The sequence below is a fragment of the Phocoena sinus genome, chromosome 7 (genome assembly GCF_008692025.1).
Source record: "Phocoena sinus isolate mPhoSin1 chromosome 7, mPhoSin1.pri, whole genome shotgun sequence".
Lineage (NCBI taxonomy): Eukaryota > Metazoa > Chordata > Mammalia > Artiodactyla > Phocoenidae > Phocoena > Phocoena sinus.
Genome location: NC_045769.1, coordinates 72,081,401 through 72,369,758, shown reverse-complemented (window position 1 = coordinate 72,369,758; position 288,358 = coordinate 72,081,401). Strand labels below are relative to the sequence as shown.

At 40.9% G+C, this 288,358-nt stretch overlaps 2 protein-coding genes across 11 annotated transcripts; one reads left to right on the top strand and one right to left on the bottom strand.

The window, feature by feature from the left end:
• The first annotated feature begins 41,524 nt into the window (after positions 1 to 41,524).
• On the top strand, positions 41,525 to 43,719 carry LOC116756371 (zinc finger protein 786-like). Its single transcript, XM_032636628.1, has 2 exons — positions 41,525 to 42,455; positions 42,497 to 43,719. The coding sequence occupies exons 1-2, from the start codon at positions 41,624 to 41,626 to the stop codon at positions 43,717 to 43,719; spliced, it is 2,055 nt and encodes a 684-aa protein (XP_032492519.1). The 5' UTR covers positions 41,525 to 41,623.
• A 9,288-nt stretch (positions 43,720 to 53,007) lies between these two features.
• Positions 53,008 to 267,420, bottom strand: RBMS1 (RNA binding motif single stranded interacting protein 1). 10 transcript variants are annotated; one of them, XM_032636679.1, is made up of 15 exons: positions 266,806 to 267,014; positions 148,144 to 148,319; positions 96,203 to 96,261; positions 90,680 to 90,771; positions 81,268 to 81,425; positions 79,022 to 79,101; positions 67,509 to 67,624; positions 66,608 to 66,657; positions 66,388 to 66,481; positions 63,871 to 63,918; positions 62,918 to 62,968; positions 59,106 to 59,216; positions 58,087 to 58,167; positions 56,656 to 56,740; positions 53,008 to 55,627 (listed from the first exon to the last, which is right to left on the bottom strand). In XM_032636679.1, exons 1-14 carry the CDS (start codon positions 266,878 to 266,880, stop codon positions 56,663 to 56,665), a joined length of 1,269 nt encoding a protein of 422 aa, XP_032492570.1. In that variant the 5' UTR covers positions 266,881 to 267,014; the 3' UTR covers positions 53,008 to 55,627; positions 56,656 to 56,662. The 10 variants fall into 10 exon arrangements, with proteins under 10 accessions (XP_032492570.1, XP_032492574.1, XP_032492571.1 ...); XM_032636683.1 differs by having other exon boundaries at positions 67,518 to 67,624; XM_032636680.1 differs by having other exon boundaries at positions 148,144 to 148,316.
• Positions 267,421 to 288,358: the final 20,938 nt, after the last annotated feature.

The following is a 288,358-nucleotide window of genomic DNA, read 5'->3' as shown; positions in this document are numbered from 1 at the left end:
AGATGTTCAGCACCTACTATGTGCAAGATCCCCGTGAGGCTTCGGAAGATGTAAAAATGCATAATGCTATTAAGTGAAGTAAGTCAGACAGAGAAAGACATATCATATCATATCATATTGCTTATATGCAGACTCTTAAAAGAAAATGATACAAATGAACTTATTCACAGAACAGAAACACACTCACAGACTTAGAGAACGAATTTATGGTTACCGGGGGGGGGAAGGGTGGGGAGAGGGATAGATTGGGAGTTTGGGTTGACATGTATACACTGCTATATTTAAGATAGATAACCACTTCATCCCAGCTTCCTCCTTCCCCCTCGTGTCCTCAAGTCCATTCTCTATGTCTAGAGTAGCATCGACATATGTACACTACCAAACGTAAGGTAGATAGCTAGTGGGAAGCAGCCGCCTAGCACAGGGAGATCAGCTCGGTGCTTCGCGACGACCTAGAGGGGTGGGATAGGGAGGGTGGGAGGGAGGCCCAAGAGGGAGGAGATATGGGGACATGTGTATGCATATGGCTGATTCGCTTTGTTATACAGCAGAAACTAACAAAACATTGTAAAGCAATTATACTCCAGTAAAGATCTATTAAAAAAAAAGATAATGAACAAGGACCTACTGTATAGCACAGGGAAACTCTCCTCAATATTCTGTAATAACCTAAATGGAAAAAGAATTTGGAAAAGAACAAGATACATGTATATGTAAACTAAATCACTTTGCTGTACACCTGAAACCAACACAGCATTGTTAATCGACTATGCTCCAATATAAAATAAAAGTTAAAATAAATAAATAAAAACTAAAAATGCATAAGTTCCGGTCTCTGCCCCCTAAGGAAGAAAGCTGAGTTTCTTTGTTAGCAATGTGGAAGGCAATTACATATGTTTATAGTTAACCCCTTAGTAAGTGACTTCACAGACCCAATCTGAATGGAAACCTTTTGGACAATCCGGGGCACTTTCTGTGGGAGTTACCAGTGCCATGGCAGGGCAGGAAACTCTTTTCCATAGTTTGTAAACTTAGTTTGTAAACTTTGTGGCCCTTGGGCAGAAATGATTACAATTAGCTCTTGTTATTAATAATGTCTATTTAAGTGCAGAAGTAGAGCAGCTGGCGGGCTTGGAGCGCCATCCCGGCAGCCCACAGAGGGCTGGGTGCCACAACAGGGCCGTTGTTCTGCCCATCATTGCCTCTGGCTCCCCCTTGGCCTTGGTACTTAATTGCCTGCCAATTGAGTAGGTCTGGACCTGTTTACTAAGCTCCTTGGCAGGGATGTAACCAAATGTCCCCAGGACTCACCAGCCTGTGAGGCCAATTAAATCACATTTTCACTCAAATTTTGCTAGCTGAATGCCAGCCCATAACGCCAGCCCTCCATGCCTCCCCTTTCTCAAAATCTCTTTACTTATTTGGGGAGGGTCCACAGGATGTATTGAGTGTGCTCAAAAAACAGTTTACAGTTCATGCTTGGTCATGGCTTTTTGGTCACTGGAAACTGCCACTCTGCTGGTACCCTGTGTGCCAACCCCTCTACTGGGGATCCAAGTCTTGGCTTTGGCCCTACCTGTCCCAGGGGACAGCTGCTGGCTGGGGCCTCTGTGAGCTTTCAGTGCCAAGGCCATGCAGACCTCTTCAGTGTCCTTGGGATGCTTTTAGTGGACCTGGGACTCTGTTGCTGCTCAGAGCAGAGTGCCGTGATATTCCCCACGGAAACGCCCTCACCCGGCCTGATTTCCAGTGCCACAAAGCTGCGCCTTGGCCCCTGCACCTCCTGCAAGCGCCCCGGCTCTGTGTCTCCTGTGATCCCTCCTCATGCTGCGACCAGGCCACATTCCTTGCAGAGGTAAGGAAGACGCCCTCACCTGCCCCGTGTCGTTCTCTATATTCTGCATCCCAAAGCCCCTCTGCTTCTGCCTGAGCAACGAAAACTCCCTCTCGTGCCAACAGCTCCTCAGCTTCTGGCTCTGGCCTTGTCCTCCCTCAGGGCTCAAGCCCGGCTAGGCCTCCCTCCCTGTCTTGCGTACCCTTCCTCTTTCCCCCACTTCTCCCTTAGCATCCATCCCTCATTCATTAAACTCTTCCTTGTTCCCTCAGCTGAAAAACAAGATGATGCAGCTCAGCTGTGCAAATAAATACTTGGAAACTATGCGTGGGTCCTGGTCTCATGCGCCTGATCTGCACTTAGGCCCAGTGGGTCCTGCTGAGCCTCTAACAAGCAAAGCACTACACGTCTAACATGCATATTCCTTTCTCTGACATTAGAAAGCAGCTTATAGCTTCTTGGCAGCAAGGTCCTGTGATTCCTTTTCATTAATTTCCCCACAGTTTCCCACGAGGATCAAATGAGACAACGTGGAGAAAGTTATACCTAAATTGCAACTGGCCACGTCATCGTAATATGAGGTTACGCCCCTGCCTACTGTAGATGCTCAATAGATACCATTACAGAATGGCCACTGGCCATGACACTTACTATTTATGTAGTCATTCATTCAGAAAATACATATTAAGCACCTACTGTGTGACAGGCTCTGTTCTAGACACTGGAGATATAAGGGTGAGTAAGAAGAAATATCCTAATGGAGAAAGATGAATGCTAAATACATTTAAGGTGATAAATAAGAAAATATCAGATTATGATAAGTGCTCTCCAGAGAACTGATTTAGGGTGACGTGGAGCTTCTGGTATAGTGGGACACCAGGGAAGGCTTCCATGAGGAGATGGCAGTAAATCGAGATTAGAAAGAAGGATGAACCATCAATGCAGAGATCAGAGGAAAGAGGACTTCAGGCAGAGCAGCAGCAAAGGAAAGTGGGCAGAGGCGAGCTCTGTGGGATCTGGTGATGGAAAGAATCTAGGGTGTCTAGGGAGGGGACAGTGGTGCCAGAAGAGGTCGGTCCTGTCTGCACGAGAGGACCAGATGGCAGATGGCTCTGTAAGGCAGGAGAGACATTCATATTTTGCTTTAGGCATAATGGAAAGAGTTGGAGTTGGAAACAGGGGAGCCACATCATCTGATTATGCTCTAAAAGGATAACTTAGGCTGCTGGGGAAAGAATGGATTTCAGTGGAGCAGGGAGAAGGGGCAGGGTTTGATGTGGGAGGACAGATGGGATCGGACGGTGATTGGGTGACTGAATCAGATCTGGAAAGCCGACAGATTTGGGATCTTTGGAAGTAGAGCTGACATGAGTTGCTGATTATTTAGATCAGCAGCTCATGGAGAGCGAGGAACTGAGGAACATCAGAAGAATTCCTAGACTGGCAAGGGAAGCCCCTCACAGCGTGGAATATGGGTGGACTGGACCTGGGTGATTGTCAGCGTATCTAGAGGGCGGCTGATTCTGTAAGAGGAAAAAGGGACACCAGCACACTCTCTCCCTCTCTCATTCTCTCTCTCTCTCTCTGTCTTCTCAGAAGAGAACCTGCTAGAAGAAATCATTTGGTTTCTGAATTTTTTTTTTTTTCTGAAAGCAAACCAAAGCCCCAGTTCCAGAGGCTAGAGAGTCAAATTACTTTAACATAGCCCAAGGCAGGTAGAGTGCGTTAAAGTAGCCAGTGGTTCTGTTTACCTGTTGAAATATCCATGACGGCTGGAGGGAGAGTTCAGGGTTTGGGCTGGGCTTAGGGACTGCTGATAACAGTCTTCGCCTAGGAATTTAATTGTATTACTCAAAGGTAAACCCGTGTGTCTGTTCTCATGAAGGCTGCCAGCCCGGTCTATTCTCCAAGGAACTGAAAACCCAGACCCCAAAGGAACATTTGGCTTTACCTGTGTCCTGGTGTTTGCTGACTTCACAACACAACTCAATGAAAATATGAAAAGCCCCACAAAAGGGTAAATGAAATAAGGGCCCCCTGGACCTCAAGGAATTTACAGATCTCTGAATTTTATCCCTGTACTTATTTTTTAATTAGAGACAATAACTTTTCCTTACAGGTTCTTATTGACAAACAAGAACACTGATGTCCCTAAAGCCTCTGATATGATCATCTTTCCCAGAACTGAAAGTACCCAGTTATCTAGCTAGTCAGGGGAACTTTTTTCTTTCCCAAGGTCCGAGACTTTCTCCTAATCCTGTCTTAGTCACACACAGTTACTCATTACCTGGAAGGGCACTGATAGTTTATTCACGGCCACTGTACATTCTGTGCTGTTTTGTTAAACCAGGAAAAATGCAGGTGGCTGAGTCATAGTTTTCAATTCGTTTTTCCATTTCACCTGGAGCAAAGTTTTTCTATATCCATACCAATTTTATTGCTTTCCATGTTACTCTGATCATATATTTCACAAGATAATTCAGTCTTTTGCTGGAGGATATTAATAACACACATTGTAAGTGGGGAGTAGCATTATCAAAGTACTCTTAAATAGAGGTAAAAAATGGAAATACCACAAGATTTAGTATCTCACCTTCAAGAGATGGGCAGAGAGGGAGGAGGATGAGACAATTAAGAACCTTGACAGGGCTTCCCTGGTGGCACAGTGGTTGAGAGTCCTCCTGCCGATGCAGGGGACACGGGTTCGTGCCCCGGTCCGGGAGGATCCCACATGCCGCGGAGCGGCTGGGCCCGTGAGCCATGGCCGTTGAGGCTGCGCGTCCGGAGCCTGTGCTCCGCAACGGGAGAGGCCCCAACAGTGAGAGGCCCGCGTATCACACACACACACACAAAAAGAACCTTGACATCATGGCAGAGCTTTGTAACCACTGGAAGAACTCACTATTCTATATGGTTTCCTAATGTAATGTTTATTTAATTCAGCAGATCTTACACACCTCTTATAACCCAGCACCATTATACAGAATAAGTATATTCAGGGGGTCAGTAAATAAAATACTTTGGGTGCTGCTGAAGTGTAAAACACTGTAGATACGAGGGGCCTGTCTTCAAGGAATCTTCATCTCATTGGGTAAAAACGTACACACGAACTACTTCAGTGACAAAACACAGTGGAGCATGAGATGGGCTAAAATGAGAGGTACAGGCAATATGTGCTTGGAAGTAATGACATAGAAACAATGCAACTGGAAATCATCAGATCCCTGACCTCAGCTGCGTGCTCCTTGAAGGACAGACTTATTGGATGAGACAGACTGAGGGACATGGCACTCCAGGCAGTGGGAACAGCGCCTACAAGGGGACCTCACTGGGAAGGATTAGTGTTTGTGCAGGAGAGGGGCCCACCTGGTGAGAAGGTTTGGTGGGGAGGCATTGAAAACAATGTAGACTAACACCAGTCACATCATTTGCTGTGATAAAAACAATATCATTTTAGAGTCAATAATGCCTCAGCTCACACTGAGTCTGCATGCAGTTGTGGAGGAAGTTCAGCACCAGTGATCTTTCTTATCTATATTTGCATAAGTCAGGCTGGAGCTGGAAATGTTGATGATAAATCATCTCATTATAGAAGTGGTAACTCACCTCCTGGGAAGTAGGAAGAATTGGGATGGACTGGTATGATTGAAGTCACTTGAGCAAAGAAGAGGCAGAATCAACAAGGGATAATGAATTTACCTGCCCGGGCTACGCATTCATTTCCTCCACTGAAGAGGTTCGACCTCAAAGGGGTTAACTCTTCATTTTTGGAATTAAAAATAATCTCAAAGATCAGGAGATTCCTTTGGCTCAGAAGGTTCAGTGGACTTAAAACCAGAACGACAACCCTAGATATTGTTCAATTCTAAATTACCAGGGCCATTAATTTGCTGCGTGTGTGATTTGAATATAATTATAAAGCCCAGTTTCTTCACCTTGAAAACACTTAAGAAAGTGAAAGGTAGGATTCATTCTTTCTCTCTCTCACTGCTCTCTCTCTAACTAGAGTAATACCGTGAGTATAATCCAGCCTATTTTTAAAGCCATGGTTGGCTCTGCCACTCACTACCTGTGTGACTTTGCACAGATACTTAATTTCTACAAACTTCAGTTTCTTCTTTTTAAAGTCTGCATAATAATATCATTTGATAAGGGTATTATAAAGATTACAATGACGTGCAAAGTGTTAGCACAGAGGCTAACACTCAGTAAAATATAGCTATTTTTCTTTTTATTAAACCTGTATAGCTATTTACTGTTTGTAAAGCACTCTCATGAATTTTTCAATAATCTTTTAAGGTAAATACATCTCATCTTTAGAGATGAGAAAACTGAAGGTAAAAAATACTAAGTCCAGGGACATGCAATGGTAGGAGACAGAGTTGGGTACCAGTTGCAATACCGTTTCACTGGTGTTTCCCTAGCTCTAGCTATCTTTTTTAGTGAGACACACAAACTAAAAGAAAGCAAGTCATATCTGTCATATTTGTAGTTTGTATAGTGCACAGTGAACCCTCATACATGAGGTTCCCTTTTGAATCCCATTCGGTAGCTAGCAAGAGCTCTGGGCAACAATTGGAAGGGGGTTCCTTGCCTCAGTGCTGTCCCCTATGGTGGCCACTCCACCATAGGGGAGTGGGATTCAAAAGGGAACCTCATGTATGAGGGTTCACTATGCACTATACGGTTGCTATTTTGGAATCTGGGCCCAATGGACCAGATCTTTTGATTTTTCAAGAGCAACCAGAAATCTAGGTTCTTATAGGAGGTCTCCTGATTTTCAAAGATTTGCAAAAAAATAAAACTTTTAATAAGCATTATAAACGGCCTATAAAATCTGCCTTAGGTCTATTTGGCCCATTCGGCCTCAGTTTCCTACCTCTTGATTTACCCGTATATGTAAAGCCCAGCTGGTGAGATGTGTGGTAAACTGGACAGGTAGTGCTTATAATACTGACTTTGCCTCTTGACATTTGTAGAGCTGGAAGAGTCCTCTCCCTTTATAGATGAGATACTGAAGCACAGAGAGGACAAGGGCCTCATCCACAGTCACACTGTCACTTGCTCAGGACAAGGATGTTGGGCTCCTGATTCTCTGCCCACTGATCCTTTAAGACATCACACAGTATCTTCTGTCTGCACCAAGGTTTGCCTCCGACAAAGGGTCTTGATGAGCTGAAACACTCTGCCAGGTGTGTAAGTGAGTCATAGAGCAAAAGATGCCGTACCCATACTGGTCTCTGGCTGGCTAGGAAATGGTACAAATGGCTTGTGTCCTAATGAAGTGCTCTCATACATCATAGCATTTATTCGACAAGGACACACACTCATCATTTACCCAGAGTGAACTGAAATCCCCAAACAACCCAGTGGAGAAAAATAATCACAAAGCTGAATATTCCTGTTATGTATGAGCAAGTATACATTCTAGACACCTGAGTCAGGCCCCAGGGGAAGAAAGGCTCCTGAGATTCAACTGTAGATTCAGTTGACACAGAAAGATTTTCACCTAGGGCATATTCTAAACGCTTGTGCCTGCTTCCCAATTCTGAAGTGGGAATGGCCCAACCCAGTTAGTAGAAAAAAATGCAGGTATGAAATTAAGCATTCACTCAATATAGCATTTATTCTTCCTGGCCCCTCCTTTTGCAAATACATTTCATGGCACTTAAGGCTTAAACTGCCTGCTTGTGTTATTGATAATGGTTCCAAAACAAATACCAGATCCTGAGTAATTTCTTGCGTAAAACCTGGGACTTCCCTGGGTGAGGTAAGAAGGCTGAGACTTTCCAAGTTATCCAGGTTATCATAACGTTGCAGGGATAGCCAGAGTTAACTTTTTGATAATTTATAATACCATGGCTTCTAGGGTTTTCAAGTCTTAAAGAGCAATTTCATTTCTACTGGGCTATCTGTTCCTCTCAACAGTCTAATGAAATCGGAAGTACAGATTTACTATCCACATTTTAAAGATAAGGAAATGGAGTCCTAGGAAACTGACCCTATGACTCATCTTGATAATGACAGGACCAGGTGTCTCCTGGTCCCCGTAAAAGTTTCTTTCTATGAGAGCGGAAGCAGTGAGGACCTAAGACATCTTTAGCTTTTCTTCCTGAGAAGAGCTGAACCCCATTACAACATAGTACATTATTACATTGCCTTGAACATTATGCAGGCGAAAAGTAGGTATAAACCATCATACTCTTTTGATTCTATCCCCTGACCTAAGTCATGACAATTATTTATAACATGAATTTAAGAAATCAGAAAAGCAAAAAACACCCAAAGTATTGAATTTGCCACAGTTTTTTTTTGTTTTGTTTTGTTTTTTTGCGGTACACGGGCCTCTCACTGTTGTGGCCTCTCCCGCTGCGGAGCACAGGCTCCGGACGCGCAGGCTCAGCGGCCATGGCTTGTGGGCCCAGCCGCTCCGCGGCATGTGGGATCCTCCCAGACCGGGGCACGAACCCGTGTCCCCTGCATCGGGGAAGCCCTGACACAGTTTTTGAAGGACCTGGGGAACGTTTCTCTCTCTCTCTCCCTCTCTCCTTCTCTCTCTCTCTCTCTCTCTCTCTCTCTCTCTCTCTCTCTGAATCCATATGAAAGACCACATCCTTCCAAACGGGTGACCTTGATAGGTTTTCTTCCCGTGGCCCTTTTTCTATTGTAAGGGGAAAAAAAGGGAGGAGATTTTACTAAGGCTGTATGCTCAGTAAAGAGATGGGAGAGGCATCAACCTTCAGAGAGAGAAGACAAAGATAAATAAACATGTACACAGCCAGCCAAAGGGGAAGGGAAAGAAAAGACCGAGGAAAAGCCAAGAGAGGGGAGGAATGGGGGAAAAGGGCACTGACTGAGGATGAGACATCCAGTGTGAGGTCACCAAATTAAAATCCAGAATTCAGCTTCCCTTGAGGAAGCCAAAGATTTTCTTCAACATCTTCGAGTGCTTTTCTCAAGGGTGGCCACCCAACATACATAACAACAGAGTTTCGAACTCAAGTTATAGTTTGTTTAGTAATCCAACAATATTCTTTTATACAGCTTTTCATCTTGAATTTATGATATGTCAATTGCATTATTCTTAAATGCGATTTTGTAGCCCAGCCTGTGAAACTCTCTTCCATTGATCATGCAGGTTCTATAAGACAATCTGTCCCAAGTTCTATCAGTTGAATTAAAAGTGAGTCTTAAGAACGCAACCTGTTTGTCAGTTGGAGGCTGTCTGTGAGTACACTGACCCTGCGGGAGTGAGTTGCAGACGTAGGTTATGCATCTTAGAACTTCCTCAAGAAATTGAATGTTTAACCAAACACCCAGTGCCTAGCACAATACTGGCCACTGGGTATTTCTGCGGAAATGTTTGTCAAAAGAAGTCTCACATCCTCAAGTGGACTAACATACCCCTTGTTTAGCATATGTTTTGTATTTTTAACAAATCAGGGAATAAAATAATGATTTTCTGATCACCACATGGCCCACAATAAATGTGTTTTGCCGCCTTAAAAAATATATAAGTAACAAGTCCTTTGTATTAAATTATTTAACTGGTTCCAGACCCTGTGACAGTTACTCATGCAAGGAAAAATCCTTCCTTCACTCCATAAGTCTCTATGAAACTTCCATTATGCGAAACACTACTGCTGGCCTTGGGGACGTTAAATAGGCAGAGGTCCCTGCTCTCAGAGAGCTTAGATCCTAAATAAGAGGAGAGAGACAATAAATGATATTGAAAAATGAACTATAGAGTTCATTAGACACTAAAAAGTGCTAAGGGAATAAAGGAAACAAAGCAGGGAAAGGAGCTAGGAATTGTCAAGGAGGTAGAGTGGACATGAAAGCCCTCATTGAGATGTGACATTTGAGTGAAACCTGAAGGCAGTGAAGGCTCAGCCAATCGGATTTCTGAAGTGGAGCCTCCAAGGCAGAAAGGACAATAGATGCAAAGGGCCTGAGGCAGGAGCATGTCTGATGTAGTCAGGAAGGATGGAGGAGGTCAACCAAGCTGGCAAAAATGACGGGGAAATGGAAGATAATAAAACCCAAGAGGCAATTTTTTTTTTAATATTTGAATTTTATTTTATTTTATTTTTTTATACAGCAGGTTCTTATTAGTTATCAATTTTATACATATTGGTGTCTATTTGTCAGTCCCAATCTCCCAGTTCATCCCACCACCACCTCCACTGTTCATACGTTTGTTCTCTACATTTGTGTCTCTATTTCTGCCCTGCAAACCAGTTCATCTGTACCATTTTTCTAGATTCCACATACATGCGTTAATATACGATATTTGTTTTTCTCTTTCTGACTTACTTCACTTTGTGTGACAGTCTCTAGGTCCTCCACGTCTCTACAAATGACCCAATTTCTTTCCTTTTTATGGCTGAGTAATATTCCATTGTATATATGTACCACATCTTCTTTATCCATTCATCTGTCGATGGACACTTAGGTTGCTTCCATGACCTGGCTATTGTAAATAGTGCTGCAATGAACATTGGGGTGCATGTGTCTTTTGAATTATGGTTTTCTCTGGGTATATGCCCAGTAGTGGGATTGCTGGGTCATATGGTAATTCTATTTTTAGTTTTTTAAGGAACTTCCATACTGTTCTCCATAGTGGCTGTATCAGTTTACAGTCCCACCAACAGTGCAAGAGGGTTCCCTTTTCTCCACACCCTCTCCAGCATTTGTTGTTTGTAGATTTTCTGATGATGCCCATTCTAACTGGTGTGAGGTGATACCTCATTGTAGTTTTGATTTGCATTCCTCTAATAATTAGTGATGTTGAGCAGATTTTTATGTGCCCCTTGGTCATCTGTATTTCTTCTTTGGAGAAATGTCTATTTAGGTCTTCTGCCCATTTTTTTAAAAATTAATTAATTAATTTTATTTTTGGCTGTGTTGGGTCTTCATTGCTGTGTGAGGGCTTTCTCTAGTTGCGGTGAGCAGGGGCTACTCTTCGTTGCAGTGCGCGGGCTTCTCATTGTCGTGGCTTCTCTTGTTGCTGAGCACGGGCTCTAGGCGCACAGGCTTCAGTAGTTGTGGTGCATGGGCTCAGTAGTTGTGGCTTGTGGGCTCTAGAGCTCAGGTTCAGTAGTTGTGGCACATGGGCTTAGTTGCTCCTCAGCATGTGGATCTTCCCAGACCAGGGATCGAACCCATGTCCCCTGCATTGGCAGGTGGATTCTTAACCACTGTGCCAACCGGGAAGCCCTTCTGCCCATTTTTTGATTGGGTTGTTTGTTTTTTAAATATTGAGCTACATGAGCTGTTTATATATTTTGGAGATTAATTCTTTGTCTGTTGATTCGTTTGCAAATATTTTCTCCCATTCTGAGGGTTGTCTTTTCACCTTGTTCACAGTTTCCTCTGCTGTGCAAAAGCTTTTAAGTTTCATTAGGTCCCATTTGTTAATTTTTGTTTTTATTTCCATTACTCTAGGAGGCGGGTCAGAAAAGATCTTGCTGTGATTTATGTCAAAGAGTGTTCTTCCTATGTTTTCCTCTAAGAGTTTTATGGTCCCTGGTCTTCTTTAATTCATTTTGAGTTTATTTTTGTGTATGGTGTTAGGGAGTGTTCTAATTTCATTCATTTACATGTAGCTGTCCAGTTTTCCAGCACCACTTATTGAAGAGGCTGTCTTTTCTCCATTGTATATCCTTGCCTCATTTGTCATAGATTAGTTGACCATAGGTGCTTGGGCTTATCTCTGGGCTTTCTATCTTGTTCTGTTGATCTATATTTCTGTTTTTGTGCCAGTACCATATTGTCTTGATTACTGTGGCTTTGCAATGTAGTCTGAAGACAAGGTGTCTGATTCCTCCAGCTCTGTTTTTTTCCCTCAAGACTGGTTTGGCTATTCGGGGTCTTTTGTGTCTCCATACAAATTTTTAAGATTTTTTGTTCTAGTTCTGTAAAAAATGCCAGTGGTAGTTTGATAAGGATTGCATTGAATCTCTGCATTGCTTTGGGTAGTTAGAGTCATTTTCACAATGTTGATTCTTCCAATCCAAGAACATGGTATATCTCTCCATCTGTTTGTGTCATCTTTGACTTCTCCAAGAGGCAATATTTAATATTTGCCTTATATGGGGAGAGGGGAGAGGAGACCATTCCAACCGTCTGATAGTATCCTCCCAACGAGTAGAAATTACTCTGCAGCTTCCCTCATCTCTGTGCAGACCACTCATCCAGTAAAAAACCATCCCTGCCAAATCCTAGAGATGGTCACTCTTTGGCGTGGATATGCTTATTTCTTACCTGTGCACAGCATGCGCAGCACATTAGCTGAGAGGGGTAAGCAGAATAGACCAGATTCACTCCATCAACTCTGCTCCATTTCTACTCCCTTTACCCCAGCCTAAGACACCAGCATCTCTCCTCTGGGTTATTGCAGAAGCCTCAATCTCTTGTCCTGCCTCCAGTGTCTGTAGCTCATAGGCATTCCACACACCTAGCCCAGCCACCCCACTGACACCAAGTTCTGAGGGTCCCAAGGGGTCCCTGGGGAAGGTAAGAGAAGTAGGCAGTAGCTGGGGCTCTGGACTCCCATCCCCACTTCAGCCGGAGTGTCCCTTGATTTCAGACTGAAGTATGACGTCTCTGTGTGAGATTTCTTCTTGCCCTTCAAACTGGAAAACCACTTACCTAAAACAGCTCACATCATATCACTCTGTCACCCTTTTGCTCCAAGACCTTCAACACCCCGATTACCAAAAAATAAAGTCCAAGATCCCGTTACACCTTGAATAAAATGCAGGGTTCTTGCAGTGACCCATCTGGCCTCAGTGATGTCCTTCCCTCCTGTCCCCTCACACAGCCCACTCCAGCCACCCATGGGACTTGCTCCAGGACCCTCCATGTACCCGCTGCCTCAGACCTCTGTGTTGACTGTCTCCTCTGCTGGGAACATAATTCCTCTGTTTTGCTTGGCTGACCCCCTCTTTTCATTCAGGAATTCAGTCAGGTTTCTGTTCAAGTATCATCTCCTTTTAGCCACCCCTGGCCACCCCGTCGAAAATAGCACCTCATTCACTCTCTATTTTCCAGTCTTGCTTTATTTTGCTTTATAGCACCTATTGCTACCTGATGTTGTGTTATATGTTTATTTGTTTACTATTTTTCTCCACACCAGGATTATAAGTTCTAGGAGAACAGGAGCTTTGTTGTGTCACTGTTCTATCCCTAAGCACTTAGGATGGTGCCTGGCCCATAGTAGGTGCTCAATAAATATTTGCTGAACGAATGAATGAATGAGGCATGTAAGCGTGGCCTTCATGGCACTCCACAATCTTGTCTGGACAATATTTTTCAGCCTGAACTTGTGGCTGTCCCTGCCCTGTCCCCACACACCCTAACCAAGTTCACGGTGCATCTGTCGCCGAATCCCACCAGTATTGTTTCATTTTTGCTCAAGGGACCTCTTATACCTGAAACACCCCTCTTATCATTTCTGCCTGACATAATAAGCATTTTTCTAGACTCAGCTCAAAGAACATCCTTTTGGAGGCCTTTCTCCACCCCCCCACCTGGAGCACGTTCCCCTCCCAAGCTCCCAGAGCTCTTTATCCTTTGCTCTTTCCATAGAGCCTGTCTCCCTCCCTGCTGGCTCCATTCATGAGTGTGCCGTCCTCCTAGGCACGCAGGGCATTCTGCTTCAAGGACAGTGTGTGGGGTACAGTATATGCTCGATAAAAAGTTGATTTCGGAATTAGGAGAAAGAATGAAGTGGTAGCTCACACAACCTTCTTGTCCCCCTTACTTTTAGTTTTTACTTGTTCTGAGATACAGCCTGCTTTATCTTTGGGTGTTGCTAACTCCCAGCATCCTTCCCAGGCTAGTTCTGCCAAGTTCTTCCCAGCCTGGCTTTTCCTGACGCTTCGACTCTCTGCTGTTTCCAACAGCACCTTTCGTATGTCCCTACCTGCTATACTTACAGCCAGAGAAGCTTATTGACTTTTTTTTTTTTTTTTTTTTTGCGGTACTCGGGCCTCTCACTGCTGTGGCCTCTCCCGTTGTGGAGCACAGACTCCGGACGCGCAGGCTCAGTGGCCACGGCTCACGGGCCCAGCCGCTCCGCGGCATGTGGGATCTTCCCGGACCAGGGCACAAACCCGTGTCCCCTGCATCGGCAGGCGGACTCTCAACCACTGCGCCACCAGGGAAGCCCCTTATTGACTTATTTTTAACCTGATCCTAGGCCAGCACTTCTCAAAGTGTGTTCTGGTGACACCAGACCTGGGAGGGACTGTGGGAGAAAAGGTTTCTGCTTGGAGTGTGTTCAGCATGTTAAGTGTTCTGTGAATCCTGCAGTAAAAATACCTGTTTAGCATCATTAAGCCAAAGGATCACATATTTATTTGCCGAACTACTTTTTTTCCCACAAAGCACCTATTAATATCCTGAAAACTTCAATCCTGAAGCACATAATTTTACAATGTTATCTTGGATGCATGCAAGAATATTTGTGAAATAAGGAATGAACTGCGATGACCTGGCAACTCATGCACACACAGAAATGGAATAATCATCAGTAGCGTAATAACACAGTAAAATAGCCACCAACGTATGTATATGCTTCCTTCCGTACCTGGCACTGCTCTAGGATTCACTTAATCCTCACAAAAATTCTTGTGAGGAAAGCACTATCACCATCGGTCCCATTTCACAGATGGAGAAATAAAATGCAGAGAGATTGGGCTTCCCTGGTGGCGCAGTGGTTGAGAGTCCGCCTGCCGATGCACAGGGGACACGGGTTCGTACCCCAGTCTGGGAAGATCCTACATGCCGCGGAGCGGCTGGGCCCGTGAGCCATGGCCGCTGAGCCTGCGCGTCCGGAGCCTGTGCTTCGCAACGGGAGAGGCCACAACAGTGAGAGGCCCGCGTACCGAAAAAAATATATATATATGCAGAGAGGTTAAGAGATCTACACAGTCCACACCACTATGAAGTGGCAGACGAGGGCTTTGAGCTCAGGGTCCTGTCCCCAGGAACCCTGCTTTTAGCCCACCCCCCCACTCTAGTGACGCATGCCACACGGGCCTCTCTGTCGCTTGGCTTTATACGAAACTTGGCTAAGAGTGAAATCAGTGCTCATTTTGTACCCACTGTGCACCAAGCACTTCAAGTACCTCATCTCATTTAAAGTTCTCAAGAAACTTTATGAAGCAGGAATTCTGATTGACATCTCAAATCACCCAGTTAGTGAGCAATTCACCTCGCTGTTGCCTTTCCATTCCTGATGGTGCTCAAAAATCGTACCGCGACCCATTAGTGCTCTCCCAGCCACTTGGTAAAGCTTTCATGTGGCTACTCCTTTGCAGCAATTCCTTCCGGAAGCCTGGGGGAAAGGCCCCTCCTGGGAATGAGTTTAAAGCACAGAAAACAGCTTTGCGTATTTGGAGAGAGAAGGCGGCAGCATTTTGCCAAGGGCACACACGCATCCAGGTAGCTTTTCTTTTCCTGTTACTGAGAAGCCTGTCAGGCCAGGAATAGAAGACAATACAGGGGAGAACTGTGGATAATCAAAGACTCAGCCGGAAAGAGAGGAAGTTTGGTGGTGACCTGCCTGCAGAACTCGCAGAAAGGGGCCCCCTTAACACTGAGTGGGGTCTTTCTGGAGCTATGATAGGCATCCTCCCCCACCTCACATCACATAAATGGGCATCGGTAACAGAGTGTGGGCTGAAGACCAGGTGAGCTCCCTTTTTCTCTCTCAGAAGGAGAACGGTGACAGGGTCCAGGCTGATCAAGTCAAAACTGAGAGGAAGGTATCTCTGGGTCTGTGTCCTCCGCACTGAGGCCGCTGGAGGCCAGTGGAGTCCACAGCCACAGCCTTTGTCCGGAGCGTGACTCACCCACCATTTGCATCCCCAGGATGAGCCCCTGAAGAGGGAGCGGAACGGGGACACCCGGTCTGCCTGTCACCATTCTGGGCTTCACCTTGGGCTGACATGACTCCATCAAAATTAGCAGCATCTTTTTCAGCCGAGGAAGTATTACGTCTTTTGAGATTCTTAGGTAAATAACTATGCTGGGAAGATAGAAGAAGCACTTTCAAGCAAGAGTGAGATGATTGTGGGAACCTGGAAAATTCTACCACGGGTTGCCAGGTGGGTAGCACCGACGTCCTCAGCCTCAGGGAAAGCCGTGGAGGATTGAGTCCCCTTTAGGGAGAGATCTGGGCTTGTGGATGTCTCTTAGTTAAATCAGGCAAGTCCCCAAATACAGCAGCTCCCTGAGGTAAAGGAAACCACAATGGCTCGAGGCTAGAGCTCCCAAGAAGAAGCCTAGATGGTCCCAGGGTCAGGTGAATGGTTGTGCCTTGCAGAACTCCAGAGATGATCTTTCAGTCCTCTGCATCGGAGATTTGTATATTGATGGAGACCATTTTATGGCCGACAACAGTCATGTGTCTTGAGGAAGGTGTCATTTTTTTCTCATTCATAAACAATGCTATGCGGGCTCACTCAGTACTGCCTGAACCCTGAACTGCTCACAGGAGCAGTGATACCTAATCTGAGCCTTGCTTTCGCTTCTTGCTACTAGCCCCTAGGAGGAGGAGGAAAAATGTGCCATGTTCTCCCTGTGGAGAGAGACCTGGGGCTTGCAGGGCATACACCTGGTCAGAGCAAGACCTGGCTCATCGAAAGGCTAACACACCTCTGAACATCTTTTCTCTGAACTTTCTGGCTGGTCTTGTGCTCACTCTGCTTTCTCCTACATCTTCTAACTGAGACTCATAAACATCAGGCTTGCATATTCTTTCCAAGGTTCATTTAAAAGGTGCCACTTTTGGAGAAGCTGCAAAGAGCTGAGGCTCTTTCTGCTCCCCCCGCCAGCCGTTCCTCTGGGCCAAAGGTGTAATGACAGAGCCCAAAGCCAGCCCTTCCCGGAAGCTTCTGGGCTGATGAGAAATCCCTGGGGCTCCTGGAAAGGAAGTGAGGTCATCGCATCACGGCAGGAAGGGAAATTCTTGGGAATTGGTGCTTGTAGGGAGGAAAGTTTTTTCAGCCTCAAGGTTGCCTGTTGAAAGAAAAGCCACCCAGAACATCTCTCCCTCCCCCTGGCTTGGTGTCTTTTCTTTTTCCCTTTTTGGCACCACAAAACCAGGTGTCGGGGCTTCCCTGGTGGTGCAGTGGTTGGGAGTCCGCCTGCCGATGCAGGGGACACGGGTTCGTGCCCCGGTCCGGGAAGATCCCACATGCCACGGAGCAGTTGGGCCCGTGAGCCATGGCCGCTGAGCCTGCGCGTCCGGAGCCTGTGCTCCACAACGGGAGAGGCCACAACAGTGAGAGGCCCGCATACCGCAAAAAAAAAAAAAAAAACCAGGTGCCCTGGATGCCTGGGCAAATGTGTTTTGTTCGCTCTTGGCTCTGTGCCAGTCCAGGCTGGCCCTGCCCCAGGCCAAGGCAGCTGCAGGTGACTCACTGAGTCCAGTTCCTGCAGATTCTAGACTGGGTTTGTTTCTTTAGGAAACCTCCAGCACAGCCCTGGACTTGCCTTAAATCAAACCATTTTTTGAGTTCAGGGACGGTCTCTTCCTACCATTATTCTTAGGGCTGAGTACAATACCTGAAGCATGGCAAGTACTCAAAAAATATTTGTCGAGTGGCCCAAATAAATAGATAGATAGATAGATAAATGCTGTGTTTTACATGAACTTGTGTATATTATATGTATCAGTCAGGGTTCTCCGGAGAAACAGAACCAATAGGAGATTTTATTTATTTATATAAAGATACTTATATTAAGGAATTGGCTCACACAATTGTGGAGGCTGGCTAGTCCAAATCCACAGCGCAGGCTGGTGGCTTGGAAACGCAAGCAGGACTGGATACTGCTGTCCTAAGTCAGAATTTCTTTTCCAGGAAACCTCAGTTTTTACCCTTAAGGCTGGTTGGCTAGGTCTACCCACATTATTGAGAGCAATTCTTTTATTTAAAGTCAACTGGCTGTAGATGATAATTCCGTCTACAAAATATCTTCATAGAAACTCCTACATTAGTGTCTGATTAAATCACTGGGTACTATAGTCTAGCAAGTTGACACACGAAACTAACCATTACATCCTGTGTCAAATTATGTTCATTGAAACCAACAGCCACCACCACTACCACCAAAAAACCTGCCACCAAACAAACAAATACTGTATAATAAAAGCCCATTAAAACAGAGTTATCCTGAAACCTGTACCCCATGTCCAGCTAAGAGCTGGCAGCACCAAGTTGCTTAAAACACATTCATTGCCCTCAGGAGGTAACTCTCTAGTTGGGGAGAGAGTCGGGTAGACAGATAGTTTACAAAGGAGTGTAATAAATGCTGTAATCAAGATGTGGACAAAACTTGCTACTGCTATTTAAAGTTGGATAACCTCTAAGTGTTCAGAATATCCTTGGTAACCCGAGAGAGGGTCTGATGTCAGCCAGGCTAATATTATAACCTTAGCTGCTCTGCAGAGAGAGTTCCAAATACCTTAAATAAATGGACTGTGAAATGGCCAAAGGGTCTTAATGCCAGTAAATATCAAACCACTCAAAGCAAACTGGGTATTTGGGGAAAGGCCTGCCAGGAAGCCACTTTCATCCCGCAGCCCATGGCTCTTCCTGAATGCCAATCAGATACCCAAGGCCCTCCACAGCTTGAGATCTGAAATCATCTGGATAAAACCCCCCAAGAAATTGATGCCTGAAAGGGCAGGTTAGAGACGAGGCTCTGCCTGCTGCCTTACCTAGGGTACCGGAGGCCCCGGGCTAACTTCACTGCATTTCTATTTCTGGAAGACCAGCACTGCGTCCTGTTTCCCCTCCCCCAGTGGATGTGAGCAGGCCGCTGGCGTCTGTTCCCATCAACAGGGCTGACAGTTTTTATAATGCATATGCTCTTCTACTTTCTTTCCAACAGTATCTGTGGTCAAATTAAAGACTGGGCTCAACAGACTGAGTTGGGATGCCTTGCTAACACCGCAGTGGGGTTGTCTCCTGCGTGGAAACACTAAGATCATACAAATAAGAACCAAAGTCTCTGCATTCTTAGACGGTCCATGCAGTCAAATCCAATGGCAAGACTCCCAAACCGGGATTCCCTTATGTTAAATCTGCCACTGAGTCTTGTGGAAGCAGAGAAACTGAGGACAAAAAGGAGTCTTGGGGGTACAGGAGAAGCAGCGGAGGTGCTAAGATGTCATATCCAGTCGTTGGGATCTGGCTCATCAGAAGAGGATTCAAAGGCTGCAACCTGAAGCCTAGGAAAAGTCTGGAAGAAAATGTCTCAAACCTCATCGGGGTTCTCTCGGAGGGTGGGGTGGGAAGGGGGCAGAGAGGAGCCCTCCGTTTTTTGTTTTTGGTTTTTTTTTGCTGTACGCGGGCCTCTCACTGCTGTGGCCTCTCCCGTTGCGAAGCACAGGCTCCGGACGCGCAGGCTCAGCGGCCATGGCTCACGGGCCCAGCCGCTCCGCGGCACGTGGGATCCTCCCGGACCGGGGCACGAACCCGTGTCCCCTGCATCGGCAGGCGGACCCTCAACCACTGCGCCACCAGAGAAGCACGAGCCCTCTGTTTTTACGTGTACACTTCTACAATGCTTGAGTTTGATATGAAGGATGTATACTTTTAATTACTTTTGTAATTAAGAACAATTCAAGTTGGTTGTGTTTTTGTTGTTGTTGTTGTTGTTGTTTTTGTGGTACGCGGGCCTCTCACTGTTGCGGCCTCTCCCGTTGCGGAGCACAGGCTCCGGACGCGCAGACTCAGCGGCCATGGCTCATGGGCCCAGCCGCTCTGCGGCATGTGGGATCTTCCCGGACCGGGGCACGAACCCGTGTCCCCTGCATCGGCAGGCGGACTCTCAATCACTGCACCACCAGGGAAGCCCTGAAGTTCCTTTTTAAAACAATTGATTACTCAACCCTGTAACAACAATGGTAACAGCAGCAACAACCCAAGTGCACCAGCTGACTTTGACCTGAACTTTCCTGGACGCCCCCCCACCGCCCTGCCAAACATATACTTTGTAAGAGCAGATTGTAGGTAACTTTGATCTTACGTTTCCTCTCTTTTTTTTGGAATTTTTTTTTTAATATCTTTATTGGAGTATAATTGCTTTACAATGGTGTGTTAGTTTCTGCTTTATAACAAAGTGAATCAGATATACAGGTACCTATATCACCATGTCTCCTCCCTCTTGCATCTCCCTCCCTCCCACCCTCCCTATTCCACCCCTCTAGGTGGTCACAAAGCACCGAGTTGATCTCCCTGTGCTATGCAGCTGCTTCCCACTAGCTATCTATTTTACGTTTGGTAGTGTATATATGTCCATGCCACTCTCTCACTTTGTCCCAGCTTGCCCTTCCCCCTGCCTGTGTCTTCAAGTCCATTCTCTACGTCTGCGTCTTTATTCCTGTCCTGCCCCTAGGTTCTTCATGACCTTTTTTTTTTTTTTAGATTCCGTATATATGTGTTAGCATACGGTATTTGCTTTTCTCTTTCTGACTTACTTCACTCTGTATGACAGACTCTAAGTCCATCCACCTCACTACAAATAACTCAATTTCATTTCTTTTCATGGCTGAGTAATATTCCATTGTATACATGTGCCACATCTTCTTTATCCATTCATCTGTGGATGGACACTTAGGTTGCTTCCATGACCTGGGTATTGTAAATAGAGCTGCAATGAATATTTTGGTACATGACTCTTTTTCAATTATGGTTTTCTCAGGGTATATGCCTGAGTAGTGAGATTGCTGTGTCATGTGGTAGTTCCATTTGTAGTTTTTTAAGGAACCTCCATACTGTTCTCCATAGTGGCTGTACCAATTCACATTCCCACCAGCAGTGCAAGAGGGTTCCCTTTCACCACACCCTCTCCAGCATTTATTGTTTGTAGATTTTTTTGATGATGGCCATTCTGACCGGTGTGAGGTGATACCTCATTGCAGTTTCGATTTGTATTTCTCTAATGATTAATGATGTTGAGCATTCTTTCATGTGTTTGTTGGCAGTCTGTATATCTTCTTTGGAGAAATGTCTATTTAGGTCTTCTGTCCATTTTTCGATTGGGTTGTTTGTTTTTTTGATATTGAGTTGCATGAGCTGCTTGTAAATTTTGGAGATTAATCCTTTGTCAGTTGTTTCATTTGCAAATATTTTCTCCCATTCTGAGGGTTGTCTTTTCGCCTTGTTTATGGTTTCCTTTGCTGATCTTATGTTTCTTGATGTGGATTTAAAAGCACTACTTATCCAGGGCAATCCATTCAGAACAGTGTCAGCCTCCTGGGGCCCCTGTGCCAGGAAGTCCCATGACTCCCACTAAACCTGAGGGGTGGGGGATGGCAGTGGCTATCCCAGGGTTTATTTGCCAGCCCAGATAGAGCTTAGGACTGACACGCGGTTTAATTATGCAGAGCTGCAGCTGGAAGTGGCTGAAGTGAGTTGGCATCTGCTTTTGCAGAGCACAAGTTCTGCAAATAACCACCAGTACTCTTGATTCTCTCTAATTAATGAAGAGGAAGCCTGGAATCTTCAAAGTCCACGAATGTCATGCTGCCACTGTGTCAGGATTGATCTCCTTTGTTCCAAACCGAAGAGCATGCCTCTCCTGCCTCTCCTAATTCTTTATAAATCGAATTTTTCTATTACTGGTTGTGACAGCTAAGTAACATGGCTTCAGAAATTCACCCGCAGTTCATGCCAATATTGGAAGCCTGAATAATAATAATTTTTTTAAAAAGAACTATAATGGAACAAGCTTTCTGTCTCTGACCCAGAATTGATCATCATGAAGGGACACCTCCTGAAAGGAGGGTCGTTAATTAGCTCTAATGGATCTTGCTAGGTGGAGCTGGAATTATTGAGAAGTCGGCAAACAGAGGGGAAGGGAAGATTCTTCCCTTTCTTTGTCCATCTCCATGTGATGCTGGGATGTAATACGCTGGGACTGTGCTTCCAGGGGGCAGGGAGTCATGGTGGAGGCCACAGAAAAGCTCAGTTCACGGGGGATGCTGATGTGTCAGCGTGGAAATCCACCAACTTGGAACATCTTTGAGAAAAAGAGGTAAAAGTGGGCAAAGGCCCTACCCCTGGCCTTAACTGAGCATTTAATGAAGACACCACACAGGAGCCAGAGTGGGATCCTATTAAAACCCGAAGCAGGCAGTGTTACGCCTCTTCTCCAAAGGCCCCAGTGGCTCCATCTCTCTAAAGGAAAGCAAAGTTTATATATGAGCCTACGGGGTTCCACTTATCTGGCCACTATTTCCTCTGTGACTTCATTTCCTCTATTCTATTCCTCACCCACTTCATTCCAGACAAACCAGCTTCTTTGATGTTCTGCCAACACTTCAGCTTCTACCTCAGGACCTTTGCCCTGGCTACTCTTATCTGTCTATAGCACTGCTTTCCAGATATCCACTTGGCTGCCTTCTTCTTTTCCTTTAGGTCTTTGTTAAAATTTCACCCTCTTATTAAGGCCAACATTGACCACCCCATGTAAAATAGGACCCTTCACCCCCAACACTCCTTATTCCTCTTATCCTACGATATTTTTCTCTTGCCTCCTAACATACTATATAATTTCCTTATTTGTTGTGTTGTTATATGTTTGCCCTCTCTCCAGCATATGTTATTTGTAGACTTTTTGATAATGGCCATTCTGACTGGTGTGAGGTGATACCTCGTTGTAGTTTTGATTTGCATTTCTCTAATAATTAGCGATGTCAAGCATCTTTTCATGTGCCTATTGGCCATATGTATGTCTACAAATAATACATTTTGGACCTGGTGTAGAGAAAAGGGAACCCTCCTACACTGTTGGTGCAAATGTAAATTGGTGCAGCCACTAAGGGAAACAATATGGAGGTTCTTTAAAAAACTAAAAATAGAGCTACCATTTGATCCAGCGATCCCACTCCTGGGCATATATCCAGAAAAGACAAAAACTCTAATTTGAAAAGATACATGCGCCCCAATGTTCATAGCAGCACTATTTACAATAGCCAAGACAAGGAAGCAACCTAAATGTCCATCGACAGATGAATGGATAAAGAAGATGTGGTACGTACACACAATGGAATACTACTCAACCATAAAAAAGAATGAAATAATGCCATTTGCAGCAACATGGATGGACCTAGAGGTTATCATACTAAGTGAAGTAAGTCAGACACAGAAAGACAAATATTATATGATATCACTTACATGTGGAATCTAAAAAGTAATACAAATGAATCTATATACAAAACAGAAATAGCCTCACAGACATAGAAAACAAAACTATGGTTACCGAAGGGGAAAGGGGGATAGGGATAAATTAGGGGTATGGGATTAACAGATACACACAATCATATATAAAATAGATAAGCAACAGGAATTTACTGTAGAGCATATGGAACTATATTCAATATCTTGTAATAACCTATAATGGAAAAGAATCTGAAAAAGAATAGATATATATTACTCACTTTGCTTTACATCTGAAATTAACACAATATTGTAAATCAACTATACTTCCAGAAAAAAATGAGCCTCCTCTACCTCTCACTAGAATATAAGCTCCACAAGAACAGGGATTCTTGTCTGTTTTGTTCTCTGATATATTCCCGGCACCTAGAACAGTGCCAGTTCAATAATTATTTGCAGAGTGAATGAATCAGTCTTCCCACTTTGGAGCATTTGCTGATATGTATGAAGACTGCACGTGCCCATTCAAAGCGATTGCTCAAACATAAAGACCAGGATATGAGCTGTTCCTTTTTCTTTCTTAAGTGTCTGGATGAAGTGCTGTTGTTTGTCTCCTTTGGCTGCCAAATGTTAATAATTAAAACAAACAGTGTGATCAGAGTTAAATATTACTTGAGGTCTTTCTTTCTTTCCCAGTGGCTTCTGTAAGAAGCAGCGAGGGTAGAGCTAGCCAAGAATGATGCTTTTATGGAAGGGGGGTTGTTTTTTGTCTCCAGGGATCTCAGTTTTTCCTCTTTAACTCCACAGAGAGTGAGAAATATTGTGCGATAGCAGTGGTGGTGGGGGAGAGATGTCTCTTGTGTAATTCAGTAGTGACCCTGCTGAGGGGAAGCATTCATAGCATACAGGGCCGGGGCCAGAGCAGGAGCTTCAGGCAGGGAGTTGCAGTGGAGTCCACATCTATGGATTGTATCTATTTGTGTGGATTGTCTCCAAATCCCCCAGTCCCCTCCTCGCTCATGCTTCCCAACCACGGGGCCATAATAAATTCCTGCATTAGATTCTTTCCATCAAGGAATGCCTACGAAATCATGCATTGGTCTGTGACTTGCCAGGGGTTAGATAAATCTGGCAGTAGTTGCAGTCTACACATGAGGGCCCTCGGAAGTGAGTTGACCCATCCTTCTATGCTCTACTTAATTTGTGCCTCTTACCAATCCCTCCTTAGCTTAGAGGGACTGACCTCAGAGGGAGACATGTTTGCATTTAGTTAACAAACCAGCTGCTGCTAGGTGAGTGCTGGGTCATGAAACATAGATTCCAGCCTTTATTCTGCAGCTGCCAGTTGAGTGGCTTGAGCCATTTATCTCCCCGCACCATAGTTTCTAACTCCACTTTCTTAACACTTAAAAAAAAATCTTTCTCATTTATTCCTCTGAATAGCTCTGTCTCTTAATTTTAGAGATAAAGAAGGAAAGGCCCAGAGAGGTCAAGGTACTTGCCTAAGACCACACTGTTATTAAGAGATAGGATCAAAAAAATAAAAAATAGAATTACCTTATAATCCAGAAATCCCACTTCTGCATATTTACCCAAAGGAAATGAAAACAGGACATCGAAAAGATATCTGCACCCCCCCCCCTTCACTTCAGCATTATTCACAATAGCCAAGATGGGAAACAACCCGAGTATCTATCAATAGATAGATGGACAAAGAAGATGTGATCTATATAAACAATGGAATATTATTCAGCTATGAGAAGGAAGGAACCCTGCCATAGGCCACACCATGGATGGACCTTGAGGCTATTATGCTAAGTGAAATAAGCCAGACAGAAAAAGACAAACACTGCAAGGCATCTGTTATACATGGACTCTTAAAAAAAAAAAAAAGTCAAACTCATAAAGACAGAGGTAGAAATGTGGCTGCCAGGGGCTTGCGGGGTAGGGAAAAAGGGAAATAAGAAGAGACTGGTTAAAAAAAAGTAGGGCCAAGACCTGAACTCTCCCAGCAAATTCAGTTTCTGTTCATAATGCCTTTCAGATCAGAAAGACACCCACTCTGTCTTCCTCTTGGAGCTACAAATAAAACTGCTCTTACACCTAAAAAGGGATTTTACCAATCCAAAAGGGATTATTATTAGAGTGGCCTCCCAAATTCAGAGGATGCTCAGAGGTCAGAACCGAGAACCTGAACTAAGCCGCATGGGGGCGAAAGTATGAATTGTGTTTTTAGATATTCTAAATTCAAATTTCAAGGCTGACATTTAGAGCCTCCCTTCGAAGCCAAGTTTGGCAGAGTGCTCCGATTCTAAATAGCAAAATTGACCTTCCCTTTTAGACTCAGATTCTAAATTATTCTGAAGATTCTTCCCCTTAGACCGCTCCCGACAGCCAACCTGAAGCAGCCTCCAGGACACTCTTGCTGATTTACAACTGCAATCTTGCTAAAAGGAATGGGAAAAAGCCAAGATGAGTTTCTGTTAGACAGAATTACTGGTATGAAATACTAACATCGCTACAACGTGGCATATAACTGACTGGCTGACTGCACGGCTGCCCTCCCTTTCTTATTTCACTGAAATAGGTTATTTGTTACAAAACGGAGGGAGGCTTGTTCCTCAGCCCTCGGCCCCCAAAGGAGGGAAGGAGAAGGATGCTGATAGCGCTCCTTGGTGTGTGCCTGCATGTGGCTCCCCAAAGCCAATCCTGGGCCAGCAAGGCTGTTCTTATTAAGAGCGCATGTCAGTGGTTTGTCTCTGATGAGGGTCTGTGACTGCTGTGTGCAGAGCCCTGCTGTTTCCTGCCTTTATTGAAGTAATAAAGGCTGGGCAGGATGCAGGCAGTAAGCTCCAGCTGTCCCTGCTTAAAATACACTGATGAGATAGGAACTGGCCATTTGGGTTTGACAAAATATTCTCCAAATGAGGAAGGGGGTACCTTGCCCTCAAATTTATTCTCTCCCAGAAACATGACCCACCCTATCAGTTAATCGATCAAATATTTGCTGGCAGCGCTCACCACCTCCCATCTTTTACAAAGGGCAGGGTGGAGCCAGAAGTGAAATCCTACAAGTTATTAAAGACTTTGCTTGGAAGAGTGGAAAATTCAAATGAGAACAGGGCCGGGGGGCAACATGAATGAATGAGTGAATGAATGAAGATGTTTCATAATAGCATCTTAAGATAATTTTTTTATACACATCGGTTTTCCTTGTATATTTAATACACAAGAATATTCTTTCCCTCACAAAGTCAGAGCCCTGTTGGTCTATCTTCGGTTTTCACATTCTTAAAAGAGACGGGGATATTTTCCTCAACCCTTCTATAAGATGACAATAGGGTAAATGCCGATTGAAATGGCAACCGACAGCAGATTCAGTGTTGAGACAATTGGAGATGCTACAAGGCAGTGTGAGGACTGAGTCCAGTTAGAGATTATGGGTTATCACAAGGGAGCAGCTGCTTACTAAGGGCCCTGTTGCCTTATTGCTAAGTGAAAATGGGAGCCCAGAGTATATTTTCAAATTCTTCTGTACTTCCCTGGTGGTGCAGTGGTTAAGAATCCGCCTGCCAACTCAGGGGACACAGGTTCAAGCTCTGGTCCGGGAAGATCCTACATGCCGCGGAGCAACTGAGCCCATGCGCCACAACTATTGAGCCTGCACTCTAGAACCCGTGAGTCACAACTACTGAGCCCGTGTGCTGCAACTACTGAAGCCCGCGCACCTGGAGCCCGTGCTCTGCAACAAGAGAAGCCCGCACACCACAATGAAGAGTAGCCCCTGCTCGCCGCAACTAGAGAAAGACCGCGCGTAGCAACGAATACCCAGTGCAGCCAAAAATAAAATTAATTAATTTTAAAAAAAACTTCTAAAGCGCTGTTCTTCCCCCTACATGACATGGAGGATGTTGCCATTTCTCTCCTTGGATTTCTTCAGGCTCATCTTGTCCTTCCATTTCCCGCAAGTGGATGGGAGGCTCCCCAATGAAGGCTGAGGGGTTTCCCTCTTTGCTCACAGGGATAGTCTAAGTTCTCTGCACTAGAGAAACTGTGAGATAATAAATGTTTGTTGTTTTAAGCCCCTCGGTTATGGTATGATTTGCTGCATGGCAAGAGATGACTAATACATCTTGAGTCTGTGGTTGGATATCATTCTTCCCATCCAACTTCATGTTGTTCACACAAAGAGTAAGCATGTACTTTCTATGTATATCAAAACCTCCAACAGATACAAATTATAGGTATGAAGGAGCCCTTGGAGGTACTTCTAGAAGCCTCCTTAGGATCCGCATTGGTTCTGCACACAGCATCCTTAGATATGGTCCTTTAATCAGTTCATGATACCCACTTCACTGTAAGAGAGAGGCTACACAGGACATTGGTGGGAAGACTTGAATGGAGCCTTGATGAATTACAAGGATTCACACAGGCCCAGAGGGATGGCAGGTAGGAGCACATTCAATGCAAACAGAAGAGTCCTGTATAAAGGTAGGATTCAAGGGACAGTGGAGAGATGGCTGGATTGCAAGATTTGCGGGAGAAGGATTGTGTTTGTGTTGTTCACTGTCTCCATCCCTGGCCTGGCAAATAAATGCTCAGTGATTATTTTTTAATGATATAATGAAAAAATAGGGAGTTTGTATAGATGAAGAGTTAGAGAGGTTTGGATGTGAAGGCTAGCCGGATTTGTGAAGAACTATATGGTTGACATATTTTTCTGGGAGTCAATCTTTCTCAGCTGGTGAGGGATCAACGTCTGTCTGAGCTTTGAGCAGAACTCAAGCAGAGTCAATACTTGGTGTGATAAGGAGATGCCAAGAAGACCGTGGGCCATGAACTGTGGTTGCCAAATGTTACCACGATAGGCATGATTAACTAAACCTCGGAAACCTCTTAAAGAAGTATTTATCTTGGGGAAAACTGCATGGGGGGAAATGACTAACCTAGAATGGCAAAGGTAGAAACTGTGCTGGTAATTGATCTTGAAATCAAGGTTACCAGGTTCAACCTGAGACCCAAGCTGGGAACTTGCATAGATGAGCAGAGAGTGCAGAGATGTTAAGTAAAGAAGAGACAGCCTAGAGGCACGCCATGGATAAGACACATGCATGATGTCTGTCTCAATTTTAACAGCCTCTTAGGTTCCTAAGTCTTCCAGGATTGGACAGTCCACATCAGGTGACAAGCCCCAGCCCCACACATCTTGCTCCTACCTCTTTTTCTCTGACCTAATTCCCTAGCCCACAAGACTTTTCTAGGTCATCTCTTGGTAGAAGCATCCATTTTTCTGTAATGCAGATATGGGTCCTTAGACTACGACCCAACTTCAAACCTGGTAAGTTAAGTTCTGTTTAGTGAAGGGCATAGGATTCAGATATACTTTCTTGAAGGCAACTGGCTGATTTGTTCATGAGATTTATATTTTTATTAATTAATACAACAAAATGTATTTATGATTCAATTGAGGTATGGCTCTAAATGATGGGAACACAAAAATCAATAATAAAAGGTGCCTACCTTAAAAGCTTCATAGTCTAACTGGAGAGTCCAAAATGTTTGTGTGAGCTGTGTGTGTGTGTAGCTTTATCAATAATAAAAGGTGCCTACCTTAAAAGCCTCATAGTCTAGCTGGAGAGTCCAAAATGTTTGTGTGAGCTGTGTGTGTGTGTGTGTGTGTGTGTAGCTTTATCTCATAGGTGATGAGGAACCATGGAAGGATTTTAAACAGAAGAGTGATGCATTCTGATTTGTGATTTTGAAAGATAACGAAGGGTAGAATATTGGTGAATTGGAGGTGGGGAGATTGGCTAGGAGGCTATTACAGAAGTCTAGGCAAACGTGGGTGGAATGTAATGACAGTAAACATGGAAGGGGAGCGGATCAACAACAGATCCTTAGGAATCTGAATGGACCAGGCCTGGCAGTGATGGGAGGTGGCGGATGGCTGTAGGCTATCCTACAGGAAGGAGGCTAAATAAGGCTGAGGTCTCCTGCTCAGGCACTCGGTTGAAGTAATTTGATATAGTAGAGCTATCTGTGTGGGTGAGCTTTGTACTGTTTAAGCAAAAGGTCAGTGTTAATATTAAAATTTGACGTATCTATCAACCTGCTCTGGGGGTCTCAGAAAGGTAGGATGTTGTGAAGGAGAGAAGAGATCAGATTATGGTTCAGAATAGTTAAGTATAAAACTAGATGCCGGTGGCATGAAGGACAGTCCAGGGCCTTCTTGTGGGAAGCCCAGCTGAAAATAGCTCTCCGGGCTGGACTGGCTGAACTGGCCGGCAAGGTGTGGGTGACATTCCTGTGAGCAGTGTGGATCCCCAGATGACCTTGGCCTATAGTTAGGTCTCACAGTCAGCTGCGGCTGGTTTCCAAAGTAGCAGCAACAGCAGCTGACAGGTTTTCTTCTCTGTCAAGAAAAAGTGCTTATAAGCAATACATTTCCCAAGTAGCTATTCTTTCTGGTTTGACTAAGGGCTTCTATGGCGGAAAATATGCCCATGGTTTCCGTAAAACCATTTTTAAAAATTCATCACTTTTTTCTTGAGTCAAAATACCTTGAACCTCTTGGGTAACTTAGGAGCATTCAGTGTAAGTTCTACCCCTGGAAAATAGGTCGAAGAAATGCCTGCTTGTATGTTTTAGTTCAGTACCGAATCTCCCCCCAACTCTCCCTACCGCCTCCCCACATGTTTCAATAAAAGTAAATTAGAATATAAGGATTCAAAGGCAGGGAAGGAATCCAACCTTAACAGAGTAGAAATCAATGTCCCCTTTTGGGATCTGAAGTTGGAATACAAGAATCTAACTTTGAGACGCTCAGATGAAAAATTCTGGCAGTCACTTAAAGTTCACGTCAAAACATCTGGTGGGAAGTTTGTTTTAGTGTATGGTAACTGGGGATAATATTGTGAGACTGCAATAATGTTTTTTGTTTGCAAATTGAGCTTTAGCTCTGTACTTCATCTAGGAAACGCTAGAGGGTGTACGTCAGATAGAGGAAAAAGGCTACCATGAGAATGAAAGGAATTGAAGAGGAGAGATGGCTGGGGAGGAAGACGTTTCTCCATTTCACCGAGGCTCAGAATTTTACTTAGGTAGACGCTAATCTTTATACTATCACCAAGTGACTTGAAACCCTGTACCCCAAAACTTTAACTGTGATCTACTGAGCCTGTTCCGAATCCAAAACAGTAAATAACAGCCATTGCTCTCTGACCAGAATCTATATTCTGTCCATTTTAGGAATCTTGAAAGCCAATATGACATAGCTCTATCTGAGGCTTTAACTTTAGAGGACATGTTATTTGGATGAATAACCTTTCACAGATGTTGGATTTTTTTTTACAGCACTGATACTTCCAAGTGCTCAAAGTGAATAGTAATGACATCAGGCATTTTCAGACACTTGTAGGAATAAAACGTGCTCTTTGTAGACATCCTATTGAAGGATTTCCCCTTCATTTTCTCCGTAGTTCTCATGAATTAGCTCTACATTTAAACACCATTTTACAATCCAGAAACATTGAAGTTAACTGGCCCAACGTAAAGCGGGTGTCAATGAGAACTGTTATTTTTGTTTAAATTTCCAGTTCCTTAGTTCCTTTGTGCCTCTTGCAAATGCTAAAAGAGCTAGTGAGGGCTAGAGTCAAATCACCTATTTTTAAAAAAATGTTAACAATTAATCACTCTAATCAGAAACAAATATCTTAAAAAGCTTCTTAAGAGACGAATCAACTGAATGTTAAAGTATTTTAATAAGTGATGAACTAATAATTCTGTGAAATATTATCCTTAAACCATAGCAGATTCTTGAAGCACAACTGTTAAAAACATGTGTGAATTCCAATATAAGAAACATCACAATAAAGCATGCTAAGTTAATAAGGATCTGCCCTTTTACAAACCATGGGGTCAGCCTCACCTGGACTTTAAGATGAAGAGAAGAGAAATAATATTATGAACTTTCTAAGGCAGCGTCTGCTCAAAACGATCAGTTACACTGACAAGGAAAACTTAGGTCCGAAATTTGGGTTTGCTTTTGTTAGTCATGCATTATCCTACTTACCTCTCAGGGCAGACCTTTAATCTCAGAAAGTGCTGAGATGCATTACTGCACCCGTTATCAAAAGTCTTTGGCAGAAATACCACTTATCCTTGTTGTGGTAATTAACAGATTTATAACATTCTGGTGTCACTATTCCTGAAAAAGCACATTCATTTGAATGTTTCTTCCACAAACATAGTGAACTAGTTCGTGAAGGCACATGGGTGTAGAACAGTATGGAGAGATACTGCTGGTGAATGACAGAACGTCTGGTTGATTTACACGAAACCCCAAGTGCTTGTATGAGAATAGGTTAGGTTTAGATTGACGAGCAAATGTGTAACCAGACTTCTGGCTGACAAATGGCAGAGCTATGCCAGTGTGTTAGCTTCTCTGGAGAGAGACCAAAAGTAAGACGGGAGGATCAAGTTCATTCTATAAAGGACATTCAAACCTCATGGACGGCAGGGTGGTGGGGTATTAAGCACATATAGATTTTAATACCCCAAAATAGTATTGGGCAAATTTAGAGTTGAGTTGGCATTTAAGCCGATGACCAAACTCCTATCAAATTTCCCTGTATTGACTCAGAGACATGGAGAACAGACTTGCGGTTGCCAAGGGGGAGGGGGATTGGGGAGGGTTGGATTTGGGGTTAGCAGATGCAAACTATTACATATAGAATGGGTAAACAAGGTCCTACTGTATAGCACAGGGAACTACATTCAACATTCTGTAATAAACCATAATAGAAAAGGATATGAAAAAGAATATATGTATATACATATATATCTATAAGGCTGAATCACTTTGCTGTACACCAGAAGATAGCACAACATTGTAAATCAACTATACTTCAATAAAAAATGAATTAAAAAAATTTTTTTCCCTGTATTGTGTGTGTTTATATTTATATTCCCTCAGAAGGATCCTGGTGTTTTGAAGATGAGTCTAATTTATTGGTAACCTTGGTTTAAAGTCGCTAGCCTCTAAAAATGGCTGGTTTGGGTAAACTAGAAAATGAAAATAAAAACTGATGAGGTTAGTATCAAAAATGGTGACAAGCACTAAATGGTCTAGACTGGATTTGATTTATTCCTGCTGGGCACAGAGGAGGACAAGAGACAGCCGTACAGCTTTTGTGAAGAAGGATGAAGTGTTTAGACCACATTCTTCCTCTGTGGCTGAGCTGACTGTTCAGGGCTTTGGGTCTGCCTTCAAGGACAGGGGTAGGATAGTAATGACAGATACTGTTCATTGAGTCCCCGTGGTGGTTCAAACCCCCTGTTCAGTGCTTGAGGTACATTATCTCACTTAATTCTTCCCACCACACTGTGGGGCTGGGTTTATGATCTTGCTTTATAAATCAGCCTGACGTTCAGAGAGATGACTTGCCCGAGGTCACACACTAGTCAGTGACAGAGTTAAGATTTAAACTCCAGTCTGACTCCAAAGCACTTGCCATGGTGCTACACTGCTTCTTAAACGTCTGATGAACAGTACTGGTGGTCGTTTGGCAGATTGCAAGCCCTGTGGTATTTGAGTAGTGTAGAAGCCAGAGCAGCAGAGAGCCAGGAGACTTGGATTTGAATCCTGACTCTACCATTTACTGGCTGTGTGTGTGGGGCCTTTAGGGACTTTCCACCCCCTCACTTGTTCCCGTAAACCAATTCTTCTCCCTATCGTGCGCCACTCCTTCTCCCTATCGAAACCAATTCTTCTCCCTATCGTGCGCCACTCCTTCTCCCTATCGAAACCAATTCTTCTCCCTATCGTGCGCCACTCCTTCTCCCTATCGAAACCAATTCTTGGAGTTTTTCAGTTGACGGGGACTTTCCAGACAGCGGGTAATTTTCCAGTTGCCCGTAACAGGTATACGCCCTAACCGCCACAATGAACAAACAACTATAACGGCCAGAAGGTGGGACAAAATTTCCTAAGCCAATGAATTCAAAAGTCACCACATTTACCCAATCATTGTGAGAATATACCCGCCCTATGAGTAAATAAACCTATAAAAAGTATGTGATTCCGCTTTTAGGGGTTCCCCATCGGCCTCCTGCGTGAGTTCCAGGGAACCCCGGTGCATCGGCTCCTAATAAACCTCTTGCGTGTTGCAACGGCTCTCGACTCTTGGCGGTTCTTGGGCGAGTTGGAATCCCTCGTAGACCGTTTGGGTCTAACATGTGATCTCTGAAAAATTTCTAACCTCTTCCAACTGTCTCCTCATCTATGTGTGTCTTGTGTGTGGTGGACTATTAGTACTGTTCATTTCTAACCTCTGTGATCCCATGAGCCTTCAAGGGGCTTTTCCTTTCCTGTAATTGAGGTGCAAGTTTGTTCTTTTGCTCTTTAGGTGAACTCAGCAGCGAGGAAACACTTCTATTTGAAATTCAAGGACTGAGTTAATTTCTGCCCTAGAGATATTATTCCTTCTCTGCAAAATTCATTTCCTCTGTGGACTGCCCCAACACAGGCTAGCTTCCATTTCCCGGGTGGGCAACTCCATTGTATGCTGAACCTGGCTCTCTGTTCCCAAAGGAGCCATAGGGAGGCCCATAGGACGTGCTAGAAATACAAAATGGTATTTTATAATGTTATTTCAAAAGAAAGCCACTAAAGGTGGCTCTCATCTGAAGGCAATAAATGTTACTTCCAGTGGCTCCGAGAACCGAATATTCATGTAGTTGCCTGTTTTGGGTGCTTTGGTTCTATTTCTGTAAATGAATGAGGTTTTATTTATTGCATTCCCTCCTTGTACATAACTCACTATGATAATGCCGATGAACTTTCTCTGAAAACTGATGTCTACACTTAAAGTGTCCCCCATTCCACTCCCCCCCCCCACCCCCACACCCGGCTTTTTAGGCTTGCACCCATTTTCCTCCTGAGGGAAACACATACATTGGCTCCCCTGCCATGAGCGGTCACCACCCGCTGCACACTGCTTGGCATTCTTTAGGATCAAGTGACATGGGCCCAGCTGTATGTGGGGAGCAGTGTTGGAAAATTCCTTTGATGTTGCGCCTTGTGACACTCAATGACTGAATCCAAGCTTTTGCTGTTTGACCAAATGCCAATGTGCTAGTTCCTGAATATCTATGATCTTACAGATAGCTGGATGGAAAAATAAGAACAAACCACCAGAAAAAAATATTTCAAAACTATTTTGCAGGGCTAATTAAGGGAAAGCTTTGATTAATTGTAAAGCTAGTTGAGCCGAGTGTTCTAGTTAATTAGGAGCTAAGGTATAATACTTAAAAAAAATTCATTTACTATGTACAGAGTGTCATCTATGTATAAGGTATTACGAATGCAAAGAGGGGTAAAAGTTCATACCGTGCTTTTATCCAAAGCATCTTCTGGTTTTCTTCTACCCATTATTGTTGGAAATTTGGTCCTATTTCTTTCCAGTCCTTTTTAATGCTTATGTTTTCTTGGTGCAAATGATTCTGTATGTGATCATTTAAGTATCATCTAAGCATGTAATGATGTACTTAAACATTTCCTTATTTACTTAAAATCTAGGTTGCTTCCACTTATTTCCCATGATAAAAAGAAAATGCCATGAAGAAAAGCTTTACACACAAAGATTTCCCCTTATTTATTTATTTTTTTTTGCATTTCCAATGACAAATTCTCATATGTAGAATTATTGGATCAAAGAAGACAATTTTATCTGCTTAGTGTCATCCGTATGCATTGCAACTACTTTCCAAAGGAGTTACACCAATCTACGCTTGCTCTACCATTGTTTGACCATAAGTCAGTCTCTCCTTGCTATCTCCATAAGTTAACACCCATTATTTATTTAATTCATACAATAACCTTGTAAATTCAACAGTCTACAGATGAATAGATGCTGGGAAAGATTAAGTGACTTGCCCAAGTCGGTACAATATTAACAGAGCTGGAATTTGATCTTGCCTATTTTGAGTCCAGACCTGTGGTGTGCTTCATTCTACCACAGCTGCCCCTTAAATAACCAGATGGGTCTGGGCTAATGAGGCCTCCAAGAGTAGCTTGGAGGGGCTCCGTGGTTGGTATGTACCATGATGGAATTGATTAGCGGGATTGTCCAAATGGCTTTGTTCCCTTAAAAAAACAAACATTACCTAGAACGGAGTGAATTTTTGATTAATTTCCACGTGCTGTTTCACCCTCCCACATGCACATTAAAGCAATTAAACAAGAATGTTTTTCAATAGTGCCCAAGTGTTGGAGTATTTTAACTAAACTCAGAGATACATGAGTAACACCAGTGGAAGCTGTTCATGCATATCTGAGGCAGAATGCGGCTTTTTGACGTGAGCCTATTAAACACAAGGAAATTCATAGTTAAAATTCCACTCTTAGCTCTCCAGCCAAGACAGGAAGGGCCCTGGCCACAAAACATGAAGGACAAGGTGGCCACAAGGCCCAGTAATCTGTTGGCATTATAGAGCAGGGCAGGCAAACCACAGCAGATCAGGGTCTCAGCTTCATTCTTCAAAAAGCCGATTGGATGAAAACATGTGCTTCATTCTTCAAGGTGAGAAGTCTGGTTTTGCTGGAGCATGGTGTGTGGAGAAAATGAAAGGCACCTCCCAGTAGGAGGGCGTTTGGAGGCCCCAGGTATCCATTTTGGAAGGTCATCTTGGAAGATAATTTGGGACCACGTGGCCTTCTTATTCTCTGTAGGAGTGAAGAGAAGGGAAATCCAGTTTGGAGGGTACAGTCGTGTAACATGGCAGCATCTGCCAACTTTGGCGCCACCAAGTGTGGCTCGGGGCAGTGTTTGTGCTTCCACTCAGCGGGAGGCGCTTGGGGTTTAGAAGGTCCTCCGTGAGCTGAGCAAGAGGCTGAAGAGTAGAGTTTAGCAAAACTCAGGAATGAGCTCACCTCACTTAGATGACAGAATCCCATTAATCTCTACTCAGACCACCACTGAATGGACTTAAAAACAAGACTACAACAAATCACCAGCATCTAAGACACAAAGCTACAACTCTGAATGTGGGGAGCAGAAAGAATGTCTTGTTAACATCACCTGACTTCTTTGGGATAACTGTAAAGAAGAATGGCTTCTTCAAGCCTTCAGATAATCTCCTCTAGAGGCTTCTACAGGGAGATGAAACTGCTTGGTGCATCCTTCAGTGCCGAGAAGCCGATTTAAATTCACCCTGACTTTAAGGAGAAAAGCTGGAAACAGCAGGATGCATTTGTAGGAATGCAGAGAAATGAACAGCTCTCTGGGTCCCTTGTTCTGTAACCACATTTTAGTTTTAATCACTGAGGCATCCTGTAAAAACAGTAACAAAAAACAGCTGGGAAGTGGCATTGATTTCAAAATCACATGACATCTCCACTCCATCAATGTATCTTCATAGCCTTTTCCCTGAAAGGCCAGGCAATAAATGTACATATGGTCCAGAGCTCTGCCTGGAGCTGGGCTCTTGTTTTGCTGGTGGCATTTGAGAGAAGGCATGCTGAGTTGAGTGCCAGGGGCATTTTCCCCGCAGTCTAGTCTAAACAGCTATTTTCTCTGACGCGACTAGGATGTTTTCTGTCACCTCCAAACATTGCAACTGTGATAGCATTATTTCCAAGGCTCGTAGCCTCTGTGACCGTCAGGAATGCAGGAAGATGGACTGCTCCCGCCCGGGCCTGGCCAGGAGGTAGAAGTGGGGAGGAGCTACCCTCATTCTACCCCCTGTTGTTTTTGGAAGGCTTTCCTCCGGGTTTTTACTACTGGGTGGTCCCTTGGGCCTCCCACTACCTTCCAAATATTTCCAAACTCTCTGAGAGGTGGCAGTTCTACCCCAGGAGCGGACTCCCTTGCCTCGGGCGGGAGGCTGGGTGGCGCTGGCTGTACCTCGGGCACAGCATTTCTTTGTGCTTTCCCCCTTCGCTGGCTTTGAAGTCAGTTTGAACAAGATAGAACTGTGAACCTGAAGTTCTAAGATTCCAGATACAGAGGATTTTTATTTTGCAGCCCCTTATGCTTGAATGCTCAGTGGTCTCCAACATTTTGGATGACTCACCAGAATCAGTAAAAGATGTTAAGCAGATACTCCCAATACTCTTATTTGTTTATAGGTACACATGTACTATTGAACTAATACATTATTAATTAAAAACAAACAAAGAGAATGCTTTTTAAGGTGAGACAATATTAAGTGCATTGTTTTCTGGATGGCAAAAAAAGCCCTTTTGGCTTTCATTAGCTATTCACATTGTATGCTCATTTTATATTTATATGCTTCACTCGAAAAGCGGCCATTACCACTTTGTGATTTGATTCAAAAGTCTGATTCTAAGCACAGTTTATTTTGGTACCTGATTAGTGACTACTGTGTCTAAAAGCAAGGCTACAAAGATATGCAAGAAGTATATTGTTGTCTGTAATGACTCCATCTTGACATGTTTTTGGCCACATCCACTATCTAGGCAAAGATTCTGATGAAAGTTAATTAATAAATTTCCATCTATTTTGGCGTCAATCAATTGCTCTTATAATCTATTGAAAAAGTGCTTCCAATTGGCCAAACCCAGAGAAAGAAGACAAGGAAGACTCATTGAAGCACCATTTTTGCAGATAGCAGATACCTAGAGATCTGCTCAAAGCTCTCTGAAATCATACATTTGAAAGGTTTTTAAATAATTTCTTTAACTCCTACTTCCAAGTTTTTAAAATGTGTATTTACTGGAATTTTTAACAGAGAAAACATTGTTTTCAGAAACAATTTACACAATGGTGGAAACAATTCTAAATATCCATTTCCAGAGTGTTCTCTCCATAGCATGAATTTCTTTTTCAGAACAGTCACTTTCTCACTCCCTGCTTACATCGATGTCGGCATTTCCTGGGCTAGACCGATTTCTCATCTTTATTTACGAAGAGCTCACCACTAAGCTGCATATTCTAATAGCTTCTTGTCACCGTTGGAAATTTCAGAAAATGTTTTTCACATGGTAAGATGGCAGAGGGTTCATCTCACCTGATGAACCGTTCTGGTCTGGGTCTGCTGGGTAGGATTACATTTTAGGAACAACCCAGACAAATTGCTGGAAACAGGTGGATGAGTCTAAGCTCCGGCAAGTAACGGCTGATGCACACAAATGGGGTAATTGAAGAGGGTTTAATAAAGATGGTATATTATATTATATTATATTATATCATATCATAATAAAAGCAAAGGGAAACCAGCCACGATAGAGCAGCAACAGCAGGGAGCCCTTTCTTCCTTCCCCTAAGCCTGGGGTCCGGGGAGGGAGCAGTAACACAAGCCAGGGAGAGAACTGTGGCTCTACGACAGGGAGCATGGTCTGCACCTGTGATTTTGGTAGAAGGCCCTAACAAAGTACCATGATTGGGTAGCTTAAACAACGGAAATTTATTTTCTCACAATCCTAGAGGCTAGAAGTCCAAGATCAAGGTGTTGGCAGTGTTGGCTTCTTCTGAGGTGTCTCTTCTTGGTTTATAGATGGCTGTCTTCTCCCTGTGTCTTCACATGGTCTTCCCTTTGTGCATGTATCTGTGTCCAAATCTCTTCTTATAGAGACATCAGTCATGTTTGATTAGGGCCCATCCTAATGACCTCATTTTAACTTAATTACCTCTCTAAAGGCCCTATTTCTAAATACAGTTACATGCTGAGGTCCTGGGGATCAGGCCTTCACATATGGATTTAGGGGAGACACGATTCAACCCGTGATGAGGACGCTGCCAATCTGCGGGCCACAGGGAGGAAGCCTGGGCAATACACCTTGATTAATCATCCCTCCAGCCCACTGGTTGCAGGTACCTCACACTGGCCAACTCCAGATGGAAGCCAGAGGCAAGGGAGCCAGCTTGATGCCATCCTGAAGGTCAGTCTCCTGAGACACAGGAGTTAAAAAGAGTAATCTGGAGGAGCAAACAGAGGACACCCAGCTCGCAGTGCTGAACTTAGAAAACAGAGATTTCGTTGACCTATAGTGTTATAAATAATCTAACATAGAAAGAAGGAAAGAAGCCAGATAAACCAGAGTGTTTGGCCTTGTGGATTGCAAAAGAGACGCTAGTTTCACAGAAATGCTGTTACGAGGCTTGGGTTTGTGGAAACAGTTTGAAAATCTTACACAGCACTAGTCCTTGCAAAAATTAGAAGAAGACATCCCTGTGGGCAAATTGGAGAAAGGAGGCTTCAGCTGGACTGAGCGGTCCTTTTATGAGCTCACCATTCGCCGTCCTCAGCGAAGCACCCCCTGCAGGACCCTGGGGAGCCACCCTTATCACGGACTCAGGTTCAGAGTCGACAAGCCAACAGCCCTTCGTTCCAGCCCCTCATCATGAAGAAATGGAAGGATAGATTTTGATGTCGTCTCTGCTATACCCTGCGAACTGGTTTCCCTCTAGTTCACATGGGAAGAATCATTAAGCTACAGAAGAATTTATCACTGCCTCCTTTATTAAATCAATCAACCCCCCTTTGCTGGCATTTTCTGGCTGACTTGAACTTAAAATAACAATTTGGTGGATCTTCCACCTAAAGGGAGCCATTAATGTCATTTAGATAATCGTTCCTTGTTAGCACTCTGGTAACCCCATTTTAAGAGTTTGGGATTACTGACAAACACGAGATTTGCACATAAGCATCGGATTTTATTTATCCATCAGCCAGAATGTGGCTTACGGCGAGAAAGCTGTGCTCTACGCAACTCCGGGGGCGCCATTCGCATAGTCATTGTAGATTTGTATGGTCATTTTGATCATTTTATGGCAGGTGCAGTACGGAGTTCTAGGAACAGTGTACCTCCTGTGTCCCCAGTTGTTACAAAGCTGCTGGTTGGGTAAGTGACCAACTTAGGTTAGGTAGCTGTGTGTGAGGAACTCTGCTGGCCACTGGAGTGGTCTGGGGAAAGGGAAGGACCCAGTAAGACTAAGACATGGTCTCAACTTCTCCATACAGCGAAGAGGAGAACACCTGGGTACCCCCTCAGCCTCAGCTTCAGAATAATGCCCGGAGGAACAACCTCCGCCTGCCCTACCCTCTCAGTGATCGCTGAGTGCTATCGGTGATTGAGAAGTGAAAGGTCTGGAAGGAGAACATTCCACACCCCACTCAGGTGGTGGCAACATGAGGCTGTTGTTGGGCTGGAAGGGCTGAGACTGGGAGAGACCCATGAGAGCCACTGCTGGGCCAGGAGTGGAGAAGCATTCCTGAGGCTGAGGGGTGGGAGCCAGTGGGAAGTAGGGTGGAGGGTGAGGGGGGCTGGCCCAGGAGCAACCCGGTCTGATCCACAGCTGCTTTGGGTGTCCATGGACACCGCGGAAACAACATCCACAGCACGAGAGCACCGTGACAAGGAATGGCATCCTTGCTTAGTCAAGCCCCATTCCTTCTTTTCAAGAGAAAGGAGGGGAGCTCTTTTTCAGCGTTTACACGGGAGGCCAACACAAGTCTACATGGGACTGTACACCGGTTACACCTTGACCCTGCACCTTCCCCTTCCCGTGAGGGCTAGACCCCTCCGCTGTGTCTCCTCATCCTCCCTGCTATCTTTGTCAATACTCACCTCTCACCCACTGGACCCTTACTACTATTGTTTTTGTTTTGTTTTGTTTTAAATCTCAAGTAGGGGTATTCTTTGCACGAAAGACAGGTATTTCATTTAATCTTAGGGTCTGTGATGACCACTTTGAAAACATTTTGGCATTATCCTGTAAAGCTGAAGCTAGGCATATCCCATGATCCAGCAACTCCACTCCTGGGCATATTCCCTGCAGAAATACAGGCACAGATGCACCGAGCATTTTCATCATAGCGTGTTCAGAATAGTCAAGAGCTCCCACGTCTATCAAAAATAAAATAGACACACTTTGGTATATTTATACAATGAAATACTATGCAATGATAAAAATAAATTACAGCTAAGCAAAAATGCACGATTAAATCTTCAAGATATAATATTGAGCAAAAGATGCCAGACACAACGAAATATTGAAAGCACGATTCCACTTACAGAAAGTTCAAATATGGACAAAACTAAACTCTAGGTTTTAGGGAAGCATATTTAGGTGATACAATCATAAAGAATAGCAAGGAGGTGAATAACATAAAGTCTGTGGAGTGTTACCTACTGAGCTGAAGGAGGGGTTGATGACTGTCAAGAGGCACAGCTGTCGGGGCATCTAGGGAGGGGGCCATGTTCTATTTCTCAACTCGGGTGGAGGTACAGGTACTCATTTTGCTACAAGAGTTTGAGCTGTACATCTATGGTTTATGCACTTTTCTAAGCTTACTTCACAACTGCAAAAAAAGTTCAAAAGAAAGCAGTTATTTATTGCCTAATTATTCTCAAGGAGTTTAAGTACTGAGTTGACTCTTAAAGGATAAATAGGAGTTATCCAGGTGGAGGAGACCATCCTAGGAGCGACACAAGAAGGGGCAAAGGTGCAGAGTACAGAGGTCGGTGAGGAGCGGCTGGGTGGGAGGCCGCAGCCGCCGCTGCCGCAGGGAAGGAGCCGCGGGCAGCCGGGACGCCTGGCTTGGCTGTAACCCAGTCCGGGGCCAGGTGGGACCACGAGGGCCCATGGCCGAGCCGGCTCCGTTAACTCTGACTTTTGAGGATGTGGCCGTTTACTTCTCCGAGCAAGAATGGCGGGATCTAGAGCCATGGCAGAAGGAGCTTTACAAGCAAGTAATGAGAACCAATTATGAGATTCTTGTTTCTCTACATGATGGACTTCCCAAACCAAAACTAATATCCTGGCTTGAACAGGGGAGAGAACTCTTCAGGATCTGGGGAGAATCACAGAAATCAGGAAACATAATTTGCACCTCTGCTGATTTGCATTTGGATCCAGTTATTGAGGGACAACTGTTTGTGGGAAGCCAGCAAGCTGTGAAACCAGGAGAAGCCCACTGCCATTTCCAAGTAGATCCTCTTCAGAGCCAGCGTTCCTCTGAACCCTTATTAAAAGTGAAGGGAAAAAGTGAAGATGTTTCCTTCAGGCCTGACCAAGTCGTCGCCCTCCTGAATCCACAAAGACATGATACTCGGGCTCTAGTTCCAGTAGTCCACAGCTCCAGGGAACCCACCCAAAGAGACACAATCGTAAGTCCCAGGACCCTCGGTCCCCCAGGCTTCCAGGAAACCTCTGGGGAGGGCCTCCAGCACCCTTGCCCCGTCTGTGGGGAAGGCTTTTGGAAGAACCTCTCAGAGCAGCACCAGGGGAGCCAGAAGGACCCACCACACAGGACCTGGAATCAGCTCCGCAAACAAACCAACGCACAACAGCTGCTGAGCATCCCTCGGGGCCCGAGGCACTTCCGCTGTCCAGAATGTGGGCGGGGCTTCCGCCGGAAGTCGTGTTTGCTTAGGCCCCTGGCAATCCACCCCGAGGAGAGCCAGCTGCCGGGCAGCGAGTGTGAAGTGTATACCCACCACCTGCGCTCGGGGCAGAGGCCTTCCCAGTGCCCCGGCTGCGACGGGAGAGGCCCGGCTCCAGGAGAGAGGGTGCCAGGGCCGCCTCCGAGCAGGCTGAGCTCCCGCGCTTGGGAGAGAAGCCGGGCCTGAGCCCGGCTGGCAAGGAACGCCCGGAGGCTCTCGAGCCCGGCCCCGGCGCGGAGAGGCCGGCCTCCTGCGGCCTGTGCGTCCGGCACTCCTCCCCGCAGTGCGGGCTTCCAGACCACACCCACGTGCACAGCGCAGAGTGGCCCTTCTGGTGCGCCGAGTGCAGCCAGGCCTCCCGCCAGCACGGGCGGCTGCGGCTCCACCGGCGGCTGCACTCAGACGAGCAGCCTTTCGCGTTCCCGGAGTGCGGCCTGGGCTTCCGGCTGAGGAGGCACGGCGGCGAGAGGCCGCTCTCCTGCGGCGAGTGCGGCCGCGGCTTCGCCCACCCGTGCAAGCTGCGTGAGCACCTGCGGGTGCACAGCGGAGAGCGGCCCTTCGGCTGCCCTGAGTGCGGCAAGAGCTTCCGCTTGAAGGGCATCCTGAAGGCGCACGAGCGCACGCACAGCCGCGAGCGGCCCTTCCAGTGCACGGAGTGCGGCAAGGGCTTCACACGGCCGTCCAAACTGGCCGAGCACTTCCGCGTGCACAGCGGCGAGCGGCCCTTCGGCTGCCCCGACTGCGGCCGCTGGTCCCGTCTCAAGGGGCAGCTGCGGAGCCACCAGTGCCTGCACACGGGCGAGAGCCCGTTCCCGTGCCCCGACTACAGCAAAAGCTACCGCGTGAAGGCCGACATGGCGCACCGGCTGCTGCACGGCGGCCGGATGCCCTTCTCCTGCGAGTGTGGCAAAGGCTTCGCCAAGCAGTCCAAACTCGTGGAGCACATCAGGACGCACACAGGCGAGAAGCCCTTTCAGTGTCCCCAGTGCGACAAGAGCTTCCGCTTGAAGGCGCAGCTGCTCAGCCACCAGGGCCTGCACACCGGTGAGAGGCCTTTCCGCTGCCCCGAGTGCGATAAAAACTTCTGGGAAAGGGGCCACATGCTTCGGCACCAGCGCATCCACAGGCCCGACGGGCCGTTCACCTGTGCAGACTGCGGCAAGGGCTTCATTTATAAGTCGAAACTCGCCGAACACATCAGAGTGAACACGAAGTCCTGTCGTGCCCCCAGTGAGCCTGACATTAAGCAAAGGCTCAGCCAACTGTTTGCCATGATTGAGGCCGACTGGAGTTGAGGCGGAGTTGGGCGCCCAAAGCGGTCAGCAGAGTCGGAATTGCCAGGGACTCCACAGCCAGCGCAGCCAAACCCAAAATCTGGTAAGACAGATGGAAGGAACAGGGGCCCTTGTTTGAGCAAGAATGTGATACAGGTTAGGCATGTGAGAAACCACAGAGATTCTCATTTAAAACATCACCAGCTGTGTGTTCTATCCATTGATAGAAAACAGTGGATAGAAACAATAGATAGGTTTGTTCTTCCCACCATCTTAACGGGTGATTTTCCCCAATGTGCTAAGAAGCTAACTCTGAAATCCCAGCTTGAATTTAGACAGCAGGAAATCCCTCCAGTACTGTTCTTAAAGCTAAAAGGATGGGGTGACTGTTAAATGTCAACTCTTCTTTTTTTCATAGTATGATGATAAGCAGGGGATTTAACCCAGCGACTTTCGTTGCAGGCCTGATATGATAGGATTTGGTTTTGACTTATTTGAAGCTAATAGCAACAAAATGAGTTCTCCGACTCATGGTTTGTCAATGTGAATGCCGAAGTTTCACAGCAGGTTTCATAGTGATTATGCATGGTTATTCTTAAGGAAAAGCTGATAATTCAAGCAAAATTTGATTAATCTGGGTTGAAAATAAAACCAAAGGTGCTAAGTTGAAAGAAAAAGAAAGGTGCAGAGTACAGAACGCTTCTGAGATTTTTTTTGTTTTTGTTTTTTCTTTTTTGTGGTACGCGGGCCTCTCACTGTTGTGGCCTTTCCTGTTGCGGAGCACAGGCTCCGGACGCGCAGGCCCAGCAGCCATGGCTCACGGGCCCAGCCGCTCCGCGGCACGTGGGATCTTCCCGGACCGGGGCAGGAACCCGTGTCCCCTGCATCAGCAGGCGGACTCTCAACCACTGCGACACCAGGGAAGCCCCGCTTCTGAGATTTTAAAGTTCAAGATGGGGTGTGGCTGGAGGTGAGGTTCCAAAGCCAGTGGAAATGAGGTCCTGGGGGAGCCAGGCATTTTAGACTTGGGCTGTGGAAAAACTTCAAGCTGGGGAATGAAATTTCAAGAAGGGGAGGCCTGTCAACAGTGACAAATGCAGCCAAGAGTTGATTCAGATCAGGACTGAGAGTTCTCTGACTTGGGAATCGGAGGTCCCTGTCCAGCCGGGATGGGAATGGTGCAGTGGAGAGCTGGCAGCAGAGCCCAGATTGCGGTAGGATGAGGTGGGACTGGAGACAGGGAAGTGGAGACATCACCCTGGCCGCTGCTGCAGGGAGGCCCAGTTGGAGGAAAAGAGACATGAGACGGTTTAGATCGGTGAATTCACTCTTCCTCCGTGACCACAAAAGGCTGTAGCTCTTTCTCTTCTCAAAAACTCAAAGGCATTTATTGCAGAGACTTCAGAATTAACTCATGGGTAACGAGATGGTTCAACTTGGTAAGAAAGTAACCCCGCGTTTTGTGATGCTGGACTAAAATTCGCTTGTGAGGCGCTGGAAAAACATCTGGGGAAATCAGGGGGCTGCTGCATTGGAGTTTCTGCAAAATGTTGGATTTGGGGCCTCAGAGATGGCAAGTCAGTGCAGGCACCTTAGAAACATCTCTGTTTCTTTAATTTAATACACACCAAATTTGGTGGCTGAGAGCTTGTGAGAGACCAGCGTGTTTACCAGGCTCTTGGGGGACAGCTTTGCGAGGGTGATGTCAATCAACGGAGTTCCTTTTATCTTCTTTTTCTCTTCCACTCAAACTGTCTAATATTCGTTTTCCTACCTAGGTCCCTTTCTAAGTTGCTCTTTTCTTCTTCCTTTTTTTCTCTTCCTGCCATCCTTCCATGTCTCTTTTTATGTCTCCTTTTTGGGTTTTCCACTTCCACACCATTCCTGTTCTTCAACTTTCTGTTTCAAAACTTTGACCGCATTCCATCCGACAGTGGGAGGAAAGCAGACTTCTTGGGGCAAATTTACGGCATCACAAAAGGCCCCCTTCCTCTGGAGAGCACTAACCCTCTTATGGCAGAATGACCCCTGTCCCCTGACATAAGGTTTCATCTCTCTCTGGGCAGGGTAAGGAGGAGAATTAACCTCCTCGCCATCCCAGACTCCCACGCAGACTGAGGTGTGAGAGCCTAAGCAGGAGAGTAAGTCTGAGGCATCTGTCCTGCTGAGGGGGTGTCAGAGATGGGAGGCTGGTCACAGACAGGGGATCTGATCGAATGAGTACAAGGATCAAGGATGTCGGGAGCCAGGTTCCTTGGTGTCAGCTAAGAGAATTACGAATAAGGGAAAATGAATGCTGTCGTGTTGGAAAGGACTTGGAGGTATGGATGCAGATGTATGTTTTTCAATATGTATAGATCATGGAGAAAATACAGATGTAAGTGTGTGTGTTGCACGCCTATACCCACACACACACTCCTTATCCCTATTTACTGACGGGGCTGGAGAACAGTGACATGTCAGTAGCAATGAGTATATCTAGTGCCCAAACCTTACCTTCTAAACACCGTTCTCTGCTAAAAGGAACCAGGACTCTTTGGAGAAATGGCTGAATCTAGGACTGGAACAGGGAAGGTACAAGGCAAGCTTGGCACATCTGGCGGGGCCAGCAAGCAAGGAGGTTCTTGAAGAATAATGGGGATACACCTTTAAAAACACAGAAGGTGGCTTGCAGGAGTTCCCACAGGCCAAGTTAGGGACAATTTGAGCATCAAAACAAATACCGATTACGGATTCGCATCCATTGAACAGAAAGGACACCCTGAGTCCATACTCATAGAAATAAGTAAATGAATAAATTCGAGTTTGAGGAAGTTCAGCACGTTTTCATGGTTCCAAAACATCTCCCCACAAACTACTTAATAACTGCAAAGTGGGAAAGAGTAACTTTACAGGGGAGACGCCTGGCAGACACCACCTTGATTAAGTGAGCAAAGGGAATATCATTGATAATGAGACAAATTGAAATCACGCACCTCCCGACGGGACGCAGCGAGGAGAACACAGCTCTACTTTGGTGATATTCCTGCAAAAGGTGCAGAACCACACAGAAGCATCAAACAAACCAGTCTGAGGACACTCTGCAAAATAACTGGCCTGGAATCTTTAATTGTGTCCAAATCACAAAAGTCAACTAAAGATCGAGGAGGTATTTTAGACTGAAGGAGACCAAAGGAACACGACGACTAAAGGCAATGCATGATTTTTGAACTGGATCTTTTTACTCCAAAGGTGTTACTGGAATAATTAGTGATGTTTCAGCGTGCCTTTCCTTATTTTGATGGTTGTATTGTGGTCATATGGGAGAATGTCCTTGTTTGTAGAGGGTCATGGAGCTTTGGGTTGATAATTTGCTCTCAAATATATCAGGATAAAAGTTTTTTTTCTTTAATTTTTTGTACTGTGCTTGCAATTTTTGTGTTTCAAAACTTTTTTAAAAATTAAATAAATTCAAAGGCACAACCACTTCGGGGGAAAAGAGAAAGATGTTATAAAGTAAACACAAGCTTTCCATTGAGAAAACATGAGAAATTTTGTGTTCATGGTGGGCCACACAGAGCTGTGCTTCGACATCCCTGGAGTTCCCTACGCTTTCTCCTCACCTCTCAAGGGTCCTTTGATAAAAAATAGAGAAGCATTATTAATTTTGAGAGTCTTTGGAAAGCTGCAGTATTAGGTAATGGGAAGTACCATGATCCTGCTTCCCAACTCACAGGTCTTGCCACAAAGGAGCAAGTATCTGACCAAACGAGCCAGCCCAGACACTTGCCCCTGAGCTGCTGCTTCCAGTGGAATGGAAGAAATAGGACAGGGCCTTAGGCATCACTGGGAGTGCTCCGTAAGCCGCAGGATTACTTGGGCCTGGCACCTCTTTTTCCTTTGAGGATCTGAATGTGGAAGTGAAAGGAGCACCTAGAATGTTTGTGCTGTTGCAAAACAGACTTTTGTCCTTCAGAAGTAGAGCAATAGGCTTGGTGAGAGGGATGAAGTATACCGCCTAAGAATATTTGAGAAGAGGCGTAACTGAAAACGTCTGTTACGAGTCTACAGCATTCCAGAGTAACTTTCATGGAGTGGTGATTTGGGATGCTGTCCTTGACTTTCATTCAGAGGCCCTACCTGAAACCACCTCGGGAAAGTGTGATTGTATTGGCAGAGAAAGGTGGCGGAAGACACTGTCCAGTGCTGCCTGCAGGAGTTCCTATCGAAATCTAGTAAATACTATCTTTTCCCAGAGGATCTGGTAGTCTTTGCTCCCTTTGAAAATAAAAGCTATAGATGTATGTACCTTTATCCCTTTTCACCTTGGCTGCCAGGAGACTCAAAATCATTGAGGTTCAAGTATAGGGTTGATGGAGGCCTTCTGGCTTGCAGAGCTACATTCTGTGCTCTCTTTATCTCTTTTCACTGTTAACTTCTCAAGCCCTGACTTTTACATTTATCTTACTGTGTTTCTGGTAAGTTGCTTCAAACCTTTGTAAAAATAAAGGTTTGTAAAACAAACAGAGACAGACAGATGAATCGCTAGGAGAGTGAAAGCTGAGGGAAATAATATACGTATTATTCCTGCACATGTCAAAGCAATGTGTAACAAAGTGGATATGATGAGATTGCTGGCTAGACTTCTGTGAAGAAAGTAGTAATAAACATGAGTTCTCAAGACTATAGTGGAGGTTGCGGGGGAGGCAGTCAGAAAACTACACAGGTGTTTGCAAATCCACAATATGGTGTGTGCAGATCATCTGACCAAGGTAGGTTAAAGAAGATGACATTATTAAGAAAACGTATCCTACACCCTGATTATTTACAACAGAACAAAACAAAACAAGATGACACTTTCTTGTTACACATCCCAATATTTTCAGAGCAGGAGTGACGAAAGAAGTCAACTCTTTGGACATCTGCTCCGAGTCTCTGGCAAGGGCAGAGCTACCAGACTTCATTTGTCTGCCCGACAATTTCATCTGTCAGGAGGCAGAGGAACTAGTGAGGAAATGGCTGCTTTGGAGTAAATTCTGACCAGTAAGAAAGGAGCTAATTGGTTGGTAATGTGAAAATGACAAGAACCTCAGGAGAGTGGTTATGCCTTCTGGGCCCCTCACAGCGCTCCCAAAGCTCTTTATTTAGATCACACTTTTGTTACTTCTCCTTGAACTGTTGTCATTTATACACCGTCTCCTCACAAGAATGTTCCTTGAGGACTGGGACCACATCATGTCCTCTTTGTGTCTTCTGATGTCTGGTGCAGTATCTTTTAAATGGAAAAAAAAATTAATTGAATGTGCTGAACTGGAATATAATGAACATAGCAACTCGCATAATTTTAGGATGATCTGACAACATTCTTTTAAAACTTTTTTTTTCCTGATTATAAAATGTCTTCATTGTAGACAACTAGAAAAATTTGGAAAAGTATAACTGAGAAAATACAAATGTTCCATAACCCTTTCACCCACAGCTAAGCACTTTGAAGTACCTCCTCATCTTTTTTTTTTTTTAAGATGTTGGGGGTAGAGTTTATTAATTAATTAATTTATTTATTTTTGCTGTGTTGCGTCTTCGTTTCTGTGCGAGGGCTTTCTCTAGTTGTGGCAAGCAGGGGCCACTCTTCATCGCGGCCTTTGTTGTTGCGGAGCACAGGCTCCAGACGCGCAGGCTCAGTAGTTGTGGCTCACGGGCCTAGCTGCTCTGGGGCACGTGGGATCCTCCCAGACCAGGGCTCGAACCCGTATCCCCTGCGTTAGCAGGCAGATTCTCAACCACTGTGCCACCAGGGAAGTCCCATCTTTTATACTTAAATACTGCTTCATAATTATAAGCATACTATATCTACAGTTCTATGCCTGAGAGTTTTGTTCACCTTATATCTTGAGTATTTTTCATGCTGTGAAAATGTCTTCATTTAAAAATGGCTACGTAATATTCCATTGCATGTCTATTATAATTCATCATTGTGACAAGAAAAAGAAAAAAGAAAGAAAGAAAGGAATAGGGATTTTAATTGGCTACAAGCTTTTAAGAACTGGGAAGTCAATAAGGAGACCATTTCACCTGCAGCAGACAGATGTGGCTGAGCCGGGGAGACAGGTGAAGGCCCAGGCTATTCCTGGGGTTCTGGGTTTTATGTTGAGTCACCTGTGGTGCATCTGGAGGGTGACCTGATGGTGAGCCAGAGCTGATGAGTAACAGTTAAAGCTACAAGGAGTGTTCAACCCAGAGAAGGTTTGTGGAGTCAGGAGTTTTCCACATTTGAGAAATGACTGACTTGTCTCATTTTAAAAAAAGTTTTTTGAATAAATGGCTGTACATTAAAATAGAATTTTGGGGTATACAGCTCTATGAATTTTAGCTCATATATAGATTTGTGTAACTACCACCATCAGGATATAGAACAGTTTCATCATTCTCCCCAAACTCCCCTGTGCTATCCCCTTTATGGTCACATCCTCCTGTTCCCTTTAACTCCTGGCAATCACTGATGTGTCGTCTGTCACTATGCTTTTGTCTTTTCAGGAATGGGAATGACGGACTTATTCTGTGGCATCTCAGTTGGCAGAACTAAGGCTGACAAGTAGAAATTACAAAGATGCAAATTTGACTCCATAAGCAAGTTTGAGAGCAGTTCCAAAAAAGATACAGGATGCCAAGAGAGGTGGGAAGTGCCCAGTCACTGGAGGTATTCAAGGAGAGGAAGTGGTTTCAGGGATACTAGAGGGTAGGAGATACCTGTAGTCTCGTTTATGATCCATATTTTGTGTCAACGAGCAGTGGAATATTCTAGATCAAATCTCAGTCTCTCTCACACACACAAAAGGAATAATAGCATTAAAGTTTGTATTTAATCCAAAGCCACCTGTTTTCAATTCTGAGCAGCCCAGAGACCTGCCAGCACTTTCTTGTGCCTGCAGTCATGAAGTCTGGCAAGGCTTTTGACTTCCTTCCCTGTCCCCAAGCCCTTCCTTGAGCCTTAAAAGTCATATATAAGTTACTCCCCGTCTGAGCAACAGTGCTCTCAGGAGGGAGCTGACAGCATCGGGCAACGTTCTTACTACTAACCCGCAGTTTGAGTACCCTGTTATCCCCAGAGGTGTGTGCCTGGGGATCCTCGATTTCCACCAGGAGCACCCCCTGCGAGGCCCGGGTCGCCTGCCTTCAAGCTCACAGCTGCAGGTGAAGAGCCACAAAATCCTCCCTCTAGTGGCTCAAGTGAGAACATTCCCGGGCCCTGAAAAGACCCAGAGCGTCAAGACAGGACGTCCAAAGACTGGAGACACTCCTCCGGAGCCATTCCACAGGGCTGAAATTCCATCGCCTGGCCAAGGTCATCCACAGGAAGGATGGGCGCACGGTACCGCCTCCCCAGCCGTACCAAGGACGCTGCGCTGGGCCCCGGGAGCGTTGCCCCGCAGCCCTGCTCTCCAGCGCCACCTGCCGGGGCTGCCTGCGGCCACCCCTCCCCCGCTCCCCGCCACTACCGAGGGGTGCTTATTTCATCACATTGCTATTGCAGGGGAAGAAGCTGCCCGGTTTTTCTTTAACCCTGGGCTGAATTTTCCTAACTACTTGCCATCTTATGAAGATTTTCAGGCAAGGGCGGGGGGGGGGGGGCTGGGGGTGGTGGAGGAAGGTGGTGGTGACAGGTCTGTGACCTTTCTCCCAAGGCAGCTGCATCTTTTCCTCCGGCTACTCTGGTGGAATGAGACGATCGTTGTCAGATCTGAACATTTTTGAGCCCTTCCTCAGGCTGGGAGGCACTACCTTTCTCTTAGTGAATTTTTAACCTGCATCTGTGAAATTTGAGAGGAGGCGGAATTCATGCTCCAGCGGATGTACCTCCCGCCACTGCTCTTGAAGGGCATGGGTGGTGGGGAGAACACGGGGCTCCTGTCCACCCACTGCTCTCCCTCATCCCAGCCCATACAGAGAGAGAAATATGCACGCCCGGTTGTCGCTGCCAGCTTCCTCCCTCTTTTCCAGGCAAGAATTCCTCCCTGATCCTTGGACCCAGGCCATCTCAGACAAAGAGGGAGTCCTGGCCCCTGACGATGACCCGAGGAACCACAACATTTTAGCAAGGTGGGGTCGATCCCCAAAGGTGCCACAGGTCCTCTTTCTATGTGTGAGCGACAGCTCTTTTTTATCCATCAGCATTCTGGCTTGCTTAGCCCTGTTGCACAGACAGAAAAGGTGCTCTGAAAAAGTGTTTATCAGTTTCTGTGTGAACGACAGCCCCCGGATGTCCCAGGACTCCAATGACATAAGCCGTCTTAAAATAAGAGAAAAATAAGGTTAACAAAACCTAAGGTGCCCAGCAGTATTTCTTTCCTGCCTCTGGTCAGTGGTCCTATGAAGGAGCATGGGGACAGTGTGAGGCTGGGACAGAACATGAGTTCACATAGCTTACATTCTTGGCAGCCTGTGTGTGTCTCAGTGAGGCTACACTCTGCTCCTGCCCCGACATCTTTCTCTCTGAAGCACTGGTTATCATTAGAGGACCGGGTTCCCTTTTCTCATAGAGCCAGTGAGTACTGGGGCTTTCTCATTTCTGGCAAGGTAAATGCTCTAAACCCCATGTATCTAATTCACAGATCCCATCGTCCACACTGCGGCGGAGGCATACAGAAATGGAGGCTATGGATGTCCTTCTCGCCCACTCCTTTCATCAGGACAGAGCCACTGGGCAGCAGAAAAAGAAACCTTTACAACTACACTGAAACATTTCATTTACCTTGGGTAAGAGTCAATTTCTTGTACTAAGAGCCTCCCATAAAGCATGTCAGTGTGGGAAAGAGAGCTGTTGTCTCTGCCCCATGAATGCTGCACCAGAGCCTCCTACTGGGAACAGCCAAACAAGGTCACTAAAGGAGGCCCGAGGCATCAAGGCAGGGATAAGATCACCTTGAAATCCTTACCCGTGAGCTTGTTTACCAGAGATGGGGACACTGTTTTTATTCTGTCCTCCTTGCTGGGCAATGACAGTGCCACAGTCCAAAGGTAGCAGTGAGGAAGGAGGAAGGAGAGGGGCCTGGCTCTTTGGTGTTTAAGAACAGACCAAAGGTGGACTTTGCTGAGAGGAAACACGGTGAGCTAATGCTTGTCCCTGTACATGAACTGAAATAACCAAAAACAACAGGGTGGGAAGGTTTTTTCCAGTTCTTTTAAAGGAAATATATTTCGAGTACATATTGAATCTGAAAATAATTTTCAACTCAGTTTCAAACCAATCCACTGAGCTGAAAGAAGAGATCAGAAATGAAATGAAATTCCGATATACGTTGAATCTAATCTAAAAAAAATTGACAGGAAAAATAAAATTTCAGATGTTTTTTATTCAAAGGTTCTCAAAAGAAATAAAACAGAAAAAGCTAACAATCTGATCAAATGTACAGTTCAAAAATGTCTTTTTGGCGTTTAACAACAAGTCCTAGGAAAGAAAACTACAGAGTTATCTTGAACCGGACAAATAAGTTACCACTGGCAAGTTTGTGGCACTAGTAAAACAAAAATAAAAAATTAACTCTCTTGATCATATAGATATCTCTATGAAAATCTTTTTTTTTTCAATCTGTACAAAAGGTCTTTCTTCATAAATTAATTTTTTTTATAATTTAATGGCTGTCTACTATGTGATGTTTAACTGATTTTTTTTCTTTTTTTATGTACAGAGGTTATGTTTCCCAAATCTTACCCAGACGAGTATGGCACTTAGTTCAGACATTTCTAGCAGCAGATTTCCCCTCCCCTCTAACTGAGTTATCAAATTTCTGTCTTAACTAATGCAAAAATATCAAGTAGTGAGAGACCCAGGTTTACAATGTACTAGGTACAAAGAGGGTGCTGCGTTCAGTCTGGACTTTCACAAAGCAGTAATATTCCAGGGAGCATAGAACCAATAATACCACAACTTTAAAAAAGGAAACAAAAACAAAAACAAAAACACACTTCTCTTATGACTATGTAATTTTCACTAGAATCTACACTTCTCAGAGCAGCAAGGACTTTTGAAACTATGAAATATCACTGACATCTATAATCAAACACAAGCATAAATTTTAAGAACTAAAAAATACTCGAAAGAAATAACTGCTTAGGCCTAGCTCCTGAGCTAGGAAGGATTTGGTCTGTGGAAACAGGGAGGGCCAGCAACCTGTCCCAGCACAAAAGAAAATAGACTCTGAGGTAGATAACTGATCACACACAGTTGACCAGACAAGTACACAGTTTTGGAAGACAACTTAATTTACCATTGCTTTTCAAACGTATGCAATTGTCTTAATAAAAGAGCTTTAATAACAGTGAATTATCTTATATGTACTAAAGTAGAAATAACTGTGTATTTATGAATCAGGAATTTCATAGTTTCAAAATTGGTTTTTCTTTACACTTAACACTTGTAGTGATTATGTAAAGTGTGGCACTGCTTGGATCCAAATCTTCCTTCATGCTTTTTTGTTTGTGTGTGTCCATACATCAATTAAAATTATAAAACCTAAATCCAAAGGTACAAAAAAGGCACATTCTCCTAACCGCAAACTGGTCCGGCAAAAATAAAGAGCACAGAAGATGTGATGCTGAGACAAGCTGGAGCTACTGGTTACTGGCTCTTCGGTCTTTGGTGAAGTTACCTTTAAAAGTGCCAAGTAATTTTTGTTTCTCAAATTTACGTGATAGAGAGAGCTAGTAGCCAATCGTTTCGCTTCTATTCATATCTCAGCTTATGTTTGAAGATAAATCCTTACTTTTAGCTTTTGCCATTTCGTTGCAATAGCAACATTTGTGTTTTTTTTCGGTTTGCCAGATCTCAGGCGTCATTCTCATTCTAAAGCACTATCGTTAGTATAAAGGAAGGACAAAACATTCGGTGACTCCCACCCCTCCCCCCACCCCCTGCCCCTACGCTACCTACACTAAATCTAGAACATCAAGTTAGTTGTTTTTTTTTTTCCTGAAAAAAGGCAAAAAAGACTTTACATTGCATCATACAGCAGATATCCTAAATCAGTCAAACTATCAGAGGAAACTCTTGGCATACAGCCTTACAAACAATTTACCCTATTAAAAGTTCCCCAGTCAGAAAATGTGTTTCACACAAAACAGTTTTCCCTTCTTGCATTTCACTACCTTACACATTATGTGAAAAATCATTAAAAACACCTACTACATATTTAAAAAAGCCAAAATTTCAGCAACTTTTATTGACTACCTTTTAAAAGCCCTATGCTGCTGTTTAACAAGGCATAATAGACCAGCCCATTTGGTCAAAGCATTCTACATCATTAGTTTGAACTAACTTTTACTGAAACAGCTACAGCATCAAAAGAGTTAAGGCAAATTGGAATTCATAGAAAAGGATAAGACACTTCACACTACGTGGAAAGGAAAACGGAAAGCTAAGAAAAGAGACACTGGCTGCAACACTCACACTGCAAGCACAGAACACCAGGGGTGAAGTTGGACTATTTAAACATCAGAAAGCCCATTTCATACAGCTGAAAAAAAACACAAACGAAAACACAAAATGAACAAAACCACAAGAATCCGGTCATGCACGTGGGTAAGTCTTCATGGTCTTTGTGCATACCCAGAGAATTGAAGTTTTCTTTTTTCTTTTTTTTTCTTTTTTTTGCATCATAACATTTGATAAAAATCTTTTTGTATTTTGTTGGTTTTTTTTTCTTTTTTCTTTTTTCTTTTTTTTTTTTTTACTAAAATAAACCTGTTCAGGGGAACAGCTACTAGATGAATTTAAGGGTTTTATGCACCTTATAGAACTTATAGCAAAAATAGTTTTAGTTGATTTCATTATAAATAACGTTTTCAAGAACCTGTGCAAAACTGTCAATAATTTCCTAAAGCACAATTGATCAGAAAAATCCATGATTGTTCAGCCTTCACAACCTTCTTCATTTAAGCACACCCTTCTGTACATCTGGAAGAGAAAAAAAAAAAAATGCTTTTGTACATTTGGTGTAATATACCAGAGATTTGTCATCTCTTTCTTGTTTCAAAGATATGTGTTTGAGAAAGGCTCTGCTCATCGCTGGTGGTAGGCCAGTAAATGCAAACTCTGGAACTGAGGTCACTTTTTATGCCCCGAGTCCACCTTTCAAATCTGGGACCTGCAACATACTTCACCCGAGCAATCCAGAAACCCAGGTGTTGTAAGTTCCACAGAGCTGTTTTACTGCAATCTGCATGGCAGAGTGACTAGTTTTGAGATCCGTGGTCCAAGTGGGAGCTGGGAGAGCAATCTCTCAATCTAAGGATAGTCATATTAGATTCATAGTCAAGATACTGCTAATCTTGTAATGCTAGATTAAGCAAAATCTTACGCTATATTTCCTTTAGTTTGTGAGCATTAAAACAATATATATATATTACATATTATATATATATATATAATATAAAAAAATATATAAATGTATTGTAGGACAAATTTGGTACCTGGCATTGTCTGATTATGTTACCAGTCTTTTGGCAGGGGGTGGGTAGGGAGGAAGAGAGTATAAATATACATTTGACTTCAATATAATGCACTGTTCTTTTTGGACAGAATACTCATCTACAAATCCACAAAATCACTGATTTTTTTTTTTTTTTTTTTGGCAGTACGCGGGCCTCTCACTGTTTGGCCTCTCCCGTTGCGGAGCACAGGCTCCGGACGCGCAGGCCCAGCGGCCATGGCTCACGGGCCCAGCCGCTCCGCGGCATGTGGGATCTTCCCGGACCGGGGCACGAACCCGGGTCCCCTGCGTCGGCAGGCGGACTCTCAACCACTGCGCCACCAGGGAAGCCTAAAATCACTGATTTTAACACTCCAGTAACATTGGATTGGTTCCCTGGCCATGACTGAAGCAGCGTGACCAGACCTGAGTTGTTTAAAGTACCATTTTGATACAAGAATCACAGACTTTTCTTGCCTTGAGCCCTACAGTGATGGAGACCTTTCTCTCATACCTCACAGTTACTTGTTGGGTTGAAAGGTGTATGGAGAATGGTCATTAGACGTCTCTACAGCCACCTGCTGCTGACCGCTCGCCTCCTACAACAAAGCAGAACAGATGAGACATGTGAGCAAAGACATCCAAACTCTGTTACCCAGGTTGGACTGAGTCCCACATCTTAAAAAAGTGATTTCCTTAATGTCATATAGAGCCTTCAAAGTTCATTATTTCCCTAAGAAGTTAAAATGTCTGATAGACCCAAAGAACCTCCTTTAACTTTTATGAGTTGCCTCTTCATATCAAGCTGCAATTTACCAAACAAATCTCTTACCCCTTGGGGGCCAGATGTGACTTAGAATTCAGTATTTTCAGATTTTAGAATCTGAAACATGGTATGCATATGCCGTATATCAGAGACTATACCCAGTGGGGTCTAGGGCTGTACCTCATAATCAAACACATGAATAGGTCTGTGCTGAAAGGTATGAATATGCAGCGTAAATGGGGTAAAGATCTTGTCTTACATCAGTTCAGCTTGGGTTCTGTCACAGGTCAGGTGTTTTGCTAAAGTAGTTACAAGGAAAATTGTTCGTTTCAGATTTGTTTGTTCCAGCATTGCAGATAAGGGGTTCTGGTAACTGTGGCTATCAATAACTGCACAAATTTCAATCATTTAGAAGCAAACAAAACACATCCCACCTCCCCTGTAATCCAGGCACAGTCCTAAGGTTGTTTCTGGAATTGGAACCTATGGGATCTGCCTAGCAGGGGGGGATCGACTGGGTTGATGAATTTCCTTGGAATTTCAAGGGTACTTTGCAGGAAAACACTATGCTTTCTGGCCAACTTGGATTCAAATGTCAGACTTCCATATCAATATCATAACAGTATCTTCCGTACAAGAACTAAGAGTTATTTAGCTCTACTAAGTCTCTATAAAAACAGGTATGGTGTGTTCCTCATCCCTGTTACAGTTCTGAAACATTTTTTTTCAAGTATCTTAGTGATAACAAGTTAATTTTTTGTAATTATTATTACTGATATAATCTTTGGTACTAGTATTGCAAATTCCAGCTTTATCAAGAACCTGTGTTTTAATTTGCCTGTAAGCGTCATTTTACAGGAGACAAGAACCCGTGTTTTAATTTGCCTGTAAGCGTCATTTTACAGGAGACAAGACAGAGCCTTGACGGGGTATGAAATGTGCTACCAGCCTAGAAAATATCAGTATTTCTGGGAGTCTTGGGGGTGTGGCTTGGATGCTGTTTACTAACTTGTATGCAGAGAATATTTCATAGTTGAAAACAACTCTAGGCATAGACTCCCTCTCAACTCGATTCTTTATGCAAATGTTTGACTTTCGATTGATTCTTCTTTGAGTTCTATTTAACCCATTTCTGAAATTACTCACTGCCAGAACGGCCACTGGACAGTCTATACCAACCTCCACAGGAACTGCCGGCGTCTGCACGTGGGTATACTGTGGCAGGTAGGCCCCCTGCACAGCTGACGTGGCAGGCATGTACTGGAAAGAAGAATACAGTCAGCATGGCCAACGACGAGCCATGGGTGATGGTCACTACAAGTTTCTCGTCCTCGGTAATTCAGCATCACTAACGTGCTATTTTATTCTAGAAGGTCTCTCCCTCAAAGAACCTCATGAGTTTCCAGCAGCCCCTTGAACCAGTATCTAGGATTGTTTCCACAGGTGGAGCCCCAAGAAGTAAATGACTTATTACATCTTTAGCAGGTCACTGAAAAATGGGAAATGGACCCTTGCCTTCCTGATGCCGACAGCCATCCTTCTCTGAAGGCAGGAGAGGTTTCTCACTGGGTGTGTGTGGCCCTGGCTTAGCCTTTACAAGCTGCTTCTGCTGGCTGGGAATGTAAGCCAGGAAAATACTACCCTTTGTTCTTTTAAGCTACCATAGATGTGGTCTCAGTTAAAAGCCTTTGGCCATCTGACCATCTAAACACTACACACATCAACCCTGGAAGTGAATCTGGGATTAGTTCAACCCCAATTCCTGAGTCCCTGGATTTGGAGGGAATAAGTCAATACTAAGATTGTGATTCAGTGCCCCCAAAATCCATACAAGAAGAAATAAGTGAGTAAAAATTCCCTGCCTTGACTACCATGAATCACCTTCATCTTTTGCTTCATGAGACCAGGTCTGCCAGTGTGAATGAATGATACTAGTCATTAGGGCTAGAAGTGGTCTTGTATGGATACTATATTCTGATAAAGGAGAGATAGATAGATACCCAGAGGACAGACTTTTAGTTCATCAATTAATCAAGAAATATCTGAGTACTTACTACGTGAAAGGCAATGTGGGAGGAGAGAGGGGATCAGACATAATCTCTGACATTACAGAGTCTATAATTGATAAGGAAGACACAGGCTGCATTCATTTACCCTCCTCTGTTTGCTGAGACACATGATATTAATTTGCCACCTACTGTTCCGGTGCTGCCTAGTGACAGATGACTCATCTGCTGGGCCAGAGGGCTGATCATAGATGCGGGCTGTAGTGACATGGTGTGCTCCATTGAGGGAGTTAACACGGCACCCTGGGGAGTCGGAGACAGAGGAAGTGAGACAAACTTAGGGAGGGAGTGCAGATTCTGGAACAACCTTTTGCAAAGGAAATGCCTTAGTTTACTGAGGAACATGAAGCTAAAATAACCTCCCCTCAAACTTGCAAATGGTGTCATGATTTCTTATAAATGGTCTAGATTGTGTTTCCTGAGACTTTTTAAAAGAGCACCCACTTCACAGAAATCCTTCTATTAAATACCTCTCCCTTTACTTTCACTTAACTGTAAAGCAAGCTAGTCCGCAGGAGAACTATGGGGTGGGACAGGAAATGCAAACTACTTTTGGCTGGCCAAGGTTACAAAATGCTTACTTTTTTTTCTAAAGTAAATGACAGTTGATGTTTCATGCAGCCACAAAACAATATACTATATTGAATATTATAAATACAGTGTTTTGTTCAAAAATGTTAAAAAAATAGTCATTTGATTCAAGGTTCAGGCTGCTCGTATCAAGATCACATTCTTCATTCACTCAGTGTTTCTCAGAACTTTCAACTGCAATTTGGTGCCAGGGGAAGGAAGCAGATTCAGATATGGTTAATAATCCAATTTTAGAATCTTTGATTTCATTTGAAGAAATTCTGGTCATCAAAAATAAAATTAAATATAGTTAAAAACAGAGAGGAGGGGTGAAAAAAATCACCCGTATAACCCAGCCTGTCTCTAATACACAGCTGTTAGCATGGTCAGGGTAGCACTGTCCAGATTCTGGCCTCTGCATGTTTTTACAGAGTTGCAACCAGGGCACATGAACTATTTCATATCCTGGGTTTTGCTTCTATTTATTTATTTATTTATTTAATTTATTTCTGGTTGCATTGGGTCTTTGTTGCATCTTCGTTGCTGCACATGGGCTTTCTCTACTTGTGGTGAGCGGGGGCTACTCTACTGTTGTGGTGCGCAGGTTTCTCATTGCAGTGGCTTCCCTTGTTGTACAGCACGGGCTCTAGGCACGCGGGCTCAGTAGTTGTGGCACATGGGCTTAGCTGCTCGGCGGCATGTGGGATCTTCCCGGACCAGGGCCTGAACCCGTGCACTGGCAGGCGGATTCTTTTTTTTTTCCTTTTTAAACTAATTATTTATTTTTGGCTGTGTTGGGTCTTTGTTGCTGCACTCGGACTTCCTCTAGTTGCAGCTAGCGGGGGGCTACTCTTTGTTGCAGTGCGTGGGCTTCTCACTGTGGTGGCTTCTCTTGCTGCGGAGCACAGGCTCTAGGCGCATGGGCTTCAGTAGTTGTGGCATATGGGCTCAGCAGTTGTGGCTCACGGGCTTAGTTGTTCGGTGGTATGTGGGATCTTCCCGGACCAGGGCTCGAACCCGTGTCCCCTGCATTGGCAGGCAGATTCTTAACCACTGCGCCACCAGGGAAGCCCCTGGGTTTTGCTTTTTAACTTAACATTCCATTACAAATATTTACCTTACTGCCTTACTGGCATTATCATCTTTTTTCTTTTTCTTTTTTTTTTTTTTGCGGTACGCGGGCCTCTCACTGTTGTAGCCTCTCCCGTTGCGGAGCACAGGCTCCGGACACGCAGGCTCAGTGGCCATGGCCCATGGGCCCAGCCGCTCCACGGCATGTGGGATCTTCCCGGACCGGGGCACGAACCCGTGTCCCCTGCATCGGCAGGCGGACTCTCAACCACTGCGCCACTAGGGAAGCCCATCATTTTTAATGATTACTTAATGGTACATTAATTGTGTATGAAACTCAATTAGTTCTATTTCTGGATTTTTGCATCTTCTCTAATTTATCCAATTGTAATATTCTTATGGATTATAGCATTCCTCTCACTTTTGCTATCACCCGATTACCTGAGGATGCAATTATTCTGATACACCCTACAAATATTAATGTTAGGTTTTTGGTATCACTGTACCTGACTCATCCCTGAAATACACTGTTATTTACTGATATATTGATACACAATTGAGGGCAAAGATTGGTGTGCAGGTGCGTTAATGCTGGTTGCAGGCAGTCTAAATCTGGGTGGGGAGAAGGAATGAATCCTCAGGTAGGAGCCTTCTGCACACACCACTACTGTCTCAAAGTCGTTCAACTCAGAGATGTGCCTGCCTCTGTCTCTAATAGTTGACCCCTCCCTCCCCGCACAAAGGATATGGATTCATGTCAGAAGTAGTTTGTTATTAATATATTTCCTAAGAAGTTTTTTCCTTTAAAATTTTTAATGTGCATCATTAAAAAGTGTGTGGTGGGCTTCCCTGGTGGCGCAGTGGTTGAGGGTCCGCCTGCCGATGCAGGGGACACGGGTTCATGCCCCGGTCCGGGAAGATCCCACATGCCGCGGAGCGGCTGGGCCCGTGAGCCATGGCCGCTGGGCCTGCGCGTCCGGAGCCTGTGCTCCGCAACGGGAGAGGCCACAACAGTGAGAGTCCCGCGTACCACACACACACACAAAAAAGTGTGTGGTATCATGGAAATGACTCAAAAGCCCAGAATATGCAGAAGGAGCTTCCTGCTCCTCTCCCTCATTCATCTGTAGGAGCTACTGCACTAGGAAGCCCCCAAATGAAAAGTGAGCTGATTTCCAGCATTCTCCAATAGGACAGCACAGAGTACCCGGGATGCAGACTGCCATAGGCGTTTGTGTGGCTTTGTGGGTGTACATGTGCAGATGTGTGTGTGTAGAAACACAGGTGTGTATGTTTATACAGACACACAACACACACACCTATATCATCAGAGAGCTCTTCTCCTGTGTCATCAACTAAACATGTTTTGTCTGCTTCTTCAAAGTCATCTCAGCAACTTCCTGTTCAGAACGTGTCCCTGTTCTGCTGTTTCACATGCCTGGTCTAACACTGCATAGTGTCCTCTTTAGGAAGTTGTCCTGAGAGAAATTCCTATCTCATTTTAAGGCCAAGAACAGTGTGCTTTTCCTAAGCCACTGGTCCATTTTATAAGTACTGTGAACTGTATTGCTTATTAAGGTTCCCATTTTGCACTGGTTACTAGAAAGGTTAGGCCAAATTTGTGGCCGCCTCATGGCAAGCATCTAGATTATTACATTAGGCATTCTTAGTCTCTTTTGTGATTTTGTTCTCCACCTTTATTTTTCAACTTTTAAACCCATGTTTTAATTCCACAAACTGGATTTTATGTATCTCTGAAAAATACATTAACTATACTACCTAATAAGGTGAAGTGTAACTCAATTAAAAAAAATGTAATATGTACGTAAGTACAACACATGCTCGTGTCACTAAAGAAATCACCTTTGTTATTCACCAAGGTCGGTGTTACTACTTTAGTTTTTTTAATAATTTCTATGGAGAGGCTAACGCTAATGAAAAACTCTAGGTCAATTTTGAACACTTTATATTTGCATTAAACAGAATGTAAAAAATGAGAGCTATTTCATCCTAAGTATGGTTAAAAATTTAGCAATTTTAAAACTTTAAAATTTAAAAATTCAATGGAACAATCTCCTATGTTTAAAGTCTCATGGATCACGAATTTGACTTAAGGTCAACCACCGATTTATTTTAAGACAAGGTGAGTGAAAGTTTTATAATGAACTCATTTTCATATTTGATATTTAAAATTTCCCAAATCCTACACCATCTTTGGGCAAATGGTTTAAACCCAGAGAATGGTTTTTAACATATACACAGCTTACTTATAAACTACAAAGCCATTAAGATGAAAAACTTACGGGGTGCTGTAGGATATACGGTTGCGGTTGCATCCAAGAAGGGCTTTGCACCTGGAAAAGGAAGGATTTTGGAAGAAACATTGATTTCCATTAGAGTGCTACCTATTTCTCTAGAGCTCTTTTAATCATGTTAAGATCTACAGAAGGAAAATAAGGAAACAATACTATCAATGATTAAAAAGATTAAGATTAAGGCAGTTAGAGTTCTTGACAAACTGGTCACTCTGAATAGGATGAAATGATTATTTAAAACCAAGTTCCATTTGCCCACTCAAAAAGTATTTACTGAGTATCAAGCACCAAAGAGAAAAAGGAAGACATAGGTCCCACCCTCAAGAAATTTACTGTCTAAGCAAGGGAGATAAACAAGTAAACAACTCAAAGAAATAGTGAAAAGTATTACAATCAAGATATGAACGGTAGGTGCTTTAGGAATACAGAGGAATGAGAATTAATTCCAGCACATCTTATTAGAAACTAATCCTTAAAGTATGTGCTTATTTAAAAAGAATAATCAAATTCAACCCCCTTTTTATACCCAGGACATTAAATTTCAGAAATCTTGTCTGGCAGTCAACAATTTCTAGTTAGTGTGAAACATAAAAATCTGAAATCCAGATTTAGGAAATTAAACTTCAGTAACTAGATCCTGACATCTACAGTCAAAAGGGCATCTATACAGTAGACCCTCTGGATCGAGAAGTCTAAGACGTGAGAGTCAGGTTCTGTGGCAGGAAAGAAAGCATGTGTAGTCTCTGCCACCCCAGAGAAAGACTATCAGCCCGTTTCTTTGATGCCCAGAGCTTTCCTGAGACTATGTGATTTCAAAATAAGTTTGCCTCTAATTCTTGAGAACAAACCCCTCCTGTATCTCATCCACTACTGTTAACTTCAGAGGTTCTACAGAGAGGATATGGGGAAGAGTCATGGGGGAAGAATGTATTATGATTTACCTTGATAGCAGAGCCCCGATACTTGTTTTCTCTGGTTTCCTTTGCCACCTAAGGCAGACCAAAGTTAAGTGCTTCTGCCTTGTTAACATTTCAGTTATCTGGACTGCAGCCTTTCCCCAGCGGGATATTGGTGGTTTCTTGCAGATGCCAATTTCTCAAATCCAATTGTATGAGCATATAGTGGTTTAGCAGAGAAAGGCTTGCTCCAACAGGAGTGCAAGGCCTTCACTGAATAAATCACGGGGAGGCGAGCAGCTCCCGTTATAGACCCCAATTGGGGTCAGATGCACCCATTTTGGGTATAATTCCAGTGGTCCTAATAGCTTATATCATTACGGGGTTAGGAAGCCATGATATCTAATACAATTTTCTTTCTTAAGCAACAAATATGCTGCTGTTAGTTTCTATTCCTCAATTTTCCCTAACTATAAAATGGGAATAATAATCTATGTTCTGTGAATTCTTTATCATTGGTTCTTTGTCCTCTTTTTGGATCATGAATCCTTTTGAAAACCTGATGAAGGAAATAGACCTTTTCCCCCCAACTGACTGCACACATACAAGCAACATTCTGCAAACAATTTAAGAGAATCACAGACCACTTAAAAGCCTATTTGCTGACCCCATTGGGTTCCTGAACTTATAGGGTTAAGAATCAGTCTAAAAGGTAATGGCACTGAGTGCCAGGCAATTGGAATGAATTTCCACATGTATTTTAGGGAAACACAGATTGCCTAGGAGAAGAAATCAGGCCTTTGTAATGAAAAGTTGTTTCCAGTTAAGTCTATCCAATCTATTAACAACCCTGGTCTCCTAATTTTTTTCTATTCTATGAAATAATTCTGTGGCCAAAATGCTCACTGCTTTTATACTAAAGAGAGAAAAAGAGGTGGTGAGGAGAAGCATTCATAGCTGTAAATATCTATAGCTGCGTACATTCAAATTAATATGCACAATCTTTCATTTGTCTGAGGAAAAGCTTACTTGTCTCTATTTTTAGTGGTATACATAAAGAGGTTTCCAAGTTCAGATAGTTAAGAAAGAAGACTACTTCTCAACATCAGATATAGGAATTGTTAATTAGGGAAAATGCACTAGAGCAGATCTCATTGAATCTCATACAGGAAAGGAAAACATAGAAATCTTAAGTTCAAAATCATTAAAAAGGCATTAAATGAGTGAGTGCTATGCCTAGCAAACTGAAGCACCAGCGTTAAGTAACTTAACAACCCAGAGAGATAAAAGGAAATGAGTTGACGACTCAAAGAAAGGAAGTGAAAAGAACCTAGAAGCTGAGGGAGGCTGTGAATGCTACTTTACAACTTCAGTTTTAGTGCATTTAATCTCTTCTCTTTGTTATCCAGAGCTACTTTTATGCTTTTCGACAGAACCACCTTTATGATATTGCTTACATTGACCAATCCATTATTTTAAAAAAGCAGAATGGATATACTCTTACCAGCCAGTTAATCTTGGATGTAAAGGATGATGATAATAATCATAGCTAACATTTACTGAGTGCTAACGATATGCCAGGTACTGTGGTGAGCCCTTTACATAGATAATCTCATTTCGTTCTTATCATAAGCCTATGAGACAGAAACTATTATTATCCCCATTTTAAAGATGAGGAAACTGAGGCTTACAGAAGTGAAATAACACAGTTATTATTGTCGTCCCCTACCCCCAGAAACCAGGGCTCCAATAACTAACTCAATTATTTTAAAAACAAGAATACACAGAAGTTTAGTTTAGTCACACAGGATCTCAACAGTCAACAAAAGTGTATTCCCATGTCTGTAACTGACTCCGTTAGAGTGCCCCTGTCTGGGCCAAGGCGGCAACCCTGTGAGAGGCACTCTGATACGGGAGGACAAGTACATGTGCACCACCATGGGGTTCATGGAGAACAGGAGCTACCCCTGCAATAAAACCAAATCAACATGACAATAAGGTGCTTAATGAGATCTTGGTTCTAAGTTGGGAGTTCAGGGTAAAGCCTCTTCACAAAATAACATAAACAGGGAGTCACCTCTCTTTTTTGGCCTCAAATCTCACTGCATTGCTCATTTCATGTTACCTAACAGAGACACGTCTTTATTTATTAACATGTTTACTTGCTCTTTTGTTGGTTCCTGCTGACAAATTAACGTGCACACCTAGTCTGTATTTTACCTAACGGCAATTCTCTTTCCGTTTCAATTTCTGGGACACATGGTGTCCAGCAGCAGGGCCTGTTGTGGAGGAAGTATTTGGGTTCATCCCAATTCTAAAATGCTATCGTTTCAAGGAGTGACAACTGACAACCATTTCCCCTCGTTGCACATTCTCCTAAACATAAAAGTAAATCACTCTGTCAAATAAAAAGCAGCTGATTCTAAATTGGGTATCCAAGCTGCATAACATTTGACTTAAAATTTCATTATACATGTTCAAAATTTTAAGACACATAAAAATGTAGCAGTGCTTCAAGGTCGGCAAGTTGTCGTACTCTTGATGAATCCTAAAGGTACAAACCTGGTAGGCAGATACAGGAGATGCAATATAGGGTGTAATAGAAGTCTGAGTGATCATTCGGTTGGTAGCAATACTGTATGGTGAAGGATAAAATCTAGAACAAACACAAAAGCCTTTATTAAGTAATCCTTTAAATAGAATCGTTCACGGAACAAACATCTGATATTTTCCACTTTCACATTTTCCCTCTAGCCATTATGTATTTATCTTAATGACATACCCGTTCTGTATAGCAGCCGTGGTTGGGTCATAAGTAAGTGTCATTCCAGCCTATGGGAAAGAAAAAGAAACATTCATCTGCAAAGGCACAAATTAAAAATTCCATTTCTCAGAGTCATGGCAACATAAAACAGTGATAGTTTAGTAGTATTTGATAAAATTGAGAGCTTCCGTTAGACAAATGTAATTATAAACTCAACACGAGAATTAAGCTGTAGATCGGCACTGTCCCATATGGTAGCTGTTATATTTAAAATTAAATGAAAAGTTGAGTCCCTTTACCATACAAGCTACATTCCAAGTGCTCAAGTAAATAGCCTTAAGTGGCTAGTGATCATCACTGGACAGTACAGATTCTAGAACATTTCTACTGGACGGCACTTCCCTAGACATTCTTGAACCAGTATGTTACTTAAAAAAACAAAAAGAACAATCCATTTACGATAAATATGGGGGAATGATGGGCCAACATTTTTATTAAGAAATTGAGCTTTGTTTCCTAAAGACCATTATTATTAGGCAAAAAATCCTCAATGACAAATGTACTGTTTATTTTAATAATATTTCAAGTAATTTCTGAATAATTTAAAACGTAAACCTAAGAAACCGTGACATTAGAGGAAAAAAACACTCGTGCATTTCTTACAGCAATTTAAAATGCTCTTTTACTTTTTATGTAGCTAACTGGTAAACACAGCTGCTTCCATCATCTATGTGTCCATCGGGAGAATCACCACTCTTAGCACGGTAGCCACTGGGAAGAGTTTTATGTGACATTACAAAGTTTTAATCCTGGCACCTATTCTAGAAGTGTGGCGGCCAAGTCAAGGTGCTGCTTGTGTAACCATTCACGTAGCTTTCATGATCATACACCCCCACGGAAGTTTCAAGAGAGGACTTACAAGTCTCACCTCTCCTTCTCTATGCCACGGTCGTCCATTAGGGATGTATTTGTTTGGGTTCTGTCTCTTCTTCTGTCCTCCATCCGCAAACTTACACAATAAAGGTTCTGTAGGAGCTGAGTAAACAGGGAAAAATAACAGGAAACCAAAATTTTACGTGTATACGAGTGACAAAACGTAACTGAATTTTTTTTTTTTTTTCTTAAATATACGTGTGTGTGTGTGTGTGTGTTTATTTTTGGCTGCGCTGGGTCTTCGTTGCTGTGTGCAGGCTTTCTCTAGTTGTGGCGAGTGGGGCTACTGTTCGCCGCGGTGCACAGGCTTCTCATTGCGGTGGCTTCTCTCATTGCAGAACACAGGCTCTGGGGCACGCGGGCTCAGTAGCTGTGGCTTGCGGGCTCTAGACCGTAGGCTCAGTAGTTGTGGCGCACGGGCTTAGTTGCCCCGCGGCATGTGGGGTCTTCCAGGACCAGGGCTCGAACCTATGTCCCCTGCACTGGCGGGCGGATTCTTAACCACTGCGCCACCAGGAAGTCCCTGAATTTCTTTTTTAATAGGAGCAGTGTTGGTGCTGTAAGGGAATGGATAGATTACTTCAAGGCAAAAGTTTACCCAGACCCTTAGGAGATGATCCACTGGTGAAAAATACTGTACAGAAAATATATTAGTTATGGTGTTCAAACCAGAATGTAATGAAACATTTCAAGAGCTATTTCGAGGAAGCAAAGGCATTTTTGGATTCACTTCTGTACTTCTTTAGGTGCAGATACTCTTCTTTTCACTCTGGCCCTCTCCAATTCCATTTCAGTAAATCTTCAAATGTGAACAGGATTGTGTCACCCTCCCCTCCGCCACTTAAAAATGCTCCCATAGCTTTCCATTACGATTCCTCAGAGCAGTCTTCACTTCCTCCAGTAGAAAACAAGCCCCCCTTTATACTGCTCACACTGTTTTTTTATTCAGAGCATTTATCACACTTTGTGAGTGTGGCTATTTGTTTGGTGTCTGTTTCCCCTCTAGAGTGGAAGTTCCGTGGGAGCAGTGGCTTCTGTTCATCCCTGTTATTCCCAGTGCCCAAGTAAGTGTCTGGCATGTTGCAAGCGCTCTCTACATCTTGGCTGAATCAATGAATGAATACAAATAGGTCTTATTTATTTTGGGGATACAACATGGAAGACAGCTGTTGTGAGAAAGCTGAAAACACCTGCCCACCCTATCTAAAGGTTTTTCTGGGCCTTTAATCATCCCACTTGGTGTTGCTTTACTATGCATCTGCTTCAAAACAATGATCCCAAGAAACTAACAAAGAAAAGCAAAAGATGTATAAGATGCACAGACTCTCTTACCAGGGATACAGATTCATTAGTTAAAAAAAGAAAAGAAAAGGCGATGACATAGTAGGCCACCCATGACTTTTCCTTTTTTTAAAAAAAATTTTCTTGAATGAAAATAGCAGTGTATTCCTCAAAGCTGTGCTTGTTTCTGTATGTTTCTAGTTAATGTAATAAAGACAATCACACCTTCCTGTCTGACTCTCACATTCTGTCCTTTGTCTACCGTGGAACCATGATTACTCCTTTCAAGTTCTGTTTCAAAGTTCAATAACCACGAAAAGAAAAATATTACTTGTGGAAAATTTATTCCTTTCTCCTTTGCCTCTTATTATCCTAATTCACCTCTTATTTTATATCACTATTACCCACCCGCTAATGACAGGGTGGGAGTAACAGTGCCTCTCAATACTCCTCTGACGAAACACAAAATGCACCCAAAACCCAACTGCAATTCCTCCTCGAGGCTGTCGGTGCCATGGTTTGGCACTCCTTTTTCCTCTCCCTGGTGTGAACCGCTCCAGAGGGATGGGCTGGCACGTGAGCTCTCTGAATGGCAGCTGTGGTACTACGGGTGCCAGGAGGTGAGAGCAAAACTGTCATGTGTCTGGTGAGATGCCCCGGGCTTCCCTTCTGACTCCTACACCTCCCCCACCCACCGATTTCCAGAACAAGGAACTTCCATTCTTCCATTTAAGGCAAACCGGGTATGATGGAAGATGGACAGGGGCCAAATCCTACATTCCTAAACTACATTCTCTGTCTTTTCAAAAAAAGATACTGACTTTTGGAAATTTCCACCTTCACTAACAATCACAGAAGGTAAAGTAAATGGATGCAGTGAAACAAGAGAGCCTTCTAACCCCTGAAGATGCTTTTAACTCCACAAGTGGGCCGTTCAGGGCCAGATGGAAATGAAGGCCGAGAGAAGACAGCATTCAAGTGGAAGGAAGGAGAATGCCTGTCTGCCGTGGCCGGGGATGCCTCATCCTTGACTTCTAAGGACAAACTGAGAACTTGGAAACAAGATCTCACTCTCCACCGACCTAGAAAGGTCCTTATGGCATCAAATGTTTTCTCCAATGATGTCTGAGGTTTTAGGAATCTGCCTCCCCATAACCTTGTGGAACAAGAGAGAGAGATTAAACTCTGTGGTGCTGACACTTTGTGGGGCTTCACTTTGGGGAACTGCTTCTATCTAGAGGCAATATAAAGATGAGCTCCTAGACTGAAATTCAAATAAAAAAAAAGTTTACTTGGCACAGCAAGTGATGCCAATGCACCATTTTCCTCTATTAGCAGAGAAAGAAGGCGACCAGGTTGGACTCATTATGGAAGTTCACCGGGGCTGCCCAGGCAGGCGTGAATGGAAGCAGCTGGGTAGCCATCCCTGGCGAGTGCCAGGGCTGCACATTTGCTGAGAGGCCAAACAGGCCTTCCCTATCCGTGGGAAGGTGCTTCCAACACATTTTCATTCATCTACACTAAGCTCCGTCAAAGAAAAAGCAATTTCAGGCAACAATCAAGCCTGCTAAAAACGGTGTAATGAGGAGGTAAACATAAAGTGAGCGATGACATGTTTGCAAATATATCATTTAAAATGAAACAAATGGAACAGAATGTAGTTGAATCTTTCAAAAATGAATTACATCTGCTACATGATTTTGTGCTGTCATTAAGACATTTTCCTTCCTCTAAAACCAAAAAGGTAAGTAGTTACAACAGTTTGTCTACTAGCAGGTGTCCCGTATCTTAGGAAAATTAATTTCTTATTTTAAAGAATTATAACCAGTAGCAATGACACAGTTTTTAGATAGTTGTTGGTTCCTTGCTTCTGGGGAACAGGAACACCCCAGTATTCTGTGTGTGTGACGAAGTATAAAATTCTAACAGCTTCTTCCCTCTATTACAATTTTCTCTGGTCTGTTTAGCAGTTGAAAGCTTTACTGAGTGCCTACTATGTGCCAGATATAGTGTGAAGAGCTAGGGATACAGTGGTGAATAAAACAGGGTCTTACTTCATAGTTCTTGCAGTCTAATGGGGACGAGAGCATCCCCAATCTTATGAGGCCATTTAGCCATTTATGGGACAGAGCACTGTTTACTGAAATGTTTGTTTTTAATAAGAATGACAGCAGAAGTGAAACACTTCTGATACAGGAACGGCTATATTTCTTTTACACTGCTGCTCCTTGAACTTGGATGACATGAGACACAGCTTATTCCTAAGCATTCTTGATAACCTATTTATTACAAAGATTGTATCATGTGTGCGATGAAAGCAACTATGTGAAGATTTCTTTAAGACATTTATGTTACCATTAGATTGAGAAAGAGTCAGAGGACTTCAGTTAGATTTTTGAATCGAAAACCAAACTTACATACCCAGATCTGTGTCATGGCCCACTTATTTTTAAGTGAGCGCAAGATTGTTACAAAATGAGAGTTCCTTATTCGACTGGCATATGCTGCGGCTTACTCGACCAGGGAATAGTCTCTAGTTTGCATTTGAAGCCTAATATCCAGGGTTCCAGGCTAAAGACTGGGAGATGCTATGTGATGTCAGCTTTTTCTACAGAACAGATCCTTCAGGTGGCCTCCTTGATTGTTCTTTGTAGAAGGGAGGTATTGAGGACGCCTGACACGCAGAGAAGGACGTGCCCTGAATACTAGTAATATGAGTGTGATCGACAGGTAAGTTTGGGTATATTAACCTTAAAAAAAAAAATTAGTTTCTAACCGTCAACCTATATCCTCTATATGAGAATTTTCTAGATTAGTAACTCTTCACCTTATTGAGCAAAACAATAATTGCAAAGAGTTCTAACAAAAACGTTTATGATATAATGTTTCATAAAATTACCCCTTATTGATTGATTCTGCCAAATATGCGAAGTATTCTAGGCTGAATTTCCCTTAACGAATCAGGATCTTTGGGGTTTGTAAAGGGTGTGCCTCAGATGTCTTGTGAAATCTCTCAGGTCAGATTCTCGTCCTTACTAGCCAAGACAGAGAAGTTATTTTCTTGTTCATCAGAACCAACAAGAACATGTACCTCCAGAAACTTAACTACTGTGGTAGAGCCTTCAGTAGGCAGTGCCACATGCAAGCACTGATCTGATATTTTGGGGCGGCATCTCTTAAGAGCCATCTAAGGTAACTGCATTACTGGATTCTCCAATGTGCCCTCGACAGGGACGATCTTTTACCAATGCCTGATTGGTGGCACTAACAGTCCCTCCTAAGGGACTGTGAGCCACAGGGGTGATGCCCACGATGCCTCACTGCACATCTCTACCGTAAAGTCGTGTCCCTACCCATCTTCTGAAGCTCAAACTCTACAGTAATTTGCGCTCAACTGTCTTCCCTGGACACCCACGTGAAGCATCACTTCTAGAATGCCTGCTTTGACTAAGCACTGTAGTTCATGACTAGACCTCCCAGACATCCTCCCCACTTATCTAATCCAACCACTCAGAGGGCTATGAGTTCTTTGTATTTGTAACAAAGTAGAACTTTTCCTCACCAAGTTCTAACAGCTGGAGAAACTGCTACTCCCCAAGCTCCCATCTAGCTATGCAGTATTTTATCCCAATCAACAGTCTCTAACACATAAACTGCCCTTGAGAGAAGCTTTTCTATCAGTTGTAGAAAAGTAGTCCACTCAGCAACCATAATTAGCTTCCTTTCTGAAACTGTTGGCTACTTTCAAGACCCCTCAACTAAGGACATGCAAGAAACTATCCAGGGCTCTTTTAAAAATTTCAACCCAAGGATCTAATAAATACTATCCCTTCTTTGTGTGCATGACATCATTTCCTGTTTCAGCCTCCTATTTGTTTCTAACCAAACCCTGCGGTCCTCTTACCACAGGGCAGAGCTCCGGCTTCTCTCTGCAGATGCCTACCCTCCCACGCCTGCTCTGTTAGGTTCTATCTCTCCTCCTTTCCTGACCCTGATAGAGTAGTTCCATCTCCCACTCAGCTTTACTTATCAGTAAAATAATGGTTAAACAACATTCAAGCCAGGTTAAATAGAAAACAAAAACGCAATACTTCCCCATCACTCCAACATAAATATTTTAATATTCTCTATTTACTACTCTTCTAAGTCTATATTCTTCATTTTTGCAATGATAGGGCCTTTTCTTCTACCATTTACATTGTGGACCTTTCTCTACCTTGTTATAGAATTTTTTCTTTTCTATGGTTACATAATGTTCTATTTGAAGAGGGATCATGTATAGTTTCTTTGTTCTTGTAACACCGTATGAACATCTGTGTGTGTTATCTTTTTTATCTCTTTGATTCCAGTGCCCACGCGATACTGGCAGTCAGATTCTATGGTGGTTAGAATACTGGCTCTAGATTAGTCTCCCTGGGTTTGAAATTTGGTTTTGCCATTTACTAGCTAGTGACTCCAGGCACGTCTCTGGTTTCATAATCTGGGAAATGGGGATAATAAGAGTACTTAAGATTGTACAAAAGATTGTTACAATTAACATACATAAACATATATAAAGTGCCTAGAACAGTTCAATGAATATTAGTTACTATTATTTTATCACTATGACAACAGGAGGAGCTCAAATTTTGAGCTATGGCCCCTCCTCTTACCTTTGACTTATCAAGATAAATTCTCAGGAGAGGAACTTCTAGTTCAGAAGTTATAAACATTTTTAGGGACCGGCCTGTTTTCCCTGGAATTTGATTCTGTGAGATTTAAGAGCTGGCTATAGTTGCTGCCTTGGCTTCACATAGGATAAAGAAATGTTCAAGCTGTAGTTAAGGATGAAGTTGCTGGCAAATGCCTTTTAGAAAACTGTTTTCATAGTAACACCTACATCTTCCACCCAAGATCCTTATGCTTTTATAAAATCTTACTCCACTATTTAGTGTTCCTCTCTGGCAGAACCTGAGAGTGGAAAGGTGTAAAACTGATTGGAAGGGGCCTGCTGTAGGCTGGGTGTGATCCATGGTGGTAACGGCTGTCTGAAGGTAGCCTCCTTCTAAGCCTGGCAGGGCACTCAACGGATCTTCAGCCAAAACAAACACTGGCACACTTCTAGTTGAGGCCCCTTGTCACTTCTAGTTGAGGTCCCTTGTCACTTTTTAAAAACCAGACTTCCCCCTCCTTGGTAGAGAATGAGTTGGAGTTTGGGATCTGCAGGACAGCCCTCACCCCACTGGCCTCCCAGGATGGTTCCAGCACTTTTGCTTTCATGGCAATGATTTACTCATAAGATTCCAGCCCTTGGCTGGAACATCTCAACAATACATGCATTCAGACTCTGCTCTACTGTACATACTGGGTGAGACAGACATGAACACATCACGATCCCAAAGGTATGATCACATTGTCTTAAAGGTCAGGAACATTCCACATGTATTTCTTTTGTCCTAGAGTTGCCAAACGTTTCTGTTTTTAACAGAGTTAATAATGCTTAAGCCAAACATTCGGGAAATGAAACGGGCAATAAAAACCCTTGAAAGATTTCCAGGTTTTTTACTAGGTTTGTAACTTTTCCCCTAAACATTACCTTTTCTGCCTCCTGGCATAGGACAAGGCCCTAATAATTTTACCTATACACAGAACGTTCCAGAATGTAAGAGCGGTTTTCAAGCCCTGCTGGGCATGTACCCAATCTGAAAAGTCAAAGTAACACAGAAAGTAGATGTAAAACAAGCTGAGGTCTTTGGATGGAGTAGGCCAGCAGTCACATACGCACTTCACAACACGACAGAGCTCCTCCACGACACGGGCAAAGCTTTGGGCGATGTGGCAGAATGATGTCCGCACCATACTGGGCATCTCAAAGGCGCTCACATATCCAGTGAAAAGACACTTCTTTCTTTTCTTTAAAAACTCTCTGCCCTTAGCACACAAGGGCAGACTCCATTCACATCATGGAGAGGTCCAGAAAGAGAGATGTGACCATACTGCTTCCTGTAGCACTGAACATACACGTGGCCTTTATCCATGAGGTGTGTGTGTCGTGTGCATCTCCCACAGAGGCAGAAACAACGGGTGCAGGGCAAGCAGCCCTAGGAGAGTTCCAGCTAACATGCCATGTGCATGAGTCTTCTTGGAGACTGTACTCTCTTCCAGGAAGGTACTGGAAGAATATTTTTCAGACAAATCCCTGAATCATGGCCATGAGTGACAGTGTTTTTGCCTTGGGCATGTCTCCTAATTTGGACATCAGTTCTACCCATCTCTTGTTTCTAATGTTCACTGTGCGGGAAACCACCACCATTCTATTTCTCCATAATGGAATTTTTATCAAGCAAATGGGACGTACTTATTTTAAACCTCTGTGGAATTCACCTAGATTGTCTCACAAAGAAGTCATTGCTTCTTTTACCCTTGTTGGGGTCCTTCCAAGCAAATCTGACTTTCTGCAAACCAGCTAGCACTCGAAATCAAGATAAATCCAAGCAAAGGACAATATTTCAACATTTTCAGGGAAAAATGAGAGGCTGAGTGGGAGGAAGGACAGAAGGAACGGCCTTCTGAGCAACTTTTTTTTTTTTTTTAACACAACTATAATGTACACTTGAAGAATCTGCCATAAGATAAAGCCTCTTTGAAAATGTGGTAACATCAGACACAAAAGCACAAGATTTTAAAAAAATGATTTCAGAAAGCAGATTGTATAAAAAATCGTGATGTGGTATAGTGGATCCTTACGGAACTCTAAACGTATACTACATTATGCACCAGGCCCCAGGCCAGGGTGGGGTATGCCAGGCATGGGGGAAGCCAGCCACATCACCCTGGTATGAAAAGAGTGTGTTGGCAGATGGATGGGTGGCATCTGAGAAGTGACAACTCACGTGCACAGCTGACCTCTCTGCTCTGCCATCTAGAGACTTTCTTAAGAGTGTCATGCGATGAGTTTACGTTCAGTTTACTGTTCATCGCACTGTTCGCGCGATGCGTTTTCTCTTCAGTCCTCAAAAGAAAGTGTCTTTGGGGGACTGTGTCTAATGTAGGTTTCTTTCCTATACTTGGCTCCAGTGTCACAGGCAAATCGCCAGTCGTGCAAGAATCGGAGTACTCTGACACAAACCATCCTGGATAATTCTGCTTATGCCCGCTAAACAACTTGCATCATTAAATAAACCATCCTCTGACTGTATTTATGAAATGTTATGTCTGCCTAGCAATGAGCCTACATTATTTAAACAGTTAAAGTGGAGGCCCATTCAATTTACCCTTGCCTGACAATATTTTTGTTTTTCATCTGGTTCTACTGACAATAATCATATGCACTCCACGGGGAAACCCATGTCACAGCAGCCATTCAGGTAATTGGAAGGGAGACAGCAGCATCTAATAAACAGACAGGTAGTCAAAGATAATTCTTGTATCGTGTGTACAAAAAACAATCCAGAGAAGTTGAAGATGGTTTCAGATTCTGTTGTGGGTTCCCAAGTCCACTGGAGACTTGTTTTGGGGAAAGGTTGGGTTCACTGGAACAGCATGCTTCCCAATCCCACATCGTACGTTTCAAACTCTTGCCAAAAAGTAGCTCGACCTCACTTAAAGGCAAAAGCTATACAAAAAGGCCATCAAAATAGCCACGATTCTTGTGATGAGCTCTATGTGAAAAATGCTCTTGGAAACCGCTTGGTGACTTCTGCTGGTATAGGGTGATGCACAGGTTTTTGGTGCTTACCACAAAATTAAAATATAAAACACAGCCCTTGCCGCTAAGTACATGCAGTCTAGTTGGGAACCAAGACTAAAACATGTGAGACATCATCAAACATCAGAAAATGGCATAAAGTTAAGTCCTGGTTGTCTTCCCTGCCCGGATGCTCTCCATGGAGAAGGAACCCATCTGGTTCTTACGCTCGCTTTGACCCTTAGCACTACTTGGAAGAAACTATTCATTGCAAAGGTACAGAGAATCCTACAATTATTTGTGTGTGGTTTGGAAAACAAAGTCTTTTTCTTCCTAGAATGGGTGTGACCAAGAGTCTTCAAACCTACTTCAAAGAAAACAGTTAAATGACACAACCATGAAGTCCTTTGGAGAAAAAAGGAAACTGTCCAACCTCAATTCGTGACACCCTGAGACCTATTTCATTCAGGGAGCCGGTAGATCTTATCTTTGATACAACATCAAAACACATGTGTGCTGGGGTGTTTTTCCTTCTCGAAATCTCCTTGTTGCATGCAGGAATGAGCTGAGAAAGTAACGAGGTCACAGGTGGGTTGGGTGAGCAGCCCTTCGAAGGGACTAATATAATACGCCGGGGTTCTGCCCATGCTGAGGATGGCATGGAAAGCGAGGAGAACACGGGGGGCAACTGTGTGCAGGGGCCTCGGAAGGCCCCGCGGGGCAAGGCTGGCAGAAGCCTCCCACGTATGAAATTTCTCCCTTGTCTTTACTCGGCTGGAAGGTAAAAATATTCCCCTCTCGTTTCTTTTTTTTTTTCTTTCAACTCAAGTGTTGTGGATGGAACAACAAAACTGACTTAAAAAACAGAAAAGGAAGCTCTTTCCCAAGGCTGAGTTCCTTGGAAGAGCGTACTTCTAGGCCTTGTATTTTATGCTTTAGCTCAAGCTCACATACAGCCATGCAAACTGTATGCTGTCAGATTTTGGTATTAAAGGATGCAGTTAGTCCGTGGTATCGCACACACTTATAAATAGATTCTCTATGAAGTGAGACTCACCTGGACACAGAAAAATAAAGTGGATCCCTAATCATAATCATCAGCCATCCAGTTAAAGATGGAACCTTGGAGCTACAGAAGAATAAATACTGAACACTAGTTACACATGCACAAATGGAAACGTCTTCTAGTTTGTGGTCAGCCGCTTGCACGCTAGCTTGCAAATAGGTAGTGTTGTCTTGGTGAATAGTGAAGTGAAATTTATGCAAAACCAACAAACAGTTACTGGTGCTTGAACAGTATGGTTCAAGTACTGAGCTAGGCATGAAAACAGAAAGATAAGAAAATAGCCCCTGCCTTCGAGGAGCTTAGTTTAGTGCACTGACACGTGTAAACATGTTAAATGCTGCCGCACAGGTGGGTGTCCTCAGGGCGCTATGCAGACAGTAACCCAACGGCAGCAGAGGAAGCTGCTGAAAGGGCAAGACGGGACAGCCTGATTAAAGGGAAGTGAAGTCATCTCCTTAGGATTGGGGTGTGGGGGCAGTTTAGGGAGAGGGCTGAGCAGGCTGGTGAAAACTGAGAATTGCTATCTAGGTAAGGGTGAGAGGCTGAGTGAGGACCAGTGATGCTGAGGGTCTGATCACGCTGGAGCCCACTGTATTTCAGACCAGGTTTAGTGGGAGTTAGAGGGGCTGTAATGTTGGAATGAAAAGCTCCTGAGGTGCGGTGTTTTCTTGGTCAAGACAACACGGGGCAGAGCAATGGGAGGAAGTGGCCACAGAGGAGTGGATGGAGGGGCCACAGAAGTTGAGTCCAGGCACTGTAAGGGGGAGGGGTAACACATGCTGACATCTTCCAGGAAGAAGGCGCGAGCTGGGGTGGAAAGTACCACAGTCCTCAACGGATAGGACTGACAGGATATTTATTGAGGATGGTGATGAGGTGAGTTAGAGGACGGCTTCCTCATCCAAGGAGGAGTGACTTCTGAATGCTCTGCAAGTCACACACCTCCTTACCACTGGGTCTACTTCCATTCATATGTGTGTGTGTATATATATATATATATATTTTTTTTTTTTCCCCTAAGCTTACGTTTCATTTTTTTTTGAATTTTAAAAGAATTTTTTATTAGAGTATAGTTGCTTTACAATGCTGTGTTAGTGTCTGCTGTACAGAAAATTGTATTAGTTATAGATATACATATATCCACTATTTTTTAGATTCTCTTCCCATATAGGTCATTACAGGGTATTGAGAAGAGTTCCCTGTGCTATAGAGTACGTCCTTACTAGTTATCTATTTTATATATAGTAGTGTGTATATGTCAGTCCCAGTCTCCCAATTTATGCCCCCTCCCACCCCGTAACCATGTTTGTTTCTCTATGCTTCCATTCATATTTAAACAGTTGGGAGAAGTGAATTTTGAAGTCTTATTTGTAGATCCAAAGAAATAAATTTTAAAGAGCTAAATGAGGAGAGTTTTGTTCTTGATATAAGAGGCACCACATCCTAAACAAAAGACTACTGATACAATTTTAGACAAACAACATACCAGAAACTCCGGGTGGTGTCTTAATGAATTTTCCATTAAAATGACCAATAACGGCTTCGCACTTTTCTGTTGATTCCATCCTATTTATACGTAAAAATAAAACAGGTAAATAGTCAGAGATATCTTAGTTTTCATTTTGTCCTGTACACATGAATACAATCCTATAGGTTTATTGGATACAAATGAAAACTAACAAAAATGTGAATGATAGGAAAAAGTGGGTTTATTCTATCTTTTATTTAACTGTTGTTTGTGTGCTTCCATAGTAAAATAAAAACTTGATAACCACACAGTACATTCACAGAATCATAAAAGAAATAAATCATACAAAGAGTATTTAATATCAAGCATAGGAAATGTATAATTTTTTCCCACTTGTAGAAAAACTGATAATCAATACACAATAGCTTTGTTAGTCATGATAGTGAATTAAAAATAAAAAATGCCAGTTTAAAATACTAGTGTATTTAGTGCTGCTGGGATATTGGTCATTTTAAAGATGGTCTTTCCTTTTACATATTCAAAAAAATGACAGACTCAAAAGTCATGATAAGAACCGGTGTTAATCAGAGGATGTGCCTTACCGGTTTTTCTCATTAGCTTGAAGTTTAAAATTAAATTAGTGAAGTCAATTATGTACCTTCTTTGTCATCTTGGCTTTAGAGGAGGAATTAAAGGATGGAGCCTAACAACTTATTCCACATCTGCAGGTGGCTAAGAACGCCTGAGAAACCTTTCAGGGGAATTAAATCATTTTGATTTATTTTTCTTTAATGGAAAAAACACTGAATAATCTGCTCAAAATGCACTACACTCCTGGACTGCCCAGAAGAGTTGCACCTTGGTTTTAATGGGTGGTTTTTAATAGTTTTTAAAAGCAATAGAATTTAATTGGGTTCTATCTTTGGATACAGAAATGAAAGTCCTTGATCTGCTTTCAGAGGAACACCCACAGAGGGACGATTTTCAGATGGCGCTGGGCCTTACACTGTTTCACCTGGGTCCTCTTAACCCATGAAGTGCACACTGGGGATGCTGGCCTTGGTGACTTTCCACCTGTAGAATACCTTCGTTTTATTATAAAATCGTCTGGCCTAACAGAAAGAGTAATGGACTGAAAGCCAGAAGAACCAGGTACTAGACCTTGCTTCATTGCTTGGCAGCCCTGGGACAATGGTAAAGTCCTTTCTTTAACTCAATTTTCCTATATGTGAAAGAGTGAAAAGTGCTTGCTTTGTTGGTCTCACAGGCCTGAGGTAGGTGCGATTGTCATCAAATAGGATAATGTATAGGAAAGTAAAACGTCAGCAATTTCCCCTCCAAAACCAAAGTCAATACCTTAAGACGTGTAGACGTTATCGGTTACTGCACAGTATTAATAGGTTGCTAAATGATGTAAAATCAGTTTTTGTATGCAGGCTTTCAGATTGCAACTACGTCAAAAACCAAAGCTTCTTCTTTTTTTTTTTTTTTTTTTTAAGACATCTTTATTGGGGTATAATTGCTTTACAATGGTGTGTTAGTTTCTGCTTTATAACAAAGTGAATCAGCTATACATATACATATGTTCCCATATGTCTTCCCTCTTGCCAAAGCTTCTTTTGTTTAAGGTTTTTAAAGGAAGCAAACTAACCATTACACGGAAGTATCCTTTCTGGGGAGGAAGGGATAAAAATAAGATGGAAGGAATGAGGGTAGTTTAGATATCTGCAACATTTTACTTCTTAAAAAAAAAAATCTAGGCAAAAACTGTAAAATGTTACAATTTGTGTAACACTTGGGGGGGGGTTAGACAGGTGTCTGTTGTACTTTTCTGAGCGTTTGAAATATTTCACTTAAACATCTAATTCACTGGCCTTATTGATGATGAACCAAAGTTCCATCTAGTGAGACAAAAATACCAATTTATTTACAAAATTTAGGAGCCTGAGATTGTTGTTTTTAAGAAGTTTAGGCATCTTGATCTAATTAGTCAAATTATTAAGGAAACATACTTGCAGAACTACTGCTCATGTGGTATTTCCTTCCCCTAGGTCACCAAATATTTAGTGTCTTCAGGTTCAAGAATCCTAATGAGCTTCCAAAAGATTTGGAAAAACGCAAACGATTTTTTATGCATAATTTAAGTTCATGGTACAACTGGCTCCTGGAACCCTGGCTTAAATTCTCTCTCCTCGCTCAATTTTTATTTTCCAGGAGATAGAGCAGAGCTACTGTTGTTGACAGAAGACAGGCAGCGTGCTTACCTAGCAAAGCCAACACCACGACTTGTCCCACTGGAATCGCGTAGTATCCTTGTAGAAATAACTTGTCCAAATGGTTTCAGCATATTTTCAAGTTCTTGCTCATCCATGGACAGTGGCAAATTAGAAATATACAAGTTGGTAGGATCTTGTTCCTGTTGCTAAAACAGAACAGAGAACTGTCTATTAATTTCCAGCAGAAGGTGAGATATGTGAACACACTTTTCCTTGGCCACTCTCTTAGCTCAGTTCCTTTGAAAGTACTAGCAAGTGAGATCATGGGAACTACAGAACACCCGAGTCACCAAGAACACTTGAAAACAGTGTCTGAAGCTTGGACAATCTGTGCAGGTCAGACACGGTCCCACCAAACCATTCTTGGCAGGTTTGGAAGCAGAAGCGCTGGCAGGAGTCGCTGGGTTGGAGAGGATGCCCTCATGGAAGCAAAACTCTCAGCTGTTTGCAGTGTTCTACAAAAATAACTAACCTCTCCTCCACTACTGTTTTTAGGAGCCCATTTTGGGCACACTATTGCACAAATGGCTGTCACTGCTAATAATTCAATCCAGAAACACACGACGGATTCTGGACTAAGTCAACTAAAGTCCAGTGGGATTTTGCCCAAATTCCCTTCTTTTGCGCTACAGCAGAGTCATTACTACCTCTGAGTTGTGATCACCAATGGGAAATAGAGAACTTCCTAAATTAACAAAAACAAAACCCCACAAAGTCATACAAAATGACAGACTCAAGGCAGTACAAGTTTTAGAATCTGGATAAAGCTGAACTCAAATGTAGATGGGGGAAGGGAGTTTTGCTAAATCTTTGCTACTCTAAGAGTGATCCAGGGGCCAGCAGGGATGGAATTACCTGCAAGCTTACTAGAAATGTAGAATGCCAGGCCCCATCCCAGACCTACAGAATCAGAAACTGCATTTTAATAAGATCTCCAGGCAATACAAATGCATATGAAAGTTCGAAAAGCAGCAGTTAGATCATTTCCCACCCACCTTTGCACTGCTGAGGTAAAATCAGCTGAAACCAAAGATAGCAACTGAGTTTTCTGAGAACCAGTAACAGCTATGTATATTTACTGAGTCTGGTGTTAAATCATCAGGAAATAAGCTTATATGCTATCTGGAATATTTTCTGACCAAGTAAAAACTCATCTCGGCAACTGTGAGATCAGGATGATCTTAACTTGAAAACGAGCTTTCCTTTGATCTTACTACCACTTGTATCTTTACATATTGAACTATGCAAGTTTATGATTTTTCTTTCTATTAGCAAAGTCATTAACTGATGTCTTAGCCTTAGGCAATAGAACAGAACACTCATTATATTTAAATTTCCAAAATGCACAGTACTTTAAAAATATATGTGAAACATACGCATACTTGTATGAAGTCTCTACTTTCAAATGTATCCTGGCATTAATTAAACCTGAAATAAAACCTTTCCTTTCAGATGATCTGCAAGTAAAAGTAACTGACCTTTAAGATTTAAAACAACAATCTGGTATCCTAGGGAATGGCAAATACCCTGGTAGTCCCAAGAATTAAAGTTACCGAAGACTGAGAAACTATGGGCAGAAAGTACTGTCCCTATGACTTCCCGGTTCTGACAGAAGGCAGCCTGTTACCAGGCCAGTCCCAAAGGTATGGAGCAGAAGCTCCCAACCTGGGTGGCCCAGACTCTCAGGGGTGTCAGTGCGGTTGTGTCCAGGAAAAACATTTAAAAATTTCAAGTGCTCAGTAGCAAGCCAGAAACTTAACTTCACTAACCCTTGACAGACTAAACAAAAATGGCAGCTACCTTTGCTTCTGTCTGAAAGTAGATAAAGTCAGTGTGGTACCACTGATTACCTTGTGCCGGGCAAAACCTCCCACTGAAAATTACATAAAGCATATCTTTAATGTACAAAAACTGTAAAGCGATTTAATAAATGCATGACAGTAACAGATAAAATGCTTCAGAATAAAGGGAAAAACAAAATGGTCTTTGGTATTAAATTTTTCAATTTCTTCTCAGGTGGATTACAAGCTAAGATTTTAATTCCTTATTTCCACTTTATTCACTATCTTCCCTGACTTCACCCAATTAATCCACAGCTCCTCAATGAACTATCTCATGTTGGCTCTAACCTCCCAAGTCCCTGAAGCTTTCCTGGAGTGCACAAGACTGTATTTGTTCCTGTGGAAGTCTGGTCCTTAGTTGGTGAACACAGATAGGGTTATATCTCTCTGAAGGTGGGTACACTGAGGGGTCCTGTAGCCTAATACAGTCCAATGACATTTATAGTGCATCCTGTACATCCCAGACCCTCTTATACAATAATTGTGACTCCAGGTCTGTCTTCTAGCCGTTTATACTTGAGTTGGGGAGATAAAAACACATGTAATGAATGCTGTAACAGAGATGTATACAAATCACAATGGGAGGACAGATAGGGGAGCTTGTCTTTATTAGGGAACACTTTACAGAGGGCATGACATTGAGTTGAGACTTGAGAAACAAGCATAAGGCATGAGGCTGAAAACCAGATTGTGAAAAGCTATCCAAGGAGTATGACTTTTTTTGTCAGTTATCACCGCTTAAACTTTTCCACTTAAGCAATGCTAGCACGAAAGAGAATGACTATGTATCCTGAAGAGTGTGTGGGCAAAGGATAAAGTAGCCTTGCCAGAGCTGCAACATTTCCTTGAAGGCTTTTATCTAAAAAAAAAAAAATGTATCACGTAAATGTTGCAATCTACTCCCTAACTATTTGAGTTTGTTTCATATGGAAACAGTATTTCTGAATTAATACTTTCGAGTCATACTGACACTGCAGTCTTAAGATAAGCCATGTTTATCCTGTGATTTCAGGCGTTATACTTTGTTGGGTGAGGGGAGGAGGAGGAAGGGGGAGCCTTGTCCCTGTGCTGCAGCTAGAAAGCCACGCCCTAAAAAATCTGCAGCCTCTGGAGGCACAGAAGCAAGGGAGTGATGTGATCAAGTCTATCTTATTAGAAAGATTTCTGAATCATGCTTAGTCAGATTCAGAATAAAGCTGGGAACTCCCTAATTAAAGAGCATTAAAACACACCTTGGACAAAGATGTGGCATAAAAAATGTTACGTAAGGAACATGTATCATAAATATTGTGAGCTTTCTTTTTTTTAAAATAAATTTATTTATTTTATTTTTGGCTGCATTGAGTCTTCGTTGCTGCACATGGGCTTTCTCTAGTTGCAGGGAGCGGGGGCTACTCTTTGTTGTGGTGCGCAGGCTTCTCATTACGGTGGCTTCTCCTGTTGCGGAGCACGGGCTCTAGGCTCATGGGCTTCAGTAGTTGTGGCGCCCGGGCTTAGCTGCTCCGCAGCATGTGGGATCTTCCCAGACCAGGGCTCGAACCCGTGTCCCCTGCATTGGCAGGCGGATTCTCAACCACTGCGCCACCAGGGAAGCCCGTGAGCTTTCCTTTTGAGTTACAATTATTAAAATCTAAATGACTAACATTTAAGAATATTTAAGAATGTTCACAGACTTTGTCATCTGTGAAGTATTTTCGAAAAGGCTGACAATGTAGGTAACTAAGTACTTTCTAAATCTGTGGTTTAGTTGCTATTAAACTATTAATAAAAATGTTATTCTTGGGTCTTCCCTGGTGGCACAGTGGTTAATAATCTGCCTGCCAATGCAGAGGACACGGGTTCGAGCCCTGGTCCGGGAAGATCCCACATGCTGAGGAGCAACTAAGCCCGTGCGCCACAACTACTGAGCCTGCGCTCTAGAGCCCGCGTGCCACAACTACTGAAGCCCCTGTGGCTAGACGATGTGCTCCACAAGAGAAGCCACTGCAATGAGGAGCCCGCGCACCGCAATGAAGAGTAGCCCCCGCTCGCCACAACTAGAGAAAGCCTGCATGAAGACCCAATGCAGCAAAAAAAAAAAAAAAAAAAGTTATTCTTTAAAATGTTAATTCAACTTGAATGTTTACCAATGAAGAAAAAAAATAATAAAAAGTGCTAAATCAGAATCAGGAAATTGAGCTAACCCACTCTATGATGAATAGTGAGATAAGATAGACTAAATACAGGTAGATATTTCCTGTGATTTTAACGCATTTTTTTTCAATAGCAAACAGTCAACTAGCTCTCTTCATTTGGAATGACCTCTAGGGCTAACATTATTTATCCTTCTTTTCAAATGGTCAACTGATCCTGCACACATTGCATACAAAGTTGCAAGTAAAAAAAAAAACAAACAAACAAAAAAGAGAAGCAACTCCAAGCTGGCAGCAATGGCCACAAGAATATCTGATCACCAAAGGGTCCATGCATTCTAATCACCATACATTCCTAGTAAACAGAACATACGGTACTTGTACTACGTGAGAGTGGTTCTTGAATAAGGGTAATTTCGCCCCTTTAAAATCAGGGACAACCGTAACTCTGTTTTATTACATACAATGCTATGTCAAAAAACAATTTTTCTGTAAATCATGGGTGGTCAGAGATAAAAATGGAGCTAACAGGCCTCTTTATATCCCTAGGGATGGAAAGTGTTCAATGGCTTCTTTAACAGGTAGAACACTTGGATCCCACATTGGCCATGAGAGGGATAAATGGCCACTAATGTTCACTTGAGTAGAAAAGTGGGGCTTGGAGGTCCCTCATGGTGTAAAGCACTCAGTCATCATCTGAAAGAAATTAACAAAAACCTCCCTATGCGTGTGGAATGGTTCCTAAAATTCAACAAAGGGACCTGGCAGGAAGACCAGACATCTGTTTTCTCTTGTACTGAGTAGGTTCACCAACCAGCAGATAGCTGCTTATGGGCATGTGAATGCAAACTGCTTGAAGCATGGTAGACCTCTGTATGGAAGGGCGATTAAATTCCTGCTCCTTTGACTGCCTATTTACTGAGAAAAGTGCGAGCATACCGCTAGGCAAATAACACAGGGCGATCCGACGACCCCCAGCAGGTCTGAAGAGGTATTGCGGAAAGGCCTACAGAAGTTACTCTATTAACAGATATCACCAATGTTGGCTTGAGTTTTATATCTTTTCAGCTCGTTATCTGAGGTTTTTTTCTTCTTTTCATAGATTGAGTCTTTTATTCTGAAAAATGCACACATCTGAAACAAATGCCAAGTTTAACATACGTGGCTCAAGTTTAACCTTGAGCCTTTTGGAAAACCTTTGGTAAATTTCATCAGGGTACTCGATAGACTCAATAAATATAATTTTTAAATGTCCCATTGCTATCTCTCCATATCTGCCCAAAGTGGGAAGTTTTTCTCTTGCTTAATTGGCTTCTTTGATCATCAATAAAACAAACATTTGATATCTAACATAGGCCAAGTACCAAGCAAGGCACTGAAATTAAAACACGAACAAGAAACAACCATTGTTGTCCAACGCTCTCCAATTGTAGCTTTATAGTTCAGTTTTAAATATTTGTGGAGTTCTTTTTCAACTCAGATGGTCAAAGTGTCAAACAATATTATATTCTCCCCCACTCCCCAGACTCGCCTAGTGGAATGTCTCTTAATTGTTTCTGATTATGTAAGAAAGCAAGCCTTTAATATGTGGCAATGTGAATTTTCAAAACTTTATAGTGTCCAGATTAATTCACTAGAGGAAAGTGGACAGTGACAGGTCCCTTATCACCCAAACATGGGAGCCAGACCTAAACTTTTATAAACTGTCTCCACAAAAGGTACATGCCAGATGCTCCTTTATCCAGTCAGCATAAAGGGGATAATAAGTCAACTCCTGATACTCAAACCCATGGTTCCGTGGCACAGAACAATGGACCCTCTAGCATTTAAAATACCTTTTGTAACTTTAATGATGTAATAAAAAAGAAATCAGGTCCAGGAAACTCAGTCATCCTACAGAGACCCGAAGAAATTCACATCGTGCAGAATGTTGGCACACTGCCAGCATCTCTGAACCCGTGCATTGTTCCCTCCCTACAGATGATGTAGGAAGGGATCACTTTTCCTAGCCAATTTACAGTCCAAGCCACCTAAGGAGGTCTTTGAACAGTGCTCATTATCAGTCCACGGGAAAGCTGGCATTCAAAGTGCACTGTTGACACAACGTACAGTGCCAATCTATGCCCAGTCCGGTTCTGACTAAATGCATTGTAAAGACTTCTTCAGACAGGATATATTTAATATATTATGCTACTCAATATCACTGGCACTGAAAAGATGCCTAGGTAAGTGCTCACGGGGCCGCTCTAAAAAAGACCTCCGTATTACCTGGAGCACGTTGTTAAAATAGCCCTCTTCCTAACTTTGTTTCAGCAGAAGTCACCAAAAAATGGGTTTCAGGCATGCCCACGTTCCAGAGTAAGAAACCAGACCACCTATACAAAGTCTGCATAGGAGTGGCTGAGATCTGGCTTGAGAGGCTCAGCTGACCACCCACCTCTCGTCTGCCTGGGGGAGGGACTGGAGAGGGTGGAATGAACACACGTGTGGAGAGAACCGCTGATGTGTTCTGAGTCCCACCACAGGGGCTGCTTCCCTCATCACTGCCAGTCCAGCAAGAGGGGCTTCAACAGACCCCTCAGGAGGCATGGTCTGTGACCTTTGGAGCTCGGTGGATACAATGAATCAATGTCTGACTTACGCCTGAGGAATCTAAAAGGCAAAGGCTGGTTGAAGGGGCCTATAAGTGCAATTGGGAGGTAACTAGTCTCCCACAGACAGCTGGCAAACACATCAATGTGGGCCACACAGGTAGAGTTGGCCCAGGGTTGTGTTAGAGCCTTCCAGGAAGGCTGTCTTGAAGGATAAGAAGGTCCTAGAAGAAAGGGGCTGAAGGCTGACCCTTAAGATTCTCAGGAGCTGAGGCTAACAGCCTGAGGACACGTCTTCTCTAGCTTGTAGGAACTACAGGGGAGAGAGCAAAGCATACTACTAAGGAAAGCATCAGTTCTCTGTCTGCCCAGAGAAATCAACACCATATCGCGTAATTGTCAGGTCAAGAAACTTTCCCATCCTTTGCCACTGCTCCAACCTTGGAGGGGTTAGAAACCACAGCTAGCTATGGAAGAGTGGGAAAGACACACATTTGGGAAATAGGAAAGAAACTAACCATGCTCCCATCCCAGGACAAGCTTACTACTTAGAGCAGACCAGAGCTGGGGGAAGGGAGAAGTTTTAATATTATACGGCACTCAAAATTTTGTCAAATAAACAGGATTGGACATTTTAATTATAGGTATCACCCACTTAGCATTGGAAATGTGTTCTTAAAAAAAAAAAAAATCAAAAAAAAAAAAAAAATCAGACATTCAGCATCAAAATGTTAACCAGGAGCCTATTTCATATTATTTCAAGTAAGAAGTATATAATGTATTACCATTAATCACAACCCCCAATTTCCTAAAATGCAACTAAATACATTTGTTACACATCTGTACGTGTATCTGTATACACGTAATACATGGTTATATTGGGATATAAACTTTTAAAATATCACTTTGTTTTTGTTTTTTTGCGGTACGCGGGCCTCTCACTACTGTGGCCTCTCCTGTCGCGGAGCCCAGGCTCCAGACGCGCAGGCCCAGAGGCCATGGCACGTGGGATCCTCCCGGACCGGGGCACGAACCCATGTCCCCTGCATCGGCAGGCGGACTCTCAACGACTGCGCCACCAGGGAAGCCCTAAAATATCACTTCTTGATCACCAAATTATCCATATGGTTGTTAGCAGACAACTGCTTTGTAAGTCGTCATTTCTCTTAGCACCAGCGGCATCCAAGACACACATCCCTTTTTGCTGACTCTCAGCAGAGTTTTCGAAACCTCTACACAATTCTGACATTTACAAACTGTATTTGGAATATAACCTGAGATTTCCCCCTTAAACATCTTGCTTAAAATATTGTACTGAGATTGGTGTAAATACATATAGAAAGGCTGAAAATGTACTGAAAGACAATTATGTTCCCTGAAATTTGGATATGAAAACAATTAAGGGGCATTCTACTGAAAAAAATTAACCAGAAAGATCTGAAATGAAAGAAGCAACTGAAGGAACTTTTCAAAATTACGAGAGTAGCCAGAAAAGTCATGGGACCTGCCCTAGATTTTATCCATGAGAAGAAGAAACAGGAGCTTCACAGAGTAGAGGAAATGGACAGAACAGAGGGAAAAATAGAGCCCTTTTCCAATTGTGCCTTAAAAGTCCTGCTTAGAAAATGTATGGTTACCCATTGTTTACATAGGCGTATTAAACATTCTGTAAATCATATACAACTTAGGTATTGCATACTCACAATTAAATATATTTCAAGCCCCTGCGTCGGCAGGTGGACTCTCAACCACTGCGCCACCAGGGAAGCCCCATGCTGATCTTTTAATCAAGGTAAATCTCTATCCTGGTAGCTGCATATATGTCCTTCAACAGCTTTAAGGTCTTAGCAGGTAACTTATCTCAACCAGGGTTCTTTAACTTCCATAAATCTTCTTTCCTTATGGAAATGGGAATACCCTTCAGGGAATGACCACATGCTACTCTTCAGAAGCAGCAGAGGACAGCACAAAATTACTTTCCTCCGTACTTCAAGACACTAGATAATATAAAATTACCGATCTTTTGAAAAGAATATACAAGATATCAAACTGTCAAGTTTCAAACTTGAAAATATGTTCTGTAGCAATTCAAAAACCACAAATAAAAAAATATGTACATAATTGTATGAGTATCTTAATAAATGCACTTTAGGCACTAGGTATGATATAACCCAAGTTTACATTTAGGCAATAAGACTGGAGCATAAATATCACTTCAGTGATTAAGAGTTCATCAAAACAAGTCCTGAATAAAGCTACTGCAGAACTACTAAAGAGAAGATTTATAATCCATAAATAACCAATGTCTAAAAATCACTGACTTTTACACAGGGGAAATAGTATCTGTAGCTTACATTGCATTAAAACTACTAGTATATTTGTACAACGCATACATATGTGATTGTATTTTGTTATTCTTTCATAATATGACATTCTATACACAATTACCTTCGGAAGTGTTTCTAAAATGTATTAATTCCTTAAGCATTGACATTTAAAAATTATTTTAAAAAATACAGTACAGAGCTTCAGCCCACAAGTACCCACTTACCTGAGAAAATCTGGTGCTATTTCTCCATTTACTTAGGGGGTTACATAATCTGCTATGTAAAATTTTATACAGTTCTAAAACCCTTCTTCACATATAAATTTATGAGGAACAGTCTTTGGCAAAATAGCTACCATTGAGGATGCGAAGGCATGGGACAAGTGTCCACAGGTAACTGTGGCTCACTGGGATGGAAGGAAGAACTTGGATGGTGACAGGAAAAGCCACGTATCTAGCTTCAGAACCAAAGCCAGAGACCACAGAAGTGAGTACTGGCTCTCAACTCACCTTTGCCATTTGAGCTTGAACCCCACTTGCCTTCAGGGCAGACACAGCCTTCTGAGCTGCTGCAGGACTGTCAAAGTCGACAAAACCATAACCTGAAATGCAAAACACACTTAGTGTTTAAGCCATTATTTTATGATTACATAGAGGAAAAGGATGACTCCATTTGGTCTCTGATGCAGGCAGCAGAAATGAAAGCCCTGACGTTCTGACATGTCTCAAGCTTTACAGCCGCAATGCAACATCCTCCTTGAGCTGTCCTTCCCCATCTATCACGGGCTAGGCAACTTTCCCTTCAAAGTTTAAAAAAAAAAGGAAGAAACAAAAACAGCTTTTTTCCTTTTCCAGACCTTTTTCTCAGGTGTCCTGTACTTACTGGCAGAAAAAAAAAGACATCTGAGTTATACCAAGATTTAAAAAAAAAAAAAGGAAAAAAAAAATCAACTTCAGAGAAGTAGCATTTTTAATAATTTGGTAAGAAAGATGGTGCTATCCTACAGAGTTTACAAGTGTATGTTTATTCTGTAGACTACATTTTATTTTTCAAATAAGTTAAGTACAACCACTGGATACCCCAAATATAAAATAATCTAAATGTTCAAACTTGGTTAAAAATATCATTATTTATCTAAAATAGAGCTCATGATCTCTTCAAAATAAATAAAGGGGGGGGGGGATGGCTCCAGAAACCCGAAATAGTTGTTTCAGCAGTTCATGTCCTAAAGTCTAAAAACAAAACATAATAAAACAAATAAATAAATAACCTCCTAAGAGAGGTCCTGGTTCAAAGCTTATTTATCCACAGCTTTTCAAACATTTAAAATAAAGTGGTCAGCTATTCTGCCTGGCCACGACAAATCAAAAGCAAGAAATAATGGGGAAAAAGGGTCGGGTTGAGGGTAGGGCTGCTACAAAATAATCACATGGATGGTATCCATATGCTAATTATTAGTGAAAATGAATAGCAATCAAGAAAAGAGGAAAACTATACAAAGAACAGGCCTTAAAGCAGCATATGAGCAAACAGCTCCATGAACTTCACTGACCCATAAGCATCACTGTGTTAAACCAGGCAGCCACTGATCTGTCACTATAACTCTTAAGTTACTGAGAAACGGTCCAATTCCATTTAGCGCGCTGTTTAAAAGATCAGGGTACCAGGCAAAAAGACCAACAGAGATTTCCTTGGAATTCAAACCTATTATCAAATTAATTTTATTTTCTTAATTTATTTGTTTTTTTTTGCGGTACGCGGGCCTCTCACTGTTGTGGCCTCTCCCGTCGCGGAGCACAGGCTCCGGACGCGCAGTCTCAGCGGCCACGGCTCACGGGCCCAGCCGCTCCGTGGCATGTGCGATCCTCCCGGACCGGGGCACGAACCCGTGGTCCCCTGCATCGGCAGGCGGACTCTCAACCACTGCGCCACCAGGGAAGCCCATCAAATTAATTTTAAATGAGGAAGAATATTTTGAAAAAGAAAAGCCCTGTTTGGAGGTTGCAGAGAAGAGGGGCCAGCCCTATCATTTAGTTGCAGATATTATAAAGCTACAGTCATTTAGACAGGAAGAAACTAAGTGTCAAAATAGGCAAATATATGCATCAACAAGACCAAACAGAAACTTCAGAAGTAGTCCAAAGGTGAGTGTGCAGTATTAATACCGAAAATATTGCCTGGTAACAAAACTAGTGAACTAGACCATGGATTACAGAAATAGATGTTTTAGGAGACAGAAGTGTCAAAGCTGAAACAAGCAGCAGCTTCCTTCGAGTACTTGGAGTTGGGTTGGAATAAGGCCTAATTTGATTTTGACAGTGAATGGAGAAATAGCCAGGTTGGAAAGAAAAAGAAGAGGCTGACCCAAGTAAAAGCAGAGAACGCTACTCAACAGCCAGGTTAGAAGTCAGGTTCAACGTATTTTGGAATTTTTTTAGAAATCTGTTGTTAATGCCAACATGCAACCCGTTATGAAGGTACACACAGGCACACACATACTCACTCTCTCACTCTCATACATATTTTACTACCAAATACAATTTAAGCAGGTCATAAATGAACACCCAACTACACTGAAATGATGCAACTTCTACTGATGGATATTTAAGACACCCTCCTTAATTTTGCTGTTGTCAATAAATTACAATAAATAGAAGATCTCAGGTTTGATATTCATGTAGTTGAAATTGCTATTCATTCAGGTAATATTAGTATTATTTTATCTGTTATTTCCTTATTAGGAAAAATCCATAATGGTTGCATTTTTAGTTAACTGTTTATAACCTTTTCTGGCCTTGCCCGATGTCTACTACATAGCTGTTTCATAAATATTTGCTGAAAAACAAATATAACAGGTAAGCATGCAACCCTGGGCTCTTTCATTTCCTTTATTATATTACTTTCAAGTAAGTTTAAGAGTATATAAATGAGTTTCACAGGTTCCATGGGTTTCATTATATAAATATGTACACAGATATTTCTGAAGGTGGGATAAACTAAGTAACACAGCATCGTCTCACTGGACCCCCAAGAGGATTCTTCTCAGGTCTCAGGACCAGGAACAGTTATGGTATTCCTGCTTCTTGGATTTTATTCTACATTGTGATTACTGAATCACGGGAATAGGTATGTTTATTTTTGCTTTGGCAACTAAGAAATACAGGGCTATTTCTATAGTAACATGAAGTTTCCCGCTCTTACCCCTATTTTCCCTTTGGTCTGACTTATCCTCACCCATTTTACGTCTGTGTGTGTTTTCTGGTCTTATATGCAACTCTGTAAACATTGATAATTAACCAGTCGGGTGTCACAATCAATCCGTTGTAAGCTTTTTCTTTTTTTTTTTTTGGTCCTGAACTACCATATATTCCAGTGCTGAAAAGCATTTAAATACCTTTTCTTGGCCAAAAACTGACAAAAATTGAAAGGTAGAAGAGCAACTGAATAGTGAATTTTTAAATTTAATAACTACGATAACATGTTATTCAGAGCAATATTTCCTTCAGCTTAATTCTGTCTTCTGGAGAGAGGCTTCAAAATATGTTTTGTGGGGCTTCCCTGGTGGCGCAGTGGTTGAGAGTCCGCCTGCCGATGCAGGGGACAAGGGTTCGTGCCCTGGTCTGGGAAGATCCCACATACTGCGGTGTGGCTAGGCCCGTGAGCCATGGCCGCTGAGCCTGCGTGTCCGGAGCCTCTGCTCTGCAGTGGGAGAGGCCACAACGGTGAGAGGCCCACGTACCGCAAAAAAAAAAAAAAAAAAAAAGTTTTGTGCCAAAAAATGTTCTATGACCTATAAGGTCTCTAATTTCCAGGTATAAAATTCTTTGATCTGTTCAACTCTCAAAAAACTGTAGACAACACAGGCACTTTCCATTTATACTAATAACCTCTTAAGCATTACCTATCTTCATCCATCCATCCACCTACCCACCTTCTCAAGTTATCTGTAACATGGCTTACATGTTATCTGTCTTTGTTATGAGCTATGCTGTGTTATTTTTTCTCATTTGCCCTAAAATTATTATTTTTCAGGAGCTCTATCATTCTCCCTCCCAGAATTTTATAAACCCATTCTTGCTTACTCTCTCCCCCTCACTCACTCACCCACACCCCAGATATCTGTTGCTATTTCTTCCTGAGAGGCCTGTGTGACACAAAGAGACTCAGAAGGTTTCTCTCATTGCCCTCCCCCCCCCCCCCCCGACATAAGGCAGTCTCGCCTGAGACTCAATTTAGGAGAACATCTACAGGAGACATGTATTGAAAACAGTGCTGAATTATTCTTATCCTTATTTAGAAGCCCCCAAAATCTCTCCACTTATCTTTGGACCCTTCCCAAATATCATGGGTTTGTATTATGATGTTCAGTTTAGCTTTAGTATTTTTTTACTCGTACCTTTTCCAGATCACGCTAAGCATTTTGTGGAGTTTTGGCTTCCAGGCAATAGGGTCTTGCTGGAAAAAGAGTGTGTAACAGTAGCGTGTCCAGTGTAGAGGTGTGGCAGAGAATTCACCCAGGGAGGCCTCTGGGTCCTCTCTCTCACGTAACTAGGGCAGCTGTGCTTTTTTTAAACACACTGATCTGCTGCGAAGACTTCTTTTTTGGGGGTAAGGGGGTTGGGGAGGTGAGGAGGAAGAAAGGAAGGGTAAGGTTATAAAACGACTTGTCTACTGTGATTTCTCTCTTGGTTTGAAACAAATGCTGAGATCAGCTTCCTGTTTTATACCTGCAAGAGTCCGGTTTTTTTTTTTGTCATAAAACCGAAAGGTTTTTTTCTGTGTCCCTGCTCACCCAAATCATTTAAAAATATGGTAAACAAGACTAATCTGGTAACTGGGTAGACATTTCAGTCTACAATTTGACTCTCTCCAGTTTAATTCACTGAAAATATTAATTGAGTACCACTCTACGGAAAGCATGGCTCTGTTCACCGTCGTAGGGCAAAACTGCCTGAATGTGCCATGTTGACTAAACATGGGCTTAGATATTTGCCACAATAGCTCCTTTAAATTCAGCAGCTTTGAAGAAGAGACAGAAATACAATGAATCACTTCAAGTCTAGTTTAAAGGAAACGGCTGGCTTCTATGGCGAGGCCCTACCATACCATCCAGAGGCTTCATTTATGTTCTCTGCCTTTTTCAGATTGTGCTAAGCCACAGCCATCACCACTACTTGAAAAACTGGGCTCTAATTAATGAGGAGATTTGCCTTCTCTGCCTATTCCTGTCAACCTTATTTCAATTCACGGGGTCAGTCGTTAGACTCAAAGTCAGCTGACTCCATTCTTCCCCTTTCCTAGAAATCACATGCCTATTATTAAGATGCTGGATCATTAAAAGTCAGAACCACGGAGCATCAGTGCTGCCTACTCCAGACGCCTCCTCTTCCAGCTCATGGAGCCGCATGAGCTCATCCTAATTACACAGAAAACTGAAGGTCAGTGCATCAAATTAATGCAGCAGCATATTTCAAAGGGGCGTATGACCTCCCCTCCCTATTACAATTCGGTCAGTGAAAATGGTTCTCTCCTCCCCGCTGCCAATATTGTCAACAGGCATTCAGCAGAGAACAATTGGGAGTATTGAAACATGTAATTAAGTACTGCTTAAAACTACTCTAATTAATAGAGCCAATTTGCACAATATGTAATCTTTTCAGTTCTTTAGTGCAGTCCAATGGTCTTCAGTAAGCAGCTCTAATCTCCTCAGGCTCAGCAAAGAAAAGCTATTTTCTAACTCTACTCCCCTTTTAAGAGCAGGGGATAAATGCCAGCCGGTATTTTGCATGTTAACTCTACTGGCATCAAATCTGGGATTCTGGCAAAGGGCTAGCTGCTGTTGGGTTTCCAGCCAAAACTCAACCAGGGACAAACGCAAGCAATATGCTGACATTGTGCAAGACAGAAACTGGGTGACATGTAAGATTTGGATTTTAATAAATGGAGGTAGTTTTGAAACCAAAGATCAAGTTTAAAATTCCATTATTTTTCTAAAGCCCTGATTTAGCAAATCAACAGCCAAGGAAACATACCTTTGCATTTGTTCGTTGTCTTATCCAAAATTGCCTTCGTGGAAACAATTTTCCCATATCTAAGAAAAAAAAAAAGAGAAAGAAGTTATAATTGAGGAACCTTTATTAATGTCTAAGTCCAGAGAACACACACACTTATCAAACAACTGCAAACTTTCAAGTACAAAATGTTCTTTACTAGGGGACGGGAAATGAGAATTCTAAACACAAACTAAACTAAAAACGGGGAACAGCTAGGCCTCTCATTTGAATCTCTGGATTACAGTTTGATGTTTAGCTTTGAGGAATCAGGTACTTACCTGATGATCTTGGGACCAAAAAAATGGAATGTGAGCTCTATAAAAATAGTTTCGTCTAGTAACACCATGTCTGTGGTCAAATACAAACCCAAAGGCAAGGCTACAGAAGTGTTAATGGAAAGTACTAAGATCAACATAGCCTTTATGAACTAATCACGGTGGGAAAGCTGCCTGGATCATATCTATTCATTTTGCTTTTGCAGGCAGCTCTGCATGGCTGTAGATCACCACAGAAAGGTGCGTATGTGTATACATCTTTAACACACTTGATGTGTTATTTAAAACAGGTCTTTTTTACCTAAGATTTTGACAACTGTTTATAAATACCTTTATTAAGACCTCTTTGAATGCTGTAATAATAGTTATACGGTGTACTCACTAATGTGTGTGTGGGCACGTGTGTGCAAGAAATAGGCAATGCAAAAATATAAACCAATGAATCAGGAATTAAGCATTACTTTTATGAAGGTTTGTATGAAAAATGTGTTCAAATTCCTTAATGTACAACAGAAGTTGGGAGAAGAAGGAAAAAAATTCAGAATATTAAAATTGAGGGCACTGCTCTCAGAAACAAAGGGGCAGCAGAGTTTAAATATATGTACTACCTACATCCTTTCACAGTGACCAGACCACAACGCAAAGCACCGCTATGTTTGTCTTCTAAAAACGGAGAAGAAAAACCTTTGAAAAATAACTCTTAAAAATTACTAGGTTTTGGGGGAATGCACATAACATACTTGAGGTATCTGAGACATTTCCCCATTTAGATGTGGCAAATTCCAAAATTTTACTTTCCTATGTATTTACTTTAAAAATTTCACATTTTCTCTAATACTACTTTCTCGTGATTTCTGCTGAGGACTAAAAAGACTCTTAAAAGTTTTAGAAAATGGAAGTATCTGTGCAGCACTTTAAAACATTTTAAATGTTGCAGGTTTCTATTTTATGTATTGAACAAGCTGAAAGATACTTATCTAGAGGAAACAAATGGCTTGGGCCACCTCTCTCCCTCAGTTAACCTTCACTCTGTGTAATCATGTAATCAAATGATTACTAACTGGGCACATGAAAGTAAAGATAATTTAAGGTTCAAATGACAATTACATCCAAGAGGCATAAGGCTACACAAACACCTTCAATTCCCTGTAGAGATTCTGAGTATTTATAACAACCTTAACACAGGTCACTAAGCTTACAAAAAAAATTTTTTTTAAACCCTGCAAAACAGAAACAATAAGTGATTTAAAGACCACCTTATAGCAACCATTTATCTACCTAGGTTACGGACAGCTTGATATGTACCAGCACTCTCTCCTTTGCACAAGTTTTAGCTGAAAATGCTTTTAGACTGCATCCCTATCACAGCCCTTTGCAAAAGTAGGGAAGAAAACTGGTATGACTCCAATGTAGGATAAGGGGATTGGGAGTTACAGAGATTAAGAGACTTTGCTTGCGGTCACAGAGTTCAGGGTCTTTTGTAAACCAAACAGAAGAAAGCAAATTTAGAGAAGGTCAGGGGCTGGCCTTCTACCCTTCTGGTTCTGCTCTCCACATTAATAATGGGGAAGAAGACATGGAGAGAGGAAGATGTGGGAAGCAGGAAAAGTGAAGAGGCTCCTGAGAGCACTAGACTCAATCCATGCCACACTCCACTCTGGTTTGGGTTCTCTTTGATCTTTGCTACATCTGACATTTCTCCTTATTTCCACACCTATGCTTCTAGGACCTTCACTCTCAGGACCTCATCCTACCTTTCCGGGCACTCTTTCAGTGGTGTTTTTTGGCCCATTCAGCTTCCTCCTCTCTCTCCTTAACCAAGTACTTTCATCACATTTGATAATCAGCCCCTTAACCCTTCCTTTTCCTAGGAAATGTATCCAGTGCCACAGATTTCATTTATACGTCTTCTTTGATGAAGCCCATTTCTCCTTCCTGTTTTTTTTTTTAATCTAACCAAAGCTTTAGTTTTTGTCTTCTTCTTTTTACTTAACTATCTTAGTATCTTACTAAGATACTTAAATATCTAGTTAGATGTTACCTGATGTCCACTATTTTCTAAATCCCATCCCCAAAGAACCTCAAACGCATTTTCCTTGTCTCCTCTTCATATCTCATCTCATTCAACAGCATCATCCCATTCCCAAGCTTGTGGTCCTTGAGACATCTTCAACTCAGCCATCCCTGAATCCAGTCAGTCAATCACTCTTCTGAGATGTGTGTAATATTCACTCCTTCCCTTCACTGTGCCTACACCTATACAAAAGGCATATCATAGCTCTGGCCTCTAGCCTCTGGTCCTTCCAACCCAGTCTGCTGCATTACTCTGCCTTAAACACCACTTTGAATTCTTATATCACTTCTCTTATCTCTCCATTGCCCCCTTCTATCCATGCTTGAACTTAAAGAACCTGTTGTAACACTAACTTTTCCACGAAACTCTCCCTAATCTCCTCAACCATTTAGTGGGCGATTTTATAAGAAACCAGAAAGGGAATAACATTTACTCAGTTCCTAAATTTCTAGGCACTGTGTATGTATGGTCTTATTTAACTTCACAACCGTCTTATGAGGTAGCTGTTATTATTCCCATTTTTGCTAATGGGAAAACAAAAGCTCATAGAAATTTTGAGACTAAGATCTCGCCTAAAACCTCAAAGCTCAAAAATGGTTAAATTTAAGTTTTCACTGCAATTTATCTATGACATAATTTTGAGAAACAATGTTTCCTTTACATACTCAGAGTATGAAAGGTGAGGAAAAAAGTGGAAGATCTATTAAGGGACTGGAATAGATTTATTTTTCAAACCAAAGCAAGTTTTTTGTTTGTTTGTTTTAGACACAAGAAATAAGTATGTGGTTCATGGTTGAAGGAGGGATGCGGGGTGTGTGTAGGAGAAGAAATATGTCTGAAATTTATCGGTTTTACTTTCTATTGTGGTTTTCATCATGATTTGTGGGTTAACACTGAAAGCCCATGACTTCCCAGAAAGTCGAAACAGTTTTCACTCTGTGGTACTACTGCACTCTAGCCTCCCTGCAATCAGAGGGTCAGTGAGACGCTTCTCTGGAGTTACCCGGGGTGGCGGTGGGGCAGGGTTTTGAAGCCTTTTCCTCTCCTACAATACCTTTTTCTGTGAGCTGTTCACTCAGTTAGCTTCTCAGGGGCTGAGGCAGTCACCACGTTGTGGGAATGGAGTACAGAACAAGTTCTTCTGATGACATGAGAAAGGATCTACAATATGGGGATGAGCCGTCTGGCAAATGGCACCTCAAGGAACAGGAAAGGGGGCAGCAGGGTTCAGAGCAATTCCCCTCTGCTAGTCTTATCTGTAGTAAGATTTAATAATGTGAGGCAAGGGATGGGATGGGGGTGGGGGGGAGAAGTCATTACAGATGATTAACATTTAGTCTAATTCTATTGTTGATCAGCAGTGCCTGCAAGAGTAACAGATATCTGGATAGAAATTCATAAAGCAACTAGATTTTCACCTCCCCTTGTTCCTATCTGCAACTTAATTTGTAAAAAAAAAAAAAAAAAAAAAAAAAAAAAAAAGTCAAGTAACAGGGACATAGGATTTATTAGGAGAAAACAGGCCTCCTCACTGGCAGGATTCACACTCCAAGGACACCAAGGAGATGCATGCCCAAGAAAGCAAGCTGCAGAATTTAATGGGGAAAATGTGAATACGAAGATTCTGTGGGTTTTACCCAGCTTCAAAGAAACAAGGCTCAGACGCACAGTCCTGGCTACCCAGCATATAATATTCTTTGCTGAGAGTAGATTAATCCACTCCAGAGGAAGCTCTGACAGTAAAAGGATAAAGAGTAATTAAGAGACATGACTACAGAATAATGAGAATTTCAAAGGGAGAGGATAACAAGTAAAAATCTCACATTTAAACCTATTGGCTAATAAAACCTTTCGCTTAGAAGCTACCCAAGTTTCTTTTGTTTGTACCACAGCTTTTGTCATTTCTTCCCCATTTCCATTTCTTCTTTCATCTGCTATAATATAAAATCTAAGCATATTTTAGTTTGTACTTACTAAAATAAAGCTTCATTTTCTCCTCTGCCCCCCACCACTGAGTCCTTCATTAATTCTACCTTTTTGAAAATTTACCATAATTACAAAAGAAATGCGTATTTGTTATTAGAAGACACAGAAAAGCAGACTGAAATATTAGAACCACCTAAAGTCCTGAATACGAAATGTTAAATGGATCGATGCATATCCTTATAGATTTTTTTAAAATTTAAATTTATTTATTTATTTACTTATGGCTGTGTTGGGTCTTCATTTCTGTGTGAGGGCTTTCTCCAGTTGTGGCGAGCGGGGGCCACTCCTCATCGCGGTGTACGGGCCTCTCACTATCGCGGCCTCTCTTGTTGCGGAGCACAGGCTCCAGACGCGCAGGCTCAGTAGTTGTGGCTCACGGGCCTAGTTGCTCCGCGGCATGCGGGATCTTCCCAGACCAGGGCTTGAACCCATGTCCCCTGAATTGGCAGGCAGATTCTCAACCACTGCGCCACCAGGGAAGCCCATCCTTACAGATTTTGTAACTTGTAACTTGTAACGTACAAGTGCCTGCACATGGCACTCAGGCGCGCACACATAGTCTCTTTCTCCTCTCTCTCATCTACTAGGGAACTTGGAGCTTTTGAACATGGCCAGTTACAAGCCAAGGCTCTGGAGAATAGAGTCCATTCCACCCACCACCAACAGATGGCGGTAAGGGTTGACGAGTTATTTTAGTATTGGTCATCCCAGTTGGAAACTCAATTAAGGCACCATAGGGTCATTGGCAAGGTTTATGTTAGTTTATTTTACAAACGTTATTAAACTGAAAAAAGCAATGGGCGTGTGGAAAAAAAACAGAAAGAAAAAGTGTACACCTATAATGTAAACAAAAAACGATGTGAAAAAGGGTGGGATATTGCTCGTGCATATAGGATGATTGCTTTTGTTTGCTTTAATAGCTGAACTGCCTTTGAAGGACAAAGAAACTTACCACCGTGAGAGAGGCTGTGCCCGTGCAAATGACAATAATTAGCAAGAAGGAGGGAGAGGGGATTGAAATGAGAAAAAAAAAAAACCTCTATGGGCTATCAAATCAGTATCCACAAGGGAAAGCCTATGACCTAGTGAGTTAACTCAGGGGAATAACAGAAGTTAACAGATTACATTTATACAGCTTTTATGTTATGTCAGGCACTGTTCTATGCGATTTAGGTCAATTATTTTAATCTTCACAGTGACCTTTTGAGTAGGTGAAGTTTTATTCCCACTTTGCAGTTGTGAAACGAAGGAGCGGAGTGAGTAAGGGACCCACTAAACGTTACACAGCAGCAAAGAAGGGAGACAGAAGTTTGCTTGGCCAAATCATGCTGACAAGTGTGGAAACTTTGGTCGCCAACCACAGACTGTTCCAGAGGTTCAAAGCTGTTCCCACTGTGGATCTGCACAGTTCCAAACAAGTGGCATGAGGATGAGGGCAGACCCCGGAACTGCTGAAGCCTCTAACACAGATGCTGACAACATTCAGAAACTTGTTCCCTGACTTCCTGGGTAGACAACATTGTTCTATTTGGAATAAGACGCCCAAGAGAACAAATGTATCAGTGAAGAGGAGGTATGGCTGGCTTTAAAGCTTAGAAGGAGTAACACAGGGATCTATTTGGTGGGAATGGATTTGGGAACTAGGAGCCCTTTGTTATTGTGGACTTGTGGGGGGAAAAGGGAAAATAATTCACAGACATACACCCACACCCGGATGATACTGTACATGCATTTTCTAACTTGCTTTTTTTTGCTGCTTTATCTTTCCAGTGGCCTCCCAGGAAAAGGGGATTTCCTACAATTTGCTTTAGGTCTTCTAACAGTGGTTGAATAGGGGAAGGAAAAGAAAGTATAAATTACATTCATTTTGCTAATAGAAAAGTTTGCTGCACAATGAGGCCTAAAAGAGCTCTCTAGTTCTGCTTTCTAGCAGAAGGAGTCATTTACCCATGTTATCCTGAATCCTCAGTACCTTGAATAATTCAGCTCATTCTATTTTCTTTATCTACTTGGTACAGGAAGTGGTAAGCATTTGAGGATGAGGTATAGGTATGTGAAATTTTAAAATTAGGCAATCAATATCAGACAGATTTTCTAAGACTTCACCTTTTTGGCCTTGAAGAGTTTCACTGTTTCTATAAGACTTCTAAGATGTACAAAAATTAAAGGTACAGAAAGATATTCCATTTTTAATTCCAGTCATTTTGGCTTAACACTTTTTTTTTTTACATCTTTATTGGAGTATAATTGCTTTACAATGGTGTGTTAGTTTCTGCTTTATAACAAAGTGAATCAGTTATACATATACATATGTTCCCATATCTCTTCCCTCTTGCGTCTCCCTCCCTCCCACCCTCCCTATCCCACCCCTCCAGGCGATCACAAAGCACAGAGCTGATCTCCCTGTGCTATGCGGCTGCTTCCCACTAGCTAGCTATTTTACGTTTGGTAGTGTATATATGTCCATGCCACTCTCTCACTTTGTCCCAGCTTACCCTTCCCCCTCCCCATATCCTCAAGTCCATGCTCTAGTAGGTCTGTGTCTTTATTCCTGTCTTACCCCTAGGTTCTTCATGACATTTTTTTTTCTTAAATTCCATATATACGTGTTAGCATACGGTATTTGTCCTAACATTCGTTAACTGCCCCTTCCACTTGTGCGGTACGGCCGGATGTGCTTTGTGCATACAGGACTCCTGGTATATGGAACAGAACAGGAAGCTGCACCTGATGCGGCTGGAATGGAAGTCAGGGTTGGAAGAAGGAAAATGCTTGGCAGGAAAAGCTGCTACAGCCCTAAAGGTCAAAACCCAACCTGGTGCTGAAGGTGAATGGAATGCAGGAAAGACAAGTACAGTGAAGAAAGAGGCCAGACCAAGAAATCAAATCTAGCCTCACATATTTACAGCACATCTCCAGCATGCCCTTCACCATCCAAGGCCTATGAAAAGTATGTAAGATGTCATTCCTGCCACTGAGGGGGATAATTGTGGCGGGCGGGGGTGGGGGGAATGTAAGAAATTATTAATATTAAAAAATAATTAAGAATATTGAGATCCTGTATGATGAATGCTGAATAAAAGAAGCATAAACGTAGGATGAAGGTCAAGTTCAGCAAGAAAGACTTTGGGGAAAACAGGAATTCAGGTAGGCCACGGAAGACAATAAACAGAAGAATGTGTCTAATGCGAGCTGTGTGGGGAAGATCGGAAATCAAGTCTGAAAAGGTCCTAGAGGGCCTCGGGTTCTAGGAAGAGGAGTCAGGGAACAGAACGTGGCTGGAGGTTTCACAACTGTGGAATGATATGATGAAAGCAGGATTTTAGTAAGATTAATGAAAATCTTGTGGCTAGAATTAGCAAAGAGAGATGTCACATTTTTGGTTTATTATTACTATTTAATTTTTTTGGCTCTCCGTACTCAAGCAGTAACACTCAAGTTCAAGAAGTTACCATGGAGGGCTGAGGAGAGCTAGGAGAAGAATGGAAAGGTTCTAGAAGACAGGAAAGTTTTTAAGACAGAGGACTTCTTCTAACTAGCCTCAAATGCTCTAACTTAACAGCTGAGAAAAATAACCTATGTTATTTGTATCTGTGTTATAGAAAGCTAGTGGCTTGCCTCTGTGAAGGCAGAGGAGACGGAGAAGAGGAATCACCAGGGTTCACTTTTCTGAACTACCCTGGAAAGGACAGTGAATTTCAGCCCCAGTCCCAGACCTGGAGCCTGCAGATTAATTTAGCAGAAGTGCACACCATCCCTCAGGTGGTCCAGCCCTCGGCCAGACGGGCTGCTTTACGACATGTGAGCTGCTGGAGAACAAATGACAGAAGCTTTGGGACAAAGTATCATGTTTTTCAAGAGAAAACATATACATCTACGTATCTAGTTTTTCAAAACACTGAAATTTTAAGATAAACACATTCTTTCAGAACACAAATAAAATTGGTAATTTACACCCAGATTTGGGGATGAATATAACCTCTTCTGGCTAAATGCAGAACCACTCCTGCTACCCTGCCTTTTCAACATTCCTGCTGGCACAGCTAATCTATTATAAATGCTATACAAAGTAACAATTGATGCTGTGTACTGCATGTATGGCTTGAACTAAATAATTCATATAGAATGAATATTAAAACTACCTCATTAGAAATGGCTAAGATGCACTTTTTGCCATATTCTATGAAAAACTTATACCTCTCTTCTAAACGAAAAGAACACTGTAAAGCATTTGATTTATTATATAGATCTGCTATTATAGCTTAAGTGTCCAGTCTGTTATGATCTGCAATCAAGGTAAAGTAGCTTTACAGTATTTTCTGGTTTTTTAAGAGCACACAGCACACAAAGGGTCACTGACAGGATCTTCTGACAGCATCTTTGCCACAAGTCACTATACTGCAGCACTTACAGATGCAGTCACAGATGGTCAGGACCAAATTAGTGCTCCCAAGTACTAATATGTCAGAGGAAAATAATACTTGCTGAAAATGGAACCCAGAATTTTGCAAGTAAAACGTAGATTATCTAACATAAAAATGAGTCCTGAAAAGTCTCAAAACACTGATAAATGTCTAACTTTTAAAACAAAGGTAATTTAACTATACAAAGTGGTCTTTTCTTTCTGAGTTGAATTTATGAACCGACAATGATAGAGCATTTAAAAAATTTTCTTCCTCTCCCAACAAAACCTGTAATGTATTTTCTTTGCTTTAACAATCTCACCTTCAGGATGATCTAGTACTTTACGAGAAGGAAGACAATATTATATTGGGAAGCAGATGGAGTTGTCGGGAGAGGGAGAGAGGGAGAGGGAGAGGGAGAGGGAGAGGGAGAGGGAGAGAGAGAGAGAGAGAGAGAGAGAGAAAGAGAGAGAGAGAGAGAGAGAGCGCTCTTTTCAAGTGTTCATTCGGCCAATAACCACCTCTGTGCTTCTGGTGTCTGGCCTCACCATCCCCATCTGTACCATACCTATCACCTAGGGTGTGATAACATCTAACTCACGGCACCATTATTAGGGGGCCAGCACAGTGCTGGCACATAACAGATGTCTGGTAACAAATAAATGTTAACCTTTTCTCCCCATGCCCCCCCACCCCGGCCCCAGAATTCTCTGGAATAACAGCACTTCCAATTCTAACCACTGGAGAGCACTAGACTACTCTCCTCACCTTCATAATGACATGGTCCTAAGCCACAAAATGTTGAGAAACTGTAGGCCTACCTTTTTTTATTTATTTTTTATTTTATTTTTTTTATTTTGCGGTACGCGGGCCTCACTGCCGTGGTCTCTCCCGTTGCGGAGCACAGGCTCCGGACGCGCAGGCTCAGCGGCCATGGCTCACGGGCCCAGCTGCTCCGCGGCATGTGGGGTCTTCCCGGACCGGGGCACGAATCCGTGTCCCCTGCATCGGCAGGCGGACTCTCAACCACTGCGCCACCAGGGAAGCCCAGGCCTACCATTTTTATGGTTACTTTTCAGTACAGATCTTTGCATAATGAAACCCCTCAATATATATTGGTTCAGTGAATGAAACATAAACATGGAGTACACATTTTTTCCCCTTAAAGTGTTTGGTGTGGGGAATTCAGGGAGGTTGGCAGTTGCAGGGAGCAGGGAAATACTACCTTTTGCCTTGGAAAATGAACATGGCGCCTTGTATTTTATCCCAATTTAGCTTATAAAAACAAATGAGGGAAGCAAGGTAATTTAGGTGTTTAACATGGAATTAAAAATTGCTACCAAAAAGGAAACTGTAAAAGGTTGCTGGGGGGAAAAAAACCAAAACACCGAGAAGACTTTTGGTTCCCAGACCTGTTGCAACTATCTCTAAATTTCTGCTCTTTTTAAAAGAAATCAAAACTAGAAAGCTTTTACACACACACACACACACACACACACACACACACACACACACACACACAGTACCAGAGAACTGTTTCAGAGTCTGTAGAAACTGAATGCACTAAACTTCAACACCAAAAACTATAAATGATTGCTTCATTCAAAACAAGAACAGCATGACAGAGAGTAAAAGTAAACATGCTCTCTGAAGCAAAACAGAGTTATCTGAAACTATTAAAACAGAGTGCGCAAATTACCTAGAACTTTCTCTTGATTCTGACACAAGCTAAAAAAGGACAGCGTCAAATTGGACATTTCCTAGACTGAACACTAATGTTGGCTTTGATCCAGAACACGGCACCAGCATATCAATTTCCAAATGCTGTCAGGCCATCCTTTTTTTAAGTAACAAATCCTGACTGCCCCATGACCTTGAAAAGCCCGCCTGAAGAACAGAATGAAAAGGAAAATGATATCTATTTTACTCACTTCAGCTCTTAAAGAAATCTGGGGATATAATATAAATGTATCGTTAGTAAAAAAATACACTTGAGCTGATAGGCAAGGGAATGTTAATGTAGCCTGCCAGCACAGTTGATGTTTCTAAACTTAGATATTTCGTTCAAGGGTCACTTGTGACAGTGGTCACGTCTCTGAAGAGCGGATCTGATGGAAAAGGATAAACAGGGCTCCCACACTGGCTTCCTACTGGTTTGCTTCTGAATAAGACTGTCCTTAGACACTGCAGATAACCAGTCATTCCAAAGACAGAGTAGTATGGCTCTAAAAATTTACAATCTTAAAATTTAAGAAAATCAGAGAGGAATTATCTTTATGAGAAAGAAGGGAACCAGAGAGTCACGTGCTGTAAGTTACTTTAGTGTCAGTTTTACAATATTACCGTATTTCAAATGAAGGTAATATGCCTCACTCTCAAGATAGCTTGAATTTACTGCATTTTCCAGAAGATGCAAGTAAGGGGGCTGTGAATGAAGACTGGGGCTAAAAGTGCTTCTTATTTACATGACCTAATCAGTAAGGATTTTCCAATCTTGGTTGTTTTGAGAAAACCTGCATAATGGGAGAGGTGCTAATGGAAAGGAAAAATACCATTCTGATTCTTTAAAAGAACAGAAAACTAGATTCTAGAAATGAAAGGCAGTGAGGCTAATGCTGATCTGAAGTGAAATTTCCAGAATGGATTGGTGAAATAGAAGGTTAGCAAGACTGGTGAAAAGAATAGGCACCAGTGAAGTCCTTCAGGGCGTCATGCACATTAATGTTTGCCCTTTTTCCTTCGGGGGTTGGTGAGGAAGTCAGGTTGCTCGGAAATGCTACGTAGTATACTTTGGTTTGAGCTAAATAAAAATCATTATTTGCTCACGGATTAGACGAGGATATCTGGGAAGAGGAAATGTGGTTTGGATGAGTGGGTAACTAGCTAAACAAGTGACTGAGTTAGTCAGATGGTCAGGGTCACAGCACGAAGGAAGCATCTAGTGATGTGCCACAAGGCCCAGCACTTGGCCAGCACTTTTTCAACACTTAAAAATGCCATAAATCAGGTCACTGATAGCTCACTTATTAAATACATAAATGTCCCAAAGCTAGGGGGATGGTGAATGTAAGATTCAGAATTAATACTTGAAATTATTTCAATAGGCCAGCATGAATTCTTGGCCAAAGCCAACACTATAATATTTAATAGGGAAAAGTCTTACATGTAAGTTACAAGGGCGGAAAAACCGATTGTATAAATTTAGGGAAAGCCATGAAAATACCTGGATTTTTTGATTAGGAACAAATTCAAGTTCCCTGAATGATTTAGGTTTGTACTGAGGAAAATATATGATCCTGACTATAGAAAGAAATTATGCTTTTCGGCCCCCTGGCTCACCATTCCCTGATACCCACTGCTATGGCTTGAACTGTGCCCCCCTGCCACAGCAAAGACATGTCCAAGTCCTAAGCTCCAGTACCCGTGCATGGGATCTGATTTGGAAATAGGGTCTTTGCAGATATAATCAAATTAAGGTAAGGTCATTAGGGTAGGCCTACATCCAATGTGACAGTTGTCCTTATAGGAGGAAAATCTGGACACAGATAGAGATACAGGGCAAACGCCATGTGAACACTGAGACAGAGTGCGGGGAGGGGTGGGGGAGAGAGATGCAGCTGTAAGTCAGAACACTCAGAACTGCTGGCAAACCACCACAAGCTGGAAGAGGTTGGGAAGGATCCTCCCTACAACTTTCACAGGGAACATGGCTGTGTTGACACCTTAATTTGGATTTCTAGCCCTGAGAACTGTGAAATTTTGTCATCTTAAGCTACCCAGTTTGTGGTACTCTGTAACAGCAGCCCTAGGCAACTCATAGGGCTCCAGCTTGCCTGTAGATCCTATATAAGTCCCTGCATCTGCCCTGATCCATCTTTATTTTCTGACCTGTAAGATGTTACTTCACCTGGGAAACTCAGTGTCTTTCTGCAAGCCTCAGTTTAATGCTCCTCTCCAGCAGGAGCAAGGCTTCTCTGACCTTCCCTGACCAAGCTAAGGGCTCCCTCTGCACTTGCCCATGGCGGTGTGTCAACACCGCCTCTCTGTGCAGCCCTGAGCGCGCTGCTGCATCGCCTCCATATCTGCGGCCCCATTAGATGTGCGTCCTTGGACTGCTTCCTCTTTGTCAGGCCCCAGCATAGTGCCTGACAAATGATAAACAGCCAAAATTCAGGAGAAAGGAGTGGAGGAATAGATGAATAACAGCAGCCTGCTTTCACTGAGTGCTTTCTACATTAAACGCATTTGTTCTAAACATCTCCTTTTACCTAGTCTGAGCTCTTCTGAAGAAGAGTGAGAATGGTAGACAAAGGTCTAGAAATCATATCCTCCAAGGAAGGAATGGCTGACAGCCTTGCAGATGCTCATCTGGAAAAGAAAAAACTATAAAGAAATCCTGTCTAAAAACTATCGTAGAGAGCTTGCCACCACTAGCAGGGCTGGGAGGCGACCTGGGTCAGGGATACGGCTGCATAGGAGGTGTTCACAAAAACCAACTCAGGAAGAGATGATCGCCAAGCGGTAAACAGAAAAACAAGTGCGGTGAATTTTTCAAAGAGTTAGCTTTAATCTAAAATTATGTACTTCTCACACTTTTGGTATTGTGTAAGTAGTGGTATTAGATAAATACTGGTATTAAAATAAATAAATAAGACACTTTGGGTATTTAAAAAAATTAATTAATTTTTGGCTGTGTTGGGTCTTCGTTGCTGCGCACGGGCTTCCTCTAGTTGTGGCGAGGGGGGGCTACTCTTTGTTGAGGTGTGCAGGCTTCTCATTGTGGTGGCTTCTCTTGTTATGGAGCATGGGCTCTAGGCGTGTGGGCTTCAGCAGTTGTGGCACGCGGGCTCAGTAGTTGTCGCTCACAGGCTCTAAAGAGCAGACTCAGTAGTTGTGGCACACGGGCTTAGTTGCTCTGTGGCATGTGGGATCTTCCCGGACCTGGGCTCCAACCCATGTCCCCCTGCACTGGCAGGTGGATTCCTAACCACTGATCCACCAGGGAAGCCCCTGGGTATTTTTATGAAATAGTGATGAAAGGTGGTCGTTGTTTTAGTTTGTGTCCTTTCTGACAAAATAAAAATTTAAGAAGATACTAGATCCCTAATCCTAATTACTTTTGTTTAGTGTATTGGTCCTTAAAATCCAAAATTCTGGGGAACCACTAAAACACAGGGAGTTGGTGAGTGGGAGGTTGGTACCCCTGCTTTGAAAAGAAGACTGGCCTGGGTGATCAGTTAGGATCAATAAGGATAATGGTTACATGCACAGAATCATTAGAGAAAAGAATAAAGGCAAAAACATCTTTCAAAAAACTGGGCTTCCCTGGTGGCGCAGTGGTTGAGAGTCCGCCTGCCGACGCAGGGGACGTGGGTTCATGCCCCGGTCCAGGAAGATCCCACATGCCGCGGAGCAGCTGGGCCCGTGAGCCACGGCCACTGAGTCTGCGCGCCCGGAGCCTGTGCTCCGCAACAGGAGAGGCCACAACAGCAAGAGGCCCGCGAAACACAAAAACAAAAAAAAACAACAAAGAAACCAATACCACACAGCATTCCATTTACTTTAATGTCAAGTTACAGACTGGGTCAAAACAGCCCAATAAAATTCTATAAAACTGTGTATGAACTGACCATGCCCCCAATAAAAATACACATAAGAAAAAAGTGAGAACAGGGAGAAGCCTTCTGATTAGCTTACCTCCCTCTAGTTCTCTCTAGGATGCAGCTGACATGGGCGTCGTCACCAGGAATGGTGTCTCTTTACACTTCTGCTAACTCTCCTGATTAATGAGCCCTCAGCTCCCCTGACTTCCTGCTTCATTCAGGGCGTACTTAAATTAAACTTGTATGCTTAAACAGTCAAGATAAAATGGGTCCTGAACACAAAGGCAGCACTTTATAGATCCTTAGAAAGGCCTCATACAATCTGCAAGGGATCCTCAAAAGTTGACTTCTCACACTTTTGGTATTAAATAAATAGTGGTATTAAAATAAATCCCGGGCTTCCCTGGTGGCGCAGTGGTTGAGAGTCCGCCTGCTGATGCAGGGGACACGGGTTCGTGCCCCGGTCCGGGAAGATCCCACATGCCGCGGAACGGCTGAGCCCATGAGCCATGGCCGCTGAGTCTGCGCGTCCGGAGCCTGTGCTCCGCAACGGGAGAGTCCACGACAGTGAGAGGCCCGCGTACCGCAAAATAAATAAATAAATCAATAAATCGCGGTACTAGCTGAGATCCTAGCGATATTAGAGAATCACTGAAGACATGGTGTTAAAGAAAGTAACCAGAAAGTTTATCACGTAACACAGTTTTACATATGTAAACACATACATTATGTGTGAACGTGCGCCCGCATCCCCCCCCCCCCCCCGCCCCACACACACAGAGCTCTTTCTAGGTAAGTGTAAAGCTCTTTATATTTTAAAGTGCAACATCTCTGGCATTAACATGAGATGCAAATAAAAGGCAACCAGATGGAGATGAAATCCCTCTTCCCAGACCCCATCCCAGGCACCACTGGGTGTGGGTGGGATGGGAAGGACAGGTGGGCTTTTTCTGAGCTGAGAGTGAAAATAGGGAATACGAGAGAATTACGGGAGAGGTGAGGGATATGACATGATTATCTCTCCTGTGCTTATTTGCCAAATACATATTACATATAATCTATATTATGATCCTAATAATCCACACTCCCACTCTCTTGTAAGGAACATGGTATCTGTTTTAGCACATAGGTAAAATAAAGACAAAGTCCTTAGTAAATATTAAGTACCCTTTCCCACTACTTAACTGTTCAAAGCTCAGCTTATCAAAATATTTGTTTTTCTTTTACCTGGGTGGCCCCCACCAGGCCAGAGCCAGTTCCAAACTGTATCCAGAGGAAGGTGATAATTGCCCCCTTGACACCCAGGCCTACACTGGGCTCACTAATTGCTCCAAGCCCCTGCTTGTTTCCTCTTACAAACAGCCGAAATCAGAAAGAAGCAGGGAATGGCTTGAAGCTGCAGCTCACTTTCTAGAACTGACTCCAGGCCCTTCCCAAACCATGTACCTCATTTACAAAGGCAATGGGGACGGAAGGCAGGGCAAGTGAAGCAGGGGATGACTGGTGGACAGGAATAAGCACTTTCAGGTCCAGTAAATGAAAAATTAAATTTCCTTCTAGTGTCTGGACGTGAAACACAAGAAATAATCAGAAGAATTAGAAGCTGCAATGGAAATTCAGGAGACAGTAACAAACCAGTATTTTTAAAACCGACAACAAAACCATGCAACTCGAGCATGAACCCTGAATGGTGAACCTTAAAGAAAACAGAGATAGAAAGTACATTCATTTTAAACAGAGGAAAACTTGAAGAGTAAAGCACCTATTCCAGTACCATGTGTAATGAGATGCCCACATTTGTAAATCCATTTTGGCAATGATGATTACTGTGTGGGCTCACTTCTAAAAATATTTTCATCCTGTTCAATGAGGAATCCTCCATTACTACTCACAGAGCACTTATCTACAGTACCTAAAGATTTCCATTTCTCTGACACAACACTACGCAAGGAGATTTTGTAGAAAAGGAGAAGAAGATGTAGTAATGTACTTCAGGTCCACAACAAAATATTTCTGAGTAAACAATTAGCTAATGAATGGAGAATTTGTATTTCTAACGAGTGTACAATGAACATGTAGACAGTTAAGATAAGAACCAGGAGAGAAGCTATGACAAGTGCTTGATTTCCAGGATAAACATTTAAAGAATTGTCACATTTGACATTTTCTAAGGGCTTTCACACATATATCTCATCCAAGCCTCATGACAACCCGGCAAAGGAGACCAGTCTTGTACTACAGAGGTAGGAAACTGAGACTGAGGGGGAAAGCGACTCATCTTTCCAGGACAAGCCAATACAAAGGAATCAGAAAAGGAAACCAGGCTCTTTGGTAGATGCTTAGTTAAAATGAATCGGAGTCAGGCTCCTCCTGCAGCTAAGCAGCCACTTCAGCGAAAATGTGTGTTAAGGAAATTTGTTGGCTAAAGCAGGAAGAGATCATTACTAAAGAAAGCCAGGATTGGACCTGAGCCATGAAGAGTATGTTGGGCCAAGGAAATAACGCAGCACAATCTTCTTTTAGGGAAATGAAACACAAACATTTAAATCCAAAATTCATCTTTTTAGTCACCCTTTCAGGCTAAGTTTAAATCCAAAATTCATCTTTTTAGTCACCCTTCCAGGCTAAGTTTAAAGCACAAATTAAAAATTTATACTAATAGAAGTAGAGATTTGAGACGATTGGGGGCGGGTGTGTGGTGGGAAACAACCCCAAATTATAGCCTTTCAGCCAAATGAAAAAGCTATAATGTATATTGAAGACTTTATCCTGAAATGGGGAAAACAAAAAGATATTTATCTCAGAAAGAAAGGGCCAGATCCCTTCAGCTAATCAGATAACAAAAAGCAAAGTAATGAGGACTAAATTCTATCCCAATCCCCTGTGCAGAAGAAGGAGGAAGAAATGTCTAGAATGTAAAGCATATGATTTACACACATAAGCTCAGCAAATGGCATGTGACCTATCATCACCTGCAAAGGGGATAAGAGAATGTGTGGAACGTTAAAAAATATTTTTTAATGTAGGTATTTTATTATCAAACTAATCAACCAAGGGAAAAAAACAAAGGCATATAAGGATTTGCAGTACTGTCAAGCTTTTCTCAGAATATAAAGTAGCAGGGAGAAAAAAAGCAGCACAAATGTCTAGGAGCATCCATTCATCAAGTGGCTGAGCCTCTCTTATTGTTACAACCACGTAGCAAACCTGAGACATGACAATTACAGGACAGCAGCCTCCTAGGGAACTATTCCATCCACTTGTTGTGTGTGAAAAATGGTAATGTGCCAGAGACAACAGTGACGATCAATTTCTTGACATAAACCAGTTCTACACTTAGCAAATGAAAAGAAGGAAAGCAAAAGAGTGTGTGTGTTCAGGGCTCTTTTTCATTTGTTCTCCTCAAGTGCAGAAGGCACAGGATGGATTTTTGTAAACTCTTGGCTAATTGGACTTGCAGTCCTGATGTAACTGTATCCCAGGTAGCCAGGCCAATTAAAAACCTCCCAGTCAAGAAGGATGCTTTCCCCCAGGATCTTCATTATGTACTCGGACAGCTATGTGTGATGTTAACTGCTCTTGGTGTTCTTTCATTTCGAGGGCACACGTATGGGCTGACTCATCCTGCCAGGTATTCCATGCCAGGTTAAATGATTTATTTCTTAAGGTCTTCATGCTGGCAAAGAGGACCGGATAGTCATGAAAAATACAATTTGGAATGGTCACCCAGTCTGATACACTTCTGCAGAGACTACAAATTAACTCAAACCTCTATCTAAAGCAGGTAAGGATACACTGTCCTTTCTCATACTCTCCTGTTACTTTACACTGAGCAGCTCATGTCAGAGTGTAAAATTTAGTTGTTTTTCCTTTTCTAATAGAGATGACACACACTCTCTGTCATACTGGCAAAGATAACAACAACAAAAAAGAAAATCCCCAGGTTGGAGAGAAAAATGGCAAAAGAGGCATGTACCTCTGCTAAGAGCAAACTGGTCACGTTAGGTTGGCCAAAAGTTCGTTCGGGTTTTCCTGTAGGATGTTACGGAAAAACCCAAATGAACCTTTTGGCCAAACCCAATACTTGGAGGGTAATGTGGAGCAAAAGCTGAAAACCATTTCTCCTAAGGAAACTACTAAGATTGTGTACAAAGATTCTGCGGCAGAGGTTACACAGAATGATTGTAAATAATCTACGTACTAAGTTAACTGCAGAACAGCCATGGGATGAAAAAGACATGTAACCAATGATACTGTATGTCCTTGTTACAGAGACAGCCCATGCCTGTGGGACAGAGCGAACAAGAGATCCAGTATTTTGTGAGATACAGACTATGAAGAAATCATAGACACATCCCCCCATCTTTTTTCTTGAAATACCTTGACCAGCACTGTCCAATAGAAATATGTGGAATGCAAACCACAAATGTGACCCATATAGGTAACCTTAAATTTGCAGTAACCACATTAAAAAGTAAAAAGAAAGAGGAAAATTAATTTTCATATTTTCTTTAACCCTACATATCCAAAATATCATCAATTCAGCATAGAATCAATATAAAAATGGTGAGATGTTTAATATATTTTTCTCCTAAGTATCTGAAATCCCATTTGTATTTTACACTCCAGCCACCTCAATTTGGACTAGGCATGTTACAAGCACTCAAGATTCACATGTGGCTGCTTGCTGGTCTTCGTGTTGTTTGTGCAGACCTAGATGTTCATGGGCTGCTGTGTCTTCTGCGGTTTAAGATTTCCCTTGCTATGGGAAATGGTAGCCTGGCACCATTTAAATCGTGGCTACAGCAGTTGGCAACTACTATTTTAGATTGCTTATGGTAGCTGCTTGATTCATTAATTTTTTTTAGAGTATTGAATTTGTTACAATATTGTTTCCATTTTATGTTTTGGTTTTTTTTTGGCTGTGAGGCATGGGGATTTTAGCTCCCCTACCAGGGACTGAACCCACACCCCCTGCATTGGAAGGCAAAGACTTAACCACTGGACCACAGGGAAGTCCCGGTAGTTGCTTTAGAGTGTGCACAAATTAGGGCAATCACACAACTTTTGCACTTCTAATGTTATTTTTCTAACCTTGGCTGTAAGGGAGATAAGATGCATTCACCTTTTGGGGCTCATCTTTGAGCATATATGAACAGCAAGGTATACTTGAAAAGTCCTGACAGCACTGTCTTTTTGACTTACTTGGTAAGATTTTATAGTTACTCTCACCATATAAATTAAGTCCTGTGGCACATACACAGCAGAACATTCTACAATTCTTCCCTCATCATGCCCAACTCCTGGGGCTTTGAATGACCTCTAGTCATGTCCTTTGGGTGGAATGAATAACATACGACAGGATCGCATGTCAGAATGGTACATTTGTTTGATGAGCCTCATTTTAAGAAAAAAGCGGGGGGGAACCACATATTTACTCACAGTCTAGAAACAAGGAACCGACTAAATCTGACATCAGTCGGTCTTACTTATCTCAGGTATCACATTTTAACCATTTACTACCACGAGGTTAGGGGAGCAACCAGGGCAACCACCAGCCTTGAAGACACCTTTCTCGCAAATTGAAAAAAGGTACCCTCTGTGGGAGGAGGAAATCCCTCAGGTACAGAACTTGGTGACTGACTTTGAGATGGATTTCAGTCCCATACCCACACTAACTAGGCATTTCTTATGTAGATGCCAATATCCCCAATTGTATGGGAGTCCTGGGAACAATTTCCCAGCTTGCTACACAATAGCAGACATGAATAGCAAGCTCTGGAGAGAGCAAGGAGCTCAATGCATCAGTACCCAAAACTCCATCCTTTTTAAATACTGCAAAATGGTGACAGCCCTCCTTACAGACAGGTGAGGCAGAAAATATGGAGAAATCCAAATTTTCAAAAACTGAAATTGTTATATACATATAACTTAGAAATTAAAGTTTCCAAGGTTAAGGCAGTTCTTAATATGAAGAAATACATGGTAAATTTAATAAAATGTTTTCTATAAATCTTTATAAGATACATAATAAATAATGCTGAGAGAATCCACCTAATGATATAACTGGAACTTATTAATCACACACTTTTTCCTTTCTCCTTTGCTACAATAACATGACTGTAACAATATCGAATACTCAATTTAATTTTATAAATGTGCTACAAAAAAACGTTCCAGTACATTCTATTTTCCATCTAAACAGGATCTAAATGAAAATGTGTAATAACTTCAAACTAAACTCATTCATTGCCCCAACCAAACCGGATATTCCTTCTACTTTGGGAAAGCAGTTAACACATCTTATATATCCATCCATCCATCCACCCACCTATCCATCCATCCACCCATCCATCTTTTTTCTCTCATATATATTATAATCTTGCTTAGGATAGGAACCATGCCTTATTATTATTATTATTTTTGGAACCATGCCTTACTCATTCATATGTCCTATACTATCTACCCCGAGTGCCTTTCATATAGTAGGTGCTCAATAAGCAGTGCTTGAACTGCTTATTGAGTACCTACTGAAAAGAACTGAAAAGAAAAGAAAAAAGAGAAGAAGAGGTAGTGGCCATAAGGCACAGACAATAGGGCGAGCACCAGAGAATAGCCAATAACCACTCCATACTTAGGAAAGGGAAGGCAAGGGAAAGAACCAAAGAAACCATATTTGTTCCACACCCTATTTGTGCCAAGTCCTGGGGGAGGAACTTTCATATGTTATCTCACTTAATTCCCTGACTTTATGACTGAGAACACTGAGGCCAGAAAGGAGAGTAACTTGCCCAGGATCACCCAGCTATAACATAGGAAGCCAGGAGTGAACTAGGCCTGCCTGTGCCCTCAGCACAAGGGGAGGACCTGTTAAAGAAAAGGCTAAGATGCCAGCTGTGCAGACTCTGGAGGAAAATTCTGTGCTACGTTATCCAAGTGGGTAGTTATCTTTCTCCTTTTTCCTCTACTGATTACACATCTCACTGTAGTCTACTGAAATAAGTTCACTTTCGTTATGAATAACATTACAATCTGAGCATAAATTCTAAATTGATGACCAAGTTACTTTAATCATATTCAACATAAAATTCCAGGAAAACAAATTATTTTAAGCCTTTGAAGTTTATGGTAACAATGATTTTGTTACCCATTGTTTTTCCTGCGTTTCTGGTGTAGTTGGAAACAAACAGATGTCAAAGCTATGTTGATGCTCTAAAATTATCTGTGGTGATTTAGAAGTTCTGGGAACAGTATCTGTAAATTAATTTTCTCCACAGTGCCAGGAACTGAAACACAAGGGTGTTTTATTACATACCGTGGACTGTCCTAAAATAAGGTTCTTAGTAAAGTGCCCAAAACAGCAAAATGAATATATATATATATAATGCCCAGTGTATGCACACATCTTTTTTTTTTTTTAACATCTTTATTGGAGTATAATTGTTTTACAATGTACTGTTAGTTTCTGCTGTATAACAAAGTGAATCAGCTATATGTTTACATATATCCCCATATCCCCTCCCTCTTGCATCTCCCTCCCACCCTCCCTATCCCACCCCTCTGGGTGGTCACAAATATGCACATGTCTTTATACATATGTGTGTGTCTGTGTGTGATGCAATTTACAAAATGTGTGTGTGTGTGTGTGTGTGTGTGTGTGAGAAATAGCCTTTGTAACTAAAGTAAACTGTAATAAGGTATAGTTTGTAAATGTTAGATTAGTTCTTAGTTTGTAGGTATTTTCTTATGACACATGAATATATTTAAAGGTATTTATCTTATCCTTGGATTGGTGATGTTTGGACCATCATTAGTGCTCATCTCATGTTCACAACACTATTCAGGGTGCCCCATAACCCCACATCCCGTCCTTCGGAAGAGTCATGTTTCAATCAATCATTCTCTCCCTCGTTCTCTCGCCCACGTCAATTTGGTACTCTGTCGTGCAGACGTTAATGAACCAGTTTAGGTTAACTACATAGACGTATTTTAAGCATCAACCAATAAACTGTGGAGAGGGGTTCTTTAGCAGAGGGATTAACTTTTGATTCTTAGTTTCTTCTCTAAACTTTTGTATACTTTTTCATTTCTTTATGATCAAATACTTTTTTTAAGAAAATACTAAAAAAAGGCCATTTCCTTTGCTGTGATTTATTAATGGACCAACACTATTTAAAGCATGTCAGCCAAAATAGTAAAATAGCCACATGAAGTAATCATCTGAAACGAGCTCCAATTCTGCTGAATCCCACTGACAGCTTTAAACACGGACATCTTTGGGCTGTGTTGCTATAGTGGATATGAGACTCTGGAAGGAAGAATTTCTCAAAACATAGTCCGCTGAGGCCCAACACTGACTTCTGGTTTCCCAAGGAGTAATCTATTTAAGAGCAAAAACACACCAACTGACCTCAGGGTACAAAAGGGAAAAGGAAGAAAGAAAGCTCTCTACGGAAACAAGGATAGAAATTATAGGAGGCTTGAGAGTGTGAGGAGTGAACAGCTCTTGGAAAAGATCTGAAGCAGGTGAAAAATCAACAGTGAAAAATAGAGACAGCCAGAATTTTCTGATCCAAGTTACAAAAGTAGGCTGTTACCACCATTCAGAAAACAAAGCAAAACACTTCTAACTCAGAGCTAAAGAAATTAGTAAGTACATGTCCATCCCTTAATGAAACCGTGAAATTTCCAATTTAATGTTTTAGAAAACTAGGATATTCATAGGTATGTCAGAAAACACATAAATTTTTTAAAACTTGCTATTTTACAACATACGAGTGTTAGAGGAGTGATTAAATACCCAACTACCCAACTATTATCACAGAGAGTGTCACACCCTGAATGATGATCCTTAATCCAATGATCAGGAACATTTTCATAGTCTACTCTCATTTTTGTCATTTTTTATCCTTCTGTGAAGTCTTCAGCCTTTTTTTGGTTATAAAACTGGCAGATGCTCTTATAAAATTGGAAACATTGTTAATTGTCTTAGAAGAGTTTTAAAAGATGAATGTATGTGAGTGGCTGGATAGAAAATTAAAATTTTTTAACAATATTGAGATCATATTGAATATATAACTATTAAATCTTTTTCACTTAATATATTCTGTGAGTTTTGTGCATGTCGTTAAATATTCTTCAAAAACAAGATCTGGAGGGAGACGCAAGAGGGAGGAGAAATGGGGATATATGTATATGTATAGCTGATTCACTTTGTTATACAGCAGAAACTAACACACCATTGTAAAGCAATTATACTCCAATAAAGATGTTTAAAAAACAAACAAACAAACAAAAACAAGGTCTACAGTGATTATAACATGTTTTAATGGATACACTATAAATTCATTAATTACTTTGGAACATTCAAGTTGTTTCCAATTTTTTAATATTACAAATGGCACCGTGATAAATACTCTCTTACTGATATCTTCAGTGCCGTAAATTACCTGCTCTCTGCCCAGCAGGGAGCCCTGAGGCCCAGTGCTCTGACACTGAAGCTGATAACTTGTTACCACTGTCAAGAAGAGAAAGTCTCCCTCTTGACACCCCCAAAGTGTCAGGCGAACCCCATGTTTACTATGAGGTGGGGAGTGTTAAGGGTGGAGAAAGAAACCAGGAAAAAAAACCCACAAAAACCCCACAAACCATAAATCTAGTGACACTGCCACAAGAAGAGACGTATTAGTTAGATGTAGGTGGGAACATTTTCCCTGTTCTAAGGGATGCCTAGAAAAGGGTATCGCTAAATGCAGAGGGGATAGGAAAGTTGAGCTATACCGCCATCTGTTTTCTGTTTTAAATTAAACCAGCAAGATACATTAAAATGTCCAAATAATTTTATCTCCCATCTTAATTTCCCTTCCATTCCAAATCTCACAATAAGTATTTCAGAGGATAGATGAATTTGAGCAAGACCTGAAGCTGAACTTTTACCTCCAAAATAGTTATACGTTTTCAAACATTTGCAACTAAATTAAAACACTTAATATGGTCTACTAATAATATTGAGAAAACTCAATAAAAAACTTATTCTCCAAAAGAAAAGCTCAGTAAACCTGGTGAGACTGCTCTTAAATCATTTGTTTTATCTAGCAATAATAAATAAGTTTCACTTCACAATCCTAATGTTTGATCTTGAACCTGATAAAACTGCCTCTGAAATCAAGTGACAGTAACAAATTATTCAAAGGGCTAATTAAGACATCCTGAGTTCTGAGCAGCTGTTTTATTACTGTCATTTACAGAAATTTGTCTTAAACATCTGACCACTTCTCCTCGAAGAAAATGACTTCTATTAATGCTTGGCCATAGTATCATGAAACACTGGGAGGCAAAATCTTCTTCTGAAAGTGGTTAAAAGGTACAAACTTCCAGTTATGAGACAAATAAGTCCTGGGGATATAACGTGCAGACAGCATGGTGACTATAGTTAATAATATTGTATATCTGAAAGCTACTAAGAGAGGAGATCATCAAAGTTCTGTCCTAAGAAAAAAATTATAACTGTGTGGTGATTAACGTTTTTACTGTGGTAATCATTTTGCAATGTACACATATATAAAATCGTTATATTGTACACTTAAAAGTAATACAATGTTATATGCAATTTGTATCTCAATTTTTAAAAGTAACCTGAGAGCTGTGCTCCTATATATGTTTTAAACATCTAAATAGACATCCCTCATAGTTACTGAAAGTTACAAAATGTGTAATGTAAAGTAAGAAAACCCAACCAAAAAGGTTTCTTTTAAACCCATAACATTCATTTTCTAATAGCTCCAGCTGCCTATTTACTTCAATGCTCACACAATAAAGTTTCCTCTTAAGATTGTTAAATCAGCATTAGAGCAGGAATAGAGCATATTCTTAGGGGTCAGACACTCCTTCCACCCTGAAGCATCCATATCATCTGCTCGTATCAGAGTCCTTCAGGGGCACATATCAAGTTATTGGTGCAGAAGAAAAAATTTTTTAAGGAAAAATTTTATATTGTTATCATCCTATTACAATCCAAACTGGGGATCTTCAAGTGATATATGAAAAAATGATTATTTCCTAAGAACTGAAATAAGGGACCTAAGAAGCCATCATGGCACAAAACACACCTCATGGAAACTTACTGACCAAACCAAACTATGATCTCCGGTGACTTTCCCATTATACACCACGTCAGGAAGAAGGCTATTACTGCCTGGGTTAAAAATGCTCACTTCAGTCAAGTGCTATATCCAAGGAGGGACATAGCACAGTTCTTACAGGGTTAGGAATTTCTCTCTTTTTTTTTTTTGCGATACGCGGGCCTCTCACTGTTGTGGCCTCTCCCGTTGTGGAGCACAGGCTCCGGAGGCGCAGGCCCAGCGGCCATGGCTCACGGGCCCAGCCGCTCCGCGGCATGTGGGATCTTCCTGGACCGGGGCACGAACCTGTGTCCCCCCGCATCGGCAGGCATACTCTCAAACACTGCGCCACCAGGGAAGCCCAGGAATTTCTCTTTTTGTGGAATTTTAGGCAAGACAGATCCTTATTTCTAGTGAATATTCTTAAAAGTAAAATCATGAGTTTTCATTACTTGTACCTTCAAAAAATAGCTGTTCAGCACTTCAGAAATGCTCTTTGAATGTCATACATTAAAAAAAAAAGTAAAATCCACATTAAAATAACAATCTGACTTTAGTTAGCATTAGGCCACATTTTACTGGCTTATTATAGCCAAATCCTAGCAGTGGCTCTGTCCTAGGTCTGAGTATGGAAATAGAACAAGTTCAGTGGGGCCTCCTGTTTCATTAGGAAGCCTATCGGATTACTGGTTCTAATTAAGGGTTGTGTTACTGGCTACCACACAGTTATTAATGTGCATTATTGTCATTATAGGAAGTTCTGACCTCTGCTGTGTGTCACCTGGAGTAAAATTCAATTACCAACCAGAGAATATATGAGTAAGGATGATATAAAATGGCTTCTTGTGAGGCATCTGTGATTGCAAAATACTATCTTATAGTTTTTGCTTTGACATTAGAAAAATAATAACAACCCCTTTCTAAAGCCTAAAAATAATTCATCTGGAAGGTGAGGCCACGGTGTATCTACACTAATTTTCCCGTGTGCTATTAATTCAGCGAATTCTTTTTTTCTCTTTTTTTTCAGCAAATTCTTTATATATTTTTCAACGTACAAGAACATGAGCTAAAGAAACTGGATTTACTGACTGAAATTAGATGGACATTTAAAACAATATTATAGGACTTGCTGATGTATGTTTTAAAACTACATATCTATTTCCTGTCCTATGCTTTGTTGGCCAAATGCTTTGAACAACTTGGAATTAAGGAACCAGTTATTACCATTTAAATGCACATTGTCTTTTTTTTTTAACCTGAAAATTATATTTTCAAAAAGTCAATGAAATCAGTGAAATTGAACTATTTCTGATATTTTCATTACTAATGATCTCACAGTCCTCACAACAGGCAATAAGGTAGGTAAAATGGGGAACTTGTAAGCAGCGATACTGGGTGGAGCAGCGGGTATTACTAAAAAGATAACAGTTTGTTCCTCTAGAGATTGTAACTTAAGATCACACACTTACCTTTCTGAGATAAGTTCAATGAATCCTTACTCAAAGGCAGAACAGGGGCAGATAGGCTTTCGTATTCCTTTCCATATCTATGATGCTTTGCCGGACTTTGCCTAGCACTTTAATTTATGACTCTTAACAATATATGGAAACACTGATGGGTACTGGGAAGATGCAACATAATCTATTCAAAAGGAAGAGATCAGATTGCAATGGCAAAACGTTTCACAGCTATGACATTTCACAACTATTTACTGAGTGCCTACTATGTGTTAGCATTCAGCCCAGCTGCTAGACTAGAGAGGTAGAATAATAATACAGGTGGGTATGTGTTAGGTGCAGTGGGCTACAGGGGTCTCTGCTTGCTCGGCTTAGCATCATCTTTGTATCCTATCATTCAACACTGTGTCTGACACACAGCAGATGCTCAAATAAAACTTCATTAAACTGAACCTAGTACGCAGAGATTCCCTTGACTGGGTTAGTGATACATCGTTGATCCTTACCTTACAATATGATGACAATGATCATATGAACCAATTGTGAGTGTCCATGGGTTAGATGGTCTATATAACAGCTTTCGTAATATCTCTCTCTCTCTCCTAAAAATAAGCTTCGAGTGTTAGTATTCTACCCCTATTTTACAAAAAGGGAGACTAAGTTTCAGGCAAAGTCGTCTAAGTTTACACGGTAGTTTCAGAAGAACTGAACTTTCCCTTCAGTTTGTAAGACCCACAATGCTAAACTGAGTAACCTGTAGGACAGTCAGGTCTTACAGGCTGGTAAACAGAAACATAAGATAGCAAGCAGCTCAGAAAAGAGGGCTACACCAGAAATGATCAGTTTACAGAGAGCAGGTAAAAATATGGAAGAGGGAGGGAAGAGGGAGTTATAAGCATTTAAAGGCAGGAAGAGTAGCCCATATGGAGAAGCTAGTCCTGTTTTAGGGGACACTGTGGAGATTTCTTAAGGGAGAACTGAAGTTGCTCATTCCTGTGGAAAGTTAGGAAATTTGGAGTAGGGGTTAGAAATTCACATTCCATATGACATCATTTCCATTTTAAAGGTGAAGAAACTGAAACTCAAATATTTAGTGCATTCCTAAGGGCTGACTTATAACCAACCCTTGTTAGGAACGGGTAGGACTAGGGCCTGAAATCAGGTCTTCCGTCTTTTACTTATACTTTGAGAACACAGCCCAGGTAGATCGTGTCCTTAAAATCCCCTTAGAAAATTAGAGAAGTTCCCCATGGGTGGGCAGAACATAAATAAATCAGTTTGCCAGTGCTTATTGTGATTGGTTAGAGTCTGCTTCAATTGTTAAATATTTTGACTCTCACTCCAGAAGAAGGTGGTGGGTGGTAGGAATAATCTTCCCTCATAATGCCATGTGTAAAACTTTAAGGATGGACATCACTTTAACAGTCCAGGCTATGTCAAATATGGTGCCATAATTAGTATCCAGAGCAGATAGTGACTGTTCAGAGTAAAGGACTGTGTTATTAACTTTACCTTGGATCTCCCAGAACCTAGCATGGCAAGCACTCTCAATAGATATTTGCTGAATTACTTGATAAACAAATTTCCCCAAATCTGGGAAGCCTTCTCCAGTCTTCAGAGTCTTCTCAATCATGGAATATCTCCCATGCCTGCCCATTCTGAAAAAACATTTAATTAGAGCTGCAGCTTTTGACCTCTTTCGGTGTGGGTCTTTACACTTCTTGTCAGAGATGAGCTACAACATCATTCACCATCAAAATGTAGTCTTTAGGGCTTCCCTGGTGGCGCAGTGGTTGAGAGTCCACCTGCCGATGCAGGGGACGCGGGTTCGTGCCCCGGTCTGGGAAGATCCCACATGCCGTGGAGCGGCTGGGCCCGTGAGCCATGGCCGCTGAGCCTGCGCGTCCGGAGCCTGTGCTCCGCAACGGGAGAAGCCACAACAGTGAGAGGCCCGCGTACCGCACACACACACAAAAGAGAATGTAGTCCTTAACTCAGATATGCCAGCACGGATATGATGCTAAAAATATTTAACTGCTGGTATGACACAGGCACTGACCAATCAGAATGGGCAGCAGCCAGGGGGCCCTCCAGGTGCTGAACGCAGCCCTCAGCCACCCTGATCATTCATTCTTTCAGAATAGTGACCCTGCTTTCCTGTCTTCCTAAGATGAAAACTTTGTTGGTCAAAGTTATATAAAATGAGAATCAGATCATATCCTTAAAATACAGACAAATCAGAGAAAATACCCAAAACTCCTTTATGTCTATTTCTCAATTTAACCTAAGTTGACCTGTTGTAAAACTGGCTTGAGCTAGCTTCCGTTCTCTGTCCCTTCCTCCTAAAGTTGTATTAACCAACACAGGAATGGGGTTAGGGTGAAAGCAGCCAGCAAGCAAGAGATGTTACACATTAACTCTCTCCATGATAAATGGTGTGACTGAAACTTCCTTTGTTTTAAGCCATTCTTAAAAGTGAAGACTTCAAGAATAGAGAGTGACAGTCAGTGTATGTGTTTGCACAAGCACGCTGTTTAGGACAGATAAATGGCAATGAATAAAGCTAAGTTTTGGAAACAGAACCATGTTCTAATTCTTACCAACTAACTGACTCAAGGAAAATCCCTTAACAGCAAACTGGGGGAAAAGAGGAGAATAAATTTGAGACCATATATATGAAAATGTTTTGTAAAATGTAGGTGCTAATCAAATGTGTGTCATTGTTAGAGAGGGGCTAGCCTGTGGAAATGAAACCACAGGGATAAGATATCAAACTAAGCAAACTTACATGTTTAACAGAGTATTAAATGTTTCATTAAAATGAAAAAAAAAAAAAAGTGAAGACTTCAAAGGCAATACAATGCGATGGAAGAACCAAGGAACAGAAATTAATGGTCTTCTAAACACTACAGAGTTCTGAATAAAATTTCTTAAAGCTACCTTCAAAAAACACCGGAGAACTCTTATTTTTTATTTAGGTCCCTTAATCAATTCAAACTAAATGTAATTATTATGCAGAACTACTTTTTTTTTTTTAAAAGCAAACTTTGCAAAATAATGGTTACAAAAGGAAATTCATTGCTTCTTTTTCTGTAAGTACTATGAGAAAGAGATCTTTTCTTATCATCGGTGAAAAAATAAGAGCAAAACCGCTCTCAGAGAATGTCTGTGCTTTAACTTAAATGTAAGAAGTGAACATCAGAGACACAAATGACTTTGAACTAGAGGAATAAAATCACTTTTACTATTAATGCAGAGGTGGGACCATGGATACCTTTTATCTGTCTAAGGCCCAGCAATTAATTGTTTAGAATACTCAAGCAATATTCTATTGCCTCTGTAGCTGTAATAATTCAAATGGTTTAAAAATTCAATGAACAACCCGGCATGGTGCTCACAAGATATTTCAAACACATGACCACCACAGTGAACACAACCCTGCAAAAATGTAAGATTCTTGAACAATAATTTTCACATAATAGTTATAATGCCATGCTGTGCGCTTCTTTATTTAAACACCATTTTTAAACCTTATTTTTATCCCCATTTTTCATGTGCTATCCAGTGATAAAAGAGGATAGTCACAATAATGGACTTCGTGATGCAGGAGACCAATTTAAACTATAGAACTGGAAAATTATTTGGAATAGAATGGTGGTGAACCCAAGACAGCAGAAGGACTAATCTGTTTCCTCACTGGAGGTCATCAAGTTAACAGTATAAATAACCAACCCTGAATACACCTCAGAGGCCTGTCCACTAATTTTGTACATAGAATACACAATTTTGAGAATAACATTTTTCTTGCTCTTTAACGCCATATGAAAGCACTGTCACCTACATTATCACATGAATCATAACATTTCTAAACTAAGGAATTTTGCTGCATTTCATGGCAATGTCTCAAATTAGCCCAACAGGACACCAGCAGAGGTCCTGATATCCCTGATCTTATGTTTGAGCAGACTGTTTTATCCTTGACAAAGTGCTTTCATATTCATTACCTTAATCATAATTTAGAGTTCATCATTGAGAAAGGAGGCTAAAATAAATGGTAACAAATTAGACACCGTCCATTGCGTGGAGAATGGTCAGGGGCAGTATTCCTGAGCTTTGACCATTCTAGAACAGAACAATGGCCTGCACAGTCCTTTTCTCTAATTTTATTACCTTTAGCACGTTTTCCTAATTGTGATCCAATTAAAGAATACCATCTATCGCATTGAAAATGTAAGATGAAAGGAAATCATTATATAAATCTACCCAAAATCAATACTAGGTACGTTTTTTCTTTAAAATAGGGTGTATATGCATTTGACACTCAAATGTTTCCTACAAGACATTTCAAAAGGTGACTCACTCAAAATATCCTCTTCACCAGAGGAATAAAAAGATTTCTAGTTGATGTTTTTCATTATTTTACTCACAAGAGTAAAAATGACATTTATCCATCTATTTATGCATCCAAACATATAAGATACTTGTGTTTATATATATGCATATACATCTATACATATATGTATAATATGTGTACTGGCTGTCCTGTTCTAGAAAGGCCTTCAGGAAGTTAATAAAAAGGCATACCTTACAAGATAAAATAAAGGTCAAAATCAACAGTAAGGAACACAGGACAAAGGGAAAATGAGGCAGGAGCAAAATGGCTAACTGAGAGAGGTCAATTGTTTCAAGCGCCCGACTTCTCATCAGTGGTTAAGCCTGAAGAGCTTGTCTAATGACTATCAACCAGCACTGATCAAACACAGCAAATTACCTGGAGATCAAGCACCTGATTGACAAGAAATCTATCATAAGCAGCTCTTCGGCACAAGCATACTTCAATGATAATTGGCCCTAATGATAACTCTGAAATGCAACTGTTAAGTGTAGCCTGCATCATGATAAGAAAATGTACTTCTTTCCTTGTATCCTGTTGCGTTGAAAATTCAGATAAAATATATAAAACTCTATAATCAGAAAATTTAATTAATATAATCTATTTCCTGACTAAACTGAAAGAGAGCCCAGTTATTGACTACTTGGAGATACAAGCTCCCGCCTTATTAATGTGTTTTATGCAGGGATATTAAATACCCCAAAAAATGGAAACAAGCAAGGTTCCAGGTCCCTAGAAAGACAAAGAATAACCCTTTATTTCTCCCTTTTCTTAGATCACAGAGCTGGAAGGAGTCTGTCAAGGGCTTCAAATAGCTTTCATCTCACATGCCAACCCTGAAGAGTTGCTAGTGGTTGTGTCGTGTAGGGAAGGATTCTGAGGACCAGCCAGGCCCGTCAGGAATGAGTGTTCTCATCTATTTATTAGAAATTCTGCCAGGGAAGAGGAAATGAGGCAGTACATTGCTGCTTACTTGCTTTATTCCTCATCTCAGTTCAATTTGTTGATGTTACCAGTGAGCAACTGGAGACTTAAAGTGCTGGGCTACTTATTTGCCATTTCTCTTTAGATTTATTTTAGCCTTATTATAAAAACTATTTGACATGCTACAGAAATACACATAATAACAATAAAGAGATGTGAAAAACAGGATGAGACATAAATATATATATATATATCACGGGGAGGATAAAGTTTGTCCCTGTGGCAAATTCTAAAGCCTTCATTTTCACCATGGCCTTTCCCAGCACTGGGTAATCCAGATTAATTGATATTTTAGTTGCTCATCCCAGCGAATGTGAGTATGAATGTGAGTGTGTGTGTGAGAAATATGCACCCCAGGAATAGGTCCTGAGTTTGACTATCAAGAAAACAAGGCCTCTAAGAACCAATGCCCATTTATTTTGCTACTGTACTTTGAATTACTGGCAATAATATGCTTCAAAAGGAGATTTTTAATGAATTCATGTATAGTAAAAGTTATTAGTTCTGTCATAGCTATCTGGAAGAAATAAATATTTTTCTCTGATAATTAAAAAACAGAAGTAAAATTTAAAAAAAGAAAAGAAAACAAGGCCTCTGAGATTTGGACTCATACCTCAGCTTTCCTTTGTGCCATATAAAGGAGCATTTTATCCATTCATTCAGAAATATTCACTGATACTTGCTTGTAAGAAATAAACAAAAATAAGCAAATTACACAGTATGTTAGAGGGTGGTATTATAACAATTAGATAGCACAAGGCAAGGGGGATTGAGATATCAAATGCCAAGGTAAAGTGGAGGCAGATGACAATTTTGAAAAAGGTGGCCAGGGTAGGCTTGTTGAGAAGGTGACATCTGAGCAAAGTCCTGAAGGAGGTGAGCCAGGAGGATCTGGGGAGGAACAAGGCAGTTATGTGAGGAGGAAAAACCAATGAAGGGCTGGAAGGCAGAAGCAGGCCTGGTACGTTTTAGAAATACCAAGGAGTCCACCATGGCTGGAGGAAAGCAGCAGAGGAGAATAAGGGGAGATATGGTCAGAAAAATAATGGGGGAGGGAGGCAGGTAATACAGGATCCTGCAGCCATCATAAGACTTGTAAATGATGAGTAAAGTGAAAAAGCCACTTGGGGTCAGCAAGTCAGGATGACTGAGTTCCGTGTCTTTGGAGACAGGGCCGACCTGTACATTTTGTGCACATGTGGACAGCAGCAGGGTACACAGATTTTAGGAACATGCCCAAAGATATTTATCTTTATGGCTCACATCGGTCCATAACGTGAAAAGACATGCTCGGACTGTGACACATCCTGGCAACTGTGCCCGTGTGGCAGCAGTGCTCCTGAGATCGTACTGCTGGGAAGGTTTAGAAAGCGAGAGCAAGACAAGTGGAGAGTGAGGGGTTGCCTGATTTGCTGCAGTCTGAGGTCATTTATGAAGTGTCATCTCGTCATTTCTCTTCAACGTGGTATTAAAATTCTTCCTGGACAATTGTAAGTGGTGGACCCACAGAGGAAACCTTGGTCTGGCAAGTATCAGAGGTCAGAAAACCACTGAATCTATATATAGACAGTCCTCGACTTAACAGTGGTTCGACTTACACTTTTTTTTTTTTTTTTTTGGCGGTTCGCGGGCCTCTCGCTGTCGTGGCCTCTCCCGTTGCGGAGCACAGGCTCAGCGGCCAATGGCTCACGGGCCCAGCTGCTCCACGGCATGTGGGATCTTCCCGGCCTGGGGCACGAACCCAGCAGGTGGACCCTCAACCGCTGCGCCACCAGGGAAGCCCTCGACTTACACTTTTTTGACTGGTGCAAAAGGGGTATATGCATTCAGCAGAAACTGTACTTTGGATTATGGGTTTTGATCTTTTCCCAGGCTAGCGACATGTGGTATGATACCATCTCATGATGCAGGGCAGCAGCTGAAGCTCCAGGTCAGCCACGCGATCACAAGGGTAAACACCCAATACACTTATAACCATTCTGGTTTCCACTTTCAGCGCAGTATTCAATAAATTACATGAGATATTCAGCGCTTTATTATAAAACAGGCTTTGTGTCAAATGATTTTGCCCAACTGTAGGCTAATATAAGTGTTCTGAGCACATTTAAGGTAAGCTGGGCTCACCTAAGATGCTCAGTAGGTTAGGTGTATCAAATGCTTTTGACTCAGGCTATTTTCAATTTACAATGGGTTTATCAGGACATAATCCCACACTGCATGTTGAGGAACATCTGTGGTAAGACTGGGGTATAAATGAACCCTATGAAGAAATAAAACCAATCCTGAAAAACTCATAACCGACATATCATTACTGTCTATGCAAGCCCAGTAAAGGCTGGTGCTGTCAGAAGAGACATCCAAAAAGAGAGGAAAGCAGAGGGGAGGGAGACAGGAAACTAACTGTGGCATGATGACCTACTTCTGAAAGAAGAATGTTCCTTCAAGCTCAAGCCTAGGAATTTATCAGGAACTTGTAGTAGATAGAGAATAAAGCAGTTGCATAGCCCACAGGAGGTTTAGAAGCCAGAATCAAGTATTTTAAACTGTGATTTATTGAGCCACCAAAACACAGGTGAAATAAACTTCTACAGCTCAAATCCATATCCAGTAAAGTTTCTGAATGTTTCCTGTTTGCAAACATTAAAAAGAGGGACAATTAATTCAAGGTCAAAGTGAATTCTAAGTGAGAATGGGTATAAGAAAAGCACAGTTTAAAAAAGCCTTCCTGGGACTTCCCTGGTGGCGCAGTGGTTAAGAATCGCCTGCCAGAAGACCTAAATAGACATTTCTCCAAAGAAGACATACATATGGCCAAGAAGCACATGAAAAGCTGCTCAACATCTCTAATTATTAGAGAAATGCAAATCAAAACTACAGTGAGGTATCACCTCACACCAGTTAGAATGGGCATCATCAGACAATCTACGAACAACAAATGCTGGAGAAGGTGTGGAGAAAAGGGAGCCCTCTTGCACTGTTGGTGGGAATGTAAATTGATACAGCCACTATGGAGTTTCCTTAAAAAACTAAAAATAGAATTACCGTATGACCCAGCAATCCCATTACTCGGCATATACCCAGAGAAAACCATAATTCAAAAAGACACATGCACCCCAATGTTCACTGCAGCACTATTTACAATAGCCAGGTCGTGGAAGCAACCTAAGTACCCATCGGCAGATAAATGGATAAAGAAGATGTGGTACATATATACAATGGAATATTACTCAGCCACAAAAAGGAACTAAACTGGGTCATTTCTAGAGACATGGATGGACCTAGAGACTGTCATACAGAGTGAAGTAAGTCAGAAAGAGAAAAACAAATATCGTATATTAACACATGTATGTGGAATCTAGAAAAATGGTACAGATGAACTGGTTTGCAGGGCAGAAATAGAGACACAGATGTAGAGAACAAATGTATGGATGCCAAAGGGGGAAAGCGGCGGGGGGTGGTAGGGGGGTTGTGGTGGTGGGATGAATTGGGAGATTGGGATTGACATGTATACACTGATGTGCATAAAATGGATAACTAATAAGGACCTGCTGTATAGAAAAATAAATAAAATTCTAAAATTAAAAAAAAAAAAAAAAAAAAAGAAACCACCTGCCAGTGCAGGGGACACGGATTCAAGCCCTGCCCCAGGAAGATCCCACATGCTGTGGAGCAACTAAGCCCCTGCGCCACAACTACTGAGCCTGCATGCTAGAGCCCACGAGCCACAACTACTGAAGTCCGTATGCCTGGAGCCCGTGCTCCGCAACAAGAGAAGCCACCGCAGTGAGAAGCCTGTGCACCACAACAAAGACCCAATGCAGCCAAAAAAAAAGAGCCTTCCTTTTCCTTAAAGATGTCAACCAAGCTAAGAGTTGCTGGGAATCAGGATTTTGAGTATTTGCTGATTTTAATGTTTACTGACAATCAGGGAACAGCTGTGCATCCACTTATGTCTTTATGTCTTTATAGGGCCATGAAGAGGTTTTCCTTTCCAATGGAAATGCCATTGGATAGTCAAAAATACCAGCGTTCTAGAGAGAGCCACTTTGATAAGAATGATTGCGGTACAAACTGATAAAAGAAGATGACCCAGCAAAGTCTCACCTACTGTGATTTTAAAAGGGGTAGTCAAATAGAGAGCACGAGAAACATTTATTTATATTTCTTTCCATAAAAGCTTGAGACTGCTGGCAGAAATATAAGTAACACCACAAGATAGAAATAGATATGGAATTCAAGGTGAAGGGAAAATAAACCCAGGAGGAGAGTTACTACACAGACATGCGAACCAGAAAGTGAAGTCCCACAGAACTGCCAACAGGGGATGCAAATTTGGCCTAGAACTTCCCAGCAGTCAAAATGAGAAGAAATACAACAGTTACAAAACCAGTGTTTGTCAGTAAAAGCAAGTCCAGGGCTCAGGAGAAGTCCTGTGCGTTCCAGCTCTGAGGCCAAAAGAAGCCTCCTCCTGTAGGTCTTCCTGAGGCCACAAGTTAGGTGCAAAGCCAGGTCAGATGACAGCACGGCGCCCGAGGACCCCGGTGGCGTGTGCAATTCTACCAGGGCAAACGGCCCTGTGGTTACCGTACTACACTCTCTGCTGACTCTGCAGCATCCAGGGATAAAATCCACACTCCCTGGAACAGTGGTTATCAAGTTGGGCTCTAAAGAGGTGCTTTCGGAGTTCTACCAATTTTCTCTTGGAATTCCATTTCTTAGCCTTTAAATACAAAAAAACAAAACACCAGACAACCCCCACAAAAACCCCACCAAGAAAACCAAACAGGAAACACAAGCAAATATACAGCACAACACATTTTATCACACCGATAACCACCCTCACACATTAAGTCTCCTCAAGGGCAGACTCTGGGTCAATGTGTCTCCTGCCATCTCTTCTTGTACATTTGAACTTCTTAAAAATGAGTCACTGATTAGGAAAGTTCTAATTCTGCGTTGGTATTCTGGAAATTCAAGCCTGCACACGTCCATTCATATAAAATTGTACAAATAACCTACACATACATCACATTCAAACAAATGACAGGCCAGGAGCAGGTACAACTAGTTGGCATACACCCTCACCATGACCATGGCTATTAAGCCACCTGTACAATAATAAGCACTGAATCACAACAAGGTAACATCATTAAGACTGGTCCCAACCGTACTTTGAGGTGCCCCTGGTCTGACCTTTATACCTATCACGAGGCATGCGAATAGCTGTATTACAATTCAATGTCAAGACAAAAAAACTTCTGGTTCTTTCTAGCTTTTGGATCAGACTAATTCAAGACGATACTAGGAAGATAAAATGAGCTATTAGAAGATTGATACCTCTGCAACTGCTTATGGATGTTAAGTATTTTCCCCTAATACTATGGATGTTAAATATTTTTCCTTAATACTTATGGATGTTAAGTATTTTTCCCTAATACTATACCACCAAAATGGAAAACAGAAATTTTCTAGCTGTGAAGCTGCTGATACTGTTCTGCAACCGTCAGAAGTCCCAATCTCAAATTTTTGAGTTCATCAAAACTGCCTCATCATTCTCCCTGATGAATTTTATAAATGTTACAAATCTGCATTTATAAAATACATACCAAAAAAAATACTGGTTGGAAGTATTTGTATAGGTAGTTCTGTTTAAAATTTCATTTGACCGAAGGCCTTTTCTACTAAAAAATTTCAAAACCTCCTCTGGCTAGGGTAGTCCTATTATAGATAGGGGGATACTGATCCCGTCAACCTTTGGAGATTGGGTGGGGCTCATCATTTCCAGCATTGAGCAGCCTTGCCAGGTGATGATATACCAGTCTAATCTAATCTGATACCAATATAATCGAATACAAACACTATCCTCTCCTGTGTGTGCCATGACAAGGTTGGGAAGCTCTGTGATGAACAGAGGAACTACAAATCCTTCTGGCAAGTTTTCACAAATCTGATTTCTTCCAACAGCTTTTGACAAGAGCTGCAGTGGTGAGGACAAAGTTGAGTTCTTTGGCAAGAAACTGAAGTACAGATATTTCATACTCATGACTAAGGGCAGAGATGAGTGTAGAGTTTCATTCACTCCTGAAAAGTAAAGAGAGAAATCAAGATATGGGTGGTGGGGGAGACGATGGGATGTTTTCCCAGGCCTGCCACTTCCTAATTTTGACTCCAAGAAGGTCACTGAACCTTCTCTGAACCGCAGCTTTCTCAATTATAACATGAAGGGACTAAATCAGTAGCTCGTAACAGGGATTGAACATCAGAACCTCCTGAGAGCTTTAAAAAATACATAATGACAGCAGTAACATTCATACGTGCCAGGAAATGTTCTGAGCACTCCACATGTATTAACCCGTTTATTCCCCAAAAGAACTCTGTGTTGTAGGCGCTATAACAGGTGAGGAAACTGCGGCACAGAAAGGTTGAGAAATTTGCCCAATTAAGTGGCAGAGCCGGGTGGAAGGACCCAGAGCCTGTGCTCTTTAGTACAACTGCAGGTTACACTGGCTCTCTCCATATGTATGTATCTCTGAATCTTCTGACTCAGAATCTACTGAAGGGCCTGGACATGCAAATTTTGATTCTGGTGAGCACTCCTTATTCACAGCCATTTGAACTAGGAGAAATGTAAAGTTCTGTGATTCAGCCTGGAGATGAAAAAAGTGCCACAGACTTTTTAGTTAAATAAATGCTCAGATTCTTTGGCCTCAAAGATCTCAGTCAAAATTAAATGGGTTTGGCTTTTAACAGCTAAATCGCATGGTATCAAACAACAACAAAAAAGATAATGAATAAAGAGAGAGTAGGAAAAATTTAGGAAACAAAATGTTATCTAGCTAGTTAAGTAGACAGACTACACAGCATTACTTAAGTAGATTACGTAATGGAGTAAAACCTAAGCCTATAAATGGGCAGTAACAATAATATTTTCATAATTTTTGGCTTAGATTTGGGGGTGAAGATGAAACATTTTGGAAAAACCCTTGGAAAGTATCAGTGCTCCCATCCAAATGGGCCAGAGGTCTCTTTGTTCCTAGGATCACAGATAACTGCCTCTTTGTTTCATCTTTAAAGAAACAATCCTTACACTACCAGAGTGGCCTTTGGAAAGATGGAACTCTGCACGTACGTGCTGATACAGTAAGTCCCCGACATACGAATGAGTTCCGTTCTGAGAGGAACTTTGTTTGTAAGTCCAACAAAGTTAGCCTAGGTACCCAACTAACACAATCAGCTATATAGTACTGTACTGTACTAGGTTTATAACACTTTTCACACAAATAATACATAAAAAACAAACACAAAAAGTAAAACATGTTTAATCTTACAGTACAATACCTTGAAAAGTACGGTACAACAGCTGGCGTACCGGGGCACATTCGCATCTTTGAAAGTTTGCAACTTGAAGGTTCGTATGTAGGGGACTTACTGTCATTCAGAAAATGTTAGTTTTTCATACAGATTCCCTCACAGACGTCTGAGTAATAGAGTCAGAAAGATGTTATGGCATTAACAGAAAACGAGGAAGACAAGTGATCCTGGTCCCATAGGCAAGTTTAACCAATTTAGACAAGTTTAAGCCTGGTGTGGCCAGGTCAGTGAGGACACAGACGGCCAGGACGGCCAGGAGGAGCAAGAGTCCACGTCCCCTGGCACAGCCATGAACTTGGCCAGGTTTGTTTGTGTTATGAGTGCACTTCCTCTCTAATTCTAGATACCCCATTTAGGGAAACTTGTCCTCCTCTCCTCCCACTCAGTCCCATGGCTCTCTTACAAAATCTCTTCTCAAAAGTCTCCAGTCTGAAGCCAAATGGTCCTATCAAGGGAGTTGCAGAGCATGTTATTAAACAAAAAGCAATGTTTTAAAAAGTGTAAGCCCCTAAAACTGAACTATAAAAATTTATGAAAATAATGACATGTTGGAGGAATATATAGATCGAATGGTTGACCGTAAGGGCTACATTGGCAGAAAGTTTCCAATATACAGTATTCCAGCTGACAAATAATCAGGTTTAATTACTAGTCTCTCTTCTGCACTGAAGAGGCATCAGTCTGGAATTGATGTGTTGTTTCTTTCCACTTAATAGCCATATCAAAAGCACACAAATTCATAAAGCAGACAGGTACTCAATTTGGGCAGACAGGTACTCAATTTGAATTCGCAGAGAGTAGATGAGAATTTGCCGGCAAGAATAAAAACCAAGCTCTTCCTCCTGATCCTTATATCTGTTAATGGTACCAAACTCCCAGTTTCCTACACTCAAAATCTTACTCACCAAATCATCTTCCTCTTTGGACCTACTCTCCTCCCAGTGAAGTACAAGCCTCCTTCTGGGATTAAAGAACCCCATGATATGGTCCTAGGGAAGACCAGACAAGGCAGGCAGCCAGGCTAGTACTGGCTTTAAACCTGGGCTTGAGCTGCTCACCCATTCCTGAAGACTCATTCAGATGCCAAGCTTTTCTTGATGCCCACCCAATCATATGCAATCACGCCCTATCTTCTAATCTCCATAGCACTTTCTGTCTCTCACATGGCAACACCACATTCTGGTCTACATGATGTGTGAAGTTTATTTTCCATATAAGACAAGAACCTCCCTGAGGGCAGGAAATGTGCCGTACCCAGTGCAGTATCTAGCAAAATCAAAGGCACGATGCTTAACAACTCACTTACTTCTACTTTAATTTCTCCTCAGAAGAGGTTTGGTCTTATGTTTTAATCAGATTTATACTTCTAGTAAAATTAGAATGCTATGTTAGGCCGTTCTGTAAAGCACTGTTGTTTGGATTTGTTAGATGGGGATCCCTAAAAGAATGTTTCTCTTTGTAATGCACTAAGCCCCTCAGGCATCAAGCAAATGACATACCTTCTCTGTACTGTGTAATCTCGGGGGAGCGGCACACTAGACAGCTAACCAGGAGCTGAGTTGTGTATAACCAGCTACATTAGAAGGGATTACTTTGTTAGATGTCAGGAAAGATGAGTTCCTCCTCTATCCTCCCGCCTTTACCTTGAACTTTTGATTCTGCTGGCTACTCAAGGGGACTTAAAGAAAGCTGATTTTTCTAACAAAATCTTCTTAAATCTATCATGGCTGAATATCTCTTTTAGGATCCCGGAGAAATGAGTCTTTTTATAGCTTGTGGTAAACAGAGGAACGTGGGCACTGATGAAGGGAGGATGAAGATAATGAACTGGCATTCAGAGTATGTTTGGGGAAGTAGAAAGCACAGTGGTTCGGAGTATGGGCTCTAGAGTCAGACTGTCCAAGCTCAAGTCCCAGCTCTACCATCATCAGCTGAATTATCCTGAGCAATATGAGAAGGAAACCTCTCTCAACTCCATCTTTAAAATAAGGATAACAGTCAGACAGAGAAGACAAACATCATATGATAACACTTACAGGTGGAATCTAAACAAACGATACAAATGAACTTATTTACAAAACAAAAATAGACTCACAGACATAGAAAGCAAGCTTATGGTTACCAAAGGGGAAACTGAGGGGGAGGAATAAATTGGGAATTTGGAATTAACAGATACACACTACCATATATAAAATAGATAAACAACAAGGTCCTACTGCATAGCACAGGGAACTATAGTCAATATCTTGTAATAACCTATAATGGAAAAGAATCTGAAAAAAAGAATATATATTTTCTAAAATTTTAAATAATTTAAATTAAAAATTTTTTAATTTAAAAAATTAATTAAAATTAACTTTAATCAATTAATTTTTTTAAAGAAGTTAAATAAAATGGGGATAACAATACTGCTCATAAAGTTGTTCTTAGGATTAAATAATAAAACATCTGGCACAGTCCCTGGCACACAGGAAATATCTGTCAAAGGTTAGCTGCTGGCATTATTCAGGTGTTTACACATTATGCAGAAATGTTTTCCATAATTTATTGTAAAATGAAGATGGGGAAAGATGAAGGGAGAGGTTGTAAATTTCTAATATTCATGCTATCCCATTAAGGAAATTCTAAGTCAAACCAAGCACAATTGCCAAATACAGACTTAAGGCTTTTATTCCTGATGATACCTTCAACTTCATTTAATGGTTAAACACCCCCAAGCTGCTGCCACAGAAACCTAAGGTTCAGAAAGAGGAACAGGGGATGAACATAAAGTAAACTCCATCTGCTCTCACAGAGAAGGAGAGGATGCTCTTGAAAAACTTCTTCTGATTCTGGCCATTATCTTCAGTGTTGGGTTCCCAATTAACTTCTGCTAAGGCTAACATTGAAATTGGTTTGCCAACAGTGTGTGCAGTATTTGGGCAATACAGGGAAGAAGGCTCTTAATCATGTCTAGGAATAACAAAACGAAACCCTTAAGAAAAAGGTCAACTGACAGTAAGGAGGCTTGGCTAAAGCTCTAAATATCCGTGCTTACCAGCAGATTTTACACAGAGAATAAATTAGAAAATAGACATAATTGAGGTTTTCTGCCAAAATATCAAATGCATACATGCAGTAGGTACTTGGCAATAACTAATGTTTGAGGTTTCAACTACTTGTGATGACACTGAAAGTCTCTGACCTGGAGTAATTTAAAATTTTGCTGCGGTATGTATTTGAATCATGGGCACTCAGACAGAGGGAAGTGAGTCATGCAGCCAGTGAAGAAGCGTAGCCCATCACCCAGGGTCCATATTTCAAGAAGGTTTTGCTCTAATTGTGTAGCAGTAACTCTCAAGAAGGGATTAAATGTTGTGTTAATTTTTGAAAATTGCCCACCCCCTAAAAAAAGCCAACTGATAGTTCTAATGATAAAAATAAAGAGCAAAGAGAGGTCTAAGAAAGAGCTGGTTCTCTACTGGAAAGCAGGTATTTGTGGAGAATTTTTCTGATGCTGAAATTATTTTTGAGAAATTCTGGGATTTCCAAAAGTCTTCAGACTATATCTTGGTACATCAAAGATCTATTGCACACAAAGTATTTCTTAAAGTGCTAGAATTCTTTCATACCAAGAAGGAAAAGGAAGCAATTAACGTGAACAAGAAAATAAACGATTTTATATAGCTTATCCAAGAGATGACTAGGGAGATACACACTGTTAAATACACACTGTTGCTCCTCAACTCTGAAATCTGCTTTGACTTCCATTTTTAGAGGAAAAAAAAGATCACAAAGATGATATATAATCTTGCTCAGTGCCTAATGCATCCCGTTTTACTCTTTGACTATATAGACCCTGACTGGAATACTGACCATGAAGAAAGTGTTAAATTACAATTAATGACTGAATATTTTGATGCAATAGATTGGCACACCTTTTTAAAAGAGTGAGATAAAGTCTGAAAACTTCACATCTTAGATCACACTTTTCAGAAAATGCCCAATTTTCTTGGTCTAAGCCCGCTTTGAATTATTATGTGTCACCCTCTTATGCTAGTAATAATAAGAGAAGCCAAGTCCGAGAAACTATTGCTAATAGTATTTTATATTCTGAGAATCTTCTAGATCGATGAAGAAAGAATTATTGAGAGGATAAAAATTAGCTGCTTTACAGAACAAACACATTTGGAACTTAAAAGAAATCCTATTATTTACCATATAAATAAAATGTATATATGCGCAAGGAGCTATATAATAGCAACAGAAAGAAAAATGGCATGCATTTGCTATGATTATCTATGGCAAACATCATCTCAACTCAATTTCACTTTTGGGGAGAGCTTTTTTTAAGTACTCCAGTCAATAAAACATTTTTGTTAAGGCACACATTTAATGAGTGAACTATTTTTTTTTTATCACTCTATGTTTCTGTTAACTTTTCTTTTTCTGACTGTCTTGCAAAGGAACCTAATAAAATTTTGCTAGATACAGTTTTCAGTACCCTTGTAAAATGCAATTTTAAAAAACCTAAAAGCTCAAATGGCTTTGGAATACAATACAACTCAGTATGTCCAAATTTCAATTATCCTAGAGGTGGTGGATACCAAAGAAAAAACAATCTGTGGGTCTTTCATTGTTGATGTGTGTGAGTTAAATACACCATGACCACCACCGCCGCTACCACTAAGACACTACTTCAACTTGCCTAGAAACGTCACTTGAAGGGTAAAGTATGCCTCAAAGAGATATGTCAGCTTCTAATTTAACACTATATCAAGAGCTATGGGTCTGTAAGATTCACAAGTCTGACTTTAGAATAATACTGAGTGTAGGCAATAAAATCTTTTGGTCCATGTCTTTCACGTTTGTACAGCTGTCTGAATACTCCAGCATACATCCATGTGGGCTGTGTTTCTTTCCTAAAGTAAATGTATTAATAACTTAGGGTATGTTCAGGCTTCTTGGACTGAGTCATTTGGGGATACCTGAATGGCCTTGGGTTACCTGGCTTTAAAGTCTCTCTTCAATTTGAAAGTGAGAATCAGATCACTTTTGGGTGGAGTGATTTTTCCTACTTCATCACAGGATCATTGTTTTGTTTTCAATTTAAGGTACTCTCATTTCTTGAACTTTATATAAATTCCAAAGGATTTCATATATACCTGGGATTTCCTAATAGTGGGTCTGTCAGGCCCTTGTTACTTTCAGGGTAAACACTTAAGGTTTAACTTCCTATTAGGGTTAAAGGTTGATTAATTAAGCATAAAAAACTGTATTTATCTTACTAGAATGCCTTCACTTTCAAATTTACCTTAAAAGTAGCCTAATGATTTTGAAATAAAAGGGATGATCATTTTATTCCAGAGTAGAGAAAAAAGAACTTTCAGCAGATAAACTGCTTAAGAAATTTTAGAGTTACAGAGATAAATGGAAATGTATAAAGAATTATTCCTTATCATTTCAAGTTGTCCATTTTCCTAACAGTTGCCCTGACTTTTTACTATAGTCAGAACTTAAATTATTCTTTTAAAGTCAGTGTTCAACAAAACAACTAGTGGTTTCAGAAAAATATTTAGTTCAGTGGGCCCTGTTTGTGGCTTATATGAATGAATAAAAGGACGGCCACATCTGGGGAACACAGGGAGAGGCTGGAGTTTAGGGTTTGAGAATCAGTGAGAGTCTGTGCCCTTCCTGTGCACTCTCTCTCAGTTAGTGAAAACTCACATTTTCACTTTATTCAAAGCTAAAACCTTACAGTCATTTTTAATCATGCTTCAGTCCCCGCATTCCTATCTCTAAGGCGCCCTGCCGCCCCAGTGCCTCTCTCCTCCATCGCCTATCACCACCCTGGTTCAGGGTCGCGTCGGCTCAGCCTATGACAGCCCTCTTCTCCAAGCCAACCTTCTGACTTCTGTTGTAATTACCATTCTGAGAAAAAAAGAAAACACTGAATTATGCTTCTCTTCCACTCCACAGGCCAACTTTTCTGTAACTAAAGAACAGACTCCAAACTTTTCAGCTTATTATTCAAAGTGCTAACAATATACTCCCAAACTGCATCTCAGCCTCTCTTTGCTCTACATCCACACTCCCCACTCCGGGCACCAGGAGCCCTGGCTAACGAACAACTGCTGAATGGCAGCTTCGCACCAAGAAGTGTTCTTTGTGCTTTCTTAAACATCCAAGCACGCTCACATCTCTTGGGCCCTTTTGGAGGCCTGGAGGACACTATCATTTCCACCCCGCATGAAATCTACCTTGTCCTTTAAGGTTGAGAATCATCTCCTCCCCGAAAGCTATCCCCTGGTATCGAGGTTAACGAAGACTTTCTCCGACCCCTCCCAGAACACTGCACTGATTATAACATTTACTTTATTCTGTCTTAAATTAGGGTTGGCTGTTTATGCCTGCCTCTGTTGATCTGTGTTGCTTTTCCGCTTCACCTTTTTAAGAGTTGCATTATATTCAAAAGAATAAGGAAAACTTGCAGAAAACAGAAAACAAAGCACTAGGAAATGAAAATATACTGGATATTACAACCAAGGAAACATTCTATATCAAAAATATTTCCTTTTAATTAGTAATAGGCTATAATATTATAGGCTAGATTTAATTTCACATTTATATAAAAATCATGTTTTACTGTACTTTGAAATGAATTAGATATCTATTGAATGAAAGGGGAAAAAAAACCCCCAAAAAACTGGTTGACCAAGGATTGGTCTGGGAATGAGAAAAAGGTTGTAGAAGGTGGGAGGAGTAGAAATACCTCATCTCGTTTTAATATCAATAGACTTTTTCCTTTAAAATAAGCTGTTGATACACTGAGTTATGCAGACCTTTTCATGTGATGTCAGTATCACAGAAATGTCCATCCTTGGCCAACAGAGACCCACATATTTGCTCCTACTGCAAACCAGGAAGAACTATGGACCAAACCTTGCGCCCAGATACTGTTTTTGTTTGTTTGTTTTTATTGGACCAAATATTGTTTTTACATTTTCAGAAAAATTAGTTGGGACACAACAAAAGATTTTACAGTATTATGACAAGGAATAAATCAGGGGTGAGTGGCATGAGGATAAAACTAGTCTTTTGTGAGTGAAGTGCTTCTCCTCCCACCCCCCGGCCCTCCCCCCTTGTCCCCCCCCAAAAAACGCCTCAGGGAGAGAAGGCTGGTGGTTCATGTTAATATAACCTATTCTCTGGCTTTCCCAGCTTTCAGGATCAGAATCTGGTATTTTCTCCTTAATTTAAAATGGAGGATTACATATAACTTAAATTTATTCTAGTAGTTAGGATTTTGAGGAGGATTTTGAGGAGTAAAGGCTCAGGCATGGGGAGACTAATATCTGCTCAATGACCTGGACTGTGCACCAGCTCCTCTCCTTATATTACTTGATTTAATTCGAATCACAACCTCATGATATAAGCATTATTTGACCCCTTTTACAGGCTACTGACTGAGAATAAGGCACTTGCCTAGCACTGTGGTAGGTAACCAAAATACTGGGGCACCAAAATCTTGCCACCCTGACCACCATGAGTTTATACTGTAGGTAAGAAATCTGTGAAGATGATATGCTGTCAGCATTACACACAGTCACAGACATGCTGCTACATAACAAGCCCTTGGAGAACAGAAATGTATGGAAGTAAGATACTGACTGGGAGGTGGGGATGCATAAAAATAAATAAGGAGAGGTTAGTGTGGTCCACGCATGAAGGAGGCAGGGGGAGCTTAGACTCGACCTTGGAAAATCAAGAAAGGGCAACGGGGCTTCCCTGGTGGTGCAGTGGTTGAGAGTCCGCCTGCTGATGCAGGGGACCCGGGTTCGTGCCCCGGTCCGGGAGGATCCCACATGCCGCGGAGCAGCTGGGCCCGTGAGCCTGCACATCCGGAGCCTGTGCTCCGCAACGGGAGAGGCCACAGCAGTGAGAGGCTCACGTACCGCAGGAAGAAAAAAAAAAAAAAAAAAAAAAAAAAGAAAGGGCAATGGAGAGGCCCGAGGGGAGGCAGCAGCAGGAACAAACGGTTCTCGCTTGTCACCCCTCAGGGAGGGAGGGAGGGAGGGAGGAACCACCCAACTCTTCCGGCTCTGAGAACGAAGACAGGCCAAAGAAGAAGCCGCAGGGCTTGGTGACTAAGAGGATAATGGGAAATAGCCAACACTGCTCCAAAGCTTCAACCTGGGGAGAGTAAATATGGAAGAATGACGGTTTGGAGAGGAAGGAGATAGTGTTGAATCTGAGGTGCTAGTAAGATATTCAAGTGGAAAAATCTGCAGAAAATTGTAAAGAGTGGAGACTAACCCTCTGAGAGGATGGGGCTGCAGAGGAACAAGCCAAGAAAACTTAAATCAAAAGAACAAGGAGTTGGGCTTCCCTGGTGGCGCAGTGGCTGGGAGTCCGCCTGTGGATGTGGGGGACGCGGGTTCGTGCCCCGGTCCGGGAAGATCCCACATGCCGCGGAGCGGCTGGGCCCGTGAGCCGTGGCCACTGAGCCTGCGCGTCCGGAGCCTGTGCTCCGCAACGGGAGAGGCCACAACAGTGAGAGGCCTGCGTACTGCAAAAAAAAAAAAAAAAAAAAAAAAAAAGAGCAAGGAGTTGAGGAGATGTGGACAACAGTGAAAACAAGCCAGACGAAATAAGGGAGATGGAAGATGCCATGCAGTTTCAGCTGAAACTTGAAAGGAAAATGCGAAGGGTTAAGGTAGTGAGAAAATGGCAGCACCAACAGCCGTCGGCTCATCTGCCTAGAAAATCTGCCAGAGAAGTTGGAAGGGCAACACAGTCAGGCAAAATTTTTTGTTTGGCTTGCTTTTAGAGAAGGCGGAGAATGAAGATTATCTAAAGGTCAGGGGGTAAAAGATGAGTCCTTTCTGTCACCCAGCTCATTCCATTTCCTAAATGTGCTGGTTAACTGGACTGATGCCTTCTTTTTGAGCAGATAACACTTTAGAAATAGGGTGCAGAGCTGCAGCAGCCAGAGTGGTCACGAGGTCCCAACAAGACTTCCTATATATACACACATCACAGTGCGGAAGTTCGCTAGAGCTGGTCAGCTTCTTTCATCAAATCCTCTTAGAAAATTGATCTCCTTTCACTCCCTATCACCTGACCACCATCACCACTGTCACATCCCTGCCCAGTCCTTCAGACCAGTGTCCTTCAAGTCACCGAAACTGACCACCCTCCAGTGTGAGCCCCCTTTCCCTCAGCCATGTTGACCTACACTTTCCAGTGTCCCAAGTCCCTCTTTGACTTGGGCTGAGGCTGCTTTTTCACTGCCATCTCTTGTGTTGACATCTGCTTTTTCACTGTCATTTCTTCTAACATTATAGCATCTGTATGTTCTACTCCAAACATAGCTTTTTAAAAATACTTTCTGTCTCCCTCTCCGGTTTTCACAATCCTCATGTCATTCTTGCCTTCAGGTTTCACGCATTGTTTGTATGTTATCAAGTCCCTGTTGCAAACATTCTTAGGTATCTTTTTCCATTTTTCTGTTACATAACCCTCTAAAATATCCAAGTCCCCTAGAGACCCAAATTACTTGTTTCAATTGTTGCCCCTCCTACAATTCACATTAATTTGTAAATTACAGTGCTAAATTTTTATTTCTAAAATATATATATTTTTAGAGCTATGAATTTACACCTATCTTTGCTGAGAAGCTTCTGAAACTTTTCTAAAAAATCTCTAATTATGTCCAGTTTTTTAAGCTCTAGGATGAGTCACTTTTCCATAAGGTTCTTGTCACTTCCATGTGGCCAACTAGCTATTCTTTACTGGAAACAATTAAGTCCGGAACAGGAATGCTCCTTTTTGCTCTCTCCACATTTTAAGACACAAAATTGTCAACCAGACAAATCTGGTGCTTATTAGATGCTCTGTGTTAAATGGAACAAAGCTTTCAGCAGATACTCACATAGAGTTCTCTATTACTGTATGTCTTGCCTCTGTATAATACATAAAGAAAACTATCATCAGAGCTAAATATCAAACCTGGGGTTCTGCAAATGATGGGAGAGAGTGAGTAGCAAACCATTATTGCTGCTATTGATAACAGCAAAGAGACTGATGTCTACACATGCTGAGAAAATCCACGTATGTCAAAGACACCACCAACAACAAAGGAATGAATTTTTCAGGAAAGGTGATCAAATGCTCTTCTGCTGCATTTGGAATATGATTTGACTCAGTAAAAAAAACTGCTGGTTTAATTTTTCAAATACGTATTTACTGCATATAAAACATGGTATTACTCTATTATTTTATGGTTGTTTAACTCTATCCCCTTAATGTTACAACTCACCTTACAGGGTTCAAAACTAGCTGAGGAACAATTTGTCTTCTGAAATCCTTTCCCCTTCTCTTACACCGCAAGGATGTGAGGGTTCATTTCATTCTTTTGTGTCCTACAAAGTTATATTTTTAGCTCCTTAGACTTCAGGTGCTCTATCTACCTGTAATTATGTTGCAAAAGCAGAGGGAGATGCCTGTAGAGGTCAACAGCAGACAAGATAGCAAAAAGGCCTATTTGTGGTCTTGAACAGCTGCAACAGGGCAGGGCGTGCCTGGCAAAATTCCATCCGACTCTGGTCAGGCATGACAAACCCCAAGAGCTGGACTTGCTTTCAAAGTCATCCCTAGCACAGGACATTATTTCACTGCCCTGGGAGCAAAGGCTGCAGACAAAGTCCAAAGGGGCTGATCAGAAGGGTAACACGGGAAAGGCGGAGGGAGAGTCCTGAGGGTGGCGGCCTTCCGAAGGCTCTCCAGATGCTGACGAACCACCTCCCAGTGTCCCACCCTCCTAAAAACACAACAGAGCAAAACCACCAGCGCTCCTGATGGAAGGCCAGATGTTACTTTTAGTTCCAGTTTGCAAACGCTGCCCAAGTAAGTTTTGAAGAAAATTTTTTTCTTAAAGCAAGAAGTAATAAATGTATACTTTACCCAGTAAAACAAAAATAAGATGCTATTAATCATATGTTTAGAAATGGAAATGCTTTTCAGGGAACAGGAAACATTCTTTAGTGGGCGTCCTTTTCCACAGTTATATAAAGTTCTGTTTGTGAGGGACCATGATTGTCTTTGGAAAAATAAAAGAGGCTGTTGTACGTGTAGGCTTTTATAGCTTAAAGTAATTGGAGGCTTTTAGTCTTTACACTGTGATCTTTGCAATGTGCAGTGCTTCTGGCTCCTTGGTTTAAACTGGTGCTTTCTTCCTTAGTTAATGTGATTGCAGCAAAGTAGCATACTTATATTCTATTTATCGACAAGCATATAATGCAAATTTCCTTTGGAACAAAGTTATACATGTATGCACATTTCATCTCAGGACACAGCACGGGGGGCAGTGAGAAGAGGAATAGGAACTTTGGGCATAAGAATGCCCAGAACTGAGGACTTCCCTGGTGGTGCAGTGGTTGAGAATCCACCTGCCAATGCAGGGGACACAGGTTCGAGCCCTGGTCCGGGAAGATCCCACATGCCGCAGTGCATGTGTGCCGCAACTACTGATCCTGCACTCTAGAGCCCGCATGCCACAACTACTGAGCCCGCGTGCCACAACTACTGAAGCCCGCGCGCCTAGAGCCCGTGCTGCACAACAAGAGAAGTCATTGCAACGAGAAGCCCGCGCACCGCAACGAAGAGTAGCCCCCGCTCGCCGCAACTAGAGAAAGTCTGCAACAAAGACCCAACACAGCTAAAAATAAATAAATTAATTAATTAATTAAAAAAAAAAAAGAATGCCCAGAGCTGAGCGTGAACAACCCGGACCACAAAACTACAGGTGTGAGTGAAGACAGACTACCTTTGCCCCCCTGGCATTAGCGTTTATACCCATTTAGGATTAAGTTAGACGGTAACTACCTTTCTGACGAACGGTGACAACGAAAGTTTCTCTTATGATGAGACAGAATGGCCCCGAGAGGTGCTTCCACAAAATAGGAGCACTCCTCAAAAAGGAACCAGCCGTGTTTTTAAACAATTCATAGCCTGCTTCTCATGCGCCAATAAAGTCAAATTCTACTGAGCAAATGCTCCAAAATTTATCTTATTATACAGGCATTCTGTTGATCGTCATGCTGACTGAAAAAGCATCCAAGGACTCAAAACTTAGAAACCCTGTCAACTGTGACCAGAATGAGCATTAACAGATTTGTCTTGTACTAAACCTCTCTCATAACACAATTTATCTCACTCTGTAATATGATCAAGGAGATATTTAGGAGCTAAACACAAGAACGACTTCTACTTACGGCTGACACAGCTTCACCAGGTCCTGGTCTGTGGTGTTGGGAGGCAGCCCCCGGATATAGAGGTTCGTTTTGCTTAGCTGATCCCATCCTGAGCTGCTACTGCTACTACTGTTGTTATTACTGCTGGTGGTGCTGGGGCTGGGAGGGGCCATGGGGTGGGCTGGGACCAGAGACTGCTGGAAAACAAAGACGGCAGCGTTAGAACGCCAGACAGAACCGATTCGGCACCATTCAGAGGCTGTATGACCTCCCAACCAAGACGAAGTTACCGAGATATGCATACAGATTTATCTTCAGCTACTTTACCGCAGATTTTCATTTACACCTTAAAAAAGATCTGTTCATTCTACAAAAATACCCTCTCCCTCAACATGAATAATAGGATTTTACTCAGCAGAATATTCTCTACCTACACCTGAAACAGGACTAAGTTTTTGTAAGATTTTATTCAAATACTTTAAGGAACACATCTGATACTCAAAACGAACTTGCATAAAGCTATTGATAATATCATTTTAATCTACAGTCATTTAGAAATCACTGGACTTTTGAAAAGGTTTTCAAATTCTGATGGACACTTGATTGAAACTTGCTGACAATTTTATTGAGATGATTCTTAGGGATTAAAAAAAAAAAAAGATTACTCTTCAAGTGTAAGAAGGTTAGAGTTCAGTCAAGAGGCTCAAATAAGGAAGACTTCACCTAGTTCTAAGACAGGCCCATGGCTTCCTTGAGACATCTGGATAAGATTCACAGGTCGGCTACCTTTCGCTCTGGCTAACCTTGTGAAATTTAACCCCTGTGAGAATGGTGTAGAAGCTGGAAACCTTCCCAGGCCTGGCAGCAACCAAGGTAACTTTTACAAAGCCTGCAAGCCAGGCTCAGTGTGGTTTCAGTCGGCAGCCACCTAGGAAGAATGTCTGAAAATGTACTCACATCAGATAATTGTTAACCAATCGAAAGAAACCACAGTTCTCTGTCCCTATGCCACACACATGACCTTTGAGGAAGTTAAATGGTTCAGTTTGACATGGAAGTCAGCACACCCCAAAGTGTCCTCACAGCAAATGCTCTGCAGTTTCACACCAGGACAGGAATTTTTTTTTACTTCACATCTTCTAAATAATAAATAGACTAACCAAGGGCATCACTGACACTGAGTAACAGTTGGAAGATGTAAAATTAGTCACTAGACATTCAACAAAATTTTCAAATCTTACAGCTTGATTTTTACTACCATAAACAAGAAAATGAGGCATCTCTAGGACACAATTAAATTCCACTTTAGAAAGTTCAAAACGTAGACCCCCTGCAATAAATATAACCTTGCTGACCTTGTCAGCAAACTCAACTTTCCAGGACAGATTATCTGGCTCTGCACCCAGTTTCTGCCACGGCCACCCTAACTCCACAGTAACCTGAGGCGCTGGGCACCTCATGAATCTAGACATGTAACCATTTCTTCATGGCCTATACTATGAAGATTGCTCTTCTCACTGCCCAGCGCCCTTGCTAAATTAAAATCAGAGTCCAAACACCACTTTATCTCAAGGGATTCTTTTTCAGAAAGGAGAGGTGCAAGAAGGGTTAACAACAGTCAATGTATAAATGAAGGCTGAACTTGAACCAGGAACATCAGCACAGCTTAATCCAAACAAAACCTGTCTGAGATCATATCCTATCAAGTCTATCTGATTTATGCCCTTAATAAGCAGTTGAACTCAAATCCTTTCCTCTCATCCCTGTTTGTCTCTAAGGGATAAAAACAGCTTTCCAGGTATAAACTAAGCCCTTCTCCTGCTCTGCCACTGTTGGCACCTCAGACCCCTCAGCTGTGCCACACAGAGGTCTATGTCCCTTCTCCAAAGTCACTCAATATAACTGCTAGCTGCAACCTCCAATCAGCCAGGCACCCTCTATTTCTCACTTCAGTGAAGGACAGAGGGGCTGGGAAGTTAACACATACATCGCCACCCTGTCCCTAGCCTTCGATTTACACAAAGAACGGACAGTTGTAGACATCTAGGCAAGACTGTAGTTTTTCTTAAATCGCCTCTGATTCACATTCGAGAGCCTATGCTTGCCTCAAACACAGCTTTTCACCATAGGACCTGGTGTGTTCAGCGCTGCAGTCGGGGGATGAAACGTGGTCACCTGTGTAAGCCTTGCAGGGGTCTGACAGAAGCTGTGGATTGGGTCCATGCCCACCTTGCAGTGGGATGACACCACCCAAAGAAAGTGAACCAGCAGGCATCTGAAAGACTGCATCCCAAGTCTGCCTCAGCTCTCACCTCTGCTCTTCTCTGGGGTGGAAAGTGGAGTGTCGGGCATAGACTTACACAATGAAAAGAAACATGTGAAAAAAAAAAAAAAAAGAAACATGTGGATGTGTGAGTTATCTGGAGATCTCCTGGACATGAAGGAGCAGGCTTTTATTTATGTATCTATATGTGGCAGAAGCAGAGCCATGATCTACATAGCTGATGGAATACATCTTTGACCGGCCTCCATATTTATGACAGCAATATTCTCCCATGCTGGAAGTAGGTGGGGAGCATATACAGTCTGTGCCTCCCCACTTTCTCTCTAACCTACTCTTTTGGGGAAAGAAATCTCCTAGTATTCCGATCCCACCTGGGAGAAGGGAGGTCCCGAATGTATCCTGAGGAGGGTGACTGGTCTCTGGTGAGTCCTGGTGACCAAGGTTAAATTCAAATGAATCCTATTATCAACTCTCAGAAATAGCTGATGACTAAAGACAAGAAGCATTAAATTAGTCCAAGTTGTCCATATTCCATTTTCTGGTACAGAAAATTTTAGATCAAAGATTGAGTTTTTAGAACTCATTGAAATTAAAAATTTAAATCCTGATAAAGACTTCCTCATGTTCAAAGAAGAAAATGCAAACACAATAAAGGAGTTTATTCCAAAATATTCAGAATGGGTTAATGATAATTGTTAAGAGCAGGGTAATAATTATTGTCATATCCTGCATGTTTCATATGTGCCAGGCACTGTGCCATGCATCACAGTGCCATGCATCATCTTACTTAATCCAAACGAGACAGATGCATAATTGTTCTCCCATTTTGCAGATCAGGAAACTGAGTCTCCGGAGACGTTAAGTAATGTGCCATGGTCACACTTTTAGTAGGCGGCAGGGCTGCAATTTGAACTCAGATCTGCTGGACAACAAAGCCAGAGCCCTTAATCTGTACTCTAAATGGCACCCCAGACACTGTCTATATCCTAAATGAACTATTAATATTATTTCATTTTTCTGTGCCCATTCTTCCTGCAACTTAAATTATGAAACTGAAGTTTTTCTGAAATATGACACTTAATACCATTGGTGGCTAAGTTTTTTTAAGAAAAAAAATTCCAAGGTGCCTTTAAGTTAATTTAATGAGCAACAGTCAACTTGTGCTTTTTTTTTTAACAAAACCCTTAAAAAGTTCAGTTTTTAAAATTCGACCTTATAAATCTTTTCATTAAAAGAATTCTGCAAACAATTTTGGAAAGCTACAGCACGTTACAGCCGAACATCAGAGTCACCATTTTAGGAAGGCTCCACTTAACCAGTGAAGAATGAAACCCTCACTCCCAGATTGAAACACAAACACTGACAAGTCTTTATCTACAACTTCAGAACCCTGATCAATTTAAAGCAATTACACTTTGTAGTCAAGTGCCTCAACAGCATGAACCGCAAACTTAAAAAAAAAAACAAGAAAGAAAAAAAAAGCTCACAAGTGGACGATATTTTAACAAACTCCATTTTCATCACTGGTTGTCCTTTTACATTTTGCCTCTCAAAAACCCCTAAGCTGCCCTAGAATTTGAAAAGACACTCCCCACCTTCCACCCCTTGGATGAAGCATGTGGACAATTTTCACAAATTCAACCTATTTATTTAAGGAACTGGGTGGCTGAATGACCACAGCTAAGTGCTGACCCATCCCACAAGAGCCTAGGAGTCTGTAGCTCAGCCTTCTTTGGCCTAATCTCACTGCTTCAGGTCAGGTAAACAAGATACCTATCAAGTTATCTATCCAAGGGCAGGGAAAACAAGCTAATTCAGTTTTCACAATAACATTTAACTAGGCTGAATTCGCATGCCTAAAGTGATAGAAAAATAAAGTTGGTGGTGAACAAATGGGTGGCTCTGTTAGCAGAGCCTCTCGGCACTCCCTGCAGGAGTGGGTGTGGGCACCAGCAGGAAGAGGGCTTGTCAACACTCAGGGAGGACTTCCTGTGTGGACCACAATCAGGGAGGACTTCCTGTGTGGACAGCACTCAGGGAAGACTTCCTGTGTGGACAGCTCTGATGCCTCCATCCCACCAGGAAAGCCCACTCACCTCCTACACCAAAAGACAGACACGCAGCAACTACACGTACGGTAAATCTATTTCCCTCCCCATCACATCACCCCTCACCCCAATGCACATTAAGAAGTCTCTTCTATATAAATGCAAATCTAAGTCTCTTTTAAAAACGGGATTAACCACGTGTGAACTAAAAATATATTAGTAATCATGTACATTGTTGTAGATTTCTATTCAGCAAAGAACAATTAAAAAACAAAGACCTGTCACTATAAATTCTATTGTCCTATTTCCTTCCTATTTCTAATAGGCTCAAGAATAGTGCTCTGACCAATCTTATAGCTGAAGCTGTTCTTCCCTCACCCCCTCACTTAGTAACTTTCCTAAGAATATACTTTGAAGGGAAGGGAAACCTAGTATCTGCCTTTTAATTACCCTCAAATCTTCTTTAAGGCTGTCATCCTCATAGTTTAAGGTTATAATCCATAATCCCTGTCCCCACCCTGCCACCCCCTACACACACACACACACACGCGCACACACACACACACACACACACACACACCCCACCACCAAACAGCAGGGAGGTTTACCACATCAACTATTTCCTTTATCCAGAAGCAAAATAATCATTACAGTTGCTCCTGAGAGCAGACAGAAGTCATGGACATCATCATTTCTCCAGGAAATAGTATAGTATCAAGCCTGGCGTGAACTGAGTACTACACAAAGGCACTGTCTACCAAACTAATGCCATATACTGGTTCTTCTCCCAAAGCTTTCAAGATACAAAGGAAATTTAATAATTTAGGGGAATTATGGAACGGGGGTGGGGGGGCAGATCATCTGAATAGGCCAATTTTGTCACAGTCAGAACATTTTTGTTGGTTTGTTTCCATTTAGACATCTGAGTGGCTCCAAAAGGGCTAGGAATAATAACTGAGAAAGATAAAGTTCCTGGCACAGGGAGCTGGGAAAGTACACAGCTGAGAAGTGGGAGGTGAGTTAGTGAGAGATGAGAAGCTGGCCAGGAAGCAGATGTTCTTCCGGGTAGGCCAGGAGGCGAAAGGACAGCACCGACATTAGCCCAGAACAATGGTGCCCCTTCACACATGCAGAGTCTTACTCACCCATCACTGGGAAGGAGGACAAATGGGCAGATATCAGGTAATCCCATTGGATGCCAGGATATCAAAGCTTAAAATCACATAGCTAATTAGTTAATGAACTGGGTCTCATATTGTCACTGTTCCTTGTTTGGAAACAAACTTTGTAGCCTCAAACTATGAAACTGAGCAATAGGTTATTCAGCATTCTTTTGCTGGATTCTGTCTGTCGAAGCAGAGAGGTCCATGTTGTTATGTTTGCTATTTAAAAAATCTAAAACTAAAAATTCCCAAGGCTTCGTAATTAATATTCACTAAGATAGTTATCAAATCTCATCCTTAAATGTAAAGTTGCAATCTCTACATAGAAATCTCTTTACCTAGGTCCATCAGATAAAAAAAAATAAATTTCAGACGTGCACTGAAATTTTAAAATGTACCATTCCGGTGAGCGATGCGGATAACGGAGGAAGCGAATAAGTGTGTGGGACCCGGGGTTGGTGAGAAATCTGCATCTCCCTCGCGGTTTTGTTGTAAACCTAAAACTCCTCTTTAAAAAAAGCCTTTAAAAAACAAAACAACAGGGACCTCCCTGGCAGTCCAGTGGTTAGGACTTCGCCTTCCAATGCAGGGGGTGCGGGCTCGATCCCTGGTGGGAGAGCTAAGATCCCATGTCTCGTGGCCAAAAAAACCAAAACATAAAACAGAAGCAATACTGTAACAAATTCAATAAGGACTTTAAAATTGGCCCACGTCAAAAAAAAAAAAAAATCTTTAAAAGCAAAACAAAAAACAACATAAAGATTCCGCACTGAAGGCATTAAGTATGTTATTCACCGGAAAACTGGAAGGCCAAGAAAGTAAGTGAGGGGCTTAAGGCAACGGGTTCAAAACTTCCTTACCAGAAAGCACATTCATTAGGAAGGAAAAGCTATTAACAGTGGGCTCCTGGCCTTATCTACCCTTAATTGCATCACGTAAAATGGTGTGGTATGGTTTCTAAAAGTAGTAAGAGTTCAACCAAGTGCTCATCCCTGAGATGAGATGAGAGGGATGAGAGGGCCTGGGACAGAAAGGTTGAAGGCGGCTTCACTGAGGGAGTAGATGGCTGAGGGAGCTGGATATTAATGGCAAGTCATTAAAAACAGAGGAAAGGCAGTCCTGAAAGGGGTGGGTGTGTGGGCAGAGGAGAAGAGCCGACCAAGATACAGACAGGAAGCATCATTCTTCATAAAGCCAGGGAAAAGACCAACCTCTTTTCCTTTGTCTTTTCCCTTGGTTGGCTCAAGGGTATGCTAGGACAAGCTGATGTTTGGGGAGGAGAAGGTGTGTGTGGGGGGATGACACTAGAAAGGTAGGAGGAGTACCTAGAAATCGATATAGAGTATGGATATAATGTCACACATGACTGTTCAGAGTCTCACAGGGAGAAGAGAAAATTTTAAGATGATAAATGAAGAGCATAGCTTGTGGAGGACATAAACCTAAGGAAATTCTCCCCCCTCCTCTCTACATACACAAGAAAAATGACTGAATGGAAAAATCTGCATATCTGGAGTCCAGTCTTGCCTTGGCCAGTACCTGGAGCATCATTTCTGGGCAGCACAAGGTCCTCGCCTGGGCAATGAGCAGGTTAGACTGGGTGATTTCTAAGCTCCCTTCCATTTCCGAATTCTAAGGCTGGATAATGCTTCTGGCTGTCTCCAGCTAAGGCATATCACGACAGAACCCAGCCAGGCCCCTGGGTACTCTTATCTACCTGCACCAACAGCCAGAGAAATGGAGTAAGAGGTTGAATCAGCAGACCCGAGAAAGAAGACTCACCCAACTACATGCGCAGCTAGAAGACAGACAGGAGTCGCACTGTGGTCTCACCTCCCTACACCACTTAAGCCAAGCACAGAGTCCCTATTTAGCCACAGATGTTTATGAGGAAATACAGTAAATACAGAAGCTATACTAAAACTACAACTAAAGTTTAAAGAAACAAATTAAAAAAAAATTTTTTTAAAGATATAATATTCAGAGTTCTTATAGCCAGAGTGGTCTTCAGATGAAAATATTATAGCTGAATAACTTGGACCTATTGAGACTTTTGGTTGGTTAACAGCCTCACATCTTTCTGTTTCAACATGTAATCAGTAAAAAGTTGCATTTCACATTCTATTTAATCTCTTATACATCAAAAGACCATGTAATAGCTCCAAAACCACCTTAAAAGAAAGTTCATAACAACCAGCTATTGGAACACGGTAAACAGAAAATCCTGCCAAACTCCTGGTACAAAATTGATTACTCTCCTGGATTCTGAATGCAGGTGCATAGAGAGTGTTTTTATTCTCTTTTTGGGTCTCAAATGAAGAATTTTCAAATCCACACCTGTTTTGTTCCTTGACACAGAGCCCTGCAAAGGGACAAGAACAAACTCTTCCTTTTTACTCAAAATAAATTGAAAAAAGGAAATTTCCTAAGGGAAGTGCAGCATTACCTTTATCATGACAGCTCAGAGCACCTCTGCAAAGCCTGAATTTCCTGCCTCACCCCAATGGAGTTAGGATACCAGCATGGTCAACTTCCTTCCAGCTGTTTTTGTTTTTTTAACATTTTTATTGGAGTATAATTGCTTTACAATGGTATGTTAGTTTCTGCTTTATAACAAAGTGAATCAGTTATACATATACATATGTTCCCATATCTCTTCCCTCTTGCATCTCCCTCCCTCCCACCTGCCCTATCCCACCCCTCCAGACGATCACAAAGCACAGAGGTGATCTCCCTGTGCTATGTGGCTGCTTCCCACTAGATATCGATTTTATGTTTGGTAGTATATATATGTCCATGCCACTCTCTCACTTTGTCCCAGCTTACCCTTCCCCCTCCCCATATCCTCAAGTCCATTCTCTAGTAGGTCTGTGTCTTTATTCCCATCTTGCCCCTATGTTCTTCATGACTTTTTTTTTTCTTAGATTCCATTATGTGTTAGCATACGGTATTTGTTTTCCTCTTTCTGAGTTACTTCACTCTGTATGACAGACTCTAGGTCCATCCACCTCACTCCAAATAACTCAACTTCGTTTCTTTTATGGCCGAGTAATATTCCATTGTATATATGTGCCACATCTTCTTTATCCATTCAGCCGATGACGGACACTTGGGTTGCTTCCATCTCCTGGCTACTGTAAATAGAGCTGCAATGAACATTGTGGTACATGACTCTTTTTGAATTATGGTTTTCTCAGGGTATAGGCCCAGTAGTGGGATTGCTGGGTCATATCGTAGTTCTATTTGTAGTTTCTTAAGGAACCTCCATACAACAGTGGTTGTATCAATTTACATTCCCACCAGCAGTGCGAGAGGGTTCCCTTTTCTCCACACCCTCTCCGGCATTTATTGTTTCTAGATGTTTTGATGATGGCCATTCTGACCGGTGTGAGATGATATCTCATTGTAGTTTTGATTTGCATTTCTCTAATGAGCTGTTTTTAAAACTCTATGTATAGTACAGTTTGTATCTTCTAGCATTTTTTGTTAAGTAAAGAATTATTGCTGAGATCGCAAAGTCCTCAGGGTGGAAATTACCTATTTAAAAATATACTTTCTTTACACTACACAACACTTATTGAAAGTACTGTAAAGTGATTAACTAAACATAAAGTTAGAAAAACATGAGCCAGCTTACCCCCAAAAAACCCCAAATGAATTTATTCAATTTTTTTTTTCCCAAGATGCAAAGGGACATGTGAATAAGCTTGCAGCATTATGGGTTTCACAAATCAGTCCCTGGAGAAAAAAGCATTATCTGTACTTTCGGGAAACTGAACAAGTATTTGAAATCTTCCCATAATAATAATACAAAAAATGAAATCGTATCTGACCGTGTTGTGATTTGTATATAGCCAAAGTAAAACATCAACAGGAAAAATTTTTGAGTTACTACAACTCAAAAAAATTAATAACCACATTTATTGCTTTTTCATGGTACAATTTAGCAGTTTACATCTGACACAATATGGATAATTAGTGTAGGACGGCTTTTTATTATGTATCTCTGTGTATGTATTTCTACGTAAATGTCTGTGAGCAAGTAGAAGGGATTAAGCAGATGGTTGTCTCTGAGACACACTGTCTCTGAGACACAAAGCACAGTGGCTTTTTTTTTTTGCCTGAGATCCACCTAAAAAATTAATTTTTTGCCTGAGATTTTAACACTGTATACACATACAGGCAAAGACATAGAAGTTATTTTCCTTTACCCTATGCAATGTACCCTAACAGTACCTTTTCTTGCCTATTTCCTTAAATAAGAAATGCTGGTAGCGACTTAGTAGCGGCCTACTAAATTGATTCCACACCCCACTAATACTGCCACTTGCAGGTTACAAAACAGTGCTCTGCTGCATTTCTCAAACTTTGATGCGTACAGGAATCACTTGCATTGTTAAAATGCAGATTTTGACTCAGCCACTTGGGTAGAGCCAAGATTCTGCAGTTCTAGCAAGCTTCTGGGTGTTGCCCATGCATAAGGCAGGAAGGACTCAAGGCAATGAATACTCTTGGTGAGTGACAATGAATTCTGGAAAGGGACCTTTCCAACTTTAAGAAGGAGCAAGGTGCGTCTACCCATAAAATGAAATGAAAACCTCTGTTCATCTGCTTTCTAGAGCTGAGAGAGACATCAGAGATCATGCAGTCTAGTAATTCTCAACTGGAAGTATAAAAGAATATTAAGAGATGGGTGGGGAGTGGAGATAGGGGCAGTATTTTTATTTTTACTCAAGAAGGCTTGACTTTTAAAATGTTGATAAACACTGATCTAATTCAATACCTTGCTTTTCAGGAAACCCCTGTGAGGCCCAAAGAAGTCAAAGCATGTATATGTCCAATGTTGTACAGCTAATTCAAGGCAGGACTAGGTCTCCCTTCCCACCAGTGCTGTCAAAAGGCACCAGCCCTTATTTGCTACAAGGATTGTAGCACTTATAATGGTACATGCCAAGTTTTCTCAATGAGTCTTAAAAAGGAAAACTGATGTGCTAGTCTTGTTAAGGTATCATAGAAAAAGTATGTATTTTGTACTGCCTCTTTTACACCTCATATTTTAGATTGCTTACTTGGATGTCCAAGTGTATGCTAGACATCCAATTTCCTGCTTACTGAAAAAAAAAAAAAAGGAAACTCACACCATCTATTAAATTTACAATTCAAACTTCCTAAAAACTCCTTGTGAATGCCACCACTCTATTTTTGTGTTTATATTAAAAATTTGTGAATAATACAATCCTTATCTGTACCATCTACAAGAAGATACATAAATCAAACAGATTAATCATAGCAGTTTGTTGCCTTTCTGTCAGAGAAGTACATTCAGGGTCAAATGGCAATTTAATAAGCTTAGGTTAGAAACCTTTGAAAAGTCTCTAGAATTGTCCGCCCACTCTCTAGTCTCCCTATGTATGTCAGAAATTCACTCACTTAAACCAAGAAACTTCAACCCTCAGTTTCCTTACAAAGAAACTTAGAGACTTGGAAGATTTTCCTTTCATGTATTCCAGTGTCTGGTTTTATCCTAAAGCTTCACAGTGGCTATACTCATATTCATTCTCTAAGACGAGCTGGTTTTCCTTCAGAAATCCCCAAAATTATGAGAACGCTGCTCCCAAGTAGCTCACCAGTATACTTAAAGAACTGTTCCTCTTTTGACCTGAGTAAGCATTTCTTCATTTTTTTTTTTTTTTTTTGCAGGAACAAGTTTTCTTCCCTGTGGGATTCCTCTTGTATATATAGACTGAATATCCACTGCTTACAGCAGCCCAGAGACTCTCCTCTCTCTTGTGGAGCCAGCCCATGCACTACTGCTGTCTAATCACTTCAGGACTGATGGTATCAGCCTTGGAGTACCTGGGTGCCTTGGAAGGTAACCAACCCAAGTGCTGGCAAGGTTCACTCCTCTCTTCATCTTTTCTGAAGTAGATAAACTAACGTGCAACTTCATTCTGCAGTAAGTGGAATCTGGGAAACAGTTTCAGTATTTATGTAAGCCAGACAGGACTTCTTTTTCAAAAGAAAACTTATTTCACAATACTCTTTGTTTAAAGTAGGGATTGTTGCTCAAGAAGAAAAAAAGTGAAGCTATTCATCTTCCTGAAGACCTTTTATTTTCTGTTGCTCAAGTTAATCACAAAGCATCAGTTTCATTTGAAACTGATTGAAAGTTGAAAATTTCAGAGGGACCTTCTTTTCCAAGAAACCTGGGACAGTATGATTCAAGTTCTAGCTCTCGGTAGAAAGGAGACCCGGAACCTCTGTGAATTTGGGGGGCCGGGTATGGGGGTCACACACCCCACAGCAGCACAGCTCCATTGAGGCTTTCCATCCCCGTTTCCTCTCCTTATATTTAGTTTCACTATGTAGCATATAAAATATCCTTTACCTTTGCTTCATGAAATCAAACATGCAATCTTTCATTCTCAATCATGATCCCAGATTAACCTAATTTATTAGTGACAGGTACCCAAACTGGATTTCATAAATCTCTGTCCTTCTAAATGCACAAGAAAATGACATCATCTCTTCCCACCCATCGACAAAGAAACACAGTGGTGAAGACAACTGTACCTAAATGGAAACTGGCTTCAGGAGACTCTACACTCGATGACCAGTGATGAGGGGCCAGCTCTCTGCACCCACCCCACCTAAACCAAAGCAGCCAATGAGCACTGCCGGCACAGGAAAGGGAAAAACACTGCTGTGAACCCCTGTCCTGACAGAGCAGACGGGAATGGTCCAGGTGTGGCCTGCAAGCCACCTAGGATCTCCTACGCTCTCTGGATTGTGTGAATGTGAAGCAGCAGCTCTCCGGATTGTGTGAATGTAAAGTAGCAGCAAGGATACTTCAGGGAACCTGTGCATTACCAAATCATTTTGCTGAAACAGAAAAAATGCAGGAGGCGGACAAAAACAGTTTTAAAATTTCTATTTCTCCATACAGACATCAAAAATCCTAAAATTCAAAAAAAAATCCTAAAATTCAAGTCTTTGGATATTTCCTTTACATTTTGGACTAGATTTAATCTCAAAACAGTACTCTCTGCCCAATTTAAAAATCGGGACATAGAACAAAAGAATGAACTAAAAAGAATGGTAGATTTTTTTTTTTTAAAGACCAGAACCAGGCACTGTAACTTCTAGTATGGGGGGAAAAATTAGGAATGAATGGGCAAACTGCCTTTTCTACACTCCAGCCAGGGAAGCTGGAGAAGGAGGTCCTCACCTCGAGGCACGGAGGGTGCCAGTCAGCCCCTGCTCTGCTTGTCTCTGCAACCCAGTAGCTGCTCCCAGTTACATAAGAATTATTCAAATTACACCATCATCCTACTTTTAGGAGAACTTCCAGTACCAAGCAAATTAGGAAGAGATGCAGATCTAAAAAACAATTTAATCCTGCCTGAATACATTTTTCGAAAGGTAGTATGTAAATTGTAAATACTGAAGCCAGAATTTATCCATTAAAATCTTAGACAGGTTATCTCACTCCGCTGTCCCCAGAAATACACATGGAAACTTTGCCTGCATCACCTACATCGGAGACTCTAACTTCATCTTCGTTCTTTCTTACTGTAAAATCCAAACATACCTTGCGATAATAGCTGATGTGCAAATGCTCGCTAGCAGTTATCTTTCTAGAAAGAGACAAGATGTCAAGAATAATACTTTTCTCTTAATTGAGGGGAGTAGGCTTAGCCATTTGTTTACCTGTTTTAATTGGGGCTGTAATCTGTGATCGTTTTACTATCAAATTTACCTAGACAATCTTTAAAAAGAGCGAAATAAGCAACAGCTAAAGGGAGAACACCATTTTAAACCGTGACAGCTTACTGCAAACATTTTTTTCTAGAGAACTGAGTGTTATTCACCGTACTGATCGCTAACATTGTTGAGCATTTATTGTGTCTTTTGGTACCAAGCTAGGTGCTTTATATGTATTCTTTCATTTAATCACAATAAGGGAGGTATAATTTTCACCATTTTACAGCTGAGAATACAGAAGTTAAGAGATTTTCCCAACATCACTGAGGAGGTGGCCGTCTGGATGTGAAATACGGTCTGCCTGACAACCTCTTTAGGAGCTAAGCGGAAGAGAAAGTAGGCGTTAAGGGAGGGGTATGCCATTGAGTTTCACTGAATTGGGGGCCTTATTTGATACACAGTTGCTCTACCTAAAGACTCTTTTTTTAAAAAAACGACCTTTGCCGTGAATATTCTGCCTATGTCATGGTTACTAAAAATCTTCCTAATACCCATCAATAAAACATAACCAAAAGGTTTTTGGCTCAAGAAACTTGGTTGCAAAACAGTGGAACTTAGTGATAAGTTCCCTTTTACCCCGATCCCAACAGTACAGCATGACTGTGTAGGAATATCTCTAGAAAACACTCAGGCAACATGCTTTCCTTTAGATCTTCTCAGTACATGGTATTTTAATTTAAACAAAGGTTTAACACTTACTAACATGGTTATTTCTACATTTGAATTAAAGAATAAATCTGCTTCCCTGGCCTGTAAGCCCCTTGAGGACATGTAACCACATCCTGCCTGACTATCCCACCCTGTACAGCACAGAGCTTGGACCAAGCACTTTATGTACGTGGTGAGGGAAAAAACATGGACTGACATATGTTAGAAACCATGCAACTGTTGCAGGGCTTTAACTGCTGTATGTTGAACAGCTCTGGGGTATAAAGAGGTGAGAGGAGTTGGCCAGGGCTGGATGATGGCAGAGTCTGTCTTAGAGAGGAGTTTGATATCTGGGGCAAAATGAATCAATCATACCCTTTTCGTAGCTGAAACAAGATCTCTATTTTCACTGAAATCTATGATATTTCCTCTCCAGACCTGCAGCATCTCTGGAACAATCTCCCAACTCTATGACAGGTGGACTTTTAAAATTCCTAGTTTAAGACTTCAAAAACACCAGGGATGCTGGACAAATTATGATTGATAGTGAGAATTATAATTCAGAGAAAAAGATGAGTCCTAATAATCTTAATCGTATTGCCTTTGGATACCTGAGATATGTGGGTATCTGTCTTTTCAAAACAGATTAATCAGAATTACTATAAACCTTCAAGAAGATATAATCACTCTGGGATCCTCCTGCCTTTGGTAACGGCCACATCTGGTCAGGCAGTTGTTACTCATTCTTGCCAGGAGCTGCTTTAGTAGACTCTCAATTGAAAAATGACACCTTCACTCCAATCCTTTTAATTGATTTTTAACCTTAGAGAAGTGTACGACAGAGAGTTATTTAGAGGACTAACTTCTTAATGGAGCCATCTGAGTATTTTGAGAAAATTCTCTCGGATGAACCACAAATCACACCCACCGCCCCCTCAACTGCAGCATGGCTTTAGAAGAACAGAGAAAATGCTACTCCTTGAAATGAACTGCATTGCTTTAAAAAAGTTAATTAAATATAAGTATCACCATCCTAATACAATTCAAATGTCACTAGTTTCTGTCAGGAAATTGAAAACTTAGATGTGTATAGTAACTATAATGTTACATTTGTATATTAAGCTATACCGAAGTTAAAATATAAATGGGGAGAAAGTGGGAAATGGCTGGATTAGTTTCCTAAGGCTGCTGTAACAAATCACCACAAACCTAGTGGCTTACAACAGCAGATGTTTATTGCCTCACAGTCCGGGAGGCCAGAAGTCGGCAATGCAGGTGTCAGCAGGGCAATGCTCCCCCGACGGCTCTAAGGGAGACTGCTTCCTGCTCTCCTAATTTCTGGCAGCTCCTGCAGTTCTTGCCTCGAGGTAGTGTACTTTCAATCTGCCTCTGCCTTCACGTGGTCAGCTCTCTGTGTCTCTCCTCTTCTTAGAAGGACACCAGTCATTGGACTTAGGGCCCACTCTAATTCTGCTCTGATTGTATCTCAAGACCCTTAACTAATTACATCTGCAAAGATCTTATTTCCAAATTAAGTCACATTCTGAAGTTCTGGTTAGACACGAATTTTGGGACACGCTATTCAACCCACTACAGTGACTTTCTCTGAAGGCCGATTTTGACCCTCCTAACCTTACTTTTCCTAAACTTACTTATGTAATCAGAACATGTACAGAGAATTACTTTACATCTGTACCCACTATAACACCGATTAATTCTTTAACCATAATTATATCCAGAAAGAAACTTATGTGTCATCTTGTCCAACCTCATATCCAAAGGAAGATTTCTCTCTATGGCATAGAGATGGGGGGTGAAGGTGGGGGGGCCATTACAAGACAGCAGATGTCCCAGTTTATTTCTAAACCACTTCTAGTTGCCACAGCATACAAGTCTAGTCTCCCCTTCTTTTATCCAAATTTAAATCTTTAATAACTATCACCCCCCCCAAAGGTATTCCTTTAAACCTCCCGACAAGCAACAATAACCGAACAACTTCTTTGACCTAGACAACTCCCAAGGAGGTAGTAAAGCAATTACGGTTGAAAGGATGCATTCTGAAATCAGACTGCCTCAAGTTCAGATCTACCACTGAACTTGACCTAAGGCAAATTATCTCTGAATCTCATCTCTTCATCTGTAAAGTAAGGATGACACTGTCTATGCTAGCTCACAGAGTAGTTGTGAAGGCAGCACAAGCTAATCACTGCTGGGCCCCTAGTGAAATGCCAAGCTTGGAAGAAGCGCTTAATGACTGCCAGCTACACTTGAGTCCATCCTTCTCAGTGTTCCTCTCGCAACTTGGTACCCAGATGGCCAAGAGGGCTCTGCTCAGTACAGACACCACCAGTCCTAAGCTTGAAACTGACTTATACAGGTAAGTAGCTCCTCAATCCCCCTTCCTCCTACTCCGAGGCTCCTTTGCAAAGCCACAGTAAAGAAGAAATTGGAGAAAACTGAAAATGAAAATGACCCTGTGGGTTCAAAAGTGGAAGATGCTGCGAAAGGCAAGGGAAACTGGAGGAGCTGATTCCCCAGGAAAGGCTCCCTGGAAAGGTTGGCTAACCAAAATTTTCCTATTCCCTGGGCATTTTCATTTGGGTGAATTTTACACTTAAAATTCCAACTAGAGGTGCATCTGGGTTAGGGCCCCTCTTTTAAAATCCCCAAACTTCTTGAATCTGATGTGGTAAAACAGTCATCACCTAAAACAGTTGAGATGAGCATCACAAGGGAACTTAAAGATGTGCATATGTTCCATTAGAGGTGCCTAACTTTTTGTTATCTTCAACCTTCAGAGAGAGAGGAGGCAGAGTGCAAAAGGCCACTCAATTTACGTTTTTCACTATGATTATTAGAAGTGAGAAAGGCATTCTCTTCCTCTACTGAACGTACCATACGATAACCCTTTGCTCAGCAGAGACTCAGAACCTAAGGTGGCAACGTCATTTCTAAAATTCCATTAGAAGACCATGGGCTTTGGGGCTAACCGAGGAATCTAGCTATTATTAATAACATTTCGACTGGCAAACCTAGGAACCAGTTCACCAAATACGATGTTTCTATGAGAAAAAAAAAAGTGTTCTGATTTTTAAAATTTCAACTTACAGATGAACTTTTGGATAAGAACTTTTAATACTCATGCAGTAGGATGACTTCATTTCTTAATCTAAATACTCAAATTTTATTAACTGTAGGTAAAACAACACCAACAGTCTAAGCAGCTTAATCAGCTGGCTAATTCATTTGGGGTCAAACCAACCACACAGCCCTTTTCACATACCTAGTTGGACGTATTCGACTTCCCTCAGAATTTTTTTTTTTAACTGAACAGCACGATTTTATGATTATTCCCATTAACCCTCTTTTTGTTAACTGGTGCCTATCTTCCAGTATACTGGTATCCTTCTGCTAACTGATATTCTCTGTAGTGCACCATTCCTCCCAGCTGGAAGTCACCTGAAGAATTGAGAAGCATGTTTTCTACGTGGTGTACAAGTTGCTGCTTTCAACAAGTTTTATCTCAGGATATCTACTGTCTGGTTTTTCAAATCCTAAGACTACCCCCACCTCTTGACTTTCCGGGCTGCTTTTTCCCTCTTAGCTAGAGACAGAGCTATGTATGATTGTCAAGATCAAAGTTACAAATATCAAAAGACTGCCAATCGTGGCTTTAGGAAATGGGGCTGGGGAGGCGGCAATGATGGGGAAAACACTGAGGCAAGTGAGATTACACTAACTACTCTTTTTCTCTTAATGGTTCTTTTTGCCCTATTCCCTTAAGAGGGCTGAATAAAAATCGGGTAGATCTCTAAATTTTATTAGCAAGAGCTTTTAATTACCAAATGTTGTTTCCTAAAATTTACAATAACTGCCAAGGTTTGTGGGCTGTGGCTAAGCAAGCAGAAAAGATGCACGTGGAAGTGCAAGGAGCCAGGTGCCACTGTCTGATGAGCTGGTCCTTTGCTTGCTTCTGATTAGACAGCTGTCTAGCTGTGGAGGAAGGGAGTGTCTCAGCAATGGTGTGAGACCTGGAACCTTTCTCATCCCTGCTGCCAATGGCAGTCTTGCCCACTCAGTGTGTAGGGGAGAGATGCTGAGAAAAAGGGTCAACAAAGCAAATAAAATGGAAACCCACTCTCATCATACACACACAGTTAGGTAGACTATGAGATGCTCAGGAATCGCTCCTCCCTGCCCTGTCCTCTCCCCCAACAAGTACACAGAACTAGCAGCATATGCACCTCCTCCCACCCCCGCAACACACATATACACCCTAGGCAGCTGCTTAAAAAACATGCCTGGCAAAAATTTTACCGGGGGAAAAAAAGAAACAGCTTTCTGTGTACTACATTTTGAAGATTTTCATCTGGTCCCTGAGGTTCACGGCTGGCCCTGGCGTCTTAGCTGGCTCAGCACTTCTACAGACTGACCTCTGAAACCGTTTCCAGTTTTCTATAGGAACGGAGAATGGCTCAAATGCATCAACCCAGCCGGTCCAGTGCTCTGGCCAACCAAGGTTGCAAGGGACACGTGCTGTTAGCTTTTCTTTGTCAGCCTTGGGAGATATATCCCAGTTTTTCTTTGGACCCAGTTTTGACTCAGTTTCTCATACATCTGTCATTCTCCTACTTGGTACCCATTTACATTTCCTGCCTACATCACCCCTGGACTTAAAAGATCACTGCTTTATAAGCTAGCTCATTCTTTGTCACTGAAGATGCCCACAGGCAGAGCTTTTCTGAGGAATATTTCACCCAGTGGTCCTCAGATTTCAGTGAGCTTCTAAGTCACCTAGAGACCTTAAAATGCCCCTGTAGTGTTTGAGAAAGTGAGGTAGTGGGACCCAATAATTTACCTTTTTTAATAAGCACCCCAGGAGATTCTGATGCCGTTGGTCCAGGGACCACACTTCAGGAAATGCCTACATAAACAGTAGAACAAAGAGAGCACATCTCTGAGACTCAGAGACCTTGGTGTCCCTCCTACTCTGGAAGGTTTACGCTATGGCCTCTACAGCTAATCTGAGTCTTCAGGGCACTGAGGCCCCTACCCACTTACGCCCCAGCACCCTGGCTGTGACCATCCTACTCGCAGAGCAGCCGCCATCTTGTCCCCTTGCTCCCCACAGGGTTTATCTTTCAGCTCTTCCAAATGACACTGGATCCTTGGACTTGCCGGCAGGAAGAGGCGTGTCCGGTTCTAAAACTGCACACTCTCTAGTCACACCCTCTAGATTCTCTTTTCCATCAGCTGATCCAAGCAATTTCTGGTTCCCTGATCTGACACTTCTTACTAACCCTCCCTCAGATGTGAGAGGTTTTCGTGGCTTCTCACTAACAGCCATATAGAGAGTTGAATGCCCAGCTCTACATACACTTCACTGGGTACAAAGAAATGTCAACTCATCGGCTCAGAGGATACCCCCTGGGACGAGGCCTTCCGCAGTGCATCTCCTACACAGTTACAAGACAACATCTTTCTGTTCCCATTCGGAGTCAGGGAGTCCATTCCACACGTGTTCATTTTACAAACTGTCTCAATCCTTACTTTGCTTTATGTGACTATTTGCAGAAAACAAACAAACTTCAGAAAGTGGCTGCTTTTATAAACCCAATGACCTCATTCTGGGCAGAAATGTACCTTCCCCGACACATAGCACTGCCAGTCACTGATAAATTCTTGCCGAAATAGTAACTGATAAGTATGCCTAACTTCACACGCTGAGGTAGTTCTGAAAAATTCTGCATGAGCAAATCCATGTCCTGGATGCAGTAAGGAAATAGGATTTTTAAAGAAAACCTGAAAATGAAAGCAGCAAATACTGTGCCCCAGATATGCATGTAAAACGCTATGCTCCATAAATACTATGTTGCAAAGAAATACAGTTTCCAAGTGCTCAGACCTTAAAACAACCTAGCTGGTGATGAGAAACACACCCAAACAAAAAGACCGATTCAGCAAATAAGCAACAATTATATATAATGAAGAATACTTTGATAAAGAGAAGTAACTAATTTAGTTGTTTTTTTTAAAAATTGGTGCTATCAAGATGTGCCCTTAGTATCTGTCAAAAAAAGAGGGGAGGCGGAGAAAGAAAGAAAAAGTGAAAGAAAGAGTAACAATAGTGAGGCACCTCTAATGGAATGTATGAATAGCTTTACATTTTTTGTATAAGACTCAAGAAGCTTTGATACGGCTTCACATTCTTACAGAACTACAGCTCTATGATAGCTTTCAAAACAAACTTAAAAATGGCAAGAATCTCCCTGTTCCTAAGGACTTACCTAATAACTTCAGGAACTCACTTCCATTCCAAGTCCCTAGAGGTAACCTGATGCCTTAATGGGTAATGGTGCGATTCACCCCTTTCTGAGGATAAAGGGCATTACTGCTTCTCCACACCACCACATACACATCCCAGCTGAGATGCGGTCAATGGAAAACCATCACATCAAAATTCTGCTCTAATGTAATAGCAGGAACTGCAGAAAACGGAGATGACAGAGATTATCTTCCTGGAAGAGGGAGACCTTGAACTTCAACTTCCAGAAGAAAGGGAAGTGAGCTTTGCTGACGAGAGGGTGGAGTTTCGTGGCCATCTGTGATAGCCTAACAAAAGACTGGAGGAGAGGAAGGAAAAACAGACTTCAAGAAGCAAGGAAAGTACTTTTGACTGGAATGGCAGGTATGGACTTGAGCAAAGCAGATCAGGGACAGAGCAGTTAGTTCCTCAAGGTCCTTGACGATTCGTTGGAAATGGACGCATCCATAGCTATTTACATGTTTAAGCTATTTCTGTAAAGAAGTATCTTTTATCTTACAGGTGAAAAACAACAACAAAATAAAATATTTCCTTATATGCTATGCACAAGAGGGCCACCAGTTTAACACTTGTGTTATGAAAGCCAAAGTGACCACGAGTGAGTCACGAAGCGTTTTAGCTTTATTTGGGCTCCACCAGGGTACCCAACTGATGAGCTTCACTCAAGATGAAGGAAGGTCTGGTACCAGGTTGTTGTGGGTTGAATTTTGTCCTCCCCCACCCGCCCCCCAAAAAACCCCACATACACTGAAGTCCTAACCCCCAGTATCTTAGAACGTGACATTATTTCCAGATAGAGTCTTTACAAAGGTAATGGAGTTAAGATGAGTTCATTAGGGTGGACTCTTAACATGGCTGGTGTCCTTATTACAAGGCAAAATCTGGACACAGAGACAGACAACCACACAGGGAGAATGTCATGTGAAGACGGGAGTTAGGAGAGAGGCCTCAATAGGTTCTTCCCTAACACTTTCAGAGGGAGTACGGCCCTGCCAACCCCTTGGTCTTTGACTTCTATCTTCCAGAACTGTGAGAAAATGAATTTCTACTGTTTAAGAACTCAGCTTGTGGAACTTTGTTATGGCAGCCCTAGCAAACTACGTCAAACATATTTTTAAAGAAAAAAAAAAATTAACATTTTACTCCTAGGATGCTATTTCTATTTTATCACGGCTCTCTTGTCTCACCATTTCAGAATTATGACCAAGATTTAGGGATTCAAATTACAAAAAAAAAAAAAAAAAGACCAAGGTAGTATTGATTACATAGATACATGAAGGAAGCCTCCCCGAATACAAGCAAACAAAATATCTGGTCAAGATTGAGCCTTTAGGACTTCTCTGGTGGTGCAGTGGCCAATGCAGGGGACACGGGTTCGAGCCCCGGTCCGGGAAGATCCCACATGCCAAGGAGCAACTAAGCCCATGTGCCACAACTATGGAGCCTGCACTCTAGAGCCCGTGAGCCACAACTACTGAAGCTCGCGTGCCACAACTACTGAGCCTGCGTGCCTAGAGCCCGTGCTCTGCAACAAGAGAAGCCACTGCAATGAGAAGCCCGTGCACCACAACGAAGAGTAGCCCCCGCTCGACACAACTAGAGAAAGCCCGCGCCCAACAACAAAGACCCAACTCAGCCAAAAATAAATAAATTTATTAAAAAAAAAAAAAAAGATTGAACCTTTAATCCAAAACCTTCTGATCAAAGCTAAGAATCAAACCTACACTCACTTGGTTTTACTCTCTGTCTACTCTATTTTGATGGTGCTAATAAGTATCATTACTATCTGGTTTGAGTATCACTTTCTTTCAGTTGGTTCTGTGCACCTTTTGGTAAAAGAGACAACGAATAAAGGATTCCATAAATCAGGGGTGGTCTGGACAGCAAACTACTGTCCAGAGGCCAAATCCCATTTGCCACTTGCTTTTGTAAACAAAGTTTACTGGAACACAGCCTATCCGAATGCATTATCTATGGCAGCTTTGAAGCCACAGGTAGTGCTAAGTAATTGTGACAGAGCCGTTATGGCCTGCAAAGCCTAAAATATTTACTATCGGGCCCTTCACAGACAACCCTATGCTGGCCCCAGTTGTAGGTGGTCTGTGAAATGTACGAGCAATTTTTAGGTAAACCTTTATCTGTTGTTTCCCTTGATTGTCAACAATCCCAGCTCCACAAGTGATGTTTTCCAACCCTACTTCATACCTTTGACTTGTGAACAATGAAAAGAAGAGCCTCTTAGAAACTGAAATAGTACCATTTTTGCCTGAATTTCTCTTTGTGCTCTCTAGCTCTTCCACACCCCTCTTAGAGAACTAAACTAAATTTGGCAATGAATTAATGCCAAGAATGTGGAAGACATACTTCCGTTTCTTCTCTGCTTTATGCCCTAATAAGCAGCTTAATACAGTCAATTAAAGGGTAGGGGAACTCTAATGTGACAATCAACACAATGACAAAATGAATCAGCCAATTGAGAACGTTGTTTCTATCTGGAATCAAATCAAATGCACCTAAAAGTCAAATCATCTAAATTAAGGTCAATCGGAGCATAGCTATAGGTTAGACATGTTCTTACACCATGCACTTCTTAAATAGCTACACCTCTTAAGTCACTGATTCATTTCTACCTTGTATAGTTATTTATACACCTGCTCCACAGCCCCTATTTCACTACAACATTGAGAAACAAAATCATCAATTTCTTATTCCCTTCAGGGCCTAACACAGTGCTTGGCCCATACTGGTCTCTAAAATATTGATTGAATGAATAATAATCCAAGCTGGATTTGTTTGAAAAGGTTCAAACTGCACTATGGCCTGGATACATGTGTTCTAGTCCTGGCTTTGTTACAAATAAGCTGTGTGATGTTGAAACATCCTCAACTCTAAAATGAGTACTTACAAAAGTGTAGCTCTTAGGGTCCTTTCAGCACTAATATTCTATGCTTCTTTTGTGATGCACATGACATAACAGACATTATTTCGTATCACTTCATAAAGAGCACTAGTTATCACATCACAGGATTCATTCAGAATAAATTTTCATGTTGTAGACACCAGAAAGAATCAGTGAGAGTCTCTGACAGGGACCCACCCACTTTTCTTGAGACTAAGCAACTACGAACCTTAAGATACATAAATAGAGAAAGTATCCAAGTGCACTATTAGTACCTGAAATATCTTAATGGTAACAAAGGGCAAGGAACTGGTCATTCAGATTTTTTAAGAGCACATTTCAGTGTGTCCTAGAGGGGCCTTTAGCACACAGCAGGGATGTAAAGTCTAAACGTGGTTTCTTCTATACAGGAACTTACTCTAGAAACCACAGAGCAAATTTTGCATGCTGTAGTAAGTCAGGCAGGAAGGGGCTAAACATATGTAAATTTGTCTACCCACAGCCAATTAGGTGAAAAAGACAAAACAAATTTAGAGAGCAAAAGAATGTCCATTAATAATTAGAACCTGTGGGTTTTCTAGATCACTGATATTTTAAACTAGATTGACTTCCAAGTCAGTAATCTAGATTTCATAAATGCTTTAAGAAACAATAAAATAGGTGGGAAAACTAACCTTAAAAGAGGAGAAGTTAAAAACAAAACATATGACAGTTGGCAGATAATTTATTTTGTCTGAAAGTAACATGCAACATACCATCCCTAAGGACTTAGTTGTTCAGAAAATAATAAAACACCTCATATGGAAGCAATTCTGAAAACACTGGTGCAAGGGTGTGCCACACTTGGAAGAGCCAAGACTCTGAAGGTAGAATGATGGAGGATTCAGGGTCAGAAGACCTAGGCTTTTTGAGCTGTGTGATTTTGAACAAATCGTTCGATGTCTCTGGATTATAATTTCCTTAGGGGTAAATTACAAGGGCTGGACTAGATGATCTCTAAGGTCCCTTCCAACTCTAAAATGCAAAAGGTTCCTCTAAATAAGTATTTCCCAAACCGTTCCACAGAATATAGCTAGTAAATATTCTAGGTACCATGATCAAATAATTCTAGGAAACAATGAGATACACAAAGTTGGACAAATGTCTGTACTGCAGGATTTCTCAGACTTTTAAATGCGATTTCCACTGTTACTCTCTAAGACAACAATACTATATAGTTTGTAGTGTTTCCCAAGTTTCTTTGAACACCGAATACTTCAATTCCTGGAACACTTTTAACATTTGATAGAACCCCAGGATCTTAGCGAACACAATTTGGGAAAACTGGCTTTGCACAATAGACTTCATAAACTTAAAATCACACGCTGAAGGAAACAAAATACTCATGTAATAGTTTGAGGGCACCCATTTCAGAATCCACAACAACATCTCTGTAGTGTTTGTCTGTCATAAAGCACTTTATCTTACTTTAACTCCTTGATCTTTTACTCTAGGAAGTCAAGGACAATGGAAGAATCGTTTCCATTTATCAATGAGAACTGAGTTTCCCTTCGAGAGGAAGTAACAAAGTATTTTCTGCTCATGAACAGAACGATCACAATCTTCTACCACTATTATCATTTTGTGACCCATCCGCCGAGATCCTCTTGTGTGAACTGACTTGTTAGGCGACACCGCAAGGAAGGAGGGAAGCAGACAGAGCACCTGTGACAGGTGATGCGCCAAGTGCTGTCACATATAGGACTTCATCCAGTCATCTCAATAACATTAATTATTTTATCTCGTTTTGTCACTGAGGAAATCAAGACGCAGGAAATTTAAGAAATGTGTTCACAGTAATAGAACTAATAAATGATGAAGCTGGGATCCACACCCCTGTCCACCTTTTTTTCTTTAAAAGCAACTTAAGATGTTTTGAAATAGTTTGATAGTATATTTTAAAACTTAATTTGGGCTTGTGGTGCAGTTACAAAATATGTATTATTTTGGTTCGTGGTTGAAGTCTGCTTGAAATATGATTTGATTTACACGAATATTTGAACAATGGTTATAGGGAGGTATAAATTATATGAGAGCCACATCTTAATAATTATCACCACTTGAGCATTTCTGGCATGCCAGGCAGACACATCCGTATCATCTCATTTAATCATCCCAATAACTCTAAAAGGTTAAGATCCTGGAACGACTACACCTTCAAGATCTTGACCATGGAGTTTCCTCTCTGATCACTCTCCTTCCCTCACTCCCAGGGACTTTCCTTTTTATCTTATCAGAATCTCCAGGACCCTCCCTGTTCTCAAAGTTCAGTGTCTCTCTTGATTTCACCTGTCTTTTTTTTAACATCTTTATGGGAGTATACTTGCTTTACAATGTTGTGTTAGTTTCTTCTGTATAACAAAGTGAATCAACTATATGTATACATATATCCCCATATCCCCTCCCTCTGCGTCTCCCTCCCACCCTCCCTATCCCACCTTTCTAGGTGGTCACAAAGCACCGAGCTGATCTCCCTGTGCTATGCGGCTGCTTCCCACTAGCTATCTATTTTACCTCGGTAGTGTTCATGTCAGTGCCACTCTCTTACCCTTCCCCCTCCCCGTGTCCTCAGGTCCATTCTCTATGTCTTCATCTTTATTCCTGTCCTGCCCCTAGGTTCATCAGAACCTTTTTTTTTTTTTAGATTCCCTATATGTGTTAGCGTACTGTATTTGTTTTCCTCTTTCTGACTTACTTCACTCCGTATGACAGACTCTAGGTCCATCCACCTCACTACAAATAACTCAATTTCGTTTCTTTTTATGGCTGAGTAATATTCACCTGTCTCCTTAATGTTCATCAGGATACTCTCGATTTTCATACCTAATCCCTTTACCAATGCCAAACCCTACATAAATTCATTACCCAGACGCTTTCCCTCATTTCTTGTGGGAGAAGGGTCAAAATACCCTGCCAACTCAGACCCCTGCACTCCCAGGGGCCCTCGCTACAGCTTAGGCATCCTTTTACTCGTCTCTATTTGAATGCTCACCAAATTCCCAAGAGCGATTACTCCAAATCTTTTGTCACACTCTTTAGGCCTAGAATCTTTTTTTTTTTTCTTTTTTTAAATCATAACAGACGGCCTAACCTCTTTACTGAAATGTAGGCTTTTAAAAGGTTGAGCTTCACTGGCCTCCTTACTCCTCCTAACATCTCTAGCATAATCAATCTCCTCCTTCCTGTATCACTGGCAGGAAACTCTCTCCTTTCCTGTAAGACTAACCTCAATCTTTCTTTAAAAAAAAAAAGACCTAGTTCCAACTAGTCCCTGTTTTCTATCACCTTGCTCTACCTACAACCAGTCAGATGCTAAGATAATCCTGCCTCAAGATTGTCTGAAGGGACTCTTTCCTTTGACACCCAGTTTTTCTAAAGACACACCCTCTTCACTCACGCATTCCCTAAACCCTTTGGAATGTACTTTCTACCACGTTCACCCCTGCTCCCTTCTCTGCCCACCACACACAGACTACTCTACTGAAACTTCTGTCTCAAAGACTTTCAAAGACCTCCCAATGGACATTTCCAATGGCCTCTACTCCGCCTTTACCTTCCTTAACCTCTAGGCAACACTTAACAGAGCTGACCAGCTCTGCTAGAAACTCTGCTCTTCTTGGGCTTCTGTGATACTCTCTTGATTCTCCCAGAATTTTGCCATTTCTTTCCCCTTCTTTGCCTAAGGCTCTTCCTCCTTCCCACTATAGAATCTATGCTCCCCAGGTCTCTCCAGATTCTTCTGGACACCTTCTCTTCCTGAACTGCTTTAACCTGTTCCCAATGTGCCACCTATTAAGTTGCAGGAGGTCCTGAGCTTGCCCCAAACTCTAGTTCTGTATCTCTTGCTGGAAGTTCCTGCCTGCACTTGGTTGGTAGGAAGGGTGGTAACGCGTGATTCACGTGGCCAAATTGAAATGGCCAAACCAAGCTTATGGCTTTTCCTGAGAAACTAATTTATTGTGGTAGGGTGAATTCTCTAACCCGTTCACCATCCAACCTGCCATCTTTCATACTCCTGTTGAGGTGGGAGTATTTAATATAACCAATGCACTTGTTATACTACAGATGTTATCGATGACATATACTATCAAGAAAAAGATCTGCTGGATAAGTACTCCACTCCAAAGAATGTGAGGATCCAGGCCAAACATGGAAATCTACACACCCATGTGACACAGCCTCTATACTGACTTTAAGACAATCCCAGGGCAGCAGTAAAAAAAATATTTACAACCATCGCCTGGATCCAAAAAGAGTACTTAATGTGGTTCGCACTGGGTGCTACTAGCCTTTCAGGGCTGGACGATTCTTCCTTATGAGACTAACATGGATACAGAAGGACCCTTTGTATTCTTGGTGTCTGGACTTTGAATACCAGTAGAATTTAGCACTCCCCTGCCCCCAATTTAACGCCTAAAAAAAATGTAGACGATCCCTGTAGGAGAATGGCTGGATTCTACCTAATCACTGAGACCAGAGCAAGTAATTTTGCAGAAACTTTTTATTTTTCCAATCATTTCAGACAAGAGACCTAGGACTCTTTTTTTACGAACACTGTCCACTCCCCACCCAATCAATCGCCAACTCTGTACATAACTTGAATGCACCCCATCTAATACATTCACACTGCCGTTACTCCATTTCACAGCTTTACTTCAACTATTACAACACCTTTAAACTTAGGCTCTCCTTGCATCCACTTCAGCAAGCTTGACCCTATCCCTGCTCTGTCCTCCAACCTCTACCCTGCAGTACAGCTCACCTGAATTTCTCAATCTTCCCCTAGAAAAGCCCATGTCTTCTATCTTCAAATCTTTGCTGTAATGTTCCTTCCACCTAAAACGTCACCTTCCATGATGCAACCTGCCTCCTGAGTTAGAAATCTTGGCACCATCTTTAAGTTGTCCTCCTCCATTTCCACATGCAGTCATAAATTCTTTTGGAGGGCGCAAATCCCTTTGGCAAACTGATGAAAGCTACGAACGTCTCCTCAGGAAACAGCGGATGTACGCCACATTTTACATACAATTTTAGGGGCTTTATGTCCTCCAATGTCTATAAAATTTGGTTGTTCCTCCTGTCCACAATGTGACTGCCTTCTTTTGGGTCCTCACCATCTCTCAGCTGTTTGAGGTGCTAGCTAAACTGGCTTCCCCCCACCCAGCCTCTCCCTTAACGAGCAACAGTGTACCTTCTGCGTGTCACCCGTTTACCTCCTCCAGAATGACATTCCCAACTTAACTTATGCTACACACTCAGTAATTATTTGACTCAATGCTTCTGAGTCGCTGTTAAACTTTCAGTTAAACAAAAGGACATATTCACTCCCTTGGAGCTGGCCTGTTGGGCATTTGACTTATAAAACTGAGAATACAGACAGAGAAAGTGGAGACAACATTGTTTCTAGAATATCTGAATACATAGGGTTGGGTTGATCATAAATGGTCTTCCAAAAGGGTGATGTTTTTTTAGGCAGTTCCTGGAAGTGGAGAGACAGAGATCTTGTTTTAGAACAGTGCTGAAAGGAAATTCTAGGTGATGGGAATACTATGCAGAAAAAAATGCGATCTAAGAATCTCAGGTAATACAAAACAATGAGGCTACATATCGGCACCCAACCTACAGGGCATCAAAACAATGAAACAAACAGATTTTGTAAAGTGGCGTGTCAACTAATAAAGTAAGAAGCCAACAAAGCAATACTGCTTTCCTTCTCTCTCTCTCTCTCTCCCTCAGAGCCCCCCCACCTCTTTCCTCCTCCCTTCGGTGCTCTCTCCTCCTTTCACTCTGAAGTCCTGTAGCCGCTACAGAGCACACCCAAAACTCCCTGATATACTGAAAATCCCCCCTGGGTTACACAGTAACAACAGCTTCTAAAGTGCAGACATGATCTGTACTGTGTGTTTCTTACAGAAACTGTCCCATTATAAGTTACAGCTGCCTGTAAGGAAGCCACGCCTCTCACCCCACTGCCCTTTCAAAAAGCTACAATGAAAAGGACGTGTGTGACGAAGGCAGATATGAGTATTCATAATAAAATAAATCCAAAGGATTATGACATGAGTGGTAGAACAGTCTTGGTTTTTCACGTTCAATACAGAAATTATATGAGGGGGAATCTGTCCACCAAACAGCTGTATTTAAATGCACCTGTAAGTCAAATGACAACAGAGAAAACAGCGGTAATTCTTCAATATTTAAAATAACTCCTTCCATGAAAAATACTTTAGCATATGAAATTCCATACATATAGCTACATTTTCTCCTTGCTGACTCATATAAGTTGGTGTCTTAAAAATGTTTTTTAAAAAGTACAGAAGTCCTGTCGAGTATGTATAAAATGGGAAAATACTAAGTTCATAAATACAAAAACTATCTGTCAGAACTAGGTGATTTCCAAAAATGTGATACAGGAATTGGCAGTAAAAATAAAAACAGAAATTCATAAAGAATAGTAAAGGACTGTATCTCAAAGCTCAGGCACAGAAACAAGTAACACCTACATGCTACGCTGAAATTCTCAATGACATGAGAATTGGGTTTTCACTGCAATTTTTAAACATTAAAAATAATACAATTTTCTATATTCTTTTCACTTTATCTTTTTCTTGATAACCGAAGGGACTGCATGTTCAGGTGGGGAACAAGGGGGACTGGAAGGCCGAAAAATAAATGTAAAGAGAATCATGAAAAATAAGTCATTCATGATTCCATCTACCAACAGAGGAAAACACTTTTTAATATTTTGGCATATTTCCTTCCAGTCTTTTTTTATTCATGCATTTTTTGAGGTTGTATTGGATGCACAATTAACAAATGCAAATACAATTTTCCCCAGTTTACGTTACACTGCTTTGTAAGTCCGTATGTTTAAATGAATAAAGTGGAGTCAAAGTACATTTCTATTTATTAGAGCACTGCTGTGTTTAACACCAAGTTCTGTTGTGGCTGCTGCCATTTAGTAAGTGTTAAACAACAATAGCTACATTGATTCATTATTTTAATACAGAATTTAGTTTGCTCCATTTAATTTTTTCACCTTGTCCTAATTTCAGGAAAAGCTTATTACTTCCTTCCTCATGGTATGTCTATCCTATTTTAAAATTTACTAAGCTTTTAGAATGTATTAAAGCAAAGCATTCTCTACAGATGCGAGTTTAAAAACAAACACCCACCAAACACCTACAGATGTCCAAGGAGAAAAACAATGTTTATTTTTCTGAGAAAGGCAAAGATGGCATCTTTGAAAACCAACAAGACAAAGGAAAGAATTCAGGAAATCATCACGCATATACTAATAATCAAATCCGTCCATTTTCGAGCAAATTAAAAGGTAGCATTTTTCATCAACAAGAGTGATTAATGCTCTTTTTTTCCTTCTCCAATCATATATTTGCATAAAATAAAGAACAGAGGGTTGAAAGGCTTTCTTTCCCCAAAGGGAAGGCAAACTCTGCTAACAAGAGCATAATACAGGAACAACTGTTCTGAAATATGGTGGGATGCTCTTTTCTATTTCTTTTTGGATTTTTTTTTTTTACATGTGGTTGACAGTCTCGTTTTCAAGCTCCAGATCCTTACCCTTTTGGGGGCTGCCCCCACTTTCTAAACAAAGTCCATTCTTAGAGGCTGTGTCAAGGTCTCCCAGGATCACACAGAGCCTCCCAGGACCACCCGCTGTTGCTTGCTCTGTTGGGACATTAATAATAATAACACCTTAGAAGGATTAACAACAACAACCCTGTGGAGTGGGCACTATTATCTTTATTTAACAGAAAGTGAGGCTTTGGGAGGTTAAGTGAAAAAGCATGCAAGACACAGAGCCAGAACTTAAGACGGGGTCTCTTTCAATTAGGTTGAGTGATGGTTAAAGAAGTTAAGATGTGAAATCGGCGTTACCAGGGCTCAAGGAATATGCCAAGAGGCAAGATTTTTGGAGGAAAACATGGGAATAATATGGTTTATAATTACAATTTCTTTTATAACTCGTTTTAAAAAGTGAGTTGGGTTCCCCACAGATAGGATTGCTGGATTTCGCAAATAAAAACACACAGCACCGCACAATATCTGGGACGTGCTTATACTAAAATATTATTCATTGTTTATCTGAAATTCCAATTTAAGTTGGTGTCCCGTACGCTGAGAACCCTAGAGCAAAGGCCTTTATGAAACAAACAAAAAACACTAATAAATTACAAAGCTACAATTCCCAAAGCTGAAATCTGGGATGCTCTGTGTGCCACATGTCTTTGGGAGGCCAAGTAAAGGGAAGTGTAGTGGGGCTACAGCTGTTCTTGACCGAGCTTCCTTTTCTTTTTTCTGGTAGCTGACAGAACCCTTGACTCCAGAGACCTGAGCTTTCACCAACTAGGCCATTTAAATTCACTGCCTCAGAATTCCTGACCTTTTCCCACTTTATATGGATGTTGTGAAGATTAAATATAGCTGAGGTTGGGAAGGGATATCATATACATCTTTAAATATTTATTTATTGGCAGAGTGCTATGGAAATGTATTCTCAGAAACTTGGAAAGACTGACTCCCCCTGTCCCCGCCCACCCCAAGAAAGGGCTCAGAAAGTATTACCAATATATGATGAGCCCAGCCGACAGCAGCCTCTAAAAGAAAGGAAAGAACAAAAACGAGAAACGTGTTCAAAACCTGAAGCGAACTATGGAAAATGTAGTGAGATGCCAAAAGGGATGCCTAGCGGAAAAACTGGATGATCACTGATGATGGCGAATTCCGTACTTTTCAAACGGCCATGGTTACATATTTCAAACGGTTACGTTGACACACAAGCACTACTGAATCACAAACACACTGAAATAGTCTAATCCCCAAACAGGACAAGACCTTTTTATGTATACCAATTTAATTTGCTGCTAATTTCCCCTAAACCTCCAATTTCCGTGGCTTGAGTAGGTTTACCTTCTTTTAAAACGACACCAAATTGGGACTGGCTCAGTGTTCATTTAAACATTTCTCTGAACACTTTAATCTTCAAACTTTAACAAAACCCAATCTACTACACATAAATTGCTGTGAACAGAAACTGCTTGAAGAGGATTAATCAACAGCTTTGTATGTCATCCTCTAACAAGGCCAAACACTGAATCACTGTTGAATTCTTCACGTGCAGCTACACCCAGTTAATCTTCAAGAAAGCAGCAAACTATGTAAATCTATTTAAACTGGGGAGATAAGCACTTCACTCATCAAAAGTTTTAGCAACACTTAACAAGTACAGCTATTGGTTGGCAAGATCGTTTGAAAACACACACACACATACACACACACACACACACACACACACACACACACACGAAAATTCTTATATGCACTCCCCTACCCCAAAGACCCCACTGCAAACCACTAGGCAAAAAAGTACTTGCTACACACCTCAATTTGTAAAAACCAAGTATATGACATCACTGAATCAACTACTTCAAGAAAAGCAGTTCCGAAATGGAAGTAAGGAAACAGGAAGGGGAAAGTAGCTAATAAAAGAATTCAAAATAAAATGGAAATATTTATCTTCTCTAATTAAAGGAAAGCACTTTTTCTTTTGAGACATACTAAAAATATTTTCACAACTACAGAAGTCCTACTAAAGGGCTTTCATTTTGCTTGTGGCGGTGTTCTCATACAGACTGGATTTGCTTAACGAATATCCTGTATCTGCACGTCACAGTCAACAACCATAGGCCATACACATTTCTCCACTGAGACTAGAACCAACAATCTTTGTCTAGACATTGCCTCCTGGGTTATCACCCACTCAAAGCATCTTACTCTGACCTGAGCCAAGCAGATGTATTTCTAACATGCTCATGGGCCTGTGATGCAGGAAAATCCTAAATGATGCCGGAGATCAGTGCTCCTTGACGTCCTCGATACACAGCGTGGGGCAGGAGGGGAATGAGCGCCACCCACCTCTGTTTAACTGAAACTGGCTGACTCCTATATTTGTACAGTTTTAAGAAGAAATCGTACAATCACTCTGTAAAGCAACCCTTTAACATCAATGCCGATCCCAAATATCACGAACCCACCGTCCATGTCATTCACAGCATCCTCCTTCACCTGCAACTCCTTCCTCACCACCACTTCCCTGCACCTGTCCATGGCCCAGATAGGTGGGAGGAATCCCTAAACCAGACTTTTGAGACTAGAAGGGTGACGGGCAGTGATGCAGAGAAGCTCTGTATGAGTTTTCACTGAGATGTGCACGTAATAAGCAAGCTGCCGTAGTGTGGTTGTCTTAAGAGCTTGACTGCCAAAGCCTGGCTCTGCACTTTGGGTCATACAGACTGAGTACGGTACTTAATCTATGCCTCAGTTTTCTTAACTGTAAAATGGAGATATTACCATTACCTACCTCACAGGACTGTCAAGATGACTAAATGAGTTAACCCACCTATAGCTGGGTCGTTCTCAGCAACCCACAGGCTATAAGATGCTCAGTGATGGTTTGCCACTATTAATATATATGTATAATACAAGTGTGACTCCAGCTTATTTTTTTTTCCAAAGGTGATTTTTAAGTATTCCTCACATTCAGTGTTTTCCTCAGGCAAACTATCTGAAATCAGCTCTAACAGCTGATCATGTATTTCTAGATTAAAATCAAACTGCCTCATACACCTAAAATGGACCTATTCGTTCATCAAAATGAACAAACTAATGTGAACTGAAAGGTGCGAGCTTAATGTCACAAAATCTTATAAAAAGCATTAATTAGACTTCCCATTTAGACTAAGCCAGGATGAGATCACAAAGTCACTCATGGTAACCAGGTCCCCTTGCTGGAAGTGTGCTTTCCCAGTGAATGGCTAAATACTAACAAAAGAAACCTTTGACTCAAATACCACTGGTACCCGGGGTCTTGTGTCTGTATAATGCCTACACATTCATTTCTTTCTTCGCCTATAGAAAAAAGAAAGTCTGTTTGTTTTTCTGATTCAGTCAGCCCTTTTAGTCTCTGAATCTAAGGAGAGCCTAGTGAAAAGAAGAGCATCTTATCAGCGTGCTCCAGACCAGCAGGCTGTCCCCCTCCACACACAAAACCTCCAGCCCCTCACAGCAAAAGGCCTCGCCCTCAGAGCCTTTTCCCCATTTCAGAGCTAACACCCCACCGGGTTCCGACAACAAATAAATGAATACACAAGGCCCTTACATAATTAGCCATCTTTTCAGGTAGAGGGAGGTGGGGTGGGGGGAGGATTCAGGAGAATATTTATTGGAAATTTGCTTCATTTATGAAGTTGATGCAAGTGTACTGGCTCTGAGGGCATTTATTTTAAATGAGGCCACATGAAGAGATTTTAGAGATGCCAGCTTCTGGATCTTGACAAATTTTAGTATATACTTCAGCCAAGTCACAAATGCAGATTTTTTTTTTTTTTTTTAAATTAAAGGAAGGGGCTTTTCTTAAACCAGGTAAAAGTTCCATTGACTTGGAAAGCAAGGGCATACAAACCAGGTGTGTTTACTGTCTTTGTAAGGGAAAGCTAACAAGTGAAAGAACCAAACACCAGAAAACAATACTTTTTGACAGTCATCGTATCAGAAAATTAGCATCATTTTCAGATATAGTAAGAGTGCCCTCCCTACCCCACCCCCCAAAATGACTTTGAGAACAAAAAGGACTAAACATAATCAATAATCCTGTGAACGCCTTTAGGAAAGCCACCAGGCATCACTGTCATCTGTCGTGATCTTAACAGAGCCATGGTCTGCGTGGAAGGATACAGTTTGATTGAATCACTATTGGGATAATAACTTAATTGATTTGTCTCAGTGGCTAAGGATGTAGACAAGAGATTATGGAAGAAAAATATCTGCAATTGTGTTTTTGTTTTCTCAACAAGCATCTTGCCACTGACCTCTAAATCAGTTTAACCTTTTCTAAACAGACCTGCACATTTTTTACATAATTTAAAGCTAGGTCTTGTTAATGCTGCTGCTGAAAGCCTCCGTGAGATTTACCACAACATGGCTTCAGTAACCTTCTTTTAAAAACAAAGATGAAAAACAAAACAAAAGGCCATGACTATAAGCTTCCAGCTCCACTCCTTTTCCCGGCAGGGGATTTTGATCTAACCACTAAAGTGCCTTTGGAGTTCAATCTGTTAAAAAATGTATGAAACGGTATTAAAATAGGAAAAGGCATGTGTATGACTCAGGCTTATCCAAGTATCTCTGCAACTAGGATGTCACAGGATTTCCCTGTGCTGCTGAAAACTGAAAACCTTGAGAAAGTGACAGTAGAAGTTCCTGTTTCTTTTTCTTTCTTTTCTTTTTTTTAATATATAAATGGGAGGGGGAGCGAGCGCGAACACACACACACACACACACACACACACACACACGTCTTCCGGGTTTCGTACGAATCGGGCAGGTTCTTTGAGGTTCCAAGTGAAGATTGTTGTACCCCAATCTTAAGACTTATTATCGTACTCTTCCACACACAAAGGTTTCCGGAAAAAAACCCAAACTTGTTGCAGAGCTGGGCGAAGCCCCCGGCGCGCTCCTGCTCTCGCCGCGCCGCCGCCCCTTCCCCTTCCTCCGCGTCCCGCCCGGCCCGGCCGGAGGGGACGAGGGCATCTCCCCGGCTAAGGTCACCGGCCCGAGCCGTCCCCGCGGGCCGCCTCCTGCGAAACAAGGTCACCGCCCGGCCCGGTCCCTCCGAGGACGACCGCGGAGTCCGGCCGAGCGCTGCCACCCTTTGTAGAGCGGGGCGGCCGGCCTCCCCGCGGCATCCCCGCCGCCGCCTCACCTGCTTGCGATAGGGCGTCCTGCAGCTGCTGCTGCCCCCAGGGTTGCCGCTGCTGCTGGGGAAGATCATCGCGGCGGGCGCGGGCGGCGGGCGCGGGCGCGGGGCAGCCTCGCTGCGAGGGGGAGGGCGCAGGGAGGGGGCCGGCCGGGGCCGCGGCCGCTCTGGGAACTCCCTCTCGCCGCGCGGCGGCGGCCGGCGGGGGCTGCAGCTCCGGGCTGACTTCTCCTCCGCCCTCGACCTCCGGACTCTCCTAAAAGTGCGGCGCGGCGGCGGCGGGCAGGACTCTGGCAGCTCCGGCGGCCGCCGCCCTGCGTGCCATGGACGGGAGTTCGCGCGCGGAGCTGGCGGCGCCGCGGACTCTCCCGGCGGCAGCGGAGGAGCAGCGCCGCCGCGTCCCCACCTCCCGCGGCCTCAACCACCGCCCCGAGAGCGCGCCGGCCGGGGGCGGGGAGGCGGCCGCGCACCGCCTCGCGCCGCGCCCAGGCCCACCCGCGCCTCCCCGCCCTCCCGCCCGGCGCCGCGCCCGCCGCCCAGCCGGCCGGCTGGCCCCCGGGCGCTCCCTCCCGGGCTCGGGGCCGGAGCGGGGGCTGCGCGGCCCGGGGAGCCACCGGCGCCCCCGCTCTGGTGCAATGGTTGGGTCTGGCTCCCCGCATGCCGCACATTCCTTGGAGTACCCACCCCCCTCGTCTTTTCTTTTTTCCCCCTCGGCTCTTGGCTTCAGCACCCGCGGCAGCTTTGCACCCGGGCTCGAAGCCCCTTTTCAGGGCACCGCGCCGGGGATCACGCTAACACCTGGGTAGGAAGCCAACTGGTCCCAAGTCGTCTTTTTCTTTTTCACCCTTCCAAACTATCCCCCCGACCGTCCACTCTCCCAGAAAAGGTGCGGGCAATCACTCCTACTTCAACGAACAAACCAGCCTTCCATCAAACCTCTGCAAATCCCCGTTCCCCCAATTCGCACGCTAAAATTTTAGCAGAGAAAATGTCTCCACTCCCCACCCCCTAACCGCAAAAACGCACGGTAAAGTTCGTACTTCATTCCTATGCCAGAGTTGGCAAGCTTACCTTCAAGATGCCAAAGTCATATAGCGAAAATCATTTCAATCCATCGGTTTAGCAAGCTTTCCCGAAAACTGGAAGTGTGTGATCCTTCTATATGTTAATTATGAGATGCGACACAAATGTGTTCTATTGAAGGGACACAGAAACAGCAAAACAGGGACAAAGTGAGGAGGTAGTTTCCTTTGTTTTTCAATTGAAATTAAGGCGACTCAAGATGCCCCCCGCCTTTTTTTCTGGATCGCCTTTGCGTTCGTTAGTGTATCTAGCCTAGAACCTGTGCAAGGCAGACGGCCTCTACAGCAAGTCCCACCGGCAAGAGCCCCGCGGTCTGTGGATGGGCCACTGGGACAGCTGGCCTGTTCAGCAGTGACTATTACAGGGTTATATTACCGCACTAAGCGGTCAATATTACAGCGTTCTTCCTTGGCCTCTGGCCTCTAACGCCTTCCTGGAAAGGGCCATCTGCCATGATAATGAAAAATCCTAACTCGGCTAAGAAGTGAAGCCTCTCAACTTCTGGCTGCCATAAGGAAAACAAAGTGTCCCCTATGGAAACCGAGTCTTCTAGCAAAGCTGTGACCATTCAAGGGTGCTTCCAGCAACAAGGAACTAAAAAATATCCATCCTAGATATCCTTCCTACTGCTGACCTAGGGCGCCACCTCCATATGATGAAGGGCTCCAAACATTCTCAAGCACACCTGATTGAAAACAACTATATACACAAACTATATATATATATATATATATATATATATATATATAATTCTTAACTCTTTTCATTAAAAAAAAAAGGCAGCAGCAAACTTACTCTAAGTGCAGTACTAGGTGCACAATGGGCAAGTACGAACTTGCTAGATAACATTCACGGAAACGTATTTGTTCTTTAAAATGATTTAATAGAAACAATACAACTAACATTCAGTTCTGTGTTAATATATATGCTATTTCGGGCTACTGCATGCATTTACGATTGTTTGGGCTGCCCCTTTGCTGTCTCCTCTCACAGGGACCTTTTACCACAAGTTATCAACCACAGGTATAAAATATAAGGTTTTAAGTAGAACTGTTCAAGTCATAGATGCCTTTTCCTGAGAACTTAATGCCCAAGACCCCAGCAGTTCAAACCTGTCATCTATGGAAAAAATTCCATGTACAACCTCACTTGTCATGACTGGTCTCTTAGGAAACCACAGTCTAAACCACAAAAGAACAGCATAGATTAATTTTTCTATGGCTCTTCTCTAAGGTCATAATACTTTGGATATTGTGCTATTCTAGAATGGGAAGACTTGATTTGATACCCTGCAATTGTTTTACAGGGATAAGACATGATTTTAAGTGATAATAAAATTTAAATTGGAATACAAAAGCAATTCTAATACTAGATACTAAAATATACTAAGAATACTAAAAATATTAAAAGGACTATTTTTAAGAATAAAAAGGATATCTAAATAGCAACAAAACAAAGTGTTCTATATAGTGTATGACATAAAAGGAGATAACTCAAGGTGTATATTTTTAAAAACAATTCTACAAGCCAGGGTTCAGAAGTTCCAGAGTTAGGTAGGTACTACGCACTTAACTAGGTAAAGCATTGCAAAGAAAGGAGAAGATAGATTTTCCACCCTCAAAGACTATAAAATATAAAATGTAACAAAGTCACTAAAGCCCAAATAATTCCAACCTAAGAGAAATAACAGAAACATGAAACCATATATGTATATATACTCAATTATAGATACTCACAAGTGCTTAGTTATAAGTGATTATAGGAATAGATCCTAGTGAGATTCATCTGGGAAAGTTTATTGACCTTTGAAACAAATATGTTTTAAGACAAAGTAAGGAAACATTCCAGAGAAACTGCAAGTTATCACGGTAAGAATTAGGGCTTTGGAATCTGCCCTGTAGATGCTCATCTTCCTGCAAGGGAAACTGAGACTGCTGCCTGGGCGGTCAGACAACATCCTCCTCCCGCAGCTCAGCTGGTGGGTAAAGTTGTGGGAATCTGACCCAGGGGCAGCCAATCCACAGATAGGCCAGTGACCTATGACATGGCTGGGACTGAAAAAATGAGCGGAGCCAATCAGATCCTCACACTTGGGAATTTAATTCAGAAAACTCCAGTTAGGAAAGGGGCAGAAACTGCAAGAGTGCCAGGGGGTAGAGTTGAGGCCACAAAAAGCCAAAACCATATGCAAGCCAAGGTTATGAGGAAGCAGAAACTATGAGTAACAGGAAGCTGACTGGCAGCAAGCGGAGAGGCAAGCAGATGCCAGGAGCGGGTGAGCACTTGGCCGTGAGATGGAGTCCCTGAAGCTGCTTTGGCTCTTACGACTGACAACGGCCCCTCCGTGTGTACACTTAACCAGCCCCACCCCTCTTTTTCAGAGAGCTTAAGTGAATCTGGACTTTGCAATCTAAGGAACAAAATTAAAACAGCCCAACAGATTTTGCTGCACATTTCAGCTTTCCACTTACTAGCCACATGGCTTTGGGCAAGTCAGTTAACCTGAGCCCCAGACTCCTCCCTGACGGTCTTAAGTGTATCTATGGTACTCCGACAAAAGTACCAAACTCAATAAATGACAGCTGTTATTATTGTGTCTCCAGGTTTCAGAGTGGTGGTTTGTAGACTTACGTGGGTATACTGTGTAAATAACTGATGTTAGTAAGGCTGGCTGACCATCCAAGAGCAGGAGCAAGGGTGTAGTTGGAATTGACAAGTAAAAAAAAGAGCAAATTTAGGTAAGGAGAACTGTGTGTTGAATGGCTGAATGAAGATGCTTTCTAAGGCTTAACTCTTAAGAGGTTTAAGAAAAAAAAAAGTCTGACAGAAGGTCTGTTTCAAGAGCTAGGTGAACTCAAGTTTCTCTCCCACATTTGTTTTTGTCCTGTTTCCTTTAAAGAGGTTGTGTGTTGGACCAGAGCCATTTCTGTATGAATGGGAAGACTGTGAGTGGTATCAGAGATCACACTGTGAGGCAGGAGGGGGCTATGAATGAGGATAATAAAGATGGAGCCATCAGTACATGCAGGAGCCTGCAGCCTTGTAGAGCAGATGAGACTTGGCTACTCCCAAGTGTTTGTATAACTGCAATCTGAGACTCTTGAATTGAGAAGATATTTGTCCCACAGAAACATTCTGAAAATGAGACTTTCATTTATAAATTTCACATCTCATTTCACTTTCACAGCAACGCTATGAGGTTGGAAGGGTTATTAGGCTTCATTTACAGATGAGAGGAAAACAAGTTAAGACTGACCGACTTAACCATAGAGCAAGGAAGTAGCAAGTAAATGTTTAAACCTAGGCTTAGCTAGGGTTAAAAGACCTGTCCTGTGCTCCTTCAACACTATAAGGCTGTGGACTCAAAAAAGCCTTATAAATAATGCTACAATTCCCAGGTGAGTACTCGTAACCTGTACAGCACCGAGTTGCTGGACACGAAAAATGCAAGGCATTAAGTGATAAGTGCCAGCCAAGTGGTCTAGACAATCATGTGCTATGCCAGTCCACTGCAGGGAGAGATCAATACAGGATGTAACGTGGGTGTGGGGAGCTCAGCTGTATAAATGTTTTGTTTGAGGGACATTCAGAAAGAAGCACTGTGAAGATGACAAGAAAAACAAAAAGAGCGGGAGAAAGATGGATGGTATGAGAGAGGATGTAGATTTGGGGTGATTGCTGCTGAAATCATCACTAATCAATGAGCTCCTTGAAGGCAGCAGCAAAATCAAAAGGCTAGGAGAGCCCCCATTCCAACACATGCATTACTGAACCTCATATAAGAGAGGAGCCTTTGAGTAAAATTACTACAAAGAAAGTGTGGTGGGAAAGCTAAGCTTTGAAAGAAGGGAAAAAACTAGGGGGAGAGAAGATGTCCAATGAGATAAAAATAGAACACCTCTATCAACAAAAGAATAGACCTGTAGCAGGGTCTATCCCTCTATCACTGCTAAATAATTTCAAGCACCCATTTTTATTTGGATCACATTAAAAAGAATGAAGAGGAAGAATTCATCCAACATTACTTCACATTACAATCTTTAAGGAATAAAATACAACCAAATAGTATTGGTTAGTGTAAACAGTTCACGCTAAAAAAATTGTTTACATTTGAGAGTACCTATGTTTAAAAGCTCGCAAGCCTCTAGCTCCCAGCAAGACAGAAAAAGAAAAAAAAAATTATGAGGTCAGCAGATTCTTTAAATTTCTGTTCTTTCCTGGCACAAAATAGAGTTGATAAAGTGTCTTGTTTCTAAAGGAGCAGCAATATTTTCTATTATTTACTATTTTGCTTTTTTAAAATTTTATAATTCTTGTTCTAGACCTAAAGTCTCCCTGGATACATATAAAATCACATGTATATAAAAATGAAACCACTGTAATAAAACTATAGCTCTATAGCTATAATCCTAGAAGGCATATAGAACAACATAAACAAAGCCAAATTCTGATGAGTCTTATCAAAAGCAACATTCTAATGATTCTTAAACCTATCCTGGTGAACAAAACAGAAGAAATAGGCTTTGCCCTGCTGCTGCTTCTCTGAATGGACTAATAAATACCTGTCATTTATTGAGTAACTACTATATTCTAGGCAATTTCTCAGCAGGTTCCTCTCCCCCGCCCCCCATTCACTCACAACACACACACACACACACACACACACACACACACACACACACACACCATGAGAGAATGATTAGCCCATTTTATAGAAGAGAAAACTGAGGCTCAGAGGCTTAAGCTACCTTTCCAAGGCCACAGATCCAATACATAATGGAGCTGAGGTTTGAACTTAGGTCTCTCTGACTCCAAGTCTCCAAGCTCCAATGACACTCGTGATCGTTATTATTACTATGATCTATGGTTCAAGTCCAAACCCCATAGGGAAAAACATAAGAGCTCAATCCTGGGTGTGTATCTGAGCTTCAATTACCATGAATATGACCTTGGGCAAGTCACTTTTAAAAAGATATGAAATTACATTGAATTTCCATTCAGTTGATTATAAAGGCAAAATTTCCAATATTAGAACATATAGTTAATAGTACAAATACATATTCTGACCCAACCTAGCTCCTAAATCTCATTTAACTGATGGTTGCTAAAATATAACTCCTCTCTTACAACCACCAGTTTTATTTTCTGGGATAGTTGGTGGGATGAAGTTGGGAGAGAAGCAGAAAGAACTATCTTCTAAAAGCTGGGATGGTGATTAGATGAAAGGTATTTCCAGAATCCTGAACTGAAACTGAGAATAAAATTTCACTCAAAAAATAGTGGAAAATCGTATTAGAGATTAGTTTCATTATGGGATTCATACAGGCTTATCGGACAACTAACATCCTATTCATCATTTAGGATATTTCTCTCTGTGGCAAAACATCCTCTAAATTCCAAACAAATAATTTACACTCAAAAAATTTTGGATATCATCTATTCATAAGTTAGCTACAGCCTTGTTCTTGCAAAATAGTTAATAAAATTCAAAGCTCACTCAAATTTCTGGCATAGTGGTTCTCTGTACGTTAAACTTCTTTTCCTATGTTTTTCTATAAAAATAAGTACTTGGGTCCTTATTCTTTCCAAAAACCAAAATCTTGGGGGTAGCTATATGAATTAAAAATTCAAGATTTTTGTTTTCGTTTGGTTTACACTATATTGAATTTGTATCTGTAGATCAAATTCTATAACAAAATAAAGGGAGTCAACTATCTGGGAAGCCAGGAGAAAGAGAAGCTCCATTTTGCATTCATTGTGGATTACTGTTTTCCTAATTTACCTGGATGGATGCCTCAATCCTCTACATTCTTTGACTGTGGGAATCTAGTATTAGAACTGTTATTCTCCATCCTTGAGCAAGCCTATAAGAAAATAAGTGCTTCTTTTCAAAATACTTTGAGATAATTCAATGAGTTTTCCCTGAATTACAGTAAAATTACAAATTATGAAAGATATTAAGTGATTTTTGCAATTACAGCTTATCTAAAGAGATGGAAGTAACATAATCATCTACTGTAGTGATCAAACTATGTATAAAGGATAAGAGCCGAGATAAGGAAGGGAGGGGCTGATGTGCTGTGGAAACAGCTAATCACATCCACCTCTGGCTACATGACTTGGGAAGAGACAGAAAATACTTAGGAAATCAACATAATTTTTGGAAAACCAGAGCCAAAAAAAAAAACCAAACCTCTAAATCATGAAAAACAAAATTCAAACCTGGAAAAACTGTGTCCTTTCCATGAGTAAAATTCAACTGTTAGAAAATTTGGATAGTACAGACTGAACAACTAACTATACCTTGGACAAACAAAAACCTCGTATAAGCCAAGAATGATAAAAGGTATAAGACGTTCCTAAATGTCTGGGAGACATAACTAAGGTCTATGCAAAACCTGGGATCAAGGGCACAAATTAGGATTTAAAGCATTCAAAATACAGAGAAAAAACCCCAATAAAACAGTTTCCTTTCTCTTTAGCTGCTAAGCTGACCATTACATTAGTTTATTTCACCTGAAGAGGAGGATAACAGAATAATTAATAACATCCTTTAAGTAAATGAGGATGCTGAAAAGCTTTCTATTCTCTCCTGAATTATAAATGTGAAGGTTCACACAACAAAATACAGAATTAGAAGTAAATTTCTATTCAGTTGGGGATACATGAAGGCAAACTTTCCAGCAGTAGAATATTTAGTTAAGAGTACTGCAGTGGGCTGCATAAGGAGCTTTTAAAAATTCCCCACCCAAAGTGTCTTTAAGAATGACTAGTTCTGGGTTATCTAATACACTTAACACATGGGACAAACTGATGACAGACCTGTGGCAAATTGATACTTCCCAAGAGAAGAGAAGGCAAATGAGGAAATTCTGATATTGTCATGACAATGTGACTGATCATGACATCAGCAACTCCTAATTCCAAACTATGAAGAACACTCCGAGAATGCTGACAACACATTAAACAGATCCTCCCAGAACCACCCTTCCTTCACCTCCCAATCTAATATTTGATGTAGTGGCAGATGTGATGAAGTTTCAACTAAAGGATTATTGAATGTCAAAATCTACTAAATTCTTCTAAGTTGGAGGAAGCACTAGAAGGAAGCAATAGATAATAGCTGAAGACATTTTTCAGACCTATCATATATATATTATATTATATCATAGCATATTATAAAATGTTACAATTTATAAAAGGCTTAATTGTACATCTCATTAAAGTCTCAGGGAAGGAGGCAGGGCAGGTATCCTCCACTTTTTTTAAACAGGAGAGTGAGCCTCAGGTAGGTTAAACGACTTGACCTGAGTCATGAAGCTGAACCTCAAGGTTGGAAAGAATTATTAAAAGCCAGTTCCCGTGCCTGACGTATAATAATCACTCAAGAAATAATACAATAATAGAATGAATGCTACTGTCTCTCCTTGGACACCACAACCGACAATAAATTTAATCTATCCATATTTAGTCATTTCTATTAGAAGGTTCTTTGTTAAACAGCCTCCAAATCTGAACCTACTCATTATATTCCTACCCCAGGACTAGAGTCTATGCCTTCTTATAGATTGTATACAGCTTTCGTCTGTATTCTACACTGTCCAACCCATAAAAGTGAGGGTGGAGTTATCTTATTTTGAGCCTTAACAACCTTGTAAGAGTGCTTAAACAGTCTGTAAATCTCTAATGAGTTACTTAACCTACTGTCTTACACGCAGTAAATTTTTTTGGAGGCATGAATGGATGAGGAATGGTAGCTTTCTTACACAGACACACACACACACACACACACACACAAATGACAGAAATGATGATTTGCATCCTCTTTTCAAAATGATGATTACTTGAAATTAGAAAGAGTTGAATGTAAGAAATGGAGTGATCAAATCTTAAAGACTACATTTTACAGATTATATTAAACATGGTGAATTTGCGTCCTAATCTTCAGATCACTTGGGATCCTAAGAGGTGTTGTAATGAATGTTGCATTTTGCATTTGTATGTTACTTATTAAGGAAATGGTATTCCACAATCAAATGGTTTCTCTCTCTTGACCTCAACTATTACTGTCAGAGTAAATCTTCTTGCTTTACTTTTTGGGGAAAAGAGAAATGTCCTACAAATCTCTCTGCGATCAGTCTCCTGTAAATATTTGGATATAAACTGTATGTTGTGCAATCTAAGATGCCACTGATTATAACATGCTTGACAATTACTGAGATGTTAACATTTGAAAAAATGGACAACAGGAATTATAGGACATCATAAATTAAAAGATGCATTCTGATTTCAGCAATGCTGAAACGTGAAAAAAGTGAATCTTGGCACCTGTGTAGTATGGCACACAGGTACATGAGCACAGTGCATACAAACGCGCACACATGTTCTTTTTATTCATAGCCTAGGCTCCAGAAATATATTTTTCAAACACTCATTTTTAATCTTCTAAAGAACCCAGAGCTACTGAGTGATTACAAGTAAATGACACACACTCAGTTCTTCCAAGATCTGACTGTATCATATCAGTGCGCACAGTCTCCACAAGGCAGAATGAGAAACTCTACCGTAATCGCACAAAGGAGCAAACTGAGCTGTCAGCTTCCCTCCTCAGCCATTTCCTCACAGTCACCTCAAGTTACACCCATGGTGTTTTAGATATACAGTGCATTTATATGATAAGAAAGGTTACAGGGAGAGGAGCCTAAATCTGTAGATATTTATCAGACCTCTCCACTCCATACTTCCTGTTATTAGTGCTTTAAAGTTGTCAGTTACGAACATAACTTGAGAACATTCATCCTGGACTGTTACTTCTTTATCAAGTTTTCAGTCACACAAATGCATGCACATGGACACACGCACTCTCAAAAGATCACTCCGTGTTGTTCTGGCACACAGCATCAATTCCAACCTATGAGTCTTACAGATTTCTACCTTTTTGCAGGGCCTGGAGTACCAGTTCTCAGTCTTCCTAGGACCTCCAATCGGAAAAGTAATTTTTATGTGAATCATAAAAGTTTTTTTATGTGAAGTCAGATAAAAAGACATATATCTAAAATGGTTATCACAACCCTTAAAATTGATATGAAATGACAAAGTGAATCAAAAGCAATAACTTAGCAGGTGAGATGACCCAGTTACAGAAAAAGATGTAAATGGTTAGTACTTGTTGGTATCTGAGGGTTCATATTTGTTCAGGAACTGACTGGTCTCTTTTCCTCCTCCTTCCTTATGCAGCTTTCCTTTTATTCATTGCTGATGTGAAGATAAAACCGATAGGAAAAAGTGAAACAAACTGGTCAATTTATTAACTGACTCGAGGTTGGTCAAACTGAAGGTTGGAAATTATCTATGAATTTCATTTATCTGTAATGTTTCCCTTGTTATAAGAGAAAATTATAATTGATTTCACACTGAATATTATCTTATAGAAATTATTAACATGTCAAACCACCAATATATCTCAAGCCCCAACTCAGGGCATGGCACACACTAGGCATTCAAATATTGGTTTAATGAATAAATAAACAATACCTTCAAAATGCATGCAAGTCCTATTGAAACAGATATTATTCTGTCCTAAAAGTAAAACAAGCTTATTATTTTGATATGTTAATTCAATGACAAATTATAAATTCAAATTGAGTAGCCAAACTTCTTCAGTATTAAAGAATATCCTTCCAGCTTCTGTAATTCATAATTTCTTGAGTGATTTGAAAATATATTCTATCTAGGGGCTCTTTTAAGAAGCTTTAGAATTCATTTAAGCTGTTTACCATAGATATCATTTAGGTAAAGAAGGCTACAAAATATTGCAAATCATTGTAGAAACTTTTTCCCATCTCTATATCTGTCTCCTTTATTTAAAAAAAATCATAATTTAAGTTTTGATTACTACCATATTTTAAAAAACTGGATGTACAAACTCTTGTAACTGAAAATCATATAGTTTGTTTCATTCCATCACATAACACTTAAAAAAATTCTATCAGTACATAAGAATGGGAAAATTGTTCATAATTGTTGAAGCTACTTCTTTCTACTTTAGTGTATATAAGAAAATCTTCATAATTAAAGAATTTTTAAATGATACAGTGTAGCCTTGTGAGGTTGGCTTTCAGAGGATTCCAGAAACCAAGGCAAATTGATTCTTGGTGCTCCAACATCTAGAAAGTTTTCTTTTAAATAACTACTTTGTCCATTTTATTCTTTTCTTCTAAAAAAAGAAAAAGAAAAACATTTAAATAGTTGAGATATGAGGCTACAGTCTGAACAGTACAAGGGTGACAGCAAATCTGTTGGAAAATGCTATATAATTTCAAGTGATTAAACATAGGATTTAGCCAATTTCTACAATCGACAGTGAAAATGCACTATTTCTAAATTAGCAGCACCTCTATGTTCCTTACTGACTTTTCTTTTTCCATATCTTTTATGTATTAGTTTCCTTAAACTAGAACTGCTGGAACCTCTTCTGTTTCTCCCTCTAACTAGTCCTTATTTATTCCAAATTGTTGTGTACATTGCTTCTAAAATAATTTGTTATGACTTCTTTGGCCGTATCACCGTGCTTCCTAAAACTCCCACATCAAGTGCAAATTTCTGAACATCACTTGTAAAGCACTCTTTCTAACTCCTTTCCCCCTTTACCTCTCTTCCGGCTACTACTTGTGTTTTGGCTACAGATGAACTCACTCTTTTCTGGCTCTGAGTTTTGCCAGGAAACAGCCTCTGTTTTTCCATCAGCCAAACCACATTCATCCCTCCCTCTGTTTACTCTGTTGAAATCACAACTCATGGTCCACCCCCTCTGAGTTTTTCCTACTTTCATCTATTTTCCAACACCTCTCACTACATTTTCTAAGGACTGTATTAATGCCTAAATTAGGTCAACCTAATGTCTTTACATTGTAAACTCCTCTACTGATGAAACCATGGTCAAGATTTACCATGTACTCTCCACTATTTACTACATCGAAAGGCATCCTGTAAGAGCTCAGCAAGAACTTATCGGCCTGGCTTCACCATAAATCAGTTGTTCTCAGTCTCTTTTCCAGTCCAGCATACCTGAGGAATACTATATATTCCCATCAGTCATTGCGGCTTACTTCTACATGATTCTAGGTCAGAAATGAGGAGGACACACACTCCCATCCTTATCTGAAAAACACTGTTATAAAGAATGAACCAGGGAGTAGTTACAAGAACCCAGAAAAAATACACATTTAACTTCAGCTCTATTTATATAGATATAAGAGATATGTCTATATAACATATATTATAGAATATAATGCTTTGCTATTTAAAAAAAGGTTTACTATAAGATACATAAAAATTACAGCCTCTGATCTAAGAGGGCTTGGGACGGATGAAAGGTCTTCCAGGTAAGGATGTATTTTATTAAAACCCATCATGGTACCAAAATGTATTTTAGAATGACTAACACAGCTGAAAATTACTTTCTCCTCATGACACGACTTCTTGTGAAACTCCAATGGTTGATTCTTCTGTCTTCCCCACACCAAGAGGCACCTGCCTCTTCCTTGTTCCTCTTCAATGCTAAACAGTACAGCCCTAGAAATGCTCTCTATCTCGTTATATCACCTACAGATTGCCACTGCCGTTTATAGTATGGAGTAGAGGACAAGGCAGGGGCTTTCAATAAAATTCCAGGTTTGAAAGACAATTCTACCACTTGATAACTTAGCAATCTTCAGCTAAATCTGTTTAACTGTAAAAAGGGAAAAGGTAACAATACCTCCATTATGGAGTTTTGGGAAGAAGAAAATAAGACAGTTCAGTTTGTTAAATTACAAAGATCAGTTATTATCATTATTTACCTTCAACATAAAGATAATTTTGCACATAGCTAAGAGCTTTTCCTAGGTGATATCATGTAACCTAAAACCCCAACCTTAGAGGTAGGTCCTTGAACTCCACTTCAAGAAAACTTGCATATTTGTTTGACTTCAATGACTAACACCATTACATGCCATCAAGTCCTGAAATGCCCATTCTTCCATCACTTCTGCACTTATTAATAAAGATAACAGTATTAGCATTTTTGAGTGCATAATATATGCCAGACATTGTTATAAGTACTTTATAGGCATTGTTTCATTAATCCCCACACCGCCATTATTCTTCCCATTCCAGATGTGAAAATGTAAGCTTCCCCTTCATTCTCTTTATCCTTCCATTCCTCTGTTCCATCAGGCCACACCATCACCACCATTACCAACAGCACCTCCTCCCCACAGTTCACTTCCTAACTAATCTAGAGCCCCGAATCAGGGACACCAAGTTTGTTCTTTCCAGTATCCAGTATCCACAGCCTTTCGTCCTGTCTTACAGACAAGCACTTTCCACCATCAGACTTTTCTGTTCCTCCTCTTGCATTGCTAATGACTGCAAATCATAACCATGCTCATTGGCTTCACCAAAAAATCACTTAAGCTTAATGTTCACTTTACTTGTTTCCAAGTGGCTCCTTACCCCATCCTCCCCAGAATTAATTCCAAACCTTTAATTTTTTTTTCCTGAAACTCTAAATCTCACTCTTCACTGCTAAATGATAACATAGAGATCATCTGAAATTATTTATATGAACTTTCCTCAGTTCTTTCTCAAATATATATATTTCTTCTTGGCATTCTTTCTTTCTCCAGGGATCCAGACCCATAGTCCAAACTGCCTCGAGCCTCTGCTTCCCTGCTCAGCATTCACTGTGCTCACTTTCCCTCTCTCCCACTCTCCCTCTCTCCCTCCCCAACCCCCCAACCTCTCTCTCTCTCTCTCTCTCTCTCTCTCTCTCTCTCTCTCTCTCTCTCTCTCTCTCTCTCTCGTGTTACCACTGAAATCTATATGCTCCCTACTATGGCCACTTGTAGTGTACTTTGGTTATATCCATCTGTGTATTTCACTGGAATATGTACGCTTGTTAAAAGCTAGGGGTCTAGCTCAATGCCTTGCACACAGTTGCAACTCCACAAACAAAAGTTATTTTAAATGTATTGGCATATGAGTCCAAGAAAAAATATATCATTTTCATAAAATTAAAGAGAAAATTTTCCCTATACTCATGTAGCACTTTTATTATCTATTTTGTTTTTGTTTTCACACAGAAAGTCCTCAGAATCTGAAAAGCACTTATTCTCTAATGAGGGAAAATACTCTCAAATGTGTTTGGGAATGCTGATCATTTCCAAAGTGCAGGAGGAATGAAAGCCCCATTAACTGGCAACTTTGGACAGCCACGCTCTAACAGGGAAAGCTGAGCAACTGAATCTTTTTAAATTTATTTTATTGCATCTTAAGCTGCTCTTCAGGTTCTTCTTCAACCCAGTTGTTAGAGGAAAACTTTTAAATGAAAAACATAATTACCCATTTGGGTCTAATTATGCCTACCATCTACTCATATACTATTATACAAATGGCAAAATCTAGGAAAGATTTTATAAAATAAACTTCAGAACCTCAATTTCATATTAAAAAAAAAAAAGCAAGCAAAGAAATAAAGAATTGAGAACTCTGTCCTGGTGTTTATTTTTTTACCCTGAGCAACCAAAAGCTAAAAGATGAGCAGCTATTGGAAGGTAGAGGACTTAAAAAACAAGCATAAAAGGGGACGGTTGCCTTGAGAAAATCAGGAATTGATCGTCTCTTCACAGACAAATAATAAAGATTCAGATCTGAAGGCCAAAAGAAGCCTTCAGACCTACATTAGAGACCTTAATCTTGGTTCCTGGGTGGAATATGGTCAAGAAAATGAGTACTTCATTTCCTGACACCTGAAGTTAAATTATCTCCATTCCTGATAGCACCTATAGCTGCTTGAATGCGCAGCATGAAGTGGGAGATTTTTAAAGGTACTTCTTTCTTTCAATGGGATAGTCTGGACTTTCAAGTTTAAACACATTCACTTCTTCAGTGCCTGCATAAACAAATAATTTCTTACTACTACTACAGTGAATTCTTTTTAACGCAATCAGGTCTCTAAAAATTCTCAAAATAACTTTTCTCTTCCACCTGCCTTTTAGTTATTTTCTATCTTATTAGTTCCTTAAAAGTTTGATTAAAAGAGAAGATGATGGTAATTCCCTAACAGTCCTCATCTATTCATTCAACCAATACTTACAGAGAGCCTACTGTAGTCAAACAGTCAGGTACTATGCACAGAGAGGGAGGCCATGAGGCAGCTGAGGGGCCATGACTAAGCTGAAGCTGGGAAGACACAGAAACAATGAGACAGAGGAATCATCACTTGTAATAGTGACTCACAGGGCAAGGATTCTCAACACTGAGACTCACAGGAGTGGAGGAATGAGCTGTCAGTAGATAGCAAGAAACAAAGGAGCTAGACTCAGCAGCTAAACAAAGAGCAACTGGGAGACAGAAATGATGAAAGCTCAAGAGGGAAAATTCAAAACTCCTGCTGTTTAATTTGTGCCTTGAACTGAGAACAATCATCCAGTTGGCCTCCACAAGGTCCATGGCCACTATGGTCCTGCCAATCCCGAGGCCTGGTAAGGCAGCTTTCCTGGGTTCCCTTGAGGTCTGGTCTCATAACAGAGATTCTGATTCCCCTATATATTCTCAGAACAATCCCACTCCCATTAATGAACACAAACAGTAGTGGGTCTCTATTATGTGCAATCAAAAGCATCTTGCTAAACAAATACTAACAGTTGTATAAGAAACTCTTCTTGAAAGTTAGCACTTAACAACAGCAAGTCATTTCAAGAGGGAAATAATTTGATGTCAGGCAGTACCACCTGCTTATTTAAGTTACTAAATTATTTCCATTTCTTTCAAATCATTTAGTATTAACAAAATTGCCTACATGATCAGCTGGTACTATATTCATCTTTCTTTTCATCCCAATTAAAGTGTTGCCGCTTTCTGCATATGAGAAAGCCAAGCTTCTCATATACAATCTGAGCTGTCTCAAATTCTTTCAAAGGAATGACAAGATATTGGCTCCTCTCCCCGCCCCCCGCAAAAACCCCACATACAAATTAGACTATTCTCCATCAAACTCAAAGTATGTTTTTTGTTGTTTTTTCTTTTGCTGTACGCGGGCCTCTCACTGTTGTGGCCTCTCCCGTTGCGGAGCACAGGCTCCGGACGCGCAGGCTCAGCGGCCATAGCTCACGGGCCCAGCCGCTCCGCGGCACGTGGGATCTTCCCGGACCGGGAAACGAACCCGTGTCACCTGCATCGGCAGGCGGACTCTCAACCACTGCGCCACCAGGGAAACCCTCAAAATATGTTTTTAATGTTTATCTATTTCAATGTCTCTAAACTAAACTATCATCTAATACATGAGATAATGTTATTTTTTGCAAATTCTTCTAAAAACTGTATATACGATGTCTTGTCTAAATAAGTTTTAGAGATTCTATTTTGGTTTTAAATGTGTATGTTTTAAATCAAAGGAAGCATTTATTTTTCTTTTGCTATTAGAAGCCAACAGATTTTTGATAAGATGGTCTTAAGGGTTGTGTTGTATTTTAGGAATGAGCACTTCCTGTCCAGATTTGTGCTGCTGCCTCATTCCTGGTGACTTTTAAACAATCTAGGGTCACAGTGGCCTCTCTTTAATTAGTATCTCACTGGAGGGAGGGGAGCATGTCAAGAAGAAAAGAATGCACTAAGTCATTATAAACAAAGGTCTTCAAAGCAACTCAGAGATTTCGTCAAGGAATGAAAAAAGCCTAGCTCCTTCTTTGTTACCGAAGTAAAATGGGAAATGGTTTTGATTTCTACAAATTGAGAAGGCTGGAATTTTTATATATGTTTGTTTGTTAATTCTGGCTTAATGTGTTAGACTTTATTTCAATTTGGTAGTCTTGATCGAAAACTATGCATTCGTTGTTTAGACAACAGAAGAGTGATCCATAAAGAAAACAACTGATTCAGTAAAAACTTTTCCATCTAAACCATGATTCCGCTAGGATTTAGCAATATCCAAGTTATACAACATTTTCTTTCTTTTAAATAAGTACAATATTTAGGAGAGTGAAAGTCAGTACTACCCACCTAAAAGATATTTTTAAACTCGATATTAAATAGCTAAAACTGTACCTCTCATATCTATATATGAAATCAACTAACCTTATGAGGCCAGGAACAAAAATTCTATTTAAATTAGGTTCACTACAGTAAGTGAATGAATGAATGAATTTTAAAAATCAAAAATAAACGTTGCCTGAAACTCAAGTATGACACAGCAATTTAAAAAACCTGAGAAGTCTAAATATATATAAACATATGTAGGTGTGCATATCTATATATATGAGTATGTGTAGATAGATAAAGATACAGATTCCATACAAATATAATTTCAGAAGGGAATTATATTTTCAAAACACCAAAGAATAAAATTCTTGAAAATTAAGATGGTTTTGTCTTAATTGACAATGAATAAGCAATGCTTTTAGATGATTAAATCTTCAGTTAAAAGCACTGGCGCTGATTAACGGTTTCTGTTGGGTACTATTTACAAGAAATCACCTCAGCAGGGTACCCACGTCCAGTTTCATAATCACATAGTACACCCGCCCCACAGGATTACGTTCTGGGCAAGCTCGAATGTTAAGTTGAATTTCATTCTCTTCAGGAAGTGACTTTTACTCAAGATTGAATACAGCTGTTAGTATAGACCACTGCTCCAAAAACACTTCTATGAGAACTGGAAGAAAACACCATTTTAAGAATTGCAAATTCACTTTCATTATTCCAGATGTGTGCAACTAACTACATAGGAGGGGCTTCTTTGGTCTCTGTTTGTTAGTTGAATTAGGTTTTTATAAATATTCAAAAGAAAACATACAGGGTGGTTAAAAGATGGCTATAAGACTTTCCAAGTACTTTTGTAGCCTATATATTTTTCATAATCAGAGGACCAGTTTGTTTATAACAGATTTAGTGTCTCATTTTTTGTTTCAAAAATCAATGTTATCCTAACACTTAATTTTTTCTTAAATTTCACTCTTTCATACAACTTGGTTTTCTCTCTTTATATTCACAGAAATGAAGCCTGGCAAATCAAGTGGGGCCTCAACAGAGGAAATGCTGCCAGCTAAAAACACCGGATGTAATCGAGACCACAAGAGACACATACTTGGCTATACACATCGAACTGAAAAGAGGTATTGGAACGAAACACTAAATTTTCATTGGATGGTTTAATTATTTTCATGAAACCTTACTGGTTCATAGTTTACTCCCAAACAAAAAATATCCTGGAATTCTTCTCATAATCCTAGGTTCTACTTTCTGGAAATTAAAAAAGAAAAAAAAAAATCTCTGGATTCTTACCTACCATCCCTGTCCATCCTGCTATCTTTGTGGGAAGGAGAAGAGAGGGATGAGGGCTTCAGCCTGCCACACAAGACAATGCGGTATAAGTAACTTGGATCAGCGTCAGCAAATAGTTGAGAAAACAGCATTTTGTAAGAATGTCTTTTCTGATAGCATTACAGAAAATGTCCTTTTTTAAAGAATCAGAATAGCTCTGCCTGTAAATGGACAGATAAGAGACTAACTTAATGAACATTATTAACTCTCCTGGGTGGTGGGGTGAGGATAGGAAAGCCTCATTTACAAATTCCGCTGTAGCTGTTTTTCTATTCCCACCCTTTGACGTGGTGCTTCCTTTTATACAATGATAGAGATAGCTATCCGAACTTGAACTTTTTTTTAGAGGAAAGCATAAGGCTTTGGCACTTCTATTTTTATTTATTTATTTTTGGTTTGGCTATTAGTGTTTCTCAAGCTTCACGTTTCAATAACTACCTATTGCTCTCTTTCTAAAGATTTTTGCAATTAAATACACTTATCTGCTCCAAAAATAATTCTTCAGACAAAAACTAAAAATCCAATTTATTTTTTCAGTGAAGGATCAAGCTATTTTAGTTGTCAAAATATAATCATTTTCACTTAAGACCTTGATTGACGGGAACAGTTTTTATACTTTAAAAGTTAACAGGAAGTCTCCTTTCAATTTTTTTTGTCATATAATATGATGATTGTTTCTTAGGAAGGTGAACATTTCTCATAAGAAATGAAAGAATCTACCATAACTCACACAGGAGAAAGCATCCATCTCGGTGAAAACCAGTCATTTTTGAAACTGTGTTCTGTTACATATGTCAGCCATCTTACTGTTTCAAGCAAGCTCTGAAAAAAAGAAAAGAAAACCTATTGCCACTAGAGGGAGATCCAAATTCCCTTTGTATCGATAAATGGGTAGAGTGCGTTTACCTTCTGAAACAATAAAAAGTATGATTGTAGTATACTTCTTTGTTATTAAACAATGAGACTAAATCAGGAATTGGGTTTTTAGGGGATACATTTTCCCCTTCAACTAGAATAACTACTGTGAATATATTTGATGGTTATTATGCATACATATTAAAAATGACAAAATTTTTTAATCTCTGGAAGTAGTGTAGGTCAAGAGTTTGTTTCTAATTGCTTACTCATTGAGAGTAGAATATTTTAACTTATCAAGCTTTACCTAATAATTGTCATAGAATTTTCCAAAGATGGCTGCCACAATCCCTCCCAGTCTGTGTATGCTTTCCCAATGTGAGTTTGCTCTCCTCCGTCAAGAGCTGGAATCTATTTTTCCGCCCACTGAATGTGGGTTGGCCCTGTAATGGACCAGAAGAATGTAAAAGCATTGCTGAGTAACTTAAGAAGACTTCAGCCAAAATGCCACGTAAATAAGTCTGGGCTGGTCTGCACCCAGGTAGAGAGACCACATGGAGAGAGAGGTCTTGCAGAATGGGAAGCCAGGTGAAGGGCACAGAGGCACTCCAGCCAAGAGCCAGACACCTGGGGGCCACATGAATGCACTCATCTTAGACCTTCTATGCACAGCTCAGTTCCCAACTGCATGCAGCTGCATGAGTGACCCAAAGTCACCTGGAGCCACCCAGCAGATCCCAGCCAACCCAGGGTATTGTGCAAAACAATAAATCATTGTTTTAAGTTTAGGATGGTTTGTTCCTCAGTAATAGATAACTGGAACAATAATACTAGTATATACATTTGTATGTGCTCTATAGTTTTTAAAAGCCTTTTCACAACTGTAGGCTCCTATAGCCCTACCATGCAGTGGGAAACTGGGTCAGAGGTGAAATACTCTGTCCAAGAGTTGAGAGTGCTTAAAAGCAAATACAAAATGATTTCAGAGATATGTTTCTCATAAGAAAACATTGTATCTCTATTTTTCTATTTTGTATCTAGTATAGTAGTGATCATCAAATAATCAAGCAATTGACTAAAAACTACTCTCTCCAGTGCTTCTTTTTAGTAAGAACCGATTAATCTGAACTTTTTTTTTTTCATTTCTACTAGTCTTAAGGATTCGAAAAGCAAAAAATAACCTTTCGGAACCTATGCCTCTTTATGCACACCTCTAGTTTTGTTGTGATGTTTAAGAACCGTTAATCATTTAAAGGTTCTATGCACAAAGTACTGGCATCTTCAAGCAATATAATAAACTGGATTTTAAAATTTGAGAACACGCATTAAAAATTCTTACCTTCTGTGGTGATCATTTTGTCATGTATAGAATTACTGAATCACTGTGTTGTGTACCTGGAACTAACATAGTGCTGTGGGTCAATTAGACCTCCAAAAAAAAAAAAAAAGGTAAAAGTTCTTGCCTTCCTTATTCTCACTGCATTCACAAATTTTGCAATTCTCATATCTGTTTGAGCTCCAGTTCAGCAAAATAATGATTGGGCACCTAGCCCCAGGTCCTTTGATGCCTCTTCCCCTCCTTTCCTTCCTCCAAGCTTTCCATGAGACTGCTTATAATTGATATGGACACACGGCTCCAGCAAGAGAAAAACCGTTGAGATTTTCCCCTTCAATGGCTAAGTGTTTGGGCAGGGGATTGCGGCAGGGGGAACGGTCTCAGGACTCAAGAATGGTCTAATTCACTGAGACAAGAGTCCAAGAATAAACTGGGAAGAAGATGATTGCTAGAAGTCAGGTTTTCAGAATAAACTGAGTGGTCCACGTCTAAGATAGAATAAAATTCAAATTTCAAAAGCTTTAGATCCAGACTGGTAGTTCTTTCTTTTTGAGGAGGCATCTTATTATCTTTTGGTAGAGAGGTTCCAATTACCTGTATGTCATACTACTTCCTCTTTTCCCCAGATAGTAAAAGTGCAAATGAGAACAACGAGTGCCAGTGTAAGTTCCGGAAGCTGAAGGCTGTTAGAATTTAATTGAATAAATATGTGGATTAAGCATCTTCTGCTTTATACCCTTCAGTGGTGATTTCTTGATTTTAGGGTAAAGAACCAAACCCTCCACACATGGCCCACAAATACTTGCAAGATTTGATACCTATCCACCCCTCTAGCACCACTCTCTTCCTCACCCACTATGTTCCAGGTATACTGGTCTTTCAGTTCTTCACATCTGCAAGGCAACCTATCCAGCAATGTGCTTTACACATGCTGTTCCCTCTGCATGGAATGCTCTTCCTCTACCTCTGCCTGGTTAACTCCCACTTATCCTTCAAGTGTCAGCTTACAACACACAAGGCACTTCTACCAGAAAATCCTCCCTTGCAACCCCCAGAAGAGGCTAGGCCCTCCTGTTACATCATCTTACACAGAGCACACTGTACATCTCCTTTTCTGGACTCATCAAGTTGCAATTTAAATTATTATTTAATGTCCACACTCTGATGGAAGCTCCTTGAGAGAAGGGGTCATACCTGTTTTGTTCATTGTTTTTTCACCAGTGTGTCTTGTACAATGTAGAGTAAGTACTCAATACTATGTATTGAATATGAATCTGTTATATTTAAGGAACTTAAAAAATATTTATCTATGTATAAACTTATATATTGTTATTTTATGTTGTATATTATACTATATTATATCATACTATATTATAGATGCTTCTGAAGATAAAAAGAAGAATGTGACTATTTCAATAAGAGACATGCACAAATGACCAAGTGACAAAGCAGAACCTGATCAGTAGCAATATGGCGGAGATCTAAACAATACACAGTAGGAGAACAGGGAGAAGGAGACTGACCACATAGTGACTACAGAAAACTTTGAGGAAAACATTCTGAAAGGGCTTCTAAGAATGGGCAAGGCTGACACAAATGTTTTTCTGGCCCATAAGAAACAGTCAAGTTCACAAGCGTTTGTCATCCCCACAATTTTCTTTCTTCACTCTTCCTTTTCACCTGGTGTCTCAAATTCCTTCCCAGTTCTAGGAAATAGAAGAAATGGTGGTTTCACAGGACACTGGCAATGAGTAACTCAAAGAAATGTCATTTTGAACGATAAACTGTTAGACCTATGTGCAGAGACTGGCTTAACCCCTTGCAAAAAGAGCTTGGCATGGGTGGAGGAATTCAGATTAGGAACTGCAAACCAACCCTAGCCAAGAAAAGACTTTAGCTAAATCCAGACATAAAGAATGTAAAACCCTTGGGACTGGGGACAGAATGTGCAGGCCATGCTGGTAGCCTAGTGGCAATGTGTCCAAGAGGGAAGCAGAGCTTTGGGGAAAGCTAGGCTTGCTGCGACACTGCAGGGAAATCTTTGTGACTCACTGGTGTGTCATGACACAGCGACTGGGAAACAAGCATCTCATTTAATGATTTGAAATTCTGGAAAGATATGCTACTAAGGAGCCTGCCCAGCTGCCTAGAACAAAGCCGGTTCACACCTGGGACATCACCCTCATTGCTCCATCCTCAAGCAATTCACATCATGTAGGAAGTCCAACTAGATGAGCGATAAACTACTCTTCCCTTCTGGGGTTCATGGCTACGGGCTAACTGACTGAATCTCCTGGGTAAGTACCTATTCTCACTGGTCTGGATATGAAGATAGGAAAATATGCTTAAAACGAGCCTGTTCACAGAATTCAAGTTTTCAGCAGCAAACTTTATTTTTGGTTTCACAATAAAAAAATGACCGAAATTGGGTCCATGTAGGAAACATTAAGCAACAAGAAGATATAATTTTGTTGCCTGTCTTTGCATAAATTACATCAATGTTAAAGTGAAAAATGGGCTTCCATTACTGGAGATCCATTTGGTAAATATACTGCTTACACAAATGTTTCTGGTTCTGATCTGAAGAAATGTGGCTTGGCTTTGAAGACTTCATTTTTAACACCATGTCTCCATGGTGTTATCTTTTTTTTTTTTTTTTTTTTTTTGCAGTATGTGGGCCTCTCCCTGTTGTGGCCTCTCCCGTTGCGGAGCACAGGCTCCGGACGCGCAGGCTCAGCGGCCATGGCTCACGGGCCCAGCCGCTCCACGGCATGTGGGATCTTCCCGGACCGGGGCACAAACCCGAGTCCCCTGCATCGACAGGCAGACTCTCAACCACTGCACCACCAGGGAAGCCCTCCACGGTGTTATCTTAAAGCTTTTTAAACAAAAGTGAATTTTAATTCCCACATATATTTTAATATCAATCTCTCAACACGAAGCACCATAATTTAAAAGCAGTCTGGAATATCCAGGAACATGCCTGTGCAATGGGGCTGCACCTCTTAAGTACAGAATTATGCAACCCTCATTTACTTTGTATTATATGATAAGGACTCAACTCCTAATCATTTTAATCACGTATTTTTTATGACCTCTTTGTATAAAGTCAATATTTTAACTGGCATATATCAATATCCGAACATATCTCGGATCAGAAATTTTGTTTAAACTGAGAAATGGCCTAGATATGAGCATAGTGGCCTAATTTTCACTTACTAAAGGAGTCTGTAATAAAACAAAATTTTTACAGGTAATGAAACAACACTCAATAGGAAAAGTATAGTCACTAGCTCATGAGAAGTGTTTAGCAAAGACATGATACTAGTCCATTTAAAAACCAAATATAGCCACCTTTATACCACTTCTTTGGGTGCTACATATAAATTAAATTCAAAGGTATTTCTAAAATCTTACTCTAGTCAATAGTTTCAGCTCATTCAGTCACCAGCTATTTCATCAACACTACTAAAACACAGAAACACTGGACAGGAGTTTGATCTCTTTTTTTCCCATTGCTCACTCGAAACAAACAAGCATGAAAGAGCAAGACTTTGAGGGAGATAGCAGGAAGAAGAAACAGCAACAAATGGGTTAGAACATAGTCTCTAATAGAGCCATCCATTAGAATCTTCTGTAATGATGAAAATGTTCTACATCTGTACTGTCCAATACGGTAGCTGGTGAGCACTTGAAATACGGCTGAGTGTTGACTGAGGAGCTGAATTTTTTATTTTAATTAAATTTAAATGGAAATAGTCCCATGTGGCTAGTGGTTACCATATTCGACAGCACAGGCCTATAATTTACTGGATCCCTGAAAAAAGAAGAAGCAAACTACTGTACACGCGTACTTTGGAGATACTGCAAGTTTGGCTCCAGACCACCACAATAAAGCAAATATTCCAGTGCATATAAAGGTTATATTTACACTATCCAGTAGTCTATTAAACGTGCAATATCATTATGTCTAAAACACCAATGTACATACCTTATTTTAAAAACGCTCCATTGGGCTTCCCTGGTGGCGCAGTGGTTGAGAGTCTGCCTGCCGATGCAGGGAACACGGGTTCGTGCCCCGGTCCGGGAAGATCCCACATGCCACGGAGCGGCTGGGCCCGTGAGCCATGGCCGCTGAGCCTGCACGTCCGGAGCCTGTGCTCCACAACGGGAGAGGCCACAACAATGAGAGGCCCGCGTACCGCAAAAAAAAAAAAAAAAGAACTAAAAACGCTCCATTGCTAACAAATGCTAACCATCGTCTGAGCCTTCAGTGAGTCATAATCTTTTTGCTGGTGGAGGGTCTTGCCTCGATGTTGCTGACTGATCAGGGTGGTGGTTGCTGAAGGCTGGCATGACTGTGGCAATTTCTTAAAATAAGATAACAATGAAGTTTGCCACATTGGTTGGCTCTTGCTTTCACAAAGGACTTCTCTATAGCATGTAATGCTGTTTGATAGCACTTTACCCATAGTAGAACTTCCTCCAAAATGGGAGTTAACCCTCCCAAACCCTGCTGCTTTATCAAATAGTAATATTCTAAATTCTTTGTTGTCGCTTCAACAATCTTTATAGCATCTTCACCAGGAGTAGATTCCATCTCAAGAAACCACTTTCCTTGCTCATCCATAAGAAACAACTCTTTATCAATTAAAATTTTTTTTTTTTTTTTTTTTTTGCGTTACGCGGGCCTCTCAGTGCTGTGGCCTCTCCCGCCGCGGAGCACAGGCTCCGGACGCGCAGGCCCAGCGGCCATGGCTCACGGGCCCAGCCGCTCCGCGGCATGTGGGATCCTCCCGGACCGGGGCACGAACCCGCGTCCCCTGCATCGGCAGGCGGACTCTCAACCACTGCGCCACCAGGGAAGCCCCTATCAATTAAAATTTTATCATGGGATTGCAGCAATTCAGACACATCTTCAGGCTCCACTTCTGGTTTCTTTCTACTTCTACCACATTTGCAGTTACTTCCTCTACTGAGGTCTTGAGCCCCTCCAAGTCATCCATGAGAGCTGGAATCAACTTTTTCCAACCTCCTGTTAATGTGGATATTTTGACCTCCTCCCATGAACCACAAATGTTCTTAATGGTAGCTAGAATGGTGAATCCTTTCCAGAAGGTTTTCAATTGACTTTGCCCATATCCATCAGAAAAATCACTATGGCAGCTATAGCCTTACAAAATGTTTTTCTTAAGTAATTACTCCTTGATCCATGGGTTGCAGAATGGATGTTGTGCTAGCAGGCATGAAAACAACATTAACTTCATTGTACATCTCCATCAGAGCTCTTGGGTGACAGGGACACTGTCAATGAGTAGTACTACTTTGAAAGGAGTCTTTTCTTCTGAGCAGTAGGTCTCAACAGTGGGCTTAAAATATTCAGTAGACCATGTTTTAAACAGATGTGCTGTCATCCAGGCTTTGTTGTTCCATTTATAGAGCATATGCAGAGTAGATACAGCATAATTCTTATGAGAGGATTTTCAAAATGGTAAATGAGCACTGGCTTCAACTTAAAATCACCAGCTGCATTAGCTCCTAACAACAGAGTCAGGCTGTCTTTTGAAGCCTTGAAGCCAGGCATTGACTTCTCCTCTCTAGCTATGAAGGTCCTAGATGGCATCTTTTTCCAATAAAAGGCTGTTTTGTGTACATTGAAAAATCTGTTTAGTGTAGCCATCTTCATTAATTATCTTAGCTAGACCTTCTAGATAACTTGCTACAACTTCTACATTAGCACTTTCTGCTTCACCTTGCACTTTGATGTTATGGAGACGGCTTCTTTCCTTCAACCTCATGAAACAACCTCCACCAGCTTCAAATTTTCTTCAGCAGCTTCCTTACCTCTCTCAGCCTTCACAGAATTGAAGAGAGTTAGCCTTGCTCTGCATTAGTCTTTGGCTTAAGGGAATGGTGCCGCTGGTTTGATCTTCTGTCCAGACCACTAAAACTTTCACTATATCTGCAATAAGGATGTTTGCTTTCTTATCATCTATGTGTTAACTGCAGTAGCACTTTTAATTTCCTTCAAGAACTTTTCTTTTACATTCACAATGTGGCTGTTTGGCACAAGAGGCCAACTTTCGCCCTATCTTGGCTTATGACATGCCTTCCTCACTAAGCTTAATCATTTCCAGTTTTTGACTTAATACAAGAGATGTGTGACACTTTCTTTCACTTGAACACTTAGAGGTCATTGCAGGGTTATTAATTGGCCTAATTTCAAAATTGTTTTATCTCAGGTTATTGTTTTATCTTGGTGGGGCAGGCGGATCACACACACGATTAAGTTCGCCGTCTTACATGGGCATGGTTCTTGGTGCCCCAAAACAATTATAATAATAACATCAAAGATCACACATCACAGGTCACCATAACAAATATAATAATAATGAAAAAGTTAGAAATATTGCAAGAATTACCAAAATGTGACACAGAGACACGAAGTGAGAAAAATGCTGTTGGAAAATTGGCTTGCTCGATGCAGAGGTGCTACAAACCTTCGAGTTGTAAGAAGCACAATATCTGTAGAGTGCAATAAAACCAAGTGCAACAAAATGAAGTACGCCTATATACCATCAGTTAAATGTGGCAACTATTTTATGGCCAGCAGGAATCTAGAATTATTTTTATCTGATGATCTTTTAAAATCCTTATTAAATTGATCATGAAAAGGATCTTTAACCATATATAAGTAAAAGTACTGTCAGGGAAGGGCAGAAATCATAGAATGTCAGGGCAGAAAGGACAAGCCCAGTCCTGATTCCTGTAGTTAATGTTCTGCCATGTTACCCAGCTTTTAAAAGGAATTAAACATTTAAAGGGACTGGTATTCTGGCTAGGGCAGTTTAGCCCGACCCAAACTTTCTACATAGCTAGAAGAGTGAGACAGAATGAAAAAAAAAAAAGGGTCTTGCTAACTCTCTCTGGAAATCATTGGGATTACCTTAAACTATTTCTACGCTTTAACTAGATACTCTACTGGAAATGCTCTCTAATGAGACTTGAGCCCCTTGGAGGGAATACACATATATATATACATATATTTTCTAAATTGAGTTCTTTCTCATTTTTTGGTATCCCAACACTTCTTTTATCACCAGTTATCATACCTTATGTGTGGCCCTGAATACTCTTATTCATTTAACTCTCACACTCTCTGAGGAAGGCAGAGTAGGAATTATTCTCCTCATTTCATAGATTAAGAAAAGGCCTTACATATCTGGAGAAAACTCTAATTCTAAAAGATACATGCACCCCAATGTTCACTGCAGCACTATTTACAATAGCCAAGACATGGAAGCAACCTAAATGTCCATCAACAGGTGAATGGATAAAGAAGATGTGGTATATATACACAATGGAATATTACGCAGCCATTAAAAAAAGAATGCAATAATGCCATTTGCAGCAACATGGGTGGACCTAGAGATTATCATATTAAGTGAAATAAGTCAGACAGAGAAAGACAAATATCATATGATATCACTTATATGTGGACCTTAAAAAATGATGTAAGTCAACTTATTTACAAAACAGAAATAGAAAACAAACTTATGGTTACCAAAGGGGATAGTGGGGATGGTGGGGGGGAGAGATAAATTAGGAGTTTGGGATTAACATATACACACTACTATATATGAAACAGATGAACAACAAGGTCCTCCTATATAGCACAGGGAACTATATTCAATATACTATAATAACCTATAATGGAAAAGAATCTGAAAAATAATATACACCTGAAACTAACACAATATTGTAGATTAACTATATTTCAATTTTTTTAAATCATAAAAAATAAAAGAAAGAACTGGGATTAAAAGAAAAAGGCTCCAAGTTGAGTGACTTGCCAAAGGTGATGAGAACATCAATCTTCTTACGCCTATTCTATGACCCTTTCTTCAGAATATTTAGTACACAATAATCATGCAATACATTTTATTGTCTAATAATTGGAGTGCAACGGGAACAGATTTTAACATTCACCAAGCTCTAGACTAATCTTTATATTTGGGAGGATTTTAATATTAGAAGTGTAGCCTTAGTTTTTCTTCTAAAAAAGGCACTTACTTTCAACATCATCTCTGGCTGTGAACAAATGGACATACGCTACTCCTCCAGAAGTAGCAGGAAAACCAAGAAGAGTTAAGGTCCATTGGAGTACAATAATGGGAAATCTGGAATTATTTTCAGATCTAGACTAAGTTGAACTTCTTTGTCCAAATTTCCTGAGAATCAAGAATTCATTCATTACAGCATCCCAAGGTTTTAGTTACAGTGTATAAATAAATGTTCCATCACACAGTCAAGTTATTACTTAATGAGCACTGACAAATTAAGGGGGATGCAGGAGCGGGGGAGGAGTTTTGATCAACATTTTTGGATTTATAAAGTCATCTCTATGAAACAACCCGTCAAGAAAGCTTTCATAATCTTCATCGTAGCAGTCCACCTTACTGGAACAAATAAAATTAGCAATTTTTCTAACATTGTCCCTTCTCTTTAAGTTACATAGGTAAATAACTGTACAGATAATCTCCAAACAGCCACCATCAATTCTTCGCCTTCCTGTACTCAAGTGCCACTCCACCCATCAAGAGGTGCAGTCTGTCTCGCTTCATCTAGAATCTGGGCTGACATGTAACTTGACCAACAAAATGTGGTGGAAGTGATGCTGTTCCTGGCAGCTTCCACCTTGCCTCTTGGAAGCGAGCCTCCATGTGAGCGAAGTCCAATTGCCTTGAGACGATGTCCTGTGAGAAAGGCCAAGCTACCCAGGTGGAGAAGAAAGAATAAGAGCAAAGCAAGAGGCGCTGGCTCTTAAAAATGAAACCTTCACAACCTTCCAGCCCATCGCAGCCACCAGCTGCGTATAGCCCAGTGCCCCACCTCAGCTGACAGCACGTAGAGCCGCCAACCCTGTCCAAATTCCTGTGCCACAGAATCATGAGAAAAAATAAATTACTGTTGTTTTAAGCTGTGCAGTTTTGGGCTAAGTTATTAAGTTATCTCTTCCATACTTCATTGCCAAACTTGCTTCCTCTACTTTTTATTCTGAATAAAGGGAATAACTCGGAAGTAGAGTTGACCATTTTCACCCAAGCTCAAATGTGACTGAATGTGAGCATCTCTGAGGGTATTACTACCATGGAAAAGGCTCACCCAAAGAGAAAGCTTATCCCCATGGTTTCCTGCTACATTGGTCTCATACTTATTACCAACACTAACAAAAAGAAGGTAAAATAAAATGGGAGCTAACAGAGTATCGGGTTCCTGGAAAACTATAGCATACATTTTTACACTGATCTGAAAGAATGTGTTTAGCAAAAGAACCCTCAGCTAAGGCCTTTCAACTGAACTTTGAAGGGTAATGAAGAAAAATAGCCAGATTAACTGAAATCAAGCAGCCGGCTGTCTGTCTCTGAAGCACATCCTAGAATTTCACCCCTGCCGCCACTCTATTTCTTGTCTTTTCTTTTTTACCATGAATATTTAATTCAACGATAGGATAAGAACTTTAAATCATTGCAAAGCATAAGTAGATAAGTGCTAAGTTTGCACATTAATCTTGTTCGATTGTGGAGGAGTCTGCTTCGTTTCCCTGGAATGAAATGATGCTGGGAAATTTTTTTTTTTTTTGCGGTACGCGGGCCTCTCACTGTTGTGGCCTCTCCCGTTGCGGAGCACAGGCTCTGGACGCGCAGGCTCAGCGGCCATGGCTCACGGGCCTAGCCGCTCCGCGGCATGTGGGATCCTCCCGGACTGGGGCACGAACCTGTGTCCCCTGCATCGGCAGGCGGACTCTCAACCACTGCGCCACCAGGGAAGCCCGGAAAATATTTTTAATAGACAAAATAAATATGAGTGACATGAAAAAAAAACCTGAATAGCTGGAGGAGTCTAAAATGTTAAAGGGGACACTTTCCAAGGGAAAACATGCTTTAGCATTCCCAATCCACTGAGACTGAACCCTGAGTGATGTTAAGGGGGAAAAGAAATTACACAAAAATAGAACAGCACACTGGCAACTACTATCCTAAAGGCCATCATCCCAGACCTTCATGGTTACCCTTAGTGACACCTGATTCAGCTCTACCACTGCCACCTCCTTAGTTTTTTGTCTAGTTTGTGGCTCCCACCTGAGCCCTTCTAAAAGTTCTCTGGGGGAGGGATGGGTGCAAAGCATGGACTATTCTCATTTCTCTTGCAGTTGCTCCCAGTTTAGCACAATTAGCAAGAATGGTATATAATCCATAATAAAGTGAAATATAATCCAGAAAGCAAAGTCTACCTAATGTCTCAGTCAATGTGAAAAACTGTCAGTTCTGTCAGAAATGCCAACACTCCAATGCAGTACTCACTGCACAGAATCTTCATCTTTCTATCAGTAAGTGCAGGAGTTACAGATGCTGAAATATGACAAATTTTGTGGCTGACAAAACGAATCTTGAAATGCCTATAACCATATGAAGGCAGTTCATGAACACGATGCTTCCTTCTGAGTCAATCTCCCAAGTGTTTGATGGACATCATCTCACAACATTTTTGCATCTTTAGAACACACAACATAAGAAGTATTCAAACTGTGAGGGCTATGGGTACCAAGGAACAGTCTGTATCACATGCAATATACATTTCTGTCATTCAGGAAAAATCAGAGGCACTGATTATTAAGGGACTCAAGTCATACTTCCCAGTTTCTCTAAAACAAACTTCCAATTATAGCAATATGACATACTTCTCTATTTAAGGGATTAAGGATAAACTTCTCTAAAACAGTTTTCAAGAGCCTGACTCCAAAAACGCAGGAGAATCACCCTGTTCATACCACTTTTACTACTGTGATCAGATGAGATTTTTGACAGGACCTGGACAAGAGATAAGAAATGCCTTAGGTTCCTGCTGTTCCTACCATTGCAGGAAAAGAAGAAGTTACTTTGATGTTGATGCCCTCTCTGAATCTCCATCAAGTCCTTTTTGCTTTTCAGCAGCAGTCAAAGCATTCAGACGTCAAGAATACTCTTTGAGATCATTTTAAGGGATTCCGCAGGGGAATCAAGTTATATAAAGCCCATTGTTTATGCAGACGAAAGGCAATCTTTGGAGGATCAATGCTCTCTGGTAACTGGGAACATAAATGGATTCACCTTCTCCGTCAGGAAGGTTGACCAGATGGATCTGGTCTCCTCCCTGCGACGGAACCCAACATTCCTGGCCTTAAGAGACCACGTCTAAGGGACAGTTCTGACACCTAAAACCAATCCGGCTTCCCTGGCTTTAGGATGGATGCCTCAGCTCCACCTTCAAGGCAGACTGACTAACTGGTCTTTCGGTCAGTCGACTCCCAAGCCGAGGAACACCTGAAGTATCCTTGGAAGGATCCCCATGTACCACCTTCCCCTCTAGGTGAAGCACGAAAGTCGCCATCTTTACTGCTGGCAACCCCCCCTTCCCCCACTCCCCCCCCTCACCAAAATCTGTTCACTCTAAAATGGCCTTTTCAGTGATGTCTCTAGCATCTGCTCGCACCCGAAAGCTGCGCTTTCCATTTCCTCAGTAGGTTGTTGACTCCAGGTCCTCCTTTCTAACATTCTTTTGAGGGATTCTGGTAGCACAGACATATTTGTACACTTTGGAGGCAGCCAAATGCCTCTTCTTCTTCCAAGAAATCTCACATATAACTTTTCTCACATTCTCTAGGCTCCCATCTTGGATTATTCGTCTGTCTGCAAAAGTTTTGACAGAGGAAGACAGATTCTTCTTTTTTTTTTTTAAACAAAATTGAGATATAATACACAGATCTTAACTGTTTAGTGCATGAGTTCTGACAACTGTATACAGTTGCGTAACCACCATTCAAAACAAGACATAGGTCATTTCCATCCCTCAGGCGTTCCATCATGCCCCTTTCCTGTCAACCTCCCTCTCCATCCACTATCTGAAGTCTATCACCATAGGTTAGATTTGCCCGTATTTGGATTTCATGTAAATGAAATCATAGAATAAGGGTTTTGTTTTTGCAACAGGAAGGCTTCTTTCATTCAGCATGTTTTTGAGATTCACCAGTATTGTTGCTTAAATCAGTAGTGTTTTTTATTGATGAGTAGCATTCCATTATAAAGGAATTTGTTTATCCATTTTCCACGGACATTTGGATTGTTTCTAGCATTTGGCTTTATGAATCAGGCTGCTACAAAGATTTTTATGCAATTCTTTCTGTAGGCATATATTATTATTTCTCATTGGTAAATACCTAGGAGTGGAACTGCTAGGTTGTATAATGTCTGTTTAAAGTAGTAAGAAAATGGAGCTTCCCTAGTGGCGCAGTGGTTGCGAGTCCGCCTGGCAATGCAGGGGACGTGGGTTCGTGCCCCGGTCTGGGAAGATCCTACATGCCGCGGAGCGGCTGAGCCTGCGCGTCCAGAGCCTGTGAGAGGCCACAGCAGTGAGAGGCCCGCGTGCCGCAATGAAAAAAAAAAAAAAGGAGTAAGAAACTGTCCAACATTTCTCCAATGTGGTTAGACCTTTTTATACTCCCACCATTGACTGAGAATTCCAGGTACTCCATATCCTTCCCCACATTTGGCACTGGCAGTCTTTTATACTTCAGCTATTCCAGTGGATGTGAAATAGCATCTCATTGTGGCTATAATTTGTATTTCCCTGACATCTGACAATCCTGATCATCTTTTTTGAGTTTACTGGCCATTCATGTATCTTAATTTGTGCAATACCTGTTCGAGTCTTTAATTGGGTTGTCTTTTTCTTATAGATTTGTACAAATTCTCTATGTGTTTTGTATTTTTAAGTCCTTTGTCAGATATATGTGTTGCGAATATTCTCCCAGGTGGTATTTGTCTATTCATTTTCTTAAAGGTATATTTTGGTGAACAAAAATGTTTAATTTTGATGATATCCAATTAATCAATTTTTAAAGTTTATGATGTGCTTTTTTGTGTGGTATCCAAGAAACCTTTGCATACTCTGAGGTCACAAAGACATTCTCCCATGTCTTCTAGAAGATTTATGGTTCTGAGTTTATATTTGGGTCTACGATTCAGTTCAAATTAATTCTGTAGTACAGAGATAGCTGTGAAAGTTCACTTTCTTCCCCCAAAAGGACTGTTTCTTGACACTATATTTGACCATAGTTTGCGAAATAGTTGCATCCCAGTACATATGAAAAATAATTTATAAATGCCTTAATTTGCATATAAGTGGTACATGCCCATACCACACTGATTTTATTTTCTACTGCATTCAACATTCTAGTAGAACTGGCCATCCTAACACTGAAAAGTATTACAAAGATAGATCACTTAAACTGTACGTCCTACAGCAGCTAGAGATTGCACTACATAAATATTTCACTTTAATTTTTTTTAAAGCAGGAGCTCAGATATAAAAAGACTCTTAGGTTTCCAATTTTAGTGAAAGTCTTATAATTTGACTCGTAAGTACAACTGTCTAGAATGAAACGTTTATAAGTGTAATATATCCATGACTTGTTCATGGACTCAAAATGGGAGAGGGAGGGAAGCTCTAGGTCCAATGCCTGCAACATGGACTCAGAAGGCAGGAAAAGAGAACTGCTTGCTAGGAAGGGGGCAAAGAGAACTCATGGGCATTGTCTTTCATGCTTTTTCTCCTTCCTTTTTGTTTTTAAGCCTACCTGCCAAATAGAAATGACTGATGCTGACAGAAAACATAGCTCCTTCTCTAGACTCAGAAAGAGCCATGAAGGATTGGAGACTGTCTGACGGCATGTGTTACAAATCTTAAAAAATAATTTATTATTTGAGAATCAGTTAAGTGCACTTTCTCTGCCCTTTTAACTCAATTCAAATTCCAGTCAGTGTTCAGTCTAACACAGGGAATGGAATATTAGCCAATGAATTAGGCAACCGTATATTACCTATAGAGCTACTGGTAAGTTGTCAATTGTTTTCTGTTTAGCTTTCCAAGACAAAACTAAATGGGGATGCTTTTACCCCAAATTCCCTTTAGGGTAGTCCAAAGATTATCGAATTTGTTATGGATTAAGTTTCTTGATTTCCACAGCAATAAGGTATACAACCATGTGTCCTGTTTTTTATTGTACGTGTACGGAAGTGTGTGTGTGTGTGTGTGTGTGTGTAAAAGATTTAAGTGGAAAAATAGGAAAAGGAGAGAATTCCTTTTTCAGTCACTAGGAAAGTTACTCCACCCTTGCTATTTGTTTTTACAGGGTCATCTTGAAATCTTTAGGTTATAGACAGAGAAGGTCCTGAGTCTGTTTGCAGAGCAGACATTCTCCAGCGCTGGGAGACAGGATAAGACAGGGAGAAAGGGGGTGACTAGATCAACACTGATAGGAACAACTTCTTTATAAGAATTTTATAAAATAAAATATACTTTATTCTCTTATAGTTAAGTATCTATCAAATTTCAGAGGGAAAATTTTCAAGGCATGCTTTGACTTTCCAGTGCTAGTAATCATTTGACATGTAAACATGAATACTTGGATAATACATATATAAAATCACAAAAGTCTTATTAGCTGAAGCATAAATACCTAGTTAGATATTCAATAATAATAGCTAACATTTATTGAATGTTTAGTATATGCCACGCACTAAGTACTTTTCATGTTTTAACTCATTTATTCAACATGATAAAGCTATGAAATCATCACTCTTTATCCTCAGTTTATACAAAACTGAGAAACAGAGAGGGTTAAGTAACTTGCTCCAGGTCACATTTAAACGCAAGCAATCTGACTCCAGGGTCCACTGCCTATGTGCTGTGGAGTGAATTTTGTCCCCCCAAAATTCTTATATTGAAGCCCTAACTTCCAATGTGATTGTATTCAGAGATAGGGCTTTTGGGGAGAAATTAAGGTTAAATGAGGTTATAAAGGTGGGATCCTAATCCGATAGGATTGGTGGCTTTATTCTCCATGCCTTGTGAGCACCAAGGATTGACCATGAGAGCTCCTAGCAAGAAGGCAGTCATCTGCACATCAAGAAAAGAACTCTACTGTTCACAATAGCCAAGACATAGAAACAACCTAAATGTCCATTGACAGATGAATGAATAAATATGTGGTACACGTACACAATGGACTATTACTCAGCCATAAAAAGGAATGAAATAATGTCATTTGCAGCAACATGGATGGACCTAGAGATTATCATACTAAGCAAAGTAAGTCAGAAAGAGAAAGACAAATACCATATGATATGACTTATATGTATAACCTAAAAATATGACACAAATGAACTTATCTATGACACAGAAACAGACTCACAGCCATAGAAAACAGATTTGTGGTTACCAAGGGGGAGGGAGGTGGGGGAGGAATGGATTGGGAGTTTGGGATTAGCAGATGCAAACTATTATATATAGAATGGATAAACAACAAGGTCCTACTGTATAGCACAGGGAACTATATTCAATATCCTGTAATAAACCACAATGGAAAATAATATGAAAAAGAATATCTATATCTATATCTATATCTATATCTATATATATATATATATATGAAACTGAATCACTTTGCTGTAGACCACAAACTAACACAACATTGTAAATCAACTGTACTTCAATAAAATAAATTTTAAAAAGAAAAAGAGAAGAGCTCTCGCCAGAACCCAACCATGCTAGCACCCTGACCTCTGACTTGCAGCCTCCAAGAACTGTGAGAAAATTAATTTCTGGTTTTTAAGCCACCCAGTCTATGGTATCTTGTTGTGGCAGTCTGCACAGACTAAAACACTACAGAAATCATCTTCCCAGAAACTTCCAAATAAGGGGAAAATCAAAAAGAACATAAGATCTAATTTTTGCTTCACCTATAATTTCTTTTCATACTAGTTAACTTGCCCCTCTTTCATAGGGTACTAAAAGCATCTGAGAAGCTGCAATCATTGGATTTTATCACAATAAATATTCATAGATTTTTAAAATACGTGCATCAATACAGGCAGGTTAAGGCATGTTTACTATATTGATCTTGGCAAAAGAAACATAAAAGCTTCTGATCAATATAAATGTAAAAGTTTTGGCTCAGATTTTTAGCATAACTGGATTTTCAGGCAATGACTCTGGGAATAAAATGGAATAAGAATGAAGACCTTAATGGCTGCTGTTACAGGGCTTCTGATTTATTAAAAATAATCACAGAGCAAAATCTCTAGCATTCCGATCTAGTGAAAGGAATTATCAGTGTCTAAAAGGTCTTTGTCAGCTCTAACATCTATAAACATTTAAGTGGTATTGAACAGATTCCATAATCTGATCTGTTTTTAACTGTGGAAATCAATGCAATTATTAAGAAGCTGTTTGAATAATTCATGTTGTAAGAGAAGGCCTTCAGAGTAGCTATAATATGTTTGCATCTTAATGGTATTTTAAATAAAGTTGTGTCTTGCTACAATGCACATTTGGTAAGCAAGATCCATCCATCCCCATCCATCAGTTCAGAGGCAGCAATGTGAGAAAGCCTGACAGTTTCAGAGGAACAGCTGAGCTATCTGGCTCTGATAAATAAGGGAGTTAAGGGAAAATTTCTTCCCCCAGTATCTCAGAGGAAGATAGTATCTGTCTCTTCCTTCACCCCACTGCCTTGTTGTTGCGGGTTGACATTCTGTTGGAGATACGATTCAGTGATATCAAGGCAAGGTCATTTAGCCATGTGAACTGGACAAAATGCCTATTCATCAGCTCCAACAAAAAGTATGTATTAAGTGCCAAATGGTTAGCTCTGGGTAGAGACACTTGTGCAAGTATAGTCTTCCCTCTCTTTGGAAGTTTTTAAACCCTTATATCACACATTTCCCTGACCTTGAAATCAGGGCAAATCTAAGTAGTTAGCCTTCATAAAATTTTAAACTTCAGATCAATATCAAAGAACATGAGACTATTAGCAAAGACCTCAAAAGGTATCTTGTCTCAATCTCATCCAATAGTTGAACCACCTGCATGGCAATACCTCCAAGCTGTGAAGCCAGTCTATGCCAATCCTTTCTGTTCATAAAACTTGTGGCTGTCTTCTCCAGGACTGAATGATTGCTCTTCAGGCAATTATAACAGAAAGTTCTTCCTTACGTTGAACGCAAATCTGTCTCCCTACCCTTCCACCTATTTGTCTGAAGTAGCCTTTGGGGCCACTCAGTCAAGTATAACCCTCTTGCATCTGCTCCACACTTGAAGGCAATGATTATGGTCTTTCAAATTCCCTCTCTTCCAGGCTAAACACTCTCAGTTCCTTCACTTGGCTCATGTTCTATCAATGTCCATTACCATCAATAGAGGGGTCTATAATCACAAACTTTTGGAGACCTTGTATGTTGGAAAAGCACGACCATGACTAAAAATTATCTCTATTGTGAGAAACTGTTTCTTTTTTCTTTTTTCTTTATTTTTTTTTTTGCAGTACGCGGGCCTCTCACTGTTGTGGCCTCTCACTGTTGTGGCCTCTCCCGTTGCGGAGCACAGGCTCCGGACGCGCAGGCTCAGCGGCCATGGCTCATGGGTCCAGCCGCTCCGCGGCCTGTGGGATCTTCCCGGACCGGGGCACGAGCCCATGTCCCCTGCGTCGGCAGGCGGACTCTCAACCACTGTGCCACCAGGGAAGCCCCAAACTGCTTCCTGAAAGTTCCAACCTTTCTTTCTCTCCTATGCCACTCTCCACTTGGGACACTCTTCCTCCCCTTCTCACTAACTAATGCTTACTAGGGGGAGGTATTCTGACAGTAGACAGTGAGCACATTAATCAGTATAGATTAACTGCTATAAAAAATAACCTTCAAATTTTAGGGATTTAACACAATGAAAATGTATTTCTCATTTATATTACAGTCCAGTATTATTTTGGAGGGGGCATTGTTTAAAGGTGGGTGAGTGAACTGCACACAATCCTTCATGGACCCAGACTCCCTCTGTCTGATAATGAGGTCGTACCTATCTCTGAATTCTTAACACTCAGCACTCTTAGGAAGTGTCTGCTGAATGAATGAATGTAAAATACTTTTTAATAGGGTAATCAGAACATAGGCTGTATTAAGTTTCATTTCATACCCAAAGTAACAAAATTTGATATCACAACCAGCCATGAAATGCCAACAAAGTTAGTTTTACTCTGGCTTACTATCTTTATATCCTTTTATAATACTGTCAATTCTTATATTCTTTCTATAATACCAGCTCTAATACATTTTAGGGCTAAGAAATTTTTTGAAAGTTGTGTTACCTTTTAAATAAAGTATAATAGTGAAAATCGCTAAACCACTTGACTTTGACAGCCCTAACCCCAGCTTTTCACAGAGGTGGTTTCTTCTGTAGAGGTAGAAAGAATGCCTTCTTCCTCTGGATTAATTCAGTACAAACTGAGATATCATCATGAGGAAACTGAAAAAGCAGGAAAGGCTGTGTTCCTTTTCCAGTCTACAAATAAACAGGAAGACAAAGATAAAGACTAAAGTAGTTCCCAAGACAATATTTTGAAACAAGTTGACCTGCCTTAAATGCCTTACTGTGACCACTTTTTGTTAAGGGGGGAAAAACAAAACAAAACAAAAAGAACTCTACTAAATGTCTAAAACTAGGGGAAAAAATTCATAATGTGTGCTTCTTTTCTTGACACTTTGTATTAACTGTTAAAGAAGTAGTCAGGATCCTTAAATTTATTTATGTCAAAACTAATTTAAACATTTGCTCTGTGGATGTTGGTTGCTGTGCTCAAAATACCTGAGAGGTTAAAACCTCCTGAAATGAGAGTATTCAAATTCTAGTGCCTTCACGGTTCTTACTGCTTGATAAATAGAATACAAAAGCAGCAGGTCCAAAATCAATCCAAAAATGTATTTACTTTAAAATGTACAGCGCAACCTACATTTGAATTAAAATGTAAAAAAATCAATAATTTACCTTTTTTACTAAATAAACCTCAGTTTTTTTATTGGTGATTTTCAAATCTATTTAAAGCCAGTTCATCGACAAAATATAAAAATGAAACTTTTAATGCATTATCTTGAAAAATCATCTTTCTATAATCTCCACCTAATTCATTATCTTTTTAAATTATAAAGCTTGAAAAGTTCAGTGAAAATCAGATGCATAAAACCTGAATAAAAGCAAACTCAAACCCTTAAAGGAAACTGCTCAGAGAATCTGAGTATCAACCTAGGCCAGGAGTCCCTGTTGTCTAGACTTGCATGAAGACGTGATCTAGTTCAAGGCCTAGAAAATCAAATCAGTTACGAGACTGCTCCATGGAAGAAAGGGAACTGAGAGGAAATGGAAAAAAAAGATATACAGTTTGATCTAGAGGCATCTAAGCCCCAGGAAATTCCAAAGTTCTCATATCTCAAGGCCCCAGGGCTGTCATGGAGCCCAGCTAAGAAACAGCCCCTTTTCCAGTATAGGTGCTTTTACCAGGTCAGAGCATCACAGGCTTAGACGGACCTCACTACAAGAGTAGCGATCTTTAGTGTCAAGTGATTGGTTAACTGAGCACCCTACTATATGCCACGTAATCACAGAGCTAAGCATTGGAGGGTACAGCCAGGAACAAGACATAGAACGTGCCCTCATGGGACATACAGTCTAATAAGCAAGATCCACATTTATCAAATGAGTACTAATGTGATAAAAGTCTCCCAGGAGAAACTAGGAGCTATGAGATCATATTTAGGGGTTCCTAACTCGGTCGGGGGTGTGGAAAGCTTCCCTGAGGAAATAACTAGTGGTATTTATACTTGTTCAAGTCACTTAATCTAGCCATGCCTTAGCATCTTCATTTAGAAAATGGGATAATAATAGTACCTACCCATATAGAACTCTCGTGAGGATTAAAGTAGATAACAAATGAAACCACTAACCACTGAACAGCATCTAAAAAGCGATCAATATATGCTTCTAAATTATGGCTATTATTATGATACTCATTATTACTATTATTTACCTGAAGGAGTAAGTTAACTAAGTCAAAGGGGGGAAGGGAGGACAGCAAGAGAAGCTATTCCAGACAGAGGAACAAGTATATGCAAAAGCCCTGAGACCCAAAAGGCCCCTCTAGATGGACAGAATTAGAACCTGCAAAGAAAAAAGAAAAGAAAAGAAAAAAACAAACTAAGTCATCTCTACAGGGGAAGATCCTTCCAGATCATTTCCAAAAGCTTCCCTAAGAACATTTTCCCTTGACTCTGTTTTCCCTTCCAAAACCATGCTATAATCTTTGCTTTCTTTTTTTTTTTATAACTTTCTGTATTTTCCAAATTCTATTAAGCACGTATTACTTTCATAATTTTTTTTTTTTTTTTTTTTTGCGGTACGCGGGCCATTCACTGTTCTGGCCTCTCGTGTTGCGGAGCACGGGCTCCGGACACACAGGCTCAGCGGCCATGGCTCACGGGCCCAGCCGCTCCACGGCATGTGGGATCCTCCCGGACCGGGGCATGAACCCATGTCCCCTGCATCGGCAGGCAGACTCCCAACCACTGCGCCACCAGGGAAGCCCTACTTTCATAATTGTTTAAAAAAGAAAGATTTTTAAAAGAGATCCCATCATTATTTTCCTTCCCCTTATAACTTAGCTTCTGCAAAGCCTGGTTATTATTCATCGTCCCCTTCGGTTCCTTCCCACGCACTCAGTAACACATTGCCATCACTCTATTAAAACAGCTCTCTTGGACAGGTCTTCAGAAGGAACTCCAGCATTAAGTTTCTAAAACACAGATCTGCTCTCTCATTCACCTGCTTTAAACATTTCATGGCCTCTTATGGCCTACAGAATAATATCCAAACCTCTTAGCAGAATCACCCCAATGATCCAGGACCTACATCCCATCTATCCTGCCGACGTCATTTCCTGCCACTCTCCTCCAATACTCACCCTTCTCCACACCCACTCCCAGCCACATAGAACCTCTCACAGCATGTACTTTGATGTCCCTCTGCCTTAGCCCATTTTAGGTTTTCCACCAAGAAAAGCCTTTCAACATTCTCCATCTAGAAACATTCTACAACTGCTTCCAAACGCAGTGAGCTTCAATGTCATCTCCTTTATGAAAGTTTTTTCCATCCTGTCCACCTCTCCCCCAAACACAAGCCCTTGGGAACTCTCCCCATATTGCCCTCCAGAGAGCTAGATAAATGTTTATCTCTCGGTTTATATTATGAGTTCCATTAACGTAGAAGCTACGTCTAATTTACCTTGCATGCAGAAGCACCCAGCTTGTAACTCAATAAACGTTTGCGTCATTGCTACTCAAATTAAAATAATATTATAATGGTTTCTTTGAGGAAATCTCATGAGAGGCAGATTGTTTACAGCAAGCTAGAGGTAGAAAAGAAGCAAAGATGACACATGCAAACCATTTCAATTGTTTATCCTTCTCTTGCAATCTTACATGTTCAGCTCACAATTCAGCTCACAGTTATCCAGGGCTCACTATCTGCCAGGTACCGGGCTAGGTACCATGTATACAGCTGTGAATAAAACAGAATCCTTGTCTTCACGCGGCTTACAATCTACTTGTGAGATGGATGCTAAAGAAACACAAATAAATATACAGTTACAGACTGTGATACGTGCCATAACGGAAAAGAACAGGAGGCCATGTAAGACAGCAACTTTGAGGCGCTAATTTAAATCAGGGAACCAGGAAAGCCCTCTCTAAGGAAGTAATTGTGACAATGAGAAGTGAAGGCTTAGGAGGAATAAACCGTGTAAAGAATGGGAGAAAGAGAATTCCCAAAGGGGAAATGTCCTGGAAGGCTCTGAGACAGAAGGGAGTGTGGAGCATTTGAGAAAGTGAAGGACGGTAAGCCAGGAACCCAGTGAAGCAGGAGCACAGTGGGCCAGACCCTCTAAGACGTGGTGGTTCCATCAAAGAGACTGTACTGTCTTCTAAAGGCACCCAAAAGCCATTAAAGATTTTGGGCAGTGCTGGGAGGGATGGGTGGTAATGGATCAGATTTACATTTTTAAAATACCACTCTGAAGTGAGGAATTAAAATTCCTTTAGGTAGAATTACTAGTGAGAAAGAAAAGTTCTCAGTTTATTTGATTTTCTAGTACATTTGGGATAATAGTTATTTGAACATCCATCAAATATTATATTCATCAGTCAAATATTTGTCTCTGATCATCCTCAGAAGTTAAACCCAAGCCACCCCTGTAACTCTTGTTTCTCTGAAAATATACTTCACGTATACGAAGTTACCGTACAGATCCTGGTTCCTGGAATGCCACGTTGTCCATGCCAACAAATGTTTAATCAGAGCTATCTTTCCAAAGAGTTTAAAGCCTCTTGTCAAGATAAAGACTAGTATCTGATGTTGATTGAAACTCAAATTTTTCATTTTAACTTCAGTTGAAGACTTGGCCTTTTCTACCTAAGCTGCGGCCTCATGAATCATATATAAGAAACAGTAAAGGCTGTTACTTTTGTTTGTTTAGAATTGTCACACTCCTTCTCTCTGTTGAGAACAAATTCACTCAAGTTACAGTTATGTCACAAAAAGGAGATAATGCACAGTATCATTTTTAGAATGTTCTTGTGACATTTTGTTAAACCGAAAGAAATATTACAACCAGAAAGAGGGAGAGGGTTTCCCTGGTGGCGCAGTGGTTGGGAGTCCGCCTGCCGATGCAGGGGACGTGGGTTCGTGCCCCGGTCCGGGAAGATCCCACATGCCGCGGAGCAGCTGGGCCCATGAGCCATGGCCGCTGAGCCTGCACGTCCGGAGCCTGTGTGCTCCGCAACGGGAGAGGCCACAACAGTGAGAGGCCCGCGTACCGCAAAAAAAAAAAAAAAAAAAAAAAAAAATAGTTGCAGGATGAACAAAGACTAACAGGAACACACATGTGCACACTTCAATACATGGATTTTGGCTGGCAAGCCACAATGTCCCATGGGCACTACTTAGAGCTTGGGAAAGAAAACTACGAACATGCCTGCAGAGGACACCAAAGAAATATCCAACATCCAGCCAAGACAAGAAAAGAAAGAGAGCACAGGAAAAATTATAACCAGCACACACAATGCAATATAACCTCCTTTCCCAAGCTTTTAATGGGCAGTGATTTACCCAATATCAAAACAATGTTTGGAAAATCAATGAAAGAAAAGGAAATCCAGACCAAGCAAAGGAGTAGAAAGCAAAGACTTTCAGCTAATGTAAAAGAAGTGGGTCTTAATAGTTTCAGAAAAAGAATCTTGAAATGGTAAAATAGTAATTGTAACACTTATAGTAAGAACACCAATCATAAAAGCTAACCTCTGTTTAGCACATACTTTGTGTTAGGTACTGTGCTAAGTGCTTTCCAGGGGTTATCTGATTTTAAACCTCTTACCAGCTGTAAGTGGGTGGTAATTTTATTTCCATTTGAAAGATGAGGAAACTGTTGCTAAATCCAGTATCACGAAGCCAAAATGTGAATGAGAGGTCACCTCCATCTGACTGGAGCTTTTTGCAAATGGATTCCACGTAAGTTTTGGTGTTCCTTTTAATCTAGATAAGAGTTTAAATAAGATACACTATAGATTTTTATATTAACTCTTTTAATGAAAAATTTCCTAAGTAATAGTTTAGATTTTCTATCTTTCTTAAACACAATATCCTGAGCATCTCTACAGATAAAGTTCTCTTAATAATTCACCATATACTGAGCATAATTTGAACATTAGCTATCATGTTTTACCTTAATAGCAAACCTCAAGAGATACTAAAAAATGTAAGACTATTCATTTCTATACCAAATGAGAGCAGAAGGCTCTTTGAGTTGTTCCAGTTTTTTCTGTTCTGTTTAGCCCCTCATTGCCAAGTTACCAACTGTAACGTTTAGCTGCTGTCAGTGTACTGAGCTCTAGCAGGAATCTGCCTCTCACACTCCCTCTCCACTAACTCAGCTGCTTCTTGTTTCTCCAACCTCCACTTGAGCCTCCAATTGTCCTCCATGGGCTATTTTCTCAACAATAATAGAGATATTCAGCCAAACCAAGACAACTACACTTCCTTTCCAGCACCCCTCGGCTGGCCAGTTCCAAGGGACTTTGTGTAACTTAACAGAGGTTGAGAAGACTAACAATCCTGTGAATTAGTAGTAGTAGCCCCATTTTACAGAGAGGTAAACTGAGGCTGAGAACTATTATATGTTTATATTAGAAATATTAGGCTTTCACAGCAAATAAGTAACAGAGCTTTGATGTGAACATGGTCTTTCTTATTCCTAAGCTTCACTGCCACAAACAGAAGTGGGGTGGGGGGGGCGGGGAGGGGAGCACAACATTTCTTGCAGCACCGATGGCCTCAAGAAATATCCACAATTTGCTTTATGCCTTTAAGGTATGCTAAGTGTTGAATAATTTCACAAATACACATTGAAATCATGATTCAGAGCATAGACCAGAGATTGCTAAGTAGGCAACATACAACAGTTGATCAGCTAGCTGGGCAGTGCTGCCTACGCATTAATCAGTACCAGCCTGAATGTCACGCTTTGACACATCACGTGACTTCCTCAGTGATTTCCTTACACTTCTGGGTGCAACCCACCACTTTCGAGCAATTAATTGCATAAGAGTAAAACAACTTTGCAAAGAAATACAGGTTTCTCTAATACACATTAAATATCTCTTAGAATAAAAACATTGTTAGCATTAATTTTTGCATATCATCACACTACAGCTTTACTGATGACCATATTCAGACACCTTATTTGGATGCTATAAATGGCACTTATCTCTCCTATTTACACCTAATTCTATTTCAGCCTGGTTGTCCCAATTCATTTATTTCTTTAACCAATATTTATTAAGTAGATACTCTGCTACAGATACTCTGTGCTACATATTATACTAGATGGCAGGGTAGAAGTGACTCCTTCTATAGTACATAAGCCTGAATATTTACTTAGGTACAGTGATTGTAATTGGATTAACATGTACCTTCATTTACTCACAATGATCATTAAAATTATCAGTATTTAAAAAGTGGATCAAGGGCTTCCCTGGTGGCGCAGTGGTTGAGAGTCCACCTGCTGATGCAGGGGACACGGGTTCGTGCCCCGGTCCGGGAAGATCCCACATACCGCGGAGCGGCTGGGCCCGTGGGCCATGTCCGCTGAGCCTGCGCGTCTGGAGCCTGTGCTCTGCAACGGGAGAGGCCACAACAGTGAGAGGCCCACATACCGCAAAAAAAAAAAAAAAAAAAAAAGTGGATCAAGAAATTTTCCATTGAAGTTGTTTCACACGTGAAATTACACTAAAGAACGTTTTCTTCCCAATTTACTAATATTTAAAGTTACCAGGGTCTTTACCCAAAGTGGAGAGGTCTTCACATGGCAACTACACCCCAAGAACTTCCTTAGAAGCAAGGAAGTAAGAACTGCTGGCCACATCTTGGGGTCCTGGGACTCAAAACACTCAGACAGAGAGAAATCTCCAGAGAAGTGTTTTAAGCACAAGGTCCATAATATACACTACGTGCACAGTTGTGAAGAAAGGGATTCTTGGCTGGGGCAGATCTGTAAGTCTCATTCACTTTAGACTCACACAGCCTTTGTGTGCTGCTGTGACGCTTTTCTAACCACCAATCAGAGGCACGCTGGCAAAAACTGTACCAGCTTACATAGTTCCTTAGAAATTCAGGCAGCACCTTTACGAGACTGCTTCAGAGACAAGACCTAATACCCACCATGTCTAATTGCTTTTGGATGCAATTACATTTTGAGATTGTTTGACCTACATTTGGTCTGCATTCATGTCCCAAACAATCCTGTTAATAGAGTGTCTATGGCACTTTAGATGGTTTCCATTCATGTAGATTCGAGCTTTCTTGGTCTTCTTTCTAACACTGGCATGTTTATTCCAATTTGCTATAAGTATCTACTTTCTTAGGGTTACAAAGTTGTTGTCTCCCTTAGAAAAAAAAACTATAGTGGACTTCCCAAATACATGACATTTAATTTCATCTTAGAAAAGTAAACAGGACACCACTCAAAGTGCTGCCATTCTTCCTTCTTATAAGATTTCCATTTAAAATGCTTTCATTGGATCCTCCACGATCTTTGTAATAGTACAAATGCTTAAAAGATTAAATGCATTTGGGGGAAACTCTATATCCATAATTCTTAATGGCATATTTCAAATAATTGAAAACGATACATATACCGATCTTTAAAAATTTCAAACAGAAGTACGAACCAACATAAGCACTACATTTCTGACCTATTTTAAAACATTTTCCTCATTCTTCCACTCATTAATCATTATTAACTGTGGACCAGCTTGTATATTATTTCACGTGTTATACGGTTAATCTTACTGCCTCAAGAGACCAGGGCATTTCATGACCAAAGTTCTCAATAAATAATTTATTCCACTTTTCCATTACTTTGAAAGTAAAGTTTCAGAAGAGTGCTTGATACTAATACTTGAAGCACAACAACTGACTTACTGGATAGATGAGATAAGGTCTAATGCACCCATCTTCTTTCTAAGAGACCCGTTCGTCCATATTGATTGAACCCAATGTGCACAGAAGCATATATTAGGAGAAAAGGCCTAAACACTATTTTGCTTCAAGCCTAAGCTTGCTGAGCCATGGGAGAATTTATAGCTTTTCCTACACCAGCATCATTAACTGGGAAGAATCCTTACTTATAATCTAACACACAATTAAATCCATTAACCTTGTAGATAAGTTAAAACAAATCTCTGGGCCCAAAGGAGGTAGAATCTCCCTGAAGCAGGTGATGACCCTACCCCACCCCCAAAAGTTCCATCTTTGACCTGCGGCGAGGCAATCAAGGTGAATGTCCTGCTTCTGGTCATCAATTTGGGGATGCATTGGCTTTTCTGTGGGGATAGAAGTTGAGGCCACGTAATGACTCTGAGAAGCACAAAGTGAGAGGGGTAAGAGGAGAAGGTGGTGACCAGATCGGGGGCCTTCAACATTTAGCATGTCACCAGGAGGTAAGGGAATCAACAGCCAGGCTCCAGAAAGGACAACTCGTTGATAAGGACGCTGCAGCTCAGAGAGGCTGAGTCTCGGTTAAGGTCGCTGGGGTTTGGCCACAGGTCATGGGCTGGTGAGGTACCAGGAGAAGGAAGTCCCAGAGCTGCTGCTGCAAGAGTGCCCACTCCGCTTTCTAACACAGGTCATCAGACAACCCACTGCTTTTTCTTTATTTTTCTCTTTGGTTGTTTTGCTCCTTGAAGGCTGCCCTTGGCTCACCTTATCCTCATTTTACTAATATGACAACCACATTGAGCGGGGGTGGGTTTCTCTCTGGTCCCTAAGCTCCCTGAGGAATGACCATCCCCCATCCCCCGCTCTGGTGACCATAGCTCTTCTATAGACATGCTCTTTGCTCTTTGTTCTTCATCCAGTCTGCTACAATAAGAGTGAGATGAGCAATGAAGCTTAATATTATCCCTCTCAGAAAATGTGCTTCTTTTTTGAACCAAAGACAATGCTCTGACGGAAGGAACAAAGTGTAAATGGTGACATTACAAACCTCAGAGAGAGGCAGGGTGGCTGTGGTCTCGTCTCCAGTTCTAGAACTTACTTCACTCAATTCAAGTATGTGTGGGGCAGGGTGTGACTTCCTGTCCCTTTCCTTTTACTTCTGTAAAGTCAGCACAGTGGTCGCTGAAGGGCCTGAGCCTACACCTCCATCACCTCTGGAAGGAGAGCCCCTGTGGCTGGTGTGGCTTTATAAGAGCTCTGGGACCGTGGCAAGTGCAACAGGGCCTCGAAGGCTGCAGAAGACACCCCGCCCTAGTTCACATCCATCACCGCCACTGCCCGCCCTCCTCCCTGAGTTATGACCTCTGTTTTCACTGCTCTATACTCCATTAGGCCCACACAAGTATTTGCCTACAGCAAATGACTCAGAAATTCTTCACGGATACACGTTTCCAGTAGAATATAATAGAAAGGGAGTCAGCGAAAGGAGAGAGCTTAATTTCCCTTGGACCTGCTGCTTATTTTCTTTTAGGCATTAGCCATGTAGCTGTTTGCTTAGCTGTGAAAGAATCCCTCAGGTTTATAGGCAGCTGAATGGAATCACCATTGTCATCTTCTTGATTTAATAAATTGAATCAATTTTCAGTTTTCTATGGCAACGGAAGGCAAGGAGCAGAGCAGATGACCCTGAACAACAGATAACACCAGTTAGTATTATTGTTTCAGCTATTAGTATTGTTTTATGTGCTCTGCCCCCACCAATTTCCTTCCCCAGCTCTCTTCTGCTTAGCCCAGTGGGCCCCAAACTTGGATGTGCACCAACTTCATCTGGGGGAGGGTATTCAAGTGGCCTGAAAGCATACTGTGTTTTGAGGAAAACCAATCTGTTCTGTGCCATTTATCACAATAACTGGCAAGCAGACACTGAAGAGTTTGTGCTTAAGACTTACTGAGCTCACAATGTGCTAAGTACTATATAGGAAAAACAAGCACGTGACTCCTGCCCTCTACTCTTAGGCCTGCCTTTTGCCCAGGCATCTCAAGGTAGCCCTGAGGAGACCTTCTTTTTGTGTGTGTGTGTGGTACACAGGCCTCTCCCATTGCGGAGCACAGGCTCCAGACGCGCAGGCTCAGCGGCCATGGCCCACGGGCCCAGCCGCTCCACGGCACGTGGGATCTTCCCGGACCTGGGCACGAACCCATGTCCCCTGCATCGGCAGGCGGACTCTCAACCACTGCACCACCAGGGAAGCCCGAGGAGACCTTCTTTTATCCTAGAATTTAACATCTCACACCGGTCAGATGAGGGTAGGAGAGGAAAGGGACAAAAGACAAAAGGCTGATTTTCTGATGGCAAGGGCAGTGAGCGGTACTCAGGAAGAAAACTTCACAACCAGGTGATTTTGGAGACTCTAGAACTGGGTAAGTGGAAATGATACTCTCAACAATAAGAATATTTGGCAAGAGAAACAGAGAATTTGGGCAAAAGGTAAAGAACATATTAACCATGGTCATTTGCCAGATTTAGCGGGCCATTTCAACTGAAGAATGAGAACCTGAGATGAATGGAAGAGATTTGAGGTAAAGGCCATCTAACACTTGCTATTTATACATTAAAGGCAAAAGCGTGGCAAGGAAATGGGCTCTTCCTGCAGAAATGAGAAGAAAACAGAACACAGGAGCTGAGAGAAAAAAAACTTGATCCATAAAATTAGTCATAATGCTTTTTTTTTCAGACAAAACCAGGGTTTCATTTCTGCTAATAGTAGTTTCCACATAAAAGAGATGATACCTTTTCTAGAAAAAAGAGGTTCAGAAAGATGTTCAGATTGGTCAGGATGGTTAATCCAATCACTGTAGAAGCTGATTCTTACTCACTTAAGCTACCTAATCCAGAACCTCTCATTAGATATCTACTTTCATTTTATAATATGCCTCTCAAAAGCATCAGTTCAGGCTGCTACGAGACCGAGTGTTTAGGGCTGAAAACCGATTATTATGGAGTCTTTTCAGCCAGGATTGTCATGGGAAGTGGGGAGGGGGTTAGTCACCACCCCTCTGAGAATGAGATGCACTTCAGTGTGGTTCAACAGAAACCTTCAGTGAAGGGCATCCAAAGGGTTTTTAACTTAACGTCTCCTATTTTATTCCATGGCCATTCCCTTTTTTCATTCACAAGGCTTTGTTTACTACGTTGTCTTCCTTCTCCTCTAAGGTTATGAAAAAGAATTTGAATTTTGCGAAATTAAGTAACAGTGAAGCCATCTACCGTGAACTTTAAAAGAACCCACTTTGCATATTTTACTAACTAAATACTAAAGCCTGTTTGAAAGAATATGGAGGAAAGGTACTCTCCTGCACACTGGTGTCAGGATATATTAAGACAGCCCTTTCAGAGAGCACAGGACACACCAAGACCTCCCACCCCCCTGCCAGAAACAGGCCTCAGAGGAGCTCCCACACATGGGCAACAAAGGGACCCATAGAGAGATATTCGTGGAGACATTTCCAGAACAGTGAAAAAACCTGCAACAATCTAAATACGCATCAAAAAGTGAGTAGACAAATTAATGTATAAGACAGAAAACTACTAAGGAATAAAATGAATAAAACTGATCTATATGTAATCAACACTGACAGTTCTCATAAATGTAACCTGTGAATGAACCAAGCTGCAGAATGATACGCTATCATACACATAGTATGATATCATAAATGCAAATGTAAAAACTCAAAATAATCCTCTACTATATATTGTTTTATTGATACACATAAATGTAGGAAAAGTATAAGGACACAAACATGAAGAATAGTCTCAACATTCATGGTGAGAGGTGCCTCTGAGGAAGGAGTGAAGGCACTATTTTATTTCTTCGATTAAGAAGAAAAAAGGAGGTAAAGCATATATGGCAAATGTTAATAACTATTAACATTTTAAGGTAGATATACAGGTTCTTATTCTCTGAAGCTTTCTGGAGGTTGTTTTTTTAAAACAGTATAGCTTTAAATGCCTTTTATTTAAAAGTCATACATGTTCTATAAAATCATTCAATTGCCCATATACTCATGCATTCAACAAATATTTGTTGAACGTGTCATTAATTCTGGGATATGAAGAACAAGAAAAGATCCTTGCCCTTGTGCGGCCCACATGAATGGACTAATCCTATTTAATAGGAATTGTGTCGCATTCCACAATGTAGGTTGCTATATACAATAAGGAAGGATCTCCATGAGGTCTGAATTTTCCCAAGAGTAATTGCAATGTACTTATTTACAGAATAGCATAGTACTAGAGTTCCACAAATATAATTGTCAATATTTATCTTTAACTATCTTCTGGCCAAGAGTTCTTCAAAGGGCATTGAAGCAAATGCGTTTTGAAGATGTTCCAAAGTTGAGTTATTATCAGACAATCATAATGACAAAAAGACAAGTAAGTTAATCTTTCTTTCTCCAAAGAGACAGATTAATTGGCCAGCCTGTCACTACTAATGACAACAATATGTGATGCAGTAAAACCTGACTTTGGCATAGTCATTGCAACACTACAACAGCACGTCCAACATTTTATGACTCAACTCTGTAGAAATTCAAAACTCAAAGTCTTGTCTCTCCTGTTTTTCTCTAAGGTAGCTGCGTAGTCTTCGCAAAACAAACATACATCACCACCTACACTGAAAAAAATCAGGTCCCAATATTGCGGCCTAACTCCAACATTATTACTCCTGCCAAACTCGATACTACATTTTTCATTCAACCTTTTTTATTTGATAAAGATGAGAAAGGTACCACTTTTTCAGTCATCACCTGTCAGCCCTCACAACTGTAGTCAGGCAACCCTATTATTTACTTTCAAAGAGGGATCAGGTCTAAGGGTGAGAAAAAGTCAGATACTAACCAATCATAGCCAGTATCAGAAATAAGGAATCCCAGGCTTCTCTGGTGGCGCAGTGGTTGAGAGTCTGCCTGCCGATGCAGGGGACACGGGTTCGTGCCCCGGTCCGGGAAGATCCCACGTGCCACGGAGCGGCTGGGCCCGTGGGCCATGGCCGCTGAGCCTGTGCGTCCGGAGCCTGTGCTCCGCAACGGGAGAGGCCACAACAGTGAGAGGCCCGCGTACCGCAAAAAAAAAAAAAAAAAAAGAGAAATAAGGAATCCCAGCAAGAAATCATTAAAGCAGGCTTGCCTCAGGAACCAAGTGTGAGGACTGTGGGACAGAATTCTCTCCTCTCTCTATTGCCTTCTCCTGAGACTGCTCATCAGTCATCAAAATTCACAGTAGAACCCATCAGATTAGAAGCCTAGTTCAGATTACCCAAGTTATGCTTGGATCTGATCAAGCGGTGGGAAACAAGAGGACACACACACACACACACACACACACACACACACACACTCCTGAATTTGTCTTTACCTAGTAATTATGAATGTCATCTAGCTTCCATAAAACCTCCCTCTCTAGGTAATTCTCACACTTAGCAGAAAAGTCTGTGTTAGCCTAAAGCATATTCATGTATTATTATCATATGGTACATACACACTCAAAGTGCTTTGATTATAATCTTATTGCAATTTATTGCCATCCCCAGTGAGTTACATTATGTCTGTCAATCATACCTTTAAAAATAAAAGTTTCTAAAATCATTCTTTTACGACATTAAATTCACTCAATAAATTATGCAGTAGTAAGTTATAGAGTGTCTCAGAACATAACTAAATGTAAATACAAAATATTATTTGCTTTCAATTGATGCTTTGCCAAATCCTAAAGAGTAAAAACTCTAAATTAGATACCTATATGAAGAATGAGACACCAAAGCAGATATCAGACTAATTTTGAGATTTTTAAATTTGAGAATTAGATTAGCGAGCACTCAGTTTTATTTTTATCTGAGGTAAAAACACTCATTTCTCAAATGTTAGCACAGTAACCAAAATCTAACAAGTATGCAACACACACACACAAAACAAAAGCCCAAATTTCGAGCTTCAGGGCCAACACCTATGATAGTCAGATGCAGCACCTGCTTTAGTGGAATTCTATATGTGTATTCAATCTCTATTGTGAATAAATCACTTCAGTGAGCCTAAGAGAAATTGAAAAAACAAAACAAAAAAACCTACATGAAGCTCTGCCCTCAAATGAAAAGATGAAGTAGAGTGAAAATAGTTTGGCTTTGAAGTCTGATGCAGGGTTCAAATCCCGGCTCAACTCCTTACCTACTGCATTGCCTCGGGCAGGTGCTTCACCTCTGTGAACCTCAGTCTTCTCTTACGTAAAATGGGATAATAATAATTATCTTCAACAGGTTGTTGTCAGGATTAAAGAAAATAATTTCATAGAGTACCTGACAATAGTAGGCAATAAATAAATATTCATTCTCTTCCTCCTGTCTCTTTTCCCAAAGAGGAAGAGAATCACCTGGGACAGAAGCATTTAGAAAGTGTTGGCAACAATCATGAAGGAGAGAAATGAATAGTCTGTTAACAAGTGGAGATTACAATTTGGGAGGCCATTCTACTCTGCACATGTGATAGCAGAAAAATGGGCAAGGATCAATTACTATGAGAAATGCAAAAGGATGCAACTAACCAGTAAGTTTGTAAAGTGGAAACTTAGCCATAAAGGAAAAGAAAGAGTATGTAGTCAGAACTAATGAGAAGAATGAGGGCTTTTGATTAAATACCTCTTGGATTCTGGACTGTATCACTTGAGTGCCACCTGCAAGGAACCATGATGGAGTACAGTGGGACTTTGTTCCCCAAACCCCAAAGAGGCTTAGCAGAATTAACACTAAGACATTAATTGTCATCCACATTGGCTCATACCTTCAGATCCACGAGGGTATTGTAACCATCTTCTACACAAAATAAGCTTTCTGGCCCCAGTAGCAGCCAATCAGCAGAACCTCTGTCTGGGCTTTCAGGTGCCATGGATCAGCTGGATAACTGCAACCTGAACAAATACTGTATTTCATGAAACCTAAGATGCCATCAACAACAAGATACACCATTATTCTACATACCACTTCGAAATAAAAAATGAGGAATCTGATAGAAGAACTCTATAGAAAATGGGGAGAGCAAGGGGGTCCCATTATCTGGAGTAGGGCAAACAAGAAATAAACTTAACTGCACTGAAAGATACAGCAAGGAAATGTGCATGTCTCAAGCTCATGACTAGCGGAAGAGAAGAAAAAAAACCTCCTCCAAGAATTTTAAGTACCAGCTGGTACGATATCCACACAACCAGTGTGGCACAACAAAACCTCAAGCAGATTTAATTTCAAGTGGGCTCAGATTGGTAGTGTCCCCAGGTGGCTATCACAAGTAAACCCAAATCCACAAATCCCCTCCAGAACTGGACTTTCACCCAGGCTGGCAACCCCTCAAACATGCCACCAACCAGACAATGCACTCTGATTTCAGGGAAGGTTAAGTATTGGGGGGAAATGTGTACACTTGGAATTAAGGAAATGCAGTAGCTGTTTTCTTAAAAAGAATAAGATGATATTATATATGGATCTGGGTCACTCGACAAGTGTTTATTCGTATGTATCCACTATACGTATAACAGAGGTTTCAAAGCAATTTGAAGGCACGACCCATGCTTGCAAGCGGCTTACTAACAGTCTCTCTGGGAACAAAGATTCATGTTTCTATCTGATTTACTTTTGGATTGTTTTGCCAAAATGGTGAGAGTGCTGTCCCAAAATGGTGAGACTGCTGTCCCAAAATGGTTAGAGGAGAAATGCACAGGTCCCCCCCTTCTTGGGTCTGTTTTTCTATGGTCTAGCATTGAAAGGTTGTCTTTAGTCTGCTTTTTTGCCATACACCTGAAACACTGTAAATCAACTATACTTCAATAAAAAACAAACAAACAAATAAATAGCTTTAATAGAAGTAAGCTTATTTTCATTCCTCCAATTTCAACAAAAAATATATAAACTACTTTCTGATAACTTTGATTAGCTCTCATACAAAATAACAGTATTACGTACAGCATGTGGGACATGCAATTTTGATCATTTGGTTAAAATATATAGCATAAGTACATATGATTAACTTCTTTTTTATATAAATTTATTTTATTTATTTATTTTTGGCTGTGTTGGGTCTTCGTTGCTGCGCGTGGGCTTTCTCTAGTTGCGGTGAGCAGGGGCTACTCCTCATTGCAGTGCGTGGGCTTCTCATTGCGGTGGCTTCTCCTGTTGCAGAGCACGGGCTCTAGGAGCGCGGGCTTCAGTAGTTGTGGCTCGTGGGCTCTAGGGTGCAGGCTGAGTAGTTGTGGTGCACGGGCTTAGTTGCTCCACAGCATATGGGATTTCCCTGGACCAGGGCTCGAACCCGTGTCCCCTGCATTGGCAGGCGGATTCTTAAACACTGCGCCACCAGGGAAGCCCGCTGTGGCACATTAACTTCTATCTTGGGCAGGAAAGTTGGAGGGAACTTTATCCTTAAGCCTTTTTTAAAAAACTGTAAGAAATCATTGAAGCAACTATTACTCATTAATTCAGCTTTGAACAGTGAACACCTAATTTATTGGCCACGAGAAATTTGAACTCTTGCATGAAAAGAGGTAGCAGGGCTAGCTTAGTAACAGCCCACTGAAAAAATTATTTGTTAGCATTAGTTCTGCCCTTACCCATGATACAGTCAGTATTTACCTGTGTTGGGATTATTACATGTATACATGCCAAAACCCAGACCCTGGGGACCCTTAAACAAAAAGTCTCTGTTTGATGCCACTTCATGGGAAATGTTCTGTTACCATCATTTGAAGGAACACGGGTTTCTCCTCCTAAGACAAAACCACTTGATTTCATGCCTTTGTACTCTTCTTACAATGCCCTCCGTCCCCACTCTGAAGTACCACATGTTCAGAAAGTCATTTAAAATAGACAAAATGATTGACTTGGTAACTGTTTACAAGCAAACATTAAAGAGAATCTCAGGGAATAAACTACATACAAATTAGACATATTACAGGTACGTACTCTCAAATTCCACGTGGCCTGGCTCATGTTTACACATTAGATCCTTTTTTTTTTAATTGAAGTATAGTTGATTTACAATGCTTCAGGTGTACAGCAAAGTGATTCAGTTATACTTATATATATATTTTTCAGATTCTTTTCCATTACAGGTTATTACAAGATACTGAGTATAGTTTGCTGCGCTATACAATAGGTCCTTGTTGTTTATTTATATACTGTAATGTGTACCTGTTAATCCCAAATCCCACCCCCCAACACCGCTTTTCCCTTTGGTAACCATAAGTTTGTTTTCTAAGTCTGTGAATCTACGTCTGTTTTGTAAATAAGTTCATTTGTATCATTTTTTTAAGATTCCACATATAAGTGACATCTACAGAGACAGATCATTCTTCCATAGCATTTTCAGTCTCTTTTCCAAATCTACCCTCATTCTCAACCTTAACTTAAACCAGAATCCTCTCTGTCCGCCTCCCTGGACGTGAAAGAACCAGAGGTTCTTGCCTGGGTCTGATTCTCATCCCCTGGGTACTTGCTCCCACCATAGCCCTGACTCCGGGCTTCCTCGGACTCTGCCCATGCAAGTTATGTGGCCCCTGATGGCTACTCAGGGCTTCGGGGCCCCGGGGACATCCAGCATTTTCTAAGCTCGTCATTTCTCTAGTAGTTTTCAGCTTCGCCCACGTTGGACAACCCTACACCAGAATCACTATCCAAAGCTTTCTAACTGCCCACATTGGTACCCACCTTCCCACGGGGTGTTTTTCTTCAGGGAGCCACTAATCTCAGCATTTATATCTGGCCCTTCTGTTTTCTCTCAGGACCTTGCTGGTATCCCTATAACTAACTCTCACTCAAGCCACAGGATTATGCAAACAACTCAGAAATTATTCTTGGGAAGCATCAAGAGAGTTGTCACAAGATATATAATTATAGGAGATACACATTCTGTACCTGTAACTCCACAAGTGAGTAAAAGAGAGATTTCAAAAAAAGGAATAAAGTTAAGGAGACAAAAAGCTGACCTCCTAGTGAAGAGATAAAACAATGAAGGGGGCGGGGCTATACATTTCTGAAAGGCAGAATGAGACAAGATTCTTAATAAAAGATGCTCAGGCTGCATCGGCAGCCTCCTAACGCAGATAACTATGATTTTCACTGAGTGCAGTGCTCCAGAGCCAAGACGATAAAACTGCACATAATTATTTTTAAATCCATAAGGCTGTTGTGCGGGTGTAGATGTAAAAGAAAAACAAATCCAAGCTGGTATTCTGCTTGGAATAGCTCCACTTCACACTCCCCAAATATTATTTTGTTCACCCAATTTATTTTTACTTTCTAGCATATGTTAATTAACTATAGTATAGATTTTTTTCAATTGTCAGTATAAAACAGTGACGTCATTCATTTCCCACAGGGCCTAGTGCATGGGTGTTTTCTTGATTATATGAAAAGAGACAATATTTATAGATTAAATTTGTTCTATTTATCAAGCACACCAATTTGTTTTTCTCTTCCCATTTTTCTATTGTTTAATATGAGACCCATTCATACTTAACTATATATTATATTTTAACAATTGTGATTTGCATACACATAAACTTCTTGGAACAGTGCCTGGCATATAGTAAATATTCAAAAAATGTTAGCTGTAATCATTATCACTATTATTTTTGTTACTGTTGTTCAAAACAATTTACCTTACTACAATGAATTCTCTCATAGCCTATACCTGCAGTCGCGCAGGAAGAATTTACATAGAACTTGAGTCTTATAAAGTGGGATTCCAAATTCAAACAATTAAGGAAAAAACACAGAATCACTTTGCCTAGATGTCTTTTGTACATATCACAGGCACATTTGATTTTGCACTTAAATATTTTTGTGGTCAGTAGTGAAAAGAACTGTTTAACACTGAAAGAATATTTGAAAGAATATAGACAGTACCTTCGTTAGGTACTGTCTATATTCTTAGTTAGGGGTTTTCAAGAAATCTCTGACACAGTAGCCACAGAATCCACTTTAAAATATGTACAGAAAAAGCCTTATTACGCTTAGAGTTCCCCTCACTTCCAACCCATTTGTTTTGCATCTACTGGATTAATTTCCCTGAAATGTTGCTGTTTCTCAGCTTAAAACCTATAATCGCTCCCTACTGCCCAAAGGATAAAGCAAGACCTTTTCATTCGCCTTGTCTTCCTACACGGATGCTAGGCTCTCTGCACTGCTCTTCTAGTCCGCCCCAAACATACCAATGTTATTCTGCCACCGACACCACTGATCATCATCACCCTGCTATCAAAAGCTGAGCACAGGGCTTCCCTGGTGGCGCAGTGGTTGAGAGTCCGCCTGCCGATGCAGGGGACATGGGTTCGTGTCCCAGTCCGGGAAGATCCCACGTGCCGCGGAGCGGCTGGGCCCGTGAGCCATGGCCGCTGAGCCTGCGTGTCCAGAGCCTGTGCTCCACAAGGGGAGAGGCCACAACAGTGAGAGGCCCGCGTACCGCAAAAAAAAAAAAAAAAAAGCTGAGCACAGATGTTGCCCCATCCACAGAGATTTTTTGGATTTATCCTGAAGTGAAGTCTATTTCTCCACCTTCCCATAGACCACTCCCCTCATACCATCCACAGCCCTCAACTCAAATTGTTAATGGCTATTAATTACCTACTATGTCCCCTAGTTGTACTGTACTCTCTCCAAGAGTGGGGATATGTCTTCCGACCTGTGAATCCTCCATATGCCTGCGTAAGAGTATCTGTGCAATGAACATTAGAAAGGAAGGAAATGTAACAAGAAACCAACATGAGAATCATGACATAATTCTTTTAAGTTCTAAGAATGGTCTCTGTCAGACTCATGTCCAGCTTAACTTAACATTTTTATATCAAATTTGAAAGAAGTGGCACGCATTGAAATGCCACATCTGCATATACCACTCTTTCCTTTCATCACGACACATACTGTGCTGATGAGGCTGAGAAAATGGGAAAGTGAATCAAAAAGGTGACAGATGATCTTCAATATCCATGAGTAAGACTAACACAGCCCACTAAACTACCAGCTGCAACTGGAACGGTATCTGGGAGTCATTTTGGACCACCTGAAAGGTGGCAGCTCAACACGAACCGTAACCCCAAGGAGCAATTAACATTGGGCATGGCGAGTTATTTAATAGAAATACAATCGAAAATCTAATGTTACTATGCACAAAATTCAAGTGCATTAGGTCACTCTGTGAAGTTGTAATTATTGCCCTTCCAAACAACTAAACTACATTATCAACTAAAATGATTCAAAGAAAAGAAATATAAAATTAGGATTCTTCATTCTGGAAAAATATTAATTTGAAAGAGATAGTTTTAAAGTTTATAAAATCAAAACCAAACTTAGTCTTGAAATTATGAAAAGAAAGGAATAGAGGAAACATTTGAAATGTGTATTTTCTTGAAAAAAAAAAAAAGAAGTCCAGTAGTACTGCACAAATGTATGTGGATCCTATTGCTCTGAGTGTCCTTAAACACATAAATGGGTGCAAGAACAGTCTAGTCATGCAGATGATCGATTCACTGGTTATTTAAAGGATACTTGGGGCATCTGGTTGACCCTGTCCAAATAGGGTCAAAACCATGTTTGGGAAATCCTTAGTCTAATTATTAATTCTAATAATCTTTCACTTATTCTAATTATAAGTGGAGGCCCACCAGGTATTTAGAGAAGTGGAGAGAAGGATTCATACTACAAGCGAAAGTAAAGGACAAAAAGTGGTCTGTATTGAGGGTTCTAAACTACAAATTTCAGGCCAGGATTAGGGAGAGGCAAACATTTCATTTTTTACTGAAAAAAATCATATTTCAGATAACCTTTTATGTTCTGAGGTGCTTTAACACTCAGTCATTCAAATATCCTGCAAACTTTTCATATACAAATTGACAGTCCTTTTTTTTTGGCCATTTAACAGGTCAAGTTTCCGTCAAGCAGTTCAAACCTCTCTGGAAACATGCTTAACAAATTCCCAAATTTTAGACAACAGACTAGAAAACAGAGGCAAAAACAGCTGGAGTCACTGGCTCCAGTGATCTAAACTGAGCTAAAATCTTCCTCTTGATATTGAGTCATGTGATTACAGCTATGCTTTATTTTGGTATCAATGTAAACTAATTTTCAGAATTATAAAGCCAAACACATCCCTGGGAAGCCTATAGGAAAAAAATACTACAGGGAAAATCCAATACATGTATTAAAAATATATATTTATATTACTGAAAGACAGAACTTAAATCAATATCTTAAATATTTCCACTTTCCAAAAACAAGAAATTGCTTCAGTTGTGTATCTTTCCCTCCTGTGGTTGCACTGAAGGATCAACCTTTCTGGTCTAGCTGTAACTATTAAATTGACCTAATCTAACTTCAAGGAAACATGATGTGGATTCAACACAGCCTATGTCTGGTTTCATTTTAATCTATGATATTCTGTTGCCTCTTTACATTTGTTATTTTTGATAGACGTCTGAAAGAGGGAACCAGGAGCTGCATTTTGTATTAATTTCTAGTGTAAAAGTATCTTCAAACAAATAAATTCACTTTGTAATCAATTTAAACACAATCTGCCTTGTTTATAGAAGCTTACATAAAAGTCCAAAGACCTAAGTACTTAGGCTCAGTTGCCAACAAAATAAAAGTATGACATTCTTTGACAAAGAAATAATTCTCACTCGGTGATCCCTTTATTATTGCTATCTTTAGTCTCCATGGGGGGTTATGTGAATAAAATAAAATAAAATCCCACATGCACTTAGACAGAATTACAAATGAATGTTCTCTACTCCTGTTTATGTTAAGAGTTCCAAGAATGACTATCATGTGAGCATAATGGCGGTCTTTTTGCAGTGCTGACATAAAAGGGCCGTTCCACTGTGTTGTTTAATTGTATATATTCCAACGCTAGGCAACTCTCCAAACCTTATTGTAAACATTGTATAAGGTCTGTAAGTTCAGCAAAATAATGGAGTTCAGGCTTTTTACAGTTAATTCCAAGTGACAGTTGACTCCTCTTTAGGATTTGATATATTGTTTGCCATGATTAGTGCAGATTGCTTTGTCACATAAAACAAGCTAACATTTGGAAACTCAGCCTAATGTTATGCTCTAAGGGTGTCATTTTTCTCCCCATGAAACTGACTTGGAGCAGTACTTTGTTTTCCAGGTCTATAGAAAAAGGTAACCTATTACAGTTTGTTGGGCTAAGGTTGGAGATATAGAAATATATAATCAATAGCTATACTGAACAGTTATTAAGTATACTGTTTATTGTGTTATAGCAATGGAGAGATTTTGTTAGTTTGATAGAAATGATACTTTAAAAGAACTTCTAGTCAAAATTCCTGTTTTTGTCCACTCAAAGTAGACACAAGTTTCTGTGCAATGATTACGGAGGAAGGAAAGGCAGAGAAACAGAATAAAAGGTAGTACATTCCTACCCTTGAGTTTTATAAGAATGAGTCTCATTTACTGTTCAAAGGACATTGTTTATACATTCCAGACTTCCATCTTATAATTGCTCCAGGATTTGTAAAAAGGAAATCTCAGCAGGGCAGCAAAATTTATTCAAAGCAATAGCTGCACATAATTGGTATAAAATACCAGAAACAGTCTGCTCTGTAAACTCCTTTCTCAGCAATACAGATTTCTACCCCTTCAACTCTCTTTCTATATTCAAATAAAGTTTGACTTCTCTTCCATTACGTAAATCTTTCCTTCCCCTACCCAGATAATATTTTTAAAAGGTCCTATGAAGAATTTTCAATGCAAATGATGTGAGAAACTTTTTTGAGGCCCCTTTGGTTTTATTAGTGTTTACCTGGTAACTACGGCAACAGATAAGTAGGCAGAACTCATGTTGTGGAAGAAAGCTGGTTTTATCTTTTATAGTTTCCCAAAATATTATGAGTCAATTATGCGTTTTATCACACATAAAAGTGAGTTAAAATTTCATTACTGTGTTAGTATCATCTCAAGAACTCAATTAAAGGAATAAAAGAAAGGAAGCTTAAGTATGGATGTTATTATACAAACTTGAAAAATACATTAAAGGAAGGTGAGTCACAAAGTGTGACACATCCCATACATTAAATCACACCTTTCTTCAGCACACACCAACCATATCATTGGTCTATAGTGTTTGTTGGGTTTCTGACAAAATCCCTTCAAAACTGAAATGGAAAGAGGCCAAATAACTGCATTTTCCTATTTAAAGTGCCGTTTCATTTTAAAAGTTACTTCAACAACTTCTTTTTGTATATTGATGAACAAGTTTACAGTAGCTACGCTAATTTAATACCACTTCACAATGCCATTTGATAGGATTTTAGCAGATGTTTCCTTACTGGCACAAACAAGAATTTGGGGATGATTTTGTTGCTCTTTTTAGAAGAGAAAAAAAAAAAATCTCCATGAAACTGGAAACGTCACCTCTCAATATTAGGGACTGAAAAATGTTCTTGAGTGGTGATAGTTGTACAACAATGTGAATGGACTTAGTGCCACGGAATTATATGCTTAAAAATAGTTAAAATGGTAAATTTTATGTTATGTATATGTCACCACAATAAACAAAACAAAAACATTCTTGAGTTTGTACAGCAAGAGCCATTTTTTAAATCTGTCATAATGACCTTAGACCTTGTTCATTTTAAAGGCACAGTCTCATATATAATTCTTATGGCCTACTAAAGACCAATCAAATAAAGCACAATGTGGAAAAGGCAGGCGAAAGGTAGGCTTGAATAGAATAAGAATAATCAGAAAACAAATATCCATGAACTTAATGCCCTGAAAAATATTTTCAGTTGCATTACAGGTAATATGTCATATCCATGATGTAATCATCTGTTTTTCCTTATGGAATAATTATGAACTTCAAGTGATTGTTTTTTCAGATTCTGGACTTAGTGTAATGCAGATTTCTAAAGACAGACTAAAAAGAAGAAAACTTTATAAAAATGGCCAAGAAAAATGTCAGATTTTATCATAAAGCTGAATATATATGATATATTATATGTATATAATATATATATATACACAGTAAACCCAAGAAAATAAACAAAAAATGAAACTCTAAATATCAAGATTTAAAGAGAAGATATATACACTTTTAATATATCATTAGTCATATTTTCTTCTAGCTGGATACATACTAGACTTCCTAGCTTCATTCTTTGAATATCTTCTTTGTAACCAATTGGCTAAGAATGGAAGCGACTAGTATGGTACAAAATATCTACATTATGGAAATAAATGTATTGTTTTGTAATTGAAGTAGACTTTTTAATGATGAGAAACCTGGACACAGTGGTCTATTTTTAAACATAACTCAGTCTAAATAAACATAACCTACATTTGTAAAAGCATATACTATATAACATAAAAGGGTTTTTGCATCTTATGCTTTACTTTTACTAGCCAAAAAGCTTTAGGACCAACTCCATCTTGGGTGCTTTTGATTTCTTTTCCCTTTACATCTGGTCACCAGTATTTGCAGGGTTCCTATACATGGAGACTAGCAATCTGAAAATCTGTAAAGGCAGGATCCAACTTCTTACTTCAAAATGGATTTCCCACAAAAATTAAATCAGGTAGCCCATACTTCCTTAACAATTTACTACAGCTGTATTGCCCAATATGAGAGCTACTAGCCACATGTGGCTAAACATTTTTAATTTAGCGTCTCAGTCACACAAGCCAAATTTTAAGTGCTTAGTAGCCTCCACGGGGCCAGTGGACACTGCATCAGACAATGCAGATATAGAACACTCCCATAATTGTGGAAAGTTCTACTGGACAGAGCTGCACTAAAGGACTGCTTTAAAGAGCAAGCTTCCCAAATTTACTTGAAATGAGGTGCTTTGGATTACTTTATAATGTCATTTCAAAGTATTTAATGTCAACACTTGTTTAGTTGTTTTCAATATCTATTGTGTAAAGCAAGGTACAACTCCACTAGCAGACAATTTTCTTAGAAAGTTATCTGCTATTGATAGCAACAGGCCTGGCAAAATGCTTTGCACATAGTAGGCACTCTACTAAATACTGCTTATCTCAATCAAGGAATAATGCAGATTTTTAAGAAGGCAATAAGTAGCACAGTTAATTGAAAGAAAAAGAAAGCTATTCATTAAGTAGTAAGCAGCCATTTATTTATTTGACAAATATTTACCGATCCCCATTCCTCCATTTGCCTCTCCACCTTCTCTACCCTATTCTGTGCCCTGAGAAGCTGACCCATAATGCCCTGCATCAGAGGGATCCTCCTCCCTCTGGCTTCCTACGGTTTCCAATTGGAGGCACTCTCAGGAGATCCAAAAATGGGAGGAAAGTGAGGGATGTCTGCCCAGCCTAGGTTGGCCTTGGTCCTCAGCTAAGGTCACCGCTCCTCTCAGGCAGCCCTCTTCGCAGGGTTACCCTTCTAGCTTCTGGGAACTGCTCCCACCTCTAGCCCTTCAGACCCTGTGTAGTAAAAATACCCATCTTTTGCTGGCCTCAGAACATGTCATTATCCGTTTTTGGTTTCCCTAAGTCCTGCCAACACATTTGTAAATATCCTTGTTTATTAAACATCTCTTGAATACCGAGTTTGAGTATGCGATATGTTTCCTGTCAAAACCCTGACAACTATAATCACAAACCCTTCCAGACACAATTCTAGGCCCTTAGAGACCTCCAGCTAATCCTAAAAAATATCGTTCTTAGAAATGTAGCCCTTTTAAAATATTTAATTGCTTTTCAATAATAATGCCCCATCCATATGTTATTCAAAAAATTACAAATAAAATTTTCATTTTAATGGGCCTCTCATTTCTTTTTTTAAAAATTTATTTATTTAATTTATTTATTATTTTTGGCTGCATTGGGTCTTGGTTGCTGCACGCAGGCTTTCTCTAGTTGTGGCGAGGCGGGGCTACTCTTCATTGTGGTGCACGGGCTTCTCATTGCAGTGGATTCTCTTGTTGCAGAGCACGGGCTCTAGGCGCGCGGGCTTTAGTAGTTGTGGCTCACAGGCTTCAATAGCTGTGGCTCGCAGGCTGTAGAGCACAGGCTCAGTAGTTGTGGCGCACGGGCATGTGGAATCTTCCCGGACCAAGGCTCAAACCCGTGTCCCCTGCATTGGCAGGCAGATTCTTAACCACTGCGCCACCAGGGAAGCCCAGGCCTCTCATTTCTATACACATTACATTTGTTATATTTAACTTGAATATTTTGTTTTTGTACTTCATGAAATGCTTATATGACAATGACAAACTAGCTTAATAGTAGTGATGGCTTTCTAGGCACATACAAGGAGTCTAATAGTAAAGCTACAGATTGAGAAAATTATTTAGGTCATTTAGACTAAAAACCCATTTTTATCCTAATCATGTGTGTATTTTAAGCATTAGCATTTCACCCCTAAAGAATTCTGGCTGTGCTTCATAATTCTCTTTAGCATATTAGTAAACAATAGACATGGATTCAATTTAATAAACATTTACTTAACTACCTACCATTGTGCAGAGCATTGTAATAGGCACAAGAATGAACAAGGTATATTTCTTGTCTTAAGAGTCTTACATTCTTATAAAGGAGACAACATACACACAAATTACTGTTAACAAAATGATACATTAAACTGTTACTAAGTTCAGTTTAAATACACATAAAACTTCATGCTATGCTTTTTCTTTCCTGATATTCTCTGACTTGTTCCATCTTATCTCCCAACATGTAAATTATATTACATTATAATGTAAATTTATTACATATAGTCTGAATGAAATTCCACTTAGTGAAAGTTAACATATAATAAGGAATGAGGAAAGATCAAATTAGTAAACTCTTATGTCCCCATATTTTAAACATCCTAAAAATGAGATTTTATCAGCTGCCCAAGAGTGAGCATATAATAACCAATGCAGAACTGGATATATCTGCCTTAATAGGCCTGTACATTCTTTAAAATGTGAGTAAACTTTGCTCAAAAGCTTCCTGACATATTGAAAAAGTTAGATAAAAGGTTACTAAAAACAGAAACATTTAGTTTAGGAAGTAAACTTGGATCAGAAAAAAATTCCCTGTTTCTAAGGATAATAATTACTCCTGTGCTTACTGGAACCCTGACTTTCTTTTAAGTCACTCTGATGGAATACATATGTTTTTAACTTAGATGAACAATGTACATGACTTCTAAAGTGTCAAGCAGGCCCATCTTTCCTGCAATAATTAAATAAGTAAAGGAAATTCAAACACAAAGCTACCACTGTGTTTTGGGAAAGACTCAGAGCAATTTACACACACACATTATTAATAGCCAAATATGTTGGAGCAACATGGTGTTTTTTTGTTTCGTTTCGTTTTGCTCTGCAACATGTTGTTTAAAGATGATTCACTCACTCCACCTGAGAGAACTTTCTGGCCCAAGAAATCAACTGCTCTGTAAAAGAGGCACCCTAAGATGTTTTAAAAAGGCACGTCTCTCCCCAATCTTTAAAAACACCACCACCCTGGAAACCTTGACTGTGACCCTTATCAACTAATAATGGTCCACAAACAATTTGTTTTCCTTACAGATAACGTAGAGGCCCTAATATGATGATTTTAAATCACCCACAGGCCTTTCTGTCATTTCCTTCTGTGCATGGCATGGCTTCCAGAGTTTACCAGTCATGATTACACACACTAGTAGGAGGAAAACCAAAAGGTTTGAACCAATCAGCACTGAGGGTTTTTGAAGCAGTGAGAAACAAAACAAAACAAACACAAAAGGCTCCTACAGCTGTGCCTCTGCTCAATCATGCATTCCTCAGAAGTTGGTTGTAAATCTAATACGACAAAATAAACTCACCCTTTCCAACTGACTTAAGAAATTATTTCACAAACTATTTCTCTTAATATCTAATTACTCTTTAATAGGCCATGGCTCCTGATGGCTCGACTTTAAATTATACTTTCTGTCAAAGACTTAGAAATATGTAAATGAACTTAGGGAGGCATTTTCACTGGAGAACGTTTTGTAAACTGTGGGAAAGTCATGCTCTCTTATTTGCTTACGATATCCCAATTTCTCCTGTATTTGATTTCCCTAAAGTGAGGCATATGGCCAGGCATGTTCTTTCCAGCTAATGTATTTAATGAGTATATGATCCAAACAGCATGAGGGAAAAGCTGTATCCAAGTAGCACAATGGACCTGTTGATGCCTCCTACTGTGTGTTTTCTTTCTCTGAGGTCTTCCACGTAATTGACTAAAAGGGAGCTCCTGAAACCTGATCCTATATAAATGCAGAAGGCTGTCAACTGTGTTCAAACAACTCATGAAAAAAACAAGAGATACTAGAGACTAACTGGAGTGCTTGGCATTAGGAAGAAAGTGGTTCCCATCAGAGTGCTGAAAGAGAGGGTTGGCTTCAACAAAGAAAGCAGGTGCTTAATCAGAGCCTCTCTGGGTTGTACTGTTGTTGTTGTACTGTTGTCGTTTTGGTGACCAAACAGGTTACAGCAGGTAGTGATGGCAGGACGGAGAAAGTTTAGCGAGAATGAAGTAGATTGGAGTGTATCCTTCTAGTGTGGGAAGGCTCCAGGCGTGCTGAAAAAGTGAAAGGGTTTTGGCCCCAGACCCAGGGCTATGAAAACAAAGACCCTTAGCAATGTGGTAAAGGAAGAATCCAGAAGGAGACAAGGCCTTGAATGGGCCAGAAGCCATGGAGGATGAGCAGGGCCCAGCTACGGTAGCACCACCCAGCTAACCTGTAGGGTTAAAAACAGAACAAAGCAGAATCAGATCTGGACACTGTTGTGGCAAACCAGGAGAAGGGGCCGCGCTCTGGGAAGGAAGCGCAGGAGTCTGGCCGGCAGGGTGACCACGATTGGTTTCCAGTCAGAAACCAGCTGGTGACGCTGGCCCCATTCACACCCCAGTCCAACCTCTGATAAGTTTCCTGGAATAGCTGCTAAAGCTGTGTGTGGCCTGCCTTCTTTCTTCCTTCCCTCCTTCAGGTCACAGCACTGGCCAGTCATGTGAGGTCTGGCCCTCCTGTCACTTCCCCCCCCCCCCACCCCCCGGCTCTGGAACTCTACTCCTGTCTCTTCACTTTGGGTAGCTTTCCTCATCTGGAAAGTGAGTGTCTTGGATCAGATTATCTTCAAGTTCCTTCTAGTTCTAACATTCTGTGATTCTTGGATGTTATACATTACCAGAATCATAAAATTTAGAGTTGAAAGGGACTTCAGAAGTCACCTATTCAACCTCCTACTCAACCCAAGCTAACCTAGCCAGAACTAATAAGCTTTGAAAGTTCTATGTAGTTGTTTTTGGCTGGCTGAAGTCGGCAGTAATCAAAGCTTAAAAACCTTAAATATAAAGCATGAAAAATATATATATGAGATTTCTAGAGCATCTAAGAAAAAGTTTGAAGGAACAGAAGCCCATAGAGCAGCATGTCCTATTGCTTTCTAAGCACAGCTATTCCCAGACTTTGTTTTCACAATATCCAGGGTATATTAAAAAAAAAAAAAAAATCACAGGGGATGTTAGTAAATTCTCCAAACACAAACTAATTTTCAGCTGATTATTATGCTTATATCACACAAGGTGATTGGATGACACATTATCAAATAAATGAAGTCTCAAAGGGAGAATAAAGAATATAAAGGAGAAACAGTTACATTTTGAGATGCATTCAAGAAAAATCAAAAAGCATGTCATCTGTTCTTAAGGGGGAAGTTTCAGTTATAAGCTACTTTTCAAAATTAATTTTTACCTGATAATGAATATTCTCTCTCACCCTTCAAAAGAATTATTTTCTTAGAGTCTATGCCAACTATCATACTATAAATTTTGAAGAAATCATTGGCTGTATTTAAGAAATAAGCATTTAAAACAATAATTTTCCATTGTGTTTTATTATCAGTTACTTAAAAGTGGTAAGTTCATAAATAAATAAGAAGAGATATCCTTCTTACAGATTACATGAAATTATATACAATGACACTCTCTCTGCATAGTAACCAACACTGAGGTGTGTAACTTGAATTTTTAGATGGATTATTTATAATCCTTTAAAGTGCAATTTATTTAAGGGTTTAAGCAAATCATAGGATAAAGGATCTTTCTAATAAATGAGTAACATTAAAAAGACGATATATTTGGATAAATCTTTCGAAAATCAGAACTGATTTTGCCAAATGTACTTGTGATGTCATAATTACCACCACCACCCCCTCTCAAACCCCAAACTTGACTTAATTGCTGAGGATTAAGAAGGACTGGACGATATCATTTCTCCCAATATTGATGTATAGACTTAATGTCAGTCCAATAAAAATTCTATCAGATTTCTTTTTTTATGAAAATTGATAAGCTTATTCTAAAATTTATTTTAAAAGGTAGAAGATCTAGAATAGTTAAGGCCACTTTGAAGAATACACAGTTAATATATTGCTCTGGTAATTAATACCAGGTAGTATTGACACAAGAATACATAGAGAGCCAAACAAAAAGTCCAGAAAAAGAAACACGTAAATGTGGTCACCTGTTTACAAAAAAGGCGGCACTGAAATTCAAAGGGGAAAACGAAAATGTCTTTTCAATAAATGCTGCTGGATCAGTTAGATATTCATATGGGAGGGAAATGAATCTTGACCCTATCCACAAACACAAAAATTAATTAGAAATGGATTGCAGAGCTAAATGTGAAAGATAAAATACAGCTCCTGGAAGAAAAGATAGGAATATAACTTCATGACCTTAAAGTAAGCAATGATTTCTAAAACAGACACAAAAAGTGGTGAACATAAATCATAAACTGAACTTCATTAAAATTAAGAACTTTATTTATTAAAAGATAGTAATCAGATAATGAAAGGGAAAACTGAAAATTGGGAGGAGATACTCTCACACATATATATCTGATGAACGATTTGCATCCAGACTTTATTTAAAAACCTACAACCGATAAAAAGGACAACCCCAGATAAAAAGCAAGAAAGGGAACCCTCTTGCACTGTTGGTGGGAATGTAAATTGATACAGCCACTATGGAGAACAGTATGGAGGTTCCTTAAAAAACTAAAAATAGAACTACCATACGACCCAGCAACACCACTACTGGGCATATACCCTGAGAAAACCATAATTCAAAAAGAGTCATGTACCACAACGTTCATTGCAGCTCTATTTACAATAGCCAGGACATGGAAGCAATCTAAGTGTCCATTGACAGATGAATGGCTAAAGAAGATGTGGCACATATACAATGGAATATTACTCAGCCATAAAAAGAAACGAAATTGAGTTATTTGTAGTGAGGTAGATGGACCTAGAGTCTGTCACACAGAGTGAAGTAAGTCAGAAAGAGAAAAACAAATACTGTATGCTAACACATATACATGGAATCTAAAAAAAAAAAAAAAGGTTCTGAAGAACCTAGGGGCAGGACAGGAATAAAGACACAGACATAGAGAATAGACTTGAGGACACGGGGAGGGGGAAGGGTAAGCTGGGACAAAGTGAGAGAGTGCATGGACTTATATATACTACCAAATGTAAAATAGATAGCTAGTGGGAAGCAGCCGCATAGCAAAGGAAGATCAGCTCGGTGCTTTGTGACCACCTAGAGGGGTGGGATAGGGAGGTTGGGAGGGAGATGCAAGAGGGAGGGGATATGGGGCTATAGGTATATGCATGGCTGATTTACTTTGTTATAAAGCAGAAGCTAACATACCATTGTAAAGCAATTATATTCCAATAAAGATATTTTTTTAAAAAGCGAGCAAAAGGTTGAGTTTTATGTTATGTGAATTATATTCAATAAAGCTGTTATGTTTAAGAAGTGAGCAAAATATCTGAAAGACACTTCACGAAAGAGGAGATCCAATTGGCCAATAAATATATGAAAAAGTGCTCAACATCATTAATCATCAGCGAAATACAAATTAAAACCATAATGAGATACCACCCACCAGAAGGGCTAAAATTAAAAAGACCGACAATACCAAATGTTAGTGACATACAGAGCAAATAGCTTTCTCACACTTTGCCAGTAGGACTAGAAAATGGTAATATCTACCATTTTAGATGAACATGCACATATCATGTGACCTACCAGTTCCTCTCTTATGACTAAATGCATATGTTGACCAAACGGTATGAACAAGAATAATTACAGCAATTTTATTCATAACAGCTCCAAATTGAAATAATCCAAATGCCCATTAACAGTAAAACAGATAAATGAATCGTGATATATTCTCTAATAGAATACTACATAGCATTAAAAAAAGAATCGACTGCTACACATAAGAACATGGATGAATCAAACCAAAATGATGATGAGCTAAGGAGGCCAGACACAAAAGGATACATACGACAGGACTTTATTTATTTATTTATTTTGCGGTACGCGGGCCTCTCACTGTTGTGGCCTCTCCCGCTGCAGAGCACAGGCTCCGGACACGCAGGCTCAGCGGCCATGGCTCACGGGCCCAGCCGCTCCGCGGCATGTGGGATCTTCCCGGACCGGGGCACGAACCCGTGTCCCCTGCATCAGCAGGCGGACTCTCAACCACTGCGCCACCAGGGAAGCCCAGGACTTCATTTTTATGAAGTACAAGAATAGGCAAAACCAATCTACAAAGATAGAAGTAAGACTAGCGGATACCTTTGGGGAGGAAACTGTGAGAAGGGGCATGAGGGTGCTTTCTGGGTGCTGGAAATGTCATAGCGTGACCTGGGTGGCCATTACATGAGCATAACAATCTATATATTTAAAATGTGTGCGCTATACTATATATATGTTCTACCTAAAATAAAAATTTTAAATAAACAAGTAAATAAAATTATCTCGTGCTCCACAATGGCAGGAATCATGCCTCATTTACATATTTGCCCCTTCCAGGGCCTAATACAATGCCTGCTCAGTGTTTGTTGAATTTAATTAAATTGCCCACCAGGTAGCTCCAATTCTATGATCTCAGCTAGATGATTTTAGTACAACATGTCTGAGTGGTCAAGAGTAGAACTATAGCTGTGCACTTGCTTCCTGCAGACTCCTTTTAAATTCCCAACGCGTTCATGTTTAAAATATCTGGCGCTTTTTTTTTCTTTTCCAAAAAGGGAGATGGGAGTATTTGCATACTGAAAAACAACCCCATTTGCAGGGTTTAACAAGATTCAAATCAAAAAGGCAAAGGAAGAGGAAACAAAGAAAGGTGCTCCTGTGGCGCCCTAGAAAGCAGATGTTCATTAGGGCCCAGACACACAGATGACGATCACCGTGTGCTTATCTGAACAAGCTATCGTCAGAACACACAGTCAAATCAAATTTTGAAGGCTCAAAGGATATGCACGGAAGAACATCCCGAACTGCTGAGACATGAATTTGAATTTGGTGACAGAGATAGAGGGGTAGAAAAGAACACTGTCATTTGAAATCCTATTTATACGTTAAGATATAATCTACTCTTTAAAAAAAGCAATCGAAATCAACACTTAAGATTTTTGCTATTAAAATTAAAATCTGAGGAACTACTACCAAGTAAGAAACACACCTTTTTTTAGTCTTTTGCCAATCAGAAAAACACAATATATCGTGGTTATTTTTAAAGAATAGTTGTGTGAAATATTCAAGAAACAGAAAAAAATGGTTACATATGATTTTAGATGTTATTATGGGTACAGAAAAATCGTATGCAGCTTACCATTTCACTATGTCATATTTAAAGTTCCAATCTCATTAAGAGCCCACATTTGGCATCAAAACACTTTTTATTATGCTAATTATATTCTCTTTTGTTCAAAGTATTACATCATGCCTGTGCTTCTATAACACTTATACATTACCAAATACAATTTTATTTAAATTTTCCATATAAAATTGGATAAGGAATCAGAAAGAAAATCCCATTCAAAGAGGGAACTGTAATTAGCAAATTCTTAATCATAATCTGTAGCATTAAGAGGTAGCAAAGATTTTTTTTGAGCCAAATTAAGTCAGACCCACTTGGTCCCTGACTTGGGCAGACGCAGTGGGACTAGCTTGTATGCAGCCATCACCCTGGCAGATTCACCACTGGGCACACAAACGTGTAGCTGGCCAGAAGCCAGTCCACAGTGGCACTACTGTTACTGCACAAGAAGAAAAGGTAGAAGCAGGAATGGAGGAGAAAGGGGAAGGAAGGAGTGGCGGAAAAGGAGACGGGAAAGAGGAAGCACACTTTGAGATTGCCCAACCCCCTGGACCCTTGCCATTCCTACTCTGCAGGCCCTTGGGCTTTGTCTAGCTCTTCACCCCAGAGTCAAGCCGCAATCCAGAAACAAAATACCAAGGGATCTATGGTCTGAGCCGTGTTCTAAAGCATAGACTGGTTCCATTTTTGACCTCCTTTCAGGGTAGGATTCTTAACCTGTGTGCTCTACAGGCTGAGTCTCAGTAAAAATCTGAGGTTAATGGGAATGTGCCATCTTCAGATTCTCAAGGTTTGAGGTTCCCCTAAGAGTTATGAACCATTGTTGGACCAGGACTTGGTGAAAATAAGAGAAGTGATGGTATTGGACAATGTTTTCTTTGTCTTTTGATATCCTTCTTGTTACCAGTCTCAAGAGCTGTTTGCTTGATTCCGTGCTAGAGAAGAGAAGGAAAGCCTGTGAGGCTGTAGTAATCTAGTCAGTGATGAGCTAGGGATGAAAAGTCCTACTTCTTAGATAGCCGGGGACGGCTTTATGAAAATTGAGGGTGGGCTAGGAGGAAAGGGAACAAGAGATTATCAGTGAGGCCAACACAGGGAAAGAAAACAAGTAAGCAGGGAGCTAGTCTCAGGAGCGAGGAGCGAGGACGTCTCCCAGGGCCTTAACTCAGCGAGAAGCTCCTGAACCCACAACTCCCAGCTTCGCAAATCCCTGACCCACGTGACTCCACAAGCCACACCTCCCATCTCTTCTTGAAACCCGGTCCCCAGTCCTAGAAGCTCAAAGCCCCTTCTGAGGGACTAAGGGAACTCGTCCTCTCACTGCCCCTCAGGTGAGTTAGGGAAAACTCCTCAGTCCCCTAAAGGGGGCCAAGATGGGTTCCCTGAATTCCAACTCTGAATACTCACCCCCCTCCTCCAAGAAACACTGTCCCTGTGTGATGATTTGGTTCTATGGTAGGACCAGTACAGAACAAGTGTATGTGAATTATAAACTGGGTTACTTTCACAAGCTCTTATGGGTTGGCTGGGGACCCTATCAGTAAAGATAACAATTTATATATGAAATATACTAGATGAGTTTCAAGTTCTAAATAATTGATAAGTGAACTTTCTGGAACAAAACCTGTTGGAAACACAATTCGCTTGTAAGATAAGGTATACCCAGTCACAGAACAAATCACATAGCGCTCTAAAAAATATCATTTGCCCAGCTATAGAATTTCAGCTATATAAGTTTCTCTGCTAGCCAGTTCTTTCTGTGTTGTTGTTGTTAATAAAGGTATGCAAATAATCATGTAGAATAAAACCTAAGAACTGAGACTAGGAATTTTTTTTTTAAGGCTTCCATTTTTAAAGCAATGCAATTAATCAAAGCTGTGCTCTGTAGGAAGCAGAGAGGGTTTGGGGAGTATTTCAGTTAATGACCTGAAAATAAAAACTGGCAAATTTTTCTTTCTGTAAATGTCTGCATTTGTCAAAAACCTGTTTGGTGATGAATCCAAGTTATTGTTGAGAAGACAAGGGTAAAGTTGGTGGTATTACAAATTTATGATATGATTTACTTTTCCTTGTAACCAAATATTTTATCTGAGACTTTATTTCAAACTGCGAAAATATTTCACTGCTATTCTACAGGTGAGGAAGGGTTTAAGCGGTTTTCCAGCACAAACATACTCCCAATTATAAGTCTCAAAATCATCATGTTTAAAAAGTGTTAAACAGGGGAAACAGTATAGTGTCATTTGAGGGGCTTAAGTATAATGGAAATGTAAGTTTATAATCTAAAATTCTTTTTCGGCAACTTTGATTCCCCGCCCCAAGAAACTCAAGTTTAGAAAAAGCACAGAATTCCATGATGTATCCATCTAATTCTGCGCATTCTTATTAGTAAATTTTTCAGCTTATAAAAAACAAAACTAGTATCATGTAAAGAAGGCCCACCCACTTGCACAGCTGGGAAGATGATGCATTTTTCCTTCAAGATCAGTAAAAATTATTTATCATATCAACGAAATGATCTAGTTTTGTTGCACGAAAACCTTCCCTGAAATTGCTCTTCTTCTGGACCCAGCAGCCCAATAGCACTTGTTGTTCAATGGGTAGCCAGAGGGATCGGTTCTGTGTCTCACACTGAGGCCAGAGGATAATATGACTCCTGAAGGACTTAGCTCCATTGCAGCGTAAACAGCTTATTTTAAAAGAATTAAAGCTAGATAATGACCAAATAAAGAGAATAAAAAGCTATAACCATGAAAGATCAGGAATAATTTAAAAATCTGTTTTTTTCTGAAGAAATGCTAGCTCACAATAGACACATTATCAAGATGTAGATTGCAGGCCCACAAAAATGTAATTAGCAATATAACAAAACTCCAAAGGCGGCTAATAAATTAGGAGAAATAAACATCACTTCAAATGGTTTAAACAATAAATGTAATACTTCTATATAACCATTATGTCATCATTTAAGGATTATATTCTCGGCCTGTCACAACCCTCATAGGTGGGTTTAATAGCACACTTATAAGCATAAAACTGGAAAAATAATAATGTAAAATAAGGTAATTGTATACGAAACTTTGAGGAGAAGGAGTTAACATGAAGTACAAAAAGGTGATATTCTTTAAAGTTCTAAGTAGTCATAAAAGGATTATAGAGCAGAAAATATACAAAACAATGGTGATTATCATTTCAAGAAATTTTCATTCATTCATCTAAAGCCCAATTCTTTCTAAAATTCCCAGGTTTACTGGAACTTTTATTAGCACTTTACTTTTTCTCACAGTACACATGGCACTGTTTTTAATCCCACATATAGATCTGAGTGCCTTCCTGTCACTCAGACCCTTGGTTGGTATGCTGCCTTCCTGGATGTACTGTTTCGTAAATATTCTTTGCTTATGTCTTGAATTGTGTCTATTCTGTCTTCCCTGGCAGCTGGAGAGCAGGGACCAGATATTACACTCCCTAACCTTTCTTAATATCAAGTGCAGAGAATGGTGCTCTGGGGTCACTAAGGAAATACGATCGCTTAGTTAGTATTTTAGCCCTTCATGAGCCTCAGCAATTTCCCACAAACACCAGATTAAAATTTAGCCTAATTCCAGAATACAGATGTTATTTACAGCCATTGTAGGCAATCATCCACCAGACATTGATTTTGTGTGTTTTTATAAGTAAGTTAGCTGTTGATATAAGCATCTAATCTCTTTTAGAATCTAGGTTTTCATATCTGTCATCCAGAAGCTGTTTTCCATCCTCTGAAATGGTAAATGCATCCATTTAAGAATTAGCTAAAAGACAATGTATGGAGAATGACAGTGTTCAGTTTTAGGCTGAACATTTTCTCCTCGAGGAGGTCTAGATGTTGATTTTTGCCCCCTTTTTCTCTCTCACCATCTTTGACACACTTATTTTCCAATGTTTGTTTGAAAATTTTAAATAGTCATATAATTATGTTAAGGAGACTAGATGCATTAAGCAAAAATAAGGAATTCAAATATGTGAGATACACATTCAGTTTGTTGGCTTGGCTGTCACCATTCTCTTTACACTTTTCCCCACATTTCTACCTGATTAAGAAATTATTTGGTTTCTGTTATCAAATTTGTGTGCATGCTCAAATTTGCATGTGTGTTTGACACACACAATGTAAGAAGACATTTTGCTGTGTACCATCTGACGAAACTCCCGGTGGTAAATGTCTGTATCATCCAAGTGCTGCTTCTCCCGAGGAATAGCCGAGTTCTACCAGGTTTTACTACTTACTCGTTAAAATGATACAGCAGAGAAACCAGAACATTTACATTCATTCCACATAACATCCCCAGGCCCAATGTTCAATTTTGAATATATGGTTTAATTTTGTACCAAATGTTATGGCACTGCATTTAAATCACTGACATATCATTACTATACTTTCTTTAAAATAAGCGATGTTACATTGAATAAAACACTTCCACTTAAGAACAACTGGATATGTTCCTGCTTATTCCTATAATACCCAATGAATGAGATAAAAAGCTAGGTGGCTGAATGTCCTACATTGGATAAAACACTTCCACGTAAGAACAACTGGATATGTTCCTGCATATTCCTATAATACCCAATGAATGAGATAAAAAGCTAGGTGGCTGAATGTCATATTAGGGTTATACAACACTCAGTAACAGAGATAATTATAATTCTGAACACCTTAACGCTAGTTTATGTTTTAGTTATTAACTATTAAATGAATAAATGTTTTTACCACATCTGAAATACTCTGAAAAATAAGGATTTTCTTGAAAATTAAGCAGAAAAAAGTTTGAATCCTGTTGGTGGGGGCCAGTAATAAGAGGCAAAGACAGGCTGAGTCACCAAATCATCACATGTAACATTTCCCTCTTTGATATAATACTATGAGTTGTCTTTTCTGGCACCATATTCTTTAATAAAGACTGCCAAAAAAAAAGGCACTTTTGATTCCATAAATTAAACACGGATCAATTGATATGTGATTCATCTTACTTACTCACTTCATAAAATGTTTGAAGTTTTCATTATAGGAACAAAATAAATTAACATTCAAATCAAACTATATTGAGATTTCATTAGAAAATCAGGCTGAGTTATTATATTTATAGATTTTGGTCTATAATTTTTTTCTGGTCTAAAAAAATTTTGCATGTACTTATTCAGAATAATAATAGTCACTAACAAGCATTTATTTAGCACCTACTGTTCTGCAAATCAAGCAAGGAAATAGGGAGGGCTGATAGCCTTTGAAGAGAGACTTGGTGTGGGATAAGGACACCATGCTTGGGGAAAATAAACTTTAGGGAACTGAGCATCCAATAAAAAAACAAACTAGACAAGAAATTCTTCATCTTTAAAAAGAATGAACAACATTTAGGTGTCCATATCATTTTTATCTCCATTCTAGATCTTCCTCACATGATTTTTATTGGTTAAGCAGACATAGGGAAAAAAAAGAATTTTATTTCCTGGCAACTCCCTCTTTAGTAAAAAGAAAAGGGAAAAAGGTCCCTTTGTCTTTAGTGTAAAGACCTACGACTTATTAAAATTTCAGTACTCATTAAGTAAGCTGGGGTAAGTTAAAAGTTCCAAAAAACCGTTAAGCAAAATACAAAGTCTGAGAGATATATCAGTAAAGCTTAAAAAAATGTCTTTCCTGAAACTGTATTACATGGAAATTGCCCATATCTGAATTTAAATTTGAAGCCAAGATTGCCAAACATGTAAGGTATAGCTAGTTATACTGATACTAAATGACTGAATACTTTCCTACTTCTCTTCACTTATCTTTCCCTGTTCCATTCTAGGAGCATAAGATTTGTCTCCCAACATATAAAAAAATAAGACGCATTATGGAAATTCAAAAGAAATGGCTATCCGAGGGGAAGGGTGCTATAATATTTCATCATAATGCACCTTGATTTTAGCATTTCCGTGATCTTGAGCCTTCCAACACCACTTCCAGATAGCCACAGTACCCCGCTCACTTAAGGAAACAAGGTATATTCATCACGTAAAATATTGTATTACTGTATTGATGCATTTACGCAAACTTTATTCATCTCACAAACGTACTTACTTCTCAAGACACAGAGCAACCCAAGTTTTAATATCATGCCACTTGTACCTCCAATTCACCTTAATCTACTCAGTAGTTCCACGTATCAAATCATGATCTCTCATTCCTGGAGAAACAGATTGATATAATATTCATTTGACTATGACTAAGGAAAAGTTAAGGAATTCAACAAAATGTTAATGCACCCAAAAATTCAATTCAGAAAAGCTGCTTTTTTTCTAGTAGCTTCATTAATAGAATACCAAATTATATTACTCATTATTTTTCAGATTTTGAAGCTAGGTTCAGGCATGTTCTTTGGCATACACTTATACAAAAATAGCTTTTAAACAAACATTTGTTTTAGAAACAAACATTTCTCTAGTGTAGAACATTTCTTTAGTACACAAAACAATATAACTATGAATAAAGACACAAATGTGTCAAACTGCTTGTAGCTGGTATGAAATATTAGCTAACCATGTAAAGAACATTTTGTACTTCCCTTTCTTCAGAAGAACTAGAATAAGTATTTCGATTTCCACAAATATTTGCATACACATATTGGCAGTAATGTACATCATGATATCTTTGAAACAAACAGAATTCAAGGGTTGCCTTGCAATAAGTGAAAATGTCTACACACAAAATGTTAATTAAAATGTTACGTTACCAGAATTTTTCCTGTGTATCTGAAAAGTAGATACCAAATTTAATTTTTAGTAATACGGCATAAGTCACTTAATAATTTAGAAAATCCTTTAGAACAATACATGCTTATATTTATGAAGCTACATCAACCTGTATCTTAGAATGAATGTGTCAGGTGATAAAGAGAACCCTGCTGTGATAAGACCACCCTTAACGGAGAAATACAAAAAAACTCAACAAGCGTGTAAAATCAGGTTATTTGCAATCTCTGTTACTCTACGCTAAGGCATTATAAAAATTTCGCAATCTCCTTCATTTCCACCCATGTCCTGCCTTTCTATAACATCCTCAACTTTACTTTATGTTTAATGCAGCTGTATTACTTTTTCTAATAATTATCTTTTTCTGTCAAAGCACAAAGCATACCAATATGGTCACACACTGTAATCCAGCTCCACAGGCTCCTTTGGTTGTTGACTGTTAGTAGAACGCAGAAGTAACTAATATATTTTTATAGAGAAAAATTACTAAATTTTTCTGAAAAGACTCTGGATGATTAACATACGAAGAATGATTTGACATATGTTAACTTTCTACGGTATGGCAACAAAACTCATTTTCAAGTGCCATTTTCATTGGTATCTATTCCTTCTAATGAAAAGAAATCCCATCCGTTTATTCTTTTTCAATTCAAAACACATCCATCTCTTGATCACAAGTTTAAGTCAAATATCACTTGGTAAACGATCGTGCCATCCCTCAGTTTTTGATAGAGCTTCCACACAGAAGTTTCAAAACAACTCTGTCTAGCAAACACATCACTGTACTTTAAACAGTGATGTTTTCTATCCCATATTTCAGGAAGGTTAAAATACACACACACAGAGGCAAGGATCATCACTGTAGACAACAGATTCTACGTCAGTTTATTAACTCTTTAGGTAGATTAGGTAACACTTGTTTTTAAACTGACTACAAATCAAATCAGGTCTCTATTTTTTTTAATGACTCACAATACCATGTGACCAAGAGATAGATGAGATACGGGAGACAAAAAGGGCTATGTGTCCTGAACTATGCTACCTAAAATCTGCATCTAGTCGCTTTACATTTTAGGAGATGCCTCTTCCTGAGATAATCAAGATACTTTACAACAGGGAATTTAGATTTAATTATCAAACTTTAATACCAAGTTATATAGGTCAAGTGAGTATGTGTGTCTTTCTCCAGAAACAAAGAGATTCAGAATAATAGGATTTCAGATTTCATAGTAGAAACAGCAAGATATGTTTTGAGAATGTCATTTACCGTAACACAAATCAATATTAAATGCTTTATGCAGGAAGCACACTTTCAGAAAATGGGCCCTAAAGCTTTCTGGGATCCGACCCTAATTACTAGAGCAGGCTCTTGCCGTTTGTCTCTCTCTTCAATTATTTACGGGGCAAAAAGAGCCAAATGGCATTGCATTAGCTATATTAAATGCTATGTACTTGGTTTCTAACTTACTAATGGTACATAAAAATTACTAAGGTGAATATGCCTGTAGAAACATGGCCTTTTTTTCTTTTTCACCTGAGTGTATGTTATTTATTATTCATATAGTTAAGTGTTGAATAGGCTGTCCTTTAGGTACCCAATGCTGCATAATTTAAACAAGTGCATTAAACATATATGATATCTAAAAGGTAGAGCATTGATTACACTTCAAAATTTCTTTGAACAACTTATATTTACAGTGTAGCTCACCAAAACACGAGTACCTCCCTCCACTCCCTGAAAACAAATACAGCAGCGACCACACAAGAATGAATGATGGGTACCCTTGCTGCTACCATCTTGCCGCTTTGTGGCGACCCAAAGTAAAATGAAAATGGGGAGGGGGGTGAAAATGAGGCCCTTGAGGGCTAAGAAATTTCAGGTCTCTATGCTAACAAGTGTCCTTTTTACATGGACACATACAAAACTATGATGTAGGTACGTAACATGGGCCACACACACTTGTGAGAAAGAAAAGCTTATCAAGGTTGAATCAGAGATTCTCTGCACCAGGCCAGAAATGCCCTCTGCCAGCAAGCAGGGCATGATTACAACCTCCCAAAGAAAGTTCAGAGGCTGCATCTTTTGTGATCTAGAAGGGCACCAGGAGTCAAGATAACAGATGCTAATTGCTGAAGAAGTCTGGTGCATCCAACTTTTGCCCTCCCAAACTGTGGGGAAAAGCTTCCAAAGCAGTGAAACCCTCACTCTTCATGGACCCAATATTTTTTTTCCTGAGTTCAGGAGGCATCAAATTCTTATTGTCAAAATAGGATAGGCCCACTAACAACGTACCCAGGGTCCCTGGAAAGCCAGTCGCAATTTGTATGACTACATGTCATCCGCTGTGTTACCTAAGCGTGCTCCAAGGCCGTTTTTGAGAAAGCACCACTGGAAATCGATCTGTGGTAAACATATACGGTAGTATGTCTCTAAACTAAACACTAAGTCACTTCTTTCCCTGCATCGAAATCTGCCCATTGTCCCTCCTTTGCAGAAGCCACAGGGAAGATTAAAAGGGACATCAATGAACGCTGAGTGAACTTTGACCACTTTTCTACCCAAAACAACAGCGTAAAAGTAGAAATCAGTAACCAGGTGAAGTGCCACACCGCACAAAGATCAAGGCGAGGGGCGGGCGCGCAGGGCCGGAGGCGAGGAGGAAAAAGTCCCGTCCCCAGCCTCGAGCCCCAGTTGTCTCGCGCGCGGGAGGCTGAGGGGCGTCCCCGGGGGGCGGGAGGCTCCGCGGCACTCCGAGGGAAGCCGAGAGTTACTGCTCGCCGGGCGAGGCCCAGGAGAAGGGCTCGAAGATCCGCGCCGCCAGTGGGTGCTGCCGCGGGCCCCAGGCGTCGGCGGCCGAGCAGCCAAGGCTCGGCGAGGGGCGCCGCTCGGCCCGCGACCCTCCCCGCTTCCCGGGCCAGGAAGGGGCCGGCGGCTCTTTCCTGTCTAGTCTCTCCCCCCGCGGCTTTCTGTAACCCGATCCCAGCACTCCGCTCCGCGGGCAGCCGCCGCCCCGCGCGCCGCCGGGCTTCGCCCAGGCCAGCGCTATAGTTAGCAACCTTCCATCAACTCCACCGGAGGCGGCGGGGGCTCGCCGCGTGCCCCTCCCGGACCGGAGCCGCGCGCGCCCCCGGCGCCCCCCGCCCCCGGGGCCCCTTTACCTTCGCTTGAAGATACTGGGGGTAGTAGTAGGTGGCGTACTGAGGGTACATCTGCTGTTTCCACACTTTGCCCATGAAGCTGGAAGGGAGCCTGCCGTGCAGGGTCGCGGGTACTTTGGGGTTTCCAAGTCTCGGTCTCTCCTGCCTCTCCCTTTCCGGCGGCGGCTGCTGCCGCTGCTCCACCTCTCAGCCCGGACCAGACGTCCTCCTCCTCCTCCTCCTCCTCCTCCCTCTCCTCCTCCTCCTTCTTCTGCTCCCAGAGAGAAAGACACTGCAGAGCGCAGAGGGCACCCCGGACAGGGCGCTCGCAAGGAGTTGCCTCCCGGAGCCCGAGTGCTCCGGGGCTGCCAAGGGCTGGCGCGCTGGCCGCGCTCCGCTGCGGCGAGCAGGCTCAGCGGGGCCGGGAGGTGATCAATACAAGTGGAAAGTGCTGCTGCTGCGGCGGCGGCGGCGGCTGCGCTCGGTGCCAGGCGGCATCTGGGGTGGGTGCGCCCGATTGGGAGAGGGGAGAGGGGCTGGCGTGCCGAGGCCGTGGGGGAAGGGCGGGCGGGGGCGGGGCTTGGGCGCCGCGGAGCCGGGACCGGCTGGAGGTGAGGGCTGAGTTTTAACCACTCCTCACCTCCCAGGCTTGACGGGCAGAAGCCTTGGGAGCCCGAATCGCTTTGTGTTGGGGGTGGAGGGTGGGGGGTAGAATTGGGGGGGGACCCAGCTTAAGAACTGCAGAGTGGACACCTTCTTTGGGGGGACGCACTTAAGAACTGCAGAGTGGACACCTTGTTTGCTTTCATGAGTTTTTATCTCCTTAAGGGGGAGGGGAGGTAAGGGGGAAAGAGGAGGAAATCTGATTCATCTCTCACTTCCCGCCCCCCGCCCCCCCCCGCCCAATGATTTTTTTTTTTTTTTTTCACAAGAGAAGGAAAATGATTTAGTGCCCAACCACAAGGCTGGAGTGGGGACACCTGGGTTCGGTTCCCCCCAGGCCACAACACTAATTTTCTAGGTGACCTTGGGAGGGTTAGTGTCCTTCGGATTGGTGAGTTTGGTGAGATATGAGAGGTGAAATCGTGCCCTCTGCACAAGAGGAGGCAAAGCACTCAAACACACACGCTCCTCACAACAAATAGACGGATCTTTCTAAGGGGGAGACGGCGCAAAGAGGCAGAATGTTATTATTAGAGGACACAATATAGACATCAGCTTTTCTCTGCCTCTTTCTAATGCTGCCAGACAGTCTGACAACTCCCACTCAGGAACAAGGAAACTCCCTGAGTTTGGAATATTTTAAGGCCATTTTGAAAGTCACACACGCTGTTGCAGTGTGCTTCAGTGACATATTAAAATCAATCTCTCCCTTTCTGCCTCTCTCCATCTCCTAATTGTCACAGCTGCAGACAGCCCCAGACAGCAGTGGTTCAGTTCACTACATAACTGGATATAATTTAATGGAGTTAATTGGTCCCTGAAGCTGCCTGTAGAAGACTTTTATATTGTAGCTCAACAAGAGATAGTACCGAAAATGTACAAATAAGTAAGAAAGCACCTTCAAATTGGAGTTGTTGCGCATCTAATAAAATGTAATGAAAAATTAATTTGTTATTAAATAGACCTTGATTACTCTGTTTTGTCATTTTGGTATTCTGAGAGTCTGTTTTCATAATAGCACAGAGGTAAATCAAACTGAAATGGAATGCATGATTTTGTCAAACAGTTACATTTTTATTTGATTACATTGCAAAATATTTAGTAAGATACTTTAAAATGATGGCAATAGTGAAATGAAACCTTTATCATCTTTATATGATTTAGACAAATTTCTAGATTATACAATTTGAAAAAACAAATGTAAGTTCATATGAGAATATTTTGGATGTGCCAGGAGGCAAATCACGTTCTTTTAAAAAAATTAACAGTTAACCCATGTGAAATCCTACAGCTGAGCTTCTGCTGTATGGTGGGCCCTGTTGAGGTTAATGTCAATCTGAAGGTCGGGGTGGTCCATTGCCTAGCTAGGGGATCTAAAAATAGTTCTTTATACTGTTTCAGTGTGGGACTCTTGAATGCATTTGATAAGAGAACCAAGTGCACTAACCTGTGTTAAGAACCTAGGAGGACTAGGAATGATGGTTTACAGGAGTGACGGAAGGAAGAGAACAAGTTAAGAACCATCTCAGGAGTTCTAGGCCTGAGTTGATAAAAGAAATTACCAAACTCAGACTGTTCTACTTTTTTCTGGATGATGAAAATTCAGTCTGTTTTACAGAGCCCAGAAGCACACCCACAATTATGTAGACACTTGATTTATGCCTGAGGCGGTATTGCAGAGCAGTGGAGAAAGAATGAGCTTTTCAATAAATGATTCTGGGTCAAACTGGCTATCCATATGGAAAAAATGAAATTGGAGCCCTGCTTCACAAAAGGGGAAGAAAGAATTTCAAATGAATCAAAGACCTAGATGTAAAAAAACAAAACTACAAAGCTGTTAGGAGATAATATAGGAAATATCTTGATAGCATTGAAGTAGGGAAAGATTTCTTTAATAAGGTGACCAAGAGTACAAGGTTGATCAATTTGACTCTATTAAAATTCAGAACACTGATTCATCAAAGGATTCTATAAAGAAAGTGAAAAGGCAAGCCACAAAATAGTTATTTGTAATCCATATAACTACAAAAGCCTAAGAGATTATGTAAAGAACTCCCTGAAATCAATTTTAAAAGAAAAACAACATGTTAAAACATGAATAAAAGATTAAACGTGTGTATTTCAGAGAGGAGGAAACACAAATGTCCCTGTAACATATGAAGAGATACTCATACTCATTAGTAATAAAGGAAATGTAAATTAAAATTCTAATAATATACCATTTCACACTCACCAGATTGGCAAAAATTAAGAACTCTGAAAATATTAAGAGTAGGTGAAGATGTAGAAAAGGGGAAAATCTCAAAAACACTGCTTACTGGAGGAAATGTAAGTTGGTACATTCACCACTTTAGAAAACAGTTTGCTATTCCCCAATTTATTTGCATGTATGCTATGGCACAGTAATTGTAGGCATCTACCTCAGAGAATTCCGTCTATCTGTGTACCAAGAGAAATGTACAGGAGTGTTCATAATATACAGAAAAGAACTTAAATGTCTACCAAGTGTACAATGGATAAAAAGGCTGTGGTATATGCCTACAATGGAACATTTTGCAGCAGTGAAAATGAATAAACTATAGGTAAAAGCAGCGACACGGATCATTTCAAAATTGATGTTGCAAGAAGCAAGTCAACATAAAGCATGATTCCATTTGCATGAAGTTGAAAAACAGAAAAAAAATATCTTAACAGCACGTTGTGTAAGAATAGTTACATGAGTAATTGTTTTTAAACTATAAGGAAAAACAAAGGGATTATAACATAAAATTCAGAATAGTGGTTTATCTCTGAGGGAGAAGAGTGAGATGTTCACGGAGGGTTGGAAGGGGACTTGTAGAGATGGTAATGTTCCATGTTTTGCACTGGGTTGTGGATATATAAAAATATATTTCAAGGGCTTCCCTGGTGGCGCAGTGGTTGAGAGTCCGCCTGCGATGCAGGGGACTCGGGTTCGTGCCTCGGTCCGGGAGGATCCCACATGCCGCGGAGCGGCTGGGCCCGTGAGCCATAGCCGCTGAACCTGCGCGTCCGGGGCAAAAAAAAAAAAAAAAAAAAAAAAAAATATATATATATATATATATTTCAATACTTTTCTTTAAGTGGTTCCAAGACTTTTGTATGTTTGCTGTATTTCATACTAAAACATTTTAAAAACAAAACTCAGCTTTTAATTTTATTCATGATCATTTTCAAACATATACCAAAGCAGAGAGAATAATGATTCCTCTGTTCCTAATACCCAGCTCCAAAATTTATCAACATTTTGTCATTCTTGTTTCTCTCTCTCTTCCTCTCGCTCTCCCTCACTCTCGCTCTCTCTCTCACACACACGCACACACACATTTTAATTTTTCTGGAGTGTTTTAAAACAAATCCCAAACACTGTATCATTTCACCTGCATCACTTTTGATATCTACCTCTAACAAGTAAGAACTTTTTAAAACACAATATCATGATCACCTCTAACAAAGTTGATGACAATTTGTTAAGATCAATACCCAGTTCTTGTTCATTTTTCTCCAATTATCTAAAAATCGCTTTTTGTAATTCATTTGTTTAAATCAGGATGAAACAATGTCCACGTGTTAAATTTGGTTGATATATCTCTTAAGCCTCTTTTAATACATAAACGTTCACCCCCACTCACTTTCTAAATTGATGTTAGTTGTTAAAGAAATCATCTGTCCTATAGAATTTCCCACATGGCTGACTGCAACCTCATGGTGTCATTTAAAGTTGATGGTTAGTTCTAGAGGTTTAATTACATGCTGGTTCACTGTTTTTAGCAAAGGACGCTTCATACATGGTGCTGAACACACAGAGGTGATGTGATGTCCATCACATCATATCAAGAGAGACACATAATATCTGGTTGTCTCATTTTAATGATGTTAAGATTGATCAGAAGTTCAGGTATTATCAGTTCGATTTATCCCCTAAAAAGTTCCATGGTTTTAATATTCATAACTTACCTCAATCCATTATTTCATTAGGGGTTACAAAATTGTGGTTTTCATAGTTTCTTCATTCCTTCTTTACTTATTGGTTGGAAATTGTCTATGGAGAAGAATTTTTCTCTCTTCAATTCTTTGGTTAATTTGAAATACAATTAGCACAGGAAGAGCAGGATAAATTTCCCCCTATTTACCAAGTTTCAGAATAATGAGTTGATGCCACAGGAAACTCCAAAGCTAACCAGCTTTAAGTAACAACATCCTGAACTTGTGAATTTTTATATGTTTGATTTGTTCCAGTCCACCACAATCATTATTCTTGTTGATGCTCAAACTGTCCCATTTTCAGCTAATGAGAAACCCTTCAAATTGTTTCTTGTGGCTTTTTTTTTTTTTTTTTTTTTTTTTTACCAGACCCCAAGAGTCTTTGATAGATTGTTTTGCTTTCTAGCATAGTAAGATTGTCCTGGGTCCTTGTACAGCTCATGCTCGCACCTGGATTAGCTATTGTTCTAAGAAACCCACATCAGCTTGCTCTTAAACTTTTTTTTCAATAACAAATTCCTTAAAATGTGTTTTTTATCCTTATTAAATGTGGGGGAAGGAGCTCATGAAATATTCTTTTTTTTTTTTTTTTTTTTTGCGGTACGCGGGCCTCTCACTGTTGTGGCCTCTCCAGTTGCAGAGCACAGGCTCCGGACGCGCAGGCTCAGCGGCCATGGCTCACGGGCCCAGCCGCTCCGCGGCATGTGGGATCTTCCCGGACCGGGGCACGAACCCACGTGCCCTGCATCGGCAGGCAGACTCTCAACCACTGCACCACCAGGGAAACCCTAAAAAGCATTTTAAATGAGGTGATACAATGTCCTAAAACCTGAGATTTAACCAAGCAGTGTGTATATATATTATATATGTATATACATATATGTCTATACATACATACACTCTTCAATGCAGTACTGAAATGAAAAGATATGTGTTTCAAGACCACATAGAAATACTTGATAAAAATAGAAGCCTAAGACTGTAAATTCTATCAATTTTTATCTACCAGGGTATGGGTTCTGTGGCATTATAGGTGATCAGCCAAGTCAAGGGGGAAGGCACTGGTAACTCTATTTGTTTGATGGTGCTGTGGAATTAGAAAGCTGGGGAAGAAAGGAAACACATAAAGGAAGCATCATCTTTAGCTTCCTTAGCACTTGTCAATTTTCCGAATCTAAATTGTAGTTGAATTTTAGCCAATACTTTGTTTTTGTTCTTAAGACTTCCTGTAGTCTTACCTACATTTTCTCAGCATCATTACCATCACAGTTATTTTGAAATTATTTTAACATCATACTTTTTGTTTATTTGTTTATTTTTGGCCACGGCTGCGGCTTGCAGGATTTCAGGTCCCCGACCAGGGATGGAACCCTCCTTCAGCGGTGAAAGCATGGAGTCCTAACCACTAGACCGCCAGAGAATTCCCCATAATTACTTTTTAGTTTACAGAAACCTCACACATAAGTTACCTCATTTGATCCTCACTGAAATCCTTCCAGGTAGATGATGTTATTAAGGGCACAGACTCCAGAGTCAGACTGCCCAGGTTTAAAGCTGGCTGTTCCCCTCCCTGACTAGAAAAGTATAAAATGAGGTTTATGAGAGGATTAAATGAGTTGATATCCATAAAGCATTTAAACTAGCGCCCGGCACACAATTAACGCTATAAAAGTATTAATTACTTTTCTTTTATATATTAAAAAAAAGAGATATTCAGTAATTGGCCTAACTAAGGTAGTTCTTTACGGTAAGTTAAAAATCTAGGGTAAAACCCCAGGACTGCTGATGCTAAAAGCCCTATTTTTAAATATTGTTCAGTACTACCTTCTTACTTAGATTGTGTTTCCTTTATATTTCTTTCCTCCTTCTCTTCTCTCTCCCTTTGATCGCTTTCTTTCTCTCATCTTTTTCTTCGCCCTCAGCTTCTCCTTTCTCTCCTCTCCCTCTTCCTTTTCCTACCCCTACCATCACCCTCACCACCTATTGTACCACTAGTGCCACCAACATCATCACCAGAAACATTAGCGTGATGAACTAAATTGCCTGTGAACTTGAAAGCAACGCATGCTGATAAATTTCTTTTTAATGGGATGACAGAGAAGGAAGGAAGGAAGAAAAAGGTGATTTTAGCTGACAGTCATACTATGCTATATATTTAACTTGTAGTTATGATCTCTACTTATTTATAAAAAACAATGCCTGAGATGAAAAATGTACTTGAAAAGATTAACAGCAGCTTAGACAATGAAGAAGAAAAGATTACTGAACTTGAACAGATAGCAATAGAAGTATCCAGAATGAAAAATAAATGCAGAACACTAAACTGTGCTAATGCTAGGAATAAAAATTGATAATTTATATAAAATTATTATCTAGAAAAATATGAAAATGCTTGTGTAAAAATTACAATAGCATGTGAGTTAGGGTTTTGTGATACTGCATAGTTTTTGTTGTTGTTGCTGCTTTAATTTTCAATGTTTATTAATTCCATTGTTTAGCACATGCCTCCTGGGTAGCCTGATACTGTGTTAATCAACATGGCATTAAAGGCAAACTGAATATAGCTCCTGTCCTTAAGTGGTTCTCAGTCTAGAAGTGAAAACAGACATGTAAACATACGATTGCTATAGAGTGTGGTAACCTGGATAAGGAGGAAGCGCCTTATTTGGACTGAGGATGTCCAATGAAGCTTTTTTTTTCCCTCGGTACGCGGGCCTCTCACTATTGTGGCCTCTCCCGTTGCGGAGCACAGGGTCCGGACGCGCAGGCTCAGCGGCCATGGCCCACAGGCCCAGCCGCTCCACGGCATGTGGGATCCTTCTGGACCGGGGCACGAACCCGTGTCCCCTGCATCAGCAGGCGGACCCTCAACCACTGAGCCACCAGGGAAGCCCCAATGAAGCTTTTTTAAGAAGAGACACTTTTAGCTATAGTTTGTGAGGAAAAAAAATAATTCACCAAGTAAATAGGGATACAAGTGGAATGAAGCAAGAGTAGAGTTGAAGGAGAATTTGAAAATTCTAGACAAAATATTTGTATATGCAAAAGTGTTGGAGAACTACAAATCTTTTGTTATGACTTAAATTCCAAGTACATGCAGAGGTGAGTAGGGATTGAAGCTGGAAAGGCTAAGTGGGGACTAGATCATGACAACCTTATTAGAATACTGCTCTGCAATAAGTGGACATTTCCAATATTTCTGGCATAGGCAACATGAACTAGTAAATCACTTGGGCTTTATTCTGCCGGTATAGGGGAGTTATTAAGGGGTTTTACAGAGTCTGAGTTGTAATCTGAGTTACAAGGTCAGATTTATGATTAGAAAGATTACAGTGTCATCGGTATGGTAGATAGATTCAATGGCAATGGGGGAGGTTAGAATCAGATACTCCAGTTATTCCAGGGAAGATATGACAATGGCTTAATCTAGAGTCAGGATATATAAGAGCAATGAGAGCTGTCCATTCTGGGTGTAGGCAATAAGGGAGTGTGATATTAGTGATAAAAACACTCCTCCCTGAAAAAAATCTTTTGTTGGTGTAAGTTCCAAACAATTGCCATGGTTATTGCTGAATTTAAGCGTTGTATATATTTGTTGTATATTGCTGCTTAACAAATTATCCCAACTTTAGCAACTTAAACAAGATACAATCATTATTTCACATGATTTCTGAGGGTCGGTCATTTGGGAGTGGCTTAGCTGGATGATTCTGACTCAGGGTCTCTCATAAGATTTAGATGTCTACTGGGACTGTAGTCACCTGAAGGTCAAGGGCTGGAGGATCCACTTCCAAGCTCACTTATGGCTATTGGCTGGCATCCTCAGTTCCTCTCAATGTGAGCCTTTGTATCGGACTGCTCTGCTAATGACATGACAACTGTATATACATATATAGTGTGTATGTGTGTGTGTGTGTGTGTATGCATGTGTATAGAGAGAGAGAGAAAGAGAGAGAGAAACTCAACCAAGGTAGAGGCTGTAGTGTCTATTATAACCTAAATCTCAGAATTGGCATACTATCAATTCTAATTCTGACACATTCTATTAGTTACAATGTGACAAGAATGTGAGTACAAGGAGCAGCATCTTGGAGTCTGACTGCCACAGTAACATATGTAGAAAGTTCAAAGGAACACATTCTTACTACGTACTCTTTTACTTACTTACTCATACAGTACACACTGTGTGCTACCTGGAAGTTAATTCAGAAAATTACCCATTAAGCAATTACTCCCTGTTCCCCTCTCCTCCCAGCCTCCGGCAATCAGCAATCTGCTTTCTGTTCCTATGGATTTGCCAATTCTGGATATTTCATATAAACAGATTTATACACCACGTGACCTTTTTCGCCTGGCTTCTTGCACTAAGCATGTTTTTGTGGTTCATCTACATTGTAGCATGTATCAGTACTTCATCCCTTTTTATGGCTAAATAATATTCCATTGTATGTGAATACCACAATTTGTTTATCCATTCATCCGTTGATGAATATTTGGCCTGTTTCCATCTTTTGGCTATTGTGAGTAGTGCTGTTGTGAACATTTATGTAAAGTATTTGGGGCAGAGGGGATTGATTTTAAGGTGCCAGTGAAAATGTGAGTGAATGTGTCCAGCAGGTATTTGTATCTGTGGGTCTGAATTAAGAGGAGAGGTCAGAGATGGAGATAGACTTGGAGTCAGCAACTGTATATGGGTTGTGGTCAAAACCAAGAGGGAAAGCATGTAGAGAGAAAAGAGCAGTAGACTGAAGGTAGGAGTTAAGTCAAAATGTCTATGGCATACAGGACTTGGCTAAAGCCTTTAGACATTCTCTGGTCTAACACTTTGGGTGTAAGCATTAAGCTAGTTCACATTATATAGAGCTTCTCATTTATGATTGACCTATAGACTTTGTAGGATTGCATAACTCCCTTTAATAACTTATTTAACAGTTTAGTTATTTTATTATCAAGAAATCCCTACTTTCTAGGTGCTCAAATTATAATTTATGACATAAGAAATCACATCCTGCCCTGTGGAAGATGGATAATGTTTAGTCACTGCTCTGTGATATAAAGAACTTCTCCAGCGTCTTTTTTATTGACTAAATAACTTCAGGCCTTTCACCTTTCCTTTAAATATTTTCTAAAATTTAGATGCATTTACTGGATCTCCCATAATTTACTACATCATGATTCAATTGGATAGTCTAGTAAAACACTGTCTTCTTACGCTCAGTGAAATGTGTGCTCTACCAAGCTCTTACAGTCCACCCTTCTTTGAAGATAGTATCCTGTTCTGTTATTATAACAAGGAAACAAGACAAATGCACTATTGATTTATCAGTATCTTTAACTTGTGCTCCATTGTAATCTCAAACCCCTTTATTGATGGCATGTCTAGATTATTTCTCCTGTTACATCAGGAGAGAGTATTTCAATTTCAGGGTATGTGTTAATTAATGTTGCCTTTGTACTTTTTGATCAAAATTCTTTGTTTACACATACCTCTAATTTACAAAGAACACTTTCAATCTTCTTCTTATTTTTTTAAGTGTTAATAATCTTGTCATATTTGCTATCATACCAGAATTGAGAATTTTCTCAATTCCATTTTGTCACTCATAAGGAATGTTGAACAACATTGGGAACCTAAAATTCACCCCTTGTGTGGTAGTTTTCTAGATTTCTTAGATTGACACTAAGCTGTCCACCTGCACTTTGGGGGGATGTTACCCCGCATCAACTTACACTTCTAGGATTGCATGAAACTTTTTATGTTTGCAACCTTCCCACTTTAATGGATAGTGGAGCGTAAGCAAGACTGTTTGGTGGACTAAATCCCAGTTCATACAAACCTCAGTCATTTACATTTCCTGCAGGTACAATGCAGAATGCCAGTGATTGGAAGCCATCCAATCTTTGTCAGGACTTTCTGTGTTTGGCATATATTGTGATTGACTTAGCAACGATAACGAAACGCGAGTAATGCTGCACTTTCAAGATGCTTTAGATGGATTTCCTTGTATTTGGGAGATGTCTGGCCTAGGGGGAGGAGGAAATCTAATCGAGCATTCAGAAGGACTGTACCTGCACCCTGATGTCTAGAAGGAAGTAGGTTAGACTTCTGGGTAATGTGATCACATGGCAGTGGTGTTTACTGCTGTGGAATCATTAGAATATTCCAAATTTTTGAAAGATAGATCTCTTATGCACTCAAAGGGTAATGAACACCCCTTAATGAATGCTGTGCAGGGAGACTAGATTGCTTGCTGGGTAATTGGCATTGGTGGGGAATGGGCAAAGTGTGGTTAGGTCAGGGCACCTCTGACCCCCCAGGATCCAGCCTGAAAAATGGCCATTTTCTCTGGCTTCCTGAAGGTCAGGCTTACATTTAACTTCCGTGGATCTTTCACACTTCATAGCTCTTGTACAATGTCAGCCATTTACTAAATGTTTTCTCACTTAATCCTCTCTATCACCCTGCTTTGTAGGTTACTATCCTTGCATTTGCAGATAAGAAGACAAAGACTGTGTGAGGTTACCTCTTGCCCAAGGCTTCAGAGTGGAGGAATCAGGTTTTGAAAGGAGTTCATACTCAACGCATTATGCCTCAATATTTCAATTTAAGCAAAGAGCCAATGGAACATATAAATGGTTCAGTTAATTTTATAATTAATTTGAAATTAATAGGCACATTTATATAAATTTTCTATAATATTGTGTTGTTATCAATCTTTATCTTTTTTTTTTTTTTAAGTTTTAAATTTTTTGCCTGCGCCATGCAGCATGTGGGATCTTAGTTCCCTGACCAGGGATTGAACCTGTGCCCCCTGCATTGGGAGCATGGAGTTTTAACCACCAGACCACCAGGGAAGTCCCTCAACCCTTATCTTATAAAAGCATCTTCTGATTTTAATTCAGATATAACTATAGTTGTAAATATAGTTGCAAATATAGTTTATATAGTTGTAAAATCTTTAGGAAATGCACGATTTCAAGCTCTACCTTTCTCATACAACTTTTCATTTACATTTTCACAAGTTGTTTAGTTTTTATAGTTTTAATTTTAGTAACTACATAAAGATACAGTCAATAAATACTGAATCTTTTAAAAAAATTCTTAATGTAGTAGTGAAAATTAAGACAGTCTCACACAAGTACACCTCATTTTAGGAAAACCAGAATTATGGACAAACAAAAAAAGCAAAACAGAGGGTGGGTATTTTCTTAAGGAAAGGACTCAATATAGAATTCCTTTAAATAATACGCTCTCCTGGATCCCCAGGGGATTCAGTTTCCTAAAACTAAGAGTTACACCCTTTTGTGACTGCCTAAGGGTGAATACTTTCTGAGATCCTTTCCAGCGCGTCATGACTAATGCATTGATTGGGTAAAAAGAGGCTACCCATATATTCTAGGGTTTTCCAGTTACAGAAACCTACAGGAATGAAGGATGTGTTTACATCTCAGGGTCTGGTGGTTCAACAAAAACTCGGAAGAGTTTTTCTCTCATTTACTCCCACCCTGCTGAGTCCAGGGGCTTCTAGGATCCTAGTGTCCTCAGGATGTCAGGGACAGTGTGCGGTCATCTATTCTTGTCCACTCTCCTGCCTTCAGTCCGGACCACACCCAAACCCGCCCAGACAGAGGAGAGTCTGCCCTATTTTTAACAAGACCCAGGGACTGGGAGCATTCTTCCTTTCTCAATAACCCCATTTCAAATCCAATCCACACTTTTGGTTTGCTTTTCACACAATTAGAGGGCCTCCATGCACTTCTTACAAATTTCCATCTAATACAAGAGACACTTTCCACAAATTTAAAATTAAGGAAATAATAAAAATGGATCAAATAGAAAATAAGATGTATTTTAGATTGTCTGTGACTTTAAATAGACTAGTAAAATGTCACATTATGTTGTAAGATTAGGATATGCACCAGCAAACAGGGTTTTCTAAAATCCCAAATTCTGTAAGTGTAATTACGTAATCTTAAAAATCTTAAGACATTTGACTGGGAACATATGCTTATGTCTAAGAGAGAAAATGATGTACCTGTCACGCAACACCCCCCCAAAAGATTTCATTGTTGCTTAGTGAGATTAGATTATATTTAAGCAAGATTATATTTGAACAAGGTTATATTTAAGATACACAATAATGAAAACTACTCCACCTCCTTCTACACTTTTATTTTTGTTCAATGAGGTTAGATTGCTTTGGGGGAATAATCGCTATTTACCATTCTGCTAGTGTTTTGCTAATTGCCTCCCATCAGATTTTATTTAGTTCTTATGCACATCAGGAAGATGAAAATTTTGAGGAGATGTAAAAGGACAAAGATTAGTCAAGGATAGAAGTGACTAACTCATACCTGATCAACATCCCTTTTTTTTTTTAATGTTTCCCATTCATCCCCCTCCCAAAATCAAATGTTTGTTTGATATTGCAGGGGATTCTTTCTTTATAGGTGAGGACATGCTTTCCTTTTTTTTTTTGCGGTACGCGGGCCTCTCACTGTTGTGGCCTCTCCCCTTGAGGAGCACAGGCTCCAGACGTGCAGGCTCAGCGGCCACGGCTCACAGGCCCAGCCGCTCCGCGGCATGTGGGATCTTCCCAGACCGGGGCAGGAACCCGTGTCCCCTGCATCGGCGGGCGGACTCTCAACCACTGCGCCACCAGGGAAGCCCGACACGCTTTCTTAAAGCATCCTGCATTATTGCTGTAGTTTCGGCTAATTTATTTTATAAATTTATTCTACAAAAATAAATCAGTTGTCTTCCTCTGATATCAACATTCTGACAAGCCTGGTTTCCTCATTTTATTTTTCTTAGAAAATTACTATTTTGAAGAATGTAAAAAAGATTGAATACTCTTCCTTGACCCAGTCTGCTTTTGTCTGTATTCTTTCTTTCTTTTTTTGGTACTGAGACTGATATGTAGCCACATGTGCTAGATAAGAATTCTTTATCAGATTCAGCCATTCTGCACGTGATTAATTTTGTTATGGTCAAAACAGAACGCCTTTTCTAGGTTCCTCTGGCAGTCACTGTATACAGCTACTCCTGCCCTTAAATCATCTTAATCTGTGTATAGTAAAGTAGAGTATGTCCTGATTGAAACAATTGTTTTTTTCCACTCATGCTACAGCATTTCCTGGGCTTTCTAAGGTCATATCTTCATATTTTCGAAAAACGGTTAATATCACTTTTACAGGCTGTCTTGATCTTTTCCCATGAATTATAAAACCCCCATGACAAAAGCATGATTTTATTTTTCATGTTATAACAAATTTTGAGGCAAATTACATTAGTAAGAAAGAGAAAAAAGAAGATAACAGTCTGAATCAGGTAACAAAATTAAAAGAAAAAAGAAGTGGAAAACAAGATGTCTTTCTCATCAGGCACTGGTAAAAATTTACAGTCTCCTCAAGTGCGATGAAATTTTGTATTTTACCAGTGCTCAGTAGGTTTATGACTAATAAATATTACTGAGTGGTTAATATGTCTACAGACTCAGAAAATTTAGCCAAAGATATATTTTCCGATCATTTCAAACTACTGTGCAGTCTCTTTATATTGTATAGCAGATGGCTTGGTGGATGGGAGTTAGGAAATCGATTTGAACCCTTGTTCTCTTGTTTAATTGCTGTGTGGCCCTGGGCAAGTTACTTGACCTCTGTGTACCTTAGTCTCCTCATTATAAAATGGGGGAAGATAAAATCATTATGCTGTACACCTTAATCTTATACAGTTCTGTATGTCAATTATATCTCAATAAAACTGGAAAAATAATGAGTAGGCTAATAATTTTTCCTATCTATAAGTTATATTAAATTGATATGAATAAATATATATTTATTCATATCATATGACTATTATAATATTACTTATGTCATAAGTCTATATCACTATTATTTACCTGGTGAATAATAAATAATAATATGTTAGCTATTATTACTAATTTTAAAATGTAAGATCTCATTGCTGCGATTATTATATTGCTCTTGGATATTGGCAAAAATTATAGTGTTTGGAAGTGATTGCCCAGAGAACAGGAATTCTTCATAGAAATTCCAGACAGCACAGAAACTTGTAGAAGATGTGCAAACATGAAGAAAAGAATTTACCCTTTACTGAGCAGAGTTACCACTATTCTGTGATTAACTGAATCTTAAGTTAACTGTCATGAAGAGTCACAGAGGCAACTCTGACTTTCTTGAGATGCCCAGAGCTGGCCTGACCTCACCAATCAGTAGAAGTCAGGATGAATTGGGATCCATATTCCAAACTCACTTTAGTTTAAGGGGACCTGAAAACTGCCTTAAATTTATACTTGTCACCTTCTCTACTTGCTCCATGGTGCACTTCCAAATTTCACCTGTGTTCTCCACATTTGGATAACCAGTTGTCAAGTTTCAAACTTCTTCAGATAGCATTGGAACAGTCAGTAAAAATCACCAGATCTTCTTTAAATTCTCCATAGTCTTCATGCTATAAGAATTACTTCATTTTAAAAGAACGATGAACAGATTAGAATATTTTTTTGTTTCTAATGTTCATTAGTTTGCTAGACATATATCTATAGAACACTAGCCATGTGTTAAGCATTTGTTATGTAAGGATAAATAAACCATGGTCCTTGTCCAAGTTGGGATTTACATGCTGGTAGTTTAGTGATATCTTATATAGTTGATTCTCTTACTGTTTAGTTTATGCACTAAAATTTATTTGGAATTCCAAAACCAATTCTTGTGGCATTTGTGGACATGCACTGAGCAGCAAAGAGTTTTAGTCTCCTGTCAGGCACATTTTCAGTTCAAGTTGAGCAAGGTGATCTCTGCCTTCTTGTTTCAGCTCTTAGACTGTAAATGGTGTGCTTTTTGCAGTCTATTTGTTGCCATGATTTTTGCATTTTTGGGCTCTTTGTTGATGATTTCACTGTTTAAAATGGCCTCAAATGTTGTGGTGAAGTACTGTCTAGTGTGTTGCTTAAACACTGAACTGTGATGTTCCTTATGGAGAAAATATGCTTTGTGTAGGCATGAGTTATAGTGCTTTGGCTGTGAGCTCAATGTTAATGAATCAACAAGATGGTACATTCAGAAAAAAGAAGAGGAAATCCACCAATCTGTACATGAGGCTGCTCCGGAAAGTGTGACACCTATAGTCCATGATGAAGTTATAAAAAAGATCAAAAATGTAACTGTATTTGTGGAATCATGAGATGATGAATTGTTGTGAGGCTGAAAACAAAGGAATTTACGTTCATGTTACCTAGGGTCATGAAAATGTTAAACCCATCTTGTCTAGTGTTTTATTATAAAGAAATATGTCAATAATTATTTGTAATATATATATGTGTATATATATGTATATATACCATTATATTACATATAATATTATATATATTATTATATATGTATAATCATATATATATTTTGTCTTTAAACAGAAACACACATGAAACAAGAATACGTATTGATTTTGTTCTGATCAGAAGCTCACAGGAACCTAACCCTGTATTTCCCCTAGGAGCAATGGCTCAGTATTCATTAGTTCAGTGTTTTCAGTGACTTTACAGAACATAACTACTGTGAACAACAAGAATTTACTGCATATTCTTTGATAGTCTACAGCAGTGGTTCTCAACCAGGGCAATTTTGCACTCCCTGGGACATTTAGGAATGTGTGGAGGTGTTTTGATGGTCATGACTTGGTGGGCAGTGGGGCTGGGAGGGGGTGCTACTGGCTTCTAGTGATTAAAGGCAAAGGATGCTGTTATACTTCCTACAATGCACAGGACAGCTCCCCACAATGAAGAATTATCCCGTCAAAAATGTCAACAGTGCCAAAGTTGAGAAACCCCACTCTATACCAAGTCTTCAAACTTTCTCTGTAAGGACCGGATAGTTAATATTTTCATATATGTGGGCAATGTGTTCTCCATTACAACTATTTGACTCTGCCATTGTAGCATGAATGCAGCTACTGACAATATACCAACTGACAATGGGTGCATCTGTTTCATGATAAACTTTATTTATAAAAATGGTCAGCCTGTTGGATTTGGGCCTGGGCTGTAGTCTGTGGACTCCTCCATAGCAGTAAATCTTAATCTTGAATGCTCATTAGAAGAAGCCGGGGCTTTTAAACAATGGTATCGCCTGGACTCCTGTTCCCCCAATTCTGATTTGATTGGTCTGGGAGGGGACCCCAGTGTTGGTATTAGTTAAAAGCATCCTACGGATGCGAATGTACAGCCAATGTTGAGAGCCATCACTGTGAGATAGTTGCTCTTTGTGTATTTGAAAACTGACCCAGCCCAGTAGACCCTTATCAGTAGCTGGGAGAGCCTTCTCTTGCAGTCTGGCTTTTGTCCCAGGCACTCTCCTGAAAGTCTCCAAATTAATGGCCTTTTTTAGTGCTCGTTCCTGTGAACCCCTGAGGTTCAGATTTAGAAACACTTCATGCTTTCAGGTACCTTGAAACTCCTCACTCTCCTGGTTCTCCTTCTATGCTCTAACTACTCTTCTGCCTCTTCTTCAACCTTTTGCACATTAAATATAGATGCTCCCCAAAGAGCTGTCCTAGGGTTCTTCTCTGATTAATTTTTCCTGGCCTGTGTCATGGCTTTACTTCTCTAGAAACAACGTTCATGTAACTATCTTTTGGCCTGATCTCTCCCACAGGGGTTGTTTTGGTAGGCCACCTGGTGACTCTATTCTTGATCATGGTTTTGGAAATTAGATGTGAAAAGTCATAGTCATAAAGCTAAGTTACAGTCTCTTCTTCCAGATATCAATTCCCACTGCATAGGACATTTCATAGAACATTTTGAAAACCACCATCCTTACTGTGGAACTATCTTACAGGAGAAACAACCCCACAATAAGGTCTTTTGGGGACTTTGTAATGTACCTATGCATCTAGGTCTACCTCATGCTGAATAGAAAGTCACCAGTGTATATAGGCTAAATACTATTTAATAAGAATAAGTAAAGGAAACACCAGTTTTTCTTTTAGGTCACCAGAGCACTCCTATATTTCAGAGGTAAAATAATGAGACACTCATTCATTGTCAGATGCATCTAGCAGATCTTGGCAGGAGATAAGTGAGACACGTAAACTGTGTAAATGGCAAGAGTTTTAAGGGGGTCTTTTTACAAAGGTATGGGCAGGTGTATTTGTTTGCTAGAGTTACTGTAACAAATTACCACTAACTTGGTGGCTCAAAACAACAGAAGTTCATTCTCTCACCAATCTGGAAGCCAGAAGTCCAAAATCAAGGTGTTGGCCACACTGCACTCCCTCCAGAGGCTCTAGGGGAGAATCCTTCCTGGCCTCTTCCAGCTTCTGTTGGTTATTGGCATTCTTTGGCTTCCTTGACTGTGGCTACATCACTCCAATCTCTGCCTCTGTTTTTACATTGCCTTCTCCTCTTCTCTTCACATTGCCTTCTTCTCTTCTCTCTGTGTCAAATTCCTCTTTGCCTTTCTTTCATAAGGACACTTGTCATTGGATTTAGGGTCCACCCAAACAGTCAAGGATGATCTCCTAATCTCAAGATCCTCAACTTAATTACATCTGCAAAGATCATTTTTACAAACAAGGGGTTAAGATGTGGACATCTTTTAATATCTTTCTTGGGGCCACCATTCAACCCATTATAGCAGGATTGGGAGAAACCAACAGGGACTGTGAAACCCTATAGGGTGTATTTACTAGGACTGCAGGAGACGGGAGGAAGTACTCAATGGAATCTAGAGCCAGTAGCTATAACTGTAGGTAGGGAGGGAGGCACCTGTATGGTTTGAAAGAGAATTTCACTTGACATAAAGAAAGCTGGGGGAAAAAACACCCAACTTTATCCCCTTTCCACCCTTCTACTGGTGCTTCTCGTTGGTTGAATCAGAGGAAAAGATGCTCAATGATGCAGTCTATAAAAGAGAAGGGTGAATGATGGATTTGGAAGGGCAAACAGAAAACATCCCATACATCAGGACATTACCATTCCTGAAGAGGAGTAGAAAAAGTTCTCAAGTTAGAAGTTCAGATGAGGTTGCTTTCACAAGTGCATGAATAAGTTTAACTTCTTCTATATGTAAAGAACAAATGAGAACATATTTCTTTTTTTTTCTGTAATTTCAGACCATTACACACTGGTACAGGGAAATACTAATAACTTACCTCTGTGTTTTGGGAAAAGAAGTGTCAGCAGAGTACAAACCACCACAGTCCTTTCCATATATAGGAACAATCCCATTATCATAAGCATCATCATTATTATTACAATTCTATTTCCCTTGTTTATATTCCTTTTCTCTCTCAAAAGGAATTTAGGTGGTTCATGAAGAAGAAGAAATGTATCACAAGGAAGATGAAATTAATATAGAAAGTCAAGACCATGGAAAGGAAGAGAAAGCAAATATGTCATCCTCAAGGGCTGTGATTGAGCATCAAATTTGGTTCTACCTTCCTGGAAGCTGTCATTATGATAACATGACATGTCCACATGTTACCCTAACAGAACTTTGCTTATCTAGCCAAGAGAAACTCTACAACACATGATTCCATAAAGGCTGTCTTCCTCAACCACACACGTAATAGTCACTTTCTATGATTAAAAATTATCAGATAATTTGCTAATCATGGGTTATGGAAATAAAATTTTGAAGAATGGGGAAAAAACTGTAGAAGAATATAGAGGGACCAGAAGAAAAGAAGCAATGAAGGATGGACTTCCCTGGTGGTGCAGTGGTTAAGAATCCGCCTGCCAGTGCAGGGGACACAGCTTCCATCACTGGTCTGGGAAGATCCTAAATGCCGCGGAGCAACTAAACCTGTGCGCCACAACTACTGAGCCTGTGCTCTAGAGCCCGCGAGTCACAACTACTGAGCCCACGTGCCTAGAGCCCGTGCTCTGCAACAAGAGAAGCCACCACAATGAGAAGCCCTCGCACCACAACAAAGAGTAGCCCCCGCTAGCCCCTCACCACAACTAGAGAAAGCCCATGCGCAGCAATGAAGACCCAACGCAGACAAAAATAAATAAATTTTAAAAAAGAAGAGAAAAAAGAAACAATGAAGGAGGGAAGAGGGAACATTTTAAGGTCCATGTAGCTCTTCTAATTGCTAATTATTTTCAAATTTTCTCATCCCTTCTTTTACATTTTTTATTTGTTTTATTGAGATATTTAAATATAATACATTTAAATTTTAAATATTTCATTTTACTATTGTTTTATTATAATATATAATAACATACATCTATTATAAATTCATCAACTTTACATGAATTTTTTATGATTTTTGATAAGTCTTTATAGCTGTCAAACTACTACAAGAATCACGATATATTACATTTTCATCACTGCCCCTTGGCTTCCTGCAGGGCCACCCTAAGGGGGCAGAAGAGTGGGAGGGAGACCTTACCCATATTTCAGTGCTGGTTAAAAACATACCTTGGTTTTTTTTGTTTTTTTGCAGTACGCGGGCCTCTCACTGTTGTGGCCTCTCCCGTTGCGGAGCACAGGCTCCGGACGCACAGGCTCAGCGGCCATGGCTCACAGGCCCAGCGGCTCCGCGGCATGTGAGATCTTCCCGGACCGGGGCACGAACCCGTGTCCCCTGCATCGGCAGGTGGACCCTCAACCACTGTGCCACCAGGGAAGCCCCAATACCTTGGTTTTTGACTCAAGGTGCTAATTTATGTATTTTACACATTTGTACTCTGAGCCCCAAGGTTCTTAACTATAAGTTACAAGCAGGTTAAGATAAGTCTCTGAAATCTCTACAAGATCTATTCTCCTTTTTATTCTACTTCTAGGTAAAGTTGTATTTGAAGGAGGCTAGAGGAAGAGCCACAATTTTCATAATTCAGCTAGAGCTTATGATCCATAATTTACTACATTGAAAAAAATTAAACTTACCAATGTCTACCTCCAAAGGTCTGAAAATTTATTTAAACAGGTTGAATTTCTTCTTTTTCTATGAAAATAGGCAAGATATTGCCATTTAATATCCCCATTCCAAACACTTTGCAGCACATACACAAATAACTGAGGGGTTGAGGTGCCTGTGTTGATAATTCAAGTTTCAGAAAGGGATTCTGAGAAAATGTTTTATTGCTTACGTGGTCCAGACTGACTGTCTCCATTAAATACATTCACTGGATAATTGCTTAACTTTCCACTTTCCTTTTCTGGTGAAGTCACACATAATATGTCCAAAATGGCTAGAAGGAATCATGGGATTTATGCATATAAATACAGCATTGCTTTTCAGAAAGGACAGAATATGTTCAGGAACTATTTATATTCTGGGTAAGCTTTGAATTGTATATTTTACATGCATAGAAAATAATTCATTATGAGAATATCTCATGTTGTACGCCAAACTAAATGACTCTTTGATACTGATGTCATGCCCATTCATATTAGTAGGAGTTATAGAGACCAAGAGGACCAATTTCTAATGCCAAGAATGCACGGAATGGTTTCCATGGAGCATAATGGCATAATTGTCTGATGGAACAAAACTGAAAAGAACTGGAGGACGGAAAAAGGGTGTGGTGTCTGCAAAAATGAAAAACTTTATTCATGGATTCAAATTTATGCTTAAAATGAATTGGATGTGATATATCATTCTCGGTCTTCAGGCAAAAACTAGAAACTAGTTAAATAGTGATGGAACATTCAGAGTAATGTGGCAAATTCTCTTGGAACTTTCTTTTCCTCCACCTCAAATATACTAATTATCACCTGTTCTATCTTTCTTCCCTAAAGGATGACAGGATAGCCTCCTTTTTTTAAACCAAAGCTTTTGTAAAGTTTCCTTCCATATCCTTTTTAGGATTTCATGCCAGCAATCCTCACATTGCCTTGTAAACCTGCCATTTCCTCCTACACATCTGGAAGGCCTATTACC

Bases quoted from the DNA above. Each gene is read 5' to 3' on its own strand.
- RBMS1 (XM_032636679.1), bottom strand. From the start codon at position 266,880: ATGGGCAAAGTGTGGAAACAGCAGATGTACCCTCAGTACGCCACCTAC. The intron at 67,625-79,021 runs GTATGTTGTTTG...CTGTTTACTCAG, and splicing joins GACACCACCCGGAGTTTCTG to CTCCTACAGAACCTTTATTG. The intron at 63,919-66,387 runs GTTTGTACCTTT...GGTCTGCCTTAG, and splicing joins CTCCTGTATCTGCCTACCAG to GTGGCAAAGGAAACCAGAGA.
- LOC116756371 (XM_032636628.1), top strand. From the start codon at position 41,624: ATGGCCGAGCCGGCTCCGTTAACTCTGACTTTTGAGGATGTGGCCGTT. The intron at 42,456-42,496 runs GCGAGTGTGAAG...CGCTCGGGGCAG, and splicing joins GGAGAGCCAGCTGCCGGGCA to AGGCCTTCCCAGTGCCCCGG.